The sequence below is a fragment of the Diospyros lotus genome, chromosome 15 (assembly GCF_014633365.1).
Source record: "Diospyros lotus cultivar Yz01 chromosome 15, ASM1463336v1, whole genome shotgun sequence".
NCBI lineage: Eukaryota > Viridiplantae > Streptophyta > Magnoliopsida > Ericales > Ebenaceae > Diospyros > Diospyros lotus.
Window position 1 is genome coordinate 29,324,692 of NC_068352.1, and position 284,433 is coordinate 29,609,124.

The 284,433-nt window shown below is 36.5% G+C and overlaps 22 protein-coding genes across 30 annotated transcripts; 13 read left to right on the top strand and 9 right to left on the bottom strand.

The window, feature by feature from the left end:
- Window positions 1-309: 309 nt before the first annotated feature.
- On the top strand, window positions 310-6,229 carry LOC127792175 (uncharacterized). Of its 2 annotated transcripts, XM_052322570.1 has the most exons (6): window positions 310-563; window positions 695-767; window positions 1,664-1,728; window positions 2,583-2,692; window positions 2,781-2,825; window positions 5,858-6,229. In XM_052322570.1, exons 1-6 carry the CDS (start codon window positions 447-449, stop codon window positions 6,030-6,032), a joined length of 585 nt encoding a protein of 194 aa, XP_052178530.1. In that variant the 5' UTR covers window positions 310-446; the 3' UTR covers window positions 6,033-6,229. The 2 variants fall into 2 exon arrangements, with proteins under 2 accessions (XP_052178530.1, XP_052178531.1); XM_052322571.1 differs by lacking the exon at window positions 2,781-2,825 and having other exon boundaries at window positions 311-563.
- Window positions 6,230-6,501: 272 nt separating this feature from the next.
- LOC127792172 (triacylglycerol lipase 2-like) lies at window positions 6,502-9,926 on the top strand. The gene is made up of 9 exons (XM_052322567.1): window positions 6,502-7,468; window positions 7,567-7,677; window positions 7,751-7,891; window positions 7,978-8,088; window positions 8,195-8,338; window positions 8,432-8,472; window positions 8,746-8,825; window positions 8,919-9,014; window positions 9,317-9,926. Exons 1-9 carry the CDS (start codon window positions 7,322-7,324, stop codon window positions 9,634-9,636), a joined length of 1,191 nt encoding a protein of 396 aa, XP_052178527.1. The 5' UTR covers window positions 6,502-7,321; the 3' UTR covers window positions 9,637-9,926.
- A 10-nt stretch (window positions 9,927-9,936) lies between these two features.
- Window positions 9,937-13,716, top strand: LOC127792173 (triacylglycerol lipase 2-like). 2 transcript variants are annotated; one of them, XM_052322569.1, is made up of 10 exons: window positions 9,937-10,062; window positions 11,207-11,390; window positions 11,486-11,593; window positions 11,679-11,819; window positions 11,909-12,019; window positions 12,144-12,287; window positions 12,381-12,421; window positions 12,715-12,794; window positions 12,886-12,981; window positions 13,300-13,716. In XM_052322569.1, the coding sequence occupies exons 2-10, from the start codon at window positions 11,244-11,246 to the stop codon at window positions 13,617-13,619; spliced, it is 1,188 nt and encodes a 395-aa protein (XP_052178529.1). In that variant the 5' UTR covers window positions 9,937-10,062; window positions 11,207-11,243; the 3' UTR covers window positions 13,620-13,716. The 2 variants fall into 2 exon arrangements, with proteins under 2 accessions (XP_052178529.1, XP_052178528.1); XM_052322568.1 differs by lacking the exon at window positions 9,937-10,062 and having other exon boundaries at window positions 10,075-11,390.
- Window positions 13,717-25,464: 11,748 nt separating this feature from the next.
- LOC127791501 (triacylglycerol lipase 2-like) lies at window positions 25,465-28,501 on the top strand. 2 transcript variants are annotated; one of them, XM_052321413.1, is made up of 9 exons: window positions 25,465-25,638; window positions 25,737-25,847; window positions 25,932-26,072; window positions 26,305-26,415; window positions 26,512-26,655; window positions 26,749-26,789; window positions 26,871-26,950; window positions 27,962-28,057; window positions 28,169-28,501. In XM_052321413.1, the coding sequence occupies exons 1-9, from the start codon at window positions 25,465-25,467 to the stop codon at window positions 28,486-28,488; spliced, it is 1,218 nt and encodes a 405-aa protein (XP_052177373.1). In that variant the 3' UTR covers window positions 28,489-28,501. The 2 variants fall into 2 exon arrangements, 1 of the variants encoding a protein (XP_052177373.1); XR_008020958.1 differs by lacking the exons at window positions 25,465-25,638; window positions 25,737-25,847; window positions 25,932-26,072; ... (2 more) ...; window positions 26,749-26,789; window positions 26,871-26,950 and having other exon boundaries at window positions 27,755-28,057; window positions 28,155-28,300.
- Window positions 28,502-28,512: 11 nt separating this feature from the next.
- Window positions 28,513-31,806, top strand: LOC127791500 (triacylglycerol lipase 2-like). Of its 2 annotated transcripts, XM_052321412.1 has the most exons (10): window positions 28,514-29,347; window positions 29,508-29,635; window positions 29,725-29,832; window positions 29,922-30,062; window positions 30,160-30,270; window positions 30,372-30,515; window positions 30,616-30,656; window positions 30,808-30,887; window positions 30,981-31,076; window positions 31,224-31,806. In XM_052321412.1, the coding sequence occupies exons 2-10, from the start codon at window positions 29,567-29,569 to the stop codon at window positions 31,541-31,543; spliced, it is 1,110 nt and encodes a 369-aa protein (XP_052177372.1). In that variant the 5' UTR covers window positions 28,514-29,347; window positions 29,508-29,566; the 3' UTR covers window positions 31,544-31,806. The 2 variants fall into 2 exon arrangements, with proteins under 2 accessions (XP_052177371.1, XP_052177372.1); XM_052321411.1 differs by having other exon boundaries at window positions 28,513-29,635.
- Window positions 31,807-33,288: 1,482 nt separating this feature from the next.
- On the top strand, window positions 33,289-39,576 carry LOC127791923 (protein disulfide isomerase-like 2-3). The gene is made up of 9 exons (XM_052322107.1): window positions 33,289-33,531; window positions 34,660-34,818; window positions 35,584-35,697; window positions 36,298-36,467; window positions 37,194-37,293; window positions 37,903-38,079; window positions 38,162-38,307; window positions 38,892-39,038; window positions 39,119-39,576. The coding sequence occupies exons 1-9, from the start codon at window positions 33,304-33,306 to the stop codon at window positions 39,294-39,296; spliced, it is 1,419 nt and encodes a 472-aa protein (XP_052178067.1). The 5' UTR covers window positions 33,289-33,303; the 3' UTR covers window positions 39,297-39,576.
- Window positions 39,577-39,742: 166 nt separating this feature from the next.
- LOC127791921 (centromere/kinetochore protein zw10 homolog) lies at window positions 39,743-56,062 on the bottom strand. 2 transcript variants are annotated; one of them, XM_052322106.1, is made up of 14 exons: window positions 55,346-56,062; window positions 54,723-54,860; window positions 54,406-54,579; window positions 44,582-44,743; window positions 43,485-43,718; window positions 43,257-43,406; window positions 42,693-42,785; window positions 42,253-42,348; window positions 41,129-41,257; window positions 40,965-41,042; window positions 40,722-40,880; window positions 40,493-40,643; window positions 40,283-40,365; window positions 39,743-40,088 (listed from the first exon to the last, which is right to left on the bottom strand). In XM_052322106.1, the coding sequence occupies exons 1-14, from the start codon at window positions 55,901-55,903 to the stop codon at window positions 40,005-40,007; spliced, it is 2,289 nt and encodes a 762-aa protein (XP_052178066.1). In that variant the 5' UTR covers window positions 55,904-56,062; the 3' UTR covers window positions 39,743-40,004. The 2 variants fall into 2 exon arrangements, with proteins under 2 accessions (XP_052178066.1, XP_052178065.1); XM_052322105.1 differs by having other exon boundaries at window positions 43,257-43,409.
- Window positions 56,063-63,679: 7,617 nt separating this feature from the next.
- LOC127792244 (uncharacterized) lies at window positions 63,680-64,666 on the bottom strand. Its single transcript, XM_052322692.1, has one exon. It carries the CDS (start codon window positions 64,575-64,577, stop codon window positions 64,056-64,058), a length of 522 nt encoding a protein of 173 aa, XP_052178652.1. The 5' UTR covers window positions 64,578-64,666; the 3' UTR covers window positions 63,680-64,055.
- Window positions 64,667-68,097: 3,431 nt separating this feature from the next.
- LOC127791706 (GDSL esterase/lipase At2g04570-like) lies at window positions 68,098-70,024 on the bottom strand. The gene is made up of 4 exons (XM_052321684.1): window positions 69,989-70,024; window positions 69,449-69,877; window positions 68,803-69,292; window positions 68,098-68,673 (listed from the first exon to the last, which is right to left on the bottom strand). Exons 1-4 carry the CDS (start codon window positions 70,022-70,024, stop codon window positions 68,480-68,482), a joined length of 1,149 nt encoding a protein of 382 aa, XP_052177644.1. The 3' UTR covers window positions 68,098-68,479.
- A 5,182-nt stretch (window positions 70,025-75,206) lies between these two features.
- LOC127792607 (GDSL esterase/lipase At4g26790-like) lies at window positions 75,207-78,097 on the bottom strand. Its single transcript, XM_052323173.1, has 3 exons — window positions 77,575-78,097; window positions 76,190-76,679; window positions 75,207-75,605 (listed from the first exon to the last, which is right to left on the bottom strand). The coding sequence occupies exons 1-3, from the start codon at window positions 77,941-77,943 to the stop codon at window positions 75,412-75,414; spliced, it is 1,053 nt and encodes a 350-aa protein (XP_052179133.1). The 5' UTR covers window positions 77,944-78,097; the 3' UTR covers window positions 75,207-75,411.
- Window positions 78,098-94,814: 16,717 nt separating this feature from the next.
- Window positions 94,815-102,152, top strand: LOC127792341 (uncharacterized). The gene is made up of 11 exons (XM_052322806.1): window positions 94,815-94,980; window positions 95,947-96,195; window positions 97,046-97,255; window positions 99,153-99,233; window positions 99,338-99,424; window positions 99,505-99,600; window positions 99,738-99,791; window positions 99,928-100,952; window positions 101,052-101,100; window positions 101,205-101,244; window positions 101,760-102,152. The coding sequence occupies exons 2-11, from the start codon at window positions 95,953-95,955 to the stop codon at window positions 101,894-101,896; spliced, it is 2,022 nt and encodes a 673-aa protein (XP_052178766.1). The 5' UTR covers window positions 94,815-94,980; window positions 95,947-95,952; the 3' UTR covers window positions 101,897-102,152.
- A 2,712-nt stretch (window positions 102,153-104,864) lies between these two features.
- Window positions 104,865-106,172, bottom strand: LOC127792256 (uncharacterized). 2 transcript variants are annotated; one of them, XM_052322708.1, is made up of 2 exons: window positions 105,567-106,172; window positions 104,865-105,483 (listed from the first exon to the last, which is right to left on the bottom strand). In XM_052322708.1, exons 1-2 carry the CDS (start codon window positions 105,979-105,981, stop codon window positions 105,104-105,106), a joined length of 795 nt encoding a protein of 264 aa, XP_052178668.1. In that variant the 5' UTR covers window positions 105,982-106,172; the 3' UTR covers window positions 104,865-105,103. The 2 variants fall into 2 exon arrangements, with proteins under 2 accessions (XP_052178668.1, XP_052178666.1); XM_052322706.1 differs by having other exon boundaries at window positions 105,555-106,169.
- A 2,667-nt stretch (window positions 106,173-108,839) lies between these two features.
- On the bottom strand, window positions 108,840-133,274 carry LOC127792083 (protein-tyrosine-phosphatase IBR5). Its single transcript, XM_052322419.1, has 5 exons — window positions 132,714-133,274; window positions 113,537-113,636; window positions 110,433-110,490; window positions 110,040-110,146; window positions 108,840-109,426 (listed from the first exon to the last, which is right to left on the bottom strand). The coding sequence occupies exons 1-5, from the start codon at window positions 132,948-132,950 to the stop codon at window positions 109,113-109,115; spliced, it is 816 nt and encodes a 271-aa protein (XP_052178379.1). The 5' UTR covers window positions 132,951-133,274; the 3' UTR covers window positions 108,840-109,112.
- Window positions 116,967-124,046, top strand: LOC127792243 (high mobility group B protein 7-like). The gene is made up of 4 exons (XM_052322691.1): window positions 116,967-117,304; window positions 122,069-122,646; window positions 123,420-123,481; window positions 123,553-124,046. Exons 1-4 carry the CDS (start codon window positions 116,967-116,969, stop codon window positions 123,775-123,777), a joined length of 1,203 nt encoding a protein of 400 aa, XP_052178651.1. The 3' UTR covers window positions 123,778-124,046.
- A 3,041-nt stretch (window positions 133,275-136,315) lies between the features above and the next one.
- LOC127792054 (3-oxoacyl-[acyl-carrier-protein] synthase, mitochondrial) lies at window positions 136,316-159,503 on the top strand. Its single transcript, XM_052322365.1, has 14 exons — window positions 136,316-136,634; window positions 137,213-137,442; window positions 152,964-153,071; window positions 153,156-153,227; window positions 153,727-153,813; window positions 154,223-154,374; window positions 154,938-155,018; window positions 155,117-155,150; window positions 156,149-156,215; window positions 156,287-156,363; window positions 156,885-156,945; window positions 157,035-157,117; window positions 158,212-158,283; window positions 158,792-159,503. Exons 1-14 carry the CDS (start codon window positions 136,496-136,498, stop codon window positions 158,954-158,956), a joined length of 1,428 nt encoding a protein of 475 aa, XP_052178325.1. The 5' UTR covers window positions 136,316-136,495; the 3' UTR covers window positions 158,957-159,503.
- LOC127792055 (tRNase Z TRZ2, chloroplastic) lies at window positions 159,238-164,504 on the bottom strand. Its single transcript, XM_052322366.1, has 8 exons — window positions 164,037-164,504; window positions 162,831-162,993; window positions 162,676-162,746; window positions 162,254-162,349; window positions 162,061-162,174; window positions 160,347-160,415; window positions 160,114-160,188; window positions 159,238-159,587 (listed from the first exon to the last, which is right to left on the bottom strand). Exons 1-8 carry the CDS (start codon window positions 164,421-164,423, stop codon window positions 159,498-159,500), a joined length of 1,065 nt encoding a protein of 354 aa, XP_052178326.1. The 5' UTR covers window positions 164,424-164,504; the 3' UTR covers window positions 159,238-159,497.
- A 597-nt stretch (window positions 164,505-165,101) lies between these two features.
- LOC127791877 (putative BPI/LBP family protein At1g04970) lies at window positions 165,102-180,256 on the bottom strand. The gene is made up of 6 exons (XM_052322036.1): window positions 179,696-180,256; window positions 173,196-173,335; window positions 171,871-172,219; window positions 168,728-168,976; window positions 166,678-166,803; window positions 165,102-165,563 (listed from the first exon to the last, which is right to left on the bottom strand). Exons 1-6 carry the CDS (start codon window positions 180,107-180,109, stop codon window positions 165,366-165,368), a joined length of 1,476 nt encoding a protein of 491 aa, XP_052177996.1. The 5' UTR covers window positions 180,110-180,256; the 3' UTR covers window positions 165,102-165,365.
- Window positions 180,257-180,729: 473 nt separating this feature from the next.
- LOC127791879 (uncharacterized) lies at window positions 180,730-189,093 on the top strand. The gene is made up of 11 exons (XM_052322038.1): window positions 180,730-180,961; window positions 182,030-182,163; window positions 184,188-184,269; window positions 184,455-184,525; window positions 184,677-184,778; window positions 184,882-184,971; window positions 186,135-186,209; window positions 186,313-186,345; window positions 186,433-186,513; window positions 188,406-188,465; window positions 188,550-189,093. The coding sequence occupies exons 1-11, from the start codon at window positions 180,907-180,909 to the stop codon at window positions 188,721-188,723; spliced, it is 957 nt and encodes a 318-aa protein (XP_052177998.1). The 5' UTR covers window positions 180,730-180,906; the 3' UTR covers window positions 188,724-189,093.
- A 107-nt stretch (window positions 189,094-189,200) lies between these two features.
- Window positions 189,201-192,180, bottom strand: LOC127791878 (protein IQ-DOMAIN 33). Its single transcript, XM_052322037.1, has 6 exons — window positions 191,039-192,180; window positions 190,586-190,939; window positions 190,318-190,497; window positions 190,055-190,168; window positions 189,616-189,981; window positions 189,201-189,534 (listed from the first exon to the last, which is right to left on the bottom strand). Exons 1-6 carry the CDS (start codon window positions 191,084-191,086, stop codon window positions 189,364-189,366), a joined length of 1,233 nt encoding a protein of 410 aa, XP_052177997.1. The 5' UTR covers window positions 191,087-192,180; the 3' UTR covers window positions 189,201-189,363.
- Window positions 192,181-194,537: 2,357 nt separating this feature from the next.
- Window positions 194,538-225,240, top strand: LOC127791876 (transcription initiation factor TFIID subunit 6). Of its 3 annotated transcripts, none has more exons than XM_052322034.1 (13): window positions 194,538-195,096; window positions 195,174-195,355; window positions 202,802-202,888; window positions 204,085-204,186; window positions 204,309-204,417; window positions 205,237-205,340; window positions 205,438-205,575; window positions 205,685-205,780; window positions 207,735-207,865; window positions 209,795-209,927; window positions 210,401-210,526; window positions 224,453-224,564; window positions 224,843-225,240. In XM_052322034.1, exons 2-13 carry the CDS (start codon window positions 195,230-195,232, stop codon window positions 225,223-225,225), a joined length of 1,647 nt encoding a protein of 548 aa, XP_052177994.1. In that variant the 5' UTR covers window positions 194,538-195,096; window positions 195,174-195,229; the 3' UTR covers window positions 225,226-225,240. The 3 variants fall into 3 exon arrangements, with proteins under 3 accessions (XP_052177994.1, XP_052177993.1, XP_052177992.1); XM_052322033.1 differs by lacking the exon at window positions 224,453-224,564 and adding an exon at window positions 210,627-210,738 and having other exon boundaries at window positions 194,569-195,096; XM_052322032.1 differs by lacking the exons at window positions 224,453-224,564; window positions 224,843-225,240 and adding exons at window positions 210,627-210,738; window positions 211,010-211,500 and having other exon boundaries at window positions 194,579-195,096.
- On the top strand, window positions 212,774-213,584 carry LOC127791882 (glycine-rich protein-like). Its single transcript, XM_052322042.1, has 2 exons — window positions 212,774-212,941; window positions 213,203-213,584. The coding sequence occupies exons 1-2, from the start codon at window positions 212,821-212,823 to the stop codon at window positions 213,403-213,405; spliced, it is 324 nt and encodes a 107-aa protein (XP_052178002.1). The 5' UTR covers window positions 212,774-212,820; the 3' UTR covers window positions 213,406-213,584.
- A 1,523-nt stretch (window positions 225,241-226,763) lies between the features above and the next one.
- Window positions 226,764-227,592, top strand: LOC127791883 (cold and drought-regulated protein CORA-like). Its single transcript, XM_052322044.1, has 2 exons — window positions 226,764-226,931; window positions 227,195-227,592. The coding sequence occupies exons 1-2, from the start codon at window positions 226,814-226,816 to the stop codon at window positions 227,368-227,370; spliced, it is 294 nt and encodes a 97-aa protein (XP_052178004.1). The 5' UTR covers window positions 226,764-226,813; the 3' UTR covers window positions 227,371-227,592.
- The last annotated feature ends 56,841 nt before the right edge of the window (window positions 227,593-284,433 follow it).

The following is a 284,433-nucleotide window of genomic DNA, read 5'->3' on the forward strand; positions in this document are numbered from 1 at the left end:
AACTTCAACTAAACTGACAACCTCTTTTAAGATTTGACGATTTGTCAGTTTAGTTTAATTTGTATGGTTTGATTTTTTCTTACTCACCCCTAAGTAAAATAGGGTAAGTACTTAGAAAAAAATTAAAATAGGATAAGCTATATTTTTAGTTTTAAATTGATCAAAAAACTATTTATTATCATTGCATTAATGAAATGCAGGGTTAATGGGCCGGACCTTTAAAGTAAGCGGGCCTATTATGTGTCTATGGGGAAGCCCAATTCTGGACGGCCCAAAACCATTTGGAAAATCTTCAACCTGGAGGACGGAAAGCGAAATCCTTTCAGAGTTCCCGTGAGATTGCTTCACTTTCGAACCCAAGGAAGCTTCAAACCATTTGTTTGCTGAAAAGTGCGAATCGGGAGAGGAAACTTCAGCGAATTTGAATCCTGTGAATTCGCTGAAGAATGCAGCGATTGAGGACCTCGAGGTCTTCAATCATGGGGTCACTGGCAGTGCCTCACTTGAAAAGAAAAGCTTTGAATTCATGGTCTTCTGTTCAGGACACGTTTTATTCGACCAAGGTGCAGTCACTATATGTTGATTTTGCTCGTTGTGGAGTTTTCATTAATGAAGGCTTGTGGATTAGGGTTTAGGGTGTAGAATTTCCTTTCTTGGGGTTCTCATGTTGTTTGTCTTGGATTTGATGTTTCAGGATGTTTTTGAGAGGCACAGAGTCGTCTTTACAGTTGGAACATCTGTAGCATCCGTCGCTACAGCTTGGATTGGTATGTTCGTTTGTTCCTGATTTTTTTTTTTTTTGTCCTGATTATGTTCGTTTTCTCCTGATTCACGCGAGATCGTTCGTTTGCCACAAAAATTTCCAATAAGTCGATTCTAGGTTGTAACAGTTGATACTTGATATGTCAATGTACTTGTACACACACTCCAAAACCAAACATATGGCATATTTGATTGGTTATTTGCTTAATTCTGTGGTCTCTCTCTCTCTCTCTCTCTCTCTCTCTCTCTATTGTTCACTGTTCTACTCTTAAATAAAATCAGTGGTTTCAACAATAACCGAATTCATTTGAAAATATTGAATATGGAAATTCTATCATTTTTATGAGGCCTCAAGTAGGTTTACAATCGAGAAATGATTTTTTTCCCCTATTGCTATGAACAAAGAAAAACCGTGTTGCTACTAATTAATAATACGACTATAGGTTACACTTGATATGAAGATTGCAATTCATGCTGATGATATATTCATGTTGGTCATATATTGAGATCTGTATAACTGGTAGAAGAATCCTTTTCTGCCTTTTCCTAATCCAAATTTGAATGCAGCTGAGTACTCATAAAGAGTGGGTGGACCTATGGTTCCTAGCATCATCACCTATTATAAAGAAGCCCTTGTCAGGAACTATGTTTGCTGGGAGCATTAAATCGGATGGAGATTTAAGACAAATGGATGATCTGTTCAGCACAGGCTCATCATGATAAAATTTTAGCTAAACTTCCATTGATCCTATTTTTTATTTTTATTTTTTTGTTGACCAAGGTTATCCCCACTATTATGACATCAATCCTTGATCCGCCCACCAGAACCACAGGTCAAATGATGTTGTGAAGGTTTGCTATGATCTAACTTTCAGTTAAAAGAATCATTTGGTGTATGCAGGTTATACTATGCGCCACCTTCATGATTCAAAAGTTGATCAAAGGCTTTCCTCAATTGAACAAGCTGTGAGTATTTATTGCATACCATGCCTGCATATTTTGTCTAGTGAAACTCTAATTAGATGCATAAAAAGAAGAACTAAACACAAGTAGAAGTAGGATAAACAAGTATACAGAGAATATGAAACAGCTAACTTGGACTAGGTTAGTTCTTTTAAGGATTTATCAAAAGGGCAACAGTTGGAATACCCAAGTCTCATAAAAACAAATAAGTAAATAAATAACAAATAAGTTAGTTTTGTATACCTTAGGTTAGGTCACTCAGCTATTCTATTGCTTCATGCTCAAGAAAATAGGCGTAGTGCAGCTGCTTTTAATTGCTGTTTACTGAAGCACTTCACTTACTCTGTGTGTGTGTTTTGGTTAAATAAAGAATAATAAAACTATTACACCTGTGTCCTTGCAAGATATAATGCTTGGGTGAAGGCACTTAAGTTAAAATTTAGAGACTATCTTTATTGTTTGGAGGCTTTGCTTCATCATCAATTGTACTTTATCCTAACCAAGTTAGGGGCAGTGGCACAATATTCATAATGTTAATTGGCTTCTAAAAGTCACATTGACAATATAAATTCATGCAAAAGAATGTGGCAAAATTTTATGCCAAACGCCTTTTCCTCATCCGACCCTCTAGTGAGAGAATGATGAGATAACATTTTATACCAGAGACTTTGCTTAGGTGGAAGATAATAATAGTTGGTTCCTATACCAAAATCTCAACCTAAGTACATATATGCAAGTGGTTAAGATGTATAACAACTCAAACTGAAATGCCAGATGGCGGCTTTTAGTCCCAGCTCTCCTTTCTCTTTGGTGTTCTCTTTTTAGATCTGAGACACAGTGTTTTCTCTTTCTGGCAGATGAAGAATAATCATAATATTGAACACAAAGAATTAGAGAAATTGGCTAGCTCAGGTAGTTGCAGCATTGCAGCTTGTGTTGCCACTGCTGGAACCACTTTAGTTATCGGGTTGGTTTTCCTTATTTCCTCTTCCATTTTTATACCTTGTTTCCAGGCTTTTGATCACTGAACTTTATTGATGAAAAACTACTTCTAGTTTCTTCATTTTGAAGGTATCACCTGAGGTTAAAAGAAACCAAAGGTAATTTTAAAAAATTAAGTTTTTGGAGGTTTGCTGCTCATAAATACTTGGTGCCAGTGAACTGCCATGTACCCTTCTGTTGCATTTATATTGCATTCTTTATTCAGATGTTCTTAAAACAACAAATTTGATTAGAAAGTTTGGTGGACACATGTTCCTTACTTTTATGGGAATCTACTAATGAATTTTTGATGTCTTATATCTATGATGATTTCATGAATAATGTGCACATTGAAGCTTTTTGCCTGGATGCTTATTCAATTGAAATTTTAATTATATTGCTTCTGATTTTGGAGGTTGCATTTCTTTCTAGGAATGGATGACAGGGGTATAGTTGACCATATGGATAGTTATGGAAAAAAAAAAGGGAGTATTAGGGCTAATACCCTAATGGATGATGTGGATTAGTGGAATAAGGGTGATTTTTTTTTTTTTAAAGGAATGAGTAGACAAAATGTTGCAAAGCTAGTGAAGTTATTCAAAACATTCACTCTGTGCTGAAACGTCAAAAATGTCCCAAGGAGAAGGCCATGCTGGCATTTTCCTTATCCTGACAGTATAATAGCCTTGTTATCAATAATATCACGCCTCCCATTGGAAGTGGGTGGATATGAGATGGATAGTCTAGTCCTACTCCTACTTGTCTTGCTCAAAACCATGTGGTTATGGTGCCTATCCATTTCATGTATATAATTGAGTGCCCTTCTTTGACTACTTTTTGTATTGTGTTATCAATTATTAAATATTGCAATTGGGATGCTTATGAACAAGAGTTTCTAGCTATAAGTTTCATATAACTTGCATAAAAAATGATATATGTAACATGCATATTAGTAATTGTTTATAAATGGTGGAATAGATGGTATGAGACGTGAGCCTTCCAGTAAATACAGAAAATTTATTCTGTAATCTTCCATTTAGTATCAATTTTTAACTCGGATGATGAAAGATCTGACAGTTTTTACATTGACTGTTAGCTACCTAATGCAATAAATAGGAGAAGTGTGTTTAGCATTTTGTGTTATTGCAAAATTCTTTTAAAGCTAAATGGAACTTATTGGACAACTATAAGTTCATCCTTATTGAATGGGTTAGAATGTTTGGTTGTCAAGTATCAACATATGCAAAATATGAGCATAACTGAGATGACATGTTATGGTAGATTGCTACCATAGGGTGGGGGACGGGGTACCTAACTAACTAGGCATAATAGGGGTATGTTGGGGGTAGTCTTAGTTGGTACGCTATCAGGGGTCGTCATACGTTTTGAATATTAACTAGGGTTGATATTGTTATTTTTAAATAAAAATTAGTACTTCTATTAATATTTTAAAATGATCGTGGTGAGGTCTGCTTCTATGCTATGCTGTGTTCATTGAGTTCTTCAATGTAATAATAATTAATAATTAAAAAACAACAAAAGAAATAGTAAGAATTGCAAAAGAAAATCATTGGAAAACAATAAAACATTACAATATTCACACAGCCTGTGCAACAATTAAGAGGAGCGAAAATCATTGGAAAATAACAAAACATTACAATCTGTGAATAATCCATGCAACAATTAGGAACAGCAAACAGCTAAAAACAACAAAGAACACAGCCCCTTGTCATGACCCCGAGGATATGATTGTAATTGGGGGAAATCCATAGCGTATAAGTTGTAGAGCTAATTGAAGAAGTTTAGAGGTTAGGTGGGAATAACTAACTCTTGTATAAACAGTTAGTAAGGCTGTTAGAGTAGTTAGTTGGTTGTATTTTCTGTTATTTCCTTCAATTGTAAGCCTATAAAGAGGCTGGCATAGTTAGAGAAAGGGAGGATTTGAATAACAATTGAATTCCATTTCCCTCTCTCAATTCTCCTAGCTTTCCCTCGGTTTTCTCTCTTCTCCCACCATTCTTTCTGTTCTCCTCTCCCTTTACCTCCTTTTCTGCTCTTTCTTCCTCTAATTCTTACCAATTTACTTCCTAAACCCTAGCCAAACCCTAGGGTCGTAACACCCCTGCCAAGCACCTTTTTCATAGCTGAAACAAATGAAATTCCAAGAATAGCAGAAGTTGCCAGAGGTGGGTAGCCTGCCTCTGGCAATAGTGTCACTGAAAGCAGGTAGCTGGAGGTCAAGCCCATGTGCCCATGCGCGCGACCTGTTTGCCAGCTTGTGAGAGTCACGTGTAGAATGTTGCCAGTGTGTGACATCTCTAAAGGACTTCCGGCCACCACCAGAAGGCTCACCTCTTGCTGATCCATGTGCGTATGCATTCATGTTGACAAAAAAAGACCTTCTTGGATGACAAATCGGGGACCTTTCGAGAATCAACCTAAAAATTTGGTTTCCCATTTTTGGCAATCTAGTTTGTGACCTTGGTTGGTTTTGATCCGTGAATTAGTACCAGGGGGGTACTGCGACCCTTGGCCTTAAAAAAGAAAAGAAAAGAAAAGAAAAGAAAAGAAAAGGACAGAATTAGAAATGAGATTATCTGTATTAAAGTTGGAGGAGTGGTGTCCATTGAAGCGTGTTGTCACTACCACTCTTCGTTACTGGTTTAATTGCTACATTCTTGGCTGCAAGGGCAAACTAGGGTTGTTGGATTTATTCTTCCCTTAGTTTTCCACTGATTGAATCTGTATCTCCGGTTAAGCAAATGTGTGAGCAGAATATTTCACCAGAAAGAGAAAACAAACCTACAGGGAATAGAAAGGAAAAGTATAATCAGCACGGCAAATGGTGCCTATCCTATTTCCTAAAAAGTTCTGCGCTATCTTTGTTATGTGTGTTTGATCTGTAAAGTTTCTAATTGAATGAGAAATAGTGAAACCTGGAAAACCCACAAAAACAAAAGGGCTTTTTTCACCATGATATTTTGGTTTAACAATATTTGTTCCAGAGGATCACATACTGGTTTGAAGACTTTTGGTGGTTCTATTGTCTACTTTTTTCTTCCAAAAGAAATGCTTTTTTTCATTTATTGAAGACCTTTTGGTGGTTCTATTGAAGACCTTACAGCTTCGATTTGCTTTTACCGAATTGTAGGTATGGTTTGGGCTGGCGAGGTGGAAATTGGTATGCAAATAGGAAGTTGAGGAAGGGGCAGATGAAATTGCTCGAACAGATCAAACCTAAAACGTGGCAACTGAAGTTGAGAAGGCCACTAATAAGACCCCGAGTCTCAGAGAAAACTGCTGTTGAAAAGTCGGAAGCATTGTAGAAGGATGCAACCACCATTGCACATAATTGGAGAAACCAATCTTTGACAGAAGGAATATACGATAGCTAGTTTTATCTGAAAAGTTAAGAGGAAAATAATTATTTACAAGATTTTATGCATTGGAGACTTGTCTATACCTGTCTGCCTTACCCAGAATTATAATGATCAATTTTGTCATTTACTTTTCGTCTTTGAGAGGATTTGCTCCATTTGTTTGATTTTCTTCTTCAAGACAATATCTTCTCTTTATCAGAGGAAGTGTGAAAACATGATCTGTAATTTAGTTTATGAATGCTCTTCAAATGTTATTTTCTTTGATGAAGTCTCAGGATGAGCCGCCATGGACCTCCGAGTTTAAGGGTGAAGGCGGGCTAAGGAGGCTGTCACTGCTGACCCAGCAGGGTTCCACTCAATGAAAAGATAGTGCTGACCTATCAGGGCTCCGCCGTGTAATTTATTTATTTTCATTGTTGTATGCTGATTTTAGTTGCTAGAAGAACAATAATGGGGGGAAGGAAAAGTTGCTGGAATGTGTTCCTGAACTCCACACTGGAGAGTAGCCCATCATCATCATCATCACACTGGAGAGTTGTTTATTGTGAATGTCCTTTTTTAATAAGTTCAAACTATAATATAAATTTGCAAATGTTTGAATTGAAGGGCAGACAACTAGATGATGCAGTGGGAAGCAAACATTTTGAGAATCAAAGACCAAAATATAACACGAGTCTTCTTGTTCCCTTACATTTCATTCATAAGAATAAATTTTAAACTATGTTATGTTTGATTCTGGTTTTGTGTAGTGGTTCAGCAAGGGACCACACAATAGTATGATCATGGCAGCAAGGATGAAATAACAAACGCAACAGACCGCATGATAACACCTATCACAAGTGTTAATTTCACTAGATAGGGTGAGCTAGTGTTCTGCTTGTATCGTTTATTGTTTAGTAACTTTGATTTGGCCAACTAAAACAGCGACACTCTGGCTAACTTGTAAACTTAAGAGAGAAAAAGATGTTCATTAACTTGGTAAGATCCCCATTAATAATGAGAGTAGACAAAGGATTCAGAGCAAAATACTGAATCCTGGTGACAAAGTCTAAAAACTCGTCCAGTTGTATTACCCCAAATTAGATGCTTTTTTTAGTGTTTTTCTGTTGGGTCTTCCACCTACTAGACATAAAAGCGGCTTCTATATTATATGCTAAGTCCTGTCTCTATCTGCATTTTTGTCTGGTATAAAAAATGCAGTGAAATTATGGGCCTCTGGAACAAAACCACCAAATATGGCCAACAGTTTAGCCTCTATACTTGTACTCATTCTGTTCTGTGGATCAGCAGTTGGAGCCAGAACAAAATTGTTCCAAGCCGATGTCAATGGCATTTGTAAATTGATGGTGGAGACTCAAGGATATACTTGCCAGGAACACAAGGTAATGCTCCTAACTCAAATGCCATTCAGTTTATAAAGTTAAAAAGATTTGTAACGTTTGTTGATTGATGTAATATTATGGAAATCGTTGCGTTTCAGGTGACAACGCAGGATGGCTATATTCTCAGCATGCAGAGAATTCCTGTGGGCCGGTCAGGTGAGACAGCTGGCAACCGGGCACCAGTCCTGCTACAGCACGGGCTCATGATGGTTAGTGATTATGCTGCAGTTGGTGCGTTTCTTGCAGTCATATTGTTTAAACATGGCAATGGTGTGTTGGCAGGATGGGATAACATGGCTTCTGAGCGCTCCAGACCAATCTTTGGCTTTAATCTTGGCGGATAATGGCTTCGATGTGTGGCTTGCCAGCAGTCGTGGAACTAAATACAGTCTCGGGCATACTTCTCTCACCCCAGAGGACTCGGTTACTCTTCTTCCACCTACTTGTTTTTCTACTTTATCATCCATCATCTTGTCTATACTAGTATACTGATTTCAGTTTACATTTAGGCTTATTGGGATTGGTCATGGGATGAATTGGTAGCTTATGATCTCCCGGCTACGTTCCAGTATGTCCACGATCAAACAGGGCAGAAACTGCACTATGTTGGCCACTCACAGGTGAATACGTGTGCTTTCTAGGAACTTTGATTTATAACGTTCTTTTGCATCATTCTGCTATGGCATTCGATTGATAGAAATAGTAACATTTTAGTGCTTTCTGTAGGGAACTTTGGTCGCTCTGGCTTCCTTTTCGAAAGGGCAGCTAGTCCACATGCTAAGATCAGCTGCCTTGCTAAGTCCAATTGCTTATGTTGGTCAGATGACCTCTCCTCTAGCAAGAAATGCTGCAGATAAATTCCTTGCTGAAGTAAACACCTTACATTCTTTTTAACACATTCAAGTTTTTTCACCTTTATAGAATTGTATATCTCTGACGATCGATAATTATCTTTTGTAACAGACCTTATATTGGCTGGGCATCCATGAATTTGATCCAAGGGGGTAAGAAATAATTTCTTTCCTCTTACTTCTCGAATGTCATATTGCTGCAAATGTCTTGTTTTTCTTAATATTTATGTTTCCACAATCTCATTACATGTATGCTTTATAAGTTTGAGATAGTGCTATTGACAATTAAATCAGAAATCTTAGGATAAACCAGAAATGGCTCTCATTCTTCAGCAAAAAACTTAATGATTCAATGTAAACTAGTATTTTGGTGCTTATGAAGTGCAAAAGATGGATTTGGTCATGGCTTTTTCCTTAATTGAGCAGGGAGGCTGCTGTCAAACTTCTCAAAGCAATATGCAACAAACCAGACGTTGACTGCACCCAGTTGCTGACATCTTTCACAGGTAGCATAGATATTCGAGGTCTCGAAATTAGTTTTTAATTTTTGTGATTTAGAAGTTAAGCTTTCAACGCTGATTAGCATGCATTAACTGCAGGTCCGAACTGCTGCCTCAACTCTTCTATAGTTGGTGTTTTCCTAGAGCATGAGCCTCAGCCCGCATCAACAAAGAACTTGATCCATCTGGCTCAGAGTAAGTATTCCAAATTTCAGTTCCACCTATCATCACCCTCTGAGAAAATATGGACCTTTTAGGGTGGAGATCAGGTATGCTCTGGTTCGGGTAGTTTCAATTTGACCACAACCCTAGAGAGCTCGAATTTGTTAATGGTGTGGTCAAATTCCACCTACCCGAACCAGAGGATCCCTGTGTTGCAAGGCCTTATAGAAGATAAAGACATAGAAACGATTTTCTCTTCCATAAGGCGTTATAGATCATTTCTCCAATCATTTCTATCTATGACGCAATCTAATTTTTGGGGCATATTTGAGCAGTGATCAGAGAAGGAACCATCACCATGTACGACTACAACGAGGAGGAGGAGAACAGGAAACACTATGGGCAGGCCAGGCCTCCAGTATACAACATGACAAGCATACCAAACGACCTTCCTCTCTTCCTGAGCTATGGAGGCAAGGACGCTCTTTCTGATGCCAAAGATGTGCAGCTGCTGCTGGATAGCCTCAAAGACCATGATGGAGACAAGCTTGTTGTGCAGTACATAGAGGATTATGCTCACGCAGATTATGTTATGGGGGTCAATGCCAAGCAAGCTGTTTATGATCCTCTCATGGTGTTTTTCAGGCTTCAATGACAACATTATTCGGAAAGAAATTAAAAGAAAAAAAAGAAGAAAATTCCAGTGTGAAGCTTTTTTTTTTTTTTTCAGTTAGATTTTCATGTTTGCAATTTGCATGTCTTTCTATTGTGTTAGCTAAATTTTCATTGTCATATGAGTTGTAAGGCTAAAGGCCTCTTAGAAGATAAAATTATTAGATAGAAATGATTAAAGATATAAAATTCTTGCGATTAAAGCTTTATGATATTGTTGTTACTGCACTGTACAAAGTCGTATAGTTCATATGTAAAATAATGTTACATCCAATCTCAAGTTCTTTACTCAATTGTTTTATTGGTGCCTTTGATGTTCTTCACATCTAGAAAGGCTTTTTTCCCTTGATGATGAGAACCGGCAATTACTATCTTTTAGATGTGTAATAGGCAAAATTACACTCACCAAGTAAGTACACAAAAATTTATATTGGAACCAACTTTCAGAGAGGTTTGAACCTCGAGTTGCAGAGGAGGCTATTAGTCTTTTACCACCAGGCTGACCCACGATGGTCATTCAAATGCTTTTTATGACTACAAAAACTAAAGCTAAAACATCATATCATTGTAGTCGATGTGTTCACCAGCCACTTCTTGTTATTTGAAAGATGGAAAGAATAGCCCTTTCTTGGTGCAAGCTTTTAACATGGAGATGGGACTCATCAAAACCAAACCATTTTCAGAGTCGGTAGCTTTACTCTTTGATTAACGTGGCACATTAGCAACCTAACCAACTTGCTGGAAATATGCATGGAAAGGAGAAAGAATCCGAGTGTGGAAAAGAAAAAGAAAAAGTGGTGTCATTTTCTGTGCAAACTCTCTGTGAAAATATCATTTTCCATGACAAAAAGAAGAAGGAAAAAGGAAAAAGAAGAAAGAAAAGAAGCCTTCTTATATCTGCTAGAAGGCCAACAATTATCAAAACTATTTTTAGTACTTTCTGGAGAGGCATGGGTTGCTTATTTAGAATCCTCCCATCATGGGGGCCATCTGTTTGACAAAATTCCAGACTGAACTGTAGTCAGATTCTTGTCATTTGTCAATTATATAACTGCTGTCACATTATGTGTTGTTACAACACATTCATGGTTTGCTTTCCAGAAAGGTGTGAAACTGTTCTCCTAATCGGGATTATCCAAAAGTAATACACCTAAGACTTCCCTAGTAGAGTATCGATGAAGGATTAGGTCGTCACAGTTCTAGCTGTTGATATTAGAATAGGGATTATTTCTTTTTCTTGATAATCCCAGCCTGCATCTGAACAATAATGTCATCAAGGCCCAGAAGAGGATGTTTCAAAGTTCTTCCCGAGAAGATTTTGTCTGATAATGTTTTAACTCTTCCAACCATCCAAAGCAATGTTCTTATCCCTCAGTGTGAACATGTAAAGTAAGAATTTGTTTCCTCAAACACCCTGCCGTTGACGAAATCTTAAGCCCGCACATGTTATTGGCTATGGATGAAATTCATGGGCCCTACTGCTGCTTTGTTCAAGCAATTATTATATAGCATTATTCTGATTTCTTGTGTATTTTCTTCTAATATATATGCAGGAAGGTGGTGGAACCAAAGAAAAAAAACATAAACACGATGGCTAACGTTCTAACTGTTTCAATTGTGGTAGTTTTTTTCTGTCTCTGTGCATGTGAGGCAAGGAAATTACCATTCTTGGCTGCTGCTGATGGAATCTGCAAATCAGTGGTGGAGACACAAGGCTATCCTTGTGAAGAACACAAAGTACTGATATTGAGCTCTTTCTGTAAGATGTACTTACAATCTCATCGGTGCCATGGTATTCACTGATTGATTAATATGATTTCCATGAGTTTCAGGTGGAGACGAAAGATGGTTATATTCTTAGCATGCAAAGGATTCCAGCAACAAGGTCTGGTGATAAACCCAACAATGGACCTGTTCTTTTACAACATGGGCTCTTTATAGTAAGCACCTCTGGGATTTGTTCAAGATTTCATATTGATAGGGGGATGAATAAGAAAATGGAAAAACTTTTGTTTGTTGTGGCAGGATGCTGCATCATGGCTGTTGAACTCACCGGAACAATCTTTGGCATTCATCTTGGCTGATAGCGGGTTTGATGTTTGGCTTGCCAACACACGTGGCACTAAATATAGCCGTGGACACACATCACTTGGTCCAAATGATCCGGTTCTCTTCATTGGATTGTGTCCTTGTTAGTATGCAACAAAAAGTACCTCTTTGCCTTTTACATGATTTCCTTTTTGCAAATTTCACAGGCTTACTGGGATTGGTCATGGGACGAATTAGCTGCATATGAATTACCTGCTTTATTCCAGTATGTTCATGACCATACAGGGCAGAAACTACGCTATGTTGGGCACTCCTTGGTGAGTATCCACATTTTCTTTGATGCTTCTGTTTATCTGCAGTGATGAATTTATGAACAAAGTTTTATGATTTTCTGTCGATATTGAGGAGATAGTGGTGTCTGTTTTTGATGCAAATTCTTAGGGAACTTTGATGGCTCTTGCTGTTTTTTCACAACACAAGTTATTGAATATGTTGAAATCTGCTGCCTTGCTCAGCCCGATTGCTTACCTGGGTCAGATGCCTGCACAACTTGCAAAAGCTGCAGCTAAATCTTTCCTAGCAGAAGTAATGATGATTTTCTTCGGTTAGTTAATTTTACATTATCTTGCAGTAAGATTCACTAATTCTGTTCTTTTCTTTGATCTCGATTTTTGACAGGGCTTGTATTGGTTGGGCCTCCATGAATTTGTTCCAGGAGGGTGAGAAAGCAACCTGAAAATTCTATTGACCTTCGATAAAGGAAAGCATTAAATTAAATGATCAATTTCATCGTTATTTGAACTCCAATCTTATTGAAATAGAAGTAAATCCAAAGACCTGAAAATGTAAAAAATGCAAAGGTGCATGTGGTAAATTTGATGAACATTTAGAACTACTGCATTTGTTTAAGATCATCTTGATCATTTCAAGACCAATAGAACTTAGAGGATTAAATCTCTTGCATTTTAAATTTACTAATTTCTGCAGAATCTAAATTTCTTCATGTGAACAGAGGGGCTGTTGCTCAACTTGTGGAAGATATCTGCAACAGAACACACAGTAACTGTTCCAACTTGATGGCTGCTTTTACAGGTAGGTTTTATCTTCTGAACTTTTATTTAGCATTGGACTTGTTGAATAAAATTCTTTCACTTCAAACCATTTTGTTATTTTCCAAAACCAGGTAATAGTTGCTGTGTCAATTCTTCCAAGATAGATGCTCTTCTTGAGCATGAACCACAGCCAACAGCAACAAAGAACATAATCCATATATCACAGAGTAAGTTACCATTTTCCCCAGAATAAGTTTCCCCAACAATTATTTCAATTGAACTCAAACGACCTATATATCGAGAAAGAAGTTCTTAAGCACTTTGGGGACAAGTATTCTTGGTTTCCCCCAGATTCTCGAACATAAATGTCCAAACAACTTGAAGGTCAGAACTGTCAAAAGCTAATCCTTTTGATCCAAGGGTAAAATACTAGACAATGCTGGGAATTGAAGGCTAAAATATGCTATCACTTTTTTTTTTTTTTTCCCCACCATTTGGTTTGGTAAAAATACTTTGAAACAACATCTCAATGTTTCTGGTTGTAGTGATTCGAAGAGGGACCATAGCAATGTATGACTATGGCAGCCAGGCAGAGAACAACAAACACTATGGGCAGGCCTCTCCTCCTGTGTACGATATGGCGAGCATCCCAAATGATGTTCCTCTTTTCCTCGGCTATGGAGGGCAGGACATGCTTTCTGATGTGAAGGATGTGCAGACACTGTTGAACTCTTTCAAAGATCACGATGCTGATAAGCTTGTGCTACTCTACAGGAAGGAGTATGCACACGCCGATTTTGTTTTAGGTGTAAATGCGAATGAAGTTGTCTATGACCCTCTCATGGCCTTCTTCAAGGTCCACTGATAGTGTCTTAAAACATAAAATGTATTGCTGGTTTACTCTTTATAATTTATAAGCAGAAAATTTTAACACTAGCTTGTGGAATTTGACAATAGATAAGAAAGTGATTCTTGACTTAGTTTAACCCTCAATATCTTTCCTTATATGGCTAATGTAACTGCTCTTTCCTACCAAAGACTTAAAAGCAGGTCTTCCAAGTTTTTGGCTCCAGACCTTTAATAAAAAATTGCATACGGTATGTAATAATATATGAATCGCAGCAGAATAATCGAAATTAATTTATTTAACGATTTTCATAGAAGAAAACTATGAAAACTTTCTTATTTGTCCACTCTTGTCTGTCCAAGGCTTGAATGGTGATGTCGGAGATAATATATAAGTGATCAAAAACTGATTCTAATTGTTATATTTTTTATTGGGTTCTATGCCTATTTATAGATATAACACAAATATAAATGTGTATAGGCATATCTCTTCAAAATTCAAACGAGTAATAATTTGAATCTAATTCAAATTTCAATCATTTATCCCATCATATAGTTAAAATTCAAATGTGGTTAAATTTGAAACAAATTCAAGTTCTAACCACTTATTTTATTACTAAGGAACTTATCCCATAGTAACTGCAATTCTAACAATCTCCCACTTGGGTACATGGGATAATGCTCAACTCATCTCCTCATACAAGACGTCAAGGGGTGTAACATTGATGACAATGATAAGAGTACTATATCAAACAATCGCCAATGCCAACATAGTATTGTTGCAAAAAGAAATAAACGAGGGTAATGTCATCTATGCTTTAGATACTACATAACACATCAATCAAATACTTCCAGTCTCTCGAGAGTAATTCTAAACAACATTTGATCATCAATCGAAGTTCTTGCACTCATGATCATCACACAGATGATTGTCTGGACTATGAGTTGCAAAACTTACATGATGTGGTATAAATTATCTTTCCTAAAATTCAAATCAATCCATCTCTTGGTTTAACTACTTGCCCAGTTATGGCCCACCTAACTACTTTCTTGCTGGCCAATTGGGTGACATGGTAAAGTAGTGTAATTGAACCTTAACTTCATAAAACAATTTTAGATTAGAAGGCATATGTGAATAGGGTCCCACGCACTAACATAGAGAGAATAATCTTGTCACTTCCATATAGCAATCGAGCAAACGCACGCTGCATGATATGCATGCTACATTAAAGCTCCCACTAATCAAGGGTGTCACACTCAAAACACCGTACAAATGTCAACACAATCACCACATAAGCACCAGCTTGAGTCATTCAACTCATGAGTGCTCACATCTAGCAATTCTCAGGCTTAATATGGAATTCAGAATAAATCCATATTCGATTTCTTCAAATAAGTCTCATCTTAACCATACAAAGGCAACAATAACGACCTGGAATACCCCTTATCTATTAAGGGACTTACACTGACCACATAAGTCCAAGCATAAGTTGTCTTATCCTATACACCACACAAGTGTCAGGGAGATCGTCTGCATGAGAGGATCGATCCAAGCCTGGTGACATTCACAAACATGTGCAACTATTTCAATGTTTTCTATATCAACAACACATTGTTATATCATGAAAATAGAAAGAAGATAACAAATATCCATAAACATAAATTATTATGAATGTCGTAAACATGTATCAAATGTAGAATTTAAATTCTATGTAATCTCATACGCCTCACATGGGATACAAATACATTCCTACTAAGTGGCTTTGTCAATGGGTCATCCAACATTTCAACACTATGAATATAACTCAAGATCACTTCCTTATCCCTGATTAATCCTCTAATATAGTGATATCTTTTTCTTATGTACTTTCCTTTATTCTGAAATTTGGGGTCATGTGCAAATTGCATCGCAACCATGTTGTTGATACAAATCTTGACAGATTCATCAGCCTGAGCTCTCGAAAGAAAGCACTAAGCCAGGATGCTTGTCTTCTGGCTTCTGAGTTAGCCACATACTTTGCTTCCATGGTTGATTAAGCAACGTAATCTTGCTTCTTGCTTCATGAAAACATATGTTGATATGAAGACACTATCATCTATATCTCTGACAAAATCAACATCAGTGTAACCACGTACTTTCATATCTCCACCTTAGAAAGCTAGGACATAATCACAAGTACCACATAGATACCTCATGATTCTCTTGATAACTTTCCAGTGTTTTTCACCTGGATTACTTTGGTATTTACTTACTAGCTCAACAATAAAGCAGATATCAGGATGAGTACACTTCATTGCTTACATGAGACTCCCAACAACACTGATGTATGGTTTCTTTTCTATTAGTTTCTTTTATTCCCTTGTTTCAAGGTATTGACTAAGACTTAAGGTGCAACCCTTACCAACTAGAGTATCAACATACTTTGAGTTATCCATATTAAACCGTTTAAGGATCTTACGAAGGTAAGTCTCTTGAGACATACTCAAAAGCCTCATTAAGCTATCTCTCGAGATCTTAACTCCAAGGATATAACTCGCTTCCCCTAAATCCTTTATCTCAAAGACATAAGCCATTCCTTAATAGTGTTGATCATTTCCAAGTTGTTTCCACCAAATAAGATGTCATCTACATATAAGGACAAAATCAAGAACCCATATCTTATCCGTTTGACATACACACAATGGTCTTCCTCCATCATAGTTAAACCAATAGAGGTGATGAAGGGAATCAATAGTATGACAGTATAAGAAAAAATTAAAATTTTTACCAAGTATCAGATACATGTAGTGGAATATAACATACACATTATACACTAGCTTAGGTATTTAAGCAATACGCATATTCAACAATTGAATATAAATAAATGCATATCTACTGTCCGATGCAAGGATGGAGTACAGAAATAGTTTCTGTACTAAGATTGAATCCACCTTAAGATGTGGTGGTCCTAGTCGGTCCACACCTAGTATGTTGAATGATACTATTTTTAGTCACCTTTTCTCGTGCTAGACACAAAGGATTTGCGTATCACCGATGCTCGTGTCTCAAAATTGTATGCGTAATAATTACATATATAATTTTTATGATCTTTTCAGATGAAATAGAAAGAAGAAAAAGAAGATAGTGGCGTGAGAATTAGAAAGAGACAGAGAAAAGCCAGAGGCAGGGCCTCTGCCTTATTTAATCATTTCCTCCCCATCCCCCACCTTTTTTCTTCTCCCCATTTGATTTCTTCTCACATTCGTGCAACCTCCATTTAATAATGCATTGCACTATGCATTATTGGCAAGGAGGGCCAAGGGTCAACTTTTGACCAACCATTTTCAGAGACATATTGGGCACACAATGTCGATTTCAAACGCAACACTATATGGTATGACTTTCTAGGTTCATTACCTGCTAGCAATCAGATAACATCGAAACCCTTTTCAATATCGGTCAACCCCTTGACCTATTACCGAAACTTCTTCAAATCTTGATGACGTTCTAAGAGTTCCTGAATAGTGCCTAGTAGCGGTTCATGACAATATAAGTGACAGTGAAGTCTCACTTCAATTGAACCTATTATAGTTGATGATTAATGTGTGTTATAATCCTTCCATCACCTAACATCCCAACTGAGCGAGAGTCATAGAGTGACAAACTCTCAAACTCAGTAACTATGTGTTAAACCTCATTAATATGACTAGATGACACATTAGGAAACACATTTCCTGACTTTCAATTTGCCCCAGCCAAAGTCTGTCTCGTCACATCAATAATAGAGCACATAGGACGTTCACCCTATCAAATATCGACGAGGGCGACAGATCTTATTCCCAACACCTGTCTCCATATATCAACAATACGAAACCACATAGATGAACGTTCTCACCTCCCAGTTGAATGGTTCGACTTATTAACAAATCTCGTACACCAATACACAAAACAACCGTGCCGGTTCAAGTCTAAGGATTAACAAACCATCGCAGCCTGATAACTCGACCATTATTTACCAACTATGAGATCAGTCATCAACGTCACATTCAACTGATCGTTCCCCAACGACCACCCACAGATCTACTAGCAACATCTCATGTCATATGGCATGTGACACACTACCATCCCTTTAGTATCCCCATACCGAATGAGGTAGTAATCACTATGCTAGTCCATACTCAATTAATCAGAGTCCACATCCAAAGAATTTAAGGACTAAGAATAGTTTAAGAAGTTCTATTATTAGAGAATCCTGTCACATAATCTCAACACCTTGAGAATAAAATTCTTAGACAAAAGATCTAAGGATTCATTCATATAATTGATTGGAGAAAATATAAATAAAAAAAACTTCCATTTTAATGATTTATACAAAAATACAATTAGTGTATTAATATAAGCCTGCTAGATGCCATACAAATCTAGCATCAGATCACACAACACTAACAAGTGATGGCTTCATGAAATCGTAGATACCATTGTCTAGATAATTGCTTGAGACCATATATGGATTGTTTGAGATGACACACTTTGCCCTTCTACTATTCAGTAACAAAATTGATGGGTTGATCCATGTATATCTTCTCGTCTAGTTCTCCATTGAGAAATGTTGTCTTGACATTCATTTGGTATAGCTCAAGATCTAAATGAGTGACGATAGCTAAAATCACATGAATAGAGTCAAATCTCAGCACAGGATAAAACGTCTCCAAGAAATCCACACCCTCAATTTGAGTGTAGCCCTTCGCGACCAATTGGGCCTTATAATTGTCGATCGATCCATCAGCTCAACGTTTAACTTTCAAGACTCACTTGTTGCCAGTCGCCTTTCTATTTGATGGAAGATTGATAAGTTTCCACACCTTATTCTTATCCATTGAGTTTATGTCCTTTTTTTTATAGAGGTCAACCATTGATCTCAATTTGGGGAGGTTAAGACTTCTTCACAAGAAGTTGGCTCAATGTCATCCGACATGGCACATATAAGTATCATTCCCTTAATATCATCGAAATAACGACAAGGGATAAGCCCACGTTGGTTGCATCGGATTGCTTGAGTCTCCAAAGTACTGTCTATGGGTTCACTCCTATTACCTGCAAGAATCCTCCCAATGACTAAAGGCACTTCCTCTTGTAACTCATATAATTGGGAGTCCTTATCAACCTCGCAAATTCTTGAGAATTCATCCTTAAGAAACTCTACGTCCCAAGATTCTACCTCAGTTAAACCCCCACTAGGATGTTCACCATACATTATATATCATTTTGAACTTGTAGGATACCGAATGAACACCTTCTTGCTGGCTCTTAGTCCAAGTTTTTCATACTTGTGAGACGTGCTATAAACATATCCAGCTGACCCTCAAGGCTGTAAGTGATCCAAGTTTGGACTTCTACCAGTTCATAACTCATAAGGGGTAGAGGGCACGGACTTGCTTGGAACAAGATTAAGAATGTAGGCTGCAGTCAACAACGCATCTCTCCAGAAACTAATCGGGAGATTTATCTACGCCAACATCAATCTAACCATTTCCAACAAAGTCCTATTCCGACGTTCTGTAACACCATTTTGTTGTGAAGTGCCAAGAATTGTCAGGTGTCAAACTATACCTTTTTCCTTTCTTAGACTTCTGAATTGATCAAAAAGATATTCACGCCTTCTATCGATTCGAAGAGTTTTTAAGCTCTTCTCCATCTGATTCTCAACCTCATGCACAAAACGTCTAAAGCAATCTAAAGCTTCTAACTTGTGAGAAATCAGATATACGTAATCAAAACGTGAATAATCGTCTATGAAGGTAAAAAAGTATGGTGCACCATGACATGCCCTCACATTCATAGAACCGCATATGTTGGAGTGTACTAACTCTAAAGAACAAGATGCACGAGAAGCCTTACCAAAAGGTTTCCTCTTAGCCTTACTGGCTAAGCAAGGCTCACACATGGCCAAATCTTTTGTGCCATAAATCACATTCAACATTAATGATAGAAGAAGTAGAAGAAACTAAAGCAATGGCATAATTATCATAAACATGATCTAAAGTAAGTTTGAAAAAACCATCCACTAAGAAATCACTACCAAATAATGTATCATCCAAATAGATGTTCACGTCAGTATCACGGAAAAGAAAAAAAATAACCTTGTCCTAATAAACATGCTACAAATAATAGATTACACCAAACTCCAAGAGCATACATAACATCCTTCAGGAGTAGATTCTTGCCATTCTTCATTTTGAACTAGAACGAACCAACTCCAAGAACTTCTTCTTGTGTGCCATTCTCAACCGTGACGTACTAAGTCCCCGCTGACACTCTGTGGAAATCCACAAAACCCTTCTTTCTTAACACTTATATGTCGTGTTACTCTTGTATCCACAATCCACTCAGGACATGAGTATGCAACTAATGCATGCAAGCAAACATGAAGCAAATGAGAATAAGAAGAGGAATATATCTTCTTCAGCTTTGGACAATCTCAAGTGAAGTGACCATTTTTCTTACAATTGTAGCATTTCAGTTTAGACAAGTTTTTCTTTACATGTGTCCCTCTCTTGGCCATCTTGCCCTTTCCAATCTTAGGTGTAAGGCCTGATGCCCTCGATCATTGTCTCTTGCATTTAGGCCCGAAGCCCTCACACCTGTCGACTTTGGCTACAAAAATTGCCACACAGTTCACTTCGATGCGTTCAACCTCAAGCTCCAAGTGACGTGAAATATCATAAAAAGTTTTGATATTTTTGCTTTGTATCATAAGGAGCTTCATCTGAGACCACTTAGGGTCAAGCAATGATCTAATTACCCCTAAGAGTTGCTGCTCATCAATAAGCACTACTCCTGCACTCTAAAGATCTTTGATGAGTGAACCCATCACTATCAGATGCTCATCCATGCTATGCCTCGGGTCCTTGATATACTATTGAAATTTTAACTGTAAAGCATGAAGCTTTGTTGCAAATGTCTAATCAAATCTTCAACTTTTGCCACATTTTCATGGCAGTCTAGCAAGGCTCAAACTGACCCATGAGATTACTCCGCATACTAACTAGCATCGCAAGGAAAACATAACGGTCCATCTCAAGTCATTTATCATAGGCCCGCTATGTCGCCAAGGAAACATTTTCCCCTTGCGGCGCGCGATGTGAAGTTTCCAAAACATCTCATACTTTCTCCATCTAAAGCAGATATTAAATCTGCTTCTCCCATGTGGAGTAGTTGGACTCATCCAACTTTTCTATCCTAGTTAAGCTTCCAACAACTGAACTGGTGGCCATTGATCATTGAATCAAGGATAATAAAAGACATTTAATGCACAAGTTCAAGACAAACAATTAAATCAAATATTTTGCTATGCACATATTGCTAGGCTTCAAAGTCATTACCCATGACGCATAGCTAAAATGCTATGACTCAATTGCTTATGTGGAACTGATCCACAAAATCCAATAATACCTTAGGACCCACACAAGGCCCAAGATTAGTACTAAACTAAAATTAATTATCAATGAGCAAGTAAAACTAAATATTTACAGTAAACAAATAATTAATCAAGGTAAATTTATATTGAGTAAAATATGCCACATCATATATATTTATAATTTTAGGCTCAAAATTAAACTTATTAATTTATGGGCTAAAAGTATAATCCAAACAATTATCATGACAAAAGTTAAAATACATCATAAATGTCATGAAAACAATATTACTAATTACAAAAATTAGTATTCCAAAATTGGATATAATAAAAAATTAATTCTGATTTTTTTTAATCTCAAAATGTGTTTATTATTTAATTTATAATTTTAGGCTCAAAATTAAACTAATTAATTCATGGCCTAAAATCATAATCCAAATAATTAAATAAAACTCATAATATGACCCAATACAAAATGAGGCCCAATAATTTTAATTAAAACTAGTTCAATTTGTTAACAAAAATAAATAGCCCAAGTCCAAGCCCAAGCCCAAGCCTAGTTGGACAAATCCATTAGCCAGCCCCAGATCCTTTCATAGATCTCCTAATGGGTCAACCCAATCTAGATCCAACCTATGTAATACCCCGGGAGCCCAGAGGAGAATAGTATATATCGAGGATAAGTAAGGAATGAAACAACACCAGTTGGATACCTTTTGGACTGAATGTTGGCAAAGAACTCCCATGTTAAGCGTGCTTGACCTGGGGTAATCCAAGGATGGGTGACCCCCCTGGGAAGTTCGCGTAGGCCCATCAGGATAAGTTGTTTCGGTCTTTCCTATCGCTCGACGCGGGATGTTACAGGTGGTATCAGAGCCGACCCTTGGCGAAGGTGGTCCAATGAGGGCGGGGAGTGGCGCCGGGGCTCGAGAGCCTATACAAGGAGCGGCTCCTGGCAGGCTTCTAGGATAGCAGCCTCCAAATGGGGGAATGTCTGGGACCAGTTGTAACGTCGCATGACGAGGACGTCATGTGCTCAAGGGGGGGAGAATGTAATACCCCGGGAGCCCAGAGGAGAATAGTATATATCGAGGATAAGTAAGGAAGGAAACAACACCAGCTGGATACCTTTTGGGCTGAATGTTGGCAAAGAACTCCCATGTTAAGCGTGCTTGACCTGGGGTAATCCAAGGATGGGTGACCCCCCTGGGAAGTTCGCGTAGGCCTATCAAGGTAAGTTGTTCCGGTCCTTCCTATCGCTCGATGCGAGATGTTACAACCTAGTGGGTCAACCCAGAACTTAATAAGTCAAGACCTATCTTCTTTCCAAGCATCTCTTAGGGTTTTGTGGGCATCCTTGCATCGTTGCCGCTTTCTTCCTCCACAGTCGGTAGCTCTAGCCGCTGGCTTGCATCCATTTATGGTGGCCACAAAGGCTGTCATTCATGAAAGGAAGACCAAAGGCCATGCAGTGACGAATGACTCCATGGTCATTGCTACCGCCACCTTCTCACATTGGCCATGATGAATGCGGCCTCCAACAACGGGTGTACGCAACTGGTCATGACCAAGCAACACGTAGCTATAAGCCACCCCACACTGGCTGGCAACAAACCTCCTATTGGCCGCAAAGTATGCGGTCACTAGGGACGGCCTCAGCCTCCATGAGGACGACCCCACCTTATGCCTTTCTGTCTACGAGTGCCCTCGACACCAAAGCACCGCCCACAAACCCCGACATACGCGACCGTCCAACATGTTAGATATTGCATAGAAAACCCACGGAGGAAGACCCACAAGCAGCAAGCCCAGCAGCCGTGATGCACATGGTTGTTGGCAACAGTACCTCAACCGTGGCTAAACCACATCAAACATATAAAAAGTAATTGTACGGCGAAAAAATATCACAAAGTTACAAAAATCCGTGAATACGAATGATCAACCACAAAGGTATAGACAAATAAGCAAAGCTTTGATATCACTGTAGAACTTTAATAAAAAATTACATACGGTATGTAAGAATACTTGGACAGTAGCAAAATAATTGAAACTGATTTGTCTAACCATCTTCATGGAAGAAAACTATAAAAACTTTTTTATTCGTCCACCCCTTGTCGTCCAAAACTTGAATGGTATACCGAATTAATATATGAGCAATTAGAAATTGATTCTGATTGTTATATTTTTCGTTGGGTTCTATGCCTATTTATAGATATTACACATATATAGATATGTATAGGCATATCTCTTCAAAATTCAAACGAGTAAAAATTTGAATCTAATTCAAATTACAATCCCTTATCCCATCATATCGTTAAAATTCAAATGTGGTCAAATTTGAAACAAATTCAAATTCCAACCACTTATTTTATTACTAAAGAACTTATCATGCCGCATGGGCATATCTCTGTCGGCAATAGGAAGATGCGGACCGTGCTTGTTGGGGTGATGCTTTTGGGGCCCCTGATTGTGCACCCGTGTTCGAGCCCTGGCCAGTGCGAGGCACATCTCTGATTTAATCTCCTATCATGTTGTGGGGCTGGCAAGTAGGGGACGCTCATAATGGTGCGAAATCAAAAAAAGAAAAGAAAAGAAAAGAACTTATCCTATAGTAATTGCAATTCTAACATCGGTTAATGGACCATAAATGTACTTCATACTTATATAAAGGGCTATTAGCACCAAAAAGCCAAAAAAAATTGAGTTGTGACAATTTTATCCAATTCTTCCAATTTTGGCAATTAAGGCCGAATTTGTAAAGTTTGTAGCAATTTTATCCAAATTAAAAAACGGGTTGCTCAGCCTATTATTTCATTTTTTTATAATTTTTTTATAATAAAATGTTAAATATATTTTTTTGAGTGTGTGAGTTTAATTTTTTTGTTGCCGGAAGATCAGCTAAATAAATCACCCTCACAGGCTGCCTGGTCGTGGCTATACAATTTTGTTAAATATAGTTTTATATAACAGTTTAACATTTTATTATAAAAAAATTATACCATTCAAATATAATATATTTGCTGTGTGATTTTAAAAAGAAAGGGACTGTTTTCATATTTATGTGTAATATACAAAAAGAGTTTATGTTTTTTTTTTTGTATCTTTTTAAGGGAGTATAATATTCTATTTTATATTTCAAAAAATTATGGTGAATGTATATGTGTGTATATTACTTTAGTTGCATGAAATAATTATTCATTATTGCTTATGAAATGACTTTTTAAGTAGGACAATTTTTTTTTTTGTCCTACTTAGACCACCATCGTAGTCAGTGACAGTAGCGACAAATGATAGTATTTAACTTTTCCTTCCTATTGCCATTGCACTAAATGTATTTAAACTTTCGTCTAATTTTAGGGACTATTTAAAAATAAAATGAGAGTAAAGGTAATTTGTTGTGGAACTATCTAAAAAATTGATTTAAGATGGAAGGGAATGTTTGTTTGGAGCTATTTAAAAAGAAAGTGATGGTGATTTATTTAGTTGATTTCCTGTAACAACAAAATTAAACTCACACACTAAAAAAAATATATTTAACATTTTATTATAAAAAAATGAAATAACAGGTAGAGCCCGTTTTTTCAATTTGGATAAAATTGCTATTAACTTTACAAATTTAGCTTTAATTGTCAAAATTAGAAGGATTAGATAAAATCACTAAAACTCGAAAAGTTTTAGCTTTTTTATGCTAATAGCCCTTATAAAAAAAATAAACTATTAAGTTTGTGATGCTTTCTTGGTAGCAATAGTAAGATCGCTCCTTTTAAGACTGAAAGATCATGTGTTCAAGTTGTTGAAACGTCCTCTTTTCAAAACAAGGCTAGGACTGCACACAAATACAACCTTCCCCGCCTCAAAGAGCGGGGAGCCTAATGCATTGGTGCGCCACTTTTCAGCTTAAACGTGGAGAGGGATCAAAATATACAGTAGGTCATGTCTGTTTGGTTCCCTGAGCTGGACTGGAAGAGAAGAAGGAAAGCAGGAGAAGCTATTTGGTCATGGAGGTCAATGTGTTCTCTTGGATAGAAACTAGCATGAACTGGGTGCATTGTCAGAGAGCTAGTAGTGATAGGTCTCAGTTTTCTAAGAACGGCACCAGCTCTATCTCCTGCTCTACCAAGGAGACAAAAGCATTGCAAAAAAACAAAACTAGAGAGAGAGAGAGAGAGGATTTCAGTTTTCTAAATTGGCCTGATTAGCCTTGATGGTGAATTAAACTAGGGATTCATAGTACAGATACCGAATCCTCACTGCAAGAAATCTAGAAGTTAACGGAGTTCTATTAATTAATGGTACAAAAAGGGACAGCCCAAGTCAGTTTCCTTGTTTAGAGCTCTTCTGCTTACCTGCTAGATTTCCAAGTTGCTTTTATTATATTATATGCTCAGTCTTGCCTGTATCTGCATTTTCTCTAGTATAAAAATTGCAGGGAAGTTTCTTTATGGCTGCATTGGAACAAAACCACTAAATATGGCCAACAGTGTAGCCTCTGTGCTTGTGTTCATTGTGTTTTGTGGATCAGCAGTTGGTACCCGAACAAAATTGTTCACTTCCAATGTTCCGGACAGTGTCTCAGCAGCACCAGATGATGGCATTTGTAAAATGATGGCAGAGCCACAAAACTACACTTGCCAGGAACACACAGTAATATGTCAAAATTCCATGCCATTTCACTTGGAAAAGTTGTAAGATTCATAAAGCCAGTTGTTTGATATAAGGTGATGGAAATCACTGTTTTTCAGGTGACAACCCAAGATGGCTATGTCCTCAGCATGCAAAGGATTCCGGTGGGTGGCTCAGGTGGAGCAGCAGGCAACCAGACACCAGTCCTGTTAGTACATGGTCTCCTGGTGGTTAGTTTTCTGGAGCTGCTAGTTTCCTGCAATTCTGTTTGATAAACTGCGGGTTATTAAAACATGGAAATGGTGAATTGGCAGGATGCGGCAACATGGCTTCTGGGTTCTCCGGACCAGTCTCTGGGATTTATCTTGGCAGATAACGGGTTTGATGTGTGGCTTGCCAGCCTTCGTGGAACTAAATATAGCCTCAGGCATACTACTCTCACCCCGGAGGACCCTGTTTGTACCTTTCTTCCATTTATATGTTCTCCTTTTCATCATCCATCATCTTATCTATACTGATTGTCTATACTTTGTGTTATTAAACAACAAAAAAGCCATTAACTCTGCAACAATTCTAGTGGGGGCAAATAACACCTTAAAGATAGTGAACTTATTCACGTTTACAGTCACGCTATACAAAAATCCTACCATATTTTCCCAGTACTAACCTCAGTCTGCATCTCTTTAGCCTTATTGGGATTGGTCATGGGATGAATTGGTAGCCTATGATCTTCCAGCTGCATTCCAGTATGTGCACAATGAAACAGGACAGAAGCTTCACTACATTGGTCATTCACAGGTGACTATGCGTTCTTCTGGTGCCTGTATTCTGCCGTGTAACTAACTTCAAGCTTTGAGTCCTTTCTGAGAACTTTGATTTCATCTTCTTGTGCAGGGAACCCTGACTGCTTTGGCTTCGTTCTCAAAAGGGGAGTTGATTGACATGGTAAGATCAGCTGCTGTACTCAGCCCAGTTGCTTATCTTGCTCAAATGACCTCTCCCATTGCAAGAAATGCTGCTGACAATTTTACTGCTGATGTAAAAGGCCCTTCTTTTCTTCATTTTTTTTGCTGTACATTCTTTTATAAATTTGTAACTCTCTGACAATCTGTAGATGTCTTTTTCTAGCAGACTTCATATTGGCTGGGGATCCATGAATTTGATCCTTTTGGGTAAGGAAAACATTTCATCTTTCTAGTTTCTCTAATGTTATACTGCTGCAACTGTCTGATCTTCTTCTTCTTCTTCTTCAGGCCTGCTGCAATCCAACTTCTTGCATCTATATGCCAGAAACCGGATGTCGACTGCAGCAACTTTCTGTCAGCTTTCACAGGTACTGTGAAGATATTCCAGGTCTGGGAAATAGTTCTTTTTAGATTTGGAAGTTGAGGCAAATTTGATATTCAAAGTCTGGGAAATAGTGCTCTTGAGATTTGGAAGCTAAGGGCAAGTTTGATATCATTTTTTCTTCCTGTTATTATGTTGATCACATGAACTCCCGAATAGGGTAGGCGCACACAACTGCACACACAGATTATAAAGAACACATAAACAGAACAATAAGAATAGAATATAAACACTCATAAGACACAGGGATTTATCTTGGTTCAGATCACCATAGGAATGACCCTACGTCCAGCCTTTCAACCGAGAGCAATCCTTATTATGTTCTTGAATGAATAAGTACAAGATCTTCCACACAAGCACACTTCACAGAGATTACAAAAACTTCTAAAAACAAAGCTTTCCTCTCTTGTAACACTCGTCTTTTTCTGAATCATTTAATAGCGCAATCCAGACTTCGATTTATAAAGCATAGAGGCGGATTATACAATGTGGAACACCAGTAGTTACCGTTAGGGAATGGTAGATACCGTTTGAACTTTTGTCTAACTACCACCTAACTACCTAACTAATACTTGATGATTTGTAAGCCTTTGGGCTTACTCGATGCAAACCAATAACATATTATTATTATTTTTTGTAATTGTCTTTCTGAAAAATAGAAATAAAATATATTATTTGATAACTAGTTATGTTTTTAAAAAAGTGAAGGCAGAAAATCAAGACTGGGCAAAAAATGAACCAAGAAGGGGGCGGGGTTTTTATTTATCTTTGGAACAATTTTGTCATTTTCTAAGAAAAAGTCAATCATTATTTTGATAATATCATGATATTAAAAAACTATAACTAGTGGCATTTATCATGTATATCAGCATATATAAGAAATATGGATAGACCTTATGAAACTTGTTTTCGAGTTCTAAATTTTAGTTCTTAGAAAGCATGTTATCGAACATCATTTTCAGTGTCTAGAAATGAACCCAAATCTTTTCATCTGCAGGTCCTAACTGCTGCCTCACCCCTTCTGTACTAGCTGCTTTCCTAGAGAACGAGCCACAGCATACATCGACAAAGAACATGATCCACCTTGCTCAGAGTAAGTATTCTGAAATCCAGTTTCACCTATCACCACCCTTGATAAAAATTGAATAAGAATTAGTATCTTAAGAATGTCTCAAGATGTACGAATCCAGGGCTTATTGGACAGTGATCAAAGAAGGAACCATTGCCATGTATGATTACAAAGATGAGGAGGAGAACAGGAACCACTATGGGCAGTCTGCTCCTCCAGTATACAACATGACAAGCATCCCAACTGACCTTCCTCTCTTCCTCAGCTATGGAGGCCAGGATGCTCTTTCTGATGGCGAAGATGTTCAGCTGCTGCTTGACAGCCTCAAAGATCACGAGGAAGACAAGCTTGTCGTGCATTTTGTAGAAGATTATGCTCATGCAGATTTTGTTATGGGGTCAAATGCTAAGCAAGCTGTGTATGATCCTCTCATGGCCTTTTTCCAGGCTCACTGACAACATGAACTGGGAAGAAGACGAGAATCAGATCACTATGAAGTTTCTCTCAGGTTTTCCTATGCAATTTGCTTCTCTTCGTACAAAACAATACTATCTGTCTCAAGTTCACTGAGTTCACAGTTTAAGTGTTCGTTTTGATTGGAGTCTTTGTTTTTCGTGTATAGCGAGTTACTTATATTTGAATGTTTTTTCTGGTTAAAATAAATTGAAATTACCTACCACTGAAATCGATGTGCCCTTTTCAACTAATTAAGCCACCATTTTTAAGTGTGGAGATGGAGATAAGACTCGCTAAACTACATAATTTATGCAATCTGAAACTAGAAAAGGACATAATCATCTGGGGTCATTAATAACTTACTAGATTGGTTGAGTAAACCCAAATTGCAAGATGGCAGAGATCAACCACTCCAGAACAGGGCAGAGGTTTCAAACACAGACATTGTTGGCTAATAAGGGCAGAGACAAACCCCCTGCCCTTAAATCTTCGAGGACTTCTAGCAAGTTGAGACAGAGAATAAGGTAATGTCTAGTGATCAAATTTCTTCTTACTCTTGAGATGGGAAGTTCGTTAGTCTGTTGATATTTCTTCTTGTGATTATTTAATTTTATTATTCTAGTAACACCTTCCCTTTGTTTCTTTCCAACACTTCCCGAGACAAGAGAACAACAATTCAGTGTTCAAGCCTTTTGAATAATCCAATTCAATGTTCTTTTCACTCAGTGAGAACACATAAATTAAGCCCAAATTTTATTCAGATGGCGTGGCAGAAACGGAATCTTGAGGTTCAAATAGAAAACTAGCTTCAAATGGCTAAGGATGGAAAAGAACGGGCTGTGGGAGGGTATTGATCAAGTATACTTACTTTTCTCTGTCTGTATGTGGGTCTCTTCCACTATAAATTGAGAAAGAAAATTGAAGTTGCTCTGAGAACAGAAGGGGGTTCTTTATCAGTCAATGGCCAAGACTCTGACCCATTTATTATCTCTACTAATTCTCTTCTTTCTGTCAGCAGAAGCAGCAAGAACGAAACTGTACTCAGTCAATGGCAACAATGCTGTTTCTTCATCATCAATGGCTGCCAGTGACAGTATCTGCAAATCAATGGTGGAATCACAAGGCTATGTTTGTGAAGATCACAAGGCAATTCAGTATTTCTCTTACTGTTTGGTTCACTGTCCCTGATTTATGCATTTCCTGATGAGTAATGCAAATTTGATGGGATCTTTCAGGTGACAACAGAGGACGGTTACATTCTCAGTATGCAGCGGATTCCAGTGGGGCGGTCAGGCAAGAAACCCGACAAGCCACCAGTTCTTCTGCAACACGGGCTTCTTGTGGTTAGTATGCAGTTTTCCATATTGATGAGTCAATATTTTTTCAGTTCAGATTGATCGAATAACAATATCGTGGGATTGTATTTTTGCAGGATGCTGTGACATGGCTGCTGAATTCCCCTGACGAATCTCTGGCATTCATCTTGGCTGATAGTGGCTATGATGTTTGGATTGCCAACACCAGAGGCACCAATTCGAGCCTTGGCCACACATCGCTTAGTCCCACTGACGCGGTTCTCCTTATCTTAGTTCACGTTTTTGTCAAACAAATTGCAGTATCCCAAACTTCTTTTTTCCTGATTTTTATTTTGCATATTGATTTATTTGCAGGCTTATTGGAATTGGTCATGGGATGAACTGGTGACTTATGATCTTCCAGCTACATTCCAGTGTGTTTACGATCAGACTAGGCAGAAGCTGCACTATGTTGGACATTCATTGGTAAATATCTGTATACCGCGCCATCACCTGTTCGAGTCAGAGCTTTCTTTAGTTCCTATTGTACTAAACATTTACTTTCTTTCTTTTTTCTAATTTTTTAGGGAACTCTGATTGCATTTGCTGCATTTTCTGAAAAGAAGCTACTGAACATGTTGAGGTCTGCTGCACTTCTCAGCCCGATTGCTTTCCTTGGGCAGATGCCTTCGCCTCTTGCAAGAGCTGCAGCTGATGCTTTCATAGCCGAAGTAATGATAATGACCCTCTCCAGTTTCAGTTTGATCACAAATTGCAGTATAATTTGCTTACAATTTCCGGTTTATTGTTCTCATTTTTTTTTTTGGGCAGGACTTGTACTGGTTAGGGCTGAACGAGTTCTCTCTAGGCGGGTGAGAAACAAATCCTTCATTCGAGCTTAGGAATACACATATGCAGATACAATTGGAATCATCTAAGTTTTCAGTGAACATGAACAAAATTTAATCCCTTGTAATTGAATGATCAAATTTTGTGCACAATCCCACTCCTCTACGTGAACAGGGAGGCTGCTGCAAAACTCGTGAAAGATATCTGCGATAAAACGCATAGTAATTGTTCTGATCTGATGACTGCTTTTACTGGTAACACTAATGTTCCCATGCTGCTCATTTGGCATCTAGAGGTTGATGTTTTGTTTCTCCATCACTGACTAGATTTCTTGACTTCTAAAATAGGCAAGAATTGCTGCGTGAATTCTTCAAGGACTGACATTTTTCTTAATCACGAGCCTCAGCCATCGGCAACAAAGAACATGATCCACCTAGCTCAGAGTAAGTCCCTATCTATCACAAATAAAGATTTGCTCCTGACTGTCCAGTGTCATGTGTCTAATAAATAGCAAGTTCTTTTCTTTTATTTTCTTTTCAGTGGTATCCATTCTTGGAAAACTTATTGTGCTGGATGTGGATTCGGTGCAGTGATTCGAAGAGGGACAATAGCGATGTACGACTATGGCAGCGAGGATGAGAACAACGAGCACTATGGGCAGCCGACGCCTCCTGCCTACAACATGGCCAGCATCCCAAATGACCTCCCTCTGTTCCTCAGCTATGGAGGGCAGGACTTGCTCTCTGATGTGCAGGATGTGCAGACTCTGCTGGACACTCTCAAAGATCATGATCCCGACAAACTTGTCGTGCAGTACAGGGCAGACTACGCTCATGCAGACTTTGTGTTCGGTGTCAATGCTAAGCAAGTCGTATACGATCCCTTGGTGGCCTTCTTCAAGCTTCACTGACAAAACTTGTACTGCCAAATAGAAAAAGTAGCACCAAAGAGTCTGCAAATTGTCGACATTAACTTGTAATTTGGAGGAACAAATAAAAATGATCATTGGATCTAAAGTAGTACACTTTACTCAATTTCTCAGAGTCAATGAAGGTTTATTTTACATAGAAATGCCCTGTCCAATGTCTCTAAATCAATCTTGCAAATTATAGGGTTCCTTCCATGACAGTACTGGATTCTATGATACTAAACTAAGATGATGAGTTCCTCTCAGCTGGCTCAGATTTTGATCATTTTCTTCACTTCTTGATTCATCTCTCTGTGATCTCTCTCAGATATAGATATTAGGCCTCATGGAGAAGTGATTCTGGGAAGCAACAAGGGCAACAACCATTGGATCTGCACCATCTCTGGAACAGCCCTTCTTTCCTTTCGATGGAAGGAAGAGCTCATCACAGGTTACGGCCTGAGGCGGCGCCGAAGCTGCTTGATGGCCAGAAGCAGCAGTTCTATCGGCTGGGAGAGACACCATCTTCTTCACCTTTATCCAACACTTGATCACCATCTTCTCCATTCTTCCCCATCAACTCATCTCCATCTCTCTGATATATATGCATTCTGAGGGGTTGGTATATCACAGAGAAAGTGTTGTAACTGGAGAGAGAAGAGAGAGAGAGAGAGAGAGAGATGTAAGTAGGGGCCTCATTGGGCTTGTCCTTTTCCTGGTTTTGAAACTTTTTGCATCAGTTTTGTTCGGAGCAATAGATCATGTTTTGGCAGCATTGTTGGGTTTTTAAAGCAAGAGAGCCTCAAAGCTGTTGGCTATCTTTGCATAGAAAGAAAAGAAGCAAATTTTTAGATATCTTTCAAAATCATCTCTCTTTGTATGCAAATTTGCTAATTTGTCTTAGTGTTATTGATTAGACAAATATATTTTCTCCCAAATAATCTTGTAAGTTGTAAAAGTTTAACATTTTTTGAAAAAATGATAGTTTTTTTATGAGTTAAATAATTAATATTTATAATGAGAATTAACAATAAATTGTCATGTGAATAAAGGATACATAAGACTAATTTCAATAAATATCATCATCCCATGATATGAACATTTCTAATTATGAGTTGATTCTCATGTGTCACATTTTATAATTAGCTAAGATATCGATAATTAAATAAATAATGAAAATAAAAATAATCACTTAAAAATAATTACACGAAATTTGACGATTATGTGACCTCATTATTCATAATAAAAATATTCTCTTAAGCATCAATCTCTTTGTTACGATCATATATAACTTAATCGTTAACATTCAATTTAAATTATGATCATATATAACTTAATTCGTCGACATTTAATTTAAAATATCAAATATTTATTATCTAACTCTAATTAATAAATTATACATTTCAAACGAGAATAATTCATTATCATAAAAGCAACATCGCATGACTACGCGCACTTGCGTGTACCCATTTAAAATTTGAAGTTTATTTATTATTTTGTAAGTTTCTCCAATTTGATTATTTGAACATATTATTTATTTTTAAATCCTAAATTAATGATAATTCGAAACCATTAAAGGGGGAGGAAGGACGCCCATGTCAATGTCATCATAGACACGTGTCGAGAGAAAGCTCGACAGTTCAGAATCCTGTTCAATTCGAGGTGACCCTATACTCCCCCAAGCGTCTCATGACGTGTCAAGCTCCTATTGGCCCGCACACGTAGCTCTGAAGAGAGGGTTTTTCTTCTCTGCTTCGAGAGGTATGCGCGTTTCGAGTCTTAACATTTTCTCAGTCTCACTCGAGAAATCCAGCGAAATCGGAAGTCTCTTCAGAGAGAAGAACATGCATCGATCAATATCGTCGCCAATGTTAATCGCTTTCTCTCTGCTCTTCTTCTTGTTGATCTCCAGTCTCAGTTCGCCAGTGGATGCATTGTACGGACCAGCGTCGCCGGTGTTTCAGCTAAACCCCTCGAACTTCAAGTCCAAGGTAAACAAAATCTGGATGCAGTTTTTGCTCAGGATTCAGTTAATTTGGCAAAGAGCTTTGAATCAATGACTTTAGATCCGTTCTGTATTATCAATTTTCTGGAAGCGGATCATCTTGTGTACTTGTGCATTTTAGCTTAAGTTCATCTATTCGCACTCTATCGCCGCAATAGGCATTGTTTTATATATCTGAATCTGTGATAAGTTGGCTAAACCTCCACCTTGCCATTCGGAATTGGTCTGATTTGTGTGTGGTTGCTGATTTATTCTTTATGATATTTTCTTATGTTTTATCAGTTGAGTGGGCTGATCAAGTGAAACGGTATTTTCAATTTCAGTAGTTCTTGTGCTACGGAATTCTGATTTGTGGAGGGAAAGAAAAACATAGGGACAACATAGGAAAAGAAAATGAAGGCTTTGGAGGTAGTTATATATATATATATATATATATTGGTGGTTAGATTGCAAGAGTATGTGTTCCTCTTTGCCTACAACTAGAATTTGTGGAAGGAAAGAAAATGAAGGTAAAAAATAGGAAAAAGAAAATGAAAAGATGGCAAGATAAATTTATTCCATTTTGGTTGGTTGAGAAAATGTGGAGAAAGTAAACAGGTAACAGGTCTTTGTCAAAAGAATTCATCTCTTAGTTTAGTTATTTCCTTTCTATTGAGAATTACTAGATCCAAACACAGCAATAAGTAATTTCAGTTTTAGGATTGGTGTTGGGTTGTGATTATATCTTCGTTCTTTATTTGTCATCAAGAATATCATTCTAAAGAAGGGATTTCTATTTTCAAATTCATATCTTTATCTATAGTCAGCTACTTAGTAGGACATATTTGAGATTCGAAGTGTCTTCTGGAAAACTAGCAGGAGCTTGTTGATGTGCCTGTGTTTATTTTCCTTAAGTTCCTCTTTTATCTGTGATGCCAGTAAGAAGTAAATCTTTTCATGCCTACATATTCCACAATAAAAATTCTATTGCAATGAAATTTTGTGTGCTTGGAAATTAGTCAATTCTGTTGGTTGTTTCCTCAGTTAAATTGCACTTCTAACTTATGTGCTTAAAAAAAAAAGAAATAATTCTAAACGCATTTGTCTTGATTTGTTTCTCTTTAAATGGTGACAGGTTTTGAACTCTAATGGGGTTGTTCTAGTTGAGTTCTTTGCTCCTTGGTGTGGTCACTGTCAAGCTCTGACTCCTACATGGGAAAAGGTAGCTTCTGTCTTGAAGGGCGTTGCTACTGTGGCTGCCCTTGATGCCGATGCTCATCAATCCCTTGCTCAGGTTCTTTTATAGTTGAGATATTTCTACTTGAAAACTGGTTTTTAGAATGTTGTGTGTATTCTCAGTGACAAACCTACGTTCCTTTCTTTTGTTAATCATCAAATGCAGTATCTGTAATGACCTCCAGAAAGTTGATCGATCAAATAATGAACAGCCCACTGTTTTAGTAGCTTTAATGGCTTTTCCTGCAGCCCTGGGATGTGAAGCTGCAGGGATGAATTTTCAGTTGACACAATAGTGCTTCTTCTTGGTTAAGTAAAAAGAAAAAGGAAATAATCTTCATAAAAGAGTACAATATCAATGGAAGTTTTGTTTTGTTTTTGTTTTTTTTCTTAAAAAAAAGACAATATTAAGGGAGTTTATGATCAGTTGGAAAGGGGAGAAGAGGAAAAGCAAAGAAAAAGGTGTCGTCGGAGACTAGAAAGCATAGTAATTGTGGTGTTAGAACTTTTAGAAATTAGAAGCATAGTATTAATGGAAATTTGCTAGGATCTATGGTGCGTTGAAAGTGTTTAGCAAGGATTGACCAGATATCAAAATCACTACTGATGTTGCACGGCCTTCTTTAGATTTCATTGTCTTCTGAAAATTGTCAATGTTGCAAATAAATAATGATTATAATAATAAAGAATAAAACAAAACAAAATAATTATCTTTACCATTGGAGCTTTCATGTTTCTAACTTTACAGAGAATGTTCTATTGTATATATCCTGGATGATTGATTTATCTTCAATGGGGCTGACAAATTCTTTCTTTTTTGTAGGAATATGGGATTAGAGGATTCCCTACCATAAAGGTATTTGTTCCTGGAAAATCACCAGAAGATTACCAAGGACCAAGGGATGCCAAACCCATTGTGGAATTTGCCCTGCAACAGGTTGTTGCAATTCCCTGTTTGTACTTGAATTCCATTTATCAAATTGCTTTCTTTCTTTATCTAGTTTGCCCCTTGTTCCCTAAAATGTTTTGCAGTCCTTTTATTTAGCTTAGGCTGGAAATTTTCAATATTTCATTTTCTTCAATTCTTTTTTGTTAAGTTCATTCCTCTCCGATATTTGGAAAAATCGTTTGTAGTAAAATGGTTGAGTTTTATAGCCAGATATTCATGCATGGTAAAAATGTATGTCCCAGAAATAACGCTGAAAATATATGCACCTCATCTGAAGAAGAAAACATTTCTATTATTCCATATATATCTCTTTCACTACATAGCTTATCACAGTTTGAGAACTTGACATACACCCTCTGGCCTATTCCCAGGATAAGTAATGGTTGCTAGTTGTCTGGACATGGTTATCCAATTGCGCTATTTCTCCAGGCCTATTAAGTGTTAACATTTTGTTCCATCTGTATCTCTGCTTTGCTCATGTGTGAGGTTCTCTAGAGGAAGTTTGTCAGATTTCAATATGCATTTCCTTGCCATTGCGGAACTTGTGCTTGTCTAAAATAATGGTTAAATGCTTAATGTTGAGTACAGATAAAGGGGCTTCTGAAGGAACGGTTACATGGGAAAAGTGCTGGAGGATCAAGTGAGAAATCAAGTGAAAAATCTGAAACTAGTGCATCTGTTGAACTGAATTCACGCAATTTTGATGAATTGGTGCTCAAAAGTAAAGATCTATGGGTTGTGGAGTTCTTTGCACCTTGGTAAGTGACGCTGATACTTGATTTTAATTGATTTTTCCTTGCTGGCGGAAAAGATATTGGCAAGTCAAAGAAAGTCTTCATCGTACATTTTTCTTTTTTGGCCTAGAATTCATAATATGAGATCTGAAGAGTTTTTACATTGGTTATAGGCTACCAAACGCAACTCTGCTCATTTAACTGGGTTTTAGACTGGCTGTAAATAGGAAAATTTTCTTCAATACTAGAAATGTTGAAAGAATTACTCAATGCATGGGCGGTGTTAAAGTAAGTCTTTATAATGTGGAACTAAAATCCTCTGGGTATGAAATGGAGCATCATCACCTTGAATGCAGAACAGCAGTGTCAATTGTGCAACTAATGCAAGTTTGCAACTGTAACTATAAGTGAAGTTGAAAGAACAACTAAGAAGTTATGGAAGGTTTTCTGCACAACGTAGTGGAAAGAACATTAGCAAGTCAAAGAAAATATTAATGACGCAGAGCTAAGGTCTTCTGAATGAGAATGGAGTCAGAAGGATGTCGATGACTAAATATCATAAAGAGCTTTTCAAGGGCCTCCATTTTTATGGGGCTTCATCTCCCTTTTTTTTAGAAATAAAAAAGGATAAATTGAAGTGCAAGCACTGATTTGTTGGGGTTAATTGCATTTGTAGGTCTTGTATGTTAATACTGATTTACTAGCATTTAACTATTTTGTGATTAATTGATTAAGTTTGTTCTTCTAAAGGTGTGGACACTGCAAGAAGCTTGCTCCAGAGTGGAAGAAGGCTGCTAATAAGTTGATTGGCAAGGTCAAGTTGGGTCATGTGGACTGTGAAGCGGAGAAGGTAGTTACTCTTTTGATTTTGACCTCATGAATTGTCACCTTTTTTCATGTTGGATTTTTCTAGAATTACTGGAGTTTCTAGTGTTATATTAATTCTAAAGATAATATATGTTCTAGCAAAATTCTTTTTTTATCATATTTTGTGCTGGGACTAGGTATGCCATTGTCAGATTTGAGTTTTAACTGGAGTAGGCTGAGGCGATGGCCATGTAGGATCTTTCTACTTTTAGTTTGGGTACAAAATTTGCATGCCTGCCCTTTCCAATCGATCTTGCCTTATCACCTTATCTTCAATTGTAACAATATACGTCCAGCAATGTTTTGAATTTTGTTTGTAATGTCTAATTTGGAGGATGGAATGGGGGATTGCCACATGGAAAAGAGGGGTGACACTTGGGCCAGATGGAATGGGGAAGGTGCAAAGAGTTTACCCTTAAGGATTCACTAATTTTCTTTCATTATTTGGTACTCATGAGGATTCAAATTTATATTTCACTCCCTGTTTTTATCTACCTTATGCTTTTCTCCTCGTGCTTTTCTGGTGCTTCATCAACTAGTTCGGATTTTGTTTTTATGAAATGGCAAGACTCTAATGAGTTGTTTGCATCAGTCCCTAATGAGCAGGTTCAATGTCCAAGGATTCCCCACCATCTTGGTATTTGGTGCCGATAAAGACAGCCCAGTCCCCTATGAAGGTGCAAGAACTGCCTCAGCAATCGAATCATTTGCTCTAGAGCAGTTGGAAACCAATGTTCTGCCGCCTGAAGTGACTGAGCTGACTGGTCCAGTAAGTCTTGTTTTCCAGCATTTGATTCTGTACGTGCTCGAGATATGCCAACTACAAAGCTGACTGTGGTCTTTCTATTTAGGATTTCATGGAAGACAAGTGTGGTTCAGCTGCCATCTGTTTTGTTGCTTTCCTCCCTGATATCTTGGACTCCAAGGCCGAGGGAAGGAACAAGTACCTGGAAATGATGCTATTCATTGCCGAGAAGTTCAAAAGAAGTCCGTACAGGTAAGAATTTGAACCCATCGATTTCTCCCTTCTTTGTAGAAGGATCCCTAATTCAGATTTGATGTATGGGAATTTGACATCATTTCCTTAAAACAAGAAGTACATAATGACCCTAGAATTACAAAATCTCTTTTGCTTAGTGGTTTTACCTTGGGCCTTACAGAAATAATTGGATTAAGGCTTCTCTCTTTGATGTTTCTATTATGATTTTGGATTGAAAACAAATCACAATCAAACCATCAACCACACAAACGAACACAGAATTTAATGTGAAAAACTCAAATCGAGAAAAATCACGGGAAAAAAGAACAAAATATCACTATGATGATATTGGTACAATAATAGTAATATAGTTGCCACTAATTTTAAGGCATCGGACACCTATTTATAGACCTAAAATCACCTATAGATATACATAGAAAATTATATCTTGATCTAAATCGAATTTGACATCCTAATCATAGGTAAATTTGAAGTTCTAATCATGATCAAATTAGGAGTTTTAATCTCAGATAAATTTGAATTCTAGATCACAATTATAATAGTTTCACTCTTGCAAAAACAATGTTCCGTTTTATTTGCAGCTACGTCTGGGCAGCTGCCGGTAAGCAACCAGATCTTGAAAAGCATGTGGGTGTTGGTGGCTACGGATACCCGGCTTTGGTAGCGCTCAATGTAAAGAAAGGAGTATACGCCCCACTCAAGAGCGCATTTGAGCGGGATCACATTGTGTAAGTATTTGGTTCTTATTTTCATACGACTTAGATAGAAAATCATATGATTGGACTATTATGGCATTTTGGTTTGACAGAGAGTTTGTAAACGAGGCAGCCCGAGGGGGAAAGGGTAACTTGCCCCTAGGGAGCACCCCGGTGGTTGTCAAGACCGAACCATGGGATGGTAAAGATGGAGAAGTTATAGAAGAAGACGAGTTCTCCCTTGAAGAACTCATGGGAGAAGAATCTGCGAGCAGCAAGGATGAGTTATAAACTAAGCTCCAATCTCATTTTGAATTCCAGTTTGGAAATGATTTTGATGTGTTCTTGGTATTAGAATGAGAATGTGTTTGAGATCACGGATTACAAGGTTCATGCCCCACCACATGACTTGTTTCTGTGATTCAAAGACGAAACATTTTTCAGTAGTAACTTTTTTATTTTATAATTTACATGGAAGGGGCAGTTAGTTGCACTCCTTTGTATTGGCATTGCATTAAATGAGAACAATTTCTCTCTCATATTTAAAAATTACGTACTTTTCTTCAGTTAATGATTAATAAATTCATATAATTTTATAAAATCTTAGTAGTGTGTAACAAAAATCTGTTAAAATTATTAGATATATTTATCAGTATAATTTTTCAAAAGTGAAAAATAAAAACCCTTTTTATTGATTCCAAACTAAAAGAATGGTTTGCATGCCAACTCTGTGAACAGAAACAAAAGTCTTAACCTTCATTGGGTCATTTGTTTGTACAACTATTTACACACATTTAGCAAAATTCTCAGGACAATTCCCCTTTTGTGAACTCTCTTATATTACAAGCACATGATTTTACAAGATTCTATCAACTTTAAGGTTCCTCTATTCTATGGAAATAAAAAATTAATCTATCTTTTGGGGGGAAAATGAGGGAACAGCTCTCCATCTGCTTGACAGACATCACAACCCAGAAACGACCGCCATTTCTGCGACTTCTAGAAAGAGGCACTCTCTATTCTCCACAAACATTCTTTCCTCAGAGGAGAATCTGTAAATATGGCTCTGATGAAATCATCCACCTGCAAGTGCGCAGCTTTTGTAAATATATACAAAAATCCCATAAAGGAAATAGGAGTACGTGTGATGCAACAACAATAGCTCCGGGTGATGGCTCAATCTCATGAAAGCACTAGTAAACTTGCCAAAAGTGCTGACTTAAAGAAGGCAGTCCTACTGTTGTTGTTCATTAGTGTTCGAATTCATCTTCTCTTACCTCAGATGCCGTAAACCCACAACCGAACAATTCTCCGCTTTCCCAAGCTGTCGTAATGGACTTCAATGGCATGTCCAATAAATCTAGTGAAAGAACATGGCGGAGAAAGAGGGGGGGAGAGAAAAGCTCAGCAAAAGTTCGGGTTAATTTTTAACAAACAAATATGTTGACAACCACAAGAAGCCAAAGGGAAACAAGCCGGCGACTTGCCTGCCAGTGTACGTATTTTCCGGAGAGAAGGTATTAGATCATCAAGAGGGCGTGTGAGGTTCTCTTGTAACTTCCTTCTTTGGCCAACAGCATCCAGGGAGTCCATTAAAGAAGATAGGCTCTCCAGCATCAAATGAATCAGTTTTTGAAGCTAAAAATACAATACAAGTGTTAAGCTCGAGGTTTTGGCTTAAGAAACTCTGAATAAGGTTAGGTTTACAGATGGCACCTGCAGTGTCTCCTCAGCAGCCATATCATCCAATAGGAGGATGTCTCTTGTCATTCTCGAAAAGACAGACTCTAGAACCATACACATGCTTCTCTTGTAAGTCGAAGGCAGCAACAGAGGCTCCCAAATAATATATACTTTCTCAAGGATGAAAACGACCTGATCAAGAAAATTTAGTCTATCCTTCTGAGATATAGAGAAGAAAAATGAAAAAACGGCACCCATTTTCATTTGACATTCTACCTGATCTATACTAAACTTTGCAGATTCATACTGCTGCATTTGGTGGGTATTCTGGAAGCCGTCAGCACCGTCTATAGCCTGAAATCACCCATTTGTGGTGGATAAACCATAGAAAGCTTCAAGCAAAGCGGATTAATGAACAAACAATTTGATAGCACACTTACATCTTTCAAGTTGCGAATGACAAGTTGAATTTGTCTTTGCAATATTTCATCTGCCATAAGCTGGAATCTGGGAGCCAAATCAACAAAGACAGCATGTTCCTTTATAGAATTTGGGAAGTCCAAGCGATACTGAAATGACAAGAGTTCAAATCATCAGTTATTGAATCAGAACAGATATCAAAGATGGTCCAAAGACTAGAAAATTTAACTAGCATTGAACAACACTAGCATTGAACAACTGGTAGGACTTGGATTAAGTATTTTATATTTGTACCTGAATCATTTTTAACCAAATTCTTTACCAACGGGACAAGATCAAGTTATTTTCAATTATTTTATTGATAAATCTTGGCCAAGTTAAATTTTAGGAGTATTAAAAAAAATCTGATATCTAGCTAAAGACCCTTTAGGAAATGGATGAAACCTAAATGATACGATTCCATTCAGAGACTGATTATAAAGCAAACAATTTCCACTTACTGGGAAAAATATTTGGAAAAAGAAGTTTCATTCAGGGACAGAATAAACCCTAAAAGACTTAACTTAATATTAAAAATGTTACCATTAAGTTAATAGGCATGGTCTACCAATTCATCATCTGGATATAATAACCAGAATTTCAGAGAAATTTCATTCAAATGTTCATTAAACTGAGTAATGGATGATTTTGCATGTGTTTTTGTTCCTTTCACACAAGTATAGAAAGCAATTACAAGACAAAAATTCAACAATACATTAGGTAGAGAGCAAAAAGGCATCAACCAAAAATCAGAACTGGTGCATTTGTTGTTTGTACCATACAGAGCCATGGCCAATCACATAGGTGAAACTGGTTTTACATATTTCAATTAAGTTATCCAAAGGATTATATTCAATCATAATACATTACTGGTTATATTTGTGTGCTCTGAAACATTCTGAGCCCCACCTCTAATAAACCAAGTAGCATCAGAATTCTGCTTGTAGTAACAGTTATATGAGAGTGTTTGAGAAAATTACAAGACTTTAGGCAGCAAAAAGATAATATAGAGCATATGTGTGCCAGGGTATACTTGAATGCAGATGCAAACTAGGAGATGAAGTATAAATCAGAACTAATGAACTTTACAAATCATCAACCCTACCTCAAATGCAAGACCAAGAATCTCCTGGGACAGATAGAGACAGTCATTGTGAATCAGTACAGCAACCTGGTTGATGCTAGCAAGCTGTCTTTCTTGCTTCATAAATGAAAAACTGAGATTACTACCAACAAGATTGAGATAAAAATAAAACCCTGAGGGCTCTGCTAAAACTTTCATATCTCAGGAGGAAATCACAAAGCTCTAGCAAAACAACTTTTAAAATCACATGAGCCCCTTTTGGCATTCTTCTCTGCTATATATACTTGCACTAATCCAAAAAAAAGGAAGGAAAGAAAGAAAGAAATAGAATGAATAACAATATGATGAAAGCTCTAATGCAACAAAGTTTAAATTTAAGGTTTCCAACAAAACAAATCAGATGAATAAAAGATGAGCACATCTAAAATAATTGACTGTTGTAACTACCCGCATGATAATACCTTGACTGGTACAATGGCTTCATAAAGAAGTAGAGCATCTCTAACAGCATAATAAAATTCCCAAGCCGCTCTTGTAGATGACATGCAAACATCCTGACAGGTAATGCCATGTATTGCAATGAGACATTTAAATAGAAGCATAAATGTTGATTGACTTAAAGGCAAGAGGTATAAATTGGATTTCATTGCAAATCCACCAAGATGTCTATATTATCAGAACTGTCATCTCTCCTCTCATGAAAATTAGTGATTACAGGTTTCAAACAGAAATATAGTAATCCCTCAGTTCCTGGTGTTTGGCAACAATTTTATTAAAGCTTAAACATGGTGCTCTTTTCCCAAAAATTGTTATTTGGGTTCTGCCCAACACAAAGAAATTTATACTAGATATAAAATTCCCTCAGTTCCTGGTTTAGTGAGGTATCTCATGACAAATCACCACAAGAAGATAAAGTTTGCAGTCCATAAAATGATGAAATTCCCGAAAACCAAAATTTGATACACAGTGATAAAGTATTCCACATTATGAAAGGAAGATTGATATTCCTCTTGAATCTTACCCACCTTAAGAGTTTGATGTACCAGTTCCATTAGTTGAGAAGCTGCTTTAGACACCACACATCTCTCAGAGAGGAAAAGCAAGTCAACAACATGATCAGGAAGCTTCTCACCAGCTCCAACATTCTTCAATCCAGCAACTCTCCTCGTATGCTCCTGCTGAAAAATATATGTGTTAAAAGGAAAATCATATCTTCATGCAGACAAGTGTAGACTCAAATGTAGCAAGCTCACTTGAGGAAGCACGAAGTCAGTCTGCAGAAGCACATTTCTTGCCTTTGCTAATATCTCGACCTTCTTTCTTGATGCAAAGTGAACTTCAACATTGTCAGTAAAATTACTCAGTCTGTCATCCTTGTTATCAGATGAAGAGATGAACATCATTTTCTTTAAAGATGTCTCAAACTCAGATGTAAGTTTGATGATACTTTGGAAGTCTGCAAGTTTGGAAGCATCACTGGGGACAAGCTGAAGAAAGAAATTTTAAAATTTTGATTCACATTTGTAATCAAGACAAGAATAAATTGCCTGAATAACAGCATTGCACATACATGAAATAAGCACATGAGAATTCAAATAAAGATGTTTGATGTCATGAAATGTCGGCATTCATCATACTATATCAGAACTATCCAACAGAACAAGTCAATCACTAGTACAGCCAAGCCTGCAAGAGAAGGAGGGAAAGCCTTCAAATAGATTAGGCACTATGCTTATGATCCAACAAAAAAATTCTTCATCAGATGATAGAAGACAGAAAAAGGTATATAGAGAAGATTTTCATACAGTAGTTCTGGTTGCAGATAAAGATTCTATGCAAATTTAACGCAAAAAAGTAAAAAACCTTCTAAGCTGCAAATTTAAAGAATTAAAAACTGAAAGAGGATGGCTACACAAATGCATGTATTTATTTACATTCCTCTCAGCAGCCAAGATTGTAACCATGTAGTTTCAAACAGAGCCCACCAAACACCAAAGCTTGAAAATTTTCAATTGATCCTATCAAATTACCAATCCTCATGATTCTACCATCTCCAAATTACAACAAATGAATATAAGACAAATTCCTGTTTCTCTTTTAAGCTTACCAGCACCACGAGCACATGTATGATATGTATCAGACACGAATGCAACAGGATTTCATTATTTTTGTGCTCAACAAGCATCTGATAATAGAAGTTACTTTTAACAATTAATATCAGACACAGTATATTGCATCTAAACTACAACTTCTCCGTAATGAACAAATCCACTGCATCCCACCAGACAATAGCTGTGTGGGATAGGAAGACAAGCAGCTTAAGCATCCAATAGAAGTTTGCAGAACAGACCTTAGAAAGGAAGTTGGTAATTATCAACTCTGACATCCTTGGCCATGTCAATCTTCCAAAACATTGCATCCAAGCACCATTTTCAAAGCATAAGGATTTGTAAATAAACCTAATGACCTGAATAATTGCTGAATAGATACTTTGCCCATCAATATTTTCCATCTGCAAAAAGTAGATTCCATAAGCAAATGCACCACCAATATTTCAAAGCAATGGACACATTATTGCACTAATGAGAAGTTCTATCATCAACTGCAGGTGATGAACACTTGTGACTTTCACACTGGCCACATGAGCAGGACTGGTGGGACACAAGTGATATTGCTCATCTGGCTAACTTGCAGTTGTGGGTGATGAACTGATGCTAGCATTACTCTAATATTAATATAAGAAAGAGAAGGGTGTTCTTTATAGAGATCAGTACCATGTGTTACTATCAATACTGTGAACATAGATAGGTGGATTGAACTTTATTTTACATGGACATAACCTAATCAAAAGCAACCTACTCCTGTAAATTTGTTAAGTATGCTTAAGATAAGAATACTACGTGTTGAATGTTGTAATTATTGTATGGTTGACCCAGCTGATTAGCTGATTTATAGGCTGATGAATAGCTGATTTGATAGACTGATTTATAGGCTGATTTGATAGACTGTATTTCAGGCATAATTCTTTTCCCACTTTTCTGTTGTAAATATGTTCCACGTTACTATAAATATAGATTGAAACTGAGACTTACTCTCAGGCATTCAGCAAATTCTCTCTTCTCACATGGTATCGGAACAAGTGTGAGAAAATTCTTTCCCACTGTGTTATCCCTCCAGCAGTGCCTTTCTTCTCTTTCCCGCTGTGCTCCACCAGCAGTGCATTCCCTCTTGAGAATCTCAATTCCAGTGTGCATCAGAAAATTACAGTTGGCTTCTTCCTGGAATCTTGCATCTGGAGAACTTGTCACACGCCGCCCCTTCCTTCTGCATGTGGGCTTCACGCTCCCCATCCCCATGCACCATCGCGTCCTTCACCAGACCACCACCAAACCTTCCAGTTTGCATCTTCAGCCTTTTTTCCGGCCTGTTTCAGTCATTACTTCATGATTATTGACACTTTAAAGTCCCAAACCAGGTCTGCTCTATTATTATGACATCAGCAAAGGTTACTTCTGACATGGCAATGAATTCTCCCACTTTCACCTCTGTTTTTACTGGAACCCCTGCCATTACCTCTAAAAAATTATTGGGTGCTGCTAATTATCTATCCTGGGCTACTGCTGTTGAATTGTGGTTTATAGGCCAGGGACATGAAGGTCACTTGACTAAGCAAGCTGAAGATATTACAGATGCAGAGCGTCCAAAATGGAAGAAGATTGACGCTCAATTATGTGGAGCTCTCTGGCAGTCTATTGACTGCTCATTTGCAGTCCAAACTGGGCATATAAAACCTCCTATGATGTTTGGGAGAAAGCCCGAAAAATTATATACCAATGAAACTTTTATGCAAACCTATTTAGGTAAACTTGAAACTTTTATGCAGGAATTAAATGAAATGATGCCTGTCTCCACCAATGCAGAGGAACAATTAGCACAACGGGGTAGCTGTTTATGATTCCTGCACTCTTTGGTTTGCCACCAGAGCTTGAGCCTGTTCAAATCAAATTCTAGCTAATTCCCTCATTCACACCTTTGATGATGTATCCTCACAGCTACTCCATCTATTTGCACCTATTGTTGTCCCTCAGACTGAGACTGCTTCTGTCAACTCCTTTGTTCTAGTATCTTAGACAAATGACAAAGGAGATTGTGGGGTGGCCGTGGCAGAAACAACAATTGTGGCCCTCATCCTCTATGTACTTATTGCAACAAAATTGGTCACACTAAAGATCGGTGCTATTCCTTACATGGGAGATCTTCACGTATTGCAAATGTCACTCACACTAATAATTCAGAGGGATATGGTTCTGAATCATCAGGAAGTCAAGCTCATGATACAGTGTCCATATCAGCATCTGATTATAATGCATTTCTACAGTTCCAGGCAACTCAACAACTTTCCACACCTATAACATCTGTTGCTCAGACCAATCATCCATTGCATATATCTCACAATCTTCTCTTAGACCATGGGTACTTGGCTCTAATGCCTTTGACCACATCTCTGGTCAAAAAAAACCTGTTCTCTTCTCTTTACTTATTTGGATTCTCTTCCTACGGTTACCTTCCTTGATGGCTCAAATACTAAAGTTAAAGGCATTGGCAAGGTCAAGCCTCTTCCTTCATTATCTTTAGACTCATATCCTTTGTTTCTGGTTTTCCTTTTAACTTGGTTTCCATTAGTCAAATAACTTGTTCCCTCAATTGTTCTGTCACCTTGGCTGCTAACTATGTACTTGCGTAAGATCAAGGTACAGTACAGACGATTAGCGCAAGACATGACTAACAGGGGCTCTACCATCTTAACATACCAATCACCCTTGTGGCATGTCCTATTACTAAATCACCAAAAACATCCACAATCACTTAGGTCATACCAATCTTCAAAAACTTCAGCCAATGGTTCCTAGCCTATCCAAATTGTCATCTTTAGAATGTGAGTGTCAGCTTGGAAAGCATGTTCATAGTTCATTTTCGAGTTTTATCACACGTTGAGTTGAGTCGCCTTTTTCATTGGTCCACTTAGATGCGTGGGATTCGAGTTGTGTCCATTCAACTTTGAGTTTCCGATATTTTGTTAATTTATTGATGATTATTCTCAATGAACTTAGTTGTTTTTAAAGAAGGATCATTCAGAATTATTTTCTGTCCTCCAAACCATTTGTTTTGAAATTCGAACCCAATTTGGCATTACCATTAAAGCTTTACTCAATGACAATGCATGTGAATATTTCTCTACTTCGTTTTAGTCTTCCATGACTTTGTAGGATATTTTCATCACTCATCTTACCCTCATACTCCTCAACAAAACAGAGTGGCTAAATGAAAAAATACACCTAATTGTGACAACCTATACTTTACGCCTTCAAACTCATGTCTTGTTGTGGTTCTGGGGAAAAGTAGTACTCACCGTTTGTTAATCAATCACATGCATTCTTTTGTGCTTCAAAATGAAGTTTCACATTCAAACTAGTTTCATCAACAATCACTCTTTTCTCTTCCCCCTCATTTTTTTGGGTGTACATGTTTTGTTCATGATCTCACTCCAAGCAAAGACAAGTTACAAGCTCAATCCCTCTAATCTATTTTCTTAGGCTACTCCCAATTACAAAAAGGCTACTGGTGTTATTTGCCAGATCCTGATCGTGATGTTATTTCTACTAATGTCACCTTCTTTGAGACTGTCATGACCCTAGGGTTTAACTAGGGTCTTAGAAGTAATTGGAAGGAATTTGGGGGAGAAACTGAGAAGAATTAAAGAGGGGAGACTGAATAGAATTAGGGAGAGAAGGGATGGAACAGTGGAGAACGAGAGAGACAGAGAGAGAGAGGGAAAGAGAGAAATTGGAATTTCAATTATCATTCAACATGAGAATCCCATCCATTTATAGCAGTCTTATATAGACATATTTGTGTCCTAACAGCCTTGCACATGCAACCATATACTCCTAACTAATTGCTAAAATATCTAAAACAAACTATTATACCCTATTACAATAATACCCCTTTATTACTCATAGGGTCATGACAATTCCCCCCCCCCCCCCCCAAGAGAGTTCTTGTACCCAAGAACTTATCGCAAGTAGCCATTGCTCTTCATCCAATTCCAACCTTCTTTATGCGGATCATCCTCCTTTCTTTATTTCTACTTCTAGGTCTCTTCTTCTTCATTCTTAAGTTCTCATCAACTATAGTTTGAGGATCCAATATGATGTCAAATCCCGTCAATACGTCCACATCTAGTGCCTTTAATGAATTTAGCCGCTTCTTGTCGCAGGTGGTAGCTGAAACCTAACACCCTAAAGCTTTCAAATGATGATCATCTGAAATTCACCCATCCGATAGGTTACCACATAGGCTCCCATCCTCTCATCATCTTCAAAATTGGCAGCAACATGGTGGCATCGTTTAGGATCAGCAAGTCTTCCTTCTGCTGGTGTTGTCTTCCTCTTATCGTTTGATAAACAAAGGTAATGGAACAATATCCTTAGGAACTCCACTCTCAATTCCATTTCTTACAGAATTTTGATCCAGCATAGAGCACACCACCTAATCCTTGAGTCCATGCATTAGATGCCAAGGGTAACAAGTTGGCCTTGGTTTCGTTGGTTACTTGATCAAATACTTCCTAGCTTTCCTCTTGCAACCTTTTGGTAATTGCCCTTTGATGTATTAATTCTTCTTCTATCCTGTCAATCTTAGTCGGATAATTTTTTTCCAACCCCAAAAACTCCTAGCTGCCTTTTGTTATCTCTATCATCTAGCTAGTTGCATCATTCAGTTCTAGTTTTAGCCTTCCATGAGTATCATTTGGTACATCCTCATCAGGAACTTCTTTTCCAAAGGAACTCGTGTGTCCCTTTAATTCTCCGTTTGCCCACACACCATGTACCGAACCCCCGCAAAGTCTGCTATTGCTGCCAGCATTGTCATTATCGTCACCTTTCTTGTCCATTCCACCTAGGCCGATATACTTCTTCCACTCCTTATTGGAGGTAGGCAGTGAATCTGCTTCTCGCCTCCTCAATTTTTCCTTCGACTGCTCCATTTTAAGGAATTCATCTTTGTTAAAACTCCCGCAATAATCATTGAAGTATTCAGCAAGGAAGTCGTAATGATACTTCTTGATCAATATCATGGCAAACTCCTGCAACTTCTCGCAGAACATATGACCAAATTCGTCGCACTCTTCCTGAATCCCACTGCTTGTTCCTTTGTCCCTTCGACTAGATTCATTCTCAAACTTCTTTCCCCGTGTTTGATTCTTCTTGCTACACTGCTCCTTATCCATGTTGTGCCAACTAAAAATGCAACCTTCTTTGGTTGCCATTAAGGCTCCATTCCAACTGAAAATGAAGCACTCTTATACTACAATTGAGGCTCCAATGGTCTCCTACATGCATTGCTCCCCTTAGCCGATTTTTCACAATCAGCATATTTTAAAGACCAATGAGCTATATACATACTGCTCTTCTTCACCTCTCCAATTCAAACAAAGTTCGCCAATTCAAAGTTGAAACTACCCTTTGTTTACCTTACTAGCAGCCTAGAATTTGATTGGAATTACCGCCCGCAGAATTCCTCTTCACTGATTTGCTGCTCAATCCCTTTCACCGGAGCCACGGACAAGTCGCCTTAAGCCTTCTCAATCTGGGCCAGAACTATTCGTCCACCTCCTACCACCCAATCAGTCTTGCAATCTTGGACTTTAGCCTCTTATATTTAGCTGAGACCCCACAGAATTTAGCAACAGTAAGAGGGATCGGAAGCTGGGCAGTGGCCGAGATCTGTTGCTAAGAAGCAACAACCAAGATCGCCTAGGTTTGCTTACTTCTATCACACGACGACGACTTGGATCCAGCCACTAGGACAACTGTAATTTACACAAGCCGCTGGAATTGAAGGCTAAGGATGTTCATAGAATTGGCAGGGGCTCTTCTCTTTTCCTGTTTGAACAACCACGTCTGCAACAATATCCAAAAATCATATCAGCAGCTCAACCCATCTGTCGTCAATCCAAATTTGCAACGGTCACAACTCCTATTTCCACGTCTAACCCAATCTCTATCACCTTCCAATTTCAAGTCCGACAATGCCTTCCTTGAGCGATTGTGCTGCACCCACGAAATTCTCCGGAGTGCAAAATTGTTGGCTGCCATAATTTGTGAAATGGCTTCCCAATCGCCGAATCTGCTTTTCCAACCCAATCACAGTCCACTGGACCAATGGAGTCGCCTCAAGCCCCACTGCCTCAATCGCGTACTTCCTTTAAACTCTCTTGCCTGAGTCGCCTAAGTCCACGACAATTGTTTATGTCGTTGGAGTGCTTCATCCTCCCAGAAAACTGATTGATGAGAACTGATTCTCGTTGCTTCAGTCACTGGTTATGGGCCCGATTCTCTCTGGGTTGATTCTTCTAGAATGGTCGTGTTAAAACCGAGCACTAATATGTCCCAAGAATCACTTAATACTCACACCGAAATCAAATACAAAACAAGTATAAAGCAGAAAACAGTTAAGAGATAGAATTGAAAAGAGAACAGAATGCAAACCACAATGCAATACACCAGTTTTACCCTGGTTCATGCCATAAAATATGGCACTACATCCAACACTCCAAGAAGAGAACAATCCACTATGCTCATAGAAAATCAGTATAGAAATATCCCTCACTTGCCTCCTGTTGCCTCTCGAATACAATCCTCTAAATGAAGACTACAAGAACTATCTTATCACAGCTCTCTCTCTCGCTTCTCACTACACTCGAACACTAGGGAATGGAATGAAAACTGATTGATAATCATCTCTAGCCTCCGCACCCTTCTATTTATAAACTAGAGAGGCGGAACTTCCTAAGGGAAATAACCGACTTACATAAAGCCTAAACTACCCTTATTAATTACATTTAGTTACATTTAGATCCTGCGAACTAACTTCCACCGATCATCTCTATTCCTTCCTGATTTCTTCCAGAATTCTAGCACAATAACTCAGGCAAAACATTACAAGTCAGAATCCCCTTCCGATCATGGTGGACAGCTCGCTTCACCCGTACAGTCAGAATTGCTTCTCAACCCAAAATTGCAGCACCATCATGCCTTCCGAACAAGCAGCCACACCCACAAAACTCCAAATGAAATAATCGAAGAGGGTGTAGAGCGGAAGGCGATTGTGATGCAACCAATGGAATTCTCCAAAATTGAGAATTGATGGCTGCAGTGTCTTCGAAATTCACCTGCAAACAGCTCCGAGGAATGACTACTCTAGTCGGAATCACCTTCCGATCCAAATGAGCAGCACACCGCTGAGCCCCTATCGAGTTATCGAAACTGCAATAGAATCACAACAGATGATGGTACTACTCTGATACGAATTTGTCATAACCCTAGGGTTTAGCTAGGGTCTTAGAATAATTGGAAGGAATTTGGGGGAGAAACAAAGAAGAATTGAAGATAGGAGATTGAACAGAATTAGGGAGAGAAGGGATGGAACAGTGGAGAATAAGAGAGAGAGAGAGAGAGAGAGAGAAATTGGAATTTCAATTATCATTGAATATGAAAATCCCATCCATTTACAGCAGCCTTATACAGGCATATTTGTCCATTTACAACAGCCTTATATAGGCATATTTGTCTCCTAACAGCCTTGTGCATGCAGCCATGTGCTCCTAACTAATTGTTAAAATATCCAAAACAAACTATTCTACCCTATTACAATAATACCCCTTTATTGCTCATAGGGTGACAACAGAGACCAACCCCTTCATCTCCTCTATTGCTATTACAAGCCACACTATCGCTCAAGTCCTTCCAATCCCGTATTTTAGCAAGTCCTTGTCTATCCATCTGAAGCTACTTCCTCTACTTCACCTCCGTTGGTCCCCACATATCATCACCAACCTCGATCTGTAATTGAACCAAATAACAACCAATCACCTATACTGAACAACCCATACCTTGTTCCAATGGTTTCCCCCACCACGATTCCTAATGCAAGTCCTCAACTTGCCATTCGAAAAGGTACTCGTTCCACACATAACCCTCATCTCGCCTATAATTTATGCATTTGTACCATCCTTGTCTTCTATTTCCATTCCTAAAACTTCAGGTGAAGTTCTTCCTCATCCTAGGAGGCATTAAGCAATGCTTGATGAAATGGCTACTTTACACTCTAGTGGTACTTGGGAACTAGTGTCGCTACCATTTGGGAAATCTAGTGTTGGTTGGTTGTCATTGGATCTATACCATTAAGGTAGGCCCAATAGTCAAATTGCTCACCTGAAAACTCGATTGGCCGCTAAGGGGTATACCCAAATTGCCTTATTATGGTAATACTTTCTCACCAGTGGCCAAAAATTGCTTATGTTGCCTCTTTCTCACCATAGCTGCCATTCATCACTGGGTTCTCCATCAATTGAATATTAAAAGTGCCTTCATGGTGACTTACAAGAAAAGGTTAAGCAACATCCCGATTTTGTTGCTCAAGGGGAGTCTGGATTGGTATGTCAACTATGTAGATTGCTCTATGGCCTAAAACAATCTCCACGGGTATGGTTGGACGATTCAACTCAATTGTACAACAATTTGGCAGTACTCATAGTAAGGTCAATCGCTCAATATTTTATCACCACTCTTCGCTTAACCTATGCATTTATCTAGTGGTTTATGTGGATGATATAATTGTTATGGATAGTGACCAAGAGGGCACCCAAAAGCTAAAGTGGAGTATTTTTTGGGCATTGGGGTGGCTTAATCATGTGTTGCTATTGCCATTTAACAAAGAAAATATAACTTAGACATACTAGAAGAGATAAGCATGATGGACACTGAGGCTATTGATACTCTGATGTATCCAAACCTCAAATATCTACTACGATAGGGGGGAGCCTTTAGCAGACCCTAGTAGGTATCGAAGACTTGTTGGGAAATTGAGTTATCTCATAGTTATTCGACTAGACATTTCCTTTGTCATGAGTGTTATCAGTCAGTTTCTGGATTCCCCTTGTGATAGTCATTGGAATGTTGTGACTTGCATCTTGAGATACATCAAAGTGCACCAAGTCAGGGTTACTATATGAAGATAAAGGACACACTCAAGTTGTTGGTTATTCACATGTTGATTGGGCAAAATCGCCACCAAATAAACGCTCCGCTTTTGGGTATTGTGTCTTTGTCAGGGGCAACTTAGTATCATGCAAAACTAAGAAATAAAATATGGTTGTCAAGTCTAGTGCAAAGGCTGAACATCGAGCTAGGGATGTAACAACCATGAACTCAAATGTTTGAAACAATTGCTCCAAGAATTGAAATTTGGAGACACAAGGAAAATGAAGTTGATCTGTAATAATCAGGCAACTTTTCACATTGCCTCTAATCCAGTTTTTTATGAAAAGACCACACATATAGAAATAGATTGTCACTTTGTTAGACAGAAGGTTCTTTTAAAAGATATCGCTACTGCATTTGTGAGCTCTAATTACTAACTAGCCAATATCTTCACTAAATTCCCCCACGGGCCAAGGATAACTTACATATGTACCAAGTTGGGAGCATATAGGGTGCATATAACATGTATGCTCCAGCTTGAGGAGGAGTGTTAAATATTATAATTATTGTATAGTTGACCCAGCTGGTTAGCTGATTTATAGGCTGGTGTATAGCTGATTTGATAGACTGGTTTATAGGCTGATTTGATATGATAGGCTGCATTTCAGGCATAATTCTTTGCCTAATTTTCTGCTGTAAATATGTTCCACATTAACATAAATCTAGATTGAAACTGAGACTCTTGCTCTCAAGCATTCAGCCAATTCTCTCTTCTTACACTATGCTTGCAAAAGTGCATTTAGAAAGGAGTAAGCACACCACAAAAAGTTTAATCAAACCCAACAAGAAAATGTCCATCAACCATTTCTCAGAACCTTCAGAAAGTACTGGTAGTGACCAATGCTAGTATTGAGGGATAAAATATTGATTTTGAACCAAATAAATGAAAATTTTTGCCCCCGCAAATGTGTATGTTTTTGCAGTTTATATATTATTGTTCCAACATACAAATGATTGATAAATGGTATCTTTTTTCCACGATATAGTTTATAGTGTCTGCCTATAAAAAAGGGAAGCGTGAAGCAATCTGACCTCCAAACAAATTGCATGTTATAATCTTGACATTTACCTCAGGACCAGAAGGAGGAACTATCTTCAGAACCGCCTCAGTAGTCAGCCCTGCCTCTTGAATTATATCTACCACAAAAGAAACATGAGATCTGCCGTTAACTGCTGGTGTGATAACGTACTTAATCATCATATCTGCTACTTTTGCGAGCCCATAATCTAGAATACCAACAGCCTGTATAAAACCCCAAACAACAAGAATAGACTCATCGCTCAAGACAAACAAAAATTTAGAAGTCAAGACCAGACTGATCCTTTTAACAGAATGAGGAGTCAATTCCTACTTAACTCAAACTGAGGCTAAATGAAAATACGTACATCCATTGCTTCCAAAATGGTGTGAAGTCCAATCACTTCAATTGCATCTAGACTTGGCATATACTTTACTCGAACAGCATTGTTTTGGTGCTCAAACTGAACTGCTTTCTCCACAAACCTCACAAGAAAATCTTGAATCTACAAACCCAAATCCAAACTGAAGAAATCACCAATAAAATATGTGACAACTGACCAAAATAAATGGTGGAATATTTGGCCACCTGATAGTTGGAGGAAAAGGAATGCAGAATTAGAACACTGTATTTTTTTCTGCCATCCACAATTTCTAAGTATATTGTTCGACCCTATTTGATTCAAACGTTCCTTTCTAAAGGAAATTTGAAAAAAAAAAAAATGTAAAGCTTCAGGCATGCCGTACGTTTCTTCTTAAGAAAGGCCTACTGATTCAGAGAATACCGACAATAATCTCCATCAACATTTCCAAACTGAAACTACACACATTGATTCCATAAACCGAAACATTACAATTCCAGAAGAAACAAAACAACAAAGAAAACACATATCATCACAACAGGGCTAAACAGAGGCCAGGAAATTCAGAATTTCCTTTCCCCTCAACTTTCTGAGCAACCAAACAGAGTTCATTTCCAATCAACCCTTACCTCCTCAAAACACTGTGTCCACTCCTTCCTCAACAAACCATATACCACTGGCTCCCCCTCCTCCACCGCCACCGCCTCGTCCCGTATCCGCAACGCCGCCTTCAGCCTCCTCATCGCCTCCGCCGCCTCAACCACTCTCCCGGCCTTCACGTTCTCCTTCACGCGCCTCAACTCCTCGCTCAATTCTACAATCACTGTCACCAACTCCAATAATTCCTTCTTCTCCTTCGCTTCCCTACGCTTCGCGGTGATCTCGGTGACAACGTCTCGGATCTGAGAGTCGACCGGATGGTCCGAGACGAGGCTGAGCAAATCCGAGACACGGCCGAAGAGCTCTTCGGAGCTCGAAACAGCGTCGCAGCACTGGACGAAGAGGGAAGCGAAGTCGCTATGGTGAGAGAGGACGTAGTCCCGGACTTTGGACTTGATGTCGAGGGAGTGGACTTGGAGGCGGTCGATGAGGAGACGGAGATCCGGTGCCGATAACGGCGACGAGTCGTCGAGATCGTGCGATGAGAGCAGATCTCGCACGTCGATTGTGTTGAAGAGAACATCCATTGAAGACAGTCTCTCTCTCTCTCTCTCTCTCTGGAAATCAGAGATCCGGAGAGAGGCGTGCTGGCTGAATTGGAGGGCTGAAACTGCCGGTTAAAGGCGGGGCGCTAACGTGCGCCGGGAGTGTCGCCGACCGTGGAAAGGCGCTTCTGAGAGTGTAAGTCGGTGTAGGCCCAACCTGACTAATGAAAGAGAAGCTAATTTGGGCTTCCTTTTGAAATTTAGATGGGCTGGGCCTGCCATATATTTGGGTTCATATTAATAAGTGTACTTTATTTATAAATAAAATGTATTTATTATTTTTATTTTCAATATTTAAATAATTTGATTAGTTGATTAAATATTTTAAAATATGATACATTTATTATCAACCATTATCGTATTACCCTACAATAGTTAACATTACCCCATATATTATTTAAGTTTTAATTTTCTTTCATCTTATGCTTATTTCATCCTTATTTGATTTATTTCTAAGTCTAAGCTAACAAATTCTCCATCAACAATACAATTATAAAATATAGTATTATTATAATTATTATAAAAAAATCAATTGTACCTTTAAATTTAATATCAATTTAATCATTATACTTTAAAAAATATCAAATAAGCTATTTACTTTAAGATTTAGAATACATTAACTATTACAATATTGTCTAATGACATTTTAATTCTATTAATAACATAAATTCTATGCTCAATCAAAACAATCTCACATAATTATAAATGTTAAATCTCAAATTTAAATTCAAAATATCTCACACAATTTTAGTTTGTCTTTTATAGTATAGTGGCCAATTTGGCCTTGTGTCTTAAAGTACTATAGTTTTGACTATTTTTAATATATGGTGGTCAATTTAGTCCTCAAATTTGACCCAATAACTTATTTGACACTTCAATATATATATGACCGATGTAGAAATAATAAGATTACTAATGTGAAGTGAACATTGAAATGATAAGAGAAAAATCTAATGTTTTGAGTCCCTTTATAGGTGACCTTGTTTTCCTTATTCCAATTTGGTTGCTCTTTGACCATAGTCATATAAATTTTATGAGTAAATAAACTAAAGATATTACTATTGAAACTAAAGGCAAAACTAGAGGGGCAAGGTAGGGACCACAAACCATTAAAATTGTGTTTGATATGTGGAACGTAGATCACATTTTTTGAATTTTAATTGATGGAAACGTAATTCTCACGTTTAATACGTCAAATTTTTAAAATATGTCTTTTTCAGAAGAATCGCATTTCCATATTTTATGAAATTCTTATTAATAAGTGTACTTTATTATATTTTATGAAAATAAAAAATATGATACATTTATTATCAACCATTATCGTATTACCCTACAATAGTTAATATTACCCTATATATTATTTAAGATTTAATTTTCTTTCATCTTATGCTTATTTGATCCTTATTTGTTTTATTTCTAAGTTTAAACTAACAAATTCTTCACCAACAATACAATTATAAAAGATAGCATTATTACAATTAATTATAAAAAAATACAATTGTACCTTTAAAGTTAATATCAATTTAATCATTATACCTTAAAATATGTCAAATAAATTATTTACTTTAAGATTTAGGACACATTAATTATTATAGTAGATGTCTTCTTAATATTGTCTAATGACAATTTAATTCTATTAATAACGTCAATTCTATGCTCAATAAAAACAATCTCACATAATTACAAATGTTAAATCTCAAATTTAAATTCAAAAAACCTCACACAAATTTAGTTTATCTTTTATAGTGTAGTGAGCAATTTGGCCTTGTGTCTTAAAGTACTATAGTTTTGACTATTTTTAATATATGGTGGTCAATTTAGTCCTCAAATTTGACCCGATAACTTAACACTTCAATGTATATATGACCGTTGTAGTAATAATAAGATTACTAATGTGAAGTGAACATTGAAATGCTAAGAGAAAAATCTAGTGTTTTGAGTCCTTTTATAGGTGGCCTTGTTTTCCTTCTTCCAATTTGGTTGCTCCTTGACCATAGTCTTATAAATTTTATAAGTAAATAAACTAACGATGTTACTATTGAAACTAAAGGGAAAACTCTAGGGGCAAACTAGGGACCACAAACCACTAAAAATATGTTTGATACGCGGAATGTAGTTCACAATTTTTGAATTTTAATTGATGGAAACGTAATTCTCACGTTTAATACGTCAAATTTTCAAAAATATGTCTTTTTCGGAAGAATCGCATTTCCATATTTTATAAAAATCATATTAATAAGTTTACTTTATTATATTTTATGAAAATAAAAAATATGATACATTTATTATCAACCATTATCATATTACCCTACAATAGTTAATATACCCTATGTATTATTTAAGATTTAATTTTCTTTCATCTTATGCTTATTTGATCCTTATTTGATTTATTTCTAAGTCTAAGCTAACAAATTCTTCACCAACAATACAATTACAAAAGATACCATTATTATAATTATTATAAAAAAAATACAATTGTACCTTTAAAGTTAAGATTAATTTAATCATTATACCTTAAAATATGTCAAATAAATTATTTACTTTAAGATTTAGGACACATTAATTATTATAGTAGATGTCTTCCTAATATTGTCTAATGATATTTTAATTCTATTAATAACACAAATTCTATCATCAATTAAAACAATCCCACATAGTTACAAATGTTAAATCCCAAATTCAAATTCAAAAAATCTCACACAATTTTTGTTTATGTCCTTTTATAATATAGTGGGCAATTTGACCTTTTGTCTCAAAGTATTATGGCTTATTTGACTATTTGTAACACATTGTAGTCAATTTAGCCCGCATGACCTTTGTAGAAATAATAAGGTTATTAATGTGAAGTGAACATTGAAGTGCTTGGAGAAAAATCTACTCTTTGAGTCCCTTTACAAGCCGCCTTGTTTTCTTTCTTCCAATTTGATTGCTCCTCGACCATACTCATATAAGTTTTATGAGTAAATAAACTAATGATGATACTATTGAAACTAAAGACGAAATTAGAAGGACAAGGTAGGAGTCATAAACCACTAAAAGTATGTTTGATACTTTGAATGTAATCCACACTTTTTAAATTTTAATTGATGAAAACGTAATTCTCACGTTTAGTACGTCAGATTTTCAAAAATATGTCTTTTTCAAAAGAATCGTATTTTTATATTTTATGAAAATCACTTTTTTACCCATAGGCTTGGAAAAGTGACTTTCGAGAATATGATATATATATTTTCTAAAAAAGTTTGCCTTTAGTCAACAAACCACCCCCCCCCCCCCCCCAAAAAAAAAAAAAAAAAATCCCTAGTCTACTTCCTTCTTATTCTTTGTCAACCTATACTACTAGCCAATTTCTCAAAAAAAACCCTGGTCACCTTATCTCTCATTCGTCATCAACCTGTGCTACTAGGTAAAATTTCTCTATGATCATTTCATTTACCTATCCTCCCTATTTCCCTTCTTTGTCTTTCTCTAGCAATTTTTAATAGCAAAGAAATGGTAGAATCACTACAACAAAAATAATTTGTTGACTCATCTTTTTTAGGATATTTTTTAGAAAGTGTCATCTAAAATATCATTTTAAGGTACAATCTAAAAAAGTGCCCCAATACAATAAGTTTAATGAGTCACAATAATTAAGTGCCCTATAAAATACTATTTTAAGGCACAATTTAAAGAAGTGCCACAATAAAACAATTCTAATGAGACATGATAATGAAATGCTCTAATAGACAAATATAAGTGTCTTAATAGATAAATCTAATAAGGCAGAATTTTTGAAATGCCCCGTTAAAATAATTCTAACAAGACATTCTGATGAAGTGCCCTAATAGAGAAATCTTAAGTGCCCTAATAGAATAATTCTAATGAAACTTAGATATACTATAAAATAAACATAGGCACATATATTAATAAGATGATGTGTAGATTAGGTGGTCACACGTGTGCAAGAAGAATGAAAGGTTCATGGTTCGAACTGAGGGAGAAGTAAGTTAGAGTTAAGAGAAGACCTTGTGGGTGATATGAAAAATAAATTTATAGTGATTTTTGAGGCATTTTTAAGTATCGCAACAAACTTAAATTTATAGTTGTTTTTTAGGTATTTGTAAGTACATCAATACGTTTTTGGGGCACAATTATGCGGGGCATTATTATTAGTGTCCTAATAGTTAAAATGCCCCAATAAATTATTTATTAGGGCATTTTTAAATACCTCTTAATCTAAAATTTGTTATAGTAAATGTTTGATTTATCTTATATTCTCTATATGTTATTTTTCGATTTCTCTTGTTTATCATTGTTTTCTTCAATTAATTATTAAACAAAATATTTAATTTCTGTAACCTTTCTCTTATCTCCTCTATTTATCTCATTCATTGTCATTTCCTTCGCCTGAGTGTAATTTAATAGGTCTTTCATTATATTATTTCTATACATAGATATCTTTTTATTTTTGAATTTAGTACTTTTCTCTAAAAATAATAATAATAATAAAATTACTCATTTATAAATTAAAAGCGACGAGTTTGTGTCACTAAAAATGGTGTATTATAAGAACAATGTTTAAAATTATATGAAATAACTTTAATAATGTGAGTCGTCTTGTATAATAAGCACACACTTTATGTATAATTAATCATATTAAAATATATATATATATATATATATATAAAAGACACCAAACAATGTCAAAATCTTTGATTTTTTGTTTAGAATTCAATAAATTAAATCGTTAACCAACAATTCATTTAAACATTTAATATAAAGGAATCATTTGACTTTTATATTATTACCAATTTTACCCTCAACGAGTCATTTGACTTTTATTCAATGTGTCTAGTGGTTTCAATTTCATAATGACAATATACTTTTTTTTTCCAATTTTTTGTCTATAATTATTGTAAAAATGATACTTGAATATTTAAGAATAATAATTAGTACATTATATTCATCCTTCATTTTGTTACGAAGTGGTTGAATTCAATGCATTTTGTTGCTGTTAGGTTTCTTTCTCGGTGTTGAATTTAATGTGAAAATTATTATTTAGGCTTATTTGAAATTAATGATAGAATTTAAATAGATTTAATCTTGAACTTATAATTTTTTTACTTATAAATGAATTATGGTTAAGAATTGAGAGTTAGATGTCACAAAATTTAAGTTTTTTTGAATTGGACTATTATTAATTTTTTTTATATTAAAAAATTAAATCTGATAGTGAATGGGCCTGGACTTCAACTCAGGAAGTCCACTAATGGATCCAGGCCTAATTATATATGTATTTAATTAATATAAATATATAATATATAAATATAAAAGTATCATATTACGTGTCACTTTTAACCGTCAATATAATATATTCGATTATGATAATGTTGATGGTGATGACAATTATTATTATTATTATTATTAGCGACATAAACATGATTAAAATGCAAAGCATTTAATTTATTGAATTTATGGAGTAATGATGGAGCCTTAATGATGGTTAACTTCCGTTCACTGTGGAGCTTATGGGGCTCATGATAACGTTGGAGAATGGAGATCACAGTCAAGATTAAGGGTGGTTTATTTTATATGGTTTCTTTTTAATTTTTAAATTTAATTCTATAACTAAATATGTTCTGATATTTTGTATTTAAAAAATAATATTATTTATTTTAAAATTTTAAAAATATTAGAAAAAAATTTCAATTTTAATTTAAAGTTAAAAAAACTTTAAAAAATGAGTTTTTTATTTTTAAATTAAAATTAAAAAATATATTTTAAAAATATATCTTATAAGAAACCAGCCTTTGCCCATTTCCCACTCAAAAACAAAGCTTTCAACATTGAGTAAAACAATTCAGTCAACATTTTTGTCTTCCGTACGTTTAACGCTGTGGTGAAGGAAAATGTGTCGATGTCCATTTATTTTATTTTATTTTATTATATTATATTGACTTGACCCAATCTCATGCTATTTAGCCATTTAGGCATAAATACCAATCAATTCAGTCCCTTTCACTAAAATTATAAATTGTAATGGCCATCAAATAACATAATATAGTTGATATAAATGGTTGTTTGTAAAATATAATAATAAATTTATAGTTATCTGAGAATCTTTTAACTTTTAGTTAGGGATACAAGGTGTCTCTTACATTATCATCTTGATGCTTAAAATAGTTTTAGTCGAAAAAAAAAAATATTCAAGTAATTTGTATAAAAATTTTTGTATACTTGGATCAAATAAATCACTTTATATTTATAGAAATTGAATGTCGATAAATGAAAAAACATTCACGCGAAGGCTTCAGAGACAAGTTGACACATTCTTGACAGCTAATAATTTAAAGAATCCTCTAGAGACTATATATTTGAGACTTAAAAAGAGAGTATTAGAAGAATATTTAGAGAATACTTGAAAGAGTCGAACATAGGTGTTCATGGTCTCTTAGGCCTATTTTTTGCCCTTCTTCCTTTTGGATTTGTCTTAGGATTGGAACCACTTTCTTGGACACATTACAAATGAAATTTACATACTATTAATTAGTCGACACGTAGAAGAAAAATCTTTAATTCTCTTTTATTAATAATACTATTTATATATTAACTTTTGGCACTCGTAGAATTATAGCCACTACTTCATAAACTATCAATTATGTTTTATAAATTACAAACACTTTAAAAATTAAAAATGTTTCTAATTTTTTTAAAATATAAACACTTTTACATAATAATAAGTATTTATTTTTAGAAAACTATACACTTTTTAACAATTCAATTAAAAATAATCTCGTGCAATAAATTTACTTGTCAAATATATATATTTTATAAAATTAAATTTATTTAGTTATAAAATATTAAAAACTAATATCATATTATATCTCGAACATTTAATTAGAATTTAATATTCAAAGGAAAGGAAAATGAGGAGTCTTTTGGGACGGCGATCGTCCATCCTACGGTCGTCGGTCAACACCACCCAGTATTGACCACTATGTCCTTTGACATCTTCAACGAAATCTTCTTTCTTTCAAACTTTCCAATAGAGAAAATTTTCTCGAGAAAATTTTATGAGATTCCTATATAAAATAAGCTTGAAATTTCTAAGTGCTACTGCACCCATGTTATTTGATTATCATTATTTTAATTTTTACAATTATTTTGATTTTCATAACAAAAATAAAAATATTTAAATATTTTTACATAATTTATTTTTGACGAACTCCTTAGTTTAATTGCTCGTTTTGTTTCAAAATTACTCAAAATTGGTATCTATCATAATTATGTTATAAAGGTGGATTGGATGAACTTTGTGAAGATAAAGTTGTGACCATTTTGTCACAAAATAATTTTATCATTGTTATTAATCTTTGTATAAGTTATTTTTTGACAAAAAATCAAAATTAATAATAAGAACGAAAGAAAATATTATTTTTGTAGAAGAGTAAAATGAATAAAGAAAATAAAAAAAGAGCAATTATTATTTTAAGACTACCTTAATGACTTACATTAAAGTTGGTTAATCTTTGTAAAATACAAGAAAATATTCTTCTCTTATGACGAAATATGTTACTCTACGGAAATAACAGATTATTCATTGAAACTATTATTCTAAGAGTACCTTAACGACTTAGGTGAATAATCTTTGCAAAATGAAGGAAAACATTCTTCCCTCCCAGGGTGGGAATTTTCTCATCGTCCAAACACCATGTATATTGATGAACATTTGAGGCAGTTGATCTTTGCACAAAGCAAGAAAATGGATAACGTGAATGAAGGAAAATATTCTTCCCCGAAGAGAGAAAATTATCTCATTGTCCAAACACCATCTTAATTACTTACATTAGAGCAGGATGATCTTTGTACAAAGCAACAAAACAGACAAAGAAAATGAAGGAAAATTTTCTTCCCCCAAGAGAGAGAATTTTCTCATCCTCCAAAGACCATGTACCTTAATTCCTAACATTAGAGGTGGATGACCTTTGTGCAAAGCAACACAAAAGAAAATGAAGGAAAATATTTTTTCCCCCAAGAGATAAAATTGCATATCCCCCAAACACCACCTTACTTACATTACAGGGGTGGATGATCTTTGTACAAAGCAAAAAAACGAACAAAGAAAAATGAAGGAAATTTCTCTTAAAAATTTTCATATCCCCCAAACGCCCCAAATCCTCTCCCCAATGAAGCTCACCAGCTTCCTCACCGGACCCTTCTCCACCCCCACCTCACCACCCTGTCCCCCACCCTCCCCTTCGCCGCCGACCTCCGCCGTCTCCGCCTCTCCGGCGCGGCCCTTCTCGCCGCCCTCCGGCGAGATACAAACTCTCTTCCCTCTCTCCTTCTTTGCTTTCAGCCTCTTCTTAAACAGCCCCTCTTCATAAGCATCCAAAATCTCATGAATCAGCTGGCGGTTCGGCGAGGAGTCCCAGCGGACCCAATAACTCATGTAACAGCTAAAGCAGTTGCAGTGGAACTGAGGACGGTGGCCGGAGGAGGTGGAGGAGCAGGCGCCGGAGCAGGAGATGAGGTAGGCCAGGACTTGTTTGTCTTCCGGGGAGAGGGCCGCCGCGAGGGTGAGAATTGTAGCCGGAAGCAAGGAGAGGCGGTCGGCGATGACCGGCGGCGAGGGGTGGACTTTACCTTTGGCTTTCCCGTAGAGCTTCTTCATGTCGCCCGGAACAAAGATAGATTGATTCTTTTGGGAGAGATTTGAAGCTTTTCGGGTGTCGATCGCTTGAAATTCCTTTCACCTTTTCCATGGCGGTGTTAATTTATAGGGAGGTGATGAGGAAATCATTTTCTTTGGTCACGCGTAATTCAAAGGTCTACAGATTAAGCCAAGTTAATGAATAAAAAATATCAGATTTTTTCGATAAAAAATACTACTTTATATTTGGAGTTTAAAAAAATTAAGGGTAAATTTGTCTCACCCAAATCAACCATAAGATTGTTTTTCTTATAAGAATTGATTTTCTTAAGTTATAAAATTAATTTTATTATAAAAACAAATATGATTTATGTAAATAAGAATTTAAATAGATTATTTCAAATGACCCTATTATGTTGTCTATGTCGAGCAACTCTTATATTGCTTGACGTGGCTTGCGCGGGGTGTCTTGCACATTTTTCTCATTTTACTCGTGTCCGACACCAATAACAGAACAAAATCATTCTTTCAAATACAGAGTTTCTATGCTAATCATGTTTTTGTATTTTTTGCCCTCATCACTCCTATTAACAAGTTACAAAATCGTTAAATTGATAAACACAAATTATCACACTTGCATATGTATTAAACACCAATCTTAGACTCTAATACTACTGTTGGCATTTTCATATAGATGTGTGTGTGTATTTTAAAATTTTTTTTATCAAATTTTACAAGTTTTTGGGTTTTGGGTTGTGTGTAAGTTGCAGTCACTGTTAATTATTTAATAATTATATGTAATTTTTTAATGCTTTGTAAAAGTATTCAAAACTTGACATTATTTTTGATAATTTAACCAAGAATTAATATAAATAACTAAAATAAAACCCATGTAATATTTCTCAATAAAAGTTATATAATTACGAATAATATCATCACTTTAATTTTCACATGATTTGTGTAATATTTCTCAATTTAATTATTGGGTCGCCTGTGACTAATGCTTTTTTTTTAGTTTTAGAGCCTTGATATATACCACAGACAAGTTGCGCAAAAAGGTCCAAAAAGGTGGACAAATTTCCAAGATTGCAGATGATGAACATGCATGGTACAATCATGTGAAACATGACATCATGATAAGGATTAATACTTTACTTTAGGCTATGAACAGTAAGCATAGCATCTAATGCCACATTTGCCAACTCAACAAGTATTCTTTTACAATGTCTATAGGGTATCAGGGGCCTGAAGTTTTAAGCTTAAAGAGTACCGGATTTTAAGTTTGATTCAAGAGGTGAATTAATTAGTTGTTATATGTATTAATTAAATTTTTATTCAGATATTATATAAAAGATATTTGGCCAAATGCATATTTTTATCCTAAACTTTTTTTTTTTTTTTGTGAAACTCTAAATTTATCGTTATTATAAATATAACTCTAAATCGTGTAAAATTATTTCATTTAAACACGAGACTAATAAATGATTCGCATCTTCAACACATGCGTGTTGACGAGATAAATAGGTAAAAATATTTTGCTAACTTGGCACTATATATAGTTTTTTTTGAAAAATTTTCAATTGAAATGCTACATATTCTTAAATTTTAATGTTTTTAAAGTTTTCAAAGTAGTGTTGAAAATAAAAATAGCCCCAAATGTGTGCCATTAAAAAAAAAATAAAAAATCAATTTCCTACCAAAAATCCTACCAATAAATAAAAACCCTAGGTCAAGATTGCTGCAACGATTCAATACTCAGTAAATCCTAACCTCGTAAACCAAAACTATTTCAATTTGAAATTGATAATAATAAGATATCTTACCTCATATCTCTGACAATCGTAGAATCTTCGACTTAAATTTATCTTTGTGAATGATACCTTCAACAATATTGTTTGCCTTGAGTGCCAATTAATTAGGCAAGACTTTATTAGAATATCATTAATCTCTTACTTTTCAAGATCTTTTCTAAGATATAAGGTGATAAAAGAATTCAAAATTAATTATTTTATATTGAAAATGGATGCAAGAGATGGACATAAAAAGAGTGACGAGAGAGAACACTACGAAGAATGTCTCATATCAATGAGAAAGTATAAAATAGGATCAGAACAAAACAGAGAAATTTACTATTGATTCATCAATTAAGGTTAATTATTAAGTTAGAGAAAAGATTTATTTAACATCTGGGGTCTCCTCCAAATCTAATAGGAAAGTGGTTAGCTGTTAAGTCAAAATCTTGATAAAAAGTTACTCTTCTTATCTCTTTTGCCACCACCGATGGAAGATCATCAGATCATAGATGTGGATTACAAGTAAGCAAGGGGTTATTTTCTATCCCATATATAAAGGTATTTTAAGAATAAAATTATGTACGATAATGCAGCTGGGGATGTTCTTTTTAAACTAAGAATAAATAATAATTTGTATGGAGCTGACATCACCCCACTTGCCACTACATATATCCATGGCAATCATCCCATTGGCTGCCTTATATGAACAGTTTACCTCTTCGATTAAAAAATGTGTTAAATTGAGCTTATCAGCTGGATGGTATCAAAATGAAAAGGCGTTGTTGCAATTAAGTGCATATATAGTGTTGTAACCTCTATATATCTCTCCAATAATAATAATTAATCAGCGATTAATGGAAGGAAGGGCCACAAGCACTGTGAAATTTTCTCGGCTGCCAAACGGAGGTTCCGGACATATTAATTAGAGCCATGTGAGGTGCGGCCATGGGTGGCAGGGTTTTTGTCGCCGACCAGTACCCAAACAGATGCCAACAAACAAAAGAGACTAAATCAAATAAAATGAAAAAAAGGAAAATCAAACAAGCATATATAAACATGCATATGCGCATATGTACGTACTAAATATATATGATTTATGTTATCCACGTGTATGTAAAAAATATATACTTATTATTAAAATTTATTTTTTTAATTTTTAAATAAAAATAAATTTTAAGTATAGTGATAAAATTAATTTTAAGTATATATGTTTCATGTATAGTTTTAAGGTGTATAAGACATTTGATAGGAGGAGGCTTCCAAATAGGGCGGAGGTCCAACCTATTTAGTATTGAACCAAGCCGAATTAGTTTCTAAGCTCGAGCACTTGCTAGTGAGTCTAAGTTGGAGCTTGGGCTCAACAAGCTTTTGGTAAGCCTGAATACGAGGCTATCTTGAATTTGTTAGAATTATTTTTTAAAACTTTAATATAAAAATAATTAATAAATATAATTTTAAATTAAATGTGACAATCAACAAGTATAATATTAATATAATAATCGATTAATAATATCTTCAAATTACAATAAACATAATTAATCGTATATTTACGAGACTTAAATTGAGCTTATTAATTAATATTCACGAGTCTCTAATTGAACATGTCTAAATTTTATTGAACTCAACTTCATCTCGTTTACAAACTGACTTTCAAAGTTAGATTCAATCTCAATTTAGTTAACTTAACGAATAAATTTGAACGAAATTTTATCGAATCAGACTTGATCCTCTATCAATATTCGACCCTATTGGGATTTCAATATTTTCTTTGATTCGGTAAAGAATTGGGAACAAACAAGTCCTGAATCTCGTACATGCACCTTGCGTCACAAATCAAAAGACTTATCAAAACACTCATCACTTATATATATATATATATATATATATGCTTACATAAATAACTCTTCACGTCATATATATTACCCATTAATTAATCTATATATATTATACATACAGGAGATTAATTTGTTTATTCGATCGTCCAACAATATTACTCAAGCAAGATGCCATAAACAAGGTGCATGCATGCATCAAACTCCTCCTCCACTGCAGATAGTCATGAAACAACAAACGTTTTCGATCATCACCATTAACATGCACGATCCGAAGCAAAGGACAAAAATTGGAGGATCAGAAGAACTGATGAAGAGCAGTCTTCATCATATGGTCGGCGATAATGGCGTTCGTCTTCTCCGTCGGATGAAACGCGTCCCAGAACACGAACTTGCTCGCGTCCCTGCACGTAAGCAAATTGAATTGGTCGCAGGCGTAGCCCATCTCGAACATGCCGGTGGCGCAGCAAGCCACCGCCGCCTCGTCGTACCCTGCCACCACCCATCGCATTAATATATATATATATATATATATATGGACAGTTAGCAAACCCCTCGTATTCAAATAGGCATCCATATCAGTATTGTTATTAGCAGAAAAATAGGTTTAAATTAACGTACCATACAAAGAAGGTCTGCGAACCATTTGCAGCATAATGTAATAAGGGTTGGAGAAGACGATTTTGACGCCTGGCAGCTCCTTGTTCAACTCCGCCACCATCGTCTTCAACTTGCCGTTAAACGCCATAGACACCTCGTTGTAGCTCAGCATGCACCTGTTTTCGTCCCGGAAATTGGTGGTCCTCTCCAGTGGCAGGCACCCCATCGGCGGCAGCCCTCCGACCGACACTTTCCGGGCCCCCAAACCGTACAGTTGCTTGACGAAGTCCCGGGCTATTCCGACGAGGAAAACCTGGTACTGGTCGACGTTGTACTGGGATCGCCGTTGCCGGAGAGTGTAGTAGTTTTCGAGGAAGTCGTTGGTTCCCAAGCTCATCAGATGCAGCGCCTGAGATATCGTCTCGCGGGCCTTCCGGTTCCCGAGATAGGCTCGCAGCTTCTTCTGGTAGTCCTTGTAGTATTCCAGTTCCTTCCACAGTGGAATCACAGACTGCAAGACAGAAACCAAGAGAAGTTGAAGTAGATATTAACTTAAAAATATACATCATATATATTCATGGTCTAACCAAATCAATTAAAGCTCTTGGCATTTAGAATTTGGAATTACACATGAGAATGAAAAATTCTATTTCGATGGAAGACTCACCAGCACGTCAGAAGTTGCATTGTCATAGCCGGTACCGGCGGAGGCGAAGGTCACGCCGACGGCAAAATCTGCTATGCCATACTTAGGATCCAAGTACGCCGGCACGGTCGGCCGGAGACCAAAAGCCTTGGAGATGAAATCAGTCGGAATCCGACCGTTGGAGAACCGCCCAGTCGGCCCACCGGCGTAGTCTCGGCCATAAGGCTCGAAATTGCTCCGGGCAATGGTCGGAATCTGGTTGTTGTTGCCGGCATCGACGGACGAGTCTCCGAACACTATAAGGGCCGGGATTTTGGCTTGGCACCCAGGAAGAAACATCACCAGGAACTGAGCGAAAAGAAGCCACGGGAGGAATTTTCTCGCCATTTTCCTTCGGTTTCTATGTCGATCCTGTGAGAGAAGCTCTGGGTGTGGAGTGGGAAAGATTTTCTGTGTTTAAGTAGTAACGGACACTGGCTAGTAGGTGGATGATTGAAAGAAGTTGGTTGGGAGCTTCAAATTAATGCCAACTTTGAATGTTTCCGATATCCATGCACACACATGTATTGGGGCATTAATGCCACTTGACTTCGGCATTTGAATATTTTTATTAATTAATAAAATATTTTAAAATATAATATATTTATTATTAATTGATAAAATATATTAAATTCGAAGATCTCTTTCCTTCCTTCAGAATTGAGCATCATTAATATTTGCAACGGCTTATAGAGATAGATATATATGACCAATATTCCTTAGAAACATATAAAAAGTTTTATCCTGTACGGGTCGAGAAAAAAAAAAGATTCAAAATTCTATTTATGTATAGAATTATAAGGACAAATGGGTCTATAAAATAATAAAATCAATTAGATTATTATTTCAGTCTATTTTTTTTCTTTTCATTCTCATATCTCAAGTTGAATAACTCTTAAATAAATCAAAGAAAAATAATTAGACAATTCATTTATTGAGTGATCTTTATAAATCCCTTCCATTTTTATTTGAATTTTTTATTCTGATCCAATTATTGAGACAATTGAAAGGGTAGTGGTTTTTGGAATTTTTTATCTTCTTTTTTTGTTTAAATTATTAAGTTTTTAACATAACTTTGGTGATTCTTAATTCTTTTCAAATGATACCAACGTACCTTTTATGTGATTTCTTTCGATCAAATAATCTAGAAAAATTTTACTCTTAATTATACCATTGTGTATATCTTAGGTTACACAATGGTGTAAGAATGTCTAAAATATCCCTGAGTCTCATTGTGAGGCGCAATGAGACGTATGGTATTTTGGTCATTTTTACACCATTATGTAGTCCAAAGTATACACAATGATATAAGAGTAGAATTACTTATCGAACAAACGGTTGATTCCCACAAAATATATTTTATATTGAAAGAGTTTTACCAATTACAAAAAGATTTTTCAATAAGCCTCGAAGAGGACAAGCAACTGCAAAAGTAGGCTTATAGGTTTACATTAATTTGAGGGACACCATTAATTAAGAACATTATGCGTGCAAGTTAATTGCTTTACAAGTATTTGATCATTATTTTGTGTATAGATTCCATACTTCTTGTAATTTGATATAGTATATGAAACTTTTTATATAGAAATTTTGAGTTAATTAACTAGAAAGTGATAGTAAAATTAATTAGTTAAGATCCAGAGTTTAAATGTGTTAAGGGCACTAGCATTTGCTTTATCTTTTGACATCTTAAAACATAAATTGAGAAAATATTATTATCAAATTAAAGAAAGATGCGGGATGATATTAATTAAGATCTTTATTATTTAAGAGTCATACAATATTATTCAATATCGAACCTCGAGGCGACAAGCCCAAACTTCTATAAATAGGTTAGTTTGATTTTCTTGGTTTAATAGATAAACAATATTTCGATGATATATATGGTACAAATACAGCGATAGTAGGTAATTCAAAAGGAAAATTGAATAATAATGCTTGGAGTTTTGATGGCTTAGGTTGGGTTACCTATTTAGGTCCACAAAGGGACGAAGGTGACCAATTGAGATAGACACCTAAGGAATTGTACATTGCCCTTAATTGGTACGTAAAATAAGTGCAGAGAAGGTGGATGGCTCCATTTCTTACATTAGAAGAAATCTAGAGAGAACTCATAAATATTATTTTTCATGTGGGCTCTAGGTATAGTTACAGGGGTACATAGTTAGGGATGATTATTATTTGGTAAAAAGGATCAAATTATAGACCCAACCCACAAATTTTAGTTTAATTAAGTTTGGTTTGGTTGCAATTCTAGTTTTAGATTTGGTTTTTAATTGAATAGGTAGAATAATAGAATTTTATGGGATTTTTTTTAAATATTACCAATTTTTTTAGAATATTTACAAAATCACTGCTTTATAATAATAATAATTACACTCAATATAAATGTCGTATTAAATTCCTACTAAACTTTCTTGATATTGATTATTATTTTGAATAAATATCAAATATTTTGATTAATTTTCATCATTTTAATTAAGTCGAGTTTTTAAAAAGTTCAATTTAATTTGATTTGTTATATACAAATTTAGTTAATTGATATTAATATTAACTGATTTTTGAATTTATATTATTATATGTTAAGTCGGGTTTTGATAATAAAATTTGATTAAAAAAATTCAAAAGAGCAATTGAATTGTAACTAAAATTAAAATTTAGTGGCTACGATAAAAAAGAATTAAAGTACAATAATTAAAGAAATACAAGATTTAGGAACATATAATGTAATTTATCTTTATTACACTATTAGATCTATCGAATCCCTTCGTACTGTAATTATTTTTTCCAGAAAACGAAAACCCTACTGAGAAAATGATGTAGATTCTATATATACTGATTGAAGATAGGAAGAAAGAGAGATTAGTGAGAATGCACTGTCCTGCAGCTTTTCTGTTAAGTCAATGGCTACATCAACAACATTAATACAAATCTATTCCATCTGAAATGGAGGCTAAGTTTGGTGTGTCTTTATTGTGCTCACTTGTAGTTCTAATTGATTTGCTAATATAAAATAATGTTATGTGTACACAATTCCTGTGTCACATTTTGAGCCATGTGAGTGGTGGGCTAAAGACTTGAAAATTGTTGGTCCACGTAGCATGACCTACATTTGTGTGCCACTTTTTAAGTCAATTGGGTCATGGGCTACAGGGCTAACAAATGCGGGCTGTCTTAACTAATACTTTATGTGTGGGTTAACGGACTATAAATTTAAAAATTATGTATTAACTTAGCACGATGTCTTTAAAGGTAAAATCTCTCACTTTAAGGGTCTTTTCTCGTTGACCCCACATATGAAGAGAAAAGATTAATCACGAAATACAACTATCAAATATTGAAATAGAGGATTTGCAAACCCTCTAGAAGAGGTGAGGCTACCTTAAAGCTATATCTGAGTCCATAGTCTTCACAGGTTAGTCGAGCCATGAACAAGAGGTTTAAAACATGTGGGTCGACATTGGATGACCTATATTATATTTTGCCACTTTTGGAGCCATGTTAATGGTGGGCTGGCTAAGGGTTTAAAAATTGTGAGCCAACTCAGCCTAGGGCCCCCAAAAAGGGGGGGGGGGGGGGGGTCCCAATTTTCAGAAACTTCACTGTGCTTCAGGAGATATATAAATAAATGAATTATATATAGGATATAATTGAAAGGGAGGCCCCAATTTACTTCACTGTTTTCTTTATAAGTTCTAATAGTCAATTGTATTCTTTATTGGTGAATTTTTTTATCAATCAGACCGTCCACAAAAGAAATACTTTTTTTTTTCTAATTTTATAAAATAATATCAATCAAAAGTTTCACTGCTTTAGAGGTCAAAATTGCAGCAGCTGCCAACCACCCGTTAGGACTAAATTTTATAAAAAATATATATTTTTTCTAAATATATGAATAGTTTATAAAAGATTAAAATTAAAATTAATAAAATTTTATTTACATTCACCTAAACCATAAGAAAAATTAAGTAATTTAGCTATATTATCAATTAAAAAAACTTACTTTTTAAACTAGAATACAAAAAATTAATTAGTGATTTTATATATCAAAAAATAAATAAAATATTTTAATAATTTTTATTATTTTTTAAAATACCATTAAATAAATTATCGCTTAAGACCCACCGACATTAACCTTTAAGTCGGCGCTAATCGCAAACTAAAGAATTAAAGAATATGGGCCAACCAACACAACTTGCGTTGTATGTGAAAGTTGGCTCGTGGTTTAAAAAAATAAGGGTCTACTCAATTCAATTTACATTTAGATGATCAGATCGTGAGGTAGAAATATAATATAAAAAATATGACACGATTTAACATAACTTACATTAGAGTTTAGTCTTTAAAGTTGAGCAAAATATCTACGATATATTCTTTTAAAGTCTTTTTTTGGGATGACCTCGCTTCTATCGTGCTCTTAATTCTAGCAGAGAAGGTAAATCGTAGATGTGAAATTTTATTTTACTGTGTAAGGTGAGAATCGAATTCATGACCCACCAATATAAACCCGACATATCGTTTGCTCAATTACTAGTTAGTTTGAGAGATTTAAGAATTGATGATATGAATGAAGTAATCAGACACAATTTGATTGGGTAAAATCTTTCTTGAGATTATCGTTCTTGTGCAGTCTCCTATCTCTCGTGATCTCGATTTTGACATATGAGATAAATTATATGTGAAGATATTTTACCTCATTACGCAAGTCAAGGAGTTGAACTCATAATCTACTAGTCCAAATCCTAATTTATCGTCAAGGGCATAGTCACTTGAGGCCTAGTGCGATGCCATATTTTTTTGTAAAATTTTATTTTTTACAATAATTTACTTCTAAAAATATTATATTATATTATATTATATTTTACTACTAGAAATAAAAAAAAAAAAGTATTGAAAAAAACGAGTATATAATGGCAGAATAGTAACCATCATAGATTTTTTTACAATTTGCTCATAATTTTATTTTTTTACAATGATGATGTAAATAAAACTAAGTATTGAAGAAAATTGTGAAGCAAAGAAAGCAAGCATGGAGGAAATTTATATTGAAGAAAATAAATAAATTAACAAAACAAGTATTGAGCAAATTGATGTTGCACAAATTCTTATAGATTTTGGAATAAGAACTACAATAATAGATTATAATGTTAATTTTAGGATCAAATTATAAGAGCCTATTTGCAAAAAGATCTGTGTTGACAGCTTCAAAATCAAGACAATACATTCCACCTAATTGGTTCAATGAATTTGGCGATTGATTCAATGAATTTTGTGGTCATGACAAGTCTAAGGATTCAAATAATCAATGTAATTTTGTTGAACAATTACAATTTTTAATATGAAAAACTATAAGGAATAATTATAAAAAAATATATATTTTTTAATATTATCATTATTATTTTATTTTTAAAATTATACTTTTTATATTTAAATTCGTCCTCGTTGGATCAAAATTTTGGCTCTGTCCCTACTTGTCATAACCCGATCACTCGACCTTCGGGGTGGGTATCACTCGACCTTCGGGGTGGGTAATATCCACTTGACCAATCCAATTGGGTGTTTAATTATTATGAGGAAAATATCCAAAACAATATGCTTAAATTACCACTATAAATCATTATTATAACATCTTTTTACTCAAAAACATTTTATATATATAACAACGTTGCTTTGTTTCCGAGTCGTTATTTGATGAAGAAGATGAACTGAATACTAAACAATTAACTCGACCTTCTGCTAATTAAACAAAACAACCGGTAACTGCTTCTTAATCATTCACAGCAAGCTGCTTTTAACTACGTACAACGCCAACAGCAACAACAACAACAACAACAGTATCAACTTTAAATTACAAACCCCAAACCCCGAACCCCGTGTCTATATATATATATATATACTACAATTCTCACATATATATATATGTGTATGAATATTTATAGAATTACTCAGAGAAATTCTCGAAGAACATGCTTGACGACGTAGTCGGAGACGATGCGGTTGGTTTTCTGGGTGGGATGGAAGGCGTCCCAGAAAACATACTTGTCGGCGTCGGAGCAGGTGAACGGGTTGTACCGGTCGCACATGTACCCCATCTCGAACATTCCAGAAGCGCAGCATGCCACTGATGCTACTTCAAACCCTATAAATGGTTCATCAACACACTCAAATCAATATGTCATTAATCATGAAACTTTCTTGCCTTTTAAGGTACATTGTAGCTTGTTATATGGGCCGCAATCATATATATATGTTTAATCGGGAAGGGAAGCAAGGTGAGTCATTCCTACAAAAGGTCCCATCAAGTTCAAGTGCCCCAAGAACGGTCTCTCTCTCTCTCTCTCTCTAGCTCTCATGGGTCTAATGTCATATAAACCCTCTCTTCAACGTAAGAAAATCTATAAAATAACATGACAAATCATCCCTAAAAGTAATATGCAAGTGAGTTAATCCAAAATCCTCGAGCAAGGAAATTTTGTTGTTTTTCTTCATGTGATACGTCTAGGGACCCCTAAATTTATTGTGCATCGTACATATTGTACGTCCAAGTGTGAATGAATGTGGCTGGTGTGAAACATTAATTAAACCTTATTTTGTTCAGTCTGATATTTCAGTTCCTACATTTACTCCAAACGTCTTTCCACCTGAATTTTCTCGCCGGCCAAACAGACATTACTTCCCTTCCCTTCAAATCAAACGCCTGAAAAAAGAGCAAGCAGAACTCACCGTAAGAGGAAGGCTTCTGCACAATCTGCTGCAAGATATAGTAAGGATTGGACAAGACAACCCTGATCCCCGGCAGCTCCTTGTTCAGCGTCTCCACCAGGCCGCTCAGCTTCCCGTTGAAGCTCTCGGCGACGACGTTGTAGGACTCGACGCAGCCTTCGCCGCCCATGTAGTTTGTGGTGCGCTCCAGCGGGAGGCAGCCCATCGGCGGCAGGCCTCCGACGGAGATCTTCCGGGCGCCGAGGGAGTAGAGCTCCTTGACGAGGTTCCCGGCGACGCCGATGAGGAAGCTCTGGAACTGGTCGACGGTGTACTGGGACCGCCGGTTCGGCATGGTGTAGTAGTTCTCGAGGAAGTCGTTGGTGCCCATGCTGAGGAGGTAGAGAGCTTGGGATAGGATCTGGTTGGCTTTTTTGGTGCCCAGATGGGCTCTCAGTTTCCGCTGGTAATCTTTGTAGTATTCCACTTCTTTCCATAAGGGAATCACAGACTGCAAATTAAGCCCAAAAGAAAAAGATTGTGGCTTTAGGGAGGATGAGGAAGACAGAGACAGTCACAAATGATATCTTTGTAGCATCGAAGTTATGGTGTTATTGACAAAAGAAAAGCCCCTAAGTGGTAGCTTGCTTTGTGGGAGTTAGGGTTGGTCCAGAAGTCTTGGGTTCGACTCTCATGCCTTTGTTTTGGACTTGGGTATTTACTTAATAATTAGGATTTAAATTAATGACATGCTATCACATATAGCTTAGTGATCAGGCTTGGAGGGTATACTATTCAAAGCAAACCAGAGAAAATTAAGGTATTGTCAAAAACATAAAATTTGAAAAACAAAAACACAAAAGAGTTCAATAAATTTATTGAAATCTTGGGTTCGACTAGCGTGTCTTTGTTTTGGACTTGGGTCTTTATTTAATAATTAGGGTTTAAATTAATGACATGCTATCACACATAATTTAGTGATCGGGCTTAGAGGGTATACTGTTCAAAGCAAAACAGAGAAAATTAAGGTATTGTCATAAACATAAAATTTGAAAAACAAAAACACAAAAGAGTTCAATAAATTTGTCATGAGAGATTAGTATCATACATATGGCACAATTTTCTAATTGATAAAAATGATCAGCACGTTAATTCCATCTTAACCTTTGACTAGTGATGTTACACAAATAAAAAAATTGTATATAATATATGATGGAACCATAATGTATTAATAACATACATCAAACAAAAGGGTTCGTGAATCATATAAATAAAAATTATATATGAGATAGTACTGTCATTTTCCAACACACAGAAATAGGCAGGCACATAGAAGGGGAGAAAACAGAGTAGAAAGGGCTTTGGTGGCTGTTCGGAAAGTTCTACGAATCGGGAAAAAAACGTACCAACACATCAGAGGTTGCATTGTCGTAGCCGGTGCCGGCAGAGGCAAAGCAAACTCCGGTGGCGAAGTCCGATATTCCGTACGCCGGATCCAAGTACGCGGGCACGAACGGCCGGAGCCCAAAAGCCTCCGAGATGAAGTCCGGCGGAATCTTCCCGTTGGAGAACCGCCCGGTCGCCCGGCCACCGTAGAAGTCCCGGCCGTACGGCGCGAAGTTGCTCTTCAGGACCGTCGATATCTGGTTGTTGTTGCCGGCGTCGACCGAGGAGTCTCCGAACACAATGACCGCCGGAACTTTCGCGGCGGCGATGGTGATGAGGACGAAGAGCTGCGCCAGGATCAGCCATGGATGATGAGTTTGTTTCGCCATTGAAGCTTGTTCTCCGGCTAGCCGTCTGTCTTGTTAGACTGAGCGGCAAGCCCTGAGAGTAACATATATATAAACAGTATACATATATAGAACTCCGGTGGGTGGGAATTGGGAAAAAAAATGAAGTTTGTTGGGTGGCGCCATTAATGGCGGATGGCGAGTAGTTCACTTAAATTTTGCAGGTAGCAGCGCCCTGTCAAGAGGGAGGTTAAATTTTTGTATTAATGACTGCTAGTGCTTGAAATGGAACCCATTAATGGAGGAAGGAGGTGACAATCCATCAATGGCTGCCATTTGTCCGGAGTCCGTATTTGGTTTTGAGTTAAATATAAATTTGTACTTTCAATTCAGTGTGAAATTTTGAATTTAAAGTGATCGAAGTAAACTCGAACTGACTCTGTCCTCAGCTACTTTGCATTATTTAGAAATATATAAAAGATAATATAAAAATAATAATATAAAAGATAATATTTAAAAATATATAAAAAATTTAAATTGAAATCTGGTTATTGACCCAATTTTAAACCAATTATTATGCAATAAACATTTAAATGAGATATATTAATTGACATGTGAATAGACAGCTCCCCCAAAGAATGCAAATTTATCAATCATAACCAATGGGGTTCCTATCATATATAATCATAAATTTGGGGAAAATGATGGTGACTCACTACGTATTTCACTTATCTTATAACTGCTTGATTTGTCCCAAAAATTCAAGGCCGTTAAAGTACAATATTAAATCGCAGGCTCAACTAATCGGGTGATGATGGAGATTGAACGCTCAAATGTCTCCAAATTTGACATTTTGGGGACACAACTTTGAAACTCTTGTCACCTTAAAAAAATTTAAAAGTTTAAAATATTTTTTTAGGATGAAAAGGTAGGTAGTGGCTGTTCATTTTTACCGTTTTTAAATTATTTTTAATTTTTTAAAATAGTTAAAACGTATTTACTTTGTTATTTTTAAAAATATATTTTCAAAAATAAAAAAAAATTATAAAATAAATCCAGAACAACAAATGTTATTTGAAGTGTTTTTAGTTAAAACATGTTGAAAAATCTAAAACACGAAAAACAAACACCCTCTTTCTCTCTCTCTCTCTTTGCACTCATCGCCTACTCCACCATCTCTTCATCCTTTCCGTTTTTCAGGCAACTAGCCACTGTCAATACCATCAACAGCTAAGGCATTTTCTACCATCACTACCATCGCGTTCTTCACCACCACACTCAATCACTGTGAACCACCACAACCATTGCATCTTCATCTCTTCTGTGATTTTTTGTTAGTGCCTCTTCATCTTCTTTGTCTTTTTTGTCCAAATTGGCTCTCTCTCTCTCTCTCTCTATATATATATATATATATATGTATGTATGTATATATTCGCAAGTGTTGAGTTTGACCGAAAGTTCAAACTTAGATCTATAGAGATTCGATCATTGGATATTGCTGGTTATTGGGTATGTTGGTCAATGTGGATAAGGGTGTCAGGTGGTTGCATCTAATTGCCAGAAATCACTGGCCAGGGTGGCCGATGAAGACTGTTAATGTGTTTAAGTGAGTGTTGAGTTTGGTTGAAAGTTTAAACTTAGATTTATAGAGATTCGATTGTTGGATGTTGTTGATTTTTTGGTATGTTGGTCGATACAGATGAGTGTCGAGTGGTTCCTCTAATTGTTGAAAACCACTGGCCACAGTGGTCAGTGGTGACTGATAATGTTTTTTTCAATTTTGATCGAAAATTCAAAATTAAATATATGAAAATCTAGCTATTAAATTTGGCTCATTTTTGTTAATGTTAACCCCTTGTCTTGGTGTTTATAATGGTAGCCTTTGATTGTGGGAATCTCTAGCCAATGGTGGTCGCCGGCTACCATTGATGGATTGTGATTGGTTTAGGCTGTTCATTAAATAAAATATCATAAAATATTTTTTTTGAAATTATAAAATAAATACTTTTTTCAGTTTTCTATTTTGAAAAATAATTTTTTAGAATGACAAAAAAAAAACGCGCTTTTAAAATTTTTAAAATAAACACTCAAAACATAAAACTAAAAATAAATTCAAAATTAAAAATTAAAAACCAAAACACGAAAAGAACACCATTGTAATTTTTCTTTAATCAGGAGATCTCGTACAACACACAAACTGGATAATTTCGACATCCGTAAATCTCTTCCAAAGTTATACGAAAAGCGAAAAGGGGAAAAATAGATATTATCTATAAAGAATTCTAATTCTAATAAGATATCAGACTATCTATCATATATGTTATCTATAAAAATCTTAATTTTAATAAATTTCAGAATATCAAGATAAACATTATCTATAAGAATTCTAATTCTAGAAGATTCAAGAAAATTTAACGTTCTTCTATAAATAAATAAACAATTATTTCAAGAAAAAAAAATATTTTTGATACTAATTTCAATATGATCTTCAAATCTTTAGTGTCTCATTTAAATATCGGAGTGTTTACGCGAAAACTTCTTTATCCCTTTGATTACTTTCTATCTTGCAGACTCTAAGACTTAACGACGACGTTTTTCGCTATTAAGAAATTTATAGTTGTGTTTTCGATCAAGTGGCAACAAACAAGATATTATATATATTCAGTATTAATGATCAAAATATTATCAATAATTATTTATTAACTAAAAATTATCAAAATTTCATGTCCAATAAACCTTCCGGTACATAAATCTGTGGCCGTGGCGAAAAGAGTGATGTGCAGAGCTGATTTTTCCAACTGCCCGCAAAAACAAAAGGCGAGAGAGACAGATTGAGAGAGGTGTTAATGGCGATCTCTTGTAGAGAGAGAGAGAGAGAGAGAGAGGTGTTAATGGCGATCTCTTGTAGAGAGAGAGAGAGAGAGAGAGAGAGAGAGGGGTGTTAATGGCGATCTCTTGTAGAGGCCTGACGTTGACCCTTTGGCGAGGACATTGAAGGCTGCCCAACCGAAAAGGAGGCGATTTTTTATTGACCCTTCAATTCATTTCCCTTGACAATATGCACGCTTGATGAAGAAATGCGTCCATAGGCGTCGCCTCCCCCTCTTTAAAGAGAGGCCCAAAACTCTTTAAATTCTAGGGGTTTCCCCTCCTCCTATGCATTAATGTTTTCTCGGTGCGTTGGGTGGTTAAGGTGTCAATGAATAAAAATAAAATATAATTTATAAGGTTTGTTTGGTGCGAGTTAAGATGAAATTAAGCTTTACGTTTGTAAATGTTTTTGAAAAGTTTGTCGACAAACAATTTATAGTGTTCGGTACAAAATATCGAAAGTTGTTTATTAATGAGAAGCTAAAAACTCATTTTAAAGTGGTTCTACAAGCCCTCCAAAAAAAAGGGCTCGACTTTTACTCGAAAAAGTTATTTATAACTTTACAACCATATATTTGAACTTTTTAATGGACTTTTAAAGTTAAAAATTAAGTAAAAATCTCATACCAAACAAATTTATAATATCTCTAGTAACTTTAGATTTTTCTTTTTATAAAAGAAAAATCGATCATTATTATTATTAAGAAGAATGATCTCATATTGAATCTACGAATTATAAATAAAAAACTATTTGCTTTTCCTATTGAGGGATAATAATTTTTTGGATAAAACATTAATGCAAGTGTACGATTCCTTCATTTATGTATAATTTTTTTATAATTTAAAAATATGTATATTTGACATTATTTTGGTTAGATGCAAAAGCCCTTGTATCAATCTAAAAATATTTTTGGAGAGGATGTTAAAATAAAAAAAAAATGTGACAAATACCTCCAAATATATTTTAATTTAACCCAGGAAATTTTCGTGTAAATAATTCAAATAACAAAAAAATAAATTATCTATAGTTTACATTAAATTAAGATGATTTTTGTCATTTAAACGTCAAACACTAAAAGTACATGTGGGGACACTTTAATTTCACACCACCCATAGGATAGTTATCATTTTGAAAAGTACTACAAGAGATCTTGACCTTAGAATTAATTTATTTATCCACAATTCTCTGTCGTTTGAAAATCAGTAGGCTACCTGTTATTTATGATGCAGGGAAATTTTTTTGGTGTTTTTAAAATATTTTTATTTTTTAAAATATTAAAAAATAGTTTTGAATTATTTTTAAAATTTAAAAAAATCATGACCAGTTTGTAATATAAGAAAAATATCAAAAGCGCATTTTTTTATTTGAAAACTCATTTATATCCACGAATAGAGATGAAATTTTTTCGTTTCTAACTTAAATTTTTTTTTAAATTTATTTACAAAATTTATTTGAATGTATTATGGAATTTATGTTTATTTTTATATTAAATAACTATGTTTTATAATTTTTGATATTAAAAAATATATTTACAAAAAGGCCCCTATATTTTTTGTTTCTTACCTTTTTAAAAAATAATATTTTTCCATTACCATTTTGTATTGTATTCATTTTTTATTTTCATTTTTGTATAATATAGCCTGCCATAATCCCATCATATATATTCACACACATAACGCATATATAGTGTTTACAAAAAGGATTGAAATGATGTAAAAATGTCAATTTGTTTTATATATATAAATAACTAGGATGAAATTTCTTCCAATTTCAAATGAATAAAACTGGCCTATGTTAATCACCTAAGTTGCATGAAAATGAAAATGAGAAACGAAAAGCAGAAAACGTCATTTTTTAGAAAAGTAAGAACCAAAAATGTTGGAAAAATGCATAAATTAAAAAAATATAAGGTTTTTTTTGTAAATATAATTTTTAATATATAAAATTATAAAAAATAGTTATTCAATCTAAAAATAAACATAAATTCTATAATGCATTCAAACAATAACAAATTCTAGAAAAAAATAAAAATTTTAAGTTAAAAGATGAAAAAAAATTCATCTTTATTCATAAAGAAAAATAAATTTTTAAATTGAAAACATGTTCTTTATATTTTGCTTATATTACAAAAAGGTCACACAAATTTTCTAAGATTGCAAAAGCAGCCCATAAACGTTTTTTGGCATTTTAAAAATGCTGAAATAGTGCTCTCAAGAAGTTTTCGTGCATCATAGCTAACCACAAAGGTTGTAGTTTATACGATTTTTGACAATAAATCCCATTAAGCCATACATAATGACAAATGAAACACTATACTAGACTAGGGCCGACTCAAGGCATAGGCCACTAAGGCCTCTACTTAGGGTTCCTAAAAATGGGAGACTCCCAAAAGATGGAAACACTAGGAGGAGAGGCAAACGATGAGAGACACCGTGACTAATTAGCGACGAGAGACCCGTCACTAAATTTAGTGACAAAAGCCCTGTCGCTAAAAAAGAAAACATAAAATTTAAACTTTAAATTTTAGCGACGGGTCTAAAAAGAAAAAAAAAAAAATTATAGTGACCGAACAAACCCGTCGCTAAAAAGAAAATAAATAAAATATAAAATTTAAATTTTAGCGAATGGCTAACCCATCGCTAAAAAGAAAATAAATAAAATTTAAATTTAAATTATAGTGACGAGCTAACTTGTCGCTAAAAAGAAAAAAAAAAATTAATTTTAGCAACGAGTTAGCCTATCGCTAAAAGAAAAAATAAATAAATTTTGAATTTTAGCGACAGGCAAACCTATCTCTAAAAAGAAAAAATAATTAAATTTTAAATTTTAACGACGGGTTAACTTGTCATTAAAAAAAAATTTAAATTTAAATTTTAGTGAAAGGTTGACCCATCGCTAAAAAGAAAAAAAAAATATAAATTTTAAATTTTAACGAAGGGTTAAGAAAAAAGATAAATAAAATTTAAAATTAAAATTCTAATGTAGTTCATATTTAAATTAAAAAAATTCATAATTTATATTTAATGTGAAATTCATACTTTAATTTCACATTTTAGTAACTAAATTTATATTTTTAAATTTTAAATTTTTTTATTACATTTATCTTTGATTACATTAAAGTAAATGGGTTAAATTGATTAAAAAATAAAAATATAAAAATTAAATTAACTTAAAAATACAAATAAAGAAGTGTAATTAAATAACAAAAAATTTAAGTGACTTTACAAAAAAAGCGTAAAAGTACATAATTGAATAATATGTTATATTTTTAATTTATCTCTTTTTTTTATTTTAAATTTATTAATTAACTCATTAATTTAATTTAATTCAAATAATTTATTTTTTAATTAATTAATTTAATTCAATTAATTAGTTTAAAAAATTATAAAATATGAGCTTCCTCACATAGTTTTCATAGTTAAATGTAAAATTTATAAAAATTCCAATTAACTTCAAAATAAGAACAAAATTTTTCGTTGCTAATATAATAATTTGTAAACTTCTATTTGAATTAGTAATAAAATAAAATTAATAAATATTAAAATTAATATTCATTAAATAAGTTTAGAAAATTTTGGAGTGTAAATGTAATATTGAAAAGTTTGAAAAAAAATACTATAAATATATTTTATGCAAATTAATAATTAAGGAGACTTTTAGATTGGTTGGTTCACGCGCGTTACTTCCTCCTAGGAGGTTGGGGGTTCGATTGAAAGGGCAAGCAGCTGAAGGATTATTGCTAGGAAATAATACCAGCGCGACCACGTGGTGAGCAGAGGGAGGGCTGGCGCTTATGAGGGGGTTGGCCATTTTGTGGCCAGGGCTAAATTCAGCGATGGAAACCAATTTCGTCGCCAATCCTGTCGCTCATCAACGACGAAATTGTCCAGTCGCTAATTAGTGACGGGAGTTTCCGTCGCAAAAAATAGTCCGTCGCAAAACTTGTCACTAAATTTTAGCGATGCCAAGTTTAGCGACAAATTTTTAAGATTTAGTGATCAAAATTAACCCATCGCTAAACTATTCCATCACTAAATGCAGGATTTTTTGTAGTAAAGATACCGAAAGAGGCGTCGGAGATAGAGAGAGATAAAAGATGTCAAACCGAAGATGCTAGAGAGAGACAAACAGACAGACAGATAAACAGACATTGCAAGTAAGAGATGAGACCAACCACTACCAGAAAACGCCGATGAGAACCGAGAGAAGACCAAGAGACGCCGACCATCGAAGACTAGGAGACGCAATCACCAGTCATGACAAACGATCACATGGTTCAGTTGGCGTCTTTAAAAATGATGGAGAGAGCAATGACATTATTGGAGACCAGAGGCAATGGCATCTTTAAAGATGGTCATCGGTCACGACAGATGGTAGATGCAGTCCCATCACAGATTAGGCCGTCACCTAAGACGATGGGAGAGAGAGAGAGTTGTCTTCTTGTCTAAGACCTCACCAATTTTTAAGCCGGCCTTATGGTAGACCTCTTGAATTTGACATCGAGAGACCTGACCATATAAAAAGTTAATTTGTACGGTCCCCTAAGCATATATAATAGGGCAAATGGTATTTGCAGGTAGAGAAGGCCCAGCTGCTGGTGGTTTGGTGCTGAGAAATTAGTTGAATTTATTAAGCATGTAATGTTAGCTGCATTGTCATGGTCCTGGAAGGCTGGAATATAAGCCATATATTCGCTTCATAAATGGCGAAGGACCAATATACCTACCACACGCACACACATCTATATCCATGTCTGCTTCATATATACTGAATCAGTAAGGGTAATACTTTTAGGGCTAGGCTATATATAGTTCAAGAACCTTGAGAAGAATAAGTTTTCCATTTTGGGTAGACTTATCAATCTTTTAATAATTAAAAAATATAACATTTACTTTTTAACGTGTAAAATATAAAGATTCAATATCTTAATTATTAAAAATTATTATTTTAAATTCTTACCATGATAGAATATTAGCGTATGCATGAACGTGTTTATTTTCATAAATAAACATCATATTAACGAGACACATTAGATTATACATAATATATAAATATGATATTTGATTCTTCAAAAATTAAAAAATTTGACATTTGGTTCTTGATAAGAAAAAAAAACAAATTTCATAAAATATCTAAAAATTTCATTAAAAAGACAAAAATATTCAAAAAAAACTTAAATTTCATAAAAAGACTTAAAAATTTCAGAAAAAATTGATGGGTTTTATTTTGTCACTCCTTGTCTAAGACCTCATTTGAGAATTTGTATACACGATTTATGGATTCAATGAAGTTTTTGTTATTTTTCATTTGAATTTTTGTTATCATAGTTTTCATTAGGTCTTTTTATAATTATTTTTGAATATTTTTAGGCCTTTGGATGAAATGTTTAGGTCTTTTTATGAAATACAGGTCTTTTTTTGAATTTTTTATGAATTTTTAGGGGTTTTTTTAAATATTTTTAGGTTTTTAATAAAATTTTGGGTGAAATTTAGATCTTCTTTAATATTTTTATATGAGATTTTAAACTCTTTTTATAAAATTTAGGTATTTTTTTTATTCAACTTGGTGTCTTTTTCATATCAGGGATCAAATGTTAAATTTTTTAATTGTTAAGGAATAAAATATTATATTTCTTATTAAAACTAATTTGATATGTCTTACTAATGTGACATAAATAACTATTTGGCTTACTTTTAGTCACAATAATATCAAAAATTAAATATCATATTTTTTAATTATTATCATATGTATTAAACTTATTTTTTAAAATAACATATAATTTTTGTGATACATCATCCATTGCTTTTGTATATAATCATGGCAGCGGGATGATGGTATTGGGTGTAATGGATCAGCTTACCACATAGATACCCTATTATTATGAGAAAGACAATCACATTGTTAAGATAATGTTGGTTAAAATGAGTAAGATGTGCAAACATCAAGATAAAATTAAAATATTTTTCGAACTAAGATATGGAATGATCAAAATAAGGTTGGGAAGCATTTCAAGATTTTTATTAAATTATTTGTTAAATTTTTTAAAATATACTAAAGAACATAGACGTCATTTTTTTCTTATCTGTAAAAATTAGGATATACTTATCTTGAGAGGGGAAGGTAGGAGAAGATGAGCATATCTTAAAAATTAAGATAAGAAATCACGTGACTTCTTTTTCAAGTATCATTAGATAAGTTTAACAAGTACGTTAAAAATAATAAGTATCCAAAATACTTTCTATATCTAACATTTTTCACCTCATATCTTGATTAATAAACACTATCTAAATAAATAACAAAAACAAAAGCCTAATACAAATAGGAAACAAGACATAAGGCCAATAGAATGGCCCAACAAAGGCTCCATACAAATAGGAAACACATTCCCAACGAAAGTTTTTGTTAATTAGGGGATGTTTGGTATAGGAGAAATTTTAGATTTCTGGAAATGTTAGGTTGGAATCTGTATTTCCATAGTTTGGTACAATTTTTTTATAAAAAGAATTCTGGGAAATAGAATTACCTAGAATGATTTTTAAGCAACTTTCCCATAAAAAGATTTTCATGGGGATTGGTAATCCATCTTTCCCATGGACTTGTGAATGTTTTTAATAAAGAAAAAGATTAAAACACTCATTACCCTTTTATAACCCCATACAAACATATTATATATATTTATATTATTTATTATAAAATATTATATATATATTAAAGTAAATATTCATACAAACATATATATTATGTATATATATTATATAAATACACACACGCATATATACATAATGTATAAAAAAAATATATTTTTTTGACTTTCTCAAGATGTTGTGGGTTCTAATATTTTATATAGTAAAATGAATTTATCATTTTCAAACAAAAAATCAAATAAGGGTAATTTTAGAAAAGAAATATGAATTTTCAAGAATGTTGCATTTAAACGAAATATAAGAATGTAAAATTTTCATAAAATAATACTCAACATTCCTAAAAATATTTAAACTTAATCAAATATAAAATTACATAATTTTTGAGATTGAAGAGCATTTTCGAGAATTATGAATTTTAAAAATTTAAAAATTTCTCTGATACCGTATTTATTAGTACCACTTGTTGGTATTAGTGAACTTATACCAACAAATGGTTATAATAAGTGGTATTTGGAGGTCTATATATACTGATGCAATGTTGTGTGTCTTTATAAATGTTTCCATACTAACGAGTAACTTTTTATCAGTAGGAAGTTATCAATATTTATGGTTGACAGTTCATCGATATAAATACTCTAATAGTGACACTGAATAATGTCCATTGGTATTTGTGTCCCATGCCAACATCCTTAATTTCTGTTACTTTCAGTTTATGAATGCCAATGACCCTCTTGTAGCTAGTATCAGAAAATCCATTACTAAAGGTCTTTTATTTTTGCCAATAGTCTATCGATAAAATCCAATATATGAGAAATTACTTTCAACAATGGATATTTTCCCTTGCTTGGGACAATAAAAATTTTTAATTTTATCAATTTGGAGAGTGTTTGTCAATCAAGATATACACACAAAAAAAAGTAAAATATGAAAAATATTTCAAACTTTTATTCTTTTCAATGTGTTTATTGAACTTATCTGTTGATTATTGAAAAAGAAGATATGTGATTTCTTATCTGGTATTTTTTAGATATATTTTTTTTTCTCCTATTCTAGAAAAGTATATCTTGGATTTTATAAATAAGAAAAAAAAAATGACACACATGTTTTCAGTAGATTTCACAAAATTTGATAAAAATCTTAAAATACTTTTCAACCTTATTTTGATAATTTTATATCTTGATTCGGAAAGTATTTTAACCTTATCTTGATACAATCTTATTTTGCTCATTTTAATAAATACTACCTTTGTAGCGGCCCTCTCCCAGATCATCCCGCTAGCATAGGAAATTTGAAAGGAGATCGTCACAAAATGGACACAGAAATAATAACTCAGATTCCTCACCAATTCCTTTTTTTTTTTTTTTGTACTTGCTCACTGATCATCATGAGCAAAAATAAAATATCTCTACATTTGCTCACTATCAATAGGAGCTCAAATTAAATATTACACGCCCTTAACATTATCATCTTGGGCTTACCGCCCATACATTTTTCAAATAAAAGGCATTAAGGTTCTAACAACAAATTGAACCCTCTATTTTCTGCCCTCAACATTACACCCATAGATCTTGAGACTGGGACATCACTGTACACAACTAAACCCGGGCTCTAGCCTCATTGGACTCGCCCTCAGTAATAGCTTATCCCTTACCTGGAATGACAGGAATAAGCAAGGTGAGCCACAAAGCTCAGCAAGTATATATATTACAACAATAAGGACAATAGAGTCAAGGCATGGATAAACCAAAATAAAATAGACCCGACTTCCCAAGTACGAGTAACATTTCCCATTAGATCCCATTATTATTATCATTCCCATACCATCGTCATTATGCATTTCATGCATCATTTCATTTCTCAATCATCATGATTATTTCCATGCCATTGGCATTATGCAATTTATGCATCATTTCATTTCTCAATCATTATGATCATTTTCATGCCATTGGCGTTATGCAATTCATGCATCATTTCATTTCTCATGAATATATATAATTTTCCATGCAGCATATCAGCCCTCAAGGCCTTTCATTCACATGCATGCATACATATACATAGAAAAATTATTTAGCCATTCATTTGGCTTGAGCATCGCTTACCGGGTCTATGGCCACATTTCCCGCGTCAGGCACTTTTTAGGATATCTTTTTCTCACCCTGCCGTACATAACCGCCACGTAAAATAATAAGTGCGCAAATAATAATACTATGCAATGCTCATGTAGGTTTCAAGTAAACATATCAAACATGCTACATTATTAGCAATGTTCTCCTCATAATCATCATGCGCACTTAGCCATTTCAAGATTATATCCACACATGAGCCAATGATATTTTCATCATATAATTTGGCATCATTCATTGAGATTCATTTCCATGCCATAAATAATAATACCATGCAATGTTCATGAAGGTTTTCAAGTAAACATATCGACTTGCTTCATTATTAGAAATGTTCTCATCATAATCATCGTGCACACTTAGACATTTCAAGATTTATCCTTTCATGAGCTAATGGTATTTTTATCACATGATTTAGCATTATTCATTGGGATTCATTTTCATACCATTTTTCAAGGTCAAATAATTTAATTACATGAATTCACCATTAACAACTCATGATTTTCATTTTTTAATTCTCACCATTAATTAACTTCCCCATTTTTGGAACACCTACATATCCACGAGATGATTTCGAAGCCAAATAAAACATCACAAGAGATTTGGGGAAGAATTCAAGCATTAGAAAAGAATCGGACCAAAAAGAAAGAATCAATGTATTCTATTGGTTGACCGAATAAAAGAGTTAATCAACCGATGAAGAAGACTTGGTCGACTAAATAGGGACTTGGTCGACCGAGTAAAAACACTTGTCGACTAACAGAAGCTTAAATTATCACTTGGTCGATCGACTAAAACACTTGGTTGACCGACTGAAATACTTGGTCGACCAAGACTATGTATTAAACTTATTCTTTAAAATAACATATAGTTTTTGTGATACAACATCCATTGCTTTTGTATATAATCATGGTAGGAGGAGGGGATGATGGTATTGAGTGTAATGGATCAGCTTACTAGATAGATCCCCTATTATTATGAGAAAGACAATCATATTATTAAGATAATATTGATTAAAATGAGTAAGATATGTCAGTATCAAGATAAGACTGAAATATTTTTTGAACTAAAATATAGAATGATCAAAATAAGATTGAGAAATATTTTAAGATTTTTATTAAATTATTTGTTAAATTTTTTAGAATGCATTAGAGGACGTAAACGTTATTTTTTTCTTATTTGTAAAAATTAAGATATACTTATCTTGAGAGTGGAGGGGAGAAAAGAAACAAGCATATCTTAAAAATCAAGATAAGAAATCACGTAATTTTTTTTTTAAGTGTCATTAAATAAATTTAACAAATACATTAAAAATGACAAGTCTCCAAAATACTTTCTATATCTAACCTTTTTTACCTTGTATCTTAGTTAATAAACACTATCTAAATAAATAACAAAAACAAAGGCCGATACAAATAGGAAACAAGACATGGGGCCCAATAGAGTGGCCCAACAAAGGCCCCGTACAAATAAGAAACACATTCCAACGAAAGTATTTGCTAATTAAGGTATTTATTAGTACCACTTGTTGGTATTAGTGAACTTATACCAACAAATGGTTATAATAAGTGGTATTTGGAGGTCTATATATACTGATGCAATGTTGTGTGTCTTTATAAATGTTTCAATACTAACGAATAACTTTTTATCAGTATGAAGTTGTCAATATTTGTGGTCGATAGTTCATCGATATAAATACTCTAATAGTGACACTGAATAATGTCCATTGGTATTTGTGTCCCATGCCAACATCCTTAATTTCTGTTACTTTCAGTTTATGAATGCCGATGACCCTCTTGTAGCTAGTATCAGAAAATCCATTACTAAAGGTCTTTTATTTTTGCCAATAGTCTATCGATAAAATCCAATATATGAGAAATTACTTTCAACAATGGATATTTTCCCTTGCTTGGGACAACAAAATTTTTTAATTTTATCAATTTAGGGAATGTTTGTCAATCAAGATATACACACAAAAAAAAGTAAGATATGAAAAATATTTTAAACTTTTGTTCTTTTCAATGTGTTTATTAAATTTATCTGTCGATTATTGAAAAAGAAGACACGTGACTTCTTATCTGGTATTTTTTAAATATGTTTTTCTCTCTCCCATTCTAAAAAAGTATATCTTGGATTTTATAGATAAGAAAAAAAATGACACATATATTTTTAGTGCATTTCACAAAATTTAATAAATAATTGGATAAAAATTTTAAAATACTTCTCAGTCTTATCTTGATTCGGAAAGTATTTTAACCTTATCTTGATACAACTTTATTTTACTCATTTTAACAAATACTACCTTGATATATAATTAATCACAATACATTATGTGTGATTTATTAGCATGGGAACCACGGTTGGGCTTAACAACTTTTGAACAAATTATGGCCATTATTAATTATAGGATCAATGTTTATTGTGACCCTAGTCTTTTCACACTTGGACCGCCTTGCTTGCTGCCACAGAGGTAAATGGTTGCTAATTAAGGATTAAAAATTGGTACCCTGATCCAAATTTTTGTGGATAAATGATGCCACGACAAGCCAAACTCTAATTTTAAATGTGGGTTTAACGGTGGCCACAAACAGTTGATGACTAAAGATAGCAACAACTCTTCAACTCGTCCTATAAATTCATCAGGCCATATTCTTCCATTAAGCACACAATTCAACTAGCTTATCCAGTGGTCCAAAAGATCGTAATCATCCATAAAGATGGTGATGTCTAGGGGAGTCATTGTTTTATGCCTCATTGCACTTGTCGCGTGCTCAAGTTTGGTTGAATCAACCGAAGCAAAGGTCGCAGGTACCACGCACGGATGCACCAGTCCCGGTCGATGTCCTGGTGCCTCGAGCCATCAACAGGAACACGGGCACGGACACGGGCACGGGCACGCTGAGGGTCGACCGGCGAGGAAACTGGTTGAGGACGATATGCTTGTGTTGGGGCACTAATTAAGGCTGTTTGTTGTTCGATGGCGCCATAGAATTAAGCGTTCGTTCATCTTCTCTTGTAATGAATGGAATAAAATCAGATCAGAATTCTACTATTTTGTTGGATATGAAGTAAAATTCTAGCCAACCAATTGTATTGTGTGTTGGAGACTTTGTATCAAATCAATCTTTCAATAAAATGATTTGTTTATTATTAGATGTTATATGTGCAAATTAAATAGAAAAAATAACTGAGATTCTATGTCGAGATCATGTGAAATTTGCACCCAAAAAAATGACTAAAATAGTTAACTCAATTAAACTCGACTTTAATTGAGTTAAGTTAAATTTAATTTTTTTTTTTTTATCAAAATCGAACTAATCTATGAGCATAGTACCCTTACTTTCTAAAGCACACTACTGTGTTTATCTTTTAATTTTTCTAGCATGCATGATTAATTGGAATTATATACTTTGTCACATCATGCATGATTGTGATTAATTTATGCATCTTCTTGTTAATTTAGATTATTAGGACTGCACCAAGTTTCGTTCTTTTTATATCCCAACTTTTGTTTTTTGTATTTTTAATACAACCAAAGTCCAAAGAGTAAATTGTGAATTTGTGATAGAATAATTTTATAGAAAATATACATCATATTTTCAATGGCACCACCATTGTCAACACATAACAAAAGCATAAATGGATGAAATCTAAAATTTGGCTAAGGAGATGGTTGTGGTTCCTAGCTGCAATTTCAGTATACCTAACTCTAGAACTTATATTACCATAAAAAACTTTAGAACTTATACTAGTGATAAACTTATTTTAGTGGTGATACTTTGGAGTCAACCATCACTAAATTCATCACAAGGTTGTACCATTGGTTGGCTTTCCTCGAACTCAAGTTGTTTCTAGTTATCCTCGATCTCGAGTTTGTTTGAAATTTGCTCGACCTACAAAAGAATGGTGATGCTCTGTCCTCTGATAAGTTCTTTACGATCAAGTCAATTATAAGATTTAAGGTAAAATGAAGTAATAATGATGTAATTAGTGAAGTACCTAATTATTAAAACTCATGCCTTTATATATGTACATTATGAAGTTGATAAAGAATCACAATTATACCACAAAAAAAATTAAATCAAAAGGTGATAGATAATTATGAACATATCACATAAATAGTTAGATTGAAACCTATGGACTAATCTTGATTAGAAGTAATTTGGGCTCAAGTCTAAGTCTAAGTTCAATTTTTTGGGTCAAATCTTTCTTTTGAATTTGGTACGTTACTAGATAATTATGATCATGTCACATAAATAGTTAAATTGAAACTCATTGATTAATCTTGATTAGAAGTAATTTGGGCTCGAGTCCAAGTCTAAGTTCAATTTGTTGGGCCAAATCTTTCATTTGAACGTGGTATGTTCCTAGATTTTATGGACTTGAAATCCTTGGTGGCTATTGCTCTTGAGCCAACTCTAAGTTGTATTTTTGGGCCCGTGTTGTTCTTAAGGAGCTTCTAGTGAATGACATTTTCCTAATTTCCAATTAAAGTTAGGATGTCTCATAATCATTTAATCTCTTCCAACCCAGCATCCGAATTTTAGCTTAGTAGTTGGGGGTACCAAAACCTAATCGGCAATTTCAAGGTTCCAGGCTCAAATTGCATATGATGAATTCAATTATTGTTTTAAGTTCAAATATGTGGTGAACTCTATCATTGTTTGGCTCCACCCAGTTATATAATATGTTGGTTTAAATATGAGAAATTAATTATACTCTCAAAAATGATCTTTTTAACATTGATACTAAAAATGATCAAATTATGTCAAAATTCAAGTTAACAAAACGACTCCTAACAAAGTAAATTTGAGTTCGTTGTATTTTAATTTCTTTTTATCATGTCAAAATTTTGATAATTAAAAAGTTACAATTGTTGTAAGTATTAAGTAGTAAATGTAAAATTAAAAAGATTCTCTTAAAAAATATTAAATTAAGAATTATGCAAATTAAATTTTGGTTTAAATATTTTATGGGTCAAATTAATTTATAAATAAATACACCTTTACATTTTATAAATTTACTTAACTTTAAATTTATTTAAGTACCTTAACAAAATTTGTCATTTATAATCAACATGAAAATATACCCACTAAGCCATCTCAAACAATTTGAGCCATTTTTAAGGTGATTCCTTGGTCCTTCCATTTGTCATGTTACATATTCGGAATAGGGAAATCCACAACCTCGCAGAGGATTAGTAGAATCCGCTCCCAATCATCCCCATATTCCATTTCCGCCTCTGGTTCCGGATCCTTCGATTGCGTTTTCTAGCGAGCACATGTCTAAACGTACGCACACGCCTTTCGCACGAGTACAAGTCTAAAATACGCCGCCTGATTAATCGGCAATGTCCGCTCTCACGCGGTTTGGGAATTTTCTTATATAAATACCGTCGTGTTCGTAATTCTCCCAAATTATTTTGCTCCGATCGTCGTCGAAGGTACATATCCTTAAAATTTTCAGCTTGCGTTTGTTCGATTGTGGATAATTTTGTTGTAATGATCGGGAACTCGGTACATTTCCCCCCTAGAATCATCAATTTTTGGGAGAGTTTGAATTGTGTATTTCTTGGTGAGGAAGAAAACGTCGGAGTATTGATTTCTATTGGTTTTGTGTTGAATTTCAATGGAGTTTGATTGGAAATTTTAGCTTTTTTGTGATGAAAATATTCTTGGTGTTCTGTCTTGGTTGTGGATGGGAAGATTGTATATTGCTAGGATGTTTTAGTCAAAGAATTATGTAAAATTGCAGAGAAATATCAAGATTTTGTTTATTGAATTTCTTTTTGCAATCCTCTCTCTGGGTGATCTTTGTCGTACGAGCTTCTCTATGTTAAGGATGTTAACATGGCAGCCGCGGGAAGCAAGTGGTAAGTGTAATTCAGTTGATAAATCTATTTGATGATACTGATTTGGATGGTGTTCTTCTGTTTTGCCAATTGATACAAGTCTCTGCCAATCATTGTACCCTCGAACATTTAAATTCGGACATTGTAAAGGATAATACTGTGGTGATCATGCTTACTTGGTGGCATAATATCCGTAACTGTAAGATCTACGATTCCTATATCATGCTTGTGTTTTGATGCGGGATGGAGCATATTTAATGTTAAGTATCACATTTCCCTACTAGCATACTCATGAGGAGCATCTGAGCAATAAGGCTTTTTCCAAGCACCTAATGATGGATTACACACGGAAAGATATCTGCGTATGGCACTGGGGTAATAAAAATTTGGCAGTACCAGTGTTACAAGAGAATGCTGAAACCCCCAGAAGAGGATTACCTTATTGAGCCATATGTTAAATTGTTGGTGTACTAGTTAAAGCTGTTATCCTACTTAGGAACTTAGGATTACTTTATTTGACAAAATATATTCTCTTACTTATTCTGTTTCGTCTTCCAGGATATCATGGAACTGCAACAAAGCACTCACAATATCTCAGTTACATGGAGGGGGAAGAAATTTATTCTGGAGATGAATTCAGCTGCTACTCTCAAAGATTTAGGATTTGAACTGCAGAAATTGACTGATGTTCAAGCAGATACCATGCGACTTATTGTACCACAAGCTTCTGATAGAAGTTCAAAGTTGCTTTCTCCATTCTCTGATGAGCATGAGTGTTTAAGTTTGCAAGAAACATCCTTTTTTAAGGTGTCATTCTTTAGTTTTATCATAATTAATTGGTTTTATTATGTCATGGTCTAAGTTTCTAACTAGATGCTTTAATTAACCATTCTACAGAACATGTTTTGTCTATGACTGCTCTAGTTATAATTTATGTCTACTTCACAGAACTGTGTTCCCTAGAAATATTTAGTTTTTGGTTTGTGAATTTTCAAGAAGATTCATTTCTACTTATATTGGATGAAATGACTGTTCAAGTTTGAAACCTCAAGTTTGAAACCATTACATCTGAATAGGAGTTGATTGACCAATCTGCGCATTATGTGATATATTTTGTCTGTGTTTCTGTTTGCATCTGTGGCCAAGTCTATCTGGAATGTCATAATTATTTAGAAAAAGGCAGCCTATTTATGGAGCAGCCATCACTATCTGTTGTCAAAGTTGTATGTACCACTGCTGTATACTTCTCACTTATCACCCCTCCCCCAACCAGCATTACCGAATACCAAATAAAAGAAAAAACTAGAAAACATGGAATTGTCTCGAAATCAGTTGGGGACACCCATATGGAGTATTTTTCTCTTGTTCATCACAATTGTCGGGCAATTCTCTTTTCTTTAAAGATGAGTTACATTCTACCTTGTTGAGTGTTAGAAATTTATGCAAATTGAAATTTGTGTGGTACGCAATATGTAAAAAGAGTGAGCAAGCAAGTTGTTAGATGCCATGTACAAGCTAATACCTGGAACTGGAATGGCGCACTTCTTTGCATTCTCCAGAAAGGCAACATCAACATTTATGTTCTTGAATTTTGTCAATATGCTGAAAAAAAATTTAAATTTTTGTGTTTACTGATTTGCCTATGTTTATTGTTCAGAGGAAGTCTATCAGGATGATGGGAGTTCCCAAAGATGAGGTGGATGAAATTCTACAAAATGAAAAGACTAACCTGAGAATAGCTGGATTTGAGGAAGAGGAGAAGAGATTGAGGCAAAGAATGTTAGATAGGCCCCATGGCTCATTGAAACTTCCACAAGGGCAATACATCTTTTGTGAATTTCGTACACTTCATCTACCTGGTGTAGAGGTATTACTTGTTTTGCTATTTTTGCAATTTCCTGTTACCATTTCTGTCCATATATCATGTCTACTGTCTGAAGTCCTAGTTGTATGAGGACTGATCTTAAGAGGACAACCATGGTAGTCTAGGCTGGTTATCCATGACCATGCCTAACCAGCCTACAATGTGTCAAGATTTAGTCCCATTTTGTGGGGTCAGCTACATGAAATCTAACAAATTTACGTATGATATTGGAGGCAAAATAAACAATAATAACACCATTCCATAATCTTATTGGGTGGGGTAGGCCACATTGATTTTAGCTTGCTATGCATTTCTATGCATGATCATATTTTTTGTAAGGCCATTCTATTTGACTTTATGCCTAAAAATTTTTTACAGAGTATTTTTTAGTCTTTTTAGACCACTTTTACTATAAGCTTATTTCATTTCATTTTTTTTCTCATAGGTATGCATTTTAGTCTTCTTTTCACTTGTTCAAATCATCTTAAACTCATTTTATGCATTTTATTTTAAACATGCATTACTCCAACCTTAAATAACTTTAATTGCATTTTCTTATATGGTCACACATCCATTCTAACATTCTCTTTTCCGTTACTTCATTAGTGTTTAATTATCTAACATTATGTATTATATAACAAAGTTGGTTTTATAGTTGTCCAATAATTTTTTATTTTACCTTTAGAAAGATATAACAATCCTGTAAAGTGGCAGAAGCACTTCTCTTACTTCAACTATCCTATATAGATTCTTGTTCTATGCATAAGCCTTGTGATCTAAACTTAAAAAGCGTCCCTGGGCATGGGATTTAAATGACTTTGACACTTGGAAAACATACCCATACCCAATATATATATATATATATATATATCCAAGTCCATATGGCATAGTTATTGTCTCATTGACTTTATGGAGGTATTTGGCATAACAAGAGTTTAGGGGTTGGATGCATTGATTAATGACTGTCTTCCCTGAAGAGCAACAGAACTTAGTGAGTCTGTTGAGAAAATGGACGTTGAGGTACTTGTCTGAGCAATGGTTGGAGTGTTGAAGTAATTCCTCTAGGCAGTTTGTGCTTCCTGAGGGACACTACGTTGGATTATTTCAGGATCCTCTTTTTAGCTGTGGGATAGGATTACTTTCTGGAGTTAATAATGGCAATTAAGAGTTAGAATATTCCTGTTGGTAAAGATCCATGTGAGGTTGCTTTAAAGGTCAAATATTTTTCCAGGTCTTGATGGATCAAAGGGGTAGTCCTTTCCATTGAATGAAGCGTGAGTTCCTAGCGTGCCTTCCACCGTTGCTTTCTTTATTTGGAATAGAAGCATACTCTTGATAATTTGACTGGGGGCAGATAGGTTCACAATTCGTGTTAGTTCAACATGAATTGTGTATGCTAATTATGTATGTGATCCGGATATTATGTATGCTAATTATCTTATGATCTTTGTTTGATGACCTAAAACCTGTTGTGAAGTTTGTTCATTGGTTGCTGTAGGGTTTTTTCACCTTGTTTTGGATATCTCTGCAGCTTGACAAGTTATCTTGATTCTTGTGTTGGTATGGCCATTTTAGAGGAGCTAAGTAGAAGAACTTTTAGAGGGGTTGGAGAGCTTTTTTAAAATAAAAGGGTAGATGAGGAAGTGATGTGTGGGGCGGAATTTTATTTTTTTCGTTTCCACCAAGGGTAGGGGGGTTTTGTTGGTTGTGACTTTGTTTATCCTAGAAGCCACCCTGGTGGGATAGGTCAGCACGATCCCTTGTTTATTTAGTTTGTCTAGTATTTGGTTACTCTGAACTTCTGAAACTATTAGACAGTTGAAATATGACTCTTAAATGAAACAATCTGATACTCTTGTTTATTGAAGATGTTGTTGACCTAGTTTTTGCTTTCTTACAGTTGAATCCTCCAGCTTCTGAGGCACTGAAAAGAATGCATATGCTTGCCGCAGATCCTGGTATTGTAGCTATAATGAACAAGGTACTCCTGTATTCAATTCTTTACCAAGTCAGATAGTTCAGTTCTGTTCTATTTTTGGTGTCAGTTCTAATATAGCATCTTGTGGATCTGCTTCTCTCAAAAAGCATCATTGGCGGGTAGGAATCATGACAGAGATGGCCCCAGTGGGTTATGTCGGTGTAAGTCCCAAATGCATCCTTGGCTTCAACATGGTGAGCGTCATCCTATGCATAGATATGAGACTAGATTAAGTACTTTTGGTTATGTTTGTTTTGACTATCTATTTCTACAGAACCATGGAGAGGAGATATCACTGCGCCTCCGAACTGATGACCTCAAGGGATTCAGGAAATATGAGAGCATTAAGAAGACACTTTTGCATGAACTTGTAAGATGCCCCCCCAACAGCATGTGTGCCTGATAGGATTGCCAGATATCTGGACATAGATCTTATGTTTAGGCATGCTACATAGTGTCCTTCAGCAGACTTGTGGAAGTACCTTATTTTGTTTTTGATTTTTTCAGGCACACATGGTATATTCTGAACACGATGCAAATTTCTATGCTTTAGATAAACAGGTATAGACTATTGTGCATCTCTTTATCTCTAATACGTGCACACATGCACTTTTGCTTGCAAGTTTGGGTGCCTTGAGGTATTACCATTGTTCAAGTGGCATGGCCTAATGCAAGGTTATAATCTTTACTGAAACAGCTCAATCAAGAAGCAGCTACTTTGGATTGGACTAAATCAAAGGGCCACACTCTAAGTGGAGTCAAGTATTCAGAACCTGATGTAGACTTAGTTCTGGACAACCATGGTAGTGTTTCTAAAAAACTTGGGGGAAGGGCCTCTGATCAGTTGGCTGATGCACGTGCAACTTCAGTAGCAGCTGCTTATGGCCGATTAGCAAATGCATCCACCAGTCTTTCTGAGATACCCGAAGTGCATCAGGAACCAGACTCTTATGACGCTCTTGGTGTTAATGAAGAACACAAAGCCATTAATGTTGTAGAGAACATGAGGATCCGGGCTTCTGACAAAGGTCAGTGGAAACATGATAATGAACCGGATCCTGATGACTGCCTTGGCAATGAGAGTAAGTTTGAGCCTGATCCTGATGATGTCGAGGGTGGTGAAGCCATGGAATTTGAACCTTATTTACATTGTACTGAAGTCACAATCATTTCAGAACCAGATCCAGATGATTCTCAGATGACGCAGTTTCCTTCAGTAGCTGACGTGAAGATGGCTAGAACTAAGCCACATGAAGAACCTGATCCTGATGAACCAGAAGCTTCTTTGAAGGATGCAGTTGTGGTTGGCGCTAGTTGCTCTCTATTACCTGAATTAGTGAACCATAATTATCAGCAAGAAATGATGGTTGATGAACCTGATCCTGATGATGCCCAAGAAGAGCAGACAAAGATATGTGGAAATGTAGCAAATAAGATGACAGAAAGCAGAAGCCTTCTGGGAGCTGCTGTACCTGATCCTGATTATTCTCAAGCGAAGAGAGATACAGAAGCAGGGCTGGATGATAATAATTCAATAACGCAGCCCAGCATTCCCAGTGCGCACACTGAGGAGCCTGATCCAGATGATCAAGAATTACAAAGAATCCAAAATCCCGTTGCCATTATATGTAGTCGTTTGCAGAAGGCCATTGAGATGCTGCAATCTGAAGTTAACCCGGCAGAGGTTGCTGGAGTGCTCCAAACCCTTTTTAAGATAATTAGGTATAATCATCAAGCTAAACTCTTTTCTTCCTTCAAACATGGATGTATTCAACATATGCCATGAATTATTGATGGGCTGAGTTTGCCTGTTGCCTCCAGGAACCTGATTGAACACCCAAATGAGATGAAGTTCAAAAAGATCCGAAAGGTAAATTACATTTGTCTACAATTACCTTTTTAATTGTGTACGTGAATACCTTCAGGCTCATATACTAGAGCAATATAGGTTACTGATAGACATGTGCATTGCAGGGAAATCCAATAATCCAAAGGAATGTTGCAAACTACAAAGGTTTGTCTTTATCCTTAATCCTTTTGTTGTACTTATTTGAATTGCATAATATGTTATTATTCATTAAAACTAGCCGTTGCTTGTGACAAGTTTTTGGTATACAAATGTAGATTATGCTATTCATAAATTATTTTTTAGGAAAATTAGAAAAACTAATGGAGGCTCAATTCATGTTTGGGAAATGTTTAATTACCACGCATTAGTGAGATTAGTTTGTCTATAATACTGGTTTTTCCATCTTTCATGACTTTTAAGCCTAGCATGTATTATTTGATAATGCATGTATTATGTCGTGTTATCTTGGACCTTTGAAGTCAACTCACTCAACCTCATCTTAGGTTTGTGTGAGTTCACAACCATATACAGCTGATTACAAACCCCCACACTTTGGGATAGGCTACCCGATACATTGAAATATACAATGAAATGGTTGCCTATATCAATTTAGTCTCTTAAGGTCCTCCATATCCCTCATTCTTCTCTCAATGGTTCCTTTTTTGATCTTGTGGTTACAGCTGCTATGGAAATCCTCTTCTTGATTGGATTCATTGAAGATATCATGTTGGCTGAAACATATTTAGTGTTAAAGCGAAACGATCCAGGTTTGTTGTGGCTCGCCAAATCGTCCCTTGAGACATGCATTGCCCACTAGGGATGGCAGTAATATGCCAGAAGAAGAGAAAACTTGACATTTAGTTGGGGAGCCAAGGAAGGGGAAAAGAAAATTATCGTGGTGTGTAAATTTGTAACATTGGGGGATGCTCTTATGGAATAGAATTGTGTGTTTGGCATTAATAAACAGGTATAATAAACGGTGCTATTTTGTGTAATTGAACAATACTATCTGTATATGTGTGGATGGCTGCAGAAGGAATGTTCATAAGGATACTGTCTGCAAATTTATTCTACCATATCTTGCTCTGACATGAGAAGTTGACATGACATTCGTGCTTTTGAGTTGTCAAAACAGTTAAATTGAGATTGTGTTTGTGTGAAGAAACAACTCTCATCCGACTCTTATAAAGTACGAAATTTTGTATATTAGGGAATTCTTTATTGGATCAACAATTGTAACCTGAATTCATGCTTTGTGCAGATAAAATTCCAAACTTCCACTTCAACTTAGGCCCCCATATTATATTTTTTAAACTATTTAACAAATAGATGTTCTCTATTAGCATACAACTCTTGGTTCAACAAGCAGTTAGACAAATGGTAAAGAACCAACAATGCTTTTAAAGAAATGTTGGTTTAACTAAAGGTTTTTTCAGAAAAAGATAGCAAAATCAAAAAAAAGAGTTGGTTGAACAAGAAGTCTTTACTTTTGGAGGAGTAGTTTGTTAATTAATTTAATAATTTTTATAAATAGTAATAGTTGTGAAAAAAAAAAAAAAACCCAAGGAGACTGCTAGTATGTGTGTTGATGAGACTGTTTTTTTAGGGCGGGGCAAATGAATTTTGTTCATTGGCTTTGTGGGTCCTTTGAGGTTGTCTGCCTCCCACTTACGGCACCTTGCAAAGTGCTATACAGTATTAGACACCTTGCATTTCAAAAATATGTTTTTCCCTAAAGGATTCTCATCATTTTTCAAGCCACACTCGTCATCAAATTTATTATTTGAAAGGGACAATGATAGGCTGGTGGAAATGCATTGATAGCAAAAATACATACTTTTTCTTGACTTAATATATAAGGGACTCTTTAATTATTAAAAATGTGGACTTTAGGTTCATAACTAAAATTGTCACACTTTTTTTAATTTTTTTTTTGTCACCATAAATTCTTTTCACATTGTTGTAATTGACGTGTAATTCACGTCTTAATAGAAATTAACAAGAAATACTTAAAGTGACGAAAAAAAATAGTTGGATGAAAAAGTATGTCAAAATTTTAGTTAAAGAGGCTAAAGGCCAAATTTCTTAATATTCCAAGGACTCTTTATGTATTAAGCTAATTTCAGGGAATGTGAATTGAAAATTAAAAAAAAAAAACCTAAAATCTCAAATTTACCACTTTATCCACCATTGTCTTTACACCTGCCATCACCATTCCAAGCTTATCACTGAATTTTGCCCTTTTTGCCTCCATGAACTCTCTGCTAGTATCTCTAGTTGTTGTTGCCAATTGAAACTCTAAATCCCAAAAAAAAAAGAAGAGAGAAATATATGAGTACAGTGGTGAGCAGATAGCTAGAGAAAGATGAATTACTATGATGGTGGTAGTGGTTAGCCAAAAAAATAAAAAATAAAAAGATGAAAATGGTAGCAGTGGTGTATGACCAAGAGAAGAAAGAATAGGGCGCAAATGAGTTGAGTTGTTTGGGCTCGACTCGATGTTAAATTCGAAAAAAGATTGTTCGAGTTCGTTTTTTAAACTAAACGAGCTGAGTTTCAATTTAATTTTAAAACTCGATTTGTAAACAAACTGAGATTGAATTCAGTAAAACTCGACTCATTAATTTATGAGCTGACTCGATTAAATGTTCGTGAGCAGGTCTAATTATAAGTTTGTTATTAGCTCGTGAAAACATACTTGCTTATAAATGCATTAATAAATTTATTTATAATTTTATAAATATATTATTTAATATAACTTGGTATGCATATAATTATTATATCTATACATAATATATACATATATCATTGTTATAATATATATCACATGTACTTGCTAGGGCAGGTGATTGATTTAGTGGGCTAAGTATCTTGGAAACCAAAAAACCCATTTATTTTTCTCTTCTAATTTCCTCTCTTTTCATCTTCCTTTCACTACCTATTTGTTTCTCTTCTTCTTCTTTCTCTAGCAAGTGTAGCATAGTAACAGATAACATTTTTCTTCTCTTTCCGTCCTAAGGACCATTGACGGGGACAGCTTCTCCTCTTCCTCACTGATTGCGACGACCAACAGGTTGTTGTCCATCTTTTTCGACTAACCAGCACGTGACCTTTTATCGATTCTCTTTTTTGACTGTTGGACACCTGCAACATCGACCCATTTATTGTCTATAACTCTAAACCTTTGCTGAGGGTCTTGATAAGTCAAGCTCGAACTAGACTTTAAGGTTGGAGTCGAGCTCGAGCCCATATAGTTACTCATCGAGTTGAGCCTAAACTCACCAAAACTTAAAAAGAATAAAGAAGAAAATGAGGAGAGGAAAAGGGTTAGGAATTTAAGAAATTTGGAGTTTTTTCAATTTTGTGGTTATTATTGGGAATAATTTATAAAAGTTTAACTTAATATGTATAAATTAATATAACGGGTTAGAAAGATTTAGTTTTATTTTTCATTCTTAATTAAGCCATTAACTTTCAATAAACTAAAAAACTTAAGGTGTCAAAAAAAAAGTTGAAAGATAGAATATATTACAACTTTTGAGTGATTAAAAGTGACATTTCTTTAGACTCTATATCTATTAGGCCCTTTTTCTTTGTTAAGTGATGGTCATTAACAAGATCATATTAGGACACAATTCTTGTATTATTTAAATTTTTGTTAGTAATAATAATAAAGTTACTTTTTATAATTAAGAATTTATGATAAGATTGTATTAAATAAAGGAAGGGGATATGATTTTTCAATTAAATAATATTCCAAATAAAAAGAATATTTCATATGTTTTAAAAATTACACTCATTACTCACTCCTTTCAAAATTTGTATTAAATTGTTCCGTCATTAAGTTTACATTATACAGAATTCATTTTATAGTAATTTACAGTTTTACCCCCGAAAGGTCAACAGAACTACCATTGCATGCCACTCATTCCAGTTCCCTCCGTGCAAAGCAAAACCCTCCTTCCCCACCATCTCACCTCTACACCATATCCATGGCTTCCCTCACCCGCCTCCTCAAACCCCACTACACTTCTCCCCGCCGTGCCGCCGGCGCCCGATCCATGGGGTTTGTGACGTTTGTCGTCCGCCTGTATGGGCCAAACCACTTGGCCTGCACGTAGGCGTTTCGCCGCCAGGGCGGCACGTGCATTCCCCTCTGCTTCAGGGACTTCCTCATGGCGGCGCACATTAGCCTCGCCACCATCTTCAGCTCGTCTTCTCTGCAAATAATGATTTCAGGGAAGAGTTGTAGGAGAGATGAGTAGGGATCGGTTGGCCGAGCTATTGTGAACTGGGTGGCCAGAGATATCTCTATGATGTAGCGAGCTCCGGCGAGCATGTCTATGTATTCGTGCTCGCCGGCCGGGGACTCCCTGGTTTTCGGCCACCGGGACTTGCAAAGACCTAAGAACGACGAGAGCATGTTAGATAACTCAAGTTAAAAGAGCATAAGAAATGTTTAATAGTTCTTATACCGGCATCAAAACCTTTCTGGCGCAACCAACTGATCGCTCGCCGCTTAAATCCCTCCGGCGAGCAGGCGCCCCATCTCCGCTGCGCCGCCTCCAACTCCGCCTGAATCCTCCGCCTCACGGCAGCGTCCCCCTGGCAGCCGCCGACCAAACTACGCAAAATCTTCTCCGCCTGATCCGAATCCACGGAGTCAGCAGCCCTCCTCACAGCTGCGCTTCTCCCTCCTCCTTCGCAGCAACACTCGTCTTCAACCCCACAGCCCCTCTCCAGAAACAGCTCCACCAGCTCCGACAGCTCCGCAGACCCCTCCTCCCCAGTGGCCGATGGCGCCGCCGAGTGCTCGCTGCCGCTGCTCTTGCACAGCCGGGCCCTGGCTTCTTCATCCAAAGCCGCTGAAAATCTCTTGAACCTCCCCAGAATATTGGCCATTCTCTTGATCACAAATTCTCTCTCCCTTCAACACTACACACACACACAACAAATCTATACAAGTATATATATGTGTGTGTGTGTGACTTTATGAGATGGTTATCCGTTCATCACTCATTAGTCATTTCTTTAATTATCTTTTTTCTGTTCTGGGTTTGGCTCTGTTAAGATAAAGAGACAGATAAAGCGTTCATTCATAATCGAATTGATGGATCTCTGTTACAGATCATGTATATATATATATACGTATATATATACACAAGTCGACAAATTGGAATTTATATGTATATCCTAGGTAGTATGGAAACGGAAGCAGCAACATTTTTTATACGAAACAAAAGCGAAGGAATGGTATTTTTTCAAAAAGGTATGAAACTGGGTAAATTGTAAATTTAAAAAATATAAGAGTATATGTGATAAATAATCAAAATTATAAGTGTTAGAATAAAATAAATAAGGATATATGTAAAATTAATTTATAATTTATATGATATAAATAATTTTATAAGTTGTAAACCCTATATTACAAATTTACAAAACAATTTCACTGAAGTCTTAAGGTTTGGAGTAGTATCGATGTTGCCACCAACCCAGGTGTCTATTATTCTAGTCGCCAACCTATTTTGTCGTCTTGTCACTTGCCACCTTGCCTTTCACGACTGTCATGTCTTGTCTCTCGTTCTCGCTGTCGACTGTCACTATATCTTCCATCTTTATCGCTGTCTCACATTTTTCGTCATTGTCTCGTCTTAATTTCTCACCACTACATTCTTTGCTCTGGTCGCCGCCTCACCTCTCGATAGCCCGAGTTATAGATCTGGTGACTCTCGTCTTCCCCCATTGCAGTCCGTTGCTTTGTTAGAAATAACAATCACAGGAAATCATTTGGGTCGTCTTCGTCATTTTCTAAAAAGAAAAGAAAATGATTCAAAACTATCGAAACGAAGCCTTTGAGCCATTTCCGTGCTTGTTAATGAATGTCATATCAATTTACCAAACATATGCATTCCCTGTAATCTTATCTTGAGATGAATATTAATGCTTGTACTAGAGCATTGAATGAGGTCAGTTTTCCAGGAAAGGTTCATAACGACAGCATCTCAGCTTTAATTAAGAATATTTATTCAAATAATTGTCTATGCTTTGTTTTTCATGTCCTTAATTTTGATAAAAAAAATAAATTACAGATAAAAACTTTATTTCACTGCACAGAATAAGAAATCAAATCTACAACTTACTAGTACAAATTTTAACTTATCATACCCAACTATTTGACTTGTGAATATATTTGTAATGATGTAAAATGAATTTTTAATGAGTTTTAATCAATTTATTTAAAATAAAAAAAAACAAAAATAAAAGTATAGATATATAATTTATTTAAAAATTTATCAGAACAATGGTATAAATGGTTAATTGGGAGTCATTTACATGAATTTTAGGCCTTTTATAATTAGTATTTTTGTGCTATGTTATGTAACACTGTTATGTTTTATTGTCTATAATATAAACTAATTAAAATACACTTAGAGGTGAACTAAACTCAAGCTATTAATTACATGTTTGGGTAGGTTAGAAAATGGTCAAACTATATATGCTATGAATTATTAATTTCAAGTTTACAAGACATCGTAGCAATTCAAAGCACGAAACAATATTCTTAAAGTGATATTGGTAGCATGTCAATTTTAACATATTCCATCAATTTAGAATAAGTAAACTTCCTTATTCCTAAAATTTCACCAAATTACTTTTATCTCTCTCTAGTTCTAAAAATTACACTAATTTTTTCATTCGTTGTATAGCGTTAAAGAAATCGTAAGTATACAAAAGTAACGGAGATGTCTCATGTAACAAAAATTTAAATATTTTTACAATAATTTTGTACTTTTAAACTTTTATTATATATTTAATTATATTAAGTCATACAAATTTGTTAATTGTTCGTTTCTCGTCATTAATTATTAGATCGTAATATATATTGTAGATATTCAATTATAATAATCTAATTATGCCTTCTTCTATATTATTAAAGTATGATGATGTAAAATTATATTAAAAAGGCATATTTACAATAAATTGGAAATATATGTTATAAAATTACTAATTAATTTTAAGGACATCGTAAATACTATTAAAGGCGCAAATTAGAGAGGCTAAGTCAATCATTGACTGAACAGACACAGCTCTATCAGAATAGAGATAATAATAATTCCTTCACTCAACTAAGTCCATACTCAAAACCTTATCTGATACTGACACTTAGAATTAATTAACAATGACAATAGATAAGCTCTCCACTTCCAAACAAGGCCTTAAAATCTGTAGGGCCATGCAAAAAGCAATATATGTGTAAATATAATGGTGCCCTCTCCTTGCTTAGCCATTGTCCACCAGCCGACCCTCTCTCCATCAGCAGATGCTATCTTATCCTAATTACCATATGAATATGATTTCTAGTTTAAAATAGAAATTTCAATCCATTTGGCCACGAAGGATTAGAAGAAAAATATATTTTTATAAAGAGATCATTTCTCAATTTTAAAATAATTTTTGAAAAAACAAAATTTTCAATGCAAAACCAACCAAATGGCTCAGATAAGTTAGTTTTTAATGCTGCTGAGGAGCATAGGGTTTACAGGATGATAGGACTTTCCAGTAATGGTAACGGATTAATAGATAGGAATGATGTTATGGGTTGGGGCCACTAGTTCAGGCTCATCCATGAGCTTCTGGATTGCAACTATGCCCCACAGCACGAGGAGTGTTGACAAATTATTGCAGAACTATGAATCTGCAGATAAAGGCGTAGAAGAAGAAAATGGAACTAGCTTTAGCTTTTGTTGGTTGAACAAAACTAAGTAAAGATTCTGTATCCCTTTGCCTTTCATTTATGCCATTGCCAGAAAGAATTTGAGTTCGGCAGTAACTGACTACGAACTTCCAGTTATCTGGATATTGGATCTCATTCAAGAAAAGGTTAAAACTCACAAACCAGCAAGCCTGTATTTGTTCCCCACTTTACATTCAAACTTGTTAAGTTAGAACTGAATGCAGTTTGGTTCTTACCATCGACGACCACAACAACGATGACGATGACTGTTGGAGAGGAGGAGTTTGATGGCATGGAATCAAGAACCGTCCATGGATATGTCGCTCCCGCTTTGATTCTGTGGGCTTTCTCCAAAAGGGGCTCCCGAGAGATTGTTGTGTGTCGGGCCAGCCCCGAAGGTGAACTCGCGAGGAGGAATGTCAAAGACCGGGCGAGCGAAAATAGACGCGGTGCCAATGTTGAAAGCAGGGACAGGAACTGGATCATTTAGCTTAGGGAAGCCAAAGCTGAAGGATGTCTCACCTGATGGCTGGAGAACCGGCAAGGCAGGGGTGGTACTGGCGATTGACCCGAAAATCCTCTGCTCAAAATCCTGTAATTGCTGGTAGGCATCTGCATGTCATGAATGAAAATGTTTGAATGTCGGGGTGTGAGAACTTGTGCTTGTCAATATATGAAAAATTGAGGATATCGAACAATACAAGCTGTCATGCTTTGAAGATATAACTTCCATCTTATGCACAATCATAAGGACCTTGAGATGAGAAACTACAGTGCCCGACAAGTTTCAGACACTAATTAGTGTTGAAAGAATTGAAGGCCCGTGAAATGAGAACCAAGATAATAGTGAAAAGAACTCTTCCAAGGCAGAAGTGTCCCTCTCAAGAGAAGGCATTATTGATGAGGGCTCCCCCAGTTACTAGTATGTCGTAAGAAAGCACAATGCAGATGAAGATAAAACCCAACAAACAAGATGACTCCAGCTTTTAATTATTCTCAACATAAAGAAATTTCCACATTTTGCAGTTACTAATATTCCCATCTTTCACCTCTGAATCTACATCCACTCCTGACTCACTAGCATCTAGCAACAAAATTAAAATTTAGCTAGCAAGGCATCTTGTGTGATAAATGTCATGTTCCATTCCCTCATATCCCCTAAATGAGTAGATTTCATTAATTAGTATATGCAAGCTGTCTATAGAAACATGGCATCAATACAAACCTTGAGTTAATTCAACAGTCGGTCTATGCTCTTTCACCCACTGGTAACTCTGTGCAAGTCTCCATCCTTTGCTCTTCATCAAATAGGCGATCACAATAGCAGGTGACCTGTGCAAGGATAGCATTGTTACGGTCCAAAGAAACAAGATCTCAAGTAAGACTCATCCCTATTGAAAATGTTAAATTAATTTGCTCCAGTAGAGTACGACAACAACACTTGTTTGTGAGCCAATTGCATATTTGTCCACCTTGCTGGCAGATCTTTCATCATTTTTTTGAAGATGATACCACTTTCTAACATTCTAATAAGGGTCACACTGATTGATACATTGCATGTTGACAGAAACAAAAGTTAGCTAAAAGAATAAAAGAAGTTTGTCCAAGAAAATCTAACCTGTTTTTTCCAGACATGCAGTGCACAAGAACACGTACCCTGTCCTTTTCACATTGTTCTGTAAAATAAATTGTTGCACTAAGCATGCCCAAGTTTGCAAATCAAAGCACGAAAGCATAAACAATGCTGGAAATTAGAAAAATTACTCTAATGCAACCCAGCAGTAAAAGACACTTGTGGACAGTAACGGACAATTAAATTTTACAGTTAATGGAGTCTGTGGAATCAAAAGTGATAAGTTATTGTGGCACAGCATAAGCCTGTTATAGCTATGACGAGTGAAATTAGTTCAAGTTCACATATAACTGGATCCATAAAGATAAGGAGAAACAAGAAAAGATTAACAGAAGTTAGGTACTTTTTTCCATTTTAATTGACAATAAGGAATGTCTAACAAAACTGCACTTGATCATTGCCATCAATGAAAGAGGTTGACGCACACAGATGACCCAAATACAAGAGAGAACATGAGACAAGAATAAATATGGAATAGAGTTCTACAGAAGTTCTGGATGACAAGTTCTGTAAAGAAGCAAAACCATTTCAAAGGAGTAGACAATAATATTGACAAATAGGTAGGAGATCAAGAAAATTGACGACAAAACAACCTTCAAAGAGCAGGATCCAGTGACTCTTGCCTTATTATCAGGTGATTCTATGAAATTAACTAAGAAATATCTTAGGTGGCAAAAGCTTATTCTGCAGATTTAACAGTATAACTAGGCAAGTAGTTGGTCCACAATTTAAACAAAAAGAACAAACCATTTCTATTTTAAATGAGCAGTTGTCAATAGCACATTTCTTATCTATTTATACCTGTTGGCACTTTTTATAAATTAGATGATTAATCCTATATCAATTTTATCTCTTGGTCTGTTGTTGGTTTTCTAATGGGTTCTTTGATCATCCTCCTGTAAAGAACATAATGTATCTGGTCATTCTTTAGCTTACGTCAACTGCACTCGGTTAGCCAGTTATACAATCAGCAAATTCTCAGAGAAACTTTCTAAGTCATCCAATTGGTCCCTAAAACTACCCATTGCTAGGATTGTCCAACAGCTAAATCATATCACTGCTCATATTCTAACATGATGGACCCACTTGAATTGAGATTCAAAGGTGTTGTTTCTTCACATGATGGAGAATGGAGATATCACATAAAATGAAATAAATGTAAAGATGTTAAAGCAAGTTTAATTTTTGAAAACAATTTATTATCTTTATTGAGGATAGTTGAGTTACCAGAATTTCCTTCTTTACTCTCCAGATTAAAAGTTTTGCGTGGGAAGAATGATGGAGATCAAAGACCAAAGTTTAATAGTGTTTATAATTAGGTTTTTGGTCGTCTTACAGTTCTATTTTTCTCTTCATTCTCTTGTTGGATTATACTCTGTGGTATTTATGGGAGAAAGATGTAATGATTCAATATTTTATCCATCAAAAATATCATATACTAGACAACGTGAATGTACCAAACGTTAAGTTATTAATAAATTGTCAATTATTAATTTCAGTTTGAATCCAAATTGCTTGGTAGCAATTGTAAGATTGGCTTTTGTAACTAGAAGATCATAGGTTCAAGTGGTGGACACAACCTCTTTGCAAATCAATAGTAAGGCTGCATATAGATAAAACTCTCTGCCAACCCTCACAAAGGATTGAGTCTCGTGCACTAGGAAATCCCTTAATCAAAATCCAAATTGCATTTATAATTAGGCAATGTTTCATATTAAGTAACCTTAGGTGCATAACATCTCAATGCAGCCTTACAAAGAACCTATACTCCATGCCGTTGATGCAATGATGTAGAAAAGAATAATATGCCTAAGCCATCTTGAGCTTCAAAAGGGGGAGAAAATAAGCTGGCTAGTATAAAAATTATGGAGAACAGAACTAAAAGAGAAGTAGGAGAAAAGGACTAAAAAAAACAAAGCAAAACCAAACAAACTACGAAGAAGAAAGGTATTTCAACTCCTAAGTCTTTCAAAATCTCCTATGCATGCAGAAGGAAGAAAACTCCAACCCACTTGAACATATTCTCTCTCCAATCTCACTTGCAAGTGTACAGACTCTACCCTCCATGATAAACAAAATAGATGAAGCAGATTATTGCCATCAACCACCTAATGTTAGTGGCAGAAAAGCCCTCACACTTGGATACAATATCATTTTTTTCTGAAAATATGACGATAAATGCAAAGTTGAAAATCTTGCTAGAGCTACACCTTTCATGCAACTCCTCAATCGGTTATCCAAGTCCTGTTCAACAACCTCTCTAATATTCCAAGGAAAAGAGACATGAAGACCTGAACCTTTCTCATTCCCTATTTGCACAACTTTCTTTGCCACCCATTCCTCCTTGAAATGGCAGTCCCAATCAAACCATCCTCAGAACAATAAAATGATCACATTCACCAATCCTCCAAAGTCCACCAGCCATATGAAGGTTGTATGTAACAGTATATATACAAGAGATGCTGTAATTGAGAGATTTCAGAGGAATTTGGGGGCCAGGAAACAGTACTGTTTTTCCAAAAAAAAATTCACATTAGTCAATAATATATTGTCAAGTTTTCCAACTCTATTCATGTCATTGTTTTATTGTCAAGAAACTTGAGGAAAAGCAAAGAAACTTCCTTTGGCATTAAATTAAAGCTGAGAACTCAAATACCACTTGGAGGACAGGATACTATAGTCACACCTTCGCCTCAAGGTCGCTTAGGGACACAGTAGTTAACAGACCTTCAACTGAGCTCTTCCAGGATCCACAATGTAATGAGACTTCCATTCAATTTTGAGCTACTACAGAACTTGATCCAATACTGCCATTCTATGGCCTCATAATAATTGCCTTGTTAGTGAGTTGTACCCCCTCACTCCCACCACCACCACCCCCCCCCCCCCCAAAAAAAATAAATAAATAAATAAATAAATAAATAAAAAATAAATGTTTTGCCCCAATTCATACACCTTAAGTTAAATATAAATAGTTCAACAATTAAAACCCATAATGGTATGAATAATATGAGGTGCTGCCAAAAAAGGAAGCAAAAAAATCAGAAACAAGCAGCATTAGGCTCATAGTAGTCAGTGAAGGCACTCACCTAGAAATTGGATCGCATCATCAAATGGTAAACTTTTGTCATCTTGGAGACAATGATAGGTAAAAGAGTTCTTATAAAGATTTTGACAAGAAGGTACTGTCTGCAGACACACAACATAACCAACAGAAGCATATTCAGGCCGAGGTTAATCTGGATGATACAAGCAAGATAAAAACCATGTTGCACCAGTTACAAGCAATTCACTTTCATGAGCTAAATGGTATAGAAACAACTTTCAAAATCTCTGTTTCTAGAAGAAAAAAAAAATAGTGGATCAAATTAGTCTTCACAAACAAAGAGAAAAACATAAATGCTAAAGAAACCACATGACAAATAATCAGCAAAACATTTAGGCCAACATGGTCATTCTTAATATGTGAACTTGACTAATATTGAATTAATTCATTCACAAATGGATGATTAAGAGAGGAAAATATAATAACAATGCTAAAGAAACCAAGACAAATAATCAGCAATAGATTTAGACCAATTTGGTCGTCCTTCATTTGTGAACCTGGCTAAATATTGAATTGGTTCATTCACAAATGGGATGAATGGATGTGTTAGAATATAAAATGCACACCCAAAAAAATATATTATGTGTTTTCCATATGAAAATTTAAACATATTTATTTTCTTAGCAGAAAATGAACTAATCCAAATGTAGGAGATTAAACATCCGTTTTGATTAATGTTTCTCAAAATTTGAATTAACTCATTTTGTGAATTTATATGTTGAAACCAATTCTTAGAATACTTCAATTTGCACCTACCAAGTAGGCATTTACCAATCCCAAAACTAGTTGGTACAAATCTAGGAACAAATCTAGAAATTAAAATATTTTGTTTATTTCTTTCCTAGTTGGTCTTTTATTTCTTTCCCAATTAGACTTGAAGGATCACGCATAGTTGATCAACTTAGAAATCAGCCTAGGCTTCCTCCTATGAAGTCTGGAATCCAAACTCTAATGACAAGAACACAGAAAATATGTTAACCTCCCATGAAAGCCTTCTGAGAGTGCTCTAGTCAGCTTTATAGGAAGACTGACAGCATTAATGGGCTGTAAGTCACGAACTCCTCCCCATCAAAAGGATGATCCATTTAAAATCACTCCCTAGGGGAGATACTGGGGACTCAACCCACTCCAAAGATGGATACTGGAGTGGAGTACAAGGACATGGCTGCCCATGGAACCAAACATTCCTACTCCAGTGTAGTCAAAGGTGAGTGCCTAGGCGAGCAACACAGGGAGCTAGGGAAGAGCCTCGCCTACTACTAGGCGAGGCTCCTTCACTCAGGGGCACCAGCGTCAAGTGCCACAAATCTGAAAAAAATGAAGGAAACTGAAGAGCTATCTGCAGAAGGCTGAAGGGATGCAAAAGGTCTCTCTACGTAATAGGATTATAGGGTAATAATACTGTAGATTTCAGGGAGGAGACTTCAAAAGCTGTTCTGGAGGTTCAACCAAGCCGTCATGCGCCAGAAACTCTTGGCACATGACGGCACGTCGCCAATCCTTCCGGCAATGGCTCACCACCTGCAGGCTCTCTTATGACAGGTGGCCATCCCTCCTCTGAAAACCAATTTCAGATTGGTTTCTTCATTCTTCTGCAGCTTTTTACTGTTTGTGCCTTTGCAGCTTGGTCCTTCCTTCAGTGTTCTTCTTCTGCAGCTTTTTTTCTTTGAATCTTTTGTTTGGTTATTATTTTTATTGTTACTAACTTACTATTTTATTTTACATTATTGTTAGAGTCTTTGAGATTGTGTATAATGTACTAGGGTTAGGGTTTTACAGTTCTATTTTATTTTTCAAAAATAACTTTTCAGATTCAAAGTTCAAACTCACTTTATTTGCAGCTGTTGTTTGCTGGAAATTTTTATATTAATTATTATATATTTAATTCATAATATATATTTTCTAGTTAATATAATATAATTTATATTTTATGATTTGATAACTATATCTTTTGTCTTTGTTAGCTTTGCTACAACTACACGTACTTAAAATTGCTTATTTTTATATAATATTGCAGATTTGTTATAATTATAAAAGTTATATTTTGATGTTTGAGATGGCACGTAATGTATTAGAGTTTGTTATCCAACCGTGTTCCATCTTTCAAAAATCATTCCTTAAGAAGCTTGAGTTTCTTGTCCAACATTAGAATAAAAATATCTCAAACAACATAACCCCTCAACTAGACCCCTACTACATAATTGAAATACCCTCCACCTGAAGCCACATGTTCATGAACTTAATGAGAGACCTCTTAGATAATGGAACCCCCTTCATCAACCACCAAACTGGACAGCTCCCTGCTTCCTACAACATTACTAACTACAAGTCAATGCTTTACCGCCCACAGGGCAATGGCCAAGTCAAGGCAGCCAAGGAGATGCTGATAGGATTCTGAATTGAACTCTCAATGAATACCAAATGGATCAATGGTACAAACCAATCTACAAACACCCAAAAATCACCCAAATCAAGAGCTAAATCAAAAAAAACCCCAAATCAATCTAATCAAAATACTATTACCTAGTTTATATTGCTTTGCACAAAGCCTTCAAATCAGGGTGTCCAACCTTGATCAACAGTGTTTCAAGGTGATATGCTAGTAGAGAGCAACAGCAATGAAGCTCTCCCATCAACAATGGAAAAGTTCTGCAGTTGCTGATCCTTTCATGTTGGCTTTTCCAATACTTTTCCCTCTGTGATGGCTTCAGCAGATGATCAAATGGTCTCTCCAATGGACTACAAACTTTCTGGTGGGTGCATCAGATTGGTGGTGGTTTGGGTCTTCAATCTCATAATAGTTGCAACAAAATTGTCACGTGCCAAGGGTAGCTATTGTAATTTAGTCTTTTATTTTCTATTAGGGATATTTTCTCTTTTTGTCCTATAGCTGAGGCGGTTAGAAATCTGTTGTACCGCACATGGTAGTGTAGTGGCTGTAAGCCTATATATTGAGCCACGACATGAGGATGGAGGGGGCATGAATGAAATAGACTTGAATATTCTCTCCAATTTCTCTCATATCTTCTTCTCTTCCTTTCTCTCTTTTCTCTCTCTCCCTCTATCTCCTTTCTCTCCATTCTCTCATATCTTCTTCTCTCTCCCTTTCTCTCTTTTCTCTATCTCTCCCTCTTTCTCCTTTCTCTCAATTTCTGTTGGTTTCTGGAAGATTTCCCCTCAAATACCCCTTGTCAAATTCAGTGATTTGACAATTGGTATCAGAGCCTGGCAATTCTCGGCCAATCAGTTTAGAAATTCCGATGAGCAACAGATTCTGAGCAATCGGAATTCTAGGCAGTTTCGGAAAGAAGTGTGCACCGATTAGGATCAGTGAGTTGGAGATCACCTGGGCGAAGACGATCAACTGCCTCCGTCAACTTTTCCAGCAAGTTGGGTAGCAGGCAAACCCAGTGATGGCGGAAAGGACACAGATGAAACAGTTGGAGTCATGGTTGGATGCGATGGAGCTGGGCATCCGACAGAACCAGAAGCAGATCAAGGAGAGATTAGAAACAATGGAGCTGGGCCTCTGTCAAACCCAAAAAGAAGTGAGTCGAAGCCGAGCAAAAACGATGGTAGTGGAGGGAAATCTAAGAAAAGATTTCTCCCATCTCCAGGAGGAATTTTCTGGGTTCGAGCAGCAACTAAGCACAGTCTTGACCCTGTTCTCCAGACTGCCTAATGCGAGCCTACCGGCGGATTTTCTGCCAAGGGCCAATCCGGCTCCGATACTTGCTGAGGGCCGAACTAGGCAATGCAGCCCAGTTTAGGTGGGAATAGAGGAGCAACCAGAATGGGAACCGGAACCAGTGATGAGGGATGCTTATATCAATCCTAACCCAATTCCAATACCGAGACTCGACATCCCCGTATTTGAAGAAGACAAACCGAGATGGTGGGTAAGAAGGTGCGAACGTTTCTTTTACCAATATTGAGTAGTTGAGGGGAACAAGGTCAACATGACAGCCACTTATCTGAACGATGTGGTCGATTTATGGTTTCAAGGGTGGAGCGGGAAGAGAGGGGAATGGAGGTGGCCTGAATTCGTGGAAGATTTATGTATGCGATTTGGGGAAAAAACTAGGAGGGAGATCATTGAAGAATTCAATAAGCTAAGGCAAGAAGGGTCGGTAGAAGAGTATCAAACTAAGTTTGAGGAGCTGAAATCATCAGTGATCCTATCTTATCTGACCTTGAATGAAGCATATTTTGTGCCTAGTTTCATAAGTGGGTTGAATGACGAATTAAAACCAATTGTGAGGATGATACAGCCGGTAACAATGCAACAAGTAGCTGAGAAGGAAAGATACAGGAGCTTGCATCGGATGTTATTTTTAAAAAGCACAAAACTCTAACAGAAGGTTATCCTCTGAGCAGTCAGGACGTGGGAGAAAATGCTTGGATGATAGCCTCAAGTCAGACTCCAGGAAAAGAGCATCCTAATGCAACCGAACCTCCTATTATGAAGTTAAGGAGAAGACTCGGATAATGCTTTAAATGCGGGGACAAATTCAGTGGGCCACCAATGCAAAAGATAGTTGTTGAATATGGAAGGTTTAGAGGAAGACAACAAAGTAGGAGAGCTCGTCAGAATTGGATAGAGGAACAATGGATCGACGATAATAAGTTCTTGGGGACAAGAAACATTTCAAGAGGGGAAATTTGTTATAACGGCCCGTCTCCCGGAGCCTCCACACGCATAGAGGATCCGTGAGAGGGTCATTATTTGAATGATATTGAACAATAACACAAATTAAAACTCACACCCAAACCTTTTAGAAACCATAACTCTTTATCACGTAACATTTAATAATCATCCTTACATAATCATTCACAACATGAGCCCACCTGGCTTTCATAGAATACACCTATCTCAAACATATAAAACATTACTCTAACATAAGCACAATGACACCCAAGACCTAATCTCGGAAGGTCTCGGGAGGACTCTGCACTTGCTATCCTGACTCGAAGATCTGGATCCAACTCTGCCGTATGCACCTGCAATCTCACGATACTCTTACCTAGAATGATGGAAAGCAACGTGAGCCACAAGACTCAGCAAACTCTTAGAAAGAAAGATTGTAGGTTACAAACAGAACTCTTCCCATAACACCCCATGCAATTCACATCAATGCAACGTCATACCATGCCATGTTCAATACCTGTCTTATCCCTAAATGCATAAACATATGATAAACTCCACATAAACGGTCATTGGGGCCTACATCAAACACACATTAACGCCCAAGTCCAACATACAATCCTGTTAGCAGCCTATCATAGGCTACTATACCATTTCCCTTACACGTCCCTTCCTGTCACTTACAACATAATCTGTTGATGAAGGTCTTACTGTTGTCATAGGTCTCACCCTAAGGTCTTTCTGTGGGCCACTTCCACGGCATACGCTCCGTGGTGGGCACCACCCATCACCCATACTCATCACCTATAGCCACACATTCTCACCATGCAATGCAACAAGTAGGAAATGCAATGGCTTTTGCAGCATAAACGTGATGACAAGGCCCCCCCATAAATCAAGCATCAAGCCATACTACACCCACATAGGAATTCACACATGCGATATGCTCTACACGCACCGGCTCACCTAAAGTACCCCAGTTGGCTCTTAAACCAACTGGGTCATGCAAATGTTCACACATCCCATCACACACAAAGCATGTCCCACCAGTGAGTGCAACCCAATCCCATGTAGCACACACATTATGATATGCACAAAATCAAGACGGGAATCTGGCAGTACCAGCTCTTCTGACTTGTCTAGCACTTATCATAATAGCCAATGACTGGCCCCCATACATCCAGCCATCAACTGCCACTATCCACGGTCGACAGTCAGCGATTTTGTATCCCATACCCTTAAAACACACATAGTTATCATTAAACTCAGCATTTCACAAACTCCCTTCATGACTCATCGTACACTTGGAACACCATCATCAATATACTATTCTTCTACTCATCTGTTATCATGTTAGTGAACCGTTCACTTTTCTCATTAAACCCTTTAACATAACCCTATCATCCATTCCAACTCTTCTAAGAACCTAAACCATCGGGTTCGGCATCATTCCCAAGGAAAGTGGGGCGATACAAAGCCCCGCGAAGGAACAAAATGAACGACACCAAAACATCATTTACTTATTTAATCACCAATAGACCCATTATTAACATACAAGTTATGGAATGGTTGCCGCGTGGATTATCGTTATTAATGCGTAGAATCGAGTGACGGTGAAAGAGGGGATAAAATACGAGAAACCACGGAGACTCTCACAAGAAATTAAGAACATGAGGGGAGGGTTAGGAGCTTGCCTTTACTTGGCCGATTCTTGCCTTTTCTACACTCCCGATGCGAAGTAAAACGTTTCCTAGCAATTAATAAAATCGTGCCTTAAATTAATTAAATCTAACCGCATAAACTATATAATCTAACCGTACAAAATCTATAATTTAAATGTATAGCTCTTCTAGTAATTTTATCTACTTACCTGAGTATTTTTGTCACAAAATAATCTCAAAACCCCTTTTATTTTTCCCCCAATCTTCTCTTTTCCTCCCTTTCTCGCGCTGTCCGAGCCTTTCTTCTTCTCCCTCGTCTTCCTCTTTATTATCTGGCTCAGAGAAGGCCAAAATCGGCCTTTAAATTGGCCAAAACAAATAGCTGAGGCGCGGCCACGTGGCAGCCGCACACTGTGCCACCGCCTCAGAGCCGAAACAACGTCGTTTCAGCCCTGCCTCTTAGCCAAAATAATTGGCCATCTCCTCTCGCACGCGCTACCTCCTGCTTGACTCGAACCTGCACCCACCACCATCACCTACACGCACGCAACCAGTTGGGCTGGTTGCTTCCCTCATTAATTAAGCGCCCTAAATTTATTATAAGGAGACGTCTCGCTCTTTCCCAAAATTACACCAGCACCCCCAGCACTTCCAAAATTCACACATACCCTGGACTCCAATTTCGACTTATTTCACCTACACCCCAAATTTTCATAAATTCAACCAAATTAATTTATTTTAATCTTTCCTTATTTCCATAAATATTCCCAAATAATTTAATTAATTACCTTAACTTCCTATTTCCTCAAAACAACATAAATTATTATTTTTCCTTAAATCTCCAAATATTCAATAATGACCTCAACACTAGTATTAATAATTATTACTTATCTCCAAATTTTAGAATGTTACATTTGTCCCGTGCCAAGGATAGCTATTGTAATTTTGTTTTTTATTTTCTGTTATGGATATTTCACTTTTTGTCTTTTCTCTTTTTGCCCTGTAGCTGAGACGATTACAAATCTGTTGTACCGCACATGGTATAGTGGTTGTGAGCCTATATATTGAGCCACAAAATGAGGATGGAGGGGGCACGAATGAAATAGACTTGAATATTCTCTCTAATTCTCTCGTATCTTCTTCTTTTCCTTTCTCCCTCTGTCTCCTTCTCTCCCACTGTCTTCTTTCTCTCGTATCTTCTTCTCTCTCCCTTTCTCTCTTATCTCTATCTCTCCCTCTTTCTCCTTTCTCTCAATTCCCATTGGTTTCTGGAAGACTTCCCCTCAAATACCCCTTGTTAGATTCAGTGATTTGACAAAAATTCCTCAAGTTGCGCACATCAAACAAATCAAAACACAAAATCTGATTTCTTTCAATCTTCGTATTGCAACCTAATGCTCTCTTCTCCTTTCATTCCAAAAGTTTAGGTGATGGGTTTCACCTTCTTTTTCAGTAGCAAATCCTCTCCTATATGATGGACAACAACACCGTCGTCTTAGCAGCTGGAAGACAATGGCAGATGACAAAAATCTTGTTGGATTCTCCTCCTCTATTCTTCGTCAATGGCCATGGCAACAGAGGACTTCCTTGCAATCAAAAGGAACAAGGGACTTGTGGTTTACAACCAAAACAGTGGCATAAAAACTTCCTTGCTATCTGTGTTGCCTAAACCAAAATAGAGTCTTCTTTCCTAGCTTAATCCGAACAAAAGAGAGACCTCTGCGACGAAGGCAGTGAGTCTAAGTCTCCTCTCGCTAATGACCGATCAACAGCTAGACTTCTATGGTAGACCAACTTGGGCTTCTTCAACTGCAACAGTGAAGAGTATCAAGTGACAACAAAGGTTTCGTTGATAGCTTGACTTCACAGCCTGTCATTCACCAGTTTCAATTTGCTTGAACCTTGCTTGATATTAATAATAAACAAAGGTTTGCCTTGGATTTAAAAACGAATCTTTTGCTTGCGGCATGGTCTTGGATAAATTATTTGGTGCCTCGGGGGAACCAAATAAGACAAACCAGTTGGGGCCCAACCACAATGTGTCACATGTACAGATTTGTAATGACTCTTGAAAGCCAAGCACATGAGATTTCCTATTTCCAACACATGAGATTTTTGATTAACACAATAACTTTCCAGCTTGTCTGTCAATTATCTCTCTTTCTTCTAACTGCATGAACATGGTTGGAATCAAGAGGACATGAGGAAGGAGGAGAATAACAACACAACCAAAGCCCAGAGGCCATAACACCAAAAGAGTCCAAGTCTTCAATTTGTCCTCCTCTTCTACCCTCAAGCGCACCCACAATGGCAGCGCATTCGCTTCTTCTGAAAAGTGCAACAAACAGATGCTCATCTTATTGCTTGGCTGGCCTGACTATCAAATAGAGGCTCACATGCGGAGGGCTTTAGATGCACAAATGGCAGAACAATCTCATTCGGTATACAGCATCCGAGAAAAAAGAGCAAAAGCTAAAATGCTGAGCCAAACACAAAGAAAGCCAAGAAGGAAAAGAAATAAAGGCAAAGATCTGAATGCTCCTGAGCATCCTCCAACTGCCTTCTTCCTGGTCATGGATGAATTCAGTAAAAGTTTCAAGGAAGCAAATCCAGGTTGCAAAATTGTGTCAATGGTTGCCAAGGGGGTGAGATGTGGAACTGTGGAAGTCCATTACAAATGGGGGCAAAAGCCTTATGTGGATAGAGTTGCAGAGCTCAAAGAGGAATATAACAATGCCTTAAAGTCTAAAAACAATGGTCGAAATGTAGCAGATAATGGAGAGAGATGTAGAGAAAAAAGAAACAAAGGTTGAGACTGTGCTTGATGAAGATAAATTGGAATCTTCTCCTACATAGAAAGGATTCTACCAATCATATGCTAAATACATAGTTGTTAAAGGCGCGCCTAGGTGCAAGGCGCCTTAAGGCGCCAATTCAGCACCTCGCCTGGGCCGAGGCGAGGCTATTTCAGTGAGGTGCTCGCCTTGCACAATGAGGCGCCGAGGCAAAAGGCACGCCTCATGAAACCTAGGTTTTAATTAAAACCTAGGCAGCCCAATTCATCCCCTCTTCTCAGTTTCACCATGCATACATTACAACATATTTACATTTCTTTAGTTCAAGTAAATGTCCATATTTTCTTTTATTTATATTTTACCTTCCATTTACTTTAATACATAAATGCAAATAGGAAAGTACACCCTATTTGGATTCGATAAAAATATCTAAAAAATCAAAATCCATAACAATAAGAAAATAGAATTTTGGTTTTAGTACAAACTCAGGATTTAGCGATTTTACCACCCCCAAAATACATACCTACTATTTCTTGAAAAATTCATTAAAAATCATTTTAACAACAATGAATATTAGCTATCAAAATACCGGGAGATAGTTTTTCAAAATAAAAACATTTTCTTATATGTCTCCTTATAATGCGTTAATCTTCCAAACTTAGAAAAATAGCATTTTTCAAAATGAAAACATTTTCTTAATTGTGGACTTATAGTGTTTATTGATTGTGGAGAGTACTAAAACTTGTCCAAAATGTCCTCCATCAGTAAAACAAGATATTGGAGAATACATGCAAAAGAAGAAGAATAACAAGAATGAGCGAAATATGGCACCGTTAGATGATGATTTTCAATATGGTGAAGGGTATGATGAGGAGGAGGAGGAGCTGCCTCAAAGTAGGAAAAGACCCAATGTATTAAACAAACTCGATCACAATCGGGTTCAACTTCGACTTCAACTTCAAAGCGGCAAGTAACTCAAGTGATTGAAGAGGAGGAGGAAAGTGAGACAGAGACCAAAGATGATGAAGACTTGGAAGAGGGAGAAGAATTGGGACAGGAAGAAGAAGATGAAGGGGTGATTGAAGGGGATGATGAAGATATTGACCATGATGTTGATGATTGATTAAAACTTCTTTATTGATTGTGGACTTGTAGTGTTTATATGTTTGTTTAGAACTTTGCATGATGATTGGTACTTGTTTGAGTTTGAGACTTTAAGTTTGAACTTTGATGATGTTTCTAATTTAGAATTTGCATGATGAATGAATTAACTTTGATGATGTTAGTTTAGAATTTGAAGATAATGAATCATTAATGATATGCATGTGTTATTATTGATAATTTGATAGTTTTTTATGATTTTACAAGATTTTGAGTTTTTTTTCTAAAATGTGCGTCTCACTTCACAAAGGCACTCCTCGCCTCGCGCCTCAGACTCCAGGACCCTTTGCGCCTCGCACGTTTCAGAACTATGGTTGAATATGATTTTCCTTGGAGGGAAGTTTCAGCAATAGTGTGGCATGCACAATGAAGAACAACAAACCCAAGATAGAGAAAAAGAGAGGGGAGAGACAACATCGGCAATGGCAGGAAATTATTGTCTTCATGGGTGAAAAATCACTGTTGTAATTGGTAAATTCAAATCTGTAATACAAGTGTTTAAATAGGAAGTCTCAAGTGATTGGATTTTTAACTCATTACAGATGTGAACAGGTGTCAGGTGGCACCTTGTGACTGTTATGATCAAGAATCCTAGACCTCCAATTCAAAACACCTATAAGCATTGGAACATTAAGCAGAAAACTGAATAGGTTATGCCTATTCCGGGTTTGGTTAAGGATTAGATTAGAGTTATTCTTGTTCCCATTCCTATTTTGTCAATTGTCAATTTTTCATCAGTACTAGGAGTCTCTGTGTGGTAGGAGACTTTTTAAAATTTGGTTGCTAGCAGGTGCAGTGTTCAAATAGGAGTCTTCAGGGCTTTCTTATGAATAATCTCGTGAGTACTGCAAAGGGATCAGAAAATAAACTTCTTTTTTTCTGCATACTTTGTGTACAAGAGTTCAAAGGTTTCTCTCTAATGAGCCCTAGCCTAAACATAGGTTCGCAAGGACGGAAGTCTTTGAAGGCATTAGCTGCAGAGTTAGATAATCGCCCATGGCCTTGATCCGTTAACAGATTGGTATCAGAGCCAGCCATGGGTGACAACAGTTTCTGGCAGGCTTTTGAGGACTTTATGAAGAAGTATGGTGAGAATGTACAACGGCAGGAGGAGTACCAGGCGATTGAGACAGCAGAACGGGAACACATGTCAGCTCAGATCCAAACCCTCATGTACAAGGTGGAAGCCATTAAGGGAGGTTCTGCAACGTCGGGTGTAGGAGAGGCAAGTGTGCACCAGACCAGACAGCAGTCATTGGAACCTGTTTGGGTCATTGGGACTGGAGGAGGATTTGTGCCCCACTACACAAAACTGGATGTTCCCTGTTATAATGGCGAGAAGGACCCCCCTACCCTGGCTTAACCAGTGTGAGCACTTCTTTCGGCACCAGCAGACTGCAGAAAAAGAGAAAGTAGGCCTAGCCACCTTCCACTTGGAAGGGAAGACACAGATCTGGTTCTTGAATGTCATGACCCTAGGGTTTTCTAGGGTTTCAGCAGAGAATTAGGGCCAATTTTAGGTAGAATTAGGGCAGAATTTGAGAAAGAGAGGGGGAAACAGAAAGAGGAGGAAGAAACAGGGAGACCAAGAGAGAGAATAGAGGGAGAATCGGAAGGGAGAAAGAGAGGAAGAGAAGCTGAGGGGGAGAAGAGACAGGTCCGAGAGGGAGAGATAATTTGGAGAGAGAAAAATCAGATGTTCAATTGATATTTCTGGATAATCCACATTACAACAGCCTAGTAGCTTTATATAGCTACTACAACAGCTTAACAGAAAATACAAGATACCCTAACAACTCAACAGATTACAAGATAACTACCCTAACAACACAAAAGAATTAACTACTACTCCTGAGGGATAAATCTGATATACTCAACCCTACCATAAGCTCTTATACATCCTAGGGTCCTGACATTGAACTTTGAAGACGAGGCTAAAGTGCTAACTTGGGATGAGGTCAAGGAACTCTGTCATGATCATTTCAGTCCCCCGGTTCAAGGAAGTTGATTTGGGGAATTAGTGAAATTAAAACAGACTGGATCAGTCACAAATTACAGGGGAAATTTCAGCAGCTGCTGGCGTGGGCTGAAAAGATGACTAAAACCCAAAAGGTCGAGCTGTATATTGGTGGCTTACAAGGATCCAAAAGGATAGATGTCAAAGTCCAGCAGCCGCAAAATCTGGCCATGGCAATGCGATTGGCCAGGATTTATGAGCAGAAGAATACTGAATCTAAACCGATTATTGGGTGTCCAACAGGGCGACCACCACCAAGTAATCAATTGGGGGCACAGCAATCAAGTACACGGACCCGTAGGAGGATAACGAGAGCAGAGATGGAAGAACATTGCTCCAAAGGGTTGTGCTTTAACTGTGACAAGGTATTCACGCCAAACCATCGCTGTAAGCAGTTGTTTTGCATTGATTTGGTTGTAAAGAAGGACAGTGAACCAAAGGAGGAAGGAGTCTGTCTACCGGAACCTGCCATATCCTTACATGTCATTATGGGTATGATGACATCCCAAACTATCCAGGTCAAAGTGCAGATAATGGGAACTCCAGCCCTTGTCCTAATTGATTCAGGCAGCACCCACAATTTTGTGAGCCTTACTTTAGCAGCGCGCTTGATTGCACTTAAGGAGGGAAAGCAGGGATTTTCAGTCATGGTGGCAAATGGAAAATGAGTATGAAGCACCGAGTCGTGCAGAAACGTTGAGTTTACAGTGGGACAGAGAACCTTTTGGGCTGATTTGTTTGTTCTCGAGTTAGGAGGGTTTGGTGTGATTTTAGGGGTAGATTAGTTGAGCAAGCCGGTGTCACGACCCTAAGGAATCCCCAAGAATATAATAGTCATACGGATTATATTTTTATTCTGATTGTATTGCTGTTATAGCTGTTAGTATATCCAATTGTAAGCCTATAAATAGGCTGGGGTAGTTAGAGTATGGCATGATTTGAATGACAATTGAATTCCATTTCCCTCTCTCAATTCTCCTAACTCTCCCTAGATTTCTCTCTCTTCTCCCTCAATTCCCTCTGCTCCGTTCTTTCTCTCCCTCCCTTTCTGCTCTTTCTTTCCCGCATTCTTACCAATTTACTTCCAAAACCCTAGCCAAACCCTAGGATCGTAACATTGTGATGAGATCCCTGATAGTTATCCAATATTGTAACCCAATATCAATAGCTTTCAGTAATTACCAGCAAGGAACAAGAACAATCTAGAGCATTTGAGAGGCCCTCACTCTCCAGAATTTTCTACCCAAAAACCAGCCATCCTCTTTCTCTTCTTCTCGGCTATTTATACCTCTCCTCTGCTCCTCTCTAACCGAATTCCCCTGCTGCACATGCTGATTATTCCCTCAGCATGTGGATTACAATTCTACCTCCCATGCGCACATGCTGGTTGTTACACCTGTATGTGTTGATTCCCTATTCTAACCTCCATGCTTGCTGCTGCTTGTGGCATCTTTGGTAGGTCCGGTACACCGGTGGCCTATCACATTGATGGGCTTGGTGAAGGCTATTCGGCATTGGACACCATACCTGCGGGGAAGATCTTTTCTGGTATGAACAGACCATTACAGCCTCAAAATTTTACTAGAACAGAAAACTATCTCTTCTCCACTGCAGAAAGCAAACTTATTAGCTATGAATTCTCCATTGAGCTTCACATGGGTACAAAAAAAACGTCGTTGCCGACACATTGTCCTGCTGTGATCAAGATGCGAGGGTTCTTATGGCAGTCTCTATGTCTTAACTAACTATTTTTTATTACGTGCAAGATGAAATTCAGGAATCAGCAGTGATGGGAAACCTAATGACTAAAATCCAGCATGGGGAACTCAGCCTACCTTGGGAAATTCATAACAGCCTAATTTTGTTTAAAAAAATGGTATATCTTCATCCTGATTTCCCCCTCAAACAGACGGTGGTTTCCAGCTTCCATGACCAGACCCATAAGGGATACTAAAAGACCCTCCATGGGGTGCAGTCGGACTTTCATTGGCAGGGAATGAAGTTCTATAGACAGGAGTATGTTCATTTGTGTGTCGCTTCAATGCAATAAGACTAAACACTTGTGTAACACCCCGTTTTTCCAAGGCGTGTCACTATGCTGGGATTCAACATAAAAATACATACTCTTTCCACGATACCTTTCTTAACACCTCAAGTTCCGTATCGCAAAGAAAATCCCCAACATATCATCATATATGTGGAAGCAAGATCGAAACTTGATATGATATATGACCATATGCACTTTAATCATAACATAGGAAAACGTATCATAGTATAACATCACATCTTCAAACAAAATATATAGAGAACCATCCCTTAGATGTAACAACTGAGTACCTCAGATATAATCAAAAGATACCTCAAAATAACATTGAACCATAACAGTATTACATGATCGACTCTCAAACATCATTCGTAATACATAACGTTCTTTATTTCTCCGAGACTGATCACCATCAAAACATAAGTTTCTCAACATGATTAAAACATATCTGAATCTTCATGAAGAAGCAAAATATTGGAATAACCTGTCAAACTCATCGGACACGTCATCTCGTGCCGTTACATGTCAACCACTTACTTGCCTTAACTACAAGTCCCAACTGGAACGTTTGAATGTTCTAAGGGCATAACCCAATTAGAAGATGAATTTTCTAGTGAGGGTTTAAAAATAGTTGCATGAATAAATGATGCAAAGACATGAACAAACAGATGCTCTAGTGTAACTTTCCTAACAAACCAGCCCGATACGGAACCTTAGACAATCATCCCAGCGTGCACACACGCCACAGGAGACCCTTGTATGTTATTCCGGCAATACCCTTGAAAAATTACAGCTATCAAGGCGACATCTCATCCCATTCACAAGTATCGATATGCCAACAATATCATGTTAAGTAAAAAATCACAACTATCGATGCAACAATACATGTACAGATAAGTCAAGATGCACATAAATTACATATAACTTAGCAACCTTCATGAATATCATGCTCAACATAGGCAAAACATAATACGTATAAGTTTTCGAGAAAAACCACTCACCTTGAACATACTCAGAATGCCTCAATACGCGTGCATAACCTTGATTCTCATGCCAAACCTCAAATAACCGAACTTTTACTCAACCTTGAGCCTCAACGATCCCTGGACATCATATTTATTTCAAATGAATATAAATATCTATTTTTCCCTATTTTCACAAAATTTTCTCTATTTTCTCCTTATTTTTCCCTCGATAATCCCAAAATAAATACCTCTTCAAGTATTTTCCCAAATTTTTCAACACTATAATTCATAAAATAATTTCAGAAAAATATTTTTAAAAAATCAGAAATTACCCATAGGTTGCGCGCCTTCACACGCCAGGCGCATGTACTATGTGTGATGACCAACACGTGCACCACACGCGCCGGTCATCTTCTCCGGTGCCGGCCACCGACGTTTGTTGGGTTTTCCTCCCATGTTGATCTACACCTCAAGTCGATTCCACGGGTGCCCTCCTTAGCCTGAAACCATCACCAGAAGAGCCCCAAATCAGCCAAAACAGCCTGACTCCAGCCACCGTCGCGATTTCCCGGCCACCTTCGAAACCCCCTTAAACTATCACGAAAATCCTCCCAAAATTTCTAGAAATGATCCCCAAAACCTCTAGAGCAATAGCCCTCTATCAAATCTTTCAAAAACACTCTCGAATGCTCGGATTTGATGCTTCAAATTTGGCCGAAACCCTTGCATATTTATAGGCAAAATCCAGCCTCTCTTCGGCCAATCAACGGCCATAGCTTTGCCCATACGCTTCCTAGGCCCATGCTTGGCCATACCCTGGCAAGATCGGTTGTCCCATTGCCGGATTTTGGCTCCCATGTGTGGTGGTCAGATCGGCCATGCTACTGCTAGTTTCGATATTTACACTTTTGCTCCCTTGCAAATTCTTTTTGCATTTTAGGCCTCATTTCAAGTCCTTAGACTTTGATATTTTACAACGTGAACCCCTAAGTCTCACGCTTCACAATTGACCCAACAAATTTGGAAAAAGAACATTTTCAACTTCTTTTCAACTAGAATTGAAAATTACACTTAGGCTTGAATGCGTGTTTTGATCACAAACCCTTTTGTTTCATCCTGAAACCACTTAAGGGTTGTTCATTACGCAAAATATAAACCTCCTCAAGGTTCCATTGACTTTCCGGAAGTCCTTTACCATCATTCGATTTTTTGGGCTGTAATTTAGCTGTATCGAAAATTGTCTATGTTTCGATTTCTTTCAGCGTCATAAATCTCACCTCGAGACACTCGTCAACGACATACCTTTTTCCTTAGGTATCTAAGCTCCAAGGCACTCCCTGCAGCTGATTCGATCATTTATTGCCCTTATAAGCCAATTTTTCGGTATTTAAAACTCACTTAAATTATGTGGTAATCACACAAAAATATGAGGTATTACAACTTGAAGCCAACAGGGTTATTGCAGCCTCTTCCTGTACCACAGCAAATTTGGGCCGATGTTTCCATGGACTCCGTGGAAGGCTTGCCCAAATCTCATGAAAAGAGCGTCATTTATGTGGTGGTAGATCATTTCTCAAAATATGCTCACTTTTATCCCCTTATCCCATCCCTTTTTGGCACCGTCTATGGCCAGCATCTTTTTTGATAAGACGTTCAAACTGCATGGGCAGCCCGAGTTCATTATGAATGATAAACTTCTTTTTTTGATGAACTGCATCTTTTTTGATAAACTTCTTTTTTTCTGCATACTTTGTGTGCAAGAGAGTTTAGGGTTCTCTCTAACTAGCCCTAGCCTAAACATAGGTCCACAAGGATGGAAGTCTTTGAAGGCATTAGCTGCAGATTTAGCCAATCGCCCATGGACTCGATCCATTAATAGACTAATTTGTTGCACCAACTGGTTTGGCTTATTTAGTGCCCCTGAGGCACCAAATAATTTCTTGAGGTTTTGGACTTTAATGGTGGATGCTTGCTGATGCAAGCTTCAAATGCCTAGATCTTGCAGCTTGCTACAATTGCTTTCTTGGCACATGATCAAACAAAGCAGAATATTGGTGCTTCGCATAAATTGATTGCACAGGGTTGCTTAATCAAAAGTTAAAACCAGAAAGATTCTCCTCCAAACAGAAAATTTACTGTATCTAAAACTCTGTGTAAACAAACAAACTCTAGTTGTTGGGGCCCCAATACCATTTGTTAGGACTTGTTGGGAAAACCAGACAAATAGACTAAATTTTGTCATGCTTGCACAGAATCAAAAAGTAAAGACAGATTTAATGTGGTTCATTAACTTTGGGTTGGTTATCCAAATATGAATTCAAGACAATCTCAACATAGATTTTGTTCATAAATAATAATAAAGGCAACAAAAAGGACACATGATGATAAATGAATGTATTTGATATCCATTAATGTCAAAATTAGATACAAATACAACATAATGACCTGTCTAAAAGATCCTAATCCCACTCTATATTGGCTTAGTCCTTGAAGTCAGCATCTCAAGCTTATTCTGCACCCTCTCCCAAAACCTTGAAGAAGCTACTCGAGCTTGACTACCTTGCCCAGAGGAACCCCTAGATCTCTCTCTGCGTACCCATGGCCAACTCAAGTCAACCCACGTCTCGACTTCCCTTCCAGCTTGTCCCCCTATGTTTGCCTCTATTCTTAGAGTCCACATTTCAAGCTTAGCCTACACCCTCACTACCCTCCCCTGAAACTGTCAAGGAGTTGCTTGAGCTTGACTACCTTGGCCCACAAGCATCTAGGTCTCTATTCAACTGCAAATAGCCAACTCAAGTCACCACGTCGCTCAACTTTCCTTCTCAAATGGTTGTTCCTCAAATGCATCAATGAAATGTGCCAGAGGAAACCCCTAAAATTGCTCCTCACTCAAACCTCCAATCTTGAGATCAAGCAGGGAAACAAGAAAGTAGCCTACAGGCATGAAGTCCTCGGGCATCTTATTACTTTGTTGCTATATATCCAAACATTACTCCAAAACTTAGAACCCACAAGATCGAGTAGTATCAAGCAAGCTCCATCTAAAATAACAGTATACTGGCCATTCATATCTGGCACGATCCCTTTAAGTACTATCTAGTTGCCATCCATCTCTAGCTCAACCACCAAAGCCAGTATCTTACCACCTTATAAATTACTAGCCTCATCAATCCTCATCCCCAATGCTTCGACTTCTACTCACTCTACCAAGTCAATAGTAGCCTTGATGCCATAGATCTAACCAAATCCAACAAATATGTTTCAATCCACAACCCTTCTTCACACGCAAGTGTCATTATGCTCTTCCATGAGCCACATCCATCTAGTAGTAGGATTTCATCTGAAGAGGTAGACACATACTGTCACAGTTATAGGCCGGCATTAACCATCAAATATAAGAACGACAACCAACAACAGCATCATCATCTAATAAAACCAGACAGGAGACAGAGATCTGGCAATTGGAATTTGGCAGCTCCTAAATTCCCTATCCGATCTTTTCATTCTTGCAAACAAGGGTGCCTCCTTGATAGGTTCCATAGGTGCCACGTTGTACCACAGATGTTTAGACACCCGCTCAACCCGTTGGGACCACTACCAAATTCAATATCGTATTCACATAACCAATAATATCTTCAAAAGATTCCAATTGTTGTCACTATTTATGTCTAGGATAACATCCATTACAGGTATTAAACATCGGTAAACTAACTTGAAGAGATTCAAACGAATTAATGCTATCGTCTATCATCTGAAAACTTGTAGTGGGTGTCTATCCATAAAAACAGCACAAAAACTCTTGTAATCAACTAATCGACATTGAAGAACCCAAGGAAACGCTAAACAGGTAATAAAAGACAGAAACTCACGTTGAGAATCCGAGAAATCCCCTGGGTCTTGAGAAGCTCTGACCTCGACGCATTGTCGTAGCTGCCCAGATATAGAAACTTGGGCAAGATCTCCGACGGAAAAGCACTGACTGGGACTGAAGTTTTCTCGGAACCCGCCGGCATCCGGTGGCCGCAAACGCCGCAAACCTCGCCTTCCTCGTATTTGTGGTAGTGCCCACAAATCCCACAAGGGTTTTCCCTCTCCCTCTTCCTCATACCGATCGATTCGGACCCAGAGACCAAGACGACCACTTTCTATCCAAAAAGCCAAAGCCCAGATCACGATTTCGCCTCTGGACCCTGGATTGCAAGGATTCAAACGGATCGGAAACTGAAGAGTTTGGGAATTTGATAGCGGAGCTAAAGGGTCTCGCGGCTTTGAGCTCAGCAGTGGTGCAACGAGATTGGCCGTTTCGGGCCGTGGGTAGTTATTTATATACACGCACACAAATATATATTTTGAAACTGATTTTTGATGGGGTTGAGCGAGTGAACACTTCAGAATTTCGTTGTCGAGCTGTGGGGGTGGGGTCGTCGCAGATATGTCTGCGTTATTAGCTGTTTCTAGACATGAATCGTTTGTCTTCGTGTGCAAATCATAGGGTTAGATTCGTTGATGGAAGTCAAAGGGCGCGTGGGCTGTCCCTTCGGACTTCATAATTTCACAATAGTTTTCCCTAATCATCAAATCTATTTTGTGATTTCAAATGTGTAATCATGCCACATTAGCTGATAAGATAAGGTGTAATAAAAATATTTTAATTTTTTATTAATTATAATTTTTTTAAAAATATGATATATCTACTATTAATTAATAGGTTCATGATGAGATGTAATCAAAATATATTTTTTATTTAAGATTATGTGCATCTTAATTAGTGTTTTTAAAAATTTAACATTTTTGTTCTCTCAATAATAATGATAAGTCATATAAAACAAATTTCATATTAAGCGATAAGTCTTTAACCACTTAAAAAATAAATTAACGTAATAGTATTATTAACATCGACATGATCATTTATTAAGTTTTAATAATAGTGTTATAAGTTTATTTATTTTTTTAAATCTAATTAGTAATGATAAGTGACCGCGTAGTGATTATGATATGAGTTTAAGATTCATCGCACTCAAATCCAATACCACAATACTAACTAGCACAACTATTCATTAACACAATTGCTTATTTAGAAACAAATTACAAAAAATCATGTTTAAATGTTCAAAAGTAATATTTTAGAATCAAATAGATTTAAGCGGCAATTAGAAATTTAAAGTTTGAGTTATGCATTATGGCTTAGATGAATTTTTAATCGTCATCCATCTTGCTTGTAACATTTCAAAATTTTAGAAATAAATAATAATTAATGATTCCAGTATTTGAGATAATTATTAAATATTTAATAATTTAAAGAAAAATAATAAATTATATTATTTTGAAGAAATGGGTAACTAGGACAATTGACTATTTTATTTAGGAATATTTTATGAAAATAATGAAATAATTGAATAAATTAAAATGGTGGATCCTGCAAATTTTTTGGCGTCAGTGAAATAAGGGAAAATAAGGTTTGGGTGTGTGTATATTTTGGAAGATTTGGGGGTTGTGGTGCGATTTTTAGAAAATGGGCTAAGGGTCCCCTTAAATGCAAATGTGCGCACATATAGGGTAAGGATGATGGCTAGCACGAGCAGTCGAGCATGCATGTGTGCTGGGTAAGGTCACGAGTTTGATCCACGGAAGGGCTCACGTGTAATGAGAGAATTTTGGCTAATTCTAATAAGTTTTTAGAGACCAAAACGGCATCGTTTCGAATAGGCCTAGTGCTTCATCTACCACCCATCTGTTTTGCCTACATTTCATCTATTTCTTATTTGTCAATTTGCATCTACATAAGGGAGCTATGGCCAAGGCTATTATTATCTTAGAATGAACCACTAGGGGTCACCTAGAGTTTGAGTTAAGTGTAGTTAACGGGCTTACATGCACTTCTTTTTTATTTATGATATCATGCTGATTAATTTACTACGCATATTATATTTACTAAGTCTCTAGACTCACTATTTTATACCTACTAACTCAACAGATGATTCGGGATTTAAGAAAGGGAAAATGGTATTGATAGAAAAGTCATTGGTTAACAATGATTGCAAACAGTAACGATGTGGATCGTGTTTTTATGTCATATTTGTAATATATATATATGTGCTTTGTATTTGACTTCGTGAGACGTCTACAGCTTAAATAAAATTTGATTAAGATCAAATTAAGGTTCTCGTTATGAGTAACTTAGTGTGTGTTTGAACCGGATGGTGGCGATCCGGATATAAAATCTGTTTAAATATGCTTGACTGTTTGAGTATTTTATTGGGCATGTTGACATTTAGTCTTTATTTGTTTACGAATATATGCTTTATATTTTAAAGGCTTAATTGAGCACGAGAATCGAGTGATTTTTCGCTGCATATGTATTCTAAACCCGAGTTCTCAACAGCAGAAGACGACAAAACTTGGATCTCATTTTATTTTAATACTTTATATTGGCAAATCATAATCATCATTCGAGATATGTCGAGATTATAATCATGGGTTACGGTAACACCCGGTAGTGGGGGTCGGGGCATCACATTGTTTGAGAAGATTATAATAGCAAATTAGTTAAAAATATTTCACTCGTAACTTATTCGTCTATTAAGTATGACTAATAAAATGTCCAATTAATTTCATAAAACTTAGCATCATAAATGAAGTAAAATAAGGGCAGCAAAATTTATTTTTTATTCTTTTTATGATTGATTTTTTCTTTTTAACAATCAATCGATAGATTTTTTTTACTAATATGTAAATAAAGCAAAAATAAAGAAAGTTTGTATTAGATTTTGTACATAATTTACAAATTTAGATAATATTTTTTGGGGGCTAGATTAATTATTTTAATTTGATCCATTAATAATTGAACTCTTAAAAGTTATAATATACACATGTGAAAAAAAAAAACCTCATAAAGCTTGAAAATATTTAAATCGAGGTTCTAATTCGACTTAAGTGAATGACTTAATCAAAATAATTAGATTTGTCTTATGAGTTGAAATTTAACTCTTTATGTGGCATAATAATGTTAAAAAAGATAAGAACACATTATTTATTATATATAATTGTTTATTTTAATTTTTTGTATCAATATTGACTTAATTGTCAAAAATTAAATGTAAACCAAACCTACCATATACTATACATGTCCTAGCAAGATTTGGACTAACTCAACTACGAAAAGGGCTACTAGAGACATTATACTTTAAATAATATAAGGGACGATCCATCGCAACCAGTTTATAAAAACAAAATTGAATCAATTCACGTTATTAAATTGATATTTAATTTACATTAGATTTGAATTAAAAATCTATAATATCACATTAGAAATTTGTAATTGATATTATAGATTTTTAATTGAAGCCACGTTAAATTTTACAAAATATATTTTAACATACATTATGAAACCAACATAAAATTATTTTATAAGTGGATTTAGGTTGGATCCATAAATCCGATATAAAATTAAAACTGAACTAAATTGGAGTTAGGTTGCGTTGGTCTGGCTCGATTCGAAATTCATCCAAACGCGGCGCTGCCACGGGCACGGCAGCGGAAGGACAGGAGAGTCATTTTGCGCCGCGCCGTGGTTTTCCTTTTCCAGTTGGGTTTGCCGCCACGATGCTCTGTACGGCTTCGACGGGCCCGCACGACGAAGTGAAGCTGTAAAATGCGTTCAATTGCTAGGGTTTCAAAGCCCATGGCGAGGCGACTTCGCTTCCAGCTGAAGAGGTTATTCTCTTCTTCATCAAACTTCGAAGCATTCGACCCTCCTCCCCCTATTGCTCATCGCAGAGTCGTCGTCACCGGTATCTCCATTTCTTTCTCTCGTTTGTGTATATACACATGTATGTATGTGCCAAAAATATGCAAGTGTTTAGCCGCTTGTTCCGAGGCTCAAGTTTTGATTGCATTGTTGCTTTTAATCCGTCCTCATTTTCAACTTATTCGGGTCCGTTTCGATATTTGGCTTCTTCGCTCTTGCTGCATGTCAAGAAAAGAAGGTGAAAGTTATAAATTGGCCCTTCAAATTCAAATTGTAACGTGTTTCATGAAAAATTTAGAATCACCTTATTAACCGTAACTATCTCAAATTGCCTTACATCCTGGTCAATTTTAACTAGTCAAATTTTGCAGTTCCAATCTCAGAAGTTGGGATGCAGTCTAGGTGGGTGCATTCTTCAATGGGAGGATTTTTTCAATGAACAAATATTTCATAGTCAAATCAGTTGATAACATTTTTAATGGGTTCTAAGTGGCATAGTAGAACGGTTGACTAATCCAATTTGTAACGAGTGTCTATAGATACTTGGTCTTGTAGTTAAGAGGTTGGGGGTCTCTATGGAATTAAAGCAAATTAATTTTTATGGTTCATGTTGGGTTTCAGGATTGGGCATGGTTACACCACTTGGTTGTGGGGTGGAAATGACATGGAAGCGACTGATAGAGGGGGAATGCGGTATAAGGGCCATAACTCCTGAGGATCTTAAGATGAGTGAGTTTGATAAGGAAATGCAAATGCATACTTTTGATCAGCTGACGTCAAAAGTTGCTGCAACTGTGCCATGTGGAGCCAACTCAGGTGAATTCAACGAGGAAATATGGCTTAATACGAAGGTAATTTATTGTGATTTATCTTTTGATTGATGCCTAGAATTCATACTGTAGTATATACGTTAGATTTAATTAATCTTGTATCATGCATGTTTATTTGATGATGTTTGCCACATTTGGATATTTAGGCTATCTTTTAACAGTTTTTCAAATAATTCATTGAGGCTTTTCCTTCCCTAGAATTTCCTTCTTACCTTATGACATAAAGCATAGTTTGTGTTTAGTTTTCAGAAATAGAGAAAAAGAGTGGTGGAATCCTTGGGTTTGATACTCAAACAATTAGCCTCAAAGGAAATTGTAACCTGTTTGGTTTTTGAAGCTTGTCCTGTAGACCTGATCTATCTCGAAAACAAACAGCAAAAAGACACAGTAATGGCTGTAGCAGGGTAGGAACATGGTAGCAGCAGAGAAACAGAAACCAGTAGAGATCAGAGGAGAATAACTGGAGGGGAGAGAAGGATAAAATCCAGAGAGAAGTAATGACTTGCAGAGGAGAGGAGGAGAACCAAAAGAGAGAGAGACAGACAAAGAAGAACCTATAGAGTTGAGAAGAGAAGAAAAGATAGGGAAAGGATGACGTGAACAGAACAAGATATGAAGAGAAAGAGATAGTAGGGAGAAGAAAGAGAACTCAAGAATAAGAAATATGCATGTTGAAAGAAATATTTATGGTCCAACTGATTTATTGTTTTTTGTATATTTCACGGCTTGTTTCACTTCTTTTGGACAATTAGTTATATAGAACATTTAATTTCTATCTTCTTGGAAATTACCTAGATGTACTAATGTAACTTTTGTTTCTCACATTCATTAAATATCATGGAGGAATACTTGTTCTATTCCTTTTTTACTGCAATTTCACTTACTAGCACCTTTTGGCATGTGTCTTTTTTGCACTTCACTCAGATCAAATCTCTACTTTTTTTCTCTCTTGCTGTAACCAGCTTGTATATATCTCTTTCTGTGTCATCTATGTAGAGTATAATCTCTATATTACAAATTTAAATTAATGTTAGTCCTTTCATATTAAGGAAGCTTATTTATAGTTTTACAACTCCCTTAAAAAATGAAAATAACTTTTAAAACTAACCAAATTGTCAAGTCTCGAATCTGAGACTTGGGCAATTATAGAAGAGCCGAGGATTTTAAGAAAGAGAAAGGGGGGGAGAATTTGAATTAGAGAGAAAGAGAAGAGAGGGAAAGATCCGAATGTATTCATCGATAGATCCTATCCTCATAGATCCCATCCCTTTTATAGGCTAACCCTCCTGGTTGTTATTGTAATTGATTGCCTACAAGTGGCATAGGCGGCACCGCCAATCACATGCTTCTGTTATTACAGCTATAGCTATGCATCTATAGGTTTATTACACTTATGCCATTAGGCTTGTGACAATCTCGGCCCCTTAAAATCTTCCTTGTCCCCAAGGAAGGTGAGTGAGTAATTGAGCAGCTCGTGGAAATTGATTCAATAGTTGGGGTAGGTATTCTCAAGTGGTATTCTCAGGGTGCCGATTAAACCACTGGACCAACACTTGGATGAGGGGCAAGGGGCCCTGATGGACTACTTGTCTGTCGACGATAGCTAGTGGTTCCACTGTGCCGTCGGCCTTTGCAGCGGCATGAGGCAGATTTGGGCTCACAGTAGCATTAGGCTCGATGTATTTCTTCAAGAGAGACACATGAAATACGGGATGACAGTCCACGTTGGGAGGTAACTGCAGCTTGTAGGCGACTTGACCCACCCGTTCCACGATGCGAAATGGTCTAAAGTACTTAGGACTGAGCTTGGTGGGGGTGGTAGCAGAGAAGGAGGGTTGTAGGAAGCATCTTACCTTTAGAAAAACCTGATCGCCTACTTCAAAGTTTCGATCACTTCGTTTGCGGTCCGCGACCTGCTTCATCCTGTTGTTAGCGGTAGCTAGCTCTTGCTTGAGTAGTGAAATCATCTCCTGTCTGTCTTGCAAATACTCTGCTGCGTTAGATTGCGCCCTGTTGATACCAGCCATGGCAGGCATTGTAGGTGTCTAGTATCCGAATAGAGCCTCAAAAGGAGTCTTCTTGATGGTGCTGTGGTAAGTTGTATTGTACCACCACTGAGCTAAGGATAGCCACTTATCCCAACTCTTAGGCCTAGCAAAGCACATACATCGCAAGTAAGATTCCAAACATGGATTGACTCTTTCTGTTTTGCCCATCTGACTGAGGATGGTATGCTGATGACATATGCAGAATCACCCCTAGGTTCTTGAACAATTCTTGTTAGAAGTGATTGGTAAATATTTTGTCTCGATTCGAGACAATGGATTTAGGTAATCCATGTAGTTTGGCCACTGTATCAATGAACACTCGGGCAATTTCTTGGGCTGTGAATGGATGTGTGAGGCCAATGAAGTGAGCAAATTTGGTCAGCCTGTCAACCACCACTAGGATCGCATTCCGGCCTTCTGACCTGGGTAGGCCCTCGATAAAATCCATGGATATCTCCTCCCACGCTTGATCCGGTATAGCCAGTGGTTGTAACAATCCTAGATAAGCCACTTGTTCATGTTTGCAGCATTGGCATGTCATACAAGCTGCCACAAACTCCATAACTTCTTTTTTGAGGCTTGGCCAAAAGAACATTTGTCGAACCCGGTAGTAAGTAGCTCGAACCCCTGAGTGCCCGCCTAATGGAGAACTATGTAGTGCCTGTAAGATTTTGGATTTTAGTTCCTTGTCATCCCCCACAACTAATTTGTCCTTAAACCTGATTAAACCATTGGACATAGAATACCCTTGGTCATTGGTATGCCGGATTGCCAACTGAGTTTGGAGGGACTTAATCCATTCGAACTTTTCATAGCTTTCAGTAACTTCCTTGACCCAATCAGGCACCACTGCTGTACTGGCTTTACATTCCCCTTCTTCTGTTCTTCGCGACAGAGCATCTGCCACAATGTTCTCCTTCCCCTTTTTATACTGTATCACATAATTCAGGCCCAACAATTTTGATATTCCCTTCCGTTGCAAGTGTGTATGCAACTTCTGTTGTAAAGGTGTCTTAGCCTGTCATGGTCGGTCCGTATTATGAAGGGGGCTCCTTCTAAATAGTGTCTCCATTTGTCGATAGCTATAATCATGGTTAGCAACTCTTTTTCATACACACTCAGCCCCCGGTGCCGAGCAGCGAGTGCTTGGCTGATATAGGCTAAGGGTCTTCCTTCTTGTGTTAGCACTGCCCCTACCCCAATGTCGCATGCATTGGTCTCCACCACAAAGGCCTTAGAGAAATCCGATAATGCCAGAACTGGGGCTTGTGTCATTGCCTTCTTAAGGGTGTTGAAAGCATCTTCAGCCAGGGAATTCCATCTGAAATTGTCCTTCTTGAGTAATTCAGTCAATGGCTTACTGATCACTCCATAATTCTGTATAAACCTTCTATAATACCCTGTTAACCCAAGAAATCCCCTCAGCTCCCTTATAGACGAAGGCTTAGGCCATTCCAACATTGCTGCAACTTTACTGGGGTCTGTACTGACTCCTTGGCCGGAAATGATATGCCCTAGATAATCCACCTCATTTTTTGCAAAGGAACACTTGGAGAGTTTAACAAACAGCTGGTTAAATTTCAGGATTTCAAATGTGGTTTTAAGGTGGGATAGGTGTTGTTTGAGGTTAGGGCTGTAAACTAAAATGTCATCAAAGAATACTAGGATAAATTTTCGCAAGTATGAGGCGAATAAGTGGTTCATAAGGGCCTAAAAAGTGGCTAGGGCATTGGTGAGTCAAAATGACATCACCCAAAATTCATAGAGGCCTTGGTGTGTTCTGAAGGTTGTTTTATGGATGTCGGCAGTGTTCATCTTGATTTGATGATACCCTGCCCTCAGATCTAATTTAGTAAATGTGGCAGCCCCATTTAATTCATCGAGTAGATCTTCAATCAAGGGAATGGGGAATTTGTTTTTCACAATAAGGTCATTTAGCTGTCTATAGTCTATGCAAAAGCGCCAAGTACCGTCCTTCTTTTTGACGAGAAGTACGGGAGATGCGAAAGGGCTTTGACTAGATTGGATAATGGAAGCATGGAGCATGCTTCTGACCTGTTTTTCAATTTCAGCCTTCTGATAAGGGGGGTAACGGTAGGCTCGAGTGTTTACGGCTTGGAGTTGGGTTTCAAAGGTATAGTATGATTAAACAGGCGGTTTGGGGGCAGGGTGTGTGGTTCCGCAAATAATTCCTTGAATTCCATAAGCAATGGACATAATACAGTAGGAAATGTTACCTTTGCAAAGAGGTCAGTGGCGGTAGGGCCCTCCTGATCATCCTTCTCCATGGCTCCAATGGAGAACAACTGGGATATCTGCCCTTTCCCTTTCAGTAACAGCTTCTGTAACTTTTTTCCTGTGATCACCTTGCATTCCCCTGCCTCGAGGCACCCTTTCAAGGTCAGCTTCATTCCCTTCAAATCCAGTGTGACTTCCAATTTGTTGAAATCGAAAGTTAACGGGTTGACTGTTCTCATCCAATCCACCCCAAGGACGATGTCACAGCCTCCTAGCTCCAAAATTCTCAGATCTGTAGAGAACTCTTCCCCTTGCATCAGCCATTTAAACCCCACACTCTTATAGTTGCTGTACATTTAACTGCCGTTGGCTACAGTTATAGATAAGGGGGCAGTATTCACGAGTGTGCAACCTAATTCAGTGGCAGTTGCTCCATTGAGGAAGCCGTGGGTGCTGCCACTGTCAATCCACACCATTATCCTTCTCTTGCCCACTTTTCCTTCAACCTTAATGATTTGCCCCACATGTCCCCCTTTAAGTGCGTGAAACGAAATTTCCCCTCCTTCATCGGCAGGATCACATTGGGGGGTCTCCTCCTCTGTTTCTTCAAGGTCTGCTTGCTCTTTCTCTAGTATTTTCTCCTCACCTCCTTCCATATTCAGTAGTTGCCTTCTACATTGGTGGCCAAGACTATAAGGGTCTCCACATTTGAAACATAGCCGCATCTGCCTCCTCTGCTCCATAGTGGGGTTTCTGATAACCAGGGCTTGCCGATTTCCTCTCGGTGGACCTGTACTCCCTGTCGCTCCTATCTCCCTAGTGTGTCCACTAAGGGGTAAACTGATTAGTGGACCCGTACGAGAGGAGGCCCTATTCCTTTTGTAGATTGCTTCTAACGTCAGTTTTTGTAATCTGGCTTTTTCTGCCGCTTGTCTAACTGTGATTGGCATCATCATCTTCACCATTGAACTCAACTCATCCTTAAGCCCACTAATAAAGCTGGACACAAAATATTGCTTAGTAAGTGTCGGCTGTGCGTTCCACATTAAGGCTCCTAGCTCTTCGAACTTTTCTAGATACTCTGTTACAGCCCCCTCTTGTCGAAATTTATTGAATTCTTCTATTACATCTGCCATATTCTTTTCTCCAAATCGCCTACACAATTCTTCGGCAAATTCGATCTATCTTACCCCGAGTCCTCTGTACCTGGACCATCCTTGAAACCAGGAATTAGCCGTATCATTAAGATAGGCTGTGGCCAGTGTAATTCGTTGTGGCTCAGCCACATTATAGTAGTGGAAGAAACGTTCACACTAGCGGATCCACCACCTTGGCCTTGTTCCATCAAACAATGGTATCTCCAGCCTTGGCATTGGCGTGTGAGTACCAGATTGTAAATGAAAATCTCTTACCTGAGGATTCGTCTCAATTCCTTGCACTCCTTCCGACTTCGCTTCTCCTGGAGGTCTCGAAAGTATTCCCGATCTATTTGAATTCGGTCCAGCTCCCGATCGCGGGGGAAATTTCGTTGGCAAATGGAATTCTGGTAAGGACGAGAGCATATTAAACATGCTATTGATCCTTTGACCGAACTGATCCATCGTTTCTCTATGCCTCTCCATCTCGTGTTGCATATCCTCGCGAGAAGTCACCAATTCCTCTCGCACTGCAGCCACATCTTCCCTACTTTGGGTGATAGTTTCGTGTGTCTGCGACATTCCGAACTCCAGCGCTTCCATTCTTGTTTCCAATTGTTTGAGTCTCGTTCCTTCCGCCATCGTCTGTTGCGCAATTCCTTCCACAAACACTGTCGAGGCCGCTAGCTCTGATACCAATTGTCAAGTCTCAAATCTGAGACTTGGGCAATTTTGGAAGAGACGAGGATTTTAAGAAAGAGAAAGGGAGGGAGAATTTGAATTAGAGAGAAAAGAAGAGAGGGAAAGATCTGAATGTATTCATTGATAGATCCCATCCTCATATACACTGCATTTTATAGGCTAACCCTCGTAGTTGTTATTGTAACTGATTGCCTACAAGTGGCATAGGCGGCACCGCTAATCACATGCTTCTGTTATTACAGCTATAGCTATGCATCTATAGGTTTATTACACTTATGACATACACTAAGCTAATGCCAAATTAAAATACAGCAAGATAAGATTGAAACTCTAGTAAGACTTATTCATTCCTCTACATCATCTCACTCGCCCGAGTGTCTAAATATTTGTCTTCTCTTGTTGATAGCCATTTCGCCAAGCCCCATGTCCCACACCAATGCATACAATGGTTGGGAAACTGAAGTTAATAGATCTGTATAGAGCCTAAAAACCCTTGAAGCATGTTAACACCTTAACAACATGTTGTTGTTAAGACTTGCAAACTAGGAACAACGAGAAGAAAACTTCCACACAAATCCTTACACACTCACAGAATTAGAAATACAAGAACAATAAATGAAAAGATCAAACCACAAAGAGATCAAGATTTATCCTAGTTCAGAATGCCCTCAGGCAAACCTACATCTAGTAGTCCAACACCCCCAAAGCAATCTTTATTCAGTCGGAAATTTGATTAGTACCTCAAGTTCTCTCCTTCATCTATATCCCTGAGTACAAAACCTCATTTTCTCAAGAATACACAAGAACTAAATCCTTATCACTTAGCCTCTCTTTTCTCAAGAATGAAACAATACTCGATCACAGATGAAATTTAGAACTCCCCCCTTTTTTTTTTTTTCTGTCGAATGCCCCCTGCCCTCTTTATTTATAAAAAGGGCGAACACCCCAATGAAACTAACCGACATTGGGATATTACAATTAGACCCTAAAAACTAAGTATATTACACTTTGAATTTGAAACATAATTGTTCTAACTTCCAACCGATAAATCAACAATACTTCACTGATCTCTTATTACTCAAACTCGAGGCAAACTCAATAATTCTCCACCATTTTCCTTGAGTTCTTCACTTGATAGTCTGAATCTGCTCTCATCTTGAATGTGGGCAAAAAACTGATCATATCAAACACAAAACACATTAAGAATGGATAAACAATGTTGTAATTTAGACATAGGGACAACTTTGGTAAAAATATCAGCTGCATTTTCTTCTCCTGCAACTTTTATTAGGCTTATCTCCTCCTTCTCAAGGATTTCCCTAATGAAATGATACCTAACATCTATGTGTTTGGTTCTTTCATGATGTGAAGGATTTTTAGCTAAGTGAATAACACTTTGGCTATCACACATTAGCCTAACCTTGACATCTATTCCTAGTAGTTCACTAATGATTCCCTTAAGCCAAAGTCCTTCCTTTATTGCTTCAGTAACAACAATATATTCTGCCTCGGTTATGGATAATGCCACCACCGATTGTAGGTTTGTTTTCCAACTAATAGAAGATCCTCAAAGTTGGAATATATAACCTGTTGAAGATCTCCTCTTATCAATGTCTGCAGCAAAATCTGCATTTGTGAACCCTAAGATACAAGGTGTTTCTTCTAGCTTGCCTCCACAATATACCAAAGCCATACCTAAAGTCCCTTTAACATACCTAAAGGTCCATTTTACAACATTCCAATGAGCTTTACCTGGATTTGCCATAAACCTACTAGATACACTCATAGAATGGGTCAAATTCGGTCTTGAACAGACCATGTTGTACATTAGGCTCCCAACCGCATTAGAGTAGGGTATTTTACTCATTTCCTTAATGCCTTCTTCATCCTTAGGAGATTGCTCATGTGATAATTTAAAGTGTTGGGCAAAGGGAATTGATACATCCTTTGCATCACTCATGTTGAATCTCTTAATCAACTTGTTAAGATAGGATTTTTGAGACAAAATTAGCTGCCTGTGCTGTCTGTTCCTTTTAATCTCTATGCCCAATATCTTCCTAGCTTCTCCTAATTCTTTCATCTCAAACACTGATTTCAAACTCAGCTTTAAATTTCTGATTTCTATAGCTGATTGACTAGCAATCAACATATCATCTACATATAGGAGAAGATATATAGATATATCATTGGCGTATGCTTAAAATAGACACAACTATCATATGAACTCCTCTTAAACCCTTGGAACAACATAAATGAGTCAAATTTCTTATACCATTGCCTAGAGGATTGCTTTAAACTATAGAGAGATTTATTAAGAAGACACACACGTTCTTTCTTTCCTCTCACCTCAAACCCCTTTGGCTGTTCCATAAGAATATTTTCCTCTAAGTCTCCATGTAGAAAAGTTGCGGTGACATCCATTTGTTCTAAAATTAAGTCTTGATGGACTGTTATTGCAAGTAGAATCCTTATTAAGGTGTGTCTCACTACGATCGAGAATATCTCTTTGAAATCTACACCGGCCACTTGAGTAAAGCCTCTAGCCACTAGCCTAGCTTTATACCTAGACTTATCCTCTTTCCCAACACCCTCCTTAATTTTATATAACCACTTACAACTAACAACCCTCTTCCCTAGGGGTTTTTCTACAAGGACTTAAGTATTATTTCGTTTAAGAGAGTTCATCTTAGATTACATGGCTTCTTGCCACTTCTGAGAATCTCTTGACTTGATTGTTGCTTCATATGAAAGGGGTTCCTTCCCCATTTTTGCAGCTGCACTTGTTAGGGCATAAAACACTAAATTAGAGTAACCATATTTGACCGGAGGTTTGGAAACCCTCCTTTGTCTATCCCTAGCAACATTGTACCTCTCCGAATCAGGAGGATTTTCTGAGTAGGAGGATTCTTCATAATCCTCTTGCTGCCTAGAAGAGGATGCTTCACAATCACCCTGCTGACTTGGAGAAGATTCTCCATACCCTTCATTTTCCTCTTGAAGGTTTAGGTCCTGATCTCAAAGATTATCTTGGCCTCTGTCTAATGGTTCTTCAGATAGATCTACATCTACTGCTGTACCTTTCTCAACATCCTTTGATTCTTCCTTTTCCTCAAAGTCTTTTGTATTATATCCCTCATCAAAAGTGACATCTCTACTCACAAAGGTCTTAGGCATATTTGGATCTAAACTCCACAATTTATAACCCTTAACTCCTTTCGGGTATCCTATAAACAAGCACCTAATTGCTCTAGGGTCCAACTTGCCTTGCTTAGAATGAGTATAGGCTATACACCCGAATACCCTAATATGGTCTATATTAGGCTTGTGACTAGTCCACATTTCATAGGGGGTTTTAAACCCTATGGCTGTGGATGGTGACCTGTTAATAACGTAGGCTACTGTAGATAAGGCTTCTCTCCAAAAAGATTTGGAAAGCCTAGCATGAATAATCATGCACCTAACTCTCTCTAAAAGAGTTCTATTCATCCTCTTGGCTAGTCCGTTCTACTTGGGGTTTCTTGGAACTGATAGGTGTCTTAGGATACCATCTTGATTACATAGGTGGACAAATTCCTTATTGCAAAATTCCAATCCATTATCGGTCCTAATGATCTTAAGTTTGCTTCCTTTTTTATTTTCTATCATAATTTTGCAGGTTTTGAAAGTTTCAAAAGTTTTATCTTTTGATCTTAAAACATAGACCCAAGCCATCCTAGAGTGATCATCAGTTATGGATAGAAAATATCTAGTTTCACCATGAGATAAGGTTTGGGAAGGGCCCCAAAGATCATAATGAATATATTCTAGAGGGGCCTTAGTGGAATGAATAGCCTTCTTAGGAAATTTAACTTTTACAGATTTCCCAAATATGCATGTTTCACATTTGTCTATAGCTATTATCTTTCCAGCACTCACAATCCCTTGTCTAGCCAATTCCTTAAGCCTTTGCTCACTAATGTGATCCATCCTATAGTGCCATAACCTGGACTACTCATAGGACTTACCCTCTCCTAATGCTGTCTCTCCACCCATTGTGGATGCTTGCAAGATATATATGCCATTTTGAAGGATAGCCTTCATGCATATGAGGGACCCCTTTGCTACCTTAAGGACTCCACAAACTCCTCTATAGGAGTAGCCATTTTTGTCTAGTTCTCCAAGGGATGTCAGATTTCTCTTCAGGTCTGGCACATATCTAACAGCAGACAGTGTGCTAATTATTCCATCATGCATTTTGATTTTAACATCCCCAATCCCTTTGATTTTACATTCTTGGTTGTTTCCTAGAAGCACTTTACCCCCATCTATGTCCCTAAAACTTAGGAACCAATCCCTATGAGGTGTCATGTGGAATGAACAACCAGAATCTAATACCCAGCCCTGCCTATCCTCGGTATTTGACACAACAAGTGCATCTGCACTGTCATACTCAAAACTCACAAATTGAGAATGAGATTTCAGCATTCCCCCTATTTTGAAATTCCTTCTTTTTCTTAGGGCAATTCCTTTTAATGTGACATTCTTCGTGACATAAGAAACATCTTACGGGTCTCCTACCATTTTTTGACTTTGATCTAGACCTACCCTTAGTTCTTTGATCCTTCTTTTCTGGCGTTGACCTACCTGTAAGAATTCTTGACTTCTACCTTTTGATGAAGTTTTTTAGAGTTTAAAGCTCCAATAACATCATCTAGAGACAAGTTTTCTCTTCCATGCTTTAATATGTCAACAAAAGTCTCATAAGATCTAGGTAAAGAATGCAAAAGGACAAGAGCCTTATCCTCATTGTCATACTTTATATCAATATTTTCAAGATCTAAACAAAGCTTCATAAAGTCATCTATATGGTCTTGCATCTTCTGGCCTTCTCCCATTCTAAATGAGAAAAATCTTGTTTTCAAGAATAATCGGGTGGAAAAGGTCTTGGTTAAGTATAGGGTCTCTAGTCTATTCCATAGGAATAATGCGGTGGTCATCTTGAAGACCTCCCGCAAAACCTTATCACTGAAACTAAGAATCAAAGTATTATAGGTTTTTTCGTCTATTTCTTCCCTCTGTTTACTTAATTATTGTTTATGTTCAGCAGTGCTAGATTCGGGCAATTTCTTTTCTTCTTCTAGTGCCCCTTTTAGTCCTAAGTTCCCTAGAAGTGCTTTCATTCTAATCCTACAAAGGCCAAAATCATTTTGGCCAGTGAATTTCTCTATATCGTGTCTTGTTGCAACCATAATCAAAACTAATGAGTCAAAGAATCAACAAGAAACTATCAAGAAAAAGTAGCAAGAAAGCTTATCTTGGTTCGAAGGAAGGCTTTGATACCAGATTGTTGTTGTTAGGACTTACAAACCAGGAACAACGAGAAGAAAACTTCCACACAAATCCTTACACACTCACGGAATTAGAAATACAATAAGAGTAATTAGTCATAACAAAAGAATATACAAGAACAATAAATGAAGAGATCAAACCACAAAGAGATGGAGATTTATCCTGGTTCGGAATGCCCTTAGGCAAACCTATATCCAATAGTCCAACACCCACAGAGCTATCTTTATTCAGTTAGAAATTTGATCAGCACATCAAGTTCTCTCCTTCATCTATATCCTCAAGTACAAAACCCTCATTCTCTCAAGAATACACAAGAACTAAATCCTTATCACTTAGCCTCTCTTTTTTCAAAAATGAAACAATACTCGATCACAGATGAAATTTAGAACTCCCTCCCTTTTTTTTTCTCTCGACTGCCCCCTGCCCTCTTATTTATAGAAAGGGTGGACACCCCAATGAAACTAACCGACATTGGGATATTACAATTAGACCCCAAAAACTAAGTATAATTCACTGATATCCTTTCGCTCAAACTCACATTGTAACCTTTATCACAAAGCTGACTAATACTTAACAGATTCATGGTCGGCTTCCAGCTTGTTGAAGAGGCTCTTGACTCCAGTCATATGCCTTGAAGAACCACTGTCAATAAACCACTTGACCCTCGAGCTGTTTGCTTTGAGGCACATGGACTGCAAAGATAGGAAACTGAAATTGATACCCAAGATTTTTGGGTCCATTGGATTAGACACCTAACCTCCTACCTTCTCAGTTTTCTTTACCACCCAAATCTTCAGGAGCTGGTTTTATTTCTTCCCTAGGAATCCAAACCTTTTTGATTTTGTATGGTATTCCCATTGCTATTGAACAGAAAAGACTTCTGTGACCATAGTGTTTGCATTTGATACATCTTGGTCCTAAGTCTTTTTGTTTTGCTTTTGCTGGAACCATTTTTCCAAGAGTCTTATGATTGTTATTCTCATTATAGCCTAAACTTGCCTTGTCATAAAAACCTTTTTGAGACTCAAGTATTTTATGTAAAATGTTGCTGCCAGCAGTAAACTTTGATAAAATAAGTTTTGTATCCTTAAGTTCTTTTTCTAAAACAGTGACTTTTTCTTGTAAAGCACAGTTTTCTTTTTCTAAAGATTTGTATTTTTCTCTAGATTTTTCTAAATCAGCAAGAAGTTTTTCACATATCTTTCTAAAGGTTGAGCTATTCTCACCCTCACCATCACTAGAATTAGAAAAATAGTCAGAATCACTGACTTCTGAGTCTTCCTTTGCCATTAAACAGAGATTTGCAATCTCTTGGTCTTTATCTTCTGATGAGGAGGATGAGTCCTCATCACTCTATGCTGCTAAGACCTTCTTCTTTCTGCTTTTCCTCTTTCTTTGCCTCTGGACATGCTGGTCTAATATGTCCAGGTTTTCCATAGCCATAACACTTTATCTCCTGCTTTTGGTCCTTCTTGTCAGTCTTCTCAAACCTATTCCTGCGAAAATGCCTAGAAGACTTCTTTTTGAATCTTCTAATGAACTTTTTAGCAAGGAGTGCAGCATCTTCTAAATCAGAGAAATCTGACTCAGACTCTTCATTTTTTGATACTTTAAGAGCTACTCCTTTATTTTTATTGTTAGGGATCTCTTCTTGTCTTCTCATAGAAAGCTCATGAGTCATAAGTGATCCTAACAGTTCATGTAGAGATAATTTTTCTAGGTCTTGAGCTTCTTGTATAGCAGTAACTTTAGGATGCCATTCATGTGGTAAACATGGCAAGATTTTTTCTACAATGTCCTCATTTGAAATAGGTTTTCCTAGGTTCTTAAGATTAGATACAATGTTATTCAACCTAGTATACATTTCCTTTATAGACTCACCAGACTGCATTAAAAATAATTCATAGTCATGCTTTAACATTCATATTTTGGACCTCTTTACCTTAGAGGTACCTTCATGAGTTACCTCAAGCTTGTCCTAGATTTCTTTGGCCTTCTCACATGCTGAGATGCAGTTGTACTCTTCAGGACTGAGGGCGCATTCCAGCATATTTCTTTGCTGCTGCATTAAGTGTGATCTCCCTCATGTCCTGCTCATTTCAATCTTCTTCTGGCTTTGGAATGGTTGTGTTCCCTATGGTGACTGTTGGCATTTGGAAACCTGTCACAATGGTTCTCCATGCTTCCACATCTCTTGACAGTATGAAAGTCTTTATTCTGTTCTTCCAATAGGCATAGTTTTTGCCGTCAAAGAATGGAGGCTTGCTGGAGGACTAACTCTCTTGAAATGTATTGCTGGATGTGTTGGCCATTTGATCTTTGCTCTAAGATTGTTTAGACCTTGTTGTAAGAGGCATGCTCTGATACCACTTGATAAACTTGTTAGCTTAAGAAGGGGGTGAATTAAGTTTTTTTACCATTTTTAAAAAATAAACTCAAATAACTGAAATGTAATAAGAATGTAAAGATTGCAGCACACAGAATTTAAAGTGGTTCAGCTTTAAAGTTTAGTCCACTACCTTGGTTTATTACCAAGGATTTAGCAAACACAAAAAGTGTACCTTTTCTATACCTTGTAGCTTTTACACAGGATAAGCTACTTAACCTTTACAAATTTGGCTTTTACAAACTTGGTTCAACCACAACCAATTGCCTTTCAAGGATCAAGCGTAACCTTTACAAATTTTCACAAATTATGTGAAATGATTTCTCAAGAGAAAAATATGATATTATAATAAGAACTGAAATTTCTCTTGAAAGAGAGTTACAAGATGTGAAATGAAAATCACTCTCTTTTTGATCTCATAGAAATATGATATTAGAAGCTCGTGAAATGTAAAAGGCTTTTTGAATGCTTGCTGAAGCTTTTGCAAAGAGCTCTTGTGAATGTTGTGATCGGTTGCAAACTTCTTCAACATTCCTAACAACTATTTATAGATTTCTTGTATTCAATGCTAGCTGACATGTCATTAAACAATTGGAATGTTTTGGTTTGAGTCACAACTATCACTTTTTGTCTCTTTAAACATTAAACAACTGATAATAAATCACAAAAGTACATCCAAGTTATATGAGAGGCATTTAATGAATTGTAAAAGAGAAACTGACAACATTTAATGTGCCTAACGGCTATATTTTTCGAAATTTGCCAGAAAATACTCAAGTAATTTTAGCATTACTCGATTAAGTTTGATCTTCACTCAATTGGATGTACTATGTAATCGATTATATTTTAAACTTACTCGAGTATCAGAATTCCATTATTTGATTATTTTTAAGGCACAGAAAAATGCATTGTTTACTCGATTACAAAGCAATATTTACTTGATTAATTATAATCCTTACTCGAGTACAAATGATTGTTACTTGATTATTTTTAAGTCAGAGACTTAGCCAGATTTCAGCCTATCTTTACTCGATTACAAATGATATTTACTCGAGTATAAAAGAACACTACTCGATTACAAAAATATTTTACTCGAGTAAAAAGATGCCCAGAAACTTTAACTTAAGATGACTCGATTACAAAGTAGATTCACTCGAGTACAAAGAATAATTACTTGATTACAAAAACACCTTACTCAATTAATTTTAAGATGACAGAAAATTGTATCACACAAGTACAGGGGTTTAGTCAGTCGAGTACTTCCTATGTTTATTCGATTATTCTTACATATGTAATCGATTACTTTTGAAAATGAACTGAGCATTACTTGATTACTCTCAATATTTACTCGATTAATTTTTCACAAAAAGCTTTCATATGCTTACTCGATTTTCACAAAAGGCTTACTTGATTGATTCTCACATACTTGATAAAATACTCAATTATTTTCAATATATACTCGATTATTTTGAACAAATACTCGATTATTTGAAATATACTTGATTAAAAGATTATTAATCTTAAAAGAACTTCAAAAGGTTTTGTGCATCATCAAAGAACCAAATTTACTAAAAATATTTGTTTATCCAAATTTACTAAAAATATTTTCTCATTAAATCAAAACACAAATTTCTCAACAATCATCATCTGGTCCTTCATCGTAGTACTGTTGCTGATAATTATGCTGTGAAATTTCATCTGCAGGAGCACAGGTCGATTTCAAGGTTTATAGGCTATGCTTTATGTGCCACTAATGAAGCCCTTAGAGATGCAAATTGGATACCCACCGAGCACGTGGATAAGGAAAATACGGTAATCATTATGGTTGTATACATAAATAATTGTAGTTATACCATGGTACTCTGGGATTCTTATTTCTAAAATGAAGGTCCTCAGGGAGTCTCCATTGGCGGGGGAATTGGAAGCATCCGTGATATACTGGATGCATCGCTAATGGTTTGTCAGAAGGTATGTTTGTTGCTTCCTCATTGTGCCTAATAAAATATCTTGATCTTGCATCTTTTCCTGATCACTGTCTAGTAATTTCCTTAACTAAAGGCTTGAAGTAGACACGGTGGACACTCTTTGGAGAGTGGCTTAATGTCCTACTTTTGTTTCCCATGGCCCATCCAAGAGATGCTGTGGTCATGCATGCTCGTTTTTAGTTCACATCTTTGACATGATGGGAGCTATGACTTAATTTTTTGACATAATTGGGGGAATAATTTGTAGTTTTCAAAAACGTGATGAGCATTAGAAAAATGCTAATTTTAGCCCTAACAGTGATCAGGTAAGAGATCAAGAACCTATATGAAAGCTATTCAAAAATATATATTTGAATAAAGGTAATATATGTATGTATACATATTATTTTAAGAATATACCTTTGTACTGTCAACTTATGTTTGTACATGACTCAAGGAACCTCTAAAACAATGAGATGAGTAACATCTGATCTTTACTGCAGCGTCTCCGTCGGCTTAGTCCATTTTTTATCCCTCGGATACTGATAAACATGGCAGCTGGTCATGTGAGCATGAAATATGGATTCCAGGTGTGTATATGATATTATCTTTCTTGCAAGAAAAGAATTGCAAATCAGATGCTACTAGGACCTATTGTTTGGCCATCAATCTTGATGATAAGTTACTTTGAATTGTTCAATCTCCATCATGACATCATTATGGTGAAGTCAAATAATGGATAGATGTAAAATTTTAGCTAGCTATATTCTCTGACGAACATTAAGTACATGCTTGTTGCATATTTACCAGCAAAACATACAGCATAGTTATCTGGCGTTTTCACGTGCACATTAATTCTATGCTACTCATTGTCCTTTATAAGTTTTTGATGAGTTCCAGTTTCTATTCACATCATTTTTCAACAATGAATACACTAACTCATTTTCATTATGAAACATGAGATATTGTTGCACATTCTAGTCTTAATTTTGAATCTAGGGACCAAACCATGCTGCAGTGACTGCTTGTGCTACGGGGGCCCATTCTATTGGCGATGCCACAAGGATGATTCAATTTGGAGATGCTAATGTTATGGTAGCCGGAGGAACAGAGTCCAGTATAGATGCTTTGTCTATAGCAGGGTTTTGTAGGTAATGCTCAACTATGAAGTTATCTGTTCCTACCTCCTGACTGGAGCTCTATACTGCCTTAATTGTTGCCTGAGGGTTTATTAGCAAAGAATTACAACTAGGGGAACAGGTGGGGGCCCATGTCCCCTACCTCCTGAAACAAAAGTTCCTAAAGTTCTATTTTGGCAATAGTATTAGAAACATTTTTAGAAGAATTTATGGATCACAAAAATTTGAGAAAGTTTAACTTGGTCCCTTCTAAATTAGGAAACTTTACTGCCATCCCTGCCAACTACTCCCCGTCCACTCACATGCAAGGGGAAAAAACAGAAAAGAAAAAGAGACAAAGTTCCTAGTTCTTTCATTATTCAGCACCCCCTATGACCTGAATGTTTTCAGGTGCCTTTTTTTTTCAACTGCTTGAAAATGGCAAAATTCTTAGAGAAACAAGAATTAGAGAATCCGGGCTTTATGGCATATGCTAAAATTTAAATTGAGGCTAGTTTTATCAAAATAAAGAAAGAGTTTTATGCTATCAACCCCCCGTCCTTCTGTGATGGTATCTTACTATTTTCAACATGCAGATCAAGGGCTTTGGCTACAAAGTACAATTCTGCCCCAGAACAAGCTTCGCGACCATTTGATTGTGGTCGAGATGGATTTGTGTAAGAAAATATAATATATTTTTTTCTTTGTTGGCAATGCTTCAGTTTTTTTCTTTCTTTCTTTCTATTCATCGGTCTAACACAGTGCTTGAACTCAGTATCGGGGAAGGTTCTGGTGTCATGGTGTTGGAGGTGAGTAAAATTTTGTGTTCAAAACTTTCATAACTAATGCTTTGGTCTAACAAGTGATTGATAGTCAAGTATCAAGAACTACTTCTATCATTTAATTGATAGGCATGAAAATGAAAAAAAAAAAAAAACTATTTTCTATGGTTTTCCAACATATATTTTACTTTCTTAACCCATTCTGGATGATGCATTGAACTCCATGTCAGTGCTTAGTTGTCATGTTATTGGCGCTTAGGTAATTTGCAGCATTTACTTTCATTCACTGTCAGTTGTCACAAGGTGATTTTCTGGCCTTCCCTAGTGGTGCTAAGCTCAATTTAGTCTCTGATGGACAAGAAGTTATTTTTCCCAACTTCAGTCATGGTGTCTCTCTCTAGCTGGTTTGAATGAAGATGTTAAGGTTTGTTTGACCATATGTGGCCTAGGAATTCCTTGCCAGTGTTGCAGCGATGTGCATAGCATTCTTCTTGTTACATGCATAACAGAAAGCTTCCAAGCTTCCACCATTAGGCTTTGTTCTAACCTGCCATATATTTATCTTGAATGGTGTGAAATTTGGGTAACAGATGATACCAAGTAAATTCAAATTATTGTGTCATGTAGTCACATTTAGTAGTAAATCTATTGTCTTTTGTTGTGTGCATAAGATAGGAGAAAATGATTCTTTATGCATTGGCTGATGCATTATGTTAAAAATCCTAAGGTCAATTACCTAATTCCCAATATTGGATACAAGTGTGAAGATTTTTGATTGTAATGATTTGAATGAAATTGGTTTGAGCTTTCTACATGTATGGCCAGCAGTGCCTTTGTGCTGCTTTTTGTTTCTGCCAATTATTTTTAACCTTATTTGGGAAGTACTCTTTATGTTGTCTTCTTTTGGGTGAGAATAGCAACCAAATCATAAAATTGACATATTTGCTTTCTTCCAAATTTGTTTTATATTTTCCTTTTTCTTTGTTTTCATTTCCATTTGTTTTTGTTTTATTTTTGGAATTAAGGAAATGGAACATGCAAAAAAGCGTGGAGCAAAAATATATGCAGAAGTTCGGGGTTATGGGATGTCAGGTTTTATTCTTTACATGTAGTTGTGTTGGATCTATTTCTTCTGTTTCAGCTCTGATATATCAACCATCTAGGTGATGCATATCACATTACTCAACCACATCTTGATGGAAGAGGTGCCACTTTGGCCATGAAACGTGCTTTAAAGCAGGTAATTATCCAAAGTGGATGCTTTTGCATTTCTTGTTAGCCTGTATTTATTATTCTTCATATCATCTGGTCCAGAAACTGTGATCTCGGAAGAAATCTTTGGATTTTGCAGGTAATTCAATCAGGAATTTTGATGCAACCTGGGTCATAGCAGCCCATATCTTAGTTTGCTGTTTGAGACCAGTCCTTGTATATTCCACCTGAAGGCCCATTCTTATAGATACTGTTGATAATTTGAAAAATCTAAGCCTTGACCTTTTCTCAAATAGTGTTGCTCGAGTATGTTGGAAAGGAACTGAAAAAGAGAAAGAAAGTTGAGAGTGAACTCATGATTTTGATGATTGAACACTTCACTTCTCTGACATTACTTGCATGCGACCTTACTTTCTGTAGATGCTGTCTTTGCCTGTTGATTGAATTGTATAATTTTCGGAACAAAAATTCTAATCTGGGATTCATTTCCTCAATTTGCAAATGGAGGTAATGGTTTCCTAAAATATGTTTGTTTTTTTGGACTTGCAGTCCGGTCTTCATCCTAATCAGGTGGATTATTTAAATGCTCATGCTACATCTACTCCATTAGGTAATCCTAGCAACTTTTTCCTACTGTTTCTTGCTAGAAGAGTTCAAGATGACTAAACATGGCTCTTGTTGCTGTGATATCACCATCAGGTGATGCAATAGAAGTGCATGCGATTAAATCTGTGTTTGCTGGGCATGCAACATCAGGTGCTTTGGCTTTGTCCTCCACAAAGGTAAGTGTTCTAGTGAGCAAAGATAAGAAAATGTACTTGGGCATGTAGAGTCTTGATATTAAGACTGTCAAACCAGGGCCAAACTGAAGAGAATTCCCACTCGAATTCTTACACTCTCACAGAATTAGAAACCAATTAAGTAATCAGACATAAAACAGAATGAAAAACGGAAATACAGAAAGATAAAACAGACCAGCAAGAGATAGGTTATCCTCGTTCGGAATGCCTTTTGGCAAACCTACATCCAGTAGTCCAACACCCATACAGAGTAGCCTTTTATTCAGATAAACCGATCAGTACACCAAGCTTCTAACCGTCATCTATATCCCCGAGTACACACAACTCATTCTCCCAAGAATACACAAGACTAAACACTCGGCCTTTCTTTCTCAAGAATGAAATCAATACTCGATCATAGATGAAATAGAAACTCTCCTTGGATTGCCTCTCATGCCCTCTTATTTATGGGCGGACAACCCAATATAACTAACTACTATTAGGATATTACAATTAGACCCCCCGAAATACTAAGTAATTACACTTGATGTTTTAAACCTAATTGATCTAATCTTCCAGCCGATGCATCTCCAATATATAACTGATCTTCTATCACACAAACTCTAGGCAAACACAACATAGAGGTTGCTGCCCAGTGGCTACTAATACTTGTGAAAATTTTCACTTGGGCTATGTTTTTATTCCCGACCCTTTTGGAAAAGTTACTGAAACCTTAACTTTAATATAAATATTTTCCCAAACACGTAGGATCATATACAAATTACAAAAGTCTCGTATTTGTTCTAGTTATTAAGACTGATGTATTTTGCTAAACAAAATATTGTTACTTCACCATACAAAGAACATTATGTAAAAACATTTTATTTTCATTTACTCCAGAGGTCTGCAATGTGTTTATGTACCAACTATTTCCAACATGTTATTGTGTTTGCATAGTATGCTTATCATTTTTCTTATTCTAATCTTTTGCATGACAAATTGCCATAGATTTATTTACCAGATCTCATGCTTTAGATATTTTGCATTGGGCTCTTTTAAGTATGATTGGTATGTGAAATCTGGAATTTTCTTTTAAGGGTGCCATCGGCCATCTACTTGGGGCAGCTGGAGCAGTGGAAGCAATTTTCTCTGTTTTAGCTTTATACCATGTAAGTACTATCCCCCTATGCTGTCTTAGTTGCTTGATTTCCCAGCACCCACAAAGTTCTTAGGGGCTTTTTCCTTCTTAAGCATGAATTCTTTGTCGTGTTTATAAAGACTAGTCTCAGGTGTGAGAATCTTGTGTGTGAAGAATAGCTGGGTACCATGTGCATCACAAGCACAGTTTTTGGATTTTAGTTTTGGCATATTTAGAGTTATTGTTGTGTATCATTAACACCTTTGGCATGGGGTTTTAGGATTTAAAGCCTTTTTTTTTTTTTTTTTAACATTAACTAGGGAAGCTGAAAAATGATTCCAAGATCTCTTTCAAGATGAAATATGGAAATGTTTTCCAAAAGGACCGGTTAAGGAACCAAGTTAAATTCCTATGCCCCTTTGGTGAAAACTGTTAATTTGTGCTTGTGATTTTGTTTGTCCCCCGTAAAGTTCTTACAATAAGAACTCCACTCTGATGTCTAATCTATGGACTATGGGCCGTGCTTGGTTGTCTTACAGGGAATTGCTCCTTTGACATTCAATCTTACAAACCCAGATCCAGTGTTTGACGAGCATTTTGTACCTTTGACAGCCTCAAAGAAGATGCCAATTAGAGCAAGCATGTCTAATTCTTTTGGATTTGGAGGGACTAATGCATGCCTGCTGTTCTCTGCCACTTCTTAGTGTTTCTAGCTCCTGCAGACAACCCCTCCCCTGTCGACAGCAGACGACTCCTTAAAGATGGAGCAGCTGCTAAATTGAGAGAGGATCGTTCAGCTGGACTTTCACAAACTCATTTGTCGTTGCTTCTAGAGGAAAAGAACACAAGAAAATAACCTTTACAAGGGATTATTGGCATTTTGGTTAGGAGGGAAAATCCTACACACACAGTTTCCTCCGTTGCAGTCAATTCAATGAGTCATCTTGACACCTCTTTAATTTGAGCAAAGTTTCCTCAACGCTACTTGAACAGCGACAATGGGTTTTCCTTCAGCGTTTTTCTCATTTGATTCTCAAGCATTTCATTAGATAGGGTAAAGAGTATTGGGTCTGAGAACCTAGACTGATTGATTTGTCCGAATGCTCAAAATGACATTTTTGCCCTGACATTGTTTTAAGCCAGCAATCAAAACGGAAAGATTGGATTAATTACAACGAGCACGTTACATGCAGCAAAAAGGGACAAAAGAAAAAAAAAAAAAAAACAAAGAATTTGAGTTCATAACTATGAGTAAGTTGATTTGAAGCCTTCTGTTAAGGCAACTACTTTGGCTGACACATTCGGCTGCAACTTGGACACAGCTCGACGGATGTCCTGCAATGGACATGAGCAAAGATCATCAGATGTCTGCAAGGTCTAATTAAATGATTTCTGATATTGCAACAGTTGGAATAAAAAAATAAAAAGATGTCTCTGCATACCAGATTCCTTACTTTATAAGAGTTAAAAAAAACAAAAAAAAGAGGATTGTATTGATCGCATTTGCATGTAGGATTTTTTTTTGGCAAAAGAGACTAATTTTACAATTCCCACCCGTGATTTCTCAATCACAAAGAAGAAACCCTATTGTTACTACTGAGAAATGAAATTTCTATGAAAAAAAAAAATTAACCTTAGAGCCTAAGAAATGAAATTTCTACTAGAAAATGAATAACTAACACCCCAAAACATGCAACATCTTATTGTAGATGACGTGGCCCCAGAAAAGTGGTTTTAATTAACACAAGGGCGACTGGTAACAGATCTGGAGCTGTGCTAGCATGAATCAAAGAGACAGAATGAGTGCTATCATTTTCAGTCAGAAATCATCATCAATGATGTTGGTTCATCAGCTGATTACCTCTAGACTATAGCGGGATGAGAAATGAGTTAGCAGAACAACTTTGTTCCTAATCCACTGAGCATGTTCCATGATCTGTAATTGAACAATTCATGGCATTAATAAACAATAATATTTCCTTAGCAAGCATCCCCTTGGATCATATATACATGTACATACTACATCCAGTTTACGAAAAACTCAAAGTATCTATCTGCCCGGTCTGAGTTCCCCCAAAATCTAACGTAACATACCTCAAACAAATGAGTATGGCCATGTTCTCGAGCATGCTCAATACTCTGTTCTTCATCCAGAAAGGTTGCCTGTTAGAAAACAGGTTTCACTCATTAACATGAGATTACACCAGTTTATTGAATGCTCATGGAAGATCATGACCAATGCAATACTAAGTGGAGTATTTCCTTGGGTCAATGCTCAGATCATTCATCTTTTCTTTTCTTTTGTTATTTTTGATAAATGAGAAAAATCAAAATTCTCCCCAACTGAGCCTTTCCTGTCTTTGCAACCACATGGGAGATAGAAAGACAGCAGCACGCCTTGATGCATAAACAGGAGCTCAGATCTTTCTTTTCCAGATCTAACAAACTTCAAGTGGTAAGTCTATGTAACTATAGTGTCACTTGAACCTCTGAAAAATTATGGTAAACTACTAATTAAGCATATATTAGTAAAACATATATAGAAAGTAGCTTGTTTTAAACACAGCTATAATAAGTGTGTGCTGGTTACAGGAACCTAAAATCCACTGAGAGTGAATGGTCAAACATAGAACTCTGTCCTTTTTGCTGAATCCACCACCACGTAGGCTGAGCTATCCTCAGTTTTAAAATAAACAAATGAGATTATTTGTGATAGGATTCATTGTTGTTTCTTTTTTTTTTTTAGGGGGGGAGGCGCAAGGATAAAGTTGCATCATTCATGGAGATGCCTGGAGTCTAGAATTCATGTAGCTAATCCCACCTAGAGGGATTATGGCTTGTAGTAGTTGTTGTGATGTTGTGAGCTACATTATTTCTCCTTGTTGCTCTTATTCTTTTACCATATTCAATCTCTCTACTGGCTTTCTGTCTCCTTTAGCTTCTCCCTCTTTTTGCAGCTAGTGGCATGTGCTCCTTCATGGTTCATATAATTCAGCATATCTGCTTCTCTCTCTCTCTCTCTCTCACACACACACACACACACATCTCATTCTTCTAAAGTTCTGTGAAGCACTACATTCAATACCATATAAGACTCCACAAGGCAATTAAAAGATATCCTTGAAAAGAACTAGTGATGCTTATACAAAAGAAAAGAAAATTTTAATCAAATTGAAATTTACATGAAAATGCTCAGCATGATGATGGATTACTAGCAGTTGCCAAATTATTTGGTGCATCACTTTTGCATATAATCATCATTTTTTCATATGACATTATCTCGTCAAAGTCATATTTATTTAGGTGATTTTGTAATTTGCTTTATTCATATACTTATTAGGGAAGAAAAAAACTTCATCTAAAATTGTATGTGAGTAATTGCTTGTATATAGAGTAATCCCCTCAACCCTCTAGAGTTGAAGGTATTTCTCTTATTGAGAGTAGGTTCCAAGCCTAGATAAAAGGAGGTTGTGTTAAGTAGTCGACAATTAGCATAAAATTTGTTGAATCTTGCATCATGATTCTAGACAAATAAATGATTGGAGAGCTAGAATTCATGCCAATTCCATCAAGTGGGATTAAGGCTGATGATGATGATTAGATATGTATAGTCTAAATCTCAGCAGATTTTTAAGTAAAATTTGGAAATTGAATGAGTTTACAGAAAGACATACAAACACCCCCCCCCCCCTCCCCCCCCCAAAAAAAAAAAGAAAAAAAAGAAAAGAAAAAAAGAAATGTCCAATTCAGTTCATGTCGCATTGATGAGAACTAACAAATAAGATTGTGCATGAAACCAAGATATTACCTCAGTTATAAGAACTCTTGCCCTCAAGGCATCAGCACTATGGGGATCAAGAAAAAACTCGGATGTTGTATCTCCTGTAAATGCCACCTCTGGAGACAACAAAGTGTCTGTGATCTAAAGAAATAGACTTCAAAGTCAAATAATTTCTCCAAAGGAGCATCTCACTGGAACAAGTTTATAAATAAATACAAACCTCAACACCAGATTTCTTCAATTTCTCAATCTGTTTTCCATTCAAATGCGCATATCTCTTCTTCAACTTATTTCTAACTGAGTAAATTACATAGCCCTGAACATATTAAGCATATGATCATAAGAACCACCAGGATGTGAAGATCTGGCAACTTATATTCTATATCCGTATCCTAGAATATAAGATCTATGCAAAATTTCTTAAGGTAAATATAGGAAAGCAGATTATTAATCTTGAAACCTATACTCATGGATTGGTTTTGGAACTTCAGATAGCCAGCTATCTGCAACATCTAATGTTAGGAGGCAAAAATTTATGTGTAAGTCAGTTATGTCAATATTGGGAGGCAGTTTATCCCCCATGTAGGAACAAGGCCAGAATCATATGTGGATATCTTTGTCAACGATATAACAGAAACATACCTGGCTTGGTATAACATGATGAGTTTTAAATGGTCGTGCAACAAGGTTATTCCGCAGTTCATATGTTTCCCCTGATTATAGAAGTTTAAGAAATCAGGCAATGTAGAAAATATGCTAATCATTAAGACACTACTTAGGTTTCCAAAAGTACACACCTACATCTAGTGCAACCAAATCAAGCTTCAGTTCCACCTGGCTCATGCTCCTGTGAATGTCTAACAACTTCTCCACATCCTCTTTAATAGAAGGAGGCACAAATACTGTTGGAGGTTTTAAACTGTACAATCCACGAGTTGCTACATACATGGGAAGCCCACCCTGGATCAATAGATATCATTAGAGGTCTTCACATTTTACATTGTGACTTCAAGCTAAAACAGGTTGACACATAATGGAACTATGACAACCAAAATGAACTACTGATGAGCTAAAAATGAAAAATTTTCAGCCCAATCAGAATGCAATATTCTAGTCATATGTTACTCTTTTTGAAGCCAAAACAGAGATTCTTGTGCTCAACCACCATCCTCCATAATTCAATGAACCTGGCAGAACTGTTACTTGAGAGTTTTACACATTACATGGATCATACTGAAACTGATAACTAATGTCACTCAACAGAATGCCACAGTTTGGAATCAGCACAACCTAGTGTCATACTGTACAACTCAAGCAACATAGTATTATAATTATTGTAACTTTAAACCAGAGCTGCAGCTATTTCATTCACTACAGATATAACATCTAGAATCTTGATTCAATGTATCATGGGGCACTCACAATTATGTGAATTGAACTAAGATCATGTTCCACATGAGCATCAAGGAACCAAGACCCCCATGATAGCAACAGTTTCGTTCAAAATTCAACAAATACTTTGAAGCAAAAGCATAAATCTGCGATGAAACAACCAAATGCTAAGAAAAAAATGTCAGAACTTCAAAACCAGGGGTGGGGTTGGGGGCTAAATTATGTTAAGGAACTAACAATAATATCACTCAAATTCAAATAATGACTTCCAACTGGTGAGAGATCAAATTTGCCGATGATAATCCAAATAATCAGTATTTATCGATTAAATTGTTATTATCTTAGTTGACCAGATATATCTAGCTATTCCAGTTATCTTAGTCTTAAGTAGCATTTATCTCTGATTTTAAGTAGATTTTATCTTAGATTTGAGTGCAATTTATCTGACTGTAAGTCTGTAACCGGACTCTACAAATAGGCTACTACTTTTCCGGTATGAAATATGCAGAAATTCAGAGAATATATTTTGTTCCTACTTCCTACACAGACAAATTATCAAACAGGTCAAGGGCATTTCCAGAGACATCATACATAAATTGACGAGCACCTACAATATGATCAAGATGAGCGTGCGTGATGAACACGAAGTTCTGATGAACAGCCCTCGACGGACAGCGCCCAATGTCGAAAGCACACTTCAATTCCGGCACAATGACGCAGGTCTCGTGGCCGCCAATCGAGACACCCTCGATTGAATACCCTTCCAAGGCGAAGCCTTTCCGGTTAACCTCGGCCCTGGCTTTCCGGTACTCTTCTTCCTCGATTGCCCGGCCGATCGCCGACAAGAACACAGAAGAGTCCTTGGCGGCACCCAGAGGCCCAACGGCATGGCTCGTTGATGGCAGCTTGAGGTTGGGTTTAGGGGCTTGGAGGGGTTGGGCAAAGTGGAGTGGAGATAGAGATTGGAGCTTGGGAATGGCGAGAGAAGGTTGCATCATATATATGCTAGAGAGAGAGAGAGAGAGAGAGAGAGAGAGAGGGTTTAAGGGAGGTTTTGGTGGGTCTTGTAAACCAGAGCAGTGGATAAACTTGAAGCTGCGGCGCATATATATATATATGTGTATATATATATATATGTTAATTTGTGGAAAATAGAAAAGAGAAAACTCCAATTTTTCAAGAAAAAAATAAGTTAGATATCTTAAATGCTGGTGAAATGTCTAAAATGTCCTTATAAATTGAATTTTAATAATTAAATTCAACCATATTTAATCAAATAAGATCAAATAACATTATTTGTTCTAATGATATCATTAAAAGTTATAAATAATAATGACATTCTTTATATCCAGAAATAAGTATGAAGAAATGTTGAATTAAGTCTAAGTTGTTGTTAACTTCAATTTAAATTTAAGTAAATTAATTTTTTTAATTTTTAAATTATCAACTCATATTCTTTTTAATTAACCCGTGTTCTTCAAGTCTCAATTTAAATATATTATCCAAAATCAAACTTCTAATCTAGCTCAAATTAAAATTATTTGAATTGACCCAATATTCAAATCTTGACTCTCTTAATTTCCAATCTACGCATTTTAAATTCTTGGATCCACTCTTATCTATATTAGTAATTTAAAATTTTATAATATCGTAATTCTAAACAGCAAAAGGGGCTCTAAATTTACAACTTGCCCAAATGTATATATGATTATGAAAATGGTAAAATTTGTCCAAATTTACACATCTAAGTGGTTTTGAAGGTTGCAAGTGAACACAACCATTGACTATACAAAATCAGTGGAAAAAAGAACCCTACACAACACAACACAACACTCTTTACGTGGATGAACTCAATGGCTACAGAGTGTTAGATCTCAGTCACCCTTCAGCCAATTTCCAGGGCTTCCATTCCATGGAAGCAAAAGAAAAGATGCTTCTTCTCAATGATCTAGAAACCGACCAAGATCCAACGAATCTGTGAAAGCCACGTCGCTGCAAATGTTGATCTTAGAGTCTGAAAAGATGATTTCAGCATTCCGAAGGGTGAACCCATCAATGATGGGCAGCGGGAATCCTTTCGCGAGGTGTGAGTTCACGTATGGCAAGAAAACAGTCTGAATGATAGTCCACATGACTGGCTGCAGGCAGAAATTTATTGGAGAGTTAATCAAATATTGAAGACGGTATGTGAAACTTTTGCATGAAGTCATCGAAGGATGCAAGAATGATAGATGCTGTAAGCTTGCAACCTAGGGGCTCTTGGAAATGGACACTTTTCTTAAGTACCTAATTTTATGAAACAGGCAAAGCATTCGACTGCAAATGTATGTTTCTTTCGACTGTATACATGTTTAATGCAAAGAAGTGCAAACAACAGTATTGTTATGCTAAGCCACGGGTGATCTAAAGTTAAGTGGCTTTATGAGCTTTTCATCCTATAATGCTTTCCTTCCATGGTGAGATTATTTATCATGCTATAAATTCTTTCTATGGTGAATTGTTTACCATCCTATAATGCTTTTCCTTTTCGTTCACTAGAAAAAGCATAGCTTTACATAGTTCACCAGTGTACAGATAATCTCAAAAGGCTATCTTCAATATTTGATGTCGTATGACGAATTAAGCTAAGATTGATGATAAACCAACAATCTATGTCATCAACCAGCACAAACCAACCATGTTTATTACCCAGAGAAAACAGGTTAGTTGATTGTGTTGCAGTTCCAAGAAGTTACCGCACTCTTTAAGATGCCATGTCATAAAATTTGACTTCCCAGAGGCTTGAGTTAACACCTACATCAATAACAATACAAAACCATCTCTCCCACATCCTCTGGTTAAAAAAACCACCTCTCACGCATGCAAGACAACTCATGCTTATTGAAAATAAATAAATAATATGTAAGCGGACATGGAATGAACATCCTGGGATGTATGGGGATAAGATTATGTTCCTCAAATAATCCAATAGAGGTTCACTGGTATTTTGTCTGAAATAGGCTTTTCCAACTAGTGAAAAAGACACCGATTAATGAAAAAGAGAACCACAGTACCTACTTAGGCAAAGATCCACTGTCTTTTATGCATATATTATTTTTTGCCAAGAACACAACAAAGAAAATGGAGCCACACCATTTAAGGAAGAAGAAGAGAGAAGAGAGAAGAGAGAAGAGAGAAGAGAGAAGAGAGAAAGTGCATTGCTGTGGCAGGAGAATCATCAGGCATGCTTTAAGTATGGGAACATAAAGTTACCTGAATTAGATACATCCGGAGGTTACCAATTTTACTCCATTTCAACTTCATAGAGAAGTCATTCAATTTCACACTGCCAGCAAGGTTATTCTTTATAATTTTAACTGCACCAGAACCACGGATTACCTGCACCAGGAATGTGCCAATCAAACTCACCACATAAACTTGATTATTTCTATCCACAAACACATGGAGAATGCGTGTTCTATTGAACTTATTAAACTGGCATATATCATACAGAAGATACAAATACACAGATGCATGTACAACAACAACAACATATTTAGCCTTTATCCCACTATGTGAGGTCAACTACATGAATTCTAGACTTCTATGTGGGTTACCCCCAACAGATAATTTGTCTAGAATTCATATTTAGATCTGACTAGGTTTTACGCTGGCTATCGGCTACCTAACGCAACCCTCCTCTTTTATCCAGGCTTGTGACCGCCAGTAGATAACATCCCCTAGCAGAGTATGATGAAATGAAGTTTCAACACTATCTTCATATGGAGAAGTTTCATGAGATGGTGGTGAATGAAGATAATTGATATAATTGTGTTCCATCACTTAGTTGATATGGTGAAACCAACAAGTATAATATGAAAACACAACAATAATACATAGATGCATGTAAATAATAAAAAATACAACTGAAGCTTATGCAATAATGTGTCCTACAAAAGCTCAATTGGAATATCAGCAGGGGCTGAAAGTTGAAACCTCATAACTTCACGAAACACATGCACCACCAATAGCTGAGTTCCTTCCTACTTTCTTCTTTCATGGTTAACTGACATCTGTGAAGAATTCTTTCCCAATGTAGTAGATGTAAATAGATTTTATAAGAATCTATCAACTAATAGCTGCAAAAATCATCCACCTAGTCCAATAACTACTTTTTCTTTTTTTGGTTTTGAATGATAAAATTTACCAAGAGAAAAGACATTGAGAGGGGGTTTTCCATGTCTTCTCATGTACCAGAAGAATAGGAAATCCAAGACAAAAGTTGCTTGGTCATCAGATAGCTGTTCATTCAACATTAAGCTACTACATACTCCAAACTCTAGTTGTCAGGTTTATAGAAGGTTCTTCAACCCCTTTAAAAGTGTATTTGATTTTTTTCTTCCAAAATAACACAAATCAAACATGATAAGACAAGACTGCGTGGCTTTTACCTCCTTTTTCCAACTCTTCCTGCTCTCGAACTATGTGTTACATCAGCCACAATTCTTAGAAACCCAATGGAACCTCAAGCATAGGGAAAAACTATAACCCTAAACCCAGCTCTCATGCTTGAACATACAATACCAAGAAACTCTTTTTTTGGATAATTAATTAATCAAATTTTACAAGGTTGTATCCTCTCTGGCCAATCACTAAAGGAGGGAACTTTTTTGGCACTTGAGACACCCAAATACCTGTCTATGGTAGGCAGATTGATGGGTACCCAATAAAGATCCAAAAGTAGAGTTCTCCTCACACCACATTAAATGTTTTTAGAAAATGATTGATAATCACAATCTGTCTAATGCAACCAAGTAGATCTTTGATGGTATAAAAATAATAGAGGATTTAGCAGTGTCCCAAATACAGGGGATTTACAAAGATACCGTGATTTACTAGATGCCAGAAGAGAACCTACAATGCAAATACTTACTGACCAATTAATGCACTATAAAGAAGAATAACTTCATTCCAATTGACATATTACAGCAACAAAGGTAAGGCAACAAGATTATGATAAAAAGGCAGTGAGGAAATTGCAACTTATGATCTAATAGATTAACATTACGACACAGAACGAAATTGTGATCTAATAGACGCAGAATGTAATTGTGATCTAATAGATTAACATTATGACACGTCCTTATGATCTAATGACAGAATCAAATATTAGAGATTAAGAGATCACTCAGCAACGGATCATGGAGTGGAGTGAATAAGAATAAACAAAGAAGCACAGTAATAATGAAAAACATACTAGAATTGTGAATCAGTAGACCAATGGTTCTCATACAAATTCATTTTTCCAGATCCATAAACTTACCAATGAAATACAAGCAACTGGAATTACATCATCAGCATCCAGAACATCAATGATCAAGTCTGAGTAAACAGTAGCATCAATATTATTGGTCGATATCCTTACAACTGGAGGGGAGGGTAGAGAAATGTTCAAATTCATATCATCGTTAGGGTATTTCTTGTACAATTGGGGAATGATAAACCTCCATCCAGCAGTGTTCAAAAGAGACTGATCTGGTATTTTGTCAACTATCCATTGCATGAACTTTGCCTGAACATAAACAATAACAATTCAACAAGAAGCATTGGCAGAGTTATCACAAAAACAGTGATGTTAAGAGTCTAACCATGCATAGAATTGCATATTAATCTTATATAACTGTTAGGTGTACATTATCTTTAATAATCTGTAAAAAGTAAGAATAGATGAGCAGAAGAATCTAATATACTAGATGGCTATTTATTCTAAAATCTAAGGACAAGTGTTAAATTAACCTGAGGGTAATACAAAGCATCACCGAATGGAAAAATGAATGGCATAAAAAATGGAAAAAAAAAAAAAAAAGGCAGAAAGGCAGAATAGGTTCTCTTGGAGTAGCATCTTCCAAAAGCCACTCGAAGAATGGAAAAGGCTATTCTTGCCACAACAACAGAGCAGCACGGTCCTTTCTTGCTATAAATTTATTAATGAAAGCTTTATGCTTTATTTGGTATAGGAGTGGGGTATGGAAGGGAAAGGTACATAGTAGTATGTAGTAAGGAATGGAAAGGAAGAACAAGTAACGTAAAGGTAGTTACCCTCACATATTTGAAACAAAAAGGAATACAAAGGAGGGTAATGTAACCCCACTTTGTTTGGATAGAGAATGGAAAGGGAGGGAGCAGTAAAGTAATAAAAAGAATGCAATTGAACTGTTGCCATGCAAAATAAATTACATATACAAATTTATAAGGTATAATTTTTTTTTTAAATTAATTACAATATGTTGTGGTTTACTACTGAGCCTTAAGAGATCCAAAATTTTGAATTTAAAGACTTTGCTGTTTGAATATATATATATATATATATATATATTAGGCATTTAAGAAATGTTAGTAAGTAGGTAAATTTTGGAGCTCTAATAAAAGTTAAGATCTCCACATTCCATACAAAAATAAGTCTACAAGATACGACAATAGATATTGCCTGAAAAGACATACTTATACAGAAAGATTAGGGTTCTATTTGGCTTATGTATAATATTGGATAATGCAAAACTACAGAAGACAAAATTAGTAAAGAGAAAGGAAAAATTAGTATTATTATTATTATTATGTTCTTTCCCCTCCCTTCACACCAAATTGAGATGTAATAGAGAAAGGGGTATAGAGGGGAGGGTGAGGATCCCAGAGACTCTCCCTTCCCCTTCCCTTCCAAAATTAAATGATCTGGCAAACAAATGTAAAATTTTTCTGTCCCTCTCCTTCCATCCCCTCTCCTTCCCTAACCCCCATGCAAACATAAGGTTAGGGGAAGCTGGAGTAAACATTATTTGTAGCACACTTGAAACTATAGTATCAAGCTGGAGTTGTTTTAATGACATTTTGTACACTTTAACCCAAATAAACAACAATCAATCTTAATGTGTTTAATCTTCTCATGAAACTGATGGCAAAAGATACATTCAGTATGCTAACAGTCAAATAATTTAGCTTCACAACGAGTCTTTTATATTGGCCTGGATCACTCAATAAATCACCTGTGTCTGGTAGAAGGTTGGTATTTGGATCCATACGAGTATCAAAGAACTTGGATCCTAAGATCCCCATCTCAGATAATAATCAAGAAATACTTCAAAGGTCATAAATCTTTATAATGAAACTAAGAACATAGAAACTAATTTAGCTCAATTATTTTTTTAGCATGGTCACTTGCAATGACAATATCATCAATATACACTAATAACCATATTCCACCATCTGCAGAATGATGGTAAAAGACTGAACAAATCAACATGCCTCTAAAGATAAAATTGTATTGCAATATCCCCAAGCATGAGGTAACTACTTAAGGCTATCCAAGGATTTTCTTAACATGCACCCTACTCCAAACTTCCCCTAGACAGTAAACCTAGACAAGGTTGTTAAAATCGGGATTTTAAGTGGGATCGAAAAAGTGTCCATAAAATCGGATCGTAAAATCGAATCGTAAAATCGTAAGATTTTAAAGATAATTAAAAATACCCTTCAATTTTTGTAAATATATGTTTATAATAACATAATTTTGTAGAAAATGAATTAATATCTTTTAATAACCTGATTATTCCTTATTATAGTTCAAAAGATTATACTTCCAAAATATAGCTCAAAAACTAGCAGGTTGGTATAGGCAATTTAGAGGCAAAATATAGGTAATTTAGAGGTAAAATATAGCTTAAAATTCTTTAGAGGATTCTTTCAACGTCTTCCATTAGATTTATATTGCATTTTTTTCTTGATTTAACATTGATTAAATCAAGTAAAATCCCGATTTGGGGTTTGGTGGTCCATTAATTAATTACTTGTTTGTCTTGATTTACTTATGCAATCAATGTTAAATCAAGTAAAAATTATAATCTAAATCAAGTAAATTGGAACTTATGCAATTAATGTTAGATGCTATGTGACATTGGAACTTATGCAATCAATGTTAAATCAAGTTCCAATTTAGAGGCAAAATATAACAATTTATTGCATAAGTTCCAATGTCAGATGCTATGTGACATTGAGACGTTGGAAGCATCCTCTAAATTGCAGCTTAAATCAATGAAGGTCTTTGAATCGTAAAATCGTTTAGGGATCTCTGAAGCGTAAAATCGTAAAATCGTATATGTAAAATCGAGATTTTATAGGATTTTATCCCAAATTGGATTTTACATGGGATTTGAATCGTTTAGGGGTTTTCAAATCGTAAAATCGTACGCATAAAATCGGGATTTTAACAACAATGAACCTAGAGGCTGTTCCATATAGACTTCTTTAGTAAGATCACCATGCAAGAATGCTTTCTTAACATTAAGTTGATGAAGAGATTAAGGCCTTGAGGACAGTTCCAGTGCAGACTATACCATCAGAAAATAGGTAGGTGTAACTGTAAGTATTTAAGATAAGGGTACATGCATGGCAACTACCGACATCCATACTTACACTGTAGTATAAGGTTGATGCAGAGTTAAAAACAGCCTCATCTAACAAAATTCCGAGCATGCTAGACGGATCAGTGCAAGAAACGGAAGTTCGTGACCTACTAAGATAATAGGGAAATGCATCTTTGCTGTTTCTTGTGAATAACCCATTAATCTCAAACTCAATGGAAGAATTACTCAATGACAGATCATTCACGAAAGTGACGTTCAATGAGGCAGTATCATCGACTTTGATCTCTTTTGGAAGAGCTCTCAAGAAGGAATCAAGCTTTGAAACTCCTTCTTTAAGATTCTTTGAGATAGCATTCGCTACTGCTGAACTTATTTGGTCTTTGAAAGCATCAATCATCCTACAAAATTAAGAGAAAAAGAAAAAGCCCACCAACATACAAACAGTTAGGTAGTTAATAGGTTACCATTGAAGAACAAAGATACAAATAGATGAAACAAACCAATTAGAAAAACTTTGTAGAGTATGTACAATAATGATACTTGGAATTTATCTCAATTATCTAAAAATGAATAAATAGGAGCACTGATTCTCTATTCATCGACAGTGTGGATGAGGCAATATTGAACATTGATTCAAATTTGCATTTTATGTTGAAGTCACTAAACTTGCGTGTCCATGCTGGACAATAAGAAATTCGACAGTTGCACTAGGCAACACAGCTAATTGTCAATGGTATATAAACCGTTTCCCATTTAACAAGCAAAAGTTTGACAAACGGTGATGTAGTTGTTTATCTTTCCATTTTCAAAAATAGAAAAGAAAAATATCTTAGTAATAGCTAATTGTTAACTTGAATAAGGGGTTCCATAAAAGTAGAAGTACCTACAGGGGCCAAAATAAATATGCATCCCAAAGAAAATGCTAAAATTTCACTTAAGAGACAAAGCTACCACCAGAGGATTTTTTCTTGTATGAAACTAAAGTATACATATAGTTTTTAAGGGAGCAGAAAACAAAACAAAATGCTAGAACCTAATTGTACCACACTCGTCAAAAGTAGACACAAGATAAACCCCAAACATTTATAGCAATCCAACTCCACAAACAATAATGGAATAAATAGAATCCAATCTATCTGGGAGCAAAGAGCTCAGAAAAAGTGAAAAACTAGTTTAGCTTAAATACTGTTGCAGCTCACAGAATCAAGTATAAAAGGGCATCTCTAAAAAACTAGCCTGAGCCAGTTCTCAAATTCATCACACTGTATATCAAGCAGTGGATATATAATAAAAAAACAACTGCCAACAAAAACAGACAAGAAAGGTAAGCAATAGCTACATACAATAAATTATGTCTTGTAATTAGTTTCATACCCTTGGTAAAGCCAAGAGCCTCCTCCATCCAATTTTATGGAGATATCTTTAATGTAACAACCACATTCCGTGAGAGACAGCTCCAAGGATCCTCCTTGATTTTCCAAGCCTAACGTAAGCCCCACTTCCATGCCTTCAACCTTATCCAAAAGCAATACTCGTCAAATTCTCATTTGAAAAACCCACACAAAAAAGATCATAAAACTAGAGAAGTAGGTCAATTTGATTATCTCTTATAAGTAATAGTGATGAGAACCCAAAGAATTAATTCACTGAAAACTGAATTATAATTTCCACTTCAATCCGATTACAAGAAAACTAGGCGTTCGAGAGGCCATTCCCTCTCCCTAAGACTCAATACAAGAATGATATCTACCCCCCAACTTCTTCTCCTCTCTACATATTCTTCCCTCCCTCCTCAACATAAATCTGTTACGCACTTGCTGGGTTGTTACACAACCCGACAATCTCCCTTCTTTACCCTTATGCACATGGCTGGCTGTTATGTTAGCCATCCAATTTACTCCCTTGCCCTTGTCCCCTGCCCCTTGGACCTTCTATGGTAAGTCAAGTAAAACAGGGGCCTATCATTACTCCCCCCCCCCCCCCCCCCCCCCCCAAACTTTCACCTTGTCCTCAAGGTGGAAAAATGGAAATTGCTGCTGGATCAAGTGGTAAGGTTCCCAAGTAGCTTCCAATGGGGGTAGCTCCTTCCATTGTATGAGCATTTCGAACCCCTGTAAGTTCTTTCCGAACCCTGGTCAAACTCCCAACACTGCCTCTGATTCCACCAGCATCTCGCCCATAGCAATGTCGTCCCAAATTTGGGTTGGGATAGGGAGAGGCTGCAAGAGTCCCCCTGGTGCTAAAGCCATATATTTATTTTGTTGGCAAACTGAGCAATCACTTAAGTACTTGTGTATATCCTTCTTCATTCCCTGCCAACAAACATTTGCTGCTACCCTCTTGTAGGTTTTTAAGAATCCTGAGTGTCCCCCTATACTCCCATCATGCCCCTGATGAAGTAACAATGGAATAAGAGTGGAGCCCTTGGGTAAGTACAACTTGACCTTGTAAAGGAGAAGACTGTCCATTAGCTGGAAGTTAGGGTGTGAAGTAGAATCAGCCTGAAGCTGCTGGATAAGTTTTTGCAACCTTGGATCAGCCTTCAATTCATTGGCTAACTTATCCATTTGGACCACTTTAGGCACTGTTAAGGCCATTATTTTTGCTAGGTGGCAGATCCTAGACAGCCCATCAGCAGCTTTGTTTTCCAACCTCGGCCGATATTGTATCTCAAATTGAAACCCCAACAATTTCACTATCCATTTCAAGTATTCCGGACTCACCACCCGCTGTTCAATTAAGTATTTGAGACTCATTTGATCTATTTGTACCACAAACTTCTAGGCTAACAAGTAATGTCTCCATTTTTGTACAACAAACACTATGGCCATTAATTCCCTCTCATAAACAGATTTTTTTCTCCCTAACTGATTGAAAGCATGATTGAAATAAGCAATAGGCCTTTGCTCTTGCATTAACATAGCCCCCATACCTTGTCCCGATGCATCAACCTCAATAACAAAGGGCTTCCCAAAGTCCGGTAAGGCTAAAACGGATAGGGATACCATTTTAGCCTTAAGTTGTTGGAAAGCCTGCTGGGCTGCCTCGTCCCAAAAGAAGTTATTCTTCCTCAACCTCTCTGTTAGCAGCCTTGCTAACCTGCCATAATCCCTCACAAAGCGTCTATAATACCTTGTAAGGCCAAGGAACCCCCTCAATTCCTTAACTGATGTAGGAGTAGGCCACTCTAGCATGGCTTGTATCTTACTTCGATTAGCTGAAACCCTGAGATGAGATATAATGTGGCCTAAATATTCGATTTCCAACTGTCCAAACACGCATTTCTTCTTGTTGGCAAAGAGCTGGTTGTCCGCTAGTACCTATAAGACACAACGTAGATGTTGTGCGTGCTGTTCAAAATCTCTGCTATATACCAAGATGTCATCAAAGAACACCAACACAAAATGCCGTAAATAATCTCTAAAAACATCATTCATCAAAGATTGAAAGGTGGTTGGCGCATTCGTCAGTCCGAATGGCATTACTAGGAAGTCGTAATGCCCTTCATGAGTCCGAAAAGCTATCTTGGGAACATCTTTCGACTTAACTCTAATCTGATGGTAACCAGATTTTAAATCGAGCTTGGAGAAGACCTTGGCACCATGCAACTCATCAACTAACTCCTCTATCACAGGTATAGGAAATTTATCTGGTATAGTGACCTTGTTCAAGGCCCTATAGTCCACACAAAAACGCCACCCTCCATCCTTCTTTTTAACCAACAAAACAGGACTCGAAAATGGGCTGGAACTAGGCTGTATAATTCCAGCCGCCAGCATCTCTCCCACTAGCTTCTCAATTTCATTTTTTTTGCAAATAAGAGTATCGGTAGGGCCTTACATTGACTGGTGTGGTTCTCGAGAATAGATTTATGATGTGATCCTTCCTCCTGCAAGGTGGCAGCCCCTCTGGTGTAGAAAAAACCCTCTCAAACTCAGCCAACACCCCCTCCCCCCCCAGCACCTCTTGAACTTCCTCTTGAGCTTCTTTGATCTCTGCTACCATGGTTCCCAATTCTAACAACATTCCTTCCCCATTTTCCCTAAAGGCCTTCACCATCGCCTTCAAGGACACCAAAGTCTTACTCAAGCTAGGGTCCCCTTGCAAGGTTACTGTTATGCCTCCTACCTGAAATTTCATTGTGAGGGCCTTCCAATCCACATTCATTTTTCCAACAACGGCCTTCCAATCCACATTCATTTTTCCAACAACCGCTAGCCACTTCATTCCTAAAATCACATATGAGCTTCCCAAGTCTAGAGGTAAAAAATCCTCTATGATTTGCGGATTTTGGAGATTAAGCTTCACTCCCTTGCAAATTCCAGCCCCTTGCACTGCTATTCCAATCCCCATAACTACCCCATAACCTGTTGTCTCCTCCCTTGGTAAAGCCAAATGTCGCACCAGCTTGGTTACTATGAAGTTATGAGTTGCCCCTCTATCTATAAGCACCACCACCGGCTGCCCCTCGATGTCCCCCTTGAGCTTCATAGTTTGTGGTGTAGTCAATGCAACCACAGAATTCATGGAGAGCTCAATTACCTCCCCATCTTGCCCCGGCTCTCCTACTAACTCTTCCAACTTTTCTTCCCCTTCCACCTCCTCTACCTTTTCATCATATATCATCATTACTTGCAGCTCTTTGTTTCTGCACTTGTGGCCTATAGTATACTTCTCATTACATCGAAAACATAGGCCCTTATCTCTTTTTACCTTCCACTCCGCCTCATTAAGCCACTTGAAGGGTGGGTTACCCCCTCTCCCACTGGTCTGTGGTCGATTTGGGTTAGGAGGACTGACCGTTGTCAGTTTTTGGGGCTATTGTGAGGGTGACAGAATCCCCCCTCGCTGGTAAGTTGAGATTGGGTTTGGCCCGGTCGGTCATTTGTTTGAACTTGCTCCAACCGCCCCTCCCTGAACCACTTGATTCCGCTCCTTTATCCGTTGGGCTAAGTCCATCATCTGCTCCAAACCCCTTGGCCTCAATACCCTCAACTCAGCCTTGATTTCAAGTTTTAACCCATTGATGAAATGCCCTTCCAGCATGGCTTCCGACAAATTTTCAAGGGGGGAGGCCAATGTCTAGAAGCATTGGCGATACTCCATGACAGTTCCCTTCTGCCAGAGGGCTAAGAACCTCTCCTCAATAGAGCCTTCTTGGGTGGGTCGAAAGCGACTTCTCAACAGAAACTTGAAGTCCTCCCAGCCCCTCACCCTTCGCCGCTTTTCCTCCCGTTGGAACCACGACAGAGCAGCTCCCTCCAAACACAAAGCAATTGCATCTATCTTCTCCTCATCAGTTATCCCAGTCACCGCAAAATAACACTCAACTCTGAATATCCAGTCGTCCAAATCGTTGCCTTCGAAGAGAGGCATCTCCAATCGTCGCCCTCTGATTTCCAGTCGCCAACTCCTATCGGCACCTCTTGTCTCGACACGCCGCACTCCCACATTCGGGGTCGCCTCGGAATCCTGAATGAATTCTGTAGGGTGGCCTCCCATCTTCTCCTTGTTTTTTCGCTCCCGTTCCTGCTCTTCCCACTTCGTTCTCATCTATGCGAACTGCTCCAGCAAGTTCGTGACATTCTTCTTCACCGATGGCATCTTGCCCCTCATAGCATCAACACCCTGTTGCATGCCTTCCATCCTCCCTTCCAATTCACCCACTCGGTCGGCCAGGTTCACCACTAGGATCAATGATGCTCTAATACCAAATTGATGAGAACCCAAAGAATTAATTAACTGAAAACTGAATTATAATTTCCACTTCAATCTGATTACAAGAAAACTGGGTGTTCGAGAGGCCCTTCCCTCTCCCTAAGACTCAATACAAGAATGATATCTACCCCCCAACTTCTTCTCCCCTCTACATATTCTTCCCTCCCTTCTCCTCAACAGAAATCTGTTACGCACTTGCTGGGTTGTTACACAACCCAACGATTTCCCTTCTTTACCCTTACGCACATGGCTGGCTATTATGCCAGCCATCTAATTTACCCCCCTGCCCCTTGGACCTTCTTTGGTAAGTCGAGTAAACCGGGGGCCTATCAAATAGATAGTCTTATATATGAGTATATAACAAGTTTACTAATAGCTCCCCCCCCCCCCGGCAGAGCAAAAACAAAGGGGGGGGGGGGGTTGGAGGGGGTTTGCCATTTATATAACTACAACTGAGTAATAGCTCAGAACAATAGAGTTCCATCTTATTTTTCTTTAGTAATAGCTCAGAACTTGAGTTTGTCATTAATAGGCAGTGGATCGGTTCCCAGATAAGAGAACTATGATGAGTCAAACTTGTCAGCTGGCATTGTGGCACATATTAGTTAAGAGAGCTCTCTAAATCACTTGAGGGTATTTCCAATACCTTTGAATCATGTTGACCATAGCAGCATGATAAGATGTGCTATCTATGAGATTTGATATAAAATAACTGATGAGTAGTATGGTTATGTATAAATCTGGCATTGACGATAACAATCTCTGTAATAACGAGATGAAGTCTCTTCCTAGAATAGGAGAGATGACTAAAAAACAGGGCAGAATGACTTTTAAGGGTCTTTTTTCCAAGTTCAAACAAGAAAAAACTTGGCATGATGTTTAGATATCATGCATCCCTACTTTTTCCTTTTCTTCTCTCTTTTTTTTTCCTTCAAAGAGTAAGACAGAGTCCTATAAACAAAGTATTTTGATAATAGTAACACTTGAAGGAACAATACTTGGAAAAATATCAGGTTCCTGTAATGCAAGTACACCATACTGGGTGTGAAGGATTGCCTTGAAGGCAGGCACATATAAGAAGAGTGTGCTACAAAAGTATCAAATCGTGTCAGGCACTGATACTTATTGAACCCTTTCAGATTCATGTCACATTCAAACATGTCCCATTATTTTTAAAATTTTATTTTCACCACCAAACACTTAGAGACACGTGTATCACAAGGAACCACATTTTAAGTGAAATATAATTTTAAAATAATATAATATTTATAGAAAAGTTAAAAAACAACAGTAAAATAAAAGTATATATGTATACTTTTAAATTTTAAACAGTTTTACGTTAAATAATCTTAAATTTCAACTCTTTTTTTATTCTTTTTTCGTCAAATGTATATATGTATCATATAAATTTTTTTATTCTGGCCTGCCCTTGCCATATCTTGCCCTAATATTTTTGCAAATTACCACATGGACTAGTCTACCTCATGTCCTCTTCGTATTTACACTTCTAAGAAAGACATATTTGACTCATTAAATGGTAGATATACTCCTAGTCGATAAGACACTGTAATGTTCTTCACAAACTCATGCTGATCAATCAAAATACTAAGGACAGGACGTGACAGAAAGCAAAGTGGTGCCTTCTCTCATCATCATCACAAATCACAAACTAGTGGATCAACTACATGAACTCTATCTATCCAGTCATCTCTATTCATGAATCATAACTACAATCATGTCTCGCACCAAAGACATGCTCTCTCTCTCTCTCTCTAGTCTCTATGCATTATTATTGTTGAAACGCTACTTCAAAGCTGACCAAACATTTTGCCCATCTAACATCACAAAATTTGCAAGGATAAATCAGAAAACAATTGTCAGAAACCAAAATTGGTATGGTACTTCCCACATTCAAATAATATCCTAATGCCATTCCTTTGAGCAAGCATCACAACATTTACCAGAAGAGCAGATTCTAACACGTCCACTGTTTCACAGGAATCATACTAGCCAATCTTAACAGTAACGCGATGAAACAGGCGGAAAAAAAATCCAGCAAACCCCAAAAACATCAAAGTCACAAAAACATTCTCTATACCAATTAACCGCCAAATTTGATTGAATAACTAAAAGTATGCGAAGTTGAATTGATTTACCTGAACAGAAGCAGACCCGCTATCTGAAACCTCAACGGGCACGAGGAAAACCCAAGTGGTATACGAATAATACCAATTCATGCTCAGATTACAGGTGGCGCCCGACGCGACAATCGAGACGCCGGAGTTTCCGAGCTTGGCGATCGACGAGGAGACATCGACGCGGTAAATTGTGACATTGGAGATGACGAAGTGGACGTTACCCACGACCGGGATTTTGATGGTCTTCTCAATTTGGGGGATTTGGAGGGGCGTGAGTGAAGAGATTGCTTTGGTGACGAGCAAGTCCTTTACGAAGTCCAGGCCGTTTTGGGAGATGAGAAGGGAGATGAAGGATTGTTCGGTGGGTTGGAGAAGGGACTGTGTGGGAAGGAAGAGGGAGAGTGCGAGGAGAAGAGCAATAGTTGGTGACATTGGAGTTGGAGATTTGGGAGAGAGAGAGAGAGAGAGAGAGAAAGAGGGCGAGAACGGAGGGCAATCGGAGAAGACGATCTCGGTGGCCCCCCGGAGAAGAAGAGATTGGAGAATCGGAGTAAGAAATCGAGAACCGACCCGACGTAGTATAATAACTTTCGCAAATTTACAAAATTTTATTTAAAATTTATGACGATGAGCAAATTTATTGTTATTTTAAGTATAAATATTATGAATTATTATTAATTTTAGATACAAATTATTATAAAATTTATAAATTTATAAAATTATTTGTACATGTGATATTTTTTATTAATTTAATATAAAAAATAAGTTATATAGTAACGTCAAATAAAATTTTTAATTTATTTAACGAGTGTTTAACAAAGACTCAGTAATTAAATTATAAAAATTATTTTATATTTTTATATACTCATAAAAATATATTTAAATTAATTATATATTATTATGTATTTATAACGAGAATAAATTTATAAATAATAATATAAATATATTTACAAGTCTATTAATAATTTTTAACAATATTTAATGACTGTAATAAACTAATAAATAATTTAACCAATCAATAAAGAAGAATGTTGTCGGCCCCAAAATGACCCAAATTATGCGAAGCGGGTTGAAATCTACCCATATGCTTTCTTCCGGTCGGGACAAAGTCTCTCTCTCTCTCTCTCCCCATTCCGTTCCAATTCCGTCTCCTTTAACACACTGATGAAAGGCATTCGTAGATTGCTGCTTCTTTGACCCAAAATCGTTGGACTCTCAGGCTCGGAAACATGGCGATGCAAACTGGGATTGCGACCTCCAAAGTTCTAGTCCTCGTCGGAGCAGGTAATATACACACACATGAATGTGTATTATCATCTGGCTGCTTTCGCCGTTCAATCTCCTTGCTTCGTTTGTATTTGGGCGCTGTAACCATAATCTTACTGGAAACTGCAATGGTTGCCTTAGTCGGGTATATACCCAATTTCGGATTTTTTCCCACGAACCCAAATGGATTCTGTATCATCAAGTGATAATCTGCACAAGAAAGAGATATTAATGATAAAGAGTGGAAAATAGAAAATTGGGCAACAGTAGTTACCTTTTCAATGAACTCTCTGAGTTCTATCTACAAATGGTTCCAAGCCCGTATAAGGGAGGAAGGTTGCGTTGGCTAGCCAACATAAAACTTCTTGGATCCAACAGCATGAATTCTATGATTGGTAAGCTAGAATTCATGTAGTCAATCCCATGTGGTGGAAGGCTTGACATGTTGTTGTTGTTGTTGGAGAGGCCCCTGTGCGAGTTGATGGAATGGACAATTAGTTAGCAAAAGAGGTACAGGAAAAAAAAAAAAAAAAACCTTGGTGGGAGACACTTAAGTTTAATATTAGGTATATGGGCCTTATAGAAGACAAGGCAATGGATAGAAATGAAGGGAAATCTTGAAATCGTGTAGCCAACCTAAAGGCTTGGTGTGTTGTTTTGTTGGTTCAGAGTACTCTGGGCACAATTGTTTTAGCTGAGTAGTTGGTAACCAATAAGTTTGGTCTCCTGCTTCAGACAAAAAGATAATGTGTGATACCTGTATATGCTATTGGAATTTGCGCATATACTTTTATCATATATTAGAATTATGGATGCAATTGAACCCTTGATACTGCCCTAATGAACTAGCACAAGGAACAGAGTCACATATTACTTCATCACCTAGTTTCACGAACTTAAAGTTAGGGAGTTTGATATAGACTATCTATATCAAATTATTTAATGCCACAAGTATCTTATGTGAAATTATGTTAGCGAGTTTGATATAGACTATCTAAGATTACATTGTTTGTGCTCTGATATGGAGTTTTGCTTCTGTCATCTAGTTTAACATCTACTTCCATCCTTTTTTCAACTGCCCTGTAGGTTTGACTGGTTCAGTTATTTTGAGGAGTGGGCAATTGTCTGATCTCATTTCCCAGCTTTTGGAGCTAATAAAGGGTGTAAATGAAGCTGAAATCTCACCTGAAAAGTATGATAGTGCACTTCTTGCAGCTCAGGTATTATTACCATATATTGGTATCCTTTTCTTAGTGTTAGGGAACCAATCAAGCAGAAAAAAAATTGGAACAAAATCTCACACACACACAAGACAAAATTTACATGGTTCGGCGAAGAATGCCTATGTTCACAGCCACACTAGGTGTTTTTCACTATTTTTTGGAAGATTACAATTACAAGAATTATGCCCACATATTTATAGACGAAAACTAGGGCAAATAGAACTCCTAATTCAAATAGGATTTCTATTCCCCCACCTGCTGACCGAGCAGTAGGACCAGCTCTTGATAGGTGTCATAAATCGAATCAGGCTCCACATCTCCAACACTTAGTTGGTAAAAAAAGATCGCAGTTCTTGAAGAAGGAAGTGAAACTGAATTCAGAATCAAGATACTATCATTGTTTTCCCTCCTAAATTAAGATGTTAGGAGGGAAACAAAGCACTAGTTGACAAATAATGAAAATCTAATCCTAAACTGGATATAACTTATTTATGTAACTAGAAGCCAACATTTAGTGTTGAAAATTGAAGAAATGATATACATGCTAAGCAGAACCTTTTCTAGGTGCTAAGGTACTTTAATATTCTGGAGATCTATGAAGATGAAGAAGAGGAGCCCTTTTGCTACGAGGATTATATCTCAGTAGTCACCTCTATGTATGACCATATCTTTTGTAAGATCATTATGTGCTAATTAAAATGGGAAACAAAAACACTGCGGCCTAATTCTTACTAAGCTTTGTTCAAATTAAAGGAGGAATAAAACTTGAAATTTCTAAATCTTATATAATTATAACCTTATATGATTAGAATTATAAACTTGTAAACTAAATAAGCTCTATGTCCATATACGCTTAAAAATTCCTAATGCTCTAATTTTCCTAAATAACCATAACCTTAAATAACTAGAATTGTAAAATTCTAAAATAAATAGAACTCTATCTCTATCGTACACACTTGAGCAAAATCCTGACTCTATTGTAGCTGGAGGTTTAGAATGCCAAAAGACCATTCCATCAAGAACTGCTCTCATCCATTAGGGGTCTTGGAGGAGAAGTTTAGCCTGATCTAATATCATTACTTTTTTTTTTTTCCCTAGGTAATCTAATATCAGCATTTCATTTACACAGTATAGTTGCTTTTGGGTTTGGCACTATCTTTCTTACTTTGACTGTTAGTTTTACTGTTTTATGCTTTTGATAGCACCTCACTGATAAAACATATACTTAATTTAGCACAGGAGCAAAAATACTAGGTATAGATGCAAATTATGTATTTATATGTGCCTTTTTTTTTAATGCATTTTTTCTGTATCCTCTTTCCTTGCCTTCCCTATAAAACTATTTGATTTGTTAATGTTAGCTTAACTATTTTTATCGTTTTGATTCAATATAACTTGTATGATTATTTCTTATTGGGAAGAGAAAAGAATATTCCCTTGGCTCCAAGATCCACCACTCCCATGCATATCTTTAATTTCCTTTGCTCTGCTAGCAAAATAACGTTGCATATTCAAATACTTTCCACAAAATTAGGTACGTAAGAAAAGCAAAGAACTTGAGCTGTGTGGTATACCATCACCATGCAATTGGCCATAGTTTTTATATTTCCATCTTTAATTTAAAAAACATCATTGTGACCCTTTGTCTTCCTCCTCCTCCTTCTTTTTGCTTGGAGGGCGGATGATCTGGTATGCAAAGCTCCTAAACAACAAATAAAATTCTTCAAACTTTGTTAGGTACTCAGCAATCCCTTTTGTTACCAACTAGAATTAATCCAGCTTTTACTCAACTAGACATTTCATTGGCATTGGCATTTGTTACTTTAAATGAACAAAGGCAAGAATTTGAATTTTGTGGCTAGTCCCACCCAGGCTTTAATTTGGTTACGTAGGACACGTAGGACACATTAGTTTCAGATTAGTCGATTTAGAAAGCCTGTAGGAAAGATTGCAAAGTATAAAATACATGTTAAGGTTCCAATATTATTCTGATGTGTAGTTTTACTGGTTTCTGCCATCAGATTCGACAATTGGCACAAGAGATCAGGGAACTAACTGCAGCCCGTCCTATAACTATTTTCAATGGAAACTCTACCTCCACTGGTATGTAATTTAATTTCTTCCTTCCTCTTTGCCAAATGTAATGGCTCCCAACTTGGAATCTCTATCCCTCCTTCACTTATGCATGCTTCATTTTGAGAGTTATGCACTACATCGCCTTGGTTATGGAGTTCCAGTGGAGAAGCTCCATGAATATAGACTATTCAGATAATTTTCTGTGTCAACAGGGAGTTTTGCTTCTTATTTGCTTCCGGCTGCTGCACTTGGAGCTATGGGATATTGTTACATGTGGTGGAAGGCAAGATTTTATCAGTGATCTTGGAAACTTTTTTTCTTAAAAAAAAAATGTTTTCATGACGTTCTGTTCTATTCTATTTGATGTGGCCCTTGTGAGCTTATTTATGGTCGTTAAGCTTGCTGTACCCAGTTAATCTGTTTCCTTAATGCAGGGCTGGTCCATATCCGATGTTATGTTCGTAACAAAGCATAATATGGCAAATGCTGTTGCAACTGTATCAAAACAGCTAGAGCATGTGACTGAAGCATTGTCTGTAAGTAGGATAATGGCCTGATGTGGAAACTGCTTTCTGTTGTTGAAGCACTTTAGTTACAGTGTTGAAGTTCTTTTGACTTTGGCTTCTATTGATTCTGCAGTCCACAAGAAGGCATTTGACAAAAGGACTGGAAAACCTGGATTGGAAGCTGGATGAGCAGAAGGAAACATCTAAGCTCATTGCAAATGATGTGGGTAACATTTTTATGGTTCTGATCATGATGCATGATTTTGTGTAAAATCTGTAATTGAAATGGAGAGAGATCCTTTTGGCCCAAAGCAAGGGGGTCTTATTATCACATGCAAAGTACTCCAGTTCCACTTTTTCCCATGGTTCATACAGTATGATTAATAGACAACAAAATTTTCCTTGCGCCAAGAACATCACTGACTTCGAGGTCCATGTGCATCTCTATGCCAGGCTGTAGTGTAGAGTTTTGGGATATAGTTTCAAGAGAATATAGATTACAGGCTCTTCAACACCTGGATGACTGAGAAGTCTCTTCCTTCAAGCTGAATAAATAATAAATAAATAAACTCACTAATGGTGGACATGCCTGCCCTTCCTGCTCCACCCTGTACTTCATTACACTGTTTTATGGTAGAAAAATGGCTTGCTTCGTTGTATTTCCTTATTTTGACATCATGTCTCTCTCCCCTGGGCACTCCTATACAAAAAGGGCAGGTCAATACAAAATGGCCCTCTGCCATCCTGTCTAGGGAGGGACCTTTACAAGCAAAAAGTTTGCTTTCCTGTGCTTTGAACTGTGGTGCCCTGGGTTGCACTGAAGCAAAACAAAGTCAGAGCTATGCCAAAAAAAAAAAAAAATCCACTCCTGGTTCTGTATTGCCATATTGCCTGTTTTAGATATACTAATTCTATTTAATCTCAAAATGTTTTTGGACAAAAGAATGAAAAATGAATGTCTAATATATGGAGAGATTTGACCTTGGCACTCCTTTATGCTTTGCATTGTAGTGTTATGGATTATGTAATTTTGGGAAGAGGAGAAGTTTTATAGATTTTGTAATGGATGAGTTTCGTGGAATGAATGGAAAAATGAACTAATAGAGTTGGGGCTGGGTATAAGATTGTCAATACCAGCTTGAATGTGAATTTTGTTGGAAACAGAAGGCTAACTATCACATGATTCTAAATTTGAAAGCAGGTTGAAGCTAGAAATATATGTATGTGTTGATATTTGTTTTGTTAATTGCGTTAGTGTTGGAGTCTAGAGGACAATGATATCTTGACTTGGACCATGGGGAATACTAAATAATACTAGTTCACTTATTTTCTTTTGCAATTTGTTTGTCTGTGGTTAAGTGAAGTTCACTCAATGTTTGTCTGCAGGTAATTGAGGTGAGATCAGACCTCAGTCAAATTGGTTATGATATTGAAATAATCCATCAGATGGTGAATGGGTTGGTAAGTTAGTATGTCTTTTGAAGTGTGCCCAAATTGCTAAATTTGGATGAAGATATTAGGATGATTACTTTTCTGAATTTTTAATTGTTGACTAACTCAACAGGAGGGAAAGATCGAGCTTCTTGAAAACAAGCAGGTTTTTACCCATTTGATCCCGTAACAAGAACATACAAACCTCCCGTTTATTTGATTTATCCTTGGTTGCTTTCTCAACATCATGCAGGATATGACTAATTCTGGTCTGTGGTATCTTTGCCAAGTAGCTGGAGGCATCAAAGATGGGCCAAGTACTAACGTTTTAAAGGTCTGGTGTTCTATTATATATGCTTGCAATGCTTTTTCTTTACTTGGGGAAATTATTGATAAATTGTGCAAATGCTCAAACTAACCAACAATTTGGGACCTAGATATTTATGTGAATTATTAGAAAGCTTTGGGTGGCCAAATGTGAATTTTTATCTTTTGCTTAGGGGTGTAAATGAGCGGAATTTAGCTTTGTTTGGGCTTGGCTCGTTTACTTCTAAAGGCATTCAAGATTGGGTCACTTATGAGCTGAGCTCTATAAGGAATGTTCAAACTCTGTTCATGAATAATTTTTCATGTTGAGGCTTGGCTCATTTAAGCTAAACAAGCCAAATTTACACTTGTTATCAAGCTTGTTCATGAACAAGAAATTTTTGAGTTCGTTCATGAATAAGTTATTGAGGTTGTTCATGAGTAAGAAGTTATATAGCTTGTTCATGAACAAGAAATGAGTTTATTCATTGAAGTCGTTCATGAACAAGGAGTTATAGAGCTTGTTCGTGAACAAAACAAGAAACGAGTTTGTTCATGAACAAAAACACAATCATTTATAGATCATAGATTTCAACCTAAGACAAAAAAAAAAGAAACTAAACCCTAAAACATCTTAGAGATATATATACACTCTTATTAAATGAACAAACAAACGAGTTTTTAATGACCTTTAAATGAATTATAAACAAACTTATTCGTGAACACAAACAAGTTGAATAGGCTTCTGTTCGAGCGTCAGCTAGTAAATGAGCTGTAACTTTTTGATTGAATTCATTTATTTGCTTAATAAGTGAGCATAAACAAGCTCAAATTGAACTCGTTCATTAGTTATTCATCAAACGTATTAGTTTGTTTACACCCCTACTTTTGCTAAAACAAAATTAATTGCAGTCACACCCCCCTCCCCCTTTCATTGTCATTACTCAATCAGTAATAATTACAGCTTGATATTTCAAATTGAGCTTGGTTTGGTACATGGATTTTTTTTTTTTTTGGCTAAATGGTTTGATACATGGATTAAACAAATATAATTTGATGGAAGTGAGTGATCATAAAATTTTGGATCACACTGTCTGAAATTGAACACGTGAGAGTAAAAATAGAGTACTGAGCAATGCTAGCAGAAAAGGTCTGGAATTTGTTGTCGACCAACCTCACTAAGTGAAGATTTCTGGCACTGCTACTAGCTATTAAAAAGCTGGTCAACAGCAACAACCTCCCTTCTTCCTTCTTTTTATATATATTTTGTGTAGATGTACTTTTCTTGTTTTGTGGAAGAAGAAAATGAGACGAACATATTTTGATTTCATATGCTGAAGTATTCAAAATTGTAATGAGGCTTCTCTATATTATGTCATGGGCTTATTTCTTCAAGCAGAAGAAAAGGTTTCCTGATGCGTTACCAGAATCAACCACTAGTTAACGTCACTCTGTTGCTGGCTTCTTTCTTTCTTTCTGGACTAGCCTGTGGCAGTGAATGTTGTTAGGTTTATGTAACAGAATTGTACAGTAGATAAGAGTGCATGGATGCTCCTTGTGAATTGGGAACTTGTGGTGGAAATTTTGACCTTAGTTTACGTTCTAGCCTTGTATCTAGCAAAAGAGGTTGGGGAAGACCAAGAACAATTTGGTAGGAGACACTTAGGCATGATATAAGGACCTTATAGAAGATAAGACCATAGAAATGACGGACAAGTTAGAATTCATCTAGCCTGACTTCATATAAAGGCTTGATATATTGTTTTAAGTCTTGGCCTTCTATATGTTTGCTAGGCATGCACAAACAATACAAGTAAACACATTTTTATTTCCTGGAGTTCTGCCAATTGAGCTGTTAGTTTGTCATCCATCCTCATCAACTTGTTATGGGATTTGAACTTTTTGGTTGTAATTGGACAGGATGTTGAGGCCAAGTTAACAGACAATTCAAAATTGACAGTCGAAGGGAAATCGCTGAAGGTATGTTGAGCTTGTTGATTCATTTTTCGTTGCCAGAATTCACATCCATTTCGCAACTTAGACTGTTCAACAATGGTCTTTCAGGGGCTCCAGTTCATAGTTGAATCAAATGAGCCAAGTCCAGTAGAGAAACCAAACAAAATTATTGATGCCACAAACAATCCTGCCAAAGGTATTTCAACCATGAAAACAAGAATTCACAGGTCCTATCCAGTTGGAATTGCTGCGGCTCGGGATTTCTTGGGTGCAGGCATGTGATTTTTGTTATAAACTCAAAGTATAAGCCCGGGCTATCAATTTCGGGAAGCGGTGTTCCCCCAATACAATTTTTGTTATAAAACGACACATACACATGTTGAGCCTCAATCTGGCTACGTGGGATCGACTAATCTCTTATTCTGTATGATTGTTGAAAAGTAGCATGTATTGGTTTCAGCTGTACAACCATCTGGGGACTATGGTGGTTGAGCTTGATTTGTTCATCTCATTTCTATAAAATATGGGTGTATTCAAATAAGGACTCTTATTCTCTTTGTTTCTGTTAGTGCTTGATTGTCATTAACTGTAGAACTTTTGTTCCCGTGAGAAGGTACTTCTGAGTAATACATTGTGAATGCATTGATTGATTCATAGTGAATGCATTGTTGGCATTAACTGAGTAATATGCTTCCTTTTTTGACCTGAAGCACTCTTACTAATCCAACAAAGATGAAAAAGAACAATGAGACGTCTAGATGACAAAAAATACTAATCCAAACTCGATGTATTGGCATTCATGTAGATTATCAGTAACATAACATTTACAAAGGAAAGCCAAAGCCATTTAGAAGCAGCCACTGCATTCAATATACAATTAATTCAACACAACAAACAAACTGATGATGCCCTCTTGACTCAGTCAAGAACCCAATTTTGAGCTCGCACTGCCTGCTGCAGCAGCATCAGGTGATAGTAGCAATGAAGCATCTTTGCATTTGATGTCTCCCTTGCTTCCTCCAGCAGCCTGAGCCTGCTTCTGCCTCTGCCTCTTGTCTTTCTCATCTTCCCACGACCCATCTCTCTTGCTCGCCTAGGCCAAAACGAAGCACGCGTAAGCAGATGATACAGTCAAATGCTAAACTATTCACGGCAATGCAATGCAACGGTCTACCTGCGGGCAGTGGTAGCTTGGAGCGGTTTTTCGTTTCGATATGCTTCTGGTGGCTCTGAGGCGACTCCTAGTCTGTCCAGAGTCATCCTTATCCTCTACCGTTGCAGAAACTGAAACGCTATCGATCTGAACCGACACTTCATTAGATCCGCAGCTCTCCTTTTCTTCCCCCGCCACATCGAAAAGCCTCTTCCTGACCATCGATCTATGGGTGATGTTCATTTGCTCGAGCTGCTTCCATGCATGGTTCTCGAAAGGGGAGCTTTCTGGAAGCCGAGTGGCCATCCACCGCTCCAGCCAGCTCCAGCCGACGTTAGTCTCAACGCCTTCCGATCTGGTCTGGTTCTTCTTCGAACAGATTCGTAGCTGTGGAACAGACCGAATGAAGCAGAATTATCTCGCTGTTGGATGAAGAATTTTCTAGTTTCATTTGATCTACCTGTTGGGAAAACGCATAAGCCAACGCTCTCTCGCGCCTGGTCGTCGCCTCCAGCCTGTTCTGAATTCTCATCTTCGATATGTTGCTGCTCACGGTGCTATCATCCCAATCTTCCTACAAAAATCAAATTCAATCGTTTGATAACGCCTCAAATTTTCTATGTTCTTTTCTCTTGATTTCTATATGTAGTAATTCGATCGATCCTAACGTGCAGAAGCTGGAGCTTCAAGGAGGTCTAATTCACCTCTAATTCATTCTCTTACCTTTGGCTTTAACATCGGAACCCTGGTTTTCTGCTGTGAACGGTGCTGGATCGTCGAAATCTCTTCTCGAGTTGAGAATACCTCAGTCGAATTTCCGGTTTGAACTTCAATCGATGTCCCAACGGATGGTGCGCTCGCACTTCCATCCACTGACCTGATCGCTTCGTTTCTCCGCCTAGCCTGTAATTCCGCCAGGAAATGGCCGGTAAGAAACCCAAATTTCGAATTCTAAATCAAAACGCAGATATCTTTGTGACTGTGAATTCACCAGGAAGTGTCTAAATGCCGATTGGATCACTATCGCTGCATCGTCTCGGCGAAAAAGCTTCGCAGTTGAGTTCTTCTTCTCCTTTGCCATTTCTTCTTTGCTCTGAATTTCACTTCTTTCAGCTAATTCCTCTGCAATTGGCTGTGTCACAGTGGCCTCGGAGCTCTCCAGACATGGCTGAGCAATGGATGCTTCCGAGCTCTCGAGCACCGAATGTGTAATGGTTGCAGCAGAGCTCCTTGCGAAGGCTGAATCTGAATCTTCCTCAGCAAGAACTGAATTGAACTCATCTCCACAGAGATAAGTTCTCACTGAGCTCCTCCATTTTCTCTTTTCCACTGAACTGTTCTTTGCCTAATCAAAGAGAATCAGCATATACGGAGTAGATAAGCTTAAGAATCGAAGAATTGAATATATGGCTATGTAAAATCTAGAAACGGAACTCAAACTCACTTTACTCTTGAAGAAAACACTTCTCACCAGCTCCCCAGTAATGCCCATCTCACTTGAGCAATCGCAAACGCAGAATTCTCAAATGGGTTGCTTCAACCCCTCTCAAAAGCCACTATAAATCACTGGTGCTTCCTGCTGTGATCCAACAAAAGTTGAAGTTACTCAGCTTTGTGAGCTTCACCTGTCTGCACACTATAAAAGCTTAAAAACATCAAGTATTGCCTAAAAACAAATAATATATCAACTTTTGTTTTACTGTGTGGAGTTAATTAGATGAATTTTAGGTAGTTCTCTAATTATTTTTATTTGTGAACTTATCTTTCTTAAGGCTTTTATAATTCTTGTTTATTTAAAACTTATGTTATTTGATTTTATGCAATATTTTTAATTTTATTTGAGTTTGAGAAATAGCAACCCACACAAGTGATTCTTATTTGCTAGAATTAACCACATGTTAGAATTAAGCCACAGGATCTGCAAGAACTGCGCAGCTTTAGAGCTGGAATTGGAGGCTTCAAATCACAGAAATAAACAAAGACTATAAAAGTGGAGAAGTGGGAAGGTGTTTATTGCTTTTGTGTTGCTTTTTGCACATGTTTCCTAGCAGATTAGCCTCACAAAGTTTGCTTGCCACTGGGGCTATGTCTATTCCTTCTTGTACCTCTGCAGCAATGTCTTTGCTTTTAGGGGCTGCTTGAGGAGCCAAAGAAACTTGAGTGGTGTCCACTCCATATTTAATTGACAAGACAAAAGGGGAAATTGTTTTTAATCAAACAAATTACTTGTATGTCCAAACAGAGCTCTGTTATTTTTTAGCGGGGGAAGATGACAAATCTGGTATCATATAAGATAATTTTTGCATACAATGGAGTAGGTCACACGGCATTGGGATGGAAAGATGGTGAAAATGACATGCCATTTTTGTACTGAATGTGCTTGATGTGGTGATAGTTTACTGGTGGTATTTCTGGTAGATTTGAGTTTCGTATATAAATAATTGAACAATGACATTGTCCGGATGATTCGCAGAGATCATTTTGAATGTCCAAAATGACCAATGTGTTAAACTCCTGCATAAGTTGAAGGTACCCAAGTTTCCCCTTTGTATTTAGTGATTAATAGCTTTCTTTTGCTTTGTGATGACCAGGTGACTGATAGTATTTGGTCTTCTCAAATGGTGCCTCCTCATCACATCACAAACTTTAGTGTTTAGTCCCTCTACTCTTACAAGTTTTGATGATTTTTAAATACTGTTAGTGAACAATGAACATAGTCATAGTTCTTCCTTTTTATCCGAGTTTATAATTGATCGTGATTCCTTAAAAAACTATTTAAAAGTGATGGGTTGTCATGGAGGTGGTATTGCAGTAGATGAACTTAAAAAGGGGTTGTTGAGCCATGGCTAAGATATAACATAGGGAATGGCATGTGGTGCACCTTGAAGGGATCCACACATGGTGAGTGTAAAGTTGTGGCTATGGATAAAAAGCACTGGCTTGCCATCAAAGCTTCTATCACCAGAGGTGGTCCATAAATATACATATAATAAAACTTGGCATGCTTTGTATATTCACCACCATTTTCAGCACATGGACATAATAGGAGATGATGGATCTGAAAACAACAGTACATTGTGCTTGATGAAATGGATGAAAAGGGAAATAAAAAAAAATGCCCTTAAAAAATATTTAATATATTGAAAAAGAAAAAATGATTTACCAAATGAACTTTAGTAAGTTATTTTTTTCTCTTGAAAATTCAAAAATTCCCTTCTATGAGAATACCTTTAGCTTTTCTTTATGTCAAACAATAGTGAATAAAATAAATATTTGACTTTTGAAACTCAAAAATAAAAACTTACAAGTAAAGTATAATATGTTAATTTTATTTATTGAACATCTCATATAAACTCAAATTATTTTTATCAGTTTAGGTCTTATCAGATATTTTTAATTTGATTTTAGATTTTTGATCTTTGTTTTTTATTTTTGATTATTTTTTATTATCAAGTCCTGTTGTTTATGTTGACCATGTAGCTTGTATTGAGGTACTAGTTTTTCTAAAAGGATTACATTTAACAATTAATTTAAGTACAAGTAATTTATATGTAAAGAGAATTACACCATTGTGATTTTGGTAACTTATCTTACTTTTTAACTTTATATAATCATTATATTTAGTCTGTTCTTGATTTCTTATATAATTATTAAGATTCTTCACTTAACACATTCGTCACGATGGTAATTATATAGCTCATCATTTTGCTCATTTGGAGTATAGTTGTTTGGTCATGTTATACGAAATGACCTTTTTGTTTTACTCAATGTGTCACTAGCTTGTTTTAATATTTGTTAATAAGAAGCTTATTTTTTCAAGTTTATTTTAATTAGATAACTTGACAAGTCATTTGAGATATTAAAAAATAATTTTTTTTCAATTTATAAAAAAATTACTCTAAATTTAGAAAGAGCCCATATTTTTTCGTAATTTACCATATGTAAATGTAATTTGCCGTAAATATAATAATCTGTTGGGCCTTGTTTAATAATTTCAAACGCAGTAGGCCTAATTACGGCTGTATTGGATGGGCTTTGCGTATTAGTGGCCCAATGTTACTTGCGGGCCCATCCCGAGTTCAGGATGGGCTTTCCTTAAGTCCTAATAATTGTACTTGTACTAGTACTCGAGAAGTTATGTAATTAGTTTCTCGTCTCTGGCTTAATTAAGTAACAACTATTTATTAGCCAAGCTTAATTTAAAATAAAAAATATATTTATTTATTTTTCTTAAATATGAACTAATTTTACACATTAAATAAAAAAACGATTATTGGTACATTGAGAAATGATATATTCATAAATAAATTTAATAAATAATTATCATAAATTGATATGATATACACAAAATTATAATAATTTTAAGCTTATAATTTTAGTGTATTTTTATATAATAAAATAAAATATTAATCATTTTTTATAATTTGGCTAAATGATGACTTGGAAAATTGATAAGAGGTTGTTTGGCTTATCACTTTTTTTAAGAACTTATAAGTCTTTCTACTTATTAATATTTAAGTTAATTACGTGTTTTGATAAATATATTTTAAGTTGTCATTTATATAGTTATGTGTTTTGTTTGAAAAAATTAATAAGTTATCAGAATTTAACAAAAACACTAAAATAGATATATTGCTGAATAATATAAATAAAATTTATAAAAAAAATATTTTATAATAAAAATAAATTATAAATTGATAAAAGTTTTATTGATAAATTATATATATTTATTTACAAATATATTAATATAATAATTTATGTTTAAATTTAAATTTAATTCATAAAAAAGTTTTATATATATATATATATAGTTATTGAGAGAAGGTAAGATGACGAAGGCAGTGACTATGATGGAGTCGATGATAAAGACCGACAAAATTACAATTGATCTAAAAGCAAGATGTGACAATATCACGAAAGAGAAAATTTAGACAACAGTAACAACGTTGAGTTGGAGATGACAATGATGAAAGTTGATAATAAATGAGACGATCAAAGAAAAAATGAGAGAATGATAGAGAATTATAAATATTTAAATTATTTGAAAACAAATTTATAATTAACTTAATCAACTACCAATAACTTATTCAAAAATTTTCGATAATATTTAATCTTTCTAATATTTAACAAGTGCGAAATAAAATAAACTATATAATATTTAAACCTCAGTAAAAATTATTTGAAAACGGACCGCCAAACACCCTCTTATTAGTGTCATTATCCTTGTCTAAAAGGCGTCGAACGGATCGGGTCGAATAAACCGTTCCCACCTGCCCTCGCTCTCGCTCACCCTTGGTCTCGTCCATCTCCACTTCCACTCTTTTTCATCGTTCAAGCTCTCTCTCTCTTCAATCTCCGTCTGTAGCTCTATTTATGTTCGAAACTCGGACGTTGTCAATTGCTGAATCAAGCAGCTCGCTCAATTTGTCCCCAATTTACCACACGGCTAGGGTTTTTCACCAGACTTTTAAGCTGGGAATCGTCTCTGAAGAAGTCTCTCTGGTACCTTTTCCTTCAAGGTTTTGCCCTAACACGACTGAACCAGCCCTGGCGCTAATCCTAATTTGTTTCTGCTACAGAATTGTGTGGATGTTCGAAGTGGTTGATTCGGGAAGCAGCTTTCAAAGGGAATAGGATGAGTATCGTGCCGAAGGAGACGATTGAGGTGATAGCGCAAAGCATTGGGATCAGTAGCTTGTCGCCGGATGTTGCTCTGGCTCTTGCTCCCGATGTGGAGTACCGTATGCGTGAAATCATGCAGGTTGGTTTAGTATGCTGCAAAATCGTGCTTTCTTCTTGTTTGTTTTGATACGTGAACGTGATCGACTCTTTGGAATATGCCTCCGGAGTTAATTCAATTAAAGGGTGCAATTTTCAGTTGAGTTAGAGAAGGTCAATAGTCGTGAATAGAATCCTAGAAGCTGATGCACATTCTGGATACTGCAAAATGTTTATTCTTTCTGCCGATCGGGCGTTACTGCACTTTTACTGTAGAAGCCACCCAAGAGTATGACGCTAGAGTAGTTTGATGTTTCATTATTAGCTTTCCAGAACTAACGGTAAGGTTCGGGAAAATTCGGAGGATTCAGTGTTTTATTGAGTTTCTGAGTATTGTGATATGAAAAATATAAAAGCTGCATGCCTTATAACTTTTGTCTTTTATTTCCTTCAAAGGTGACATGTTTACTCACCCTGAAGGCCCATGGTATGAATAATTTTTCTTTATAAACTAAGCTTGGATTATAAGGTTAAGAAAAACTTGTCTTCTGAGGCGTGGACATATAAGAAGTTTCTTCAGATCCTTCCCTTGCATTTTGTGGTGTAGAACTTGGCCTGTAAATCCAGGGTGAGTGCTCGCTTTGACAGTGTAATGATCTGCTAGGTGGCTCTTCAGCAGCACAATAGTATAGTGTGATGGACATGGGAATACGTATTCAATAAGAAGTTTATTAATAAAGCCATTAAGCAAGACATAAACTGAAATGATTGAGTAGAACATATTAAAGGAAAGATCTAAACAAAATCATATATATATTTGTTTAAAAAAGAAGATGGCTTAGCTGCATTTACAAGCAAAAAATATTAAGGGAAACATGTAATTAGGTGTAAATTAGGGGTTGCTAATTTATTCATAATTGCTACTAATTAGAGATTGTTGATTGATTGCAAATTGGGGATTGATTGATTGGGGATTATTGCAAATTAAGGGTTGATTAATTGGGGATTGTTGTAAATTAGGGATGATTTTTTTCCCTTGTTCTTATATATAACCCTCATGGCAAAGGTAGGCACTTGGAGAGACAAATGATAGAGCCCCAAACCTTAAGCAGTCTTGGTGGTGGAATGAAGAGGTACAATTGAAAATTAGAAATAAGAAAACTTACTATAAGCCTGTATATCAGTGCAACAATGAAGAAAACCTAAAAAATTATAAAGAAATGAAAAAGACAGCAAAAAGAGCTGATAGTGAAGCAAGGTCAAAAACATATGAGAATCTATATAAATGACTTGATACAAAAGATGGAGAAAGGGATATATATAAATTAGCTAAAGCAAGAGAAAATCTATTAGTGAATGACATAGCGATTAAGGAGAGATGAAATGAGTATTTCACAAAATTATTCAATGATGGTGGGGACACAAGAGTTAGGTTGGGACATCTTAGTAACTTCAAAGGGAACGTGAGCTATACATTTTATTGATGCATAAGTTCAAAAGAAATAAGGCAAGCATTAAAAAAGATGAAAAATCATAAGGCGGTGGGACCGGATAATATACTGTCATGAACCTAGGGTTTAGCCTAGGATTGGAATGACAATGGAAGTAGCTGATGAATAGAATCAAGAACAGAATATTTGAGAGGAAGAAATGGGGAAGAATGTAGAGAGAAATGGGGGAGAGAAATAGAGAGAAAATGAGAGGGAGATTGTAGAGAAATTGTAGAGAGAGAATTAGATTTCATTCATTTTATTCAAGCATATCCTTCTCCTTTTACAATTGGCCTTTTTATAGGCATAGCTAGATGTTTAACTAATTTCTAACAATATCCTAACAGCACCCATGTGCTTCTAACAACTTGTAAAATATCTCTGACTAATTATTATACTCTATTACAATAATGCCCCTTTATTACTCCTAAGGTCATGACAATTCCCCCCTTCTCGAGAGAGTTCTTGTCCCCAAGAACTTGCAACAAGTAGCCATTGTTTCATCCAATTCCCGCATTTTCTATCTGATTGATCTTCCTTTCTTTCTTTCTCCTTCTAGGCCTCTTGTTCTTCCTCGTTCTTAAGTGCCTAAGATCAATCTTAGGCCTAAGTTGCCCCAAAACTTTCATAGAAGAAACTTTATCGAATTTAAGCCCAATACAACCACCTCCTTCTATAGTTGTCCAATCAAATTTGGCCTTCCATTGAAGAACATGATCAACCACATCCGACCTGATATGGTTAACAGTTGAAACTTGGAGTCTAAAGGAAGAATTAACTGTGTCCTTGACTTCCTTTGATAGTTTATCTCCGTCCCATACCAATAAGTAAGGTAAGCATGTAATTTCATTTCCATCCATCCCACTACCATATTCTACTGCAAAACTTCCAGCAACATCCTGAAATTGTAGCAATGGATGATTGCAGATTTGCCTTGGATACTCATACCAAAGCTGTTTGTGAGCATTAGCATTAGGAGCTGCTGCAACTTCCATTTCAGCCAATGATTCATCCTTCCATACAGTAGACAGCAACTTGGATTTTCTAGTAGGAGCAAAAATCAACACAACAACGATAGTTTTGTTTTCTTCAGCAAACCCTTCGATTCCTTCTGCTATATCCCTTAGTTTTCCTCCAGCTAGTGCTGTCTTCACCTTCTCGTTGCCTATTTTAACCCAAGTCAAATCCATATTTTGTTCCAAATATGATTGTTCCTCAGATTTCGATAAGTCTAAAATCTGAGGAAAGGCTTCAGCACCATCATCCACACCGATGGCTAGTCCTTTAGTTTGATTTGTCTGATTCAATGCTGTCCCATTTTCCACAAACTTCTGATCTGGAGCAATCCCAAACCCTTCCGCCCCTGCACTAGCTACTGGGGGTAACGAGTTGGCTTTGGCCTCCTCTATCACTTCATCAATTGCTTCCCTAATATTTCCTTGCAACCTTTTAGTAGATGCATCTTGGGGCATTATTTCTTCTTCAAAAATATCTGAAGGCTCCTTTTGATTTGCTGCCTTATCAGAATGTTTCTTTTTCTTCCCAAAGTCTAGAGTAGGCAATGAATCGGATGTTCGTAATCTTGTCTCCTCATTCGGCTGCTCCGCTTCAAGGAATTCCTCCTCGTTAAAGCTTTCGTGATAATCATCAAAATATTCCACTGGAAAGTTGTAATGATACTTCTTAATTAGTATAATTGCAAACTCTTGCAATTGTTCGTGTAGCACCCTGCCGAATTCCTTGCTTGATTCATGTACCACACTTCTTGTTCCCTTGTCAACTTGGCTGGACTCCTTCTCCAACTTATTTTCCCATGCATAAAGCTTTTGGCCAAACTCCCCTGGATATCTACCTCCAACTGAAATTGCAGCATCCTTTTGCTGCAAGTTAGGCTCCCATGGTCTTGTGCATGCTTTGCCCGTCATGGCAGAAATCTTACGAGTCGGACAAGCTACAGGCCAAGAACTCGAAGTGCTGTCCATCCTAAATCCCCACACTTCCCTTTTGTAACTGCCTCACCCAATCACCTCTAAAAGTGGTCCAATAAATGGCAAATTAAAGCCACTGTTATGCTTCAAAGTAAGTCTATTGTAGTAGCGGAAGAAATCGCACACTTACAACGATTTGATCGGCCTTTAATTTTGGAATCACAACTGCAGTGACTCAGACAAATAGCAGCGAATCAACCTGCTGCTCCGGAATCAGCTCTGCTCACAATTGCTGTAGATTCAACAATCGCTTCCTCCGACTCCTTCTCGCCCAATCACCGACCACTGGCTCGGTTTCGTAATTTACCAGAATTGCTTCACCTAATCGCCAACGTCAATCACCGTTGAAGATCGATAGCAAAGTAGGATCCTCGCTCCATCAACTCTCTGTTATTTCTGGAATCGCCTCCTAAAAGTTTAATTAATTTCATTGCCGCTAAGAATTGCCTAACACCCGATCGATTTCTACTGCCTACGGTTCGGAAATCAACGAGCAAAGGAGTGGGAGGAATCTGCTTCTCACAATGGACTCCACCTACAAGTTCGAGACAAGATTCGCTTGCGACCTCTCGATTTCGCTCACTCCTTGTTCCCTTCGATTCCAAATAACAATTACTGAAATTATTGACTGAGGGTCACTCACCTGTTAGCAATCATCATCGGTAAGCAGAATCGAAAGTCCAGAACTGTTCGTCTGGACTACTGGACTCGCCTTGAATCCTTCCTCTGGTGCTGCCTACCCACTGGTTGCGACACCTTCCTCGCCCCTGTCGTCAACTCCAGCAGAGCTCCCGCAACTTGTCTTCCGCTTCAGTCACACACGCCTAGGCCGTCTGCTTCACCTTCGACGGACTCACGCTCGCCTTGGACAGTCGCCACACTCCCAAGTCCAAATCGTGACCTCCTGGCTGTTCGCATTAACACCAGCGGACTCGCTATCACCTCGGAACTTCTGCCTGTTCCGTTTAATTACTGAAATTGATTTCAGCAGCCTTCGAGACGAATCAGAACCACAACAAAGAACCGTTGCTCTGCTTCGACTCTAGCTAGATTACCTCCAAATTGGATCGGACACTATTGAATTTCCAAACTCACAGCTAAGGACGACTGCTCTAATACCAATTTTTCATGAACCTAGGGTTTAGCCTAGGATTGGAATGACAATGGAAGGAGCTGATGAATAGAATCAAGAACAGAATATTTGAGAGGAAGAAATGGATAGAAATGGGGAAGAATGTAGAGAGAAATGGGGGAGAGAAATAGAGAGAAAATGAGAGGGAGATTGTAGAGAAATTGTAGAGAGAGAATCAAATTTCATTCATTTTATTCAAGCATATCTTTTTCCTCTTACAATTGGTCTTTTTATAGGCATAGCTAGATGTTTAACTAATTTCTAACAATATCCTAACAGCACCCATGTGCTTCTAACAACTTGTAAAATATCTCTAACTAACTATTATACTCTATTACAATAATGCCCCTTTATTACTCCTAAGGTCATGATATATACCAATAGAAGCATGAAAATGCATAGGAGTAGAGGGCATCTCCTGGCTAACGAAATTATTTAACGTGATCCTTAAATCAAAAAAGATGCCAAATGAGTGGAGGAAGAGTACTTTGGTCCCTATATACAAGAACAAATGAGATGTTCAAAACTGTGAAAATTACAGAGGAATTAAGTTAATGAGCCATACCATGAAATTCTAGGAGAGAGTAAAGCAAAGGCTCAGAAAAGAAACAGATGTCTCGGAAAATCAGTCTGGTTTCATGCATGGTAGGTCAACGATAGAAACTATATACCTACTGAGGTGCCTAATGGAAAGGTATTGAGATCATCAAAATGACCTGCATATGGTGTTTATAGATCTAAAAGAGGCCCTAGAGAAGTATTATGGAGGGTTTTAGAGAAAAAAGGAGTCCGAATAGCCTTTATACAAGCCCTTAAGGACATGTATCATGGTGCAGTGACAAGGGTTAGAACATGCGGAGGGGATACTAAACCGTTTAAAATTTCAATGGGACTACATCAAGGTTCTGCACTAAGTCCGTACTTATTTGCTTTAATAATGGATGAACTCACTAAACACATTTAGATAGAAGTGCCATGGTATATGCTATTTGCAGAAGACATAGTGTTGGTGGATGAAACAAAAGAGGGAGTGAACACTAAGCTTGAATTGTGGAGAAACAATTTAGAATTTAAGAGATTTAAATTAAGTAGAAAGAAAACGGAATATATGGAATGTAAATTTAGTAAGAATGTAAGAGTGGAGGATATTATAATAAAATTGGAAGACCAAATCATACAAAGAAAAGTCTATTTTTGATATTTGGGATCAATGATTCAAAAAGATGGAGAAATTCACAAGAATCATGCATAAAATTAAGGCAGGTTGGCTAAAATGGAGAAATACATTGGGGGTGTTATGTGATGGTAAAATCCCATTAAAACTGAAAGGAAAATTCTATAAGACAGTTATAAGATCAGTTTTGTTGTATGGCTTAGAATGTTGGGTAGTCAAATACCAATATGAGCAAAAGACGAGCTTAGTGGAGATGAGGATGCTAAGATGGATGTGCAGCCATACAAGAAAAGATAAAATTAGAAATAAAGTTATTCGTAATTTGGTAGGAGTAGTGCCAATCGAGGAGAAGATGAGAGAGACTAAACTAAGATGGTTTGATCATGTGAGAAGAAGAGCAATAGACGCTTCTTTGAGAAGAGTTGATGAAATGGAATAATTAGTCAAAAAAAAGAGGTAGAGGCAGATCCAAGAAGACTTTGGAAGAGACATTAAAGCTTGATATGAAGTGTATGGACCTAAATGAAGATATGACAAAAGACATAAATACATGGAAGTCTAAAATTCATGTAGCCGGACATAGTGGGATAAAGACCGAATATGTTGTTGTTGTTCTTATATATGATCTTTTGTATAAATTGTGTTAATGAAATAGAATGGGCTTTTTTGCCAAACTTTTATAATAAACAAAAGCAGACTCACCAAAGAAAAAAAAATAAAAAATTTAAAAGAACCCTTATCATATTTAGATCTTCTCAATTGAGAGTTCGGACTAATTTATCCTACAAGTTTTATCTGGACCAACAATTGACCAGATTGTATCCTTTTTTGTCTCTATGTGGTTGGATGAACTTATAAATTGGTATAAAATATAAATGAAAATTGGTATCTCATATTTTGTTGAATTTGCAGCATTCATTCTTATTTAGTTTTTTTTTTAATGATTTATTTTTTAATAGTTTATATTTTTTATGCTTATAAAAGTTCATACCCTTCTTTATTTTATTTATATGTCCATCACTTTGCTTAAGTGCGTGCTTCGCCTTGCTTTGCCCTTAAGCTGCATAGGCCTTCTGCACTTAAGTGTGTTTAGCGCTTTTCAAAACACTGCAGACACCCATTGCATGTGATGGGTTCTGGAACAATCTCTAGAGGTGTTTTGACAGGCTGGAGGCTGGTGATCTGTTTTTCTGGTGCCATTTGGTTAAAGTGGATGCCTATTAAGAAGCAGCTTTTAGCAATAACTACTCAGCTTTAAGGCTTTTCCATCTGAAGAAAACTGTAAAGAGTTTTTTTTATGGTCTGGCATATACTATCATACTCCTGCATATATATAGCAATAACTACTCAGCTTTAAGGTTTTCCATCTGAAGAAAACTTTAAAGAGTTCTTTTGATGGTCTGGAACAGTAAATCATACTCCTTCATATAGATAGCCTTTTCATTTGGTTTGAACCTATGACCCCCAATTGCAACAAAGTAACATTTGCTGCTGGCAAAGGACACCCTTTCATTTTGAAAAGACAAGTGAATATATTTTATCTCTCCCCTTCTTTTTGATACATAGGTGGTGAGTTTAGTTGTTCCATGATAATAACTGCTTCTTATTATCTCCCTAGACTGAATCTGGAGGTAAATCACGGAGTAATTTTGAGGTTTTGAAATTACTCGGGATTAACAATACTTGCTTCTTGTAAAAAATGCAGGAGGCAATTAAATGTATGCGGCATTCAAAGAGAACTATTCTGACAACAGATGATGTTGACAGCGCACTCAATTTAAGAAATGTGGAGGTAAATTTTGCACAATTTAATGCAATTGCTTTAACCTTTATATTGCACATTTCAATCAAATTTCTTGCGTAGCTAGAAAATGTATTTACTACAGATGCTCTTAAGTAGAAGTTCTTGAAAGTACACAGAGGAGATTTTACAACAGCTTGTTGAAGAGTTCAGATGAATATCTAAGTTTCCTATGAAAAGAAAATTTTCAATGGATGTTTAGGATCTCTTCTATGTCCAAGCGAAAGATGAGGAAACTTAGCCTTCTAGTTCACTCAACCATTCCTGATGGTCAAGAAGCCATGTTGCTTGACCATGTACCAAACCAAGTAGATTATGAGGGTGTTTGGCTTGCCCAAAATTTTTGTTAAAGGGAGCATATAAGCTCTTCAAGAGGTTTTTTTGTGTTTTACCTGTTTGGCAAATTATGAAGAGTTTATAAGCTCTTCCAACAGCTTATTTGGTAGGCTGGTATCGTATAACTTATACGTCCAAATTACCTCGTTATCTCAAAATAAGCTGGTTTTGATTAATTATATGCCCAATTACCCCCATTAAAATAAGCTCTTTAACCAAGTGCTTTAGCAACTTATTAGCAATTAAACTCTTAAGAGCTTAGAATCTCTTTAAAGAGCTTATAAGCTCCTATGATTTAAGCTAACCCAAACGGGCTATAGTAGAAGATACCTAGCACCAGCTAAAACTTTTTCTATCAATCTGATTGTATGTAATCTTTTTTTTGTACAATGAATGATATAGATTACTAGTTGCTTCTGGTATTTCTGTGTTTTTTAGTTATTATGTTCATGAACACTAGCACATATATATACTATGTTGTATTTATATCCCTGTGCTTTAAATTATTGTATTCCAAGGTTGTTTTCATATCTGTATCTGTGGCCATATCTATGGCTGTGCTTCTTAAGCTATTAAATAAAATAGTAATTTTATTTAATATTTATACTCAACAATCTGTTTACCAAGTCATCGATCTCAGGTTCTAATGAGAGTAAAGTGGCTAAAATGGAATATTTTTACCTTGCCTGTGGTAATTACATGTGACATGGAATATGTAGTTGATGATTTTGATATAATTAAGAAAAGTGCTCATGTCGCAACACTAGAATCATGCTTTTCATTGCATTATTTTTCTTTCTAACCTATGAAAGAGTGCTATTTCAAATTGTCTATAATATTTTCTGCCTCAGCCAATTTATGGATTTGCTTCTGGAGATCCTTTGCGGTTCAAAAGAGCTGTTGGACACAAGGATTTGTTCTACATTGATGACAAGGATTTGGATTTTAAAGACGTAAGATATTACTTGTTATGGAAACTGTCCTTTACTAAACTTTGTGGATCATATTTTCAGTCTATTTTCTTATAGTTTTCTGAGCCCCCCCCCCCCCCCTCTTTCTTTTTTATGAAATTTAGGTGATTGAAGCTCCTCTGCCAAAAGCACCACTTGATACTTCAGTTATCTGTCACTGGCTTGCTATTGAAGGGGTACAACCTGCCATTCCAGAAAATGCTTCTGTGGAAGGTCTGTTAAAAGACTACCTCATAGTTCAATTTGAAATATAGATCATATGAAATTTGTTTATTTTTTAATCTGGAATTATAAAAGGGATTCATTTATTACTAATGGTATATCCTTTTGTAATTGAAGCAACTGCATCCCTTTGCCATGTTCTTTAGCTCTTCCTTCTTCATGTTTAATTCCTGAGATTCTATGTTCTTCAGCAGCTGCCTTTATCATTATTAAACCTCAGGTCCAGTAATAGAGTATGTGGCTGCCAATGCATAGATAGTACCATTTGCTGTTTTGCTTCCACACAGAACTGCATGGTTTACTATATCATTTCACATATAAAAGACAGGTAGAGCTTGGAATAATCAAAATGTCTAGCAAGCTAGAATGTACATCCTGATATTTTAGTAGATTGGAATGCCTATTTTAAGAATTAAATATATACTATATGGGAAGTTGTTAGCGGATGTTGTACTATAAGACACATCTTTAGTCTTGGTGTTATTATGAATTGGTTGGTAGTTTAACCTATTGTTTTCAAATGAGCCAAAATAAGAGTCAACATTTTGGTCCAATTCAGTGCTGGACACTTAATATTTTGACATCCTTCTGGAGAGAGAGACTGAACCAAGATGAAGTAAATGGGAGTTAAAAACTTTTTCTGGAATCTAATCTAAAATGTGTACTAGGCCCCTTGTAAAAGAATCTAAGATATATGTAACAGAGACCCAAATCTGCTCTAAGTGTCTTCACCTAAAACCTCTTCCTATTTTCAGTGCTTGGAATACATGCCAAGGAGCTAATATATGAATTGGTTATGTGCATTTGCAGTTATTGCTGCTCCTTCTGATAACAGAAAGCCTGAGCAGAAGGATGATGGACTTCCTGTTGACATTAAACTACCTGTTAAACATGTACTATCTAGGGAGCTTCAGGTATATGGTCTACTATCTTTTCTGCTTGGCACCTGTGTATTTATTTATTCTACCACTCTGAAATCTACCTTATCCTCCTTGCTTCTTGCTTGTGCAGCTATACTTTGATAAAATCACTGAACTTGCTGTGAGTAGGTCCGATTCAGCTCTTTTCAAGGAAGCCTTAGTGAGTTTGGCCACAGACTCAGGAATTCATCCTTTAGTTCCGTACTTCACATGCTTTGTTGCAGATGAGGTATATTTGAGGCCAAATAGCATAGATAGACCAAATTTGAAATGTCATAGTATTTTCTTGTTTATTACAATTCTTATTGTTTCTCCTTTTTCTTTTTGACTGATACCAGGTTTCTCGTGGTTTGAATGATTTTCGTCTGCTTTTTGCTTTGATGCGTCTTGTTTGGAGTCTTCTTCAAAATCCTCACATACATGTGGAACCTTATGTAAGTCTCATTCTTATCATTGGGTTGATTTGTTTGTGCACATCTTTAAAGACCTGTGCTTGGACTGAAATTTTAATTTCTGAGAAGATACAATTTGGTTGTGAGCATTAGTAATGCTCTATGGCATGCATCCCTATGGTAGTGGCTGCTTTCCCTGCTAAGTACTGTGACAAACGTAGCCAATTTGAGGCTATGCCAAATAAGTTTTTAGTTGCAAATCATTTGACCTGTCTTGAACTTGGTGACTGCTAATCTTAAAACTCTGGTGATGATCCACCCCAAATTGTCTTAAGATGATGGATTTGGGTCACAATAAAGTTTAATGAAGTTTATGAACAGGTTGGAGAATGTGTAAAAAGAAAAAGGAACTGGGAGCAGAAGGAGATGTGCATGCACATGGTGCATGGCCGTGAGTGAGAATATTAGAATAAAAAAAGATTGAAAATAATATGAATTTTCAAATCAATATCTGAAACCCGAACTGGTTAAGGGTCAGTGGTTAGACCAGGATAGAACTAGGATGTTTTTTTATCAAATAAATAAATGCATAACAGTTTGAAGAATGATCTGAAAATGATGGTTGTTGTTTTAGTATCTAGAAGTGAAAAAAAATAAAATCAATCATATAATAGTATAATAAACTTCAAAATTAGTCAAGTAGCCTTCTCTGAAATTAAAAAATATAATTATTTATGCATTTAAAAGAGTTAAAATGAATTACAGTTACTATTATTATTCAAAACAAAAGAGTGCTATCAAATGAAATTACCATTGCTATTCAAAAGAATCAAAACTTCAAATGAAAAAAAACACTGCAACCAAAAATTTGAAACTGAATGTAAGCAATCAGTTGAAGGCGAATGACTGAAACCACTATAGTAAGGCATTCGATATCTATTATAATGTTTTGAATATAGTATATTGAACTGATATTGGAATCAAAATCAATATATTGAATGATATTGTACAACCAAAACCAAGTAATCAATACATTATTTCAGTATTTCTTGGTTCACATTGTAGATGTAGAAGTAGAAACCATAAATCAATTAGGTAGCACAAATAATGACAGTTGACAGTCAATTGGGCATGCAAGAGGGATCAAAATCAAAATCAATACCTGATTCCTCATGTTGAACTGCTGGAGCTGGAGATCATTGTGGGTTGGGGTGGCGAGGGGTTGGTGTTTACAAACCAAAGAGAGGAAGGAAAGATGATGACTGCACAACTGCTACTTGATTGATGAAGGTGAATCGGAGGGAACAAGCAAGTGGAGAAGAGAACACTGTGGAGAACCAATCAGCTATGGAAGAAAATACAATATCAATCATGCTGGAGGAGAATTGTACATTGATTGCCTGTTGATTGCAATGGGGGAGGGGGGGTTGGTTTGCTTTCAAGCTGAACGAAATCAGATTCGTGCCCCCCCCCCCCCCCCCCCCCCCAAAAAAAAAAAAAAATCCCTAACCTCATTTTAAGGGGAGAGTCCAGTATTGATTATAACTTCTGGTTTTTGGGACTCAACTCAACAACTGGTTAACGGTTTCCCGGTTGAACTGGCTGGTCCAGTCCGGTTTACCATTGGTTTAAATCTCTTTCTCTGAAAATCTAATCTAAACATTTGATCATATTATCCTGATGTGACTTCCTCGATACATATCTGAGCCATTCTTGTTATCTACAATGCATTTGTATTACTTTTTGAGTGGTGATGTTAATCTCAGTAGTTTAAAATTCCCAAAACAATGGTTGAAATATGATATTTGATTATAGTATTGGAGCCTGAATGGTTAAAAAGGGAGTCTCTGGCTCTTTCTTGCCTTGTTGGAACCAGTTATTTTTCCTAGTACTTGTGTCAATATTCTTGGGAAATTGTGAGAAGTAAATCACCTGTTATATTTGTTTCAAAATGTTTACCAGTTTATATATAATGTGGCTATCTTATATTTTTCAGCTACACCAGTTGATGCCATCAGTTGTTACGTGCCTTGTTGCGAAGAGATTAGGGAGATCAGGGAAAAATGCTGACAATCACTGGGAACTGAGGGACTTCACAGCAAATCTGGTTGCCTTAATTTGCAAGAGGTGAGATTTCTAATCTTTTTATTTTGTGTAAATACACGGGAACCAACTATTTTTTTGGCGGCTTATCTCCCAAACCCCCTCAAAAAAAATAAAAAAATAAAATAAAATAAAAAATTTGGTGAATGGAACAAAGATCCCATTCAAATCTTTCCATCACTGTTATTATTTTCCTACTTGCACGAGAGAATGTCCAAAATTAGAACATACGTGTTCTGCGGATGTCATCAATTCTGACTTCCTTCCAGCCTTAGCTCAGATCTCCCTAAGTTATGGAGTTTTTGTCACAGCTTTGCATGATAATGTTTTAGTTTTACCTTTTAACACCAGCTTCAATCCCAAAATGACACTAAAATGGGAGAAAAAAAATGACAATTAATATGTGTTTCCAATGAAAATCATATAATGATCTTGTTTTGAGAAGAAAGTGGTAATAGCAGAAAGATTGCTGGGTTGAACATTTTGTGAAGTTAAAATTGCCAAATAGAAGTTCCATTAAAGAATATGAACACTGGCAAGGCTTTAGGATCAGCTGACATTCCTGTTGAGGTTTAGTAGAGTAATGTTAGGATATATAGATATGTCTTGGTTTCTATGCATTTTAATGAAATTCCTTTCACTAAGAAAATGCTAGATGAATTGAAAAAAAAATGTTGTAGCACTCCAATATGAACATAAGCAGGGTTTTCGAATTTTCATGTACATTATAGCATAGATCATGAGATAAATGATAGAATATAGGTTAAACCTTAGAACTACAGCATCAGATAATCAGGTGTGTACCTAGCTTAATGGCAGGTGTGGGGTCCTGGCTGGTGCCTTTGTGTTATCAGCCGGTACATCTGAATACTGGGGTAGCGGCAGCACCCTCCCACAAAATCTGAGCAATTGTACTCTCTTACAAAAAATGCTTATTTTGTTCTCTCTTTTTATATTTCTTCTTCTTTCCCCGAGTAGAGAAGGCTTCATCACCGACATTGAACCCAGAGCCATACCTTATTGGGTTCTTCATCTTCTCCCTCTCTGTTCTTCAGTTGTGTTCAGGTGAAGAACCTTTATCTGGTTCTTCTGTTGAGTATCAGATAGCAGAGGAGGAGCTGCCTTGGACACTGGCTGTAGCTGGTGCCACAATCTCCAAGTGGGAATCATCTTGCCTAAGAACATAATTGCTGGGTTTTGATCTGATCTTATGATTTTTCTAATGCTTTTGGGTCAAAAGGTATCTGATTACTGCTTCTTGATAATTGAAAATCTACATTGTTTATCAATGGGGATTGGGGAGTCTTTGGAATTCGTGTATATGTCAAGCCTTCTTTTATTTCTGGAAAGGCTCCCTGGAAACTTCTTAGGTTTAAAAAAACATTAGATACATGTTAATAATTATGTTGATTACTTTTTTTTGTATATTTAGAAATTTTGAATGTTATGTATATTGATTTGTGTTTTAAAAGTATTGACAGTTATGTTTTTACTCTGATTTGTGTTTGAAAACTTTTAGCTTATATGAAAACCGATTATATGTTGGTTTAGAAATAGTGATTGTTTTTGTGATTTCATAATGTCATTTTGTATTGGAAATTTGTTTACATTTGTTTATATACTTTTATGGTATGTATTATTTAGTATAGCAATATATCTGAAATGGTACCTTTGCATCTCTGGTTCTGGTACCATACTGTACTGATGCCAAATCCAGTACCTTGTTTGGTTACATTGACAGCTATGTTAATACTTTCAAATGGTATACGATTTGTGGTTGTTTTGAATGAGAAGCTACTCAATGAACTTGCCTTCCTATCTGGTTCACTGTTATGTCTTGGCTGGCTTGCGAATGTTTGAAGTTGAATAAGAAAAAGAATTTTCTATTTGCTTCATATTGTAGCTTGGTTTTATCCTTCAATCCTGAACCTTTTTTTAATGTTATTCTTGCAGATTTGGGCATGTTTATAATAATCTCCAGACACGTTTGACAAAAACTTTGGTCCATGCATTTTTGGACCCAAAACGGGCATTGACTCAACACTATGGTGCCATACAGGGGTTAGCAGCTCTAGGACCTAATGTGGTACTCTTGCTCACTCGCTTGCTCCTTGATACATCTCATTATTCTTAAGTTCTATTAGAAAAATTCTTCTTATTGTTCGTATCTCTGATATAAATAGTGAAATATATCATAATTGAGCAAGAACGTGTATAGGCAGCAATGGTACTTCTCTAAATAATAAATATATATATATTTTTTTGGGGGTGGGGGGTGGGGGGGGGGAAGCCAGGCAATCCACACTGGAAATTTAATTCTTTCTCATCTTATTAGTGGTCATGGTAAGTGTTTAGATAACTGTTTCTCTTTTCCTTTTTTGTTTTGGTTGACAAGTTCCTTTTTCGCGTGGCTTCTCAACCAAGTGGTGTGGGATTTGTCATTTTATGTTTTTTTTTTTTGGGTCAGATATTCAGCATTCATGCTACATGTCACGTATCTTTTACTTGTACAAGTGGTTTACACTTATACTGTTTGCAATGCTTCTCAACTTTGGGTAGGTCCGCCTTCTTTTGCTGCCAAATCTTGAGACGTACGTGAAACTTCTTGAACCAGAGATGCTTCTTCCAAAGCCAAAGGAAACAATGAAATGGTATGAAGCTTGGCGAGTTTATGGGGCTCTGCTGGTGAGTGTACTCTATGGCATTGTGACCATATTATTTTATGGTATGAGTAATTCTTAAAGATGGGTGCTTGATTGTTGTAACTGGACCAAGAACTTTTCAGTTTGCTGCAGGCCAATGCATGTACGATCGCCTGAAGTTGTTTCCCCGTTTACCATTCCCCCGTTCAAATCTTGTCTGGAGACCCAATGCAAGAGTTGTTACTACACCACCAAGTAAGATTTTGTCACGGTTGCTTTTTGTTAAGCCCAAAGTATCGGGAAGTCGGATTGCAAGATAAAGGACTTTATAACTAAGCAGTAAATATAATGTAATACCTACTCATGCAGTCGCAGAGAGCATGGTCTCTGATAAATAGATCTAGTTTTGACCATGATAGAATTGATTGGAAATCAATAATTCATATAGCCGGCTTCAACTAGTGAGATTAAGGCTTGTCTGATTATTGTTGTTGCTGATCTCTATTCCTTGTTCAAATTCATCAAGACAAACGCAAGGCAAACGTGGAGCATTTGGAGCAGCAGCCTCCCCACAAGAAAATCGCAACCGATGGTCCAATATTTGTGCCATCGAACAATTCCTTGGCATCAGACATCCAAGGAGAACTCGGAGTTCAAGCACCTGTAGGCGATTCAATGGTGAGCCCACCCTCCTCCTCCTCCTCTAGACGAATCTCTGGCGAGGCTGCCCCTGCTGGAAGCAGAAGTAGAAGCAGGGGTGACAACCGAAGCCTGAAAATGGCGGCTGTTCTTGATCGGGTTTGGAAGGATGACCTGAACTCAGGGCGTCTTCTCGGCTCATTGTTTGAACTGTTTGGCGAAAGCATGCTCAACTTCATTCCAACTCCTGAGATGTCTATGTTTTTGTAACAATTTGGACCAAAATTTATACTTTACTGTTGTATAATCCTCAGGCGTAGCATTATCATTGATTAGAGGAAAATTATTCAGATTTCAGAAGCTGATTTGCTTGCTGTCCTTCGCCTTTTTGCTTCCAATTTTGAAGAATCTGTAGATTATGGATGGTTAAATGCTCTGCTAGCCTTACACTCAAAGCTTATCCTCCTTTTAGATTTACACCCAAAACCAAAGTATACAAATTCTATAGCTCAAGGACAATGACTTTGTAGATTATGCTTATGTGATGGTTAATGTTAGGTGTTACAAATCTACAGATTCAATATAATGGCTACGAATGAACAAAATAAAAAAAAAAAAAAATTGGGGGAAAAAAATCAACAACAATTAATTTTTTTTTACTAACTTTGTCCTACACATGTTTTAGATGTCACATACTGGATGACTTCTTCTCGTGATTGATACCTTATTCTTTTTATGAAGTAGGTCCTATACAAGGCCGTACATAATTCTATGAAAAATAAGATTTGGATCATTAAATTATAATTATAATATTATATATATATATTATTTCTTCTTTGTCATGTATGAATCAAACGAGGCTCGTTTGAACAATAAATATTGACAAAATTGATGAGGAATTTTAAGTATTACATAGTTGTATAAATTTTTTTAAGCAACAAATGATTGATTTGATAAAATTTATATAGTAACTCTATTTAGTTAGAGGGTATAATATTCACGTAATAAAAGTGAAAGAACAGATGCAAATATTCATAAAATTTTTGCATTTTAAAGTTTCACAATACAATTTTTAGGCATATTTTTTCCAACAACGATTATTTATTTATTTTTTTTCTTTTATGTAAATAATAATTTTTAATCTGTAAATGTTATTTTTACGCTATTGGTAGTTGGCGAGATTCATTACTAAGGTTTGTCCTCATGTGACAACTTGTAAACAAGTGGGGATTGATTCTTTTGGTATCACTTGTAAACAAGTTAGCAGCCAATTATGTTGTTGGAATTATCTCCAAGACTTTGAATGGAATTATCTCCAAGACTTTGAAGTCCAATTATCAGAATCATTGAAATTATCTTCAAGACTTTGAAGTCAAGTATCTTGGATTGATAGTGAATTTAGAGTATGAAATTATTTCAAAGTTTTTCGAGTCTAGTTATCTTTGTTAGAATTATCTCCAACACTTTGAATTTCAAGTATCCTGAGGTGATACTGAATTTGTGGCCTGAAATTATCTCCAAGTATAAATATCATGAACTGTCCCGACAAGGTTGAGTTTTCCAAGATTAAGATTTGGGAATTAAATTTTGTGAGCTTATTTAATTCAGTGGGCCTCCCAGAGTTTGAGCCCTCTATAAATGGAGGCATAAACTCCCACTTTCTTTCCATCCAAACAGCTTGAATTCCAAGAAAGGAAAATGGGTTCAAAATCGCTTCTTTTGCCCGGCCTCCTGCTGGCTTGTGCACTTCTCATTGCCTCGGAGGTGGCAGCAGCCAGAGAGTTGTCTGCAGAGGCTGCTTCCACTTCCAAGGAAAACTGTGAGTTTCATTTTGTTTGAATATAAACCTTATTTGAGGTACACTTAGCACCGTGACAATTCCAACAATATTTATTAAGAACATATATAGTATAATAATGTTCTAGCTAGCTAGTTGGTTATTTTTTAACAGGAGGGTGATATCAGGTTTGAAATCGGATCAAGAAGTTAAAATGGGGGCCACCATTTTAGATAAAAAATCATTATCCTTTGTATGAATTTCTCTATTATTGTTGAGCATGTAAATGATTTGTGCGCGCAGCTAAGAAGACAAATGGGGTCGAAGAAGCCCAGTATGGCGGCGGGTACAGAGGGGACCCCGGAAGTCTCCCCAAAGGTTACCCTGGCGGGAATTACTGTCCCTACGGGTGCTGCAGCTGGAATAATTACGGAGGCTGCGGGATCTGCTGCTCTTATCAAGGCGAGCCCATGGACACAGGCCCTGAAGGGAAGCCTCACAACTAAAGAAGAAGAAAGGTTTATCCAATGCTAGCTAGTAATTAATAACGAATAAAAGAATGAGTTGGAGATGTCCTCTCATGGGTTTAGATTCATGCGAATCCTAAATGTCAAGTGTGTTTAGTTTTCTATCTAATCAACTTAATTACATGTTATAATATGCTGTTGGAAAAGTGAATTCATCACCTTTGATCACTCGTAAGGCACAATGTCAGCATGTTAATTTTAAGAAAAAACTCTTAAAATTAACGGCAAACTACCACCAATTTTGGGATTAGGAGAAGAAGAAGGAGGAGGAGATTGATTGATGCATGGAAAATACATAAAAGGAAAGATGGAATAAATCTTCTCTAGACATGATTGATAGAAAGATGGAACAAATTTGTCACTAATTAGCGACGGATATCTGTTGCTAAATTTTTATAATGAATTTGCAACGCTTTATTCTGTCACTAATATTTTTTAAATTTAGTGACAGAATTAGGAATGAAAATCTCTTTGCTAAAAAAAAAAAAATAAATAAAAAATAAAAAAGTTAGCGACGGAACAAATTTGTGGCTAAAAAAAAAAAAAAAATTAAAAATAAAAAACTTTAGTGATGGATAAATTCGTCGTTAAAAAAGAAAATAATTAAATTAAAAATTAGAAACTTTAGTGACAGAAGAAGTCCGTCGCTAATAAAAAATTAAATTAAAAATTTATAACTTTAGCGACGAAAAAAGTTTGTCACTAAAAAAGAAAAAAAGAATAAAAGAATAAAAAATTTTAACGACAAAAATTATCCTTTGCTAACAAACAATTAAAAATTAAAAACTTTTGCTATGGAATAAATCTGTCGTTAAAAAATAAATTAAAAATTAAAAATTTAGTGATGGAATAAATCCGTCAATAAAAAAAGGATAAAAATTTATATTTTAGCAACTAAATTTATAAAATATGAAATTCATACTTTAATTTCACATTTTAGAAACTAAAATTATATTTTTGATTCAATTTAATTAAATATACTTTATTTTTTTGTGATAACTTAAACTTTTCGTTATTTTGATTACATCTATGTATATGTATTTATCTTTTTTTTTTTTAGACATCAAAGTGAAGTGGTTAAATGGATTAAAAAAAAGATATAAAAATTAAATTAACTTAAAAATATAAATAAAAAAGTGTAATTAAATAACAAAAAATTTAGATGACTGTACAAAAAAAAAAAAAATCGTAAAAGTACAGAAATAAAAATCTCGATTTGCCTCATATACGCATACATTTTTGAAAAATATTGATCTTTATTATTAAGTAATATGTTGTCCTTTAATGGATATTCATTTTTTTAATTGAATAATATACAGATAGAATTTTGAATTTTCATGATGTTGAGATTATACGTTTCACTTGTTTTAAATTTTATCAATAATTAGATGATGTCACACTATATAAATTAGGAGTTTATATAGAAACTTAATAATGTTACTGAAAATAACCTTTAACAAAATATTTATAAAAATTTAATATGAAATTCATAAAATATTTAAGTTAAATTAAAAATCTAATTTGATAATGAAAATTTTCATAATTAAATATAGAATTTATAAAAAATTTAATTAAATTCAAAATTAGTGACGGAATATTCCGTTATTAAGTTATAAATTAATAACACATGAAATTACAAATTAAATTCAAAATGAGTGATAGAATATTTTGAAAATAAGTTTGGAAAATTTTAGGGTGCAAATGTAATTCTGAAAAATTTAAATAAAAATATTTATGTGCATAATAAATCAATGAGACTTTTAGATCAATTGGCCGCTCGCACGCGCAAGTCTTTGGAGGCTGGGAGGTTCAAGGTTCAATTCGTGAAAAATGCAAGAATGAATTGCTCACTAAGAAAATAATTCCTAAGAGTAGGTACATACTTTTATCAATAGTGGAGTAGGAAATGCCCATTAACGGGTACATACTTTTCATTGTAATATCATACTGAAAATTATATATTTAATTAGCTAATAATTTTTTTTACTATGCTACACTCAAATTAATTGTATAATTGAGATGAATAATTTTTTATAATATTTTTAATTTTTTTTAGTGAAAAATATAAAAGCAAGACTGCAAAGTCTTTTTTGCTATTATATTCTATTTATATTATTTTACTTATTTAAATGATAATATAAAATTTTATTCTTTAATCAATGAAAGGATTTTGAAATTTATCTCAAAGAACACTTTTAAAAAGATGATTGTCCATTTTGTTTTTCTCTTAAAGAGACTTGTCCAAAAATATAACTTGTTAAAAAAATATTTAACTTAAATAATATATATAATTTAAAATTATAAACTAATTAATAAAATAATTGATATAATTATTATTATTTATAACATAAAAACTATTGGTCATTTAAAAAATAAAAGATTAATCTTTACCTTTTATTTTATAATTATGAATAAACTTGCATACTATTAAAAAATATTTTAATTAAAAAATAATTTTATTCCTTCTTCAGTCATTGTTCTTCAAGTATTCTTAGCGTTTTATTTTTATTATTTTTGTTACTTTTTTTCTCATTCTTTATCTGTTATACTTTTTTTTAATTAATTTGAAGTTGTAAAATCAAATATCTTTAAAAGAACTATATTTTAAAATAGTTAAAAAAGTATATTAATTTTAAGAAGTTTATTATTTAACGATGGGAAATCATCTGTCGCCCGTTGTAGATGATTGTTGATTTTACTTTTCTCTATAGAGACTTTTCATTTTTAGTTTAAAGAATATATATAATTTAAAACTATCAATTAATTAGTAAAATATTTTATATAATTGTTATTTATAACATAAAAATTATTAATCATTTAAAAATAAAAAATCAATTTTTACCTCTTATTTTAAAATTAAGAATAAATTTACCTATTATTGAAAAATATTTTAATTAAAAATAATTTTATTAATTTTTCAGTCATTGTTCTTTAAGTACTTTTAGAGATTTATTTTTATTACTATTTTTTTATTTTTTCTTCTCTCTTTATCTCCTAAACTTTTTTTTCTGATTAGTTTAATGTTATAAAATTAAATATCTATAAATCAATTATATTTTAAAGTAGTTAAAAAATATATATTTATTTCAAAAATTGTATATTAATTTAAAAAATTTATTAATATTTCGATACACTACTTTAGCGATGGGAGCAGTTGCCTGTCATTGATTTTGAAATATCATATCAAGCGTTAGGTAGGTGCAGGTGGGGGTCAACTGCGCCCTTCCTGCTACTCTCATTTTTACGGCAATCTCTTTTGAAGCCAAGGTGTATGGGTGCACCCTTAGTAAAGTAGCAGCGCCAGTTCGTACTCCCAATGGACAACATGCATGTGTTCAATAATTTCAACGTTATGCATTTCATAGTCATGTCATGTATGTAGTCTACGTGATAGGTACATATTATGGCATGTCAATATGATGAAAACATTCATGAGGATCGGGTTTTTAAACATAAATCACTTACAAACCAAGCATTTTATATAAAATTAAGTCCTGTTGGGAAATACCACTTACCTTCTCAAGCTTATCAGGCTATCTCGATATTCGTACATTGCCTTGAAATGCGTGCATTGCCTCGATTTGCGTGCCAACCTCAAAATTCGCACAAATCACTTCAAGTTAAGTCTCAAAGCATTCTAATTACCATATTTGATTAAATAAGCATTAAAACCTATTTTTTCATAATTTCTTGCATTTTCTTCATTTTTCTCTCTATTTCTTCCTATTTTTCCTTAATAAATCCAAATTAAATATTTCTCAAATATTTCGCTATGAAAATTAATAAAATAATATTCCTGAATTTTTAAAATTTTCTAAAAAATTTTACTTACCTTAACCTAGCCTCTTCGGCTTCCTCGGTATGCGTGTCATATCCTCGAAACGTGTGCATAAATCGTTTTCTTGCCCAAAATCTCCAGAATATTAGTCAATATTCATTTCCTATTTTTCGAGAATTTTTCCTATTTTCTTTTCCTTTTTTTCTTCTTCTTCTTCCCTGTGGGACCTATAACTCCTACGCACCAGCTCGCGGCCGCCACCGCCTGGCCCTCCACCAGTAGCCTCGGCCTCGCCAGACCCTTGCGCCACTCACGCATCGTCGCGAGCTGCTTCCCGTAGTCGCCGTTGACTGTGGTAGGTTGCGACCATGGTTGTCATGGCCGCGCTAGCTTCTTCTGACCACCTCTCAGGCTTCCACAACCTCCGTCGACCGTCGCACCACCACCAGCAAGCCGCCCCTCTCCTCGAACCACCGTGACCATCTTTCCCTGCCTCACTCGGACTTACGGCTATGACCGCTTGAAGATTGCAGCTATGGCCGCTTGCTGCTTTGGCCGCCATTGATCGGCCTCTCCCTCTCGCAATCTCTTTCTCTCTCTCTCTCTCGGCTCTCCTCTTGATGCTTCTCCCAATCGGCCAAAGCTTCTTCTAATTTATAGGCAAGCTATTGCTTGTTTTCCACAAAATGCGTATGTATATATATATATATTACATCACTCAATCAAACTCACCTTACTTATCCCATACATGCTTGCATGAAGAACCCTCTTGGCGTGCAAATCCTTCCAAGTCTTGCAAGGCATAGCTGATTGCAGAGCATGGGCGACATACACAGCATACAAATGCATCCTATGCATATATATATATGTACATATAATTATATATTACACTATTAAATTACACATGTAAACTAAAGAAAATTACAAATAAACCCCAATTTCCTTCTTAATTTCATTTGAGCAAATTCTTTATTGCAACTATGCCCTTAAACATCAAATTAATTTGCATTACAATACTGAAAATCCAAAATTAATAATTCGAAGTTTACTCGATAAGGATGATTTCGTCCCTACGCCCTCACCAGACCTTTGTTTCATCTCGAAACCACTGAAGGGTTGCTCATTACAAAAAATCGAAGCCCCCTCAAGCTTCCGTTGACTTCCCAGAACTCCTCTATGACAATTCAGTTTTGCAGCCTGAATGGCAACTGCATTTTAGCTATACCAAAAATCGTTCCCGATCTGACTTCTTTTGATACCATAAATCCTATATCGGGATGCTCATAAAGATCATATCATTTTTCTTAGACAATTTCACTCTGAGACATTCCTTGTAGTCGATTCGGTACTTATAACTGCTATCAAACCAATTTTTTGGTATTCTAAACTTATCGAAATTAAGTGGCAACCTCATACAAACATGGGGTATTACAACGACAACGATTGGTGTTTTAGAAATCCTAGGCCTATTTTAAAGAAGATGTACGGTCAAAGGCATCGTCAATTGGGAAGATGAAGAGGTCGTTTGATAGGAAAAGACTGACAGTTAGTCGGCGGTGCCTCTGACCATCTGTCTCTTTCTTCAATTATAGGAGCCATCGGTTGGGGAAGACAAACCGGTCAAATGGACAATTGCCATTGAAGAAGAAGGACCATGGCGGCAACAACCACTGCCACTGCATGGAGTTGATGGTAGTCAACAATGTTCAAGGGTTGCAAATGATGGAGGGATAATTTAGGTAAATGGTGTGTCCAGCAACCCAAGTCAATTAAGGAGCATAGAAAGAGGGAAAAGAATTGGAGAATGAAGGAAATTCTTGATTATTCCCTTATATCACCTGAGTACAATTGCCCAAGTTAAATAATAAACACCCACTTCCACCAAAATAGAACAGAAATGGAGAGTGGAAATAGTGAAAAATAACAATGCATAAAAATAGGAACTAAACAATTGAAATAAAAATAAATAACAGAAACAAAGATGTTGAAATGAGAAGGAGACAAATCCTTTGATCTCTCTTGATTGATGGTCCAAATATCTTTAATTGATTGATTCTAGTTTAGAATAAAAATATCATGTATATCTTGTAAATTATTTCCTAGTTTGATCATTTCTTAATTTGTTTGTATTCTCCCTCTATAAGAAGAGAGGAGTCATGTTTTACAATAATTGTGAAACATAAATCATTCTTCTCATAGCTTATATGATATTAGAGTAGGGATTAAATCACAACCATTTATTGTGAAACCCTAGGCAGCCATACCTTCATCCCTTTGCCATCGCCCAAACACCAACTGTTGCCTCACCATCGGTCATTGTCATCACTCTGATCCAATCGTCGTTGCTTGTGGCGCCCTTAATCTGACCTCTGGGGTGCCATCATAACCCATGGTTACAATTATTGCCCTCAGCTAAATTTGAAGGTCGGTTATGCCTTTCAAGTTTGGGTGCCTTGGGTGGGATCTAGGTTTTACTACCTTTACTCGTTAAGAACTCGAGCCCTGAAGGAAAATAGGTAGCGAATGACACTCGAATCTCGATCGGGCTACATTCTTGGAATCTTAAGAGTTGTTATAGAGACATGATGAGGTCATAAAATAAACTTACATGAAACCCTTTATTTTCCAGAGAATAGCTAAATGAGATCCCAACTATATGCTTAGTACCTTTTTACTACATATAAACTTAGTTCTTAATAAAATACTCAAAATCTCATTCATCTCACATAGTTAATACAAACTAGAGAATATTGTAATTAAAATAACCGCCAATAAGTAAAAGTCTCCTCACAGCTCATCGATCGCGTCCATTGACAATCTTTCCACCAACTTTGTCATTCCTTTGCTAAGACTCGAGCTATCTGTATGGTTAGTCAAGGGGGGTGACTTATAACACTCAGCAAGGACAATATATATATATATATATATAATGGAAAACCACACAGTGCATAACAAACATGGAAAAAAAAAATGAAATGAGTCATGCATGCAGGCTCATCCACCTCATCCCTTTTGGACTTTTGATGGCCTCATATGATTTTTTTGTTGAGTTAACTTGCTCATATTAATTAAGTTTTGATGATTAACAAAAACAAAAATTTAATATACAAATTATAGTAATTTGGTGATTAACAAAAATAGTATTTTTATTAAATATATTAATTATAGTACCGAATTATTTTTAATTAATTTATAAAGTATTTTTTTTATATAGCATATGTATTATCAAAAATATTTCTTTAATATAATTTAGATTAATTTATAAAATATTTTTTATAGTGTATGTATTTTCAAAAATGTTATTTTTCATTAAAATTATTTTTCAAAGTATTTCTAAAATGCATAAAAAATAATTTTGCAAAATTTGGACAAAAATTAATTTTTCACTATTGCTATAGTACCGCTACAGTGACGCTATTGTGCCCCCTAATGGTCAGAATTTTGATCGTTGCTACAGTACACATTATCGTTGATATAGTGCACATTACCATTGCTACAGTGAATTTTACCATTGCTGCAGTGCCGCTACAATAATATTTAGAATTTTTATAAATAACTCCAAACTCATTTTGAATATCATTCATTGCTCATATTGCCTATCCAAAGCATCCAAAAACTCTTAAGTAAAAATCCAAACAATTCAAGGCTCTCGAAGCTACATTGCACATCCATCAAAGAGTAACAAGACAAGAGGAGAAAAACATTTCAAGTCTTCTATGACAAATTTGAACTTCTCTATTTGAGCTTATAAATTTATTTGTTTATTTAAAAATTAATGTCTTGTATAATTTGTTCTTAATTATTTTTTTTTGTCCAAGTGTGGACGAATTATTCGTAACATTTAAATTATTATTGTGGATTGTATAAGTTTCCTAGAATATGAGTGTATCTAGTTTCTAAGGTGAGTTAGTGTGGAAATCTTGGTGAGATTAGTGGAATCCCAAGGGTGGTTGAGATCTTGGGAGAGTAAAGTAGGTGTGTGTAGAGATACCGAACCACTATAAATTATCTTGTACCTCATTTATTTATTATTGCTATATCTTGTGACTTGCAATTTATTAATCTCAAACTCACATATATATAGTTACAAAATTTTAATTTGTTTAAAATTAAATAATAATAATTTAATTAAAAGAAATTAATTTATATATTCTTAAAGAAAATAATTAATCAATAATATTTATTAAAATTGAGAAAAATTTTAAACACTCAATTCATTCCCATCTTGAGTGGCCATACCTTAAGAGACCAACAATTTTTACACGTAAGAAATGCGCTAACATCGTCAATTGATCCACAATCACCCAGATGGCAATGACTTTCCATAGAATTTGGGGTAATCCCATGGTAAAATATTTCATTACATGTTCACATTTCCATTCGAGAATTAATCTCCAAAGGTTATAATCTCCCTAATGGTTTCTGGTGTTTAGTTTTTATTTGTTGGCATAGATAATATTTGCTCACAAATTCAGCCATACTTTTCTTCATTCTCGGCCACCGATATACTTTCTAAAGATCTCGATACATTTTGGTGGTTTGAGGGTATACTATATACGAGGTACGATGTGCCTCACTTAGAATTTTTTATTTTTTTTCACCATTGTTAGACACATTTGTCCATCTAAAGTATGCCATTACAATATTCAAATTCAAGTTACTTGGGTTTTCCACTTTTGTCCACCCATTGCTTCAGACTACTATCTCGAGTCGTGGCTTGCTTAATTTCTTCCCACAAGTCAACCTACAAGCGCATCTAAGCCACAACTGCAGTGTTCCCTCATGGCTTTGCCTTGAGGGCTAACTTTGAAAATTTCTTAGTTAAGGTTGGCAAATAGGCGACCAATCAAACTCCCAACATAAAACTCTTCCAACTCAGTGCATCTATGACGACATTTGCTTGTCCAGGGCGGTATCGAATGGTACAACCTTAATCTTTTAGAAGTTTCATCCATTAATGTTAACGAAGGTTCAAGTCTCGCTAGGAGAAAACATACCTTAAGCTTTGATAATCTGTATATATAGTAAATTTTTCCTCATACAGATAATGTCGCCACAATTTCAAAGCATGCACTACAACTATTACTTCCAATTCATGCACTGGGTGATTCCTCTCATGGGGTCGTAGCTATCGAGATCCATATGCAATTACTTTCTTGTTTTGCATGAATACACACCATAAACCTATTCCTAAGGCATTCGTATAAACGTCATATCCTCTAGAACCTGTCGGTGTGGCTAATATTGGAGCTGACGTCAACCGACGTTTAAGTTCCTAAAAACTTCTTTCACAATTGTCATTCCAAATAAACTTAACGCTCTTCCAAGTTAGTTGAGCCAAAAAAGTAGTGATACTTGAAAATCTTTTAACGAACCTATGTACGATAATACCCTGTTAACTCAAGAAAACTCCTTATCTCTGAAATAGTGGTAGGTCACGGCCATTCCTTCAATACCATTTCATCCTTGGTAGGATCCACAGATATTCCTTGCCCTGAAACTATGTGACCCAAGAAGGCTACTTATTTCAACTAGAATTCACACTTGCTAAATTTAGTATACAACTTGTGATCCCTTAATGTGGATAGAGTTATCCTCAAGTGATCCTAGTGAGCTTCTTCATCCAGTGAGTATATCAATATATCGTCAATAAAAGCAATAATGAATTTGTCTAAATATGATTGAAATATACGATTCATAAGATCCATAAATGCTATTGGGACATTGATTAGACCAAAAGGCATTACCAAATTATCATAATGACCATACATGTTCTAGATGTCATAAATTCTGACTTCTTTCCAACCTTAGCACAGATCTCCCTATGTTATGGAGTTTTTGTCACAGATTTGTGCGATAATATTTAAGTTTTACCTTTTAACACCAGCTTCAATCCCAAGATGACACTAAAATTGGAGAAAACAAATGACAATTAGCATGTGTTTCCAATGAAAATCATATAATGATCTTGGTTTAAGAAGAAAGTGGTAATAGCAGAAAGATTGCTAGGTTGAACATTTTGTGAAGTTAAAATTGCCAAATAGAAGTTCCATTAAAGAATATGAATACTGGCAAGGCTTTAGGATCAGCTGACATTCCTGTTGAGGTTTTGTAGAGTAATGTTAGGATCGGATATATAGATATGTCTTGGTTTCTATGCATTTTAATGAAATTCCTTCTCACTTAGAAAATTCTAGATGAATTGAAAAAAAAAAAAAAATGTTGTAGCACTCAGATATGAACATAAGCAGGGTTTTCGAATTTTCATGTACATTATAGCATAGCTAAGCCTTAGAACTACAACATCAGATAATCAGGTGTGTACCTAGCTTAATGGCAGGTATGGGGTCCTGGCTGGTGCCTTTGTGTTATCGGCCGGTACATCTGAATACTGGGGTAGCGGCAGCACCCTCCCACAAAATCTTAGCACTTGTACTCTCTTACAAAAAAAGCTTATTTTGTTCTCTCTTTTTATATTTCTTCTTCTTTCCCCGAGTAGAGAAGGCGTCATCACCGACATTGAACCCAGACCCATACCTTATTGGGTTCTTCATCTTCTCCCTCTCTGTTCTTCAGTTGTGTTCAGGTGAAGAACCTTTATCTGGTTCTTCAGTTGAGTATCAGATCGCAGAGGAGGAGCTGCCTTGGAGACACTGGCTGTAGCTGGTGCCACAATCTCCAAGTGGGAATCATCTTGCCTAAGAACATAATTGCTGGGTTTTGATCTGATCTTATGATTTTTCTAATGCTTTTGGGTCAAAAGGTGTCTGATTGCTGCTTCTTGATAATTGAAAATCTACATTGTTTATCAATGGGGATTGGGGGAGTCTTTGAAATTCGTGTATATGTCAAGCCTTCTTTTATTTCTGGAAATGCTCCCTGGAAACTTCTTAGGTTTAAAAAAAAAACATTAGATACATGTTAATAATTATGTTGATTACTTTGTTTTGTATATTTAAAAATTTTGAATGTTATGTATATTGATTTGTGTTTTAAAAGTATTGAAAGTTATGTTTTTACTCAGATTTATGTGTTTGAAAACTTTTATAAATACGTACGTGAAACTTCTTGAACCAGAGATGCTTCTTCCAAAGCCAAAGGAAACAATGAAATGGTATGAAGCTTGGCGTGTTTATGGGGCTCTGCTGGTGAGTGTACGCTATGGCATTGTCACCGTATTATTTTATGGTATGAGTAATTCTTAAAGATGGGTGCTTGATTGTTGTAACTGGACCAAGAACTTTTCAGTTTGCTGCAGGCCAATGCATGTACGATCGCCTGAAGTTGTTTCCCCGTTTACCATTCCCCCGTTCAAATCTTGTCTGGAGACCCAATTCAAGAGTTGTTACTACACCACCAAGTAAGATTTTGTCACGGTTGCTTTTTTTCAGTTTCCTTAAGCCCAAAGTATCGGGAAGTCGGATTGCAAGATAAAGGACTTTATAACTAAGCAGTAAATATAATGTAATACCTACTCATGCAATCGCAGAGAGCATGGTCTCTGATAAATAGATCTAGTTTTGACCACGATAGAATTGATTGGAAATCAATAATTCATATAGCCGGCTTCAACTAGTGAGATAGGCTTGTCTGATTATTGTTGTTGCTGATCTCTATTCCTTGTTCAAATTCATCAAGACAAACGCAAGGCAAACGTGGAGCATTTGGAGCAGCAGCCTCCCCACAAGAAAATCGCAACCGATGGTCCAATATTTGTGCCATCGAACAATTCCTTGGCATCAGACATCCAAGGAGAACTCGGAGTTCAAGCACCTGTAGGCGATTCAATGGTGAGCCCACCCTCCTCCTCCTCCTCTAGACGAATCTCTGGCGAGGCTGCCCCTGCTGGAAGCAGAAGTAGAAGCAGGGGTGACAACCGAAGCCTGAAAATGGCGGCTGTTCTTGATCGGGTTTGGAAGGATGACCTGAACTCAGGGCGCCTTCTCGGCTCATTGTTTGAACTGTTTGGCGAAAGCATGCTCAACTTCATTCCAACTCCTGAGATGTCCATGTTTTTGTAACAATTTGGACCAAAATTTATACTTAACTGTTATATAATCCTCAGAGGTAGCATTATCATTGATCAGTAGAGGAAAATTATTCAGATTTCAGAAGCTGATTTACTTCCTGTCCTTGGCCTTTTTGTTTCCAATTTTGAAGAATCTGTAGATTATGGATGGTTAAATGCTCTGCTAGCCTTAGTGTTTTTCACACTCAAAGCTTATCCTCCTTTGTAGATTTACACCCAAAACCAAAGTATACAAATTCTACGGCTCGAGGACAATGACTTTGTAGATTATGCTTATGTGATGGTTAATGTTAGGTGTTATGAATCTACAGATTCAATATAATGCCTGCGAATGAACAAAAAAAAATAATAATAATAATTGGGTGAAAAAATCAACAACAATTAATTTTTTTTTTCCTAACTTTGCACTATTCTAGATGTCACATGCCGGATGACTTCTTCTCATGATTGATACCTTATTCTTTTTATGAAGGAGGTCCTACACAAGGGCTGTGCAGAAATCTATGAAAAATAAGATTTGGATTATTAAACCCTAATTATAATATTATACATATATATTATTTCTTCTTTGTCATGTATGAATCAAACGAGACTTGTTTGAACAATAAATATTGACAAAATTGATGAGGAATGTTAAATATTGTGAGTTATATAAATTTTTTTAAGCAACAAATGATTGATTGGGTAAAATTTATATAGTAACTCTATTTAGTTAAAGGGTACAATATTCACGTAATAAAAATGACAGAACAGATATAAATATTCAAAGGATTTTGTATTTTAAAGTTTTACAATACAATTTTTAAGTATGTCTTTTCCAACAATAGTTATTTTTTTATCTTCTTTTATGTAAGTAATAATTTTTAGTCTGTAAATATTATCTTTACTCTATTGATAGTTGGTGAGACTCATTACTAAGGTTTATCATCATGTGACAACTTGTAAACAAGTGGGGATTGATTCTTTTGGTATCACTTGTCAACAAGTTGGCAGCCAATTATGTGGTTGGAATTATCTTCAAGACTTTGAACGGAATTATCTCCAAGACTTTGAAGTCCAATTATAAGAATAGTTGGAATTATCTTCAAAATTTTCAATTCAAGTATCTTGGGCTGATAGTGAATTTGTAGTTTGAAAGTCTTTCAAAGTTTTCAAGTCTAATTATCTGTTAGAATTATCTCCAAGACTTTGAATTCCAAATATATTGGGGGTGATAGTGAATTTGTGGCCTGAAATGATCTCAAAGTCTAGTTATCATGAACTGCCCCAACAGGGTCGAGTTTTTTAAGACTAAGATTTGGGAATTAAATTTTATGAGCTTATTTTTGTTGATTTGGACTGAATAAGGGGCCATGGATTAGAGTTTGACTGCTATAACATATAGATGAGGTTTGACTCTTTGATTGAATGAATTAAAATCGATTCTAACTCTTCAACAACCAACCACACTCTGGCCCATGTTTAATATTTCAATGGCAACAAGTCATCAGTGGACCTCCCAGAGTTTGAGGCCTCTATAAATGGAGGCATAAACTCCCACTTTCTTTCCATCCAAACAGCTTGAATTCTGAGAAAGGAAAATGGGTTCAAAATCGCTTCTTTTGCTCTGCCTGCTGCTGGCTTGTGCACTTCTCATTGCCACAGAGGTGGCAGCAGCCAGAGAGTTGGCTGGGGCTGCTTCCACTTCCAAGGAAAACTGTGAGTTCATTTTGTTTGAATATAAACCTTATTTGAGGTACACTTAATTAGCACCGTGACAATTCCAACAATATTTATTAAGAACATAGTATAATAATGTTTATGTTCCAGCTAGTTGGTTATTTTTGAACAGGAGGGTGATATCAGGTTAGTAATCGGATCAAGAAGTTAAAATGGGGACCACTATTTTAGATAAAAAATCATTATCCTTTGTTATTAAGGTCTTTATTACTGTTAAGCATGGAAATGATTTGTGCATGCAGCTAAGGAGACAAATGGGGTCGAAGAAGCCCCGTATGGAGGAGGGTACACCGGCGGCGGATACGGAGGAGGGTACACCGGCCCCGGATACGGAGGAGGGTATACCGGCCCTGGATACGGAGGAAATCCCGGCGGCGGCTATGGAGGAAATCCCAGCCGTGGCAAGCCTCACAACTGAAGAAGAAGAAGAAGAAGAAGAAGAAGAAGAAGAAGAAAGGTTTATCCAATGCTAGCTAACTAGCTAGTAATTAATAACGAATAAAAGCACGAGTTGGAGATGTCCTCTCATGGGTTTAGATTCATGCGGATCCTAAATATCTGTGTGTTTAGTTATCTATCTAATCACAATTTATTTGTTTTAATATACTGTTGAAAAAGTGAGTTCATCACCTTTGATCAATCGTAATGCACAAAGTCAAGCCATGATAATTTTAAGAAAAAACTCTTAAAATTAACGACAAACTACCACCAAATTTGGGATTAGGAGGAGGAGAAGAAGAAGAAGGATATTGATTGGTGCATGGAAAATACATGGAAAGAAAGAAAGATGGAACAAACTTTCTAGAGACATCTTCTCTTCTCCAAAGATTAATCATCATTGAGTTTGAGTTTGAAATTGGAGTTTTCCCCTGATTATATGTTCCTGCTCTCTCTCTCTCTCTCTATATATATATATATATATGTATGCTTAATACGTTGATTACAAAATATATATTATTCAAAGAAATATATAGTTTATTATTACGAATCCTGTATTTGATTCGTTTAATTAAGTGATTATATGTATTAATTTATTTACTGGTGATTGGTGGTGATTCCCTTGTTAAAAAAATTAACTTTTTGTCTTCTATCCTCTTGGTCAAGTAAGTGTGGCTGGCTGTGCCTCAAGCCTCAATGCTAGGGGTACTAAAAGCCTATGAATTTATATATATCATTTAAAGCTGCCTAACTTATTTGTTGTTGTAATTACCCCATGCAAGAGGCCAGTCGACGAAGGAGATAAATGGTCAATCGGTGGTGTACTGTTCGTCTTCACCATGGTATTAGGATCGCGAGTCTCAACCCTTGAGATTCAGGACACACTGGGCTAGGACAACAACCCAAGTGTTGGCGCAGTTGGAGATAATTTAAGGTAACCCAATAGCGATGAGAAGCATGTTGTGCTAGTTGAGGCCCCAGCCTTCTAGCTAGTGGACCAACTATGTAATACCCGAGAAATTTGGGTTAATTAAAAAAAGAAGCAATTTATTAGAGAAATGGATTTCAGAAAAAATTGGTATTTAAATAGTTCGAAAAATTGACCAAATCGACTACCGGGAGTGCCTTGGAGCTGAGATGCCAAAGGAAAATGATGTGGCATTAACAAGCACCCCGAGATAGGATTTATGGTGCTGAAAGAAATTGGATCGGGAACAGTTTTCGGTACAGCAAAAATGCAGCTGCCAATTAGGCTGCAATACCGAATTGTTGTAGACGACTTCCCGGAAGTCAACAGAAGCTTGAAGGGGCTTCAGTTTTTCATAAGGAACAACCCTTCAGTGGTTTCAGGAAGAAACAAAGAAGTTTAGGGCCAAAATGAAGATTCGGGGCTAAGTGCAGTTTTTCAAAATTACTAGAGGGAGGCCGAAATGATGATTTTTCGGAATCTTCGGGGGTCAAAATGATGTTTTAGGACTTGAGGGTCTTAAATGCAATTATGTAAAGTTCAGGGGTTAAGTGAAATGGGCTAAAGTGATAATAGCCAAAACTTGGAGGGCCAAAGTGCAAAAACGCAAAAAAAGCTAGCATGGGCAAATCTGACCGGTCGTCCATGGCCGATTTTGGCCATGGGGTTGCACGAGGCTTGGTCGGGGGAGCATCTTTTGTAAAGAGTTTGCCCGACAAAAGCCATTGTGGTGGCCGAATTTTGAAGAAAAAGTGGCCGAAAGTTGGCCGGATATTCGCACGCCTGCAAATCCATTTTGTGGTCGGCTAAAGCGCGCTCAAGGTCGATCTAGGGGAGGTTTAGCCTCTTAAGGTGATGGGCAAGGCGGCCAAAGCCATTTTGAAGCTCGATGATCGCCTATAAATAGAGCTCGAAGTGGCCGAAAGTTTCAAAACATGGAGCTTCAAATCGAGGCCGAAATCGAACGAATTGGGCAATGGGAATAAGGGGCTTTTGAAGCCCATGATAGGTAGAATAATTCTGGAGATTTTGAGCTATTTTGGTTGAGGTTTGGTGAGGTTTCGAGAAGTTGCTGGAGTTTGGGGCGGACGCCTTGGCCGAATGTTCGAGGCCCCGATGAGAGGTCTTCCGGTGCTTCTTTGAGTCTCAAACTTGGCCAAGAGGATCAACTAGAAGAGGGCTTTAATATGGCATGAAAATCTTAGATCGCCAGCGACCGGAGCGCCGGAGAAGATGATCGGTGCGTGCCGGTCACGTGCTGCATCTCACGCGCGCCCAGTCGCCCTAGCACGTGCAAGCTTGTGAAAATTCTGAAAAAAATATAGAAAAATTCAAAAAATTATTTTACGGAGGTCCGTGCAAAAAGATTTGAATTTGGAATTCTCGATATCTTAGTTTTCGAGCCAAAGAGCCTTGTTTTGAGTGAAAACGCAACATCCGGGTAAGTTCAGTATTTTTCCCTTGAAGTTCATAGCCTACAATGAATTGTTGTGAAATTAGATTTGAAAAAATAGTCCTGAGATATTTATTGGAATTTTCGGAGAGGAAAAATGAGAGAAAATGAAGAAAAATGAAATAAATGGAATATTAAGGATATTTAGTGATGAAATATCATTGTGATGAATGAGGTGATCGAGATGATGTGATTTGTGCAACGTTTGAGAGTTGGCACGAGAATCGAGGTCGAACACGCATATCGAGGCGATGCGCGCTTTTCGAGGTATCTTGGTCTTTAGGGCAAATGTGAGAAATTTTATACTAAACATGGTTCTGTGAGTTTTCCTATCCTACATGATATGATTGTTTATTATGCATGATATTTATGAAATATATGATTGCTTATATATGTATAATATTTACGAAAGATATGATTCATTTTATCACATTGCATGGAAAGTCGTGATAATTGCATCGCACGATATTATTGTCATTTGTGTATGGGAATGGGATGTTGGCTGCATTCTCACCCTGCAATTAAAACACAAAACAAAACATAATAAAAATTTTATATTTTTTTTATTTATTTAGGCTAGAGGTTTATACTCGTCAGTGTACGAGTGCAGTTATAGTCCAAATTTAAATTTATACTTTCTGGATAAGTCCAGGTCGTCCACTGAGAGATTTATTTATGGCAAAAGAAAAAAAGAATGTCACACACACGCACACGCATTTAGATGGATTGATAACATGATTTTTTATGATTTTTTTAGATAACAAATACTAGAAAATAAAGCAAAACAGAAGTTGAAATAAATACTGAACGTGAGAATATGAAATTGAAAAGTACTTGAGTTAAGACAATTTCAGTGCCAACCCGTTGATTCCCAAATATTAGCATAAAAGATTAGCAACATTAATTTAATTTCAGATATGAGGATTTGTTATTAAATGCAATTAAAGATAATGATAGCTCTAGTTTAAGCAATCCCCATACATGATATGCGGGATTCTAATTTAAGAAACTACCATAAATTCAATTACAATTAATACACAAAACAACTAAATTAATCATTCGGGTTTGGGTATGATAGCGTTTCTAGTTCTAGTAACTCTCATGCGTGACATGAAAGCTCTAAGTTAGGCTTACGCTCCAATCCAAACCTAATGATTTTTCAATAATCAAAACACACTCATATTGAAGTTTAAATCAATGTTACTCATTTAAAGCGTAGCTTTTTTTGGGAATCATTGGCGTTGGACACTGTCCTTGCCTTAACCCAAGATTAGATTTAGCTACTCATCTCCATTAAATTAATTGACAAGAATTTAAATGACATAATTTAAATAGCAGAATTTAAATGACAGGAATTAAAATAGAAGAAACTAACCGGCCATTTAGGCGGTAGATAATTAAAATACAAGAATAAAAATTGCAAGAATTTAAAGGCATAAACTAACCGTCCATTTAGGCGGTGAACAATTAAAAGACAAGAATTAAAATTACAGAAATTTAAAGACATAAACTAACCGGCCATTTAGGCGGTGAATAATAAAGTAACAATAAATGGCATAAGAATTAAAAAGAAGAAATGAATGAAGTAAGATCACAAGAGAGAATACTAAAGAAAAAGGGAAAGAACAAGAACAATTCTCAAAGAGAGAATTATAAGAAAACAACTAAACTTTGATTCAAGAATAATAATCACACTTACAAATGGAATCAAGTGAGCTATTTATAGGCCACAAGATGCAATACAAACCACACAATTTTAATTATTCAATTAGACATAATTATATCTAATGGGCACTCACACACTTAAAGTTAAATGGATTTTAGCTATAATACACATCTAATATTAAATGAATTTTAGCTAAAATACATACCTAATAAAGCACTCATAAAGTTAAATAGATTTTAGCTATAATATCCACCTAATAGTTAAATGGATTTTAGCTAAAAAACACACCTAATAAAGTTCTCACATAAAAAATAAAAATAGATTTCTATAAATTGGTTTTTAATCTTCATTAGGATTAAAAATAATCCTTGGGCCTTCTCCAAATAATATTTTCCATGGGTTGCTCAAATTGGGCCTTAATTCTTCATGGGCTTGAATTCTTCATGGACTTTAATTTTTCATGGGTTTGATTTCTTCATGGATTTGAATTCTTCATGGACTTGATTTCTCCATGGGTTTGATTTCTTCATGGACTTGAATTCTTCATGGACTTTAAGTCTTCATGGGCTTGAATTCTTCATGCCTAAAAAAAATAAAAATAATTTAATGTTATTAATAAATTATATATTATATATATGTATTACACATGGCACATATATATATTAGATTATATTATATATATATTACATGCATGCATATAATGATATATATGTATTATATATAATTTTATATATTATTATTATTTACTTTAGAATTTCATTTCATTCATCTTTCAATTTAAATTTACATATAACCATAAAATATATATTAATATCTAATTTAAACCATATTTAAGATCGAAAGAAGGGTATAATTATAACAAAATTTTTACAAAATTAACCACTAATCATACCCCCCAACTTAAACATTGCTAGTCCCTTAGCAATCAGACTATACACCTGCCAAACTTTATTCACAATAACTATATGAATGTAAAAATTTCAAATTCGAAACCAAAATGCATAAAATCGAATAAGTAATTTAGCATTCTAAATCAGATTTTTGGTTAAAGGTCATACAATCTCAGGAATAGAAATTAGGATAACCAACACACAGACTTACTCCCTCAAAGTTTTGACTTCAAATCTCACTATGAATTTTCTCTCCAATAAAAAGGATTCCTCAGGTGTACACACAAGGGGGTGCACCGTTATAAGAGTAAATGCAGAACAAGTTCAAAACTTGGTGCCATCCCAAATACAAGGAACGTATTTTCATGAAAGAACAAGGAAATTGACATAGCTTCATGATTGGAATAATGCTCTAGATGAGTAACTTCTGAATTTAAACATGATTCCCTACTCCAAACTCGAATTCTGAGATCACATGATTTATAGCATCAACAAGGACCAGACTGGGTTGTAATGGGGCTATAAGGTTAATACGGGTTGTCAAAGAAAATGTAGAGTGTGCAAAGGGTGTGTCGGGATTTTTTTTTTTAGCATTTATTTTGAAACAGTTATGCTGAATAGCTAAGAGAATTTGCCCCCCTTTTTTTTTTCTTTTTCTTCTTTTTCTTTTTCTCTTTTTTTTTTCTTTTTTTTTTCTTTTTCTCTTTAAATATGAAAATAGAAAGACAGATTAATTCCCAAAATCACACCAGGTTGGATAAAATTCATATGGTTATGGGTTAACCGAGAGTAACGAAAGAAATTGTACTACAAATGGCTCAAATGGGATAGCAAGGGAGGTTAATTTAAAGAAAGAAAAAGGTTTAATAGGCTCAAACTGAAAGAAATTGATCCCCCTATCATGCTTCTCAATCATCTAAGTCGAAGTTTGAAACCAGTCAAATTCATCCGCTATCATACTAGACATTCAAAGCGAATTGATATTTTGAAGCCATTGAAAAGATAAGATAAACAAGAGAGCATATTTAGAGTAAGTATTATTTCACTCAGAATTAATGGTTATTAGGCTCAAACACTTACTTGGGTAATAGTCTCCACTTCTGTTGAGGGATCATACAATGTACTAATCAGCTAATTACTGTTACCTTTGACTTTATGACCGATAACCAATTTTTAAATTTTGAATCCCCGATGAATGCAAATTACTTATTCTAATGCACATACGTTTTCAAATAAGAAATCAATGCATCCATGTTTCGTATTGCAAACTTAACTGGCTATCAGTGCATAACTTCAAAACTTTAGGAATAGCGTTATTTGAAACACAATTTTTTTTTTTTTTTTTTAATAAGAGCAGATAAAGATAATCAATTCACACAAGACTACAAACTAGCAATAGCAAACTCACAGTTAAATATGAACCAGATAATTCATAACTAAACCTTACACCCCCTCAACTTGAATTGCAGTAATAAATTAGGGTTGTTAGGAATACCTGTAACTCCACAAGTTCATTTTGCTGTGAACTGCTAAAACTTAAACAACAAATGAGCACACCATATATATATATTTATATTTTCATACCAAAATAAAAATTGATGCAAGTCATAAGATAAAAAAATGCGTCTCAAGAGTACAAAAAGTACTCCTTACTCAGCCATCTTATCAAAGACTTTGCTAACAACATTCCACAGTTTTGTTTTGTTTTTTTTTTTTTTTTTTTAAAGAACACAATCAAGAAAAATTCTGCGAGTTGTACAATAACTAGATGCGTCTCAAGAGTACAAAAAGTACTCCTTACTCAGCCATCTTAATAAAGAGCATTTCTCACAGTGATAAATCTAAATTAATCGGACCCCTTTGGCGCTTGTTACTAATTGCCTTAGACCAGTCTATCCGAGGCTCATAAGGATCGTACTGTGGAACATAAGCATGTAATTTCTCTAGCAGCTTATCAATGGTGGATGCAGAAATGAGAATCTTTCTTGCTGAACGAGAAATGAACTGTTGGTCCACAGCCTGATCAAGAAAAGAGAGTAACCCATCGAAAAAATGGTTAACATTTAAAAGTCCAATAGGTTTGGTATGGAGATTACTCTTGGCCCAGGAGATTATACAAAAGATTTCTTCAAGTGTTCCAAAACCTCCCGGTAAAGCAATGAAGGCATCTGACTGATAAATCTTACAAGCCATGCGCTCAGACATAGAAGTCGTTTCTATAAGTTGACCGCGTGTAATCCCAGAAATATGTGGTTCAGCTAAAGGGATTGGCATTATACCTACCACAGATGAATTTCCAAGATGTACAGCTTGTGAAACATAACCATTCAATCCACGACTTCCCCCTCCATATACCAAATTAATTTTTTTCTCTCCTAATTTTTTACCAAGTTCGCTCGCTGCAAGTGCGTAACAAATATCGCTCCCAAGTTGAGAGCCACAAAGTACACATATGGTATTGATTCGACGAACTAACTGGCCTTCCATGTTTGTTCCTTTTGTATGTCCTGAAAAGAAGTTTGGCGATTGATGAGGGAATATTTATAGGGGGGCAATTTTACTGTGCTACCCCTAGAGGTTACTATTAACTTGGAGCCATGTGTGCTAGTAAAGGCCAATGGGCGATCGCCACGTGTCAAGACTTAGGAGTTCCGCTTATCTTTATAATCTTTATTATGATTTTGAATTGGAAAGAGATAAAGAAGAAGATTAAGTCAACCAATGATATCTTTAAATATCTCAAGAATTATCTCTATTAGGGAAGATTATCTTTTCTCCCCATGGAAAGGGGATCAACATCTCTTTTTGAAATATATCTTATCTCTTAAGGGAAAGGCTAACGGACATCTATAAATAGAAGACAGGCTCTACAGGTATGGGGGCTGACTCCGAAGGGACTCTTTGATTATCCTTCATTACTGTTATTATACTCCTCAAAAACCCTATGAACTGACTTGAGCGTCGGAGGGATCACGGGGAGCAAGTCCCCACCCTTTTTGCAGGTACTTAGTTCAAGACAGAAGAAGGTGATCGGCTCCGCATCATCAGCGATCAAAAGTAGCTATACAACAATTCAACAAGAAATAAATACAAACAAAAATCATGCGTATGTATAAGTAGTTGTGATTGTGGCTCACATCTTCCTCTGGTTTTACGTCCAGAAACGGATCAGATGTGATCCTTGGGGGGCCCCGAACCCCCGAACACTGAAAAACAAGGGATCAGATATGATCCTCGGGGGGCCTCGAACCCCTGAACACTCAAGATGAAAGGATCAAATGTGATCCTCGCAGGGCCTCGAACCCCCGAACACTCAAAAACAAAGGATCAGATATGATCCTCGGGGGGCCTCGAACCCCCGAACACTCAATATGAAAGGATCAAATGTGATCCTCGCAGGGCCTCGAACCCCTAACCAGAAAACATGAACGACTCAAAGGGGACCACCCCTACTAATTAAGGCACCAGTTCGGAGGCTAAGAACCTCCGCCAAATGAAGACCAAAGGGGACCACCCCTACTAATTAAGGCACCAGTTCGGAGGCTACGAACCTCCGCCAAATGAAGACCAAAAGGCACCAGTTCGGAGGCTACGAACCTTCGCCAAACGAAGACCAAAGGGGACCATAGCCTCAACCAACACAGCTTCGGCCAAACGGCCCCGAAGATAAGGCAAGCGGCCTCGGCCCCCACAGCCTCAGCCAACGGCCTCCGAAGACGAAGCACGCAGCCTCGGCCACCACAGCTTCGGCCAAACGGCCCCGAAGATAAGGCAAGCGGCCTCGGCCCCCACAGCCTCAGCCAACGGCCTCCGAAGACGAAGCACGCAGCCTCGGCCACCACAGCTTCGACCAAATGGCCCCGAAGATAAGGCAAGCGGCCTCGGCCCCCACAGCCTCAGCCAACGGCCTCCGAAGACGAAGCACGCAGCCTCGGCCACCACAGCTTCGGCCAAACGGCCCCGAAGATAAGGCAAGCGGCCTCGGCCCCCACAGCCTCAGCCAACGGCCTCCGAAGACGAGGCACGCAGCCTCGGCTAGCGGCCCCCAAAGATCAGGCATGCGGCCTCGGCCACCATAGCCTCGGCCAGTGGCCCCCGAAGACAAGGCACACAGCCTCGGCCAGCGGCCTCGAAGATAAGGAAAATTCTCGAACGTCACTATCACCTCGAGCGACCTAATCACCCTTTGCATGGGAAGACTGAAAAGGCACCGGGAGACTTAAAAAGCGAATTCAGCATCCGAGCCTACTAACCCAAATTTTTAGTAGAACTTTTTTACAGAGGCTCAGAAAAACAATGATGACTACTCCTTCAGCTACTCAAACTCCTCGCTCGATCAGCTCAAGGAGTGGGGGGCAAGTGATGAGGGAATATTTATAGGGGGGCAATTTTACTGTGCTACCCCTAGAGGTTACTATTAACTTGGAGCCATGTGTGCTAGTAAAGGCCAATGGGCGATCGCCACGTGTCAAGACTTAGGAGTTCCGCTTATCTTTATAATCTTTATTATGATTTTGAATTGGAAAGAGATAAAGAAGAAGATTAAGTCAACCAATGATATCTTTAAATATCTCAAGAATTATCTCTATTAGGGAAGATTATCTTTTCTCCCCATGGAAAGGGGATCAACATCTCTTTTTGAAATATATCTTATCTCTTAAGGGAAAGGCTAACGGACATCTATAAATAGAAGACAGGCTCTACAGGTATGGGGGCTGACTCCGAAGGGACTCTTTGATTATCCTTCATTACTGTTATTATACTCCTCAAAAACCCTATGAACTGACTTGAGCGTCGGAGGGATCACGGGGAGCAAGTCCCCACCCTTTTTGCAGGTACTTAGTTCAAGACAGAAGAAGGTGATCGGCTCCGCATCATCAGCGATCAAAAGTAGCTATACAACAATTCAACAAGAAATAAATACAAACAAAAATCATGCGTATGTATAAGTAGTTGTGATTGTGGCTCACATCTTCCTCTGGTTTTACGTCCAGAAACGGCTTAAACACTTTCTATGAAGCGGGGATAAGCTTCCTATCCAATTTTCTTATAGATTGGCAAACAGGGTCGTTTTTGTTCAGATTCCCAAGACTATAGCGTTGGTGGTCACTTCTGAACTGGGTCCATAAAGCAAGAAGTTCTCTTTGCACTATTCCACATGGATGCGTCTCAAGAGTCAATCGGATATCATCCAAAGACTCCTTACTCAGTCCATCCTTTATGAAACTAATTTTATCTTCTCGATTTATGGACGTAAACCCCACAGATTTGCATCGTGTGTTACAGGTCCATCGAGCACATTTGTAACAACCATTCACTCTTTTCGCTCTTCTTTTCTTCGCAAAACTACTCTTCCCTAAGCCTGGAAAATGCTTAAAACTAGGTGAAGTTTCACCAGCTAATCGAACTTTTGCTTCGATCAGCCAACGAATATCTTCAGGGATGTTATTAAGCATCAACAACCTAAGTCTTTCACACCTAGCAACATAAATTTTTTTCAAATCATTCTGCGGGAGAGATGGATAGTACTTGTGAATTTTTGAGAGATAAAGATCTATTTTTTTTTTTTAAAAAAAAAAAAAAAATTATACTAAGAAGAAAGTAAAGAACTATAAACTTTACAAAAGGGATGAGAGTACCTGATCGGAGAATAACACAAAGGAGAGAAGATTGAGCTCAAGAGGGGTGACTTGCCTCATACAGATATGGAGTCTCTTATAGAGCAATGGGCATCACTATTCTACACTCGACTCGAGGCATGCCATAATTGCACCGTCAGACTTGACGTCGTTTAGCGTCTCATTTTTCAACATTTGGCAGTGTGCCTTTTTTTTTTTCAACGCTCGGCGCCTCTGTTTTCAACATTTGGCAGTGTGCCTTTTTTTTTTTTCAACGCTCGGCGCCTATGTTTTCAACATTTGGCAGTGTGCCTTCTTTCTTTATAGGGCAGTGTGATTGCACTGCCTAAGAAAAGATGGCTACCACCAGCGTCAATTCTGTCTCTCTCAATTCAATTTTTTTTTAATTAATTTTGTTTTAAATTTTTTTTTTTTTTTTTTAGGTAAAATTTTGTAGACACCTTACCCCCTGATGAGGGGAACGCCCTCGGTCCCATAATTACGCCGAGACGAATACCTAACAGCGGTCAAAAGATACACAGCAGATAAGCATTGCCACGTCAATCAGATAAGCACTCAATAGAGAAACCCCCGAGATCTCAGGAACAGGCTATCCCACCGAAGATCACGGAGGCAACAGTTATCCTGAACTCCTCGGAGGCGGAGGCTATCGCGAAACCCTTATCGGGAAAGTCCCGAAGAAGGCGGGAGGAAGATCCCGAAGATCCCTCATGATCCCTATCCAGAGAAAAGGTAAGTGAAGAAGGTGGGAGATTCTCCTGATCTTTCCATCAATTAACATAGTTTAAAAGGGGACAAGGAACCCTAGATCAAAAACTAACTTAATCATCGGAGATCGACCGGGGGAGCAAGCCCCGTCTCCATTGCAGGTACATTCAGAGAGGCAAGAAGGGAACGTGCGGCTACCACTTCCGAAAATCCTTCATCAATTGGCGCCCACCGTGGGGCCGACATTCTTCTCTTCTGTCTTTCCAGCGCAGCAGACAATCTTCTCAACCGTGAATGGCGACTAGAAGACAGCCGTCTAGGGCCGTGGGGAGCAACCCCGTTCCGGAACCGAGTCAGCAGAACCCTCCCCGAAGCCCGCCGGGGAGGGCTCGGAGTCCGGAGGGCCCTCCGCCTCCTCCTGATCGGATAGCACTTCTGGAGGGTCAAGTACAACGATTGACGGAGTTACTCATGGGTTTTCTAGATGGCCAGCATCAGCAAGCCCAGCACTCTCGGGCGGAGGAAAGGCGCGAGCCCCCAAGAGAAGAGGAATCTTATCGACGGGACGAGAATCCGCAGAGGCCAGGGCCAGATGACGGCGAGGCGGCCGAGTCTCTTGACTTGTCGTTTGTGCAGCAGCGGCAGGAAAGAAGACTGCGGCAGTTGGAGGAGGAGATGGCCGCCCTAAAGCCAAGGACCGGAGAGGCTCAGGGACCAAGGATAAATCAGCCCCTTGGCCCAGAGATCATGGCTGCCATACCACCAGAACGTCTCCGTATCCCGGCCATTAAGCCCTACGCAGGGACCACCGACCCGATGGATCACTTGGATCTCTTTACCTCGCATATGATGGTACAGGACGCCTCAGACGCGATGTGGTGTAGAGTTTTCTTGGCCACTCTGGAGGGGCACGCACGGGCGTGGTACTCAAACCTGGCTCATCATTCCATCATAAGTTTTGCGCAACTCCGGAGCAGCTTTCTGGCGCACTTTGCACCTCTCCGAAGACACCGAAGGTCCACCATGGCCTTGGTGAGTATGAAGTAGAACCAAGGAGAGCCCTTGAAGGATTTCGTTTCACGATTTAATATGGAAGCCCTGAGCATCGAGAACTTTGACCACAATGTTGCTATGGTGGCATTCCAGAACGCCCTGAGGCCCGGCCCTTTCGCCCAATCATTAGCCAAAACGCCTCCCAGCGCGTTCACGGACATATTGGGCCGGGCTACGAAGTACATAAATGCCGAAGAGGTCATGCAGGCTAAGAGGGCGGAGCATGTGGAGAAGAAGGATAAAAAGAAGCATCCCGAGGAAAGGAGGAGTGACGACCGAAGAGAAAAGCATCGCCCTCGGTGGGATTCGGCGGGTTTCACTCCTCTGAACGCCCCGAGGGCAGAAATCCTCGCTACTATTGAGGGAAAAGATTACTTGAAAAAGCCTCGACCGATGAAGGCACCATCTGACAAAAGGAACAGAAGTAAATATTGCCGATTCCACCGAGATCATGGTCATGACACGGAAGAGTGTCACCAATTAAAGGAGGAGATTCAGGAACTTATCAATCGGGGTTTCCTGAGGAGCTACGTGGCAAAAACAGGTGATTCTCAGGGGAGAAAGGATCGACGGTCGCGATCAAGAAGCCCCCCCAAGAGAGACCGCGCGGAGGATCGAAATCGGGCCCAGCGGGAGAGATCACATCGAAGAGAAGATGATCATCCTCAGCCTCCGATATTCCACACACTCGCGGCGGGGGAGGTCCCAGTCATGAAGGACGAAAAAAGTAATACGACCCGGCTGAAAAGATCGAGGAACGTGGATCCAATCTCTTTTTCAGATAGCGACCTCCCGGGGTACCCGACTCAAAATGACCCACTGGTAATAACAGCTGAACTCGGGAAGTGGGAACTTCGGCGGATCCTTGTGGATCCAGGAAGCTCTTCAGAAATCTTGTATCGGCAAGCCTTCTTAGGCATGGGGTATGAAATGACACAGCTAAGGGCAGCGAGGGTCCCTTTGGTGGGATTTGATGGTGAAGCCGTATATTCAGAAGGGATTATTCAACTCCCGTTGACGGTAGGGAGAGGTTCCCGAACTTCTCGTGTTATGCTAGATATCCTGGTAGCAGACGTGCCTTCGGCTTACAACATGATTCTGGGAAGATCGGGTCTCAATGCCCTTCGAGCCATCCCAAGCACGTATCATATGATGATGAAGTTTCCCACGGATAGGGGGACGGGCGAAGTGCGGGGAGATTTGCGCTTAGCCCGTGAATGTTACATGGCCTCTATAGGCATGGCGAAGAGTAAAGAAGCAGGGTTGCAGAAGGATGCTGACCCCCCGAAGGAGGTCAGTTTTCTACTAGAAGGACCTGAAGATCCCAAAACAGCGGAGCCGGTGGATGAATTGGAAGAAGTACCTCTGGAAGAAAATTGCCCAAGTCGATGTGTAAGAGTGAGTATGGAGTTAAAAGATCCGCTAAGGAGTCAAATAATATCACTCCTTAGACAATATGCAGATATCTTCGCGTGGACAGCCCGGGATATGCCAGGAGTAAATCCAGAGGTAATGACACACAGGCTGGGGGTCCGATCAGGCTTTCAGCCTGTCAGACAGAAAAAACGAAGCTTCGCCCCTGATAGGGCAAGGGCGATCGAGGAGGAGATCGCAAAGTTAGCAGCTGCGCGCCACATTCGGGAGGTGGATTATCCAGATTGGCTAGCGAATGTTGTGCTGGTTCCCAAAGGGCAGAGCAAGTGGAGACTTTGCATCGATTTCACCGATCTTAACAAAGCCTGCCCAAAAGATAGCTACCCACTCCCGAGGATTGACGCCCTAATTGATGGAACTGCTGGATGTTCGCTCATGAGTTTCCTAGATGCTTTTCAGGGATATCACCAGATTCCATTGCACCCGGAGGACCAGGAGAAAACAGCATTCATCACCAACAAGGCAACCTACTGCTACACCGTAATGCCTTTCGGATTAAAGAACGCAGGAGCCACTTACCAGCGCCTGGTAAATAAGCTTTTTCACCAACAACTCGGGAGAAATATGGAGGCTTACGTCGACGACATGCTGGTAAAAAGTATGGTAGCCGAATGTCATCCGGAGGACCTGGAGGAATGCTTCAAAACCCTTCGTAAGTTCCATATGAAACTTAATCCTGTCAAATGTGCTTTCGGCGTTTCTGCAGGAAAGTTCCTAGGCTACATAGTACACCACCGAGGGATCGAGGTAAACCCTGCGAAGGTCAAAGCTATCATGGATATGCCGGCCCCGAGGAATGTGAAAGAGGTACAGAGCCTTACGGGTAGGATGACAGCCTTGGGCAGATTCCTTTCTCGTTTGGCAGAAAAAGGCCTTCCTTTCTACAAGGTCTGATCGAAAGCAAACAACTTCGAATGGAATTCTGAATGCCAGCGAGCTTTCGAAAAGCTTAAGGAGCACCTAGCCACGCCTCCGGTTCTTACCAAACCGAAGCCCGGAGAACCATTATACATATATCTGGCGGTGGCCAACGAGGCCGTCAGCTCGGTGTTGATCCGAGAAGAAAATAGGATCCAGAGGCCCGTTTATTATGCGAGTAAACGATTATCGGGAGCCGAGGTTCGGTATCTTCCTATGGAAAAACTGGCGTTCGCCTTAATAACATCGGCGAGGAAACTCCGACCCTACTTTCAAGCTCATACGATTATAGTGCTTACTAACCAACCCTTGAAGCAGGTTCTTAGCAAGCCAGAGCTTTCAGGCCGGATGTTGAAGTGGGCAGTAGAGCTCACCGCCTTCGACATTGAGTATAGGCCGCGACCGGCCATTAAGGCGCAGTCGCTAGCAGACTTCATCGCCGAAGGGATAGGAGCTCCCGAAGGTCCCGAAGAAAACCAGAAACCATGGTTAGTGGCGGTAGACGGAAGCTCGACCTCGGGCGGCGGTGGGGCAGGATTAATGATAAAGAGTCCCGAAGGGAAAATATGGCCTTACGCGCTACATTTTGAATTCCGAGCATCTAACAACGAAGCAGAATATGAGGCCTTATTGGCTGGGCTGAGGTTGGCTGAACAGTTGGGGGCTCAAAACGTCGAGGTGAGTTCAGATTCTAACTTAGTGGTGCAGCAGGTGAATGGAGAATATGAAGCCCGAGAAAGTCACATGGCGCAATACTTGACTCTAGCCAAAGAACTAATGGCGCGTTTCCAACACGTAAAGGTGGAATACGTCCCTCGAGCCATGAATACAGAGGCGGACTTGCTGTCCCGAATCGCCTCTTCCTCTTTCCCTACAAGCTCTCGGGAAATTCGGATCGAATCTCTTCCGCAAAAGAGTATCGAAGAAGCCGCAGACCAATTTTGTATCGATGACGAGCCTAGCTGGATGGACCCCCTGTTGTCATATTTAAGAGAGGAAAAGCTTCCGGAAGACGACTCGGAGGCACGGGAGGTCAAACGAAAAGCCCGAAATTTCGTGTTAGTCGGGGGGGAACTATACAGAAGGTCTTTTTCACAACCGCTGCTCAAGTGTATCCGACCTCACGAAGCAGACTACATCCTACGGGAAATTCATGAAGGAATATGTGGAAACCACATCGGGGCTCGGGCGCTTAGTCAAAAGGCCCTACGACAGGGATATTATTGGCCAACAATGGTACGAGATTCCGAACAGCGGGTTAGAACTTGCGACCGGTGCCAGAAAACGTCTAACTTGGTCCATGTGCCGGCAGTCGCGCTAACTCATCTCGCCACACCATGCCCCTTCGCCCAATGGGGTATAGACATCCTGGGACCTTTTCCCCCAGCAGCTGGAAAGGTCAAGTACATCATGGCCGCTATCGATTACTTCACAAAGTGGGTTGAAGCTGAGGCAGTGGCCTCTATTACTTCTCGCCGGGTGAAACAGTTTCTGTGGAAGAATGTAGTCTGTCGCTTCGGAGTTCCTCGGGTGCTGATCTCAGACAACGGCACTCAATTTTCTGATCGATCCGTTCGGGAATGGTGCCAGGAGTTGGGAATCAAGCAACAATTCACCTCGGTAGCTCACCCCCAAGCTAATGGCCAAATCGAACTCGCTAACAGAACTCTGTTGCGTGGGTTAAAAACAAGAGTAGATAAGGCGAAGGGTAGCTGGGTAGAAGAACTATCGAGCATTCTGTGGTCTTACCGGACTACGGCGAAGGTCTCCACGGGAGAGACTCCTTTCAGTCTATGCTACGGCTCGGAAGCATTAATCCCAGTTGAAATTGGAGTACCTACGCTACGAGTAGAGCTATTCGACCCTGAATCCAATGAGCAGAGTTTGAGGGACAACCTAGATTTCCTTGATGAATTTCGTGACCAGGCGAAGATTCGACAAGCTGCTTATAATCAGCGCATAGAGAGATACTACAATCGACGAGTAAGAGCACGAAACTTTCTACCAGGAGATTTGGTACTAAGGCGAGCAGACGTTCAGGGAGCCCGAGAAACAGATAAGTTAACACCAAATTGGGAAGGTCCTTACAAGGTAACAGAAGTCCTCAGCCCGGGGGCATACAAAATACAGACCCTCGAAGGTACACCGGTGAAAAACGCATGGAACGTGCAGAACTTGAGGAAGTTCTATCAATGATAGCTCTTTTATCTTCATATGATCTGTTAGTAATAATTTTACATTATATGTCTTGGCACCTTTTCTTTTTTATTGCTTTACATATGCTATCCAGGAATAAATTCATTTTTTCTCCTATGCGTAAAAACTCATCATTTCCAAAGATCCGGGAAGGCACATCAGCGCGAAGGGAAAGAATTGACATACCTTCAACGGGGCTAGACCCCTCAACTAAAACAAAGGATCAGATATGATCCTCGGGGGGCCCGAAGCCCCGACAAAAACAAAGGATCAAATATGATCCTCGGGGGGCCCGAACCCCCGACAAAAACAAAGGATCAGATATGATCCTCGGGGGGCCCGAACCCCCGACAAAAGCAAAGGATCAGATATGATCCTCGGGGGGCCCGAACCCCCGACAAAAACAAGGGATCAAATATGATCCCGACAAAAACAAAGGATCAAATATGATCCTGGGAGGCCCGAACCTCCAGCAAAAGCAAAAGATCAGATGTGATCCTTGGAGGGTCCCGAATCCTCGAAAGGCTTAAGATTGCGAGGATCAGGAGCGATCCTTGGGGGGCCGGAGCCGAACCCTTTTCCTTTTGAGCAAGCGACGAAGACCAAGTCTTGCGATGAGCAGGAAGGGTAAAAAAAAAAAAAAAAAAAAAAAAAAAAAAAAGGGAAGAATCAAGCCTGATCCCAACACTTTTATTATTACGACAACAGGTTTTAATACAAAAAATGACTACTCTAAAGAAGACAAGGCGGCGACAACATCGAAGGGGATGGAGTCTACATCCAAGTTCGGGAAGCGCTCTTTGATGAGTTTTCTCATATGCTCAAACCCACTCCGAAGAACTCCTTCTAATTCTGCGGCATAAGCTTCAGAGCTTCGAAAATCCTCTCGACCATTCTGAAAAGCCACTTGGGCATCCTTGAGGGCAGATTGAAGTTGGGCATGAGCAGTACGAAGGTCTTCTTTGCACCTGGAATAAGACTCCAACGCTTCGACCTGTCCCTTCTTGGCCTCCTTCAGCTCTAGAGTGAGTCTTTTTATATCCTCCTGAAGCTGGCGATTAACAACCTTAATGGAATCCAGCTCCTCCCCAAGTCGGGAATTGGCCTAGTTAGCCTCAAGCATGTTCTTCTGAACCAACTCCAAATCCTCCCGAGCTTGAGCTTCGGCTTCGTTGGCAAGTCGGGCATCTTCTTGCGCCAGCTCCACAGACTTGGTTAAAATATGAACACGGTGCTCGAAACCCGACAGTTGGGAAGAAAGAGATTCCAACCCTCGAAGCCTTTCCACTTCAGACTCCAGGGAGATGATCCGAGTTTGAAGTTCGGACTCTCGTCGAGAGACCAAACCTTGGAACTCCGTAAGGTTCTGAGGAAGTAAAAGCAGAGTACAGATTAAGACCTACTCGCATAGAAAAAGCGAAAAGACAAAAGAAGAAGGAGTACGGTCGCACCCTTAGAATTTCAGCGCAATAGTCGATCTCGTTCGGAGTTCGTAGAGTCTCCGGTAAGACTAAAGCCGTTGAAGGAGCATTGGTGGCTTCAGGAGCCGAAGGCTCGGAGGGAGCAGCAGCTGGGGAGGCGGCTTCCACCCTGCGACGCTTCGTTCGGCGCGCTAAAATCTCCTTCGCCGACAACACCGAAGCCTCCTCCAGCGAAGCCTCTCCCGTCAGCTCCGAACGCCCCGCTGGTGCCAATGGCGTTAAAATTCATTTAAAAATCGAACTGATAGGGACGCTGGGAGGCGTAGCACTGGACTCCGTACCTGCCATGGTTTGCCTTTTCTGGGCCTCTGCGCGAGCTACAGCAAGCACCTGAGCGATGGTCGCCGAATCGTCTTCGGGAGAGATCGGCAAACGCGTAGGCATGGTGGAGGCTTCTCGCCGGGCGGTCGGAGAGCCTCTGGTTTGAGAAAGGAGAAGCGGGGAAGATGGGTCCCCCGAACCCCCAGCAATGCTCCCCTTGGAAGCCTCTTGGAAGGTCCCGGGGTCTTCCTCCACCGCCCTTCGCGACCTGGACGGTAATGAGCTCTTCTTGTTACTCTTCTTGCTCTTTGGAATTCGCTCGGAAGGCGCAGTCCTCTCCAACACCCTCTGGTTGCCGGAAGGTGCCGAAGGGCCTTTACTCCCAGGGAAGTCCAAAATCATTCCTTTGGTGATAGTAGAATAAGATATTTCCCAGACCTCTTCATCTAAGAAAGAGACAACAACGAAAATCAAATACAGACAAAGGAAAAAGAGAGAGAAAAAGAAGAAGATGAAGGAAAAAGAGCTCACAGTTCTTGTAACGACCCGTTAGTGGGTCTAGGTGTTATGGGTATTTTAGTTTGCACATTAGAGTTGTTGCCTTTATTAATTAATTGTTAAAAATATTATATGAGTTGGTAATGGGGGTAAATTAATGAAAATAATATTTGGTGTGAAAAAGTCTCAAACTTGTGGGCTAAATGGGTTTGGGCCTTATTTGAATTAGACCATTGATAAATAATTAAATCTTAAGTGTAAATGAATTGGGTTGAACCCAAATCTCAAGAAAAGTCCATTGGGCCTTAATTGGATTGGGCCATATATTTTAACTTGGGCTTGGGCTATATATTTTGACTTGGGCTTGGGCCATGGGCATAGAGAATGGTATCTTAATTAAAAAGAAAAAAAGATTAAGAAAATGGTAAAATGACCAAAATGGGTAAGAGATATGTGAATTGTGTGTGTTAGTATGAAGGGTAAATTAGAGAAAATTAAAAGGGAGATGGATAGAAAGGAGTTGGGAGACAAGTCTCCCACATTTTTTTTCCTCCTTTTCTTTCTTCTTACTTTCTTGTTCCCTTCTTCTTCTCCCTCTCCCGATTGTCTCTTCTTCCTCCATTGTTCTTCTTCATTGAAGCTTTAAGTGGAGACTATGGAATTTTCAATTTCAAGGGGTGTCTTCATCTCTTTGGATTTGCAGCCATCTAAGGCAAGTTCCCTTCCTTCTTGTTTCATACGCAAGATCTTCTTCTTCTTCTTCTTCTCCTTATGATTGTGTAAGTTTTTATTCTCTTGTTTATCTTTTAATGCAAGTTCTTCAACCTTGTTTCCATCTTAGAAGGCTTGTTTCCTTCATTTTTAAGTTGTTGCTCTTAAATTCTTATTCTCGGATTCACTGACCATGTTGTGTTCTTTGGTCTATAACTCCTTGTGTTTATATCCAAATTGAGATCCGTTTGTTGCGTTGTAAACTAGACATCTTAAGCTTCATTTTAGACACAAGAATCGAATTTTTTGACTAATATTTGATCATGTTATAGCCTTGTAAATCTCTGCTAAGATCTGGAAATTTTACTGCTTTCGAGTAAACTGACCTTGTTGTACTCTTTAAGGTATAAATCTCTGTGGTTATATCCGATTCAAGATCCGTTTGTTTCTATATAAACTAGACTTGATAATATTCATTTGGTAAATTTTTTAGAATTTTTGGCTGTGTTTTGAGCCTACAGTATCCTTGTAAATTCTTGCCCAGAATCTGGAAATTTTCTGCTCTGTTTTTGAATAATCTGTTCTTGCTTCGGTTTTTGGGGTATAATGCTCTGTGGTTATATCCAAATTGTGATCCATTTATTTTTTCTATAAAATAGACGTCATGGGCTTCGATTCGGTATAAGATTTGAAATTTTTGGTTATGATTCGTACCCATAACAACCTTGTTGAATTCTATGTAGAATTCTGTAAATTACTGTTACAAATTCTGCCTTGTTTCGATTTTTGTGGAATATCTCCTTGTGGTTATTTCCGATTTCAAATCCAGTTGATGTTCCAGAAACTAGACTCATTAGGCTTTGATTTGGTATATCGTTTGTGGTATTTGACCAAATATTAAGCCCAGATTAGATTTTTGAAAATATGCTTAAAATCTGGAAATTTCTGAAATATGTTGTTATTCAACTCTTCCTATGTAGTGTATCCTTCCTACGTTTAAAATTATGATTTTTGTATAGTTCTTCCATTGTTTCTTTGAATTATTCTTGATAACCCTCATTGTTGGATAAAAGGGTTTTATTTTCCTTATTTCGATAAATCTTGCAATATTAATTCGTTTTCTTGTTGAACATTGCAAAAATCTAAATAGGGTTTTGTGTCACCCTACATTTCTTAAGGAATGACATTTATTCATTAGGGTCTAGTGTCATGCATGATTTAGTGTTTCTTGCATGTATAAATTTTGATTCCTTGCGATTATTATTGGGGTAAAAATATACCGTAAATATTGGTTTGGGCATTTCTATAAGTATGAGTCAATAAATGTATTAAAATTTACCCTGTGATCATAAGATAGTGCACACTTTAATTTATGTAATTGTACATGTTAAGCATGATTTGAGATTTTTCTTAATCATTGAGGATTGACATGAAATGGGGATATGCATATGTGATGCATGATTATACTGATTTGCGCACCTATTATTTTGCGCGACGACTAAGTCCGTGGATGAGAAAGGATATCCTATGAGCGCTTGACGCGGGTGAGGTGGCCATCAACCCAGAAGGCGTGGCTCAAATTGTTATCATTTGTTGATGTATTTTCATGATGCATATATATTCATAAATGGATATATATATATATATATATAGGCCGTGAGAGCCTTGAGAATTATGCAGAAAAATTCCCTACTATTGGTGCATATGCATGAGCATGGGAACGAGTGCATAATATATGTAATAATCACGGCATGGGAAATTAATGTAAACCGAGAACTTATGAGTCGCGTTATACTAATATCTCCTCATAGAGTTGTTTATTCTATCTTGATTATCCCTGCCTTTGATTCTATATCTCCATGCTTTATAAATACACTTGCTGAGCCTTGTGGCTCACTTTGTTTACTCTCATGTCATTCTAGGTACAAGTAGAGCAGTGGTTGAGGGCGAGCCCAGTGGGGCTAAAGCCCAGGGTTAGAAGTGTACAGAGACCTTCCAAATTAGATGGTCTATGTTAGCATTTGTGATGAGGGCAAGTGTAAGGAAATTTTATGTTGTAAAATTTGTTAGTGCCCTTGTATTTCATTTTGTTTAGACTATGGTCTAAGATGTTGTAAACCTTTATGTTAGCTTCCGCTGAGTTTATCTAAGGATAGTATTATGGTGTTGTATGTTATTGTTCTATATCACACTTGTGATGACCTCCTTTCGGATATCCTATGCTAGCGGGACTATCCGGTAGTGGGCCACTACAGTTCTCGCCGTCCAAACCCGCTTGGGAAAGGCTGGGATTGGAGAGCCATCCTTCTTCCCAGTTCCGACTGTTCTTCATAAGTCGGCAGGCGAAATCTTCAATGGTCTCGACACTCGGACGCTTATGCTTAGTGTCCAGAGTCCACTCATTACTGACAGACCAGATCTCTTGAGAAGAGCCGGATGGCCTGGGGCGGACGAAGACAAAACGCTCCTTCCAATCATCAGAATCTTTCGACCCACCGGATTGCATGAGAGTCGAAGCAGAAATCTCAAGATTAGAGTATCCCTTGCAGGCGAGAAGACGGCTATCTTTCACGATCCGAGGGGAGATGGAGATCCACCCTCCGGGGTCGCGGTTGGTCGTGAAGAAATAGTCGAAGAGGTCTCCAGTTGGCTCAATTTTGCCAGAATGACAAATAAGGAGGAACCCCATCAAGTATCGCCATCCGAAGGGAGACAGTTGGGCGGGAGCGATAGTAAGATGTTGAAGTAGGGTCATCACTCTTCTCCGGGGAGGGAGCCGAAAGCCCCTGTCAAAAGCACACTTATAAATGCAAAGGCGGCCGACGACGGGATGACATGCTCGTAGATGGCTGTTGAACTCTACCTCCCACTCTTCGGGGACGTTGTACTTTTCTCTAAACTGTTGACATTCCGCTTGGCTCATCCATTGACATGGAATCGACGCAGCAGGATGTTTTTCCCACTCAATAAGCTCTGCACCAGCGGGATTAAACCTTCCAGAACCGATTATCGCCATGGCAAAAAGCTAGGAGAAAGAGAGGCGAAAGAGGAGGAAAACACTTGCGGGCACAAGAAAAGCTAAAACTGAAGGAAAGTCGCACGAAAAGAGAAGTAGAGGGACTTAAGGGTTCCCATTTTAAAAGATTAAACTGCGGGGATAAGAGACCAAAGGACGAGCAATAATGAGCATTGATCACCCCGCACTGACAGAACTCGAAAGACGAAACGGCCTCGGACAGCGCATAGGGAAGGGATACCGCCGTCAAAACCGATTGATTTTCGCGTCTGCCAGACACCAAAAAAAAAAAAAAAAAAAAAAAAAAAAAAAAAGGGAGTTAAAGTGAAGAGCCTCAGGGGCCTTACTACTCCTCGGGCCCTTCAAGCCGAAGAGCTCAAGGAGTGGGGGGGCAAGTGATGAGGGGAACGCCCTCGGTCCCATAATTAAGCCGAGACGAATACCTAACAGCGGTCAAAAGATACACAGCAGATAAGCATTGCCACGTCAATCAGATAAGCACTCAATAGAGAAACCCCCGAGTTCTCAGGAACAGGCTATCCCACCGAAGATCACGGAGGCAACAGTTATCCCGAACTCCTCGGAGGCGGAGGCTATCGCGAAACCCTTATCGGGAAAGTCCCGAAGAAGGCGGGAGGAAGATCCCGAAGATCCCTCATGATCCCTATCCCGAGAAAAGGTAAGCGAAGAAGGTGGGAGATTCTCCTGATCTTTCCATCAATTAACATAGTTTAAAAGGGGACAAGGAACCCTAGATCAAAAACTAACTTAATCATCGGAGATCGACCGGGGGAGCAAGCCCCGTCTCCATTGCAGGTACATTCAGAGAGGCAAGAAGGGAACGTGCGGCTACTACTTCCGAAAATCCTTCATCACCCCCCAACTTAAATTGCGTATTGTCCTCAATTGGCAATAAAAGGATAGAAGATAGGCATACCTGGCGGTCTTCAATACATAAACTCGTATGGAGAAATTTTATTTAGACTGCACATAGAGAAACACTACTTAAGTAATGAAGAAAAGGAATAACTTATATGTATATATATATATATATAAAATTATTTTATTATATTTTTATTTATTTTTAGAATTTTTTTTTTCTTTTCTTCCAATTAAGGATCAAATGAGTGGTTGCCCACCTAATCGTATAATATCTCCCATTCACTACACCACTTTTAAAGTTATTTTCAAAATTATATAAATTGATTTTTCTCATGAATGCACATATATATTTTGAAAATATATCGTCCGGAGGTGTTGGTTTTATTATATCCGCGTATGGCACATTAATTTGCACAAACATCTCACACGTGTTTGGTTTAATTTGATCCTCAATAATATCGACTAACCTAAAAGATAGAAATTGAGGGGTAAATGTGGATAAACTTATGATTTTTTCACATTTTGGCTCTCGAATTTTATCCTCTTCTTCCTCCCAGGTTTCTTCTTTTCTTACATCATTTTGGTCTTTTTCTTCCTCCAAGGCTTCATTGACATCTACCTCACTGTGATCAACCACTCTCTCTTCTTACACCAAAGGGTGTACTGTCCTAGGGGCATCAAGTTTCTCAATTATTTCTCCATTCCTTAAGACAGTCACTCCTATGTCATGCTCCTGACTTTCACTTTTGATGATGGGTTTTATTAATGGGATTTGGAGTGAGTTGGGATGGACAGGCTCTGACATGCTCAAAGTCTGTGTTAGCTGTGTCAATTGGTTCCTAATGTCCTCTGTAACTCTAATGGTATGTTCTTGACATTTGGACATTTGTGTAAAAATTTCCATTTGGCCTTGCATAAATAGATTGAAGGTATCTTCTAATGAACTCCCATGAGGGGGTTGATATGCATCGAATGTAGACCCTTCATTAGTTTGAAATGATTGAGGCTGGGAAAGGAAGTGCTCATGTGGTTGGGCTACAAAATCATTTTCCCATGAGAAATTTGGATGAAAGTGTGAATTAAGGTGATATGCATCAAAGTCCGAATGGTAGTTTTCCTCATGGTTCTGGTAATACATTCTCTCATAGTTGTGTGTGTGTGTGTAACTGGATTGACCATACAATACCTCCTTAAAAGCAGGTATTATAGGGCAGTCATCCGTTAAATGAGCTGAAGTCTCACACACAGCACACCAAACCTCAATTTCATGGTAAGTGGGTAACAAATGGGTAGTGTCTGATTGCAAATCAAAAGTGGTTTGCCTAAGAGGGTATAGATAATCCTTAAGAGGTCTAGACAAATCAGATTCAAAATGATAATTTTCATCATGATAAGTATCTTGTGCAGACAGATTGTAGTAATTTTGAGACATGAGTGTAAAGTTGACAATCCAATTGCAGGTAAAGACTCAGAATGATATGAAAATACTGTTTCAAAATTCTACTTGATCTCAGTCTCATATACAATGCACAAACAAAAATAAAGTAAAAGAGAAATAGAGTTACCGATTTTATCAAGAGATGCTTATTTTTTTTTTTTTTCTTTTTGTTTTTGCCTTAATCTCCCCGGCAACGGCGCCAAAATTTGACTGCACTCTCACCCTGCAATTAAAACACAATAAAAACAAATCATAATAAAACTTTTATATTTTTTTTATTTTAGTGAGAGGTTTATACTCGCCAGTGTACGAGTGCAGTTGTAGTCCAAATTTATATTTATATTTTCTGGATGAATCCAGGTCGTCCACTGAGAGATTTATTTATGGCAAAAGAAAAAGAATGTCACACACACGCACACGCATTTGGACAAATTGACAACAAGATTTTTTATGGTTTTGTTTTTAGACAACAGATACTAGAAAATAAAGTAAGGCAAAAATTGAAATAAACATTAAACGTAAAAATATGAATTTGGATAGTGCTTGAGTTAAGACAATTTCAGTACCAACCCGTTGATTCCCAAATTTTAGCATAAAAGATTAGTAACATTAATTTAATTTTAGATATGAGGATTTGTTATTAAATGCAATTAGAGATGATGATAGTTCTAGGTTAAGCAATCCCCATACATGATATGCGGGATTCTAATTTAAGCAACTACCATAAATTCAATTACAATTAATATACAAAACAACTAAATTAATCATCTGGATTTGGGTATGATAGCGTTTCCAGTTCTAGTAACTCTCATACATGGCATGAAAGCTCTAAGTTAGGCTTATGCTCCAATCCAAACCTAGTGATTTTTTAATAATTAATACACACTCATACTGAAATTTAAATTAATGTTACTTATTTAAAGCGCAGCTTTCTTTGGGAATCATTGGCGTTGGACACTGTCCTTGCCTTAACCCAAGATTAGATTTAACTACTCATTTTTATTTGAAAGTTAATTGACATAAATTTAAATGACGTAATTTAAATAACAGAATTTAAATGACAAGAAATTTAAAGGCATAAACTAACCGGCCATTTAGGCGGTGGATAATTAAATGACAAGAATTAAAATTGCAGAAATTTAAAGGCATAAACTAACCGGCCATTTAGGCGGTGAATAATTAAATGACAAGAATTAAAATTGCAGAAATTTAAAGGCACAAATTAACCGGCCATTTAGGCGGTGAATAATAAAGTAATAATAAATGACATAAGAATTTAAAAGAAGAAAGAAAAAAGTAAGATTATATGAGAAAGTACTAAAGAAAATGAGAAAGAACAAGAACAATTCTCAAAGAGAGAATTATAAGGAAACAACTAAACTTTTATTCAAGAATAATAATCACACTTACAAATGCAATCAAGTGAGCTATTTATAGGCCACAAGATGCAATACAAACCATACAATTTCAATTATTCAATTAGACATAATTATATCTAATGGGCACTCACACACTTAAAGTTAAATGGATTTTAGCTATAATACACACCTAATATTAAATGGATTTTAGCTAAAATACATACCTAATAAAGCACTCATAAAGTTAAATGGATTTTAGCTATAATATCCACCTAATAGTTAAATGGATTTTAGCTAAAAAAACACACCTAATAAAGCTCTCACATAAGAAATAAAAATAGATTTCTATAAATTGGTTTTTAATCTTCATTAGGGTTAAAAATAATCCTTGGGCCTTCTCCAAATAATATTTTCCATGGGTTGCTCAAATTGGGCCTTAATTCTTCATGGGCTTGAATTCTTCATGGACTTTAATTTTTCATGGGTTTGATTTCTTCATGGATTTGAATTCTTCATGGACTTGATTTCTCCATGGGTTTGATTTCTTCATGGACTTGAATTCTTCATGGACTTTAAGTCTTCATGGGCTTGAATTCTTCATGCCTAAAAAAAATAAAAATAATTTAATGTTATTAATAAATTATATATTATATATATGTATTACACATGGCACATATATATATTAGATTATATTATATATATATTACATGCATGCATATAATGATATATATGTATTATATATAATTTTATATATTATTATTATTTACTTTAGAACTTCATTTCATTCATCTTTCAATTTAAATTTACATATAACCATAAAATATATATTAATATCTAATTTAAACCATATTTAAGATCGAAAGAAGGGTATAATTATAACAAAATTTTTACAAAATTAACCACTAATCATATTCTCAGCCAATGTGTCAAAGAAGTGGAAAGCTTCTTCTGGAGTCTTCTCATAGAATTCTCCATTGCACATTGTAGAAACTAGCATTTTCAATTGGGGAGTGAGTGAATCATGAAAGAAACTGACCACTCTCCATTGCTCAAAGGCATGGTGCGGACAAGTGTGAAGAAGGTCTTTAAACCTTTCCCACGCTTGAGCAAAATTCTCATTTGGTTTACAAGCAAAGTTCATGATTTGTCTTTGAAGAGTAGCAGTTATGTTGGCAGGGAAGTATTTTTTTAAGAAAGTTGTTTGCATTTCTCTCCAAGTTCCTATAGATCTAGGTGGGAGAGTGCTTAACCATATTTTTGCCTTATCTTTCAGTGAGAATGGAAAGAGTTTTAATCTTATGACATCCTCATTTGCTGTATGGTCCATGCAAGTGCTACATACTTCCTCAAATTCTTTCATATGAGTATATGGATTTTCAGAATCCATGCCATGAAAAGTTGGTAACAATTGGATTGTGCCAGGTTTGAAGTTAAACCTATAATGGTTGATGGGAAGAATAATGCATGAGGGGGTTGTCTGCCTAGGAGGATGAAGATACTCCCTAAGAGGTCTGATCATCTCCTGATCAATGGGATCAGGATCACCGCGGTCACTATCACGTGCAGACATGTTCTGTGGAAGTGGCATGTTCTCATTGTATTGAGACATGAGTGACTGATTTTCTACAGTTTTACCTGACCTAAGTATCATATACTATGCACAAATAAGAATAAAGTAAAAAGAAACAGAGTTACCGAATTTATCAAGAGATGCTTCTTTTTTTTTTTTGCCTCAATCTCCCCGGCAACGGCGCCAAAATTTGGCTGCACTCTCACCCTGCAATTAAAACACAAAACAAAACACAATAAAAATTTTATATTTTTTTTATTTATTTAGGCGAGAGGTTTATACTCGTCAGTGTACGAGTGCAGTTGTAGTCCAAATTTAAATTTATACTTTCTGGATAAGTCCAGGTCGTCCACTGAGAGATTTATTTATGACAAAAGAAAAAAAGAATGTCACACACACACACACGCATTTAGATGGATTGATAACATGATTTTTTATGATTTTTTTAGATAACAAATACTAGAAAATAAAGCAAGACAGAAGTTGAAATAAATACTGAACGTGAGAATATGAAATTGGAAAGTACTTGAGTTAAGACAATTTCAGTGCCAACCCGTTGATTCCCAAATATTAGCATAAAAGATTAGCAACATTAATTTAATTTTAGATATGAGGATTTGTTATTAAATGCAATTAAAGATAATGATAGCTCTAGTTTAAGCAATCCCCATACATGATATGCGGGATTCTAATTTAAGAAACTACCATAAATTCAATTACAATTAATACACAAAACAACTAAATTAATCATCCGGGTTTGGGTATGATAGCGTTTCCAGTTCTAGTAACTCTCATGCGTGACATGAAAGCTCTAAGTTAGGCTTACTCTCCAATCCAAACCTAGTGATTTTTCAATAATCAAAACACACTCATATTGAAGTTTAAACCAATGTTACTCATTTAAAGCGTAGCTTTCTTTGGGAATCATTGGCGTTGGACACTGTCCTTACCTTAACCCAAGATTAGATTTAGCTACTCATCTCCATTAAATTAATTGACAGGAATTTAAATGACATAATTTAAATGACAGGAATTAAAATAGAAGAAACTAACCGGCCATTTAGGCGGTAGATAATTAAAATACAAGAATTAAAATTGCAAGAATTTAAAGGCATAAACTAACCGTCCATTTAGGCGGTGAACAATTAAAAGACAAGAATTAAAATTACAGAAATTTAAAGACATAAACTAACCGGCCATTTAGGCGGTGAATAATAAAGTAACAATAAATGGCATAAGAATTAAAAAGAAGAAATGAATGAAGTAAGATCACAAGAGAGAATACTAAAGAAAAGGGGAAAGAACAAGAACAATTCTCAAAGAGAGAATTATAAGAAAACAACTAAACTTTGATTCAAGAATAATAATCACACTTACAAATGCAATCAAGTGAGCTATTTATAGGCCACAAGATGCAATACAAACCACACAATTTCAATTATTCAATTAGACATAATTATATCTAATGGGCACTCACACACTTAAAGTTAAATGGATTTTAGCTATAATACACACCTAATATTAAATGGATTTTAACTAAAATACATACCTAATAAAGCACTCATAAAGTTAAATGGATTTTAGCTATAATATCCACCTAATAGTTAAATGGATTTTAGCTAAAAAACACACCTAATAAAGCTCTCACATAAAAAATAAAAATAGATTTCTATAAATTGGTTTTTAATCTTCATTAGGATTAAAAATAATCCTTAGGCCTTCTCCAAATAATATCTTTCATGGATTGCTCAAATTGGGCCTTAATTCTTCATGGGCTTGAATTCTTCATGGACTTTAATTTTTCATGGGCTTGAATTCTTCATGGGTTTGAATTTTTCATGGACTTGAATTCTTCATGGGCTTGATTTCTTCATGGCTAAAAATAAAAAAAATAATTTAATATTATTAATAAATTATAGATTATATATATGTATTACACATAACACACATATATATTAGATTATATTATATATATATAGTACATGCATGCATATAATGATGTATATGTATTATATATAATTTTATATATTATTATTATTTACTTTAGAACTTCATTTCATTCATCTTTCAATTTAAACTTGCATATAACCATAAAATATATATTAATATCTAATTTAAACCATATTTAAGATCGAAAGAAGGGTATAATTATAATAAAATTTTTACAAAATTAACCACTAATCAGATGTCGCCCCCAGAGTGTAGCCGTAATTCCCCAAGGGCATTGAGGAAATAACGTTAGGTTTATCTTGTAGAGGCTCGGGATTTGCCTAGGATTCCTAGCTGGGCTTGCGGGCCAGGGAAGTTACACTAAGGGCAGATGTTGTTCATGTTATTGCATCATGCATTCGTATATATGTTTTGGACTCTCACTAGAAGTTTCATCTTCTAATGGGTTATGCCCCTGGGACATTCCACGTTCCAGTTTAGACTTGCAGCTCAGGTAAAGAGCAGGTTGAGATATGATGACACGTGATGGCGTGGTCGATGGATTCAACGAGCTGACTCGGATATGTTTTAGCTGATGCTTTATTGATGTTTAGCCTGTTAGAATATTATGGAATCTCCATGAATTTATGTATTTCAATATCGAGGATATGATGTTAATTATGGTACGAATTCTTATGTTATAAATAAAGTGAATTGATTATGTACCATATCGGGTTTCGATTACTGCTTCCGCATTTTTAATGATTTGCTGGGGGGTTTTGTTTGGAACTCGGTACTTATGGTTTAAATTATATACCGAGAAAGAAAGAAAAATAATTTACGCATATTTTGGGCCCCCGCATAGTGACACGCTAGATAAGAGAAAAGTGGGATGTTACAAACTATGCCAGCATGTGCCATTTGAGGTTACAACCCACAACCAACCTGCATGATTAGCCCATAGTTTAGCCACAAAAGGCCAGCCCAATCCAATAGGATGAAGCCCACAAGACCTGACCCATCATAGGCCCAGTCCAGCAGCCCCATCAGCCCCATTCGCAAAGCCTATCAGATAGAGAGACCAACAACCAAGCCAATCCACTTGATCTGGCTTCTTTAATAGATACTTTAATTGTTTCCTTTAATTATTTTTTTAATTCAGCATTGATGTATTCCCTTTATTTCTAGCATTCATCTAGATACTTCAGTTACATTTCTGCATTCATGTACTTAGCATCTAGAGGGTCAGGGACAACCTACTATGTAAGGCTTTGATCTGCCTTTATTTGGGAACTTTTGAAGAAATAAAAAATGTATCTTGTTAAAGTGTCTTCACACTTTTGGTTTCTCCCTTCTATCTTATGACAATTAAGTGAAAATCAGCTTTCTGGGGACTAAGGCATCCATCACATGATCTTTCTTCTTCGCCATGATTAGCCGTCTCCGCCCTGTTCCTTTTTCTTCTTTGATGGCAACTACAGGAAGCGTCTCCCTTGAAGCTTGTGGCGAGCATGAAAATACTAATTCCAACGAGCACATTGAGTGGTTTGGCTGCACTCCTCACCCTACAATTTAAATAGCGTTAATCAGTTTTGGATGTTCAGTGTTGAAATGGTGAGGAGGTTTAAACTCACCAGTGTGTGAGTGTAGTTGTAGCACAAATATAAATTCCGGACAAGTCCGGGTCGATTCACTGGGAGGTTTATTTAACAAAAGAATGGTTCATTCGGGTTGATTTATCCAAAGAGAGCTAAGTTTTCCTGATTGTGAAAAGGTTTTTTTTTTTTTTTGAATATTAAAAAGGTCTTGGGTTGAGGCGAGTTCAGAACCAATGCCTTATAAATCTCTTATAGTAATTTAAACAACAATATTAATCTGAAATAAACAGAGGATCGTTTCGTAGTTATAATTCAAGATACAAATAATTCTTAGCTAAGCAACCCTCATACATGATATGATGGTTCTGGGTTAAGATATCACTGTAAATTTTATTATACTAGAGACTATGATTTGATCGTCTGAGCTTGGGTATATCTCATCTCCAATTCTAGCAACTTTCATACATGGCATGAGAGTTCTAAGTTAGGATGATGACCCAATCCAAACTCACAAAATCATTTATACACTCAACTCGAGTTTAACTCAGATAAATCTTGCATTCATCGAGGTTTGGCTTATCTTGAGATTCAAGAACATTGGACACTGTCCTCGCCTTAACCCAAGATTAGATTTAGCTACTCATTTCCATTTTTAAAATAAATTGGCAGGAATTTAAATGACGGGAATTAAAAGACAGTATTTAAAAGACTATTTTTTAACCGACCATATAGGCGGTATATAATTTAAAGACAATAATTGAAAGACTATTTTGACCGACCATATAGGCGGTATATAATTGAAAGATAATAATTGAAATTGCAAGAATTTAAAGGCAGAAATTAACCGACCATTTAGGCGATGGATAATAAAGTAACAATAAATGACATAAGAATTTAAATAAGAAAAAGAAGAAGTAAGATTTGCAAGAGAAAATAAAAAAGAACAAGAGCAATTAAAACAACTAAAATTTCATTCAAGAATAATCCCCCCTTACAAGTGCACCTAAGTGCTCTATTTATAGGCTAAAAGATGTAATGGAAACCACTTAATTATATAATTTAATAATACAAAATATCTAATTGATGATGTAAGCAATGATGTCATTTTAACCATGATGTAAGCAATGATGTCATCTTATCCCATGATGTAAGCGATGATGTCATCCTATCCCATGATGTAAGCGATGATGTCATCCTATCCCATGATGTAAGCGATGATGTCATCATATCCCATGATGTAAGCGATGATGTCATCCTATTTGTGGGACTTGGGCTTTTCATGTTTTTGGGCTTTGGGCCTTCTTTGTGTTGGGCTTGAGCTTGGGCTTGGGCTTGGGCCTTCCTTGTGTTGGGCTTGAGCTTGGGCTTGGGCTTGTCTTATGTTGGATTCTATTTGATTGTTGGGCCAAGTGCACATGAAACATCCTCTAGACTCCATAGTTGGCCCATGATTTTGAGCAACAATAATGGGTAATCCAACGTCTTCGATTTATGCCCCTAATTAATTGTAGAAGACAACTTTCTTGCTTCATCCTGTAATAATATATAATGCAAATAATTATTTATTTTAAGCATAATTATAAAGCCAAAATAGGGATATAATTCATTAGGATATAGGAAATATTGACCCTTATCATGGTTGATGGAGGCAAAGCTTCATATCGCGTGTAGCTGGCGAACAACTAGCAACCAAGGTTACTGGTGCTGATGAAGTTGCAGAAAAGGAGAGGATGTGAAAGGGTAGCAATGACAGTTGGTGTTGTAGAAATCCTAGGCCTATTTTAAAGCAGACAAACCGGTCAGAGGCACCTTCAACTAGGAAGACGAAGAAAGAGGTTAGTTGATAAGAAAAGACCGATAATCGGTCGGTGGTGCCTCTGACTATCTGTTTTCTTCTTCAATTGTAGGAGCCATCAGTTGAGGAATACAAATTGGTCAAATGAACAGTTGCTATCGAAGAAGAAGGGTCATGGCAACAACAACCACTGCGACACTGTGAGGGGCTAACGACAGTAGACAATGTTCAAGGGTTGCAAAGGATAGAGGGATAATTTGGGTAAATGGTGTGTCTAGTTGCCCAGGTCAATTAAGAAGCATAGAAATAGGGAAAATAATTGGAGAATGAAGGAAATTCTTGATTATTCTCTTATATCCCTTGGAGTACAATTTCCAAACTTAAATAACAAACACCTACTCCCACCAAAACAAAAAAAAATGGAGAGTGGAAAATAACAATGCATAAAAGCATGAACTAAATAACCAAAATAAAGATAAATAACAGAAACAAAGATGTTGAAATGAAAAGGAGACAAATCCTTTGATTAGTAGAGATTTGCTCAAATCTCTTGATTGATGGTCCAAATATCTTTAATTGATTGATTCTAGTTTAGAATAATAATATCTTGTAAATTATTTCTTAATTTGATTATTTCCTAATTTGTTGAAATAGAAATCATGTTTTCCTAATATCTTGTAAAAGAGGAGTCATGTTTTACAATAATTGTGAAATAGAAATCATTATTCTCGTAACTTATATGGTATTAGAGCAGGGATTAAATCACAACCGTTCACTGTGAAACCCTAGGCAACTATACCTTCATCCCTCTGCTATCACCCAAACACTGGCCGCTACCTCACTATCAGTCGCCATCATCACTCAAGTCCAATTGTTGTCGCTTGTGGCGCCCCCGATCTAATCTCCGAGGTGCCACCATAACCCACGGTTACAAACCACAACCCTCAGCCGAATTTGAATGTCGGTTATGTCCTACAGGTTTGGGCCCCCTCGGTGGGATCTAGGTTTCACAGCCTTTGCTCACTAAGAAATCGAGCTCCAAAAGAAAATAGGCAGCAAATGACACTCGAATCTCGGTCAAGCTACATGCTTGGAATCTTAGAGTTGTTAGAAAGACATGATGAGGTCATAAAACAAACTTACATGAAACCCTTTATTTTTCAAAGAATAGCTAAATGAGATCCCAACTATATGCTCAGTTCATTTTTACTACATATAAAGTTAGTTCTTAATAAAATACTCAAAATCTCATTCATCTCACATACTTAATACAAACCAAAGAATACTGTAATTAAAATAACAATCAATAAATAAAAGTCTCATCACAATTGAGCGATCCTTCCACCAACACTATCTTTCCTTTGCTAGGACCCGAACTATCTGTATGGTTAGTTAAGGCCGAGGAGAGGGGGAATCCTAAGACTTAGTAAAGATAATATGTATATATATATATATATAAAATGAAAAATCATAGTTCATAACAAACATGAAAAAAAAAATGAAATGAGTCGTGCACGCAAGCCGGTCCACCTCATCACTTTCGGACTCTTGGTGGCCCTATATGATTATTTTTTCCTAGACAGTAACACAAGCTCTGTTCAATCTCCAGATTTCTTCTCTTGCTACCTAAGACTCGGGATTTCCTATTTCAAAATATCAAGTAGATTTTTTTAGCTATCTTTCACGTGCTGCCATCAGAAATCTCATCTCACCCAATTCTGGCGCAGCAAAGAGCAACGCATGGCCATCCCTATGGTGCCCCAAACGACACCATTTTTGCCCAAAGGTCACTACCTTCAGAAAAATCGACCACCGCCTTTCTCAAGACTCAAACCCATGACCTACCGCTGCTAGGACCTTACACACATGAGCAAACCACCAGGTTGCAAGACTCCTCATTTATATATATGCAATAATTAATTTTATACCAATTCAGCTTCCTAGTTTCTAAAATTACACCTAAACCCTAGAAATTTTCAAAAACTCTCAATCATCTCCCTTTTCAAAAACACAATAATTTTAATTTCTTCCATTAAATTCCTCAAATCCATAAATCGCCAATAAATCATAAATCATCTCAAATTCATGAATTTAATTAATTAATTATTTAATTATTTTTTCTTCCAAAATACCAAAATGTTACAGTCTCCCTTTTTTTATAAATTTCTTCCTCGAAATTTTTAATTAAACAATCTTTTATATCATAAATAAACTTCCAAAATTAACCACAATTCTTGAATAGTAACAAATTTTTTCTCGCATTTTTTCCTCACCCTCCCATGTTGTTTCTCGCTCTAAATGTTGACTTTATTGCACTTTCACTATAGGGTTGACCTTATGCCATAATTGATGGTCTTGTCGATCCAATATCTGCACTGGTTTCACTTCAAATGCCAAGTTAGGCTGGAGGTCAATTCCCTCAGCTAACAATTCAACATTTGGGTTATAAACATGTTTCCCTAGCCAAGAGACATGAAACACATCATTCAATCTAGCCAACGCCTCTGGTAACTCCAATTAGTAGGCAACATGACCAATTCGCTCTTTAATTTGGTATGACCCCAAATATCGAGATCCCAACTTTCCTCTTCGTTGGTGTCTAAAAGCTGATCGTAATAAGGTAGCTCGAAGATACATTAAATTTCCCACAGCAAATTCCAAAGGCTGGGTTCGTCAGTCTGCATATGCTTTTGTCGATCTTGGGATGCTTTCATATTTCTGCGAACCACCTTGATCTGCTGGGTAGCTTTATCCACAAGATCTACCCAAGCAAAGCTATTTTTCTCTTACTTCAAGCCAACATATCGGCGATCGACATCACTGTCCATATAGCACTTACCGTCCCTATACTTGCTTGATAACTATTGCTATGGGAAAATTCTGCTAAACAGAAGTATTCATCACAACTACTCCAAAAATATTTTATGCACGCTCTAAGCATGTCCTTAAGAATTAAATTGACACGCTCTATTTGACCATCTGTCTAGGGGTGATAAGCTGTACTAAAGTTCATTTGGGTTTCCAGTTCTTCTTGCACAATCCTCCAAAAATTGAACATAAATCGACTATCCCTATCAGACACAATACTTACTGGAATTCCATGCAACCGAACAATCTATTAATTAAATATAAAGTCGATCAAGCTGTTCAATGCCTGTTGTACTTTTAACACATAAGAAATGAGCTAACATCGTCAATTGATCCATAATCACCCAGATGGCATTGACTTTCCTTAGAATTTGGGGTAATCCCATGATAAAATCTATCGTCACATGTTCACATTTCCATTTGAAAATCTCCAAAGGTTATAATCTACCTAATGGTTTATGGTGTTCAGTTTTTATCTGCTGGCATGTATCATATTTGCTCACAAATTCAACCATACTTTTCTTCATTCTCTACCACTAATTGATATACTTCCTAAAGATCTCGATACATTTTGGTGGTTTTAGGGAATACAGTATATGGGGTACGATGTGCCTCACTCAGAATTTTTTTTTTTTTTTCACCATTGTCAGGCACATATATCCATCCGAAGTATGCCATTACGATATTCAAATTTGAGTTGCTTGGGTTGTCCACTTTCGTCCACCCATTGCTTCAGGCTACTATCTCAAGTTGTGACTCGCTTAATTTCTTCCCACAAGTAGACCTGCAAGTGCATCTAAGCCACAACTGCAGTGTTCCCTCATGGCTTTGCCTTAGGGCTAACTTTGAAAATTTCTTAGTCAAGGTTGGAAAATAGGCGATCAAACGAACTTCCAACATGAAACTCTTCCAACTCAGTGCATCTGCGATGATATTTGTCCGTCCAGGGCAGTACTGAATGGTACAACAATAATCTTTCAGAAGTTCCATCCATCAATGTTGGCGAAGGTTCAAGTCTCGCTAGGAGAAAACATACCTTAAGCTTTGATGATCTATATATATAGTAAATTTTTCCCCATATAGATAATGTTGCCACAATTTCAAAGCATGCACTACAATTGCTAATTCCAAGTCATGCACTGGGTGATTCCTCTCATGGGGTCGCAACTGTCGAGATCCATATAAAATTACTTTCTCATGTTGCATCAATACACACCCTAAACCTATTCCCAAGGCATCCGTATAAACCTCATGTTCTCCAGAATTGGTCGGTATGGCCAATACTGGAGCTGACGTCAACCGACGTTAAGTTCCTAAAAACTTCTTTCACAATAGTCATTTCAAATAAACTTAACGCCCTTCCAAGTTAGTTGAGTCAAAAAAGCAGCAATACTTGAAAATCTTTTAACGAACCCACATACAATAATACACTGTCAACCCAAGAAAACACTTTATCTCTGAAATGGTGGTAGGTCGCGGCCATTCCTTCAGTACCGTTTTAGCCTTGGGCAGGATTCACGGATATTCCCTACCCTGAAACTATATGTGACCCAAGAAGGTTACTGTTTTCAACCAGAATTCACACTTACTAAACTTATCATACGACTTGTGATCCCTTAATATGGACAGAGTTATCCTCAAATGCTCCTAGTGAGCTTCCTCATCCGGCGAGTATATCAATATATCATCAATAAAAACAATAATGAATTTGTCCAAATATGATCGAAATATACGATTCATAAGATCCATAAATGCTATTGGTGCATTGATTAGACCAAAAGACATTACAAAATTATCATAATGACCATACATGTTCTAGATGTCATCAATTCTGACTTCCTTCCAACCTTAGCACAGATCTCCCTATGTTATGGAGTTTTTGTCACAAATTTGAGCGATAACATTTAAGTTTTACCTTTTAACACCAGCTTCAATCCCAAAATGACACTAAAATAGGAGAAAACAAATGACAATTAGCATGTGTTTCAAATGAAAATCATATAATGATCTTGGTTTAAGAAGAAGGTAATAGCAGAAAGATTGCTGGGTTGAACATTTTGTGAAGTTAAAATTGCCAAATAGAAGTTCCATTAAAGAATATGAATACTGGCAAGGCTTTAGGATCGGCTGACATTCCTGTTGAGGTTTTGTAGAGTAATGTTAGGATATATAGATATGTCCTGGTTTCTATGCATTTTAGTGAAATTCCTTTCACTTAGAAAATTCTAGATGAATTGGAAAAAAAAAAAAATGTTGTAGCACTCAGATATGAACATAAGCAGGGTTTTCGAATTTTCATGTACATTATAGAATAGATTATGAGATAAATGATAGAATATAGGCTAATCAGGTGTGTACCTAGCTTAATGGCAGGTATGGGGTCCTGGCTCGTGCCTTTGTGTTATCGGCCGGTACATCTGAATACTGGGGTAGCGGCAGCACCCTCCCACAAAATCTGAGCACTTGTACTCTCTTACAAAAAAAAGCTTATTTTGTTCTCTCTTTTTATATTTCTTCTTCTTTCCCCGAGTAGAGAAGGCGTCATCACCGACATTGAACCCAGACCCATACCTCATATTGGGTTCTTCATCTTCTCCCTCTCTGTTCTTCAGTTGTGTTCAGGTGAAGAACCTTTATCTGGTTGTTCAGTTTAGTATCAGATAGCAGAGGAGGAGCTGCCTTGGAGACACTGGCTGTAGCTGGTGCCACAATCTCCAAGTGGGAATCATCTTGCCTAAGAACATAATTGCTGGGTTTTGATCTGATCTTATGATTTTTCTAATGCTTTTGGGTCAAAAGGTATCTGATTGCTGCTTCTTGATAATTGAAAATCTACATTGTTTGTCAACGGGGATTGGGGAGTCTTTGGAATTCGTGTATATGTCAAGCCTTCTTTTTTTTTTTTAAGTCAAGCCTTCTTTTATTTCTGGAAAGGCTCCCCGGAAACTTCTTAGGTTTAAAAAAAACATTAGATACATGTTAATAATTATGTTGATTACTTTGTTTTGTATATTTAAAAATTTTGAATGTTATGTATATTGATTTGTGTTTTAAAAGTATTGAAAGTTATGTTTTTACTCTGATTTATGTGTTTGAAACCTTTTAGCTTATATGAAAACCGATTATATGTTGGTTTAGAAATAGTGATTGTTTTTGTGATTTCATAATGTCATTTTGTATTGGAAATTTTGTTTACATTTGTTTATATACTTTTATGGTATGTATTATTTAGTATAGCAATATATCCGAAATGGTACCTTTGCATCTCTGGTTCTGGTACCATACTGTATTGATGCCAAATCCAGTACCTTGTTTGGTTACATTGGCAGCTATGTTAATAATTTCAAATGGTATACGATTTGTGGTTGTTTTGAATTAGAAGCTACTCAATGAACTTGCCCTCCTATCTGGTTCACTGTTATGTCTTGGCTTGTCAATGTTTGAAAGCTGAAAAAGAAAAAAAGAATTTTCTATTTGCTTCATATTGTAGCTTGGTTTTATTCTTCAATCATGAACGTTTTTTTAATGTTATTCTTGCAGATTTGGGCATGTTTATAATAATCTCCTGACACGTTTGACAAAAACTTTGGTCCATGCATTTTTGGACCCAAAACGAGCGTTGACTCAACACTATGGTGCCATACGGGTTAGCAGCTCTAGGACCTAATATGTGGTACTCTTGCTCGCTCGCTTGCTCCTTGATACATCTCATTATTCTTTAGTTTTATTAGAAACTACATTCTTCTTATTGTTCATATCTCTGATATCAATAGTGAAATATATCATAATTTTGCAAGAAAGTGTATAGGTAGCAATGATACTTCTCTAAATAATAAATAAATATATAAATATATATATATTTTATTTTGGGGGGGGCGGGAGGAGCCAGGTAATCCAGACACTGGAAATTCAAAGTGTTTTTCATCCCATTAGTGGTCATGGTAAGAGTGTTCAGATAACTGTTACGTGGTGTGGGATTTGCCATTTTATGTTTTTTTTTTTAAGATATTCAGCATTCATGCTACATGTCACGTATCTATTACTTGTACAAGTGGTTTACACTTATACTGTTTGGGATGCTTCTCAACTTTGGGTAGGTCGGCCTTCTTTTGCTGCCAAATCTTGAGACGTACGTGAAACTTCTTGAACCAGCGATGCTTCTTCCAAAGCCAAAGGAAACAATGAAATGGTATGAAGCTTGGCGTGTCTATGGGGCTCTGCTGGTGAGTGTACTTTATGGCATTGTGACCATATTATTTTATGGTATGAGTAATTCTTAAAGATGGGTGCTTGATTTTTCTAACTGGACCAAGAACTTTTCAGTTTTGCTGCAGGCCAATGCATGTATGATCGCCTGAAGTTGTTTCGCCGTTTACCATTAATTCCCGCGTTTAAATGTTGTCTGGAGACCCAATGCAAGAGTTGTTACTACACCACCAAGTAAGATTTTGTCACGAATGCTTTTTGTTCAGTTTCCTTAAGCCCAAAGTATTGGTATAAGTCGGATTGCAAGATAAAAGGACTTCATAACTAAGCAGTAAATATAATGTAATACCTACGTACTCATGCAGTCGCAGAGAGCATGGTCTCTGATAAATAGAACTAGTTTTGACCATGATAGAATTGATTGGAAATCAATAATTCATATAGCCGGCTTCAACTAGTGAGATTAAGGCTTGTCTGATTATTGTTGTTGCTGATCTCTATTCCTTGTTCAAATTCATCAAGACAAACACAAGGCAAACGTGGAGCATTTTGTGCAGCAGCCTCCCCACAAGAAAATCGCAACCGATGGTCCAATATTTGTGCCATCGAACAATTCCTTGGCATCATACATCCAAGGAGAACTCGGAGTTCAAGCACCTGTAGGTGATTCAATGGTAAGCCCACCCTCCTCCTCCTCTAGACGAATCCCTGGCGAGGCTGCCCCTGCTGGAAGCAGAAGTAGAAGCAGGGGTGACAACCGAAGCCTGAAAATGGCGGCTGTTCTTGATCGGGTTTGGAAGGATGACCTGAACTCAGGGCGCCTTCTCGCCTCATTGTTTGAACTGTTTGGCGAAAGCATGCTCAACTTCATTCCAACTCCTGAGATGTCTATGTTTTTGTAACAATTTGGACCAAAATTTATACTTTACTGTTGTATAATCCTCAGGCGTAGCATTATCATTGATTAGAGGAAAATTATTCAGATTTCTGAAGCTGATTTGCTTGCTGTCCTTCGCCTTTTTGCTTCCAAATTTGAAGAATCTGTAGATTATGGATGGTTAAATGCTCTGCTAGCCTTTGTGTTTTTCACACTCAAAGCTTCTCCTCCTTTGTAGATTTACACCCAAAACCAAAGTATACAAATTCTACAGCTCGAGGACGATGACTTTGTAGATTATGCTTATGTGATGGTTAATGTTAGGTGTTACAAATCTACAGATTCAATAAAATGCCTGCGAATGAACAAAATGAAAAAAAAAAAAAAATTGGGTGAAAAAATCAACAACAATTAACTTCTTTTTTACGAACTTTGCCCTACGCATGTTCTAGATGTCACATGCTGGATGGCTTCTTCTCATGATTGATACCTTATTCTTTTTATGAAGGAGGTCCTACACAAGGCCATACATAATTCTATAAAAAATAAGATTTGGATTATTAAACTATAATTATAATATTATACATACATATATTTATATATTATTTCTTCTTTGTCATGTATGAATCAAACGAGACTTGTTTGAACAATAAATATTGACAAAATTGACGAAGAATTTTAGGTATTATACGAGTTATATAAATTTTCTTAACCAACAAATGATTAATTGGATAAAATTTATATAGTAACTCTATTTAACAAGAGGATACAATATTCATATAATAAAAGTGACGGAACAAACACAAATATCTAAACGATTTTTCAACATCGATTATTTTTTTTATCTTTTTTTATGTAAATAATATTTTATAATTTATAAATAATACCTTTACGTTATTGTTATTGTTATTGATAGTTGGTGAGATTCATTACTAAGGTTTGTCCTTTACGATTATTGGTATAGATATTGATAATTTGTAAATGTTACCTTTATGTTACGGTTATTGTAAATGTGACAACTTATAAACAAGTGGGGATTGATTCATTTAGCATCACTTGTAAACAATAGTTGGCAGCCAATTATGTCGTTGGAATTATCTCCAAGACTTCGAATAGAATTATCTCCAAGCCTTTGTAGCCCAATTGTCAGAATCGTTGGAATTACGTACCTTCAAGACTTTGAAGTCAAGTATCTTGGACTGATAGTAAATTTGTAGCTTGAAATTATTTAAAAGTTTTTCAAGTCTAGTTATATTTGTTAAAATTATCTCAAAGACTTTAAATTCCGAGTATGTTGGGGTGATAGTGAATTTGTGGGATGAAATTATCTTAAGTCTAGTTATTATGAACTGTCCGGACAGGGCCGAATTTTCCAAGATTAAGATTTGGAAATTAAATTTTGTGAGCTAATGTTTGTTGATTTGGACTGAAGAAGGGGCCATGTGTCACATTTCTATTGGTTGTCAAAAAGATTACGTGGCCATATAAAATTTGTGGCGTTTTAAGAACATGCTAATAATCTTACTTTTTTAGATATTCATAAAAAAACTGTACCATAATAAACTAACTAGTATGGATCTTATGGGATAATTACACCAATATTAACTGAAATTTGTATTTAATTATTACTTGGTCACTGAACTTTAAAATGTAATTCATTACACATTCATCTTTCACTACAAGAAAAATAATTTTTAGCAACGAAAATTAGTGACAGAATTTCCGCCACTAAATAGCAACGAATAACTTCAAAAATTCTGTAGCTAATTTTTTTAATTTAGCAATGAAAAAATTCATTGCTAAAAAAGAAAAAAAATTAAAAATGAAAAACTTTAGCCATATCGCTAAAAAAGAAAAAAATAAATTAAAAATTTAATGATGGGTTAGACCCATCTCTAAAAGAGAAAAAAATAAATTAAAAATTTAATATTTAGCAATGGGGATACACCCATCGCTAAAAAAAAAAAAAATCAATATTTAGCGAAGAGGGTTATACTTGTCGCATAAAAATAAAAAAATAAAAAAAATTAGCAACGGGAGTACACTTGTCGCTAAAAAAGAAAAAAATAAATTAAGAATTAAAAATTTAACGACGGGGTTAAACCCATTTCTAAAAGAGAAAAAAATAAAAATAAAATTAAAAATTAAAAATTTAGTGACAGATGTTACACCTATTGTTAAAAAAAATAATTAAAAATTTAATATTTAGCGACAAGGTACACTCATTGCTAAAACAAAAAAAAAATAATTTAAAATTAAAAATTTAGTGACGAGGTATACCTGTCAATAAAAAAGAGAAAAAAATAAATTTAAAATTCAAATTTTAGCAACAGGGTATACCGGCCCTGGATACGGAGGAAATCTCGGCGGCGACTATCGAGGAAATCCCAGCCGTGGCAAGCCTCACAACTGAAGAAGAAGAAGAAAGGTTTATCCAATGCTAGCTAGGTAGCTAGTAATTAATAACGAATAAAAGCATGAGTTGGAGATGTCCTCTCATGGGTTTAGATTCATGCGAATCCTAATAAATATCAGTGTGTTTAGTTTTCTATCTAATCAAGTTATTTGTTTTAATATACTGTTGAAAAAGTGAGTTCATCACCTTTGATAAATCGTAATGCACAAAGTCAAGCCATGATAATTTTAAGAAAAAACTCTTAAAATTAACGACAAACTACCACCAAATTTGGGATTAGGAGGAGGAGAAGAAGAAGAAGGATATTGATTGGTGCATGGAAAATACATGGAAAGAAAGAAAGATGGAACAAATCTTCAAGAGACATGATTGATAGAGACATATATTATATATGTACATGAGAATTACTGGGATGACTGCTTTCACAACACTCTCCCTTGGCTTGGATGTGTTAACAAATAAAAGAAGGCATCTTCTCATCTCCAAAGATTTAATCATCATTGAGTTTATATATTATTACGAATCCAGTATTTGGCTCGTTTAATTAAGTGATTATATGTATTAATTTAATTATTTACTGGTGATTGGTGGTGATTCCCTCTTATAAAAATGAACTTTTTGTCTTCTATCCTCTTGGTCAAGTAACTGTGGCTGGCTGTGCCTCAAGCCTCAATGCTAGGGGTACTAAAAGCCTATGAATTTATGTATCATTCAAAGCTGCCTAACTTATTTGTTGTTGTAATTATCCCTCACGCGCGTGCAAGAGGTCAGTTTGGCTAATACTGAAGCCGACGTCAACCACGTTTAAGTTTCTAAAAACTTCTTTCACAATAGTCATTCCAAATAAACTCGACGCCCTTTCGAGTTAGTTGAGTCGAAAAAGTAATGAAACTTGAAAATCTTTTAATAACCCTATGTACGATAATATCCAATCAACCCAAAAAAACTCATCTCTGAGATGGTAGTAGGTCGTGGCTATTCCTTCAGTATCGTTTCAGCTTTGACAGAATCCACGGATATTCCTTGTCCTGATACTATGTGACCCAAGAAAGGTACTTATTTTTACTAGAATTCACACTTACTAAATTTAGTATACAATTTGTGATCCCTTAATGTGAAAAGAGTTATCCTCAAGTGCTCCTAGTGAGCTTCTTCATCCGGTCCGGTGAGCATATCAATATATCGTTAATAAAAATAATAATAAATTTATCTAAATATGATTGAAATAGACGATTCACGAGATCCATAAATGCTATTGGTGCATTGATTAGACCAAAAAACATTATAAAATTATCATAATGACCATACATGTTCTAGATGTCATCAATTTTGTCACGGATTTGTGCGATAATATTTAAATTTTACCTTTTAACACCAGCTTTAATCCCAAAATGACACTAAAATGGGAGAAAACAAATGACAATTAGCATGTGTTTCCAATGCAAATCATATAATGATGTTGGTTTAAGAAGAAAGTGGTAATAGCAGAAAGATTGCTGGGTTGAACATTTTGTGAAGTTAAAATTGCCAAATAGAAGTTCCATTAAAGAATTTGAACTCTGGCAAGGCTTTAGGATAAGCTGACATTCCTGTTGAGGTTTAGTAGAGTAATGTTAGGATATATAGATATGTCTTGGTTTCTAGGCATTTTAATGAAATTCCTTTCACTTAGAAAATTCTAGATGAATTGAAAAAAAAAAAAATTGTTGTAGCACTCAGATATGAACATAAGCAGGGCTTTCGAATTTTCATGTACATTATAGCATAGATTATGAGATAAATGATAGAATATAGGTTAAGCCTTAGAACTACAACATCAGATAATATCAGGTGTGTATCTAGGTTAATGGCAGGTATGGGGTCCTGGCTGGTGCCTTTGTGTTATCGGCCGGTTCATCTGAATACTGGGGTAGCGGTGGCACCCTCCCACAAAAATCGGAGCAATTGTACTCTCTTACAAAAAATGCTTATTTTGTTCTCTCTCTTTTTATATTTCTTCTTCTTTCCCCGAGTAGAGAAGGCGCGCGTCATCACCGACATTGAACCCAGACCCATACCTTATTGGGTTCTTCATCTTCTCCCTCTCTGTTCTTCAGTTGTGTTCAGGTGAAGAACCTTTGTCCGGTTCTTCAGTTGAGTATCAGATAGCAGAGGAGGAGCTGCCATGGAGACAGTGGCTGTAGCTGGTGCCACAATCTCCAAGTGGGAATCATCTTGCCTAAGAACATAATTGCTGGGTTTTGATCTGATCTTATGATTTTCCTAATGCTTTTGGGTCAAAAGGTATTAGGAAATAAATTAAACCCATCGCTAATCACAAGTTATTTGTTTTAATATACCGTTGAAAAAGTGAGTTCATCGCCTTTGATCAATCTTAATGCACAAAGTCAAGCCGTGTTAATTTTAAGAAAAAATTCTTAAAATTAACGGCAAACTACCACCAAATTTGGGATTTGGAGGAGTAGAAGAAGAAGAAGGATATTGATTGGTGCATGGAAAATACGTGAAAAAAAAGAAAGATGGAACAAATCTTCAAGAGACATGATTGATAGAGACATATGCTATATATATACATCAGAATTACTGGGATGACTGCTTTCACAACACTCTCTTCGCTTGGATGTGTTAACAAATAAAAGAAGGCATCTTCTCATCTCCAAAGATTAACCATCATTGAGTTTGAGTTTGAAATTGGAGTTTTCCCATGATTATGTTCCTGCTCTCGCTCTCTCTCTCTCTCTCTATATATATATATCATGCTTAATTTGAAGATGTCTATAAATATTTCCTACATTGATTATAAAATATATATTATATTATTCAAAGAAATATATAGTTTATTATTATGAATCCAATATTAGGTTCATTTAATTAAGTAGTTATATGTATTAATTTATTTACTAGTGATGGGTGGTGATTCCCTTGTTAAAAAAATTAACTTTTTGTCTTCTATCCTCTTGGTCAAGCAACTGTGGCTGGCTGTGCCTCAAGCCTCAATGATAGGGGTACCAAAAGCCTATGAATTTATATATCATTCAAAGCTTTTGTTGTAATTACCCCTCGCGCGTGCAAGAGGTCGGTCGACGAAGAAGGCAGACAGTCGGTCGGTGGTGCCTTCGACCGTTCATCTTCGCCATGGTCCTTTTTCTTCATCATGACTGACCGTATCTGCCATGTTCCTTCTTCTTCTTCGATGGCAACTACATGGAGCGTCTCCCTTGAAGCTTGTGGCAAGCATGAAGATACGGCTTCCAACGGGCACGTTGAGTGGTCGATGGAGACAGTGGCGAAGCCAAAAATTCTAGGCAGATGGACAAAAATTAAATTCAAAACTCTAAATTTTATTTAAAATTAAATAATATAAAAAATTAAAAATAATACAACATTAAAATATATATATATTAATAAATTATATAATCAATGTATTTTCATATTTTAATAACGTTACATAATAACATCATTATTAATTTTATTAAATATCTATTTTTAATATACATAACTAAATTGTCATTCAATCATTAATCTCCAATTTGATTGCGCAACCAAGTCTTGATAAGTTTCATGACAAAATGTCATTCAATCATTGATTTTCAATTCAATTACGTAGTCGAATCTTAACAAACTTCATGATAGAAAATATGTTTTCTGTCATAATTTCAAATATGTAATTGACAAATTTGTAACAAAAAATGAAAAAAAGAATAATCCCTTCAATTAAAACATAGTTAAAGAAATGGTCAAGGGAGGTTAATATATACAAAAGAAGTGGATCAAATTTTCATATATCTTATTTTTAATTTTTGACCAATAATGAAAAAAACACTAGTAGTCGCCACCAACCACCATGACTGATGGTTTTCGACAATCAAAGGTAATCACTTGACACTATTTTTCCCATCGACAAACATACCCACAAAACCAATAAAATCTAACGGCTAAATTTCATAAATCTAAGCTTAAACTTCTGGCCAAACTAAATGCACAAAAATGCACTAGGAATTGCCACCACCCATCGTGGTCAATGGTTTTGGCAATAAGAGGCAATCACCCGACACCCTTATCTTCATTGACTAATATATCCAAAATTCAGAATTTTTTAAAAATTCAGGACGAGCATTTAGAAAAAAAAAAAATAAATTATTATATATAATAATTTTTAAAAAAAAATCTAGGGTGGATAGTTGCTCAACCTTGGTTGTATATGTGGCTTTGCCACTGAATGGAGGCAAAGCTTCCTATCACATGTGGCTGATGGACAACTAGCAACCAAGGTTGCTGATGGCGATGAAGTTGTAGAAAAATAGAGGATGTGAAAAGGTAGCAACGACGATTGGTGTTGTAGAAATCCTAGGCCTATTTTAAAGAAGACAGACCGGGCGGAGGCCCCTCCAACTAGGAAGACGAAGAAAGAGGTTGGTTGATAGGAAAAGATCGACAATCGGTCGGCAGTGCCTCTGACCATCCGTCTTCTTCTTTAATTGTAGAAGTCATCGGTCGAGGAATACAAACCGGTCAAATGGACAGTTGCCATCGAAGAAGGACCATAGCGACAACGACCACTGCGAGGGGCTAACGACAGTAGGCAATGTTCAAGGGTTGCAAAGGATGGGGGGATAATTTGGGTAAATGGTGTGTCCAGTAGCCCATATCAATTAAGAAGCATAGAAAGAGGGAAAATAATTGGAGAAGAAGAAAAATCTTGATTATTCCCTTATATCCCTTGGAGTACAATTGCCCAACTTAAATAACAAACACCTACTCCCACCAAAACATAACAGAAATGGAAAGGGGAAAATAACAAAGCATAAAAGCATGAACTAAATAATCGAAATAAAGATAAATAAGGTAAACGAAGATGTTGAAATGAAAAGCAGACAAATCCTTTGATTAGTGGGGATTTGCTCCAATCTTCTGATTAATGGTCCAAATATCTTTGATTGATTGATTGTAGTTTAGAATAACAATATCCTGTAAATTATTTCCTAATTTGTTGAATCCTCTCTCCTTAAGAAAATAAGAGTCATGTTTTACAATAATTGTGAAATAGAAATCATTCTTCTCGTAGCTTATATGGTATCAGAGTAGGGATTAAATCACAACTGTTCACTATGAAACCCTAGGCAACTATACCTTCATCCTTCTGCCATAGCCCAAACATTGGTTGTTGCCTCACCAACGGTCGCCATCATCACTCACATCCAATCCTGCTTGTGGCGCCCCCGATTTGACCTTCGGGGTGCCACCATAACCCTCAGTCGAATTTAAAGGTTGGTTATGCCTTACAAGTTTGGGTGCCTTGGGTGGAATTCTAAAAGTGCCATATATATGAAAGTGCCATTTTATGAAAGTGCCATATATATAGAGTTCTGCTCTTACTACCCATTACTTTGGATTTTCTCTTTCAAAATATCAGGTAGATTTTTTTTACTATCTTTCACGTGCTACCATCAGAAATCCCTTCTCACTCAATTCTAATCCCATTTTATGTGTTGCTTTAATTACTCAAATTCGTCTCATATTAATGCTCTTATTGTAGTCAAATCATCAACAACCATTACAAGAATTTTAAGTTTTAGCGACGAAAATATTCCGTCGCTAAAACCAAAAATCTGTCGCTAAATCAATTTAGTGACAGATTTTTTAAAATTTGTTGCTAAAATATTTTCGTCGCTAAATATAATTTTTTAAATTTAGCAACAAAAATTTTCGTCACTATTTTTTAAAATTTTTTTATAAAAAAATAAGAAATTAATATAGCGAAGAATATTCTGTCGTTATTTTTTAAATTTTTTAAAGAATTTATTTTAGCGACTAAATATTTCGTCACTAATTTTTTTATTTTTATCAAAAAATAAAAATTTATTTTAGCGATGAAAATATTTCGTCGCTAAACATATTAAAAATTAAAAAATAATTAATTAAAAATAAATAAATATTTAAAAAATTATTTTCGCTACATTATAAAAAAATTAAAAATATATATTTTTAGCGCCAAAATGGGGTTGCTAATTCATTCGCTAAAATAAATACAGTTATAGTTTTTAAAATATAATTATTTATTAAATTAACTTAATTATCAAATAGTAGCGTTTAAATTTTTACGCACTTAATTTGTTTTCCACCAACCATTTAGAAGCTTTAAATCTATAAATATAGATACTAATTCTGCAACACAATTAATTTAAATTAATAATCAAGAATAACAAACTAAAATCTAAATTACATCAAATTGGAACAAAACTATAGGATAATACTTCTGCAATTTAGTTTAAAAAAACAAATTTTATGTGCAAAGGAGTTCAGCCTTAAGTAAGAACATAAAATTATAAAAATGAGACCCGGTGACTTAACACCTAATTAAATCCTTTTAGAGTGACACAACCAACTAAACCAACAAACTAGACTCGATGATTTAACAACTAATTAAACCCAAACAACATAAAACATATAAATCGAGCCAATGCCACAACAAGCAAAACCAAAAGCATCAAACCACAACAAAAGCCAAAGCCAAGATAAATACTCACAAAAACTAAAGCTACACAAAGCCATAGGGGAAAACAATTCCAATAACCAGTCTTTAGCCCCAATTAAATCAGATTCATCCTATGAACAAAAACAAAGTTAAGCCATAGAAATCCACCACAAAAAGAGACTAAATTGATTAGATTTGAGCTAGTTGTTGAGAAGACAACACCCATAGCCTTTTTCTTGGATCTTATGGACAAGAAACAAAGGGAACATCCATGGACGAAATGGAAAAAGACAACAAGAAATCAATCAAGTGAAGATCTTCACTCTTAAGAAAGAAAACAAAGAAATATTAACAGTGTTTCTTTTTAACATCTCATTTATTATATAAATTTATTGTTTATGCAACATCAATCACAACCTAGCTAGGTCCTTTGTGAGTAGATTTTCACCATTTGTCCCATGGCTTTTCACTGTTAATTGCATGCATCCTTCCTTGAAACCCTTCTTTAACCTATGAGTCTAATCCTTGGCCTCCTTCAAATCTCTCTTCCTCACTTTGAAATCATTAGTGTTGTAAATAAAACAGGTTTATTTTTCAAGCATGCTCAAAATTCTTAATATTCACTACAAAAGTGAAACAACTTTGTGGAGACAAAACACATTTAACTCTATCATGTGGATTGACTATCCTTGTGCACTAATGTAGATACTGTCTCAAAACATATTTGGTTTTTTTTTTTTTAATTCATTCTCTACCATCACCAAACAAACATCACATTTGGTTACACGTCTTTTGGCTGAACAACACAAGCGTTTTGACATTCACCAATGAACATCACAAGTATGGACTCAATTTTGTGAGTAGACATTCAAAATAAACTAAGGATTAAAAACCTAAATTGTAGTATCAATATATGTTGTATCATACAATCATGCTTAGAATCAGAATCTCAAATAAAATGCATTGATGTATCATACACGACCGTGTTTGTGCGAGATCAAGACTAGAGGACCTCCTTAGCTACTGACCGAGAGGCAAGGGCGAGCCACAAGTGAGCAAGTGAGAGCGAGCATGCCAAAGGTGAGGGCAAGGGCTAGGGAGAGGCAATGAGTGAGAGCCTAGAGCAAGGGCGAGTCGCGAGGCAGCGAGCGAGATCAAGGGCGAGGTAGCGAGTGAGAGGCTAGAGTGAGGGCGAGGCAGCGAACGAGAGCGAGGGAAAGAGAGGTAGAGATGGAGAAGGGAAGGGTTTGCAAGGACTAATTGTGATTTGGGGATGAGGGATTGGCCAAGGAGAGAGGCGGGGAGATTCCCGCATTTTTAATTAACTTAATTTTTTTAATATTTAATAATTGATGGTCTTGCGTGATAACTATTGCTATGGGAAAATTCTGTTAAACACAAGTATTCATCCCAACTATCCTAAAAATCTTTTAAGCATGCCCTAAGCATGTCCTCAAGAATTAAATTGACATGCTCTGTTTGACCATCTGTCTGGGAGTGATAAGTTGTACTAAAGTTTAGTTGGGTTCCCAATTTTTCTTACATAATCCTTCAAAAGTTGGACATAAATCGACTATCCCTATCAAACACAATACTTACTCAAATTCCATGCAACCGAACAATCTATTACAATTTAAAGTCGATCAAGCTGTTTAAGGCATGTGGTACTTTTAACACGTAAGAAATGCGCTAACATCGTCAATTGATCCACAATCACCCAGATGGCATTGACTTTCCTTAGAATTTGAGGTAATCCTATAATAAAATATGTTGTCACATGTTCACATTTTCATTCAGGAATCTCCAAAGATTATAATTTCCCTGATGGTTTCTAGTGTTCAATTTTTATCTATTGGCATGTATCATATTTGCTCAAAAATTTAGCCATACTTTTCTTCATCATTCTCGGCCACCAATATACTTCATAAAGATTACGATACATTTTGGTGGTTTCAGGGTGTACTGTGTATAGGGTACGATGTGCCTCACTTAGAATTTTTTGTTTTTTTTTTCACCATTATCAAGCACATATATCCATCCGAAGTATGCCATTATGATATTCAAATTCGAGTTGCTTGGGTTGTTCACTTTCGTCCACCCATTGCTTCAAGCTACTATCTCAAGTCATGGCTTGCTTAATTTCTTCCCACAAGTCAACCTACAAGCACATCTAAGCCACAACTGCAATGTTCCCTCATGGCTTTTCCTTGAGGGCTTAACTTTGAAAATTTCTTAGTCAAGGTTTTCAACTAGGCGACCAATCGAACTCCCAACATGAGACTCTTCCAACTTAGTGTATCTACGATGACATTTGCCTGTCTAGGGCAGTACTGAATGGTACAACCATAATCTTTCAGAAGTTCCATTCATCGACGTTGGTGAAGGTTCAAGTCTCGCTAGGAGAAAACATACCTTAAGCTTTGATGATCTATATATATATAGTAAATTTTTCCCCATATAGATAATGTCACCACAATTTCAAAGCATGCACTACAACTGCTAATTCCAAGTCATGCATCGGGTGATTCCTCTCATGGGGTCATAGCTGTCGAGATCCATATGCAATTACTTTCTTGTGTTGTATCGATACACACCCTAAACCTATTCCCAAGGCATTCGTATAAACCTCATATCCTCCAAAACCTGTCGGTATGGCTAATACTGGAGCTGACGTCAACTGATGTTTAAGATCCTAAACACTTTTTTCACAATAGTCATTCCAAATAAACTTGACGCCTTTCCGTGAGTTAGTTGAGTAAAAAAAGCAGCAATACTTGAAAATCTTTTAACGAACCTACGTACAATAATACCCGATCAACCTAAGAAAAACTCCTTATCTCTAAAATGCTAGTAGGTCACGCCCATTCCTTCAATACCGTTTCAGCCTTGGTAGGATCCACGAATATTCCCTACCCCGAAACTATGTGACCCAAGAAGGCTACTTATTTCAACCAGAATTCACACTTGCTAAATTTAGCATACAACTTGTGATCCCTTAATGTGAACAGAGTTATCCTCAAGTGCTCTTAGTGAGCTTTCTCATCTGGTGAGTATAACAATATATCGTCAATAAAAACAATAATGAATTTGTCCAAATATGATCAAAATATACGATTCATAAGATCCATAAATGCTATTGGTGCATTGATTAGACCAAAAGGCATTACCAAATTATCATATTATCATAATGACCATACATGTTCTAGATGTCATCAATTCTGACTTCCTTCCAACCTTTAGCACAGATCTCCCTATGTTATGAAGTTTTTGTCACAGATTTGTGCGATAATATTTAAGTTTTACCTTTTAACACCAGCTTCAATCCCAAAATGACATTAAAATGGGAGAAAACGAATGACAATTAGCATGTGTTTCCAATGAAAATCATATAATGATCTTGGTTTAAGAAGAAAGTGGTAATAGCAGAAAGATTGCTGGGTTGAACATTTGTGAAGTTAAAATTGCCAAATAGAAGTTCCATTAAAGGATATGAATACTGGGAAGGCTTTAGGATCAGCTGACATTCCTGTTGAGGTTTTGTAGAGTACTGTTAGGATATATAGATATGTCTTGGTTTCTAGGCATTTTAATGAAATTCCTTTCACTTAGAAAATTCTAGATGAATTGAAAAAAAAAAATGTTGTAGCACTCAGATATGAACATAAGCAGGGCTTTCGAATTTTCATGTACATTATAGCATAGATTATGAGATAAATGATAGAATATAGGTTAAGCCTTAGAACTACAACATCAGATAATATCAGGTGTGTATCTAGCTTAATGGCAGGTATGGGGTCCTGGCTGGTGCCTTTGTGTTATCGGCCGGTACATCTGAATACTGGGGTAGCGGCGGCACCCTCCCACAAAAATCGGAGCAATTGTACTCTCTTACAAAAAATGCTTATTTTGTTCTCTCTTTTTATATTTCTTTTTTTTTTTTAGATTACGCTTCATTACTGGCGTCCTCAGCCACCCTGTCCATAAAACTACACTGAGGAGGTAAATCGAAAAATGTACACAAATGATCAGGGTGGTAGGCCTTAGCACCACTAATATCACCTTCATTTCTCCCTCTCTGTTCTTCAGTTGTGTTCAGGTGAAGAACCTATCCGGTTCTTCAGTTGAGTATCAGATAGCAGAGGAGGAGCTGCCTTGAAGACAGTGGCTGTAGCTGGTGCCACAATCTCCAAGTGGGAATCATCTTGCCTAAGAACATAATTGCTGGGTTTTGATCTGATCTTATGATTAATTTCCTAATGCTTTTGGGTCAAAAGGTATCTGATTACTGCTTCTTGATAATTGAAAATCTACATTGTTTATCAACGGGGATTGTGGAGTCTTTGGAATTCGTGTATATGTCAAGCCTTCTTTTATTTCTGGAAAGGCTCCCTGGAAACTTCTTAGGCTTAAAAAAAACATTAGATACATGTTAATAATTATATTGATTACTTTGTTTTGTATATTTAAAAATTTTGAATGTTATGTATGAAAGTTATGTTTTTAGTCTGATTTATGTGTTAAAAACCTTTTAGCTTATATGAAATCCGATTATATGTTAGTTTAGAAATAGTGATGGTTTTTGTGATTTCATAATGTCATTTTGTATTGGAAATTTTGTTTACAATTGTTTATATACTTACCTTTGCATCTCTGGTTCTGGTACCATACTGTACTGATTCCAAATCAAGTACCTTGTTTGGTTACATTGACAGCAATGTTAATACTTTCAAATGGTATACGATTTGTGGTTGTTTTGAATGAGAAGCTACTCAATGAACTTGCCTTCCTATCTGGTTCACTGTTATGTCTTGGCTGGCTTGCGAATGTTTGAAGTTGAATAAGAAAAAAGAATTTTCTATTTGCTTCATATTGTAGCTTGGTTTTATCCTTCAATCCTGAACCTTTTTTTAATGTTATTCTTGCAGATTTGGGCATGTTTATAATAATCTCCAGGCACGTTTGACAAAAACTTTGGTCCATGCATTTTTGGACCCAAAAACGGGCGTTGACTCAACACTATGGTGCCATACAGGGGTTAGCAGCTCTAGGACCTAATGTGGTACTCTTGCTTGCTCGCTTGTTCCTTGATACATCTCATTATTCTTAAGTTCTATTAGAAACTATTCTTCTTATTGTTCATATCTCTGACATAAATAGTGAAATATATCATAATTGAGCAAGAAAGTGTATAGGCAGCAATGGTACTTCTCTAAATAATAAATATATATATATGGAGGGGGGGATGCCAGGCAATCCAGACAACTGAAATTCAATTCTTTCTCATCTTATTAGTGGTCATGGTAAGAGTGTTTAGATAACTGTTTCTCTTAGGCTGTCCTTTGCCTTTTTGCTTCCAATTTTGAAGAATCTGTAGATTATGGATGGTTAAATGCTCCGCTAGCCTTACTGTTTTCCACACTCAAAGCTTGTCCTCCTTTGCAGATTTACACCCAAAACCCAAGTAAACAAATTCTACAGCTCGAGGACAATGACTTTGTAGATTATGTTTATGTGATGGTTAATGTTGGGTGTTACAAATCTACAGATTCAATATAACGCCTGCCAATGAACAAAATGACAACAACAAAAAAAAAATAGGTGAAAAAATCAACAATAATTAATTTTTTTTTTACTAACTTTGCCTAAAAAATGTATTTTATTTATTTCTTTCGAAGAAGCTAAGTGAAATGCAGATAGAGGACAGCAGCATCGATCCAATATCCTATCCATTCTATCTAGAACACCAAAATGGGTACCAGACGACCTTTGAGCATTAATATCCCTTTGAATGATCAGAGGGACGAAGGTCAACCCCACAACTTGCCCTGCAAATTGCTGGTATAAGACTTTCCCAGCAATTATTACGTTAAATTAATGCACTCGATAAATGTCACTTGCCTTGCAAATTGTTCGTACAAGACTTTTCCTGCACTTATTACCTTAAATTACTTATTTAAAGGTGTTTATTAAAATAAGTAATATAAAAGATATAAAGATAAAATTAAAATATATTTAGAATCAAGATATAAATAATCAAAATAATCTTGAAAAATATTTCAAGATTTTTATCAAATTGTTTGTTAAATTTTTTAAAATGCATTAGAAGATATAAATATTTTTTTTTTCTTATCTATAAAGATTAAGATATGTTTATCTTGAAGGAGGGAGAGATAAGCGTATCTTGAAAGATCAAGATAAGGGGTCATTAATGATTTTTTTAAAAAACTTTCAGATAAACGTAACAAACATGTTAGAAAGAATATAATTCTGAAATGCATCCTATATCTTGATTTTTTTACCCTACATCTTCATTAACAAACGCCTCCTTAGGAAATGCACTCGATAAATGTAACTTGCCCTGCAAATTGTTCGTACAAGACTTCCCCTGTAATTATTACGTTAAATTACTTATTTAGGAAATGCACTTGATAAATGTGATTTTACTTGTGACGTTAGCGTAAATAAATATTTTTATTTTTGTATTTTTGTGTTTTTTTGTGTGACTATTTAATTTTTTTGTTATTTTATTTATATACTTAAATTGTATATTTTCAAATTAATGGTACATCTCAATTAGAATGTGTAATACATGTATATTAAAATATCTAAATTACCCTTCATGTGCGTGCAAGAGATTGATTGACGGAGATGGCCGATTGTTGGTCTTCTCTGCCTTGGTCTTTTTTCTTCGCCATGACTAGCCATCTTCGCCATAGTCCTTCCTCTTCTTCAATGGCAAT

Coding starts and splice junctions, on each gene's coding strand:
- LOC127792341 (XM_052322806.1), top strand. CDS start 95,953: ATGGAACTGCAACAAAGCACTCACAATATCTCAGTTACATGGAGGGGG. Junction 96,196..97,045: donor AAGAAACATCCTTTTTTAAG/GTGTCATTCTTT, acceptor TTTATTGTTCAG/AGGAAGTCTATCAGGATGAT. Junction 99,601..99,737: donor AGACACTTTTGCATGAACTT/GTAAGATGCCCC, acceptor TGATTTTTTCAG/GCACACATGGTATATTCTGA.
- LOC127791876 (XM_052322034.1), top strand. CDS start 195,230: ATGAGTATCGTGCCGAAGGAGACGATTGAGGTGATAGCGCAAAGCATT. Junction 195,356..202,801: donor GTATGCGTGAAATCATGCAG/GTTGGTTTAGTA, acceptor TAAAAAATGCAG/GAGGCAATTAAATGTATGCG. Junction 205,576..205,684: donor CATGCTTTGTTGCAGATGAG/GTATATTTGAGG, acceptor GACTGATACCAG/GTTTCTCGTGGTTTGAATGA.
- LOC127791921 (XM_052322105.1), bottom strand. CDS start 55,903: ATGGATGTTCTCTTCAACACAATCGACGTGCGAGATCTGCTCTCATCG. Junction 54,580..54,722: donor CCATTTTGGAAGCAATGGAT/GTACGTATTTTC, acceptor GGTTTTATACAG/GCTGTTGGTATTCTAGATTA. Junction 40,881..40,964: donor CAAAGTTTAGTATAGATCAG/GTAGAATGTCAA, acceptor TTTCTTGATCAG/GTCGTTTTCATCCTTGAGAA.
- LOC127792054 (XM_052322365.1), top strand. CDS start 136,496: ATGCGTTCAATTGCTAGGGTTTCAAAGCCCATGGCGAGGCGACTTCGC. Junction 153,228..153,726: donor CGCTAATGGTTTGTCAGAAG/GTATGTTTGTTG, acceptor TCTTTACTGCAG/CGTCTCCGTCGGCTTAGTCC. Junction 156,216..156,286: donor TCGGGGTTATGGGATGTCAG/GTTTTATTCTTT, acceptor TCAACCATCTAG/GTGATGCATATCACATTACT.
- LOC127792175 (XM_052322570.1), top strand. CDS start 447: ATGCAGCGATTGAGGACCTCGAGGTCTTCAATCATGGGGTCACTGGCA. Junction 768..1,663: donor CGTCGCTACAGCTTGGATTG/GTATGTTCGTTT, acceptor TGGTGTATGCAG/GTTATACTATGCGCCACCTT. Junction 2,826..5,857: donor GAGGTTAAAAGAAACCAAAG/GTAATTTTAAAA, acceptor ACCGAATTGTAG/GTATGGTTTGGGCTGGCGAG.
- LOC127791879 (XM_052322038.1), top strand. CDS start 180,907: ATGGCGATGCAAACTGGGATTGCGACCTCCAAAGTTCTAGTCCTCGTC. Junction 180,962..182,029: donor TCTAGTCCTCGTCGGAGCAG/GTAATATACACA, acceptor ACTGCCCTGTAG/GTTTGACTGGTTCAGTTATT. Junction 186,210..186,312: donor ATCAGATGGTGAATGGGTTG/GTAAGTTAGTAT, acceptor CTAACTCAACAG/GAGGGAAAGATCGAGCTTCT.
- LOC127792607 (XM_052323173.1), bottom strand. CDS start 77,943: ATGGCGAAACAAACTCATCATCCATGGCTGATCCTGGCGCAGCTCTTC. Junction 76,680..77,574: donor ATGCAACCTCTGATGTGTTG/GTACGTTTTTTT, acceptor CTTAATTTGCAG/TCTGTGATTCCCTTATGGAA. Junction 75,606..76,189: donor GCAGAAGCCTTCCTCTTACG/GTGAGTTCTGCT, acceptor AACCATTTATAG/GGTTTGAAGTAGCATCAGTG.
- LOC127791883 (XM_052322044.1), top strand. CDS start 226,814: ATGGGTTCAAAATCGCTTCTTTTGCTCTGCCTGCTGCTGGCTTGTGCA. Junction 226,932..227,194: donor TTCCACTTCCAAGGAAAACT/GTGAGTTCATTT, acceptor TTGTGCATGCAG/CTAAGGAGACAAATGGGGTC.
- LOC127792243 (XM_052322691.1), top strand. CDS start 116,967: ATGGCGGAAAGGACACAGATGAAACAGTTGGAGTCATGGTTGGATGCG. Junction 117,305..122,068: donor CTTGCTGAGGGCCGAACTAG/GCAATGCAGCCC, acceptor GACATGAGGAAG/GAGGAGAATAACAACACAAC. Junction 122,647..123,419: donor AGCAGATAATGGAGAGAGAT/GTAGAGAAAAAA, acceptor GTCCTCCATCAG/TAAAACAAGATATTGGAGAA.
- LOC127791923 (XM_052322107.1), top strand. CDS start 33,304: ATGCGCGTTTCGAGTCTTAACATTTTCTCAGTCTCACTCGAGAAATCC. Junction 36,468..37,193: donor GTGGAGTTCTTTGCACCTTG/GTAAGTGACGCT, acceptor GTTCTTCTAAAG/GTGTGGACACTGCAAGAAGC. Junction 39,039..39,118: donor TTTGAGCGGGATCACATTGT/GTAAGTATTTGG, acceptor TTGGTTTGACAG/AGAGTTTGTAAACGAGGCAG.
- LOC127792256 (XM_052322706.1), bottom strand. CDS start 105,981: ATGGCCAATATTCTGGGGAGGTTCAAGAGATTTTCAGCGGCTTTGGAT. Junction 105,484..105,554: donor CCAGAAAGGTTTTGATGCCG/GTATAAGAACTA, acceptor CGTCGTTCTTAG/GTCTTTGCAAGTCCCGGTGG.
- LOC127791882 (XM_052322042.1), top strand. CDS start 212,821: ATGGGTTCAAAATCGCTTCTTTTGCCCGGCCTCCTGCTGGCTTGTGCA. Junction 212,942..213,202: donor TTCCACTTCCAAGGAAAACT/GTGAGTTTCATT, acceptor TTGTGCGCGCAG/CTAAGAAGACAAATGGGGTC.
- LOC127792244 (XM_052322692.1), bottom strand. CDS start 64,577: ATGAAGAAGCTCTACGGGAAAGCCAAAGGTAAAGTCCACCCCTCGCCG.
- LOC127792055 (XM_052322366.1), bottom strand. CDS start 164,423: ATGATGCAACCTTCTCTCGCCATTCCCAAGCTCCAATCTCTATCTCCA. Junction 162,350..162,675: donor ATCATGTTATACCAAGCCAG/GTATGTTTCTGT, acceptor TAATATGTTCAG/GGCTATGTAATTTACTCAGT. Junction 160,189..160,346: donor GCCATACTCATTTGTTTGAG/GTATGTTACGTT, acceptor GTTCAATTACAG/ATCATGGAACATGCTCAGTG.
- LOC127792083 (XM_052322419.1), bottom strand. CDS start 132,950: ATGAGGAAGAGGGAGAGGGAAAACCCTTGTGGGATTTGTGGGCACTAC. Junction 113,637..132,713: donor GGATTTCTCGGATTCTCAAC/GTGAGTTTCTGT, acceptor GTGTGTCTGCAG/ACAGTACCTTCTTGTCAAAA. Junction 110,491..113,536: donor TGATGCGATCCAATTTCTAG/GTGAGTGCCTTC, acceptor TTTATTTTACAG/AACAATGTGAAAAGGACAGG.
- LOC127791877 (XM_052322036.1), bottom strand. CDS start 180,109: ATGTCACCAACTATTGCTCTTCTCCTCGCACTCTCCCTCTTCCTTCCC. Junction 173,336..179,695: donor GCGGGTCTGCTTCTGTTCAG/GTAAATCAATTC, acceptor CTTTTGGATAAG/GTTGAAGGCATGGAAGTGGG. Junction 166,804..168,727: donor CAGTTGCTTGTATTTCATTG/GTAAGTTTATGG, acceptor TTCCTGGTGCAG/GTAATCCGTGGTTCTGGTGC.
- LOC127792172 (XM_052322567.1), top strand. CDS start 7,322: ATGGCCAACAGTTTAGCCTCTATACTTGTACTCATTCTGTTCTGTGGA. Junction 7,678..7,750: donor TACAGCACGGGCTCATGATG/GTTAGTGATTAT, acceptor GTGTGTTGGCAG/GATGGGATAACATGGCTTCT. Junction 7,892..7,977: donor CTCTCACCCCAGAGGACTCG/GTTACTCTTCTT, acceptor GTTTACATTTAG/GCTTATTGGGATTGGTCATG.
- LOC127792173 (XM_052322569.1), top strand. CDS start 11,244: ATGGCTAACGTTCTAACTGTTTCAATTGTGGTAGTTTTTTTCTGTCTC. Junction 11,594..11,678: donor TACAACATGGGCTCTTTATA/GTAAGCACCTCT, acceptor TTGTTGTGGCAG/GATGCTGCATCATGGCTGTT. Junction 12,422..12,714: donor CATGAATTTGTTCCAGGAGG/GTGAGAAAGCAA, acceptor TCATGTGAACAG/AGGGGCTGTTGCTCAACTTG.
- LOC127791878 (XM_052322037.1), bottom strand. CDS start 191,086: ATGGGCATTACTGGGGAGCTGGTGAGAAGTGTTTTCTTCAAGAGTAAA. Junction 190,498..190,585: donor CGGCATTTAGACACTTCCTG/GTGAATTCACAG, acceptor GCGGAATTACAG/GCTAGGCGGAGAAACGAAGC. Junction 190,169..190,317: donor TTCCGATGTTAAAGCCAAAG/GTAAGAGAATGA, acceptor TGATTTTTGTAG/GAAGATTGGGATGATAGCAC.
- LOC127791501 (XM_052321413.1), top strand. CDS start 25,465: ATGGCCAACAGTGTAGCCTCTGTGCTTGTGTTCATTGTGTTTTGTGGA. Junction 25,639..25,736: donor ACACTTGCCAGGAACACACA/GTAATATGTCAA, acceptor ACTGTTTTTCAG/GTGACAACCCAAGATGGCTA. Junction 28,058..28,168: donor CATGATCCACCTTGCTCAGA/GTAAGTATTCTG, acceptor CTTATTGGACAG/TGATCAAAGAAGGAACCATT.
- LOC127791500 (XM_052321411.1), top strand. CDS start 29,450: ATGGCCAAGACTCTGACCCATTTATTATCTCTACTAATTCTCTTCTTT. Junction 29,833..29,921: donor TGCAACACGGGCTTCTTGTG/GTTAGTATGCAG, acceptor GTATTTTTGCAG/GATGCTGTGACATGGCTGCT. Junction 30,657..30,807: donor AACGAGTTCTCTCTAGGCGG/GTGAGAAACAAA, acceptor CTACGTGAACAG/GGAGGCTGCTGCAAAACTCG.
- LOC127791706 (XM_052321684.1), bottom strand. CDS start 70,024: ATGCCGAAGTCAAGTGGCATTAATGCCCCAATACAT. Junction 69,878..69,988: donor GCATTAATGCCCCAATACAT/GTGTGTGCATGG, acceptor ACTTAAACACAG/AAAATCTTTCCCACTCCACA. Junction 68,674..68,802: donor TCGCAGACCTTCTTTGTATG/GTACGTTAATTT, acceptor GGGTGGTGGCAG/GGTACGACGAGGCGGCGGTG.